We start from the raw sequence: 288358 nt of genomic DNA on the forward strand, positions 1-288358 counted from the left end.
CTTCAATCTCGCAGTCATGACTCAACTACTCTCTAGGTCTCTTACTATCCTCACATGGAACGTCAATGGCCTAGGTCACAAAATAAAAAAGGTGTGGTCCTACAGTTCCTCCGGTGCCACTCCCCTGACATTGTCCTCTTGCAGGAGACCCACTTGGTTGGCAACACCTGTCGGGCGCTGCAGCGTGGGGGCTACAAGCTCTTGGTCCATGCTGGGTTTACTCCTGGGTCCCGTGGCACTGGGATCTTGGTCAGGAAATCACTCCCACTCACCTACTCACGCTGCTGGGCCGACCCTCTGGGCCGGTTTGCTATTGTTGAGGCCTCCTGGGAGGGGCGCCCCTTGAATGTCATCTTTGCATACCTCCCGCCAACCTTGGTACAAGACTCCCTCAAAGAACTGGGCACTCAACTGTTAGGCTTCCCCCTGGGCACACTCATAATTGGCGGGGACTTCAATGCCACGATGTGCGATGACCTGGATCGAAGGCCCAGGAGGGGCTCACATCGTCAGAGCTCTGACTTGGCTGACTTTGCTCGGGCTTTGGGCTTGAAAGACATTTGGCGTACTCATTTCCCAGACAATCCACACTTTACACACTACTCTAACGCACACCACAGTACATCAAGAATTGACTATTTCTTCTTCCCCATCGCTGACATACGTTGCTTTGTCCGCCCGAGAGGTCTCCCTCGCAGCATCTCCGACCATTCGCCGCTCATGGTGGACCTAACTTACAATCACCAGTTGGTGAGGGGACCCATTGTTATTAATCCCTGGCTCATGCAGGTTCCTGATATTAGAGAGGCGTTGCGGGAGCGTACCGACCTCTACTTTGCGGAAAATGTGGGCTCGGTGGGTTCGGCTGTTACACTTTGGGAGGCCTACGTGGCAGTTGTGAAAGGTGAAGCACTAGCCCTTAGGACAAATCATCTGCGTAAACACGCCGAGCACATTACGCAGGCGGAGACCACTCTCATCGGCCTTGAGGCGTCCTACAAAGCGGCTCCATCGGATTCCGCTGCTGAACGCCTTCAGGCCCAACAACTGGTCTACAAAGCGCTGACCCAAGAGAAGGCACAGGCGTGCTTGCTCCACACGCGTCATCGGGTCTACGAATTAGGGGACAGTGCAGGCAAGATGCTTGCATGGTTGGAGCGTCGCGACCAAGGGTCCAGATGGGTGTCGTCCATCACTAGGCCTGATGGTTCGGTGATGGTGGACCCCCAGGACATAGCGGAGGTGTTCGCTGACCACCTTGAAACCGTATACACCGCTGGTAGTGGCTACTCGTCTGCCAAATCTAGACAACTGCTGGAGGAGATGCGCCTCCCAACCGTCTCAGACTCTGACCGGCTTGCCCTGGACGCCGACCTCTCAGCTGACGAGCTCACCGCGGCACTTTTTGCAGTAAACTCCGGCAAAGCTATGGGTCCTGATGGAGTTCCGGTCGAACTTCTGAAGGGGATGGTCCCTGACATTATTCCCCACCTTTTGAATATGTTTACGGGGAGCCTGGAACTTGGAGTGCTCCCTCTCGATCAAAGACTGGCCTCTATAGCGGTCATTCTCAAACCTGGCAAGCCCCCTACGGCATGTAGCTCCTACCGACCGATTTCCCTGATTAGCGCTGGGGCCAAAATCCTGGCTAAACTACTGGCGACTCGGCTCCTTTTGGTCCTCCCCTCCCTCATTCATGACGACCAGTCCGGTTTCCTCCCGGGCCGTAACACGGCGCTGAATCTCCGCAGGGTGCAAAGCGTGTTGAGCCGTCAGCCCACCATGTCCCAGGACGCCACTATATTATCCCTTGACGCAGCGATGGCATTCAAATCGATTTAGTGGCCCTACCTATTTGAAGTCCTCCATCGCTGTGGCTTCGGACCCAAATTTATCGGGTGGGTGCGCCTCTTATATACTGACCTCTTTGGCCAAGTCCGGGTCAACAACTTTCTATCCCGGAGATTTCCTCTCCATCGGGGCACCAGACAGGGTTGTCCCCTTTCACCCCTTGCTGTTTGCCCTCACCCTGGAGCCTCTGGCTCACTGGGTTTGTACGGATGCCTCAATCAGAGGCCTACGATGGAGCGAAGAGACTGTTGACAAGATCTCCCTCTACGCCGACGACATCCTAATATACGTGTCGTCCCCTCAATCCTCCATCAACAGCCTATTCCACGTTCTTACCAACTTTGGGAAATACTCGGGCTATGCAATAAACTGGTCCCAATCGGTGCTGTACATGTTGCATGGTCCGCCGCCTCGCCTGCCCAGGGGGTTTTCTATCACGTTAGCCACTGAAGGCTTTACTTATCTCGGTATCTTCATCACCCCTGACTTCCAGCAATTCTATGATCGGAATTTGCTGGGCCCACTTCGCAGGCTTCGTAGCGACGTTGCTCATTGGCGCTCCCTCCCGCTTTCTCTCCTGGGACGGGCGGCACTGTTTAAAATGCTAGCGCTCCCCCGCTTCCTCTATGTCCTACAGAACTGCCCCTTCTCCGTTCCAGATTCATATTTCAGGACAGTGGAAAGTGAGCTCCGTCTGCTTCTCTGGGATGGTGGTGCGGCTCGTATTGCTCTCAATAAGCTATTCCAGGTATGGTACGACGGGGGAATAGCCCTCCCTAATCTCCGTCTTTACTATTGGGCCTCCCAGCTTGTGGTGGTTAACCACTGGATACATGGCTCGCCCCAAAACCCAGCCTTTTTATTGGACAGGGACCAGACGGGACGAGAGGGCTACCTGGGGGCCTTGTATAGCAAACCCACGAAGGCCGGGTATGCTGGGCCCATGGCACATACGGTGGCCATCTGGCACAGGGCCAACGCAAAGTTGGGCTGGGCGGACAAACTTACCAAAACCTCACCTCTGTGGTCCGCGCAACGTCTGGGCTCCCTTTGTTTCTCCCGTGGCTTTGACCGGTGGGATGCGATAGGGATTTCTGAGGTTGGAGATCTGGTATGCAAGGGTAAATTGTTGACCTTTAGTGACTTACAAGCTCAATATGCCCTAGCTCCCACTGAGTACTTTCGGTACCTACAGATCACGCACACCCTACAGGCCGCCTTTCCGGACTTCACCTCCATAAATGCAACCTCCCCTTTGGAGGATAGGCTGTTTTCGGAACCTCTCCCTGAAAAGGCCATATCCCTGACCTACCGTAAACTCTGCAATAACCTTCCTGACTCCTTCTTGCCACTGCGGGCCAAGTGGGAAGCTGACCTGGGTCCTTAGGGGGACGATGAGTGGCTCTCGGCGCTAATGTCCCCGAGGGAGTCGGCCATATGCCACAGGTTTCGATTAATCCAGCTTAAAGTGCTACACCGAGCATACATGTCCGCCCTCACCCTGGCCAGAATCGGTCGGCGACCCGACGCATTGTGCCTGCGGGGCTGCGGTCTCCCTGGGACCTTCCACCATATCCTGTGGGACTGCCCCGTGATACAACCATTCTGGTCGGCTGCGTTGCGTAAAATGAGCAGCTCCTTGGGCAAACCACTTTCCACATCACCCAAGGAATGTGTCCTCAATGTTTGGGGACCGAACGACCTCACTGCCTCTGAGCTGCGGTGGGCGGCACTGGGGTTCCTGCTGATCAAACGCTCCATAGCGATGGGATGGGGCTCCCCGGACAGGCCACTGGTGGTGAGATGGGTGGCCGCAATGGACCAATGCATGATAGCCGAGAAAACCGTATACAAGCTGAGAGGCTGTCCCAGGGTGTGGACCAGAAGTGGGGACACTGGAATGCTTTCCGTGGCGACCTCTGCGATTCTCCGACGGTGGAACTGGCGATGCCCCGTAGGGGACCCAGGAGAAAGGGTGTGGGCTGAGGTGGTTTCGACTGGTTTCTACTCCTTTCTCCCCCTATTCCCCTGGCGCAAATTGAGATGTTCCTATCATTCTGCTTTACATCATTGGGGCCTAGGACGATGTTACATCACTGATGTGAACTGGACCCCTGGGGTGGAGGTGGGCTGTCTTGACTTTCTCTGCTGGATTTGTTTTCTTTGAGCAATGTTCTGTTTAATGAAAATAGTGGTGTGACTATTTGTTTGTGTCCAAAGCTGATATTGCTGGGTTTTATGGCTCCGCTCTACTCTGACGCCGTCCGACCTCCGGGTTGAGGACTGAAGGGCTGTGTACTATTACTCTACCTGTTTCATGCCCTTTATTATTGCCTGTATGGACGCAATTGTGCATTTGAATCTACGTTTTGCTGATCCACCACAATTAAAAAGTAAAAAAAAAAAAAAAAGAATACTTTGACTGTGAAATGCTGGAGTGTAATTTGGTAGTTGCATGTTGCGCCTCACCTTCTACCCATCACAACTATTGTGATGATTATTGACCTTCACCAGTACTCTTTACAGTCTAAACACTAAGGTCTTTACAAAATATCCCTGTAAATACCTAAATCCATATTTTCTGAAGGCCAAAGGTATTAGGTTATACTTTTCATAATAATTGTGCAGTGCAGCTCAACCTTCCTGGAAGGAAGAACTGGCTTGATGTGGAATGGCACAAACATTGGCACACATTGGCAAAAGAACAAGCATACCTCAAACAGGAATTTCCTCCATCATAGGGAAGGTTAATGGGCAAATCAAACGTTATTTTAGTTTGTTTTAGATTATATGGGCCTTATTCATATAGGAAAATCTTAATGTGAGGTTTCCAAACACAGAGATGTACGCTTAAACTTGGGCAGAAATCCTCCTAATTCACGACATCCATATGGATTTTTTCACCCACTAGAAGGAGAATGGCTCTCCCCTAGCTGGGTTGAAGGGGCTCTTTACCATACAACACAAACTAAGGCTATAACGTTACTACTAGTAATTGTACAGGAATATTTGGGATGTATAACTGTAAGATAGTTATTTAAAGTTTAGAAGATAATCTCTGCATACGCAATGTAAAACTTTGAATCAAAGAGGATAGGGAACAGCCATCACTTGAGAAAAATCAAACACAATTGCCAAACATGAACTCAGAAAGCACATAAATGCAGACCACATCCTGGGCTCTGTCCTACTACCCTTATACTGTGTGACTTATTGGATGACAGACAACAGCTTTATCCTCCAGAATGCAGTCTATGCATCTTCAGAGGAAGATAAACTTTCAAGTGGGGAGCCAGAAATTGCAATTAACGATATAGTGAATGACAAAAGGGAACATAACTGTCTGCCTGCATACAGCCTCAGTGAAGTAGAGAAGATGGCCACATGGTAAGAGGTCACAGACACTCTGAATGCATTGGGGCTGGAGGTGCACACCATGAGGGATATAAAGGTGAAGGAGATCTACATGTACAGAGGACAAATATTCTTCCTGGTTATAGGCCTGTGCCCCTCTCCATCTCAACATGCTCAATATACATATTACACCTTAACCTGTTGTACTGCCTGCCTGTTCCAGTAACTCTCAATTTCACACTAGATATGAGAAACACTTCCAGTATTACTCACCACAGATGACACACTCCAGACAGCATACATCTATCCACTCTTTTCGGAAATATAGATTCACTGTTATGTCATGGTTTTTTTAAAGTTAGCACTATCTGGCAGATGTGTCACCCCATTACTATCAGTTTAATAACTCAATGCATTATTCAATAAAGGAAAGTTGACCTCTCATGGTTAAGGCTCTGACATTGTATGGCAGTATATGTGGCTTAGAGTTTCGGAACGTATTATCTATTTGGGTTGGAAGCTATTTTTCCACTTAAAACATTAACATTGAAAAATCCATATTTATGAGGGAATGCCACTTCTGTCACGGCTGCTATTCCTCAGGGTCGGAAATGATGCTCAAATGGGGTCCACCTCCTGATGTCCCCGCACTCTGACTGTGTAACTTCCAGAGTGTAAAGGCAATCAGGCGAGGGAAAACAGGGAAGGGAAAGGGAACAGCAGGGATAAGGACCTGGAATGACAAGAAAGGACACGTTAGCTCACTGCACTCTAGAACCCCTTGATATATCACAAGAGCTGTTGTAAATCCTCACCTGATAAGACTCAGGAAAAAACGTCCCTTCCCTCTGTTGATGTCTTTCTCAGGCTGAGGAGAATAACTACACGTTACAGCCTGTCTACACCCTGCTTGTGTTATGTGCATCACTCACCCGCCTTCATAACTCACATTCACTCACCAGTTGCCAAAGGAAGAGTAACTGAAAAGGGGGGTCCTCAAGAGGCGTCTGAATAGATGAAAGTCTCTCCCAGCCGCTTCTTGCAAAGTGAACCAGCATCCGCTGTTTCAGTAAAGAAAAGGAAAAACGAAACCCAAAGATAACCAGCAGGCTCTTCCTGCTCCCCAGTAGAGTAACGGAAAACAAACAAAACCAATAGTTCACCAACAGGAGGGTGCAATCCTGCGTCTCCTGTTTGATGTTCTCAGCCGAGAACACCGTCTAAGTTTAGGTGAGCGCGGAGGGTGAAATCCCGCGTCTCCCACGCCACCTATAAGTCGCAGCACCAGCCGGTGTCTGCAGCGCAGATGAATCCGCGTCCCGTGAGTGACAGCGAGGGGGAAATCCAAGCGTCTCCTGTTCACTCATTTACCCGGTAAAACGGTAACACAAGAACGCGGAGGGGGCAATCCAAGCGTCTCACGGGTCTTGCAAAATGACCTCTAGACAGTACCAGCCGGTAACTGTCTTCGCGTAGTTTCACAGAACTTGCTCCGCAGCCACAGAGCAAAACGAACCACACCTCCCCTGCAACTCCGCGGGGACAGGGCGTCCGCAACATCAGCTCCCAATGGACAAATCACAAGCACCAGTAAAAGGCATCCATGAGAAGATATGCCTTCTGAGGTCCGCCCCCTTCATGCTAGGCATTCTGGGAGATGTAGTTCATTACTAGGTAGGCACCTTAGTCAGACCCTGACAGTACGCCCCCCTGCCCTGTGCCTCCTAGCGCCCGGCTTCAACGGGTTGCGGGCAAAGAAGGAGCGGACCAGGCGCGGGGCGTGGACATCACAGCTAGGCTCCCACGAGTCGTCCTCGGAGCCATAGCCCTTCCAGGAAACGAGAAACCACAGCTTCCCCTGACGGAGCTTCGAGTCCACGATACGCCGGACTTCGTACTCCATTTGACCATCCCTCAGCACCGGCGGTGCGGCCTTGCGTCGCAACGAACCAGCTGGCTTCAGCAGACTGCTGTGAAACACCGGTGGATCCGCATAGACAAGGGCAGTTTCAGCTTGTATGCCACCGGGTTGATTCTCTTGGTGATGGCATAGGGACCGATGAAGCGGGGATGGAAAATGTTGCGGTATCTGAACCGAATGTTTCTGGTGGACAACCAGACCTTGTCCCCTATCTCGTACACAGGACTCTCCTGTCGGTGTTTGTCTGCCCATTTCTTGTACGAGCCTTTTGCTTGAACCAGGGTCTTTTGGATCTGCCGATGTGTTTCCAACAGAGCCTTCACGTGTGCCGCCACGTTGGGTTGGTTCTGGACTTCGCTGGGTATGGTCAAAGGCAAGGTGTTAGCGTGGAACCCAGTATTGGCCTTGAACGGAGATTCTCCTATGGCACTGTGCCATGCATTATTGTACGAAAGCTCCGCCAACTAGAGAAGAGAGACCCATGAGCGACTAGCTTCTTCCGAATAGCACCTCAGATATTGTTTGAGTGTTTGGTTCAGCCGCTCTGTCTGACCATCTGTCTGAGGGTGGAAACTGGTGGACAGAGCGTCTTCCACCTTCAGAGCCTTACACCACATGTGCCAGAACCTGGCCACGAACTGCGGCCCCCTATCAGAGACTATCACCCGTGGAAGTCCATGAATCCGTACCACTTGAGTCAAAAGCAATTGGGCGGTCTGGCTGGCAGTAGGAAGATTCTTGCACGGGATGAAGTGCCCCATTTTTGTCAGGCTGTCCACTACTACCATTATCGCGTTGTACCCTTGGTCCATGGGCAAACCCACGATAAAGTCCAAGCTGATGGTGTGCCAAGGACGAGATGGTGTGGGCAGCGGTCTGAGTTTCCCTCGACTCATGGAATGATCCCCCTTCGCTCTCGCACAGGTGTCACAGTGTCCTATCCATCTCTCTACGTCTTTCACCAGAGTATCCCACCAGAAATGACGTTTCACGAGATGGACTGTTTTTCTAACCCCAGGATGGCCTCCCATAGCTTCCTCATGGCACCAATTGAACGCCTGGAGACGCAGAGCATGAGAGGGCAAAAACAACTTCCCTCCATGTAAGGGTATTCCATGATGTATGGTTCGGAGACTGTTCTGGCTTGCCCAATTCCTCCATTGGACCTGATCTCTGTCTTTCTGTACTTGTTCGATGAAACGGTCTGCTGTTATCAGACACACCACTTTTTCTGGGTCGATTATTGCTCTTATCTGCTCCTTTGCCGGCACCATGTCTCCCCCTTGCCGAGAGAGGGAATCCGCTTTCTTATTCTCTGTTCCGGGACGGAACGTGACGATGAAATTGTATTCCGCGAAAAACAGCATCCACCTCATTTGTCGTTGGGACAGGTGGCGAGCGGTTTTCATAAACAGCAGATTTCTATGGTCGGAGTACACCGTTACAGGGTGTTGTGAACCCCATAAGTAATGTCTCCATTCTTGGAAGGCTCGTTTGATGGCCAGCAGTTCCTTTTCTGATATTGTATAGTTGGCCTCGGCAGAGTTCAATTTCCTGGATAGAAAGGCCACCGGGTGCATTTGACCTGTCTTCTTTGTCTCTTTGTGACAGTACAGCCCCCACTGCTGAATCTGAGGCGTCCGCCTCAACGATGAAGGGCAGATCTAATTGAGGATGTTTCAGGATTGGGGCAGTGACAAATAAAAAAAAAAAAAAAAAAAGTCCACATTTGTAAAGCGCACAATCACCCGTAAGGGTCTCTAGGCGCTGGGGGGCCGTCGGGAAGATTAAGCGAGCTATTGCCCAGAGTCACATGGTGCTGGGCTGACCTGCCGCCGGAGCCGGGGATCGAACCGTGGTCCCCAGATTCCAGCGTCAGTCGCCCTGGCCGCGGCGCCACACCTCTTCCACAAATGCTTCCTTCAGTGACTCAAAGGCCTCCATGGCTTCCGTATTCCACTGGAATGGAAATCCTTTCCTCAGCAGTTTGGTGACGGGAGAGGCCAACAAAGAGAACTGGGAGATAAACCGTCTATAATAATTGGCGAAGCCAAGGAAACACTGCACCTCTTTTACACAGGTAGGCACTGGCCAGGCACGCACTGCATCGATCTTTCTCTCTGCCATGTGAAACCCTCTTGGTGTCAGGATAACCCCTAGGAACTCCACCTCCTCCACACTGAACTCACATTTACTGAGTTTACAGTAGAGCCGGTACTCCAGCAACTTCTGTAAAACCAGGAGGACATGACTGGCGTGTTGTTTTCGTGTGTCAGAGTAGACCAGTATGTCATCGATATACACGATGACAAACTGATCCAGATACTCTTTCAGCACATCATTAAGGAAGTACTGGAATGCCGCCGGGGCATTGCAAAGCCCGAACGGCATTACCAGATACTCGAAAAGGCCATATCTGGTCTTGAAGGCCGTCTTCAACTCATCGTCGCTGCGTATTCTGACCAGGTGATAGGCACCACGAAGATCCAACCGTGTGTAGATCACGGCCTCCCTCACCTGGTCCAACAGCACTGGGATGAGTGGAAGAGGGTACCGATTTCGTATGGTCTGTTTGTTTAACTGACGATAGTCAATGAGGGTATGCAGCTCCCCATTGGCCTTCGACGTAAAGAACAGAGGGGACGCAGCTGGCGACCTGGAGGGTCCGATAAAACCTATAGCGCTGAAATGGGCCAGGTATTCTTGCAAGTGTTTGGATTCGGGTTCGGACAATGCGTACACTCTACAAGACGGAATGACTGCACCTTCCACCAGGTCTATTCGGCAGTCGTACTCCCGATGTGGTGGCAGTACCTCAGCCTAACTTTCACTGAAAACCTCGCTGTACTCATGATATTCTGTAGGCAAGACGGTTACCTTTTCCGCCGCAGTAGCGACGTACATAGTCTGAGTCAAAGCCACAGTGTGTGCTGTGGATGTATGTAAACAGACGCTTTGACACTCTTCAGAACGAAAAGCTAAAGTTTTCTCTCTCCAGTCGATAGAAGGGTTATGCTTTTCAAGCCATGGGATACCCAAGATTAGGTCATATTGTGGAGCTTCTATTATATTCAGCACTATGCTCTCAACGTGGGATATGGCACTGTTCTCCAACACCAGCACCAGTTCCTCCGTACGCTCAACTATGGGACCGGATTTGAGAGGAGTACCATCCACAGGAACACGGTTTCTGGGTTGGCAATGGACACCCTTCCCAAACCTAGACGACGCACCAGACCTTCGTCCACGAAGTTCCCCGTTGCCCCTGAATCCACCATGCTCCACACGGCATGTACTTTGCCCTGAAACAGCAGAGAAGTGGGCAAGGCTACATGCGTAACAGGGGCTTCGCTCTCAACCGAAGCCAACGATGTCAGCCTCCATTCCTTTGGTTCCGGGCCTTTACCAGAAGGAACGCCTTCAACTTCTTTCTCGGAATCGGCCGCGGTGAGAGACACTTTCTTTCCCGAAAAGAAGGTCTTGGATCTTTTGGGCTTAGAGGGACACTCCTTAACATAGTGTCCCTTCTTCCCACAATACATACATAGTCCCTGTGTGCGGCGGGTTTCTCTTTCTGCTCTGGTGAGGGGGGACCTGACGGCTCCAACATCCATCGGTTCAGAAGTGCTATCACTAGTCCAAGGACTGGACGGAAGAACTTGTCCCATGGTTCCAGAAGGTCCGTCATGTTTCTTACGATCGCCTCCTCGCTCTCCCAGACGATGGTCTAAGCGGAGCGTGAGGTTGATTAAATCGACACAGGTTGCGGGTTGAGGGTCAATCTGAGCTATTACATCTTTCAACTCGTCTGACAGGCCTTGGTAGTACAACGCCATCCTTTTTTCTTCAGGCCATGCTGTTTCGGCCACAAGGCGATTGAAAGTGGTCATGTAAGAAACCAGATCTTTCCTCCCTTGACGGAGTCCCAGCAACTCCCTGTCTGCACTCAGCGTTGTCGCTCTCCGATCGAACACTCGTTCGAACTCTCGGCGAAAAGCCGTCCAATCATTCAAAATGGGATCGTCATTTCTAACGAAAGGGACTGCCCAGTTCGCCGCATCCCCAGATAAGTAAGAGATGGCGAACGCTACTCGGGACATATTGTTAGGGAACGACGCCGGGCGACATGAAAAGTGAAGGGTGACTTGGGTCAGAAAAGCTTGGATTTTCTGAGGGTCGCCTGAGTACCTCTCTGGGCTAGCTAATGGTATCGGAGGGGGTACAGTTACTTGGATAGCACGGCCACCGGTAGCAGCATCAAAAGGATTGGCCTGTTGACGGTCCAACCTTTCTTTTAAAGCAGTGGTCTCTGCTTTTGATGCTGCTAGTTCCCGTTGGACTAACACCAGGGCCTGGAGCACGTCATCCATAGATGCCATGGTTTGAGCAACTTTCCGACCAGGAGGAGTATATACTTGGGCTTGTGATTCTGTCACGGCTGCTATTCCTCAGGGTCGGAAATGATGCTCAAATGGGGTCCACCTCCTGATGTCCCCGCACTCTGACTGTGTAACTTCCAGAGTGTAAAGGCAATCAGGCGAGGGAAAACAGGGAAGGGAAAGGGAACAGCAGGGATAAGGACCTGGAATGACAAGAAAGGACACGTTAGCTCACTGCACTCTAGAACCCCTTGATATATCACAAGAGCTGTTGTAAATCCTCACCTGATAAGACTCAGGAAAAAACGTCCCTTCCCTCTGTTGATGTCTTTCTCAGGCTGAGGAGAATAACTACACGTTACAGCCTGTCTACACCCTGCTTGTGTTATGTGCATCACTCACCCGCCTTCATAACCCACATTCACTCACCAGTTGCCAAAGGAAGAGTAACTGAAAAGGGGGGTCCTCAAGAGGCGTCTGAATAGATGAAAGTCTCTCCCAGCCGCTTCTTGCAAAGTGAACCAGCATCTGCTGTTTCAGTAAAGAAAAGGAAAAACGAAACCCAAAGATAACCAGCAGGCTCTTCCTGCTCCCCAGTAGAGTAACGGAAAACAAACAAAACCAATAGTTCACCAACAGGAGGGTGCAATCCTGCGTCTCCTGTTTGATGTTCTCAGCCGAGAACACTGTCTAAGTTTAGGTGAGCGCGGAGGGTGAAATCCCGCGTCTCCCACGCCACCTATAAGTCGCAGCACCAGCCGGTGTCTGCAGCGCAGATGAATCCGCGTCCCGTGAGTGACAGCGAGGGGGAAATCCAAGCGTCTCCTGTTCACTCACTTACCTGGTAAAACGGTAACACAAGAACGCGGAGGGGGCAATCCAAGCGTCTCACGCGTCTTGCAAAATGACCTCTAGACAGTACCAGCCGGTAACTGTCTTCGCGTAGTTTCACAGAACTTGCTCCGCAGCCACAGAGCAAAACGAACCACACCTCCCCTGCAACTCCGCGGGGACAGGGCGTCCGCAACATCAGCTCCCAATGGACAAATCACAAGCACCAGTAGCAGGCATCCATGAGAAGATATGCCTTCTGAGGTCCGCCCCCTTCATGCTAGGCATTCTGGGAGATGTAGTTCATTACTAGGTAGGCACCTTAGTCAGACCCTGACAACTCCCTCAAAATTGCATAAATGCATTACTACTTTCAACAGCTTGACAGCAGTCGTCTTTGATGAGAAAGGGAGACAGCCAGGTCCAGAACTTCAATGCATTCCTAGCACCCAGCTAGGTAAGTATAACTCACTGCTATCTATATGAAAAACACAATTGATCAAAGTATGCCTTTGTCATACATATTCATTGTCATTAATGTATCTTGAATATATATGCTGAGACAAGGGACCAGTGTGAACTGCATGACCATGGCATTGCACCTTGAATCCTGTTCCCTAGTGGTGTTCCACTTGAAACTTAATGATGTCCTACAGTATTTTGTCAGCATTTTCTAAGACCTTGGTCTTTGTCTACAAAACGTTTGGGAGGCGCTTCCAGGGGGAGCAGATGTCGAAGTTGGAAGAACCCATTCTCACGGATTACTACATTTGACCATGCCAACCCCCACCCCCGCTACTAACAAACATGGCTAACTGAATTAAGAAGCAGATTGTTCTAACATTGCGGGGTGACATTTGGAGGGCTGTGCGGGAAGATTGACCAAGGGGGAAGAAGTCAGCCTCACCTTCTTTTCCAGTTCTTGGGAAACAATCATGTAAATGTAGGGAACTGTTTGGCATATCCAGACGGAGGTATGACGTTACAACGCATACTTTTACAACACATACCTTTACAACACATTTTTTACAACGCAACATCCATTACAACGCATGCCACTACAACAAATTTTTAAAAAACTACCTTTACAACGCATTCCATTACACCGCTTACTACCTTTACAACGCATACCATTACAACGCATACCATTACATTGCATGTATGGTAAGTATTGGATAGGGTAGGGGTAAAAACTACTATTCTAACTCCAGGGGGGTGCAACAGTAGGGTAAGTGTTGGACAGTGTAGGGGTAAAAATTACTATTCTAACTCCAGGGGGTGCAACAGTAGGTTAAGTGTTGGATAGTGTAAGGGTACTATGCGTTGTGATGGTATGCATTGTAATGGTATGCGTTGTAATGACATGCGTTGTAGTGGTATGTGTTGTAGTGTCATGTGTTGTAATGGTTGCGTTGTAATGGCATGCGATGTAATGGATGTTGCGTTGTAAAAGTGTCTTTGTAATGGTAGTGTGTTATAAAAGTTGCGTTGTAAAGGTTGTTTCCCATCCAGACCAGTAATTGCCATTACAGGGCAAATGCTTAGTCAATTTTAGGGCTTGGAGCTGAGTTGTCCCCATGATGGTCACAGAAATTGTTGCCAATGTGCAATGGTGTTGTATCATTAAGTTAACCTAAAATAGAAATCAACAAAATAAATAAACCAATTTCTACAAAGCTTAGAAAAATAGCCAGTGAGAACGTTTTTTATAAATTGTATCCCTGATTATTTTCTTTACAAGTAAGGAAGAGAAATAACAATTGGGCAGTGTGCTGCAACAAGGAGTACAGGCAGACTCAGAATGCCTCTTCTTGCAAAATTGTGCAAATCTAAAAGTTAAAAAAGAGATTAGTTTTGCAGACATTTGTTTGGAATGCCATAAAACAAATAGCAAATACAATCATGTCAGACTACTAGTCTTATAAATGATCTATTGAGAGGGGAAACAATAAGATAGCAAAATAGTTATTTTGTTTATAAGTGGTTGAATGTGTTTATCGAAGCCATTGATTCATTTTAAGTAATACAGATTATTTTGTTTTTCTGAAGTGCACCATTAAGAATCTCCTCCCTCATGGCTGCCATGACCAATACCTCCTCGCGCATCTCTGAATTTCAATTGATCTGCTTCCCCGGGATCCAGAGCTGGCAGCATTGGTTGTCCATCCCACTGGCATGTCTCTTCCTCGTCAGCCTTGCAGCCAACTCCTCTCTTCTTATAACCATCTACTCTGCACCAGGCCTCTACCAACCTATGTACTTCTTCCTCTGCCTCCTTGCCTTTGTGGATCTATCAATCACTCTGTCAATTTCACCCAAAGCCTTGACCATCCTCTGGTTTGATCTGCAGACAACTAGCTTGGCTGCCTGCTTCAGCCAAATGTACCTCATTTATGTGTTCCAGGGGATGCAATCGTCTATCTTCATGTTCCTGGCATATGATCGCTACATTGCTATTTGCAACCCATTGCGCTACACCTCCATCATCACCAACAGTCTGACCATAAAGTTAGCCCCACTGCTGCTAGCAAGCAGTGCCGTCTTTTCTCTACCATTCCCACTGCTAGCCTCGAAGCTGCACTACTGTGTGGATAACAAGGTGGAACATTGCTTCTGTGAGAACCTGCCAGTGGCCCAACTTGCCTGTGACAGCAAAATTGTTAGTAGTTTCTACTCCTTGGGCATACTCATAATTTTCCTGGGCTTTAATACAGCAGTAATGGCATACTCCTATATCATGATTATACGAGCTGTGTTGCGGATAGGTTCTTCCAGAGCTGCTTTCAAGGCCTTCAACACTTCTAGCTCACACCTGATATTAATAGGCTTCTTTTACGTCACCATGATTGCAGCCGCCACCTCAAACAGGGCAGAGCAGTCTATGCCAAAGTTTGCACGGGTTCTGCTCACTGTCCTACAGTACCTTGCACCTCCTGCCTTCCATCCGGTGGTCTATGGAATCCGGACCCAGGAAATTCAACACGCCTTCCAGAAATTCCTTGCAAAGAACAGACAATCACTCCCACGGAAAAACAATTGTAGAATCATCCAGATTCAATGGCACTAATGGAAATGAAATTCATGAGGTCAGGCAATATCATAACCTGAAGTTGTTTCAGGCTTTGTTTTCATGCATTTGACATGGATTGAGGGATCTGTACTTATAGCTAAGAAGCCAACGAGCAAGTCCAATTATTGTATGCTTTGTTGACCCATCAGTAAAACCAACACCCTATGACTTGTGATTTGTATAATATAACTGGTTGTCTTGTTTACTTTTTAAATCACATTTCATGTGATAATGCTGTTGCATACATTTGTTTCTAAGGGCTCGAACATGTTTTATGAATCTAAACTAAGGGGCCTATTAGGATGGCGGACGGACCTGCGTCCGTCCGCCACCCCAGAGGTGGAGGGACCGTCCGCAGGGGCAGCGGCGGTCCCTCCATGCGAATTAGGATGTGACCACCACCGTGGCGGTCACATCCTGTATTTTTAACATTGCGGCGGGTGCTGCTTGAAGCAGCACCCGCCGCAATGTTAAAACTGCATGCAGTGCATTTGCATGCACAAAGCGGCAGGCACCACGCGGTGCCTGCCGCTTTGTGCAAGCAAATGCAGGGGGGTACCATAGGTACCCCCCATGTGCACCCCCACCCCACCCGCAGCGGGCCCCCAAAGAAAAGACCATATGCCTTTTCGTGGTGCCATTGCCGCCGCGGAAAGGCATGTCCCAAGGCTAATCCTAATATGGCTGGCGGTGTCTGATAGACACCGCCACCATATTAGAGCGGCGGGCGGTCTCCCCGTCTGCCGATAACCCCCCAGCTATGCTAATCTGGCGGGGGGTCTTTACAAACTTGGCTTCCGCCGGCCCGGAGGATGCGGATTCACTGCAATCATAATAGGCCCCTAACTGCTAATTCTATACCAAGTTTATGATGATATGTGAGTATAAGTCCCAAGGTGCCCTGCAGGTGCATTCTCAAACACATGAAAGCAAGAGGAACAACCTATTTCCCACGTTGTTTCAGAGAGAGACTACTATTTACAATGCTAGTCTGCTAACGGGCAGCAAGATTAATCATTATCCACTGGTTACGAAGAATAGCATGCATGCAGATAATCTATATGTGTGGGGTGTGCTCGGAACGCCTTGCTTCTCTCATGCACCTCTCATGTCACACCTCTCATTAACACAGACTTCTGGAGAACTCACTTCGTAATACATATGTACCTCCATATGCAGAACTTGGGCTATTCATTCTCTGCCATTTTACTTTTCATAATGTCTAATATATTCCTGATCACTGCTATTATTTTATAATCTTAGTTTGTACTAGACTACCACGGATTTACTGAAAATTCACCCACGTGTCTGTAAAACCTATGGTAGGTAGGAAGTGACCCGTCTACATAAACTATTGCGAACCCTCTTAGTTCTGATCAAGTATCTATATGTCTTCTTTGTCCACAACAGAAGGAAGTGTGGAACCCATGCCCATTTCTTAAGGTACAGGTATGACGGTGGGCGGTGGACGGTGTCTCGTGCACAATGCACTGACCACCATTTGAAATGGTCAATCAGTTGGCTGTGGAAACACTTGTCAGAAGTTCATTGGCACTGGGACCAAAGGAAGAGAAGCTTGGTCTTCCATACATGAACACATGTAACTGAGCCATGCTTAGCCAGTTGACTGTTCTGTGCCATGCAGGATTCATTTTCTTTGAGCATGTGTTGTGGTCAATAAACTTTCTAAGTCTGAAACTATCCATATTTTGGTAGGTCATTCCAAGAACAGCTTTCTTGACTTGCTGCTTTCATATTTTATGTTAAATATTTTGTCATGGTTGGATATTTCTGACCAAAATATCAGATACACCCGCGTTCATGAAGTAGACACATGTTTATAAATGTGACAAACAAATGTATTCCAGTAAGGAATTCAAGACGGTTTCTTTTTACCAGGTTTATCATTTTGAGTATGTAACAGAAACATATTTGCTTTTCAATCTCAATTCTTGTAAATTTTATTTCATTCATATCAACAAATGCATATTTTTTGTCATGCATTCATTGTTTAGGAAAAAAACAATTAGTGCGTGTGAGTTAAAATTTACCCTACCTTCAGGAATTGTTTTAGAACATTACAAATATTCTGATGAAATATATAACAAAAGGTTTTTCTAGGAAAAGTCATGTGTAAAATCTTCTTTGAAAATGATTGGATAAAGAGAGGTTTCACAACTTTCCGAAGGTGTCAAGCTTAAGCCATTGATTTTTTTAAATTGGATGTGGAGTTCTAGTTTTGCAAATAAAACATGGCAGTTTTATCTCCATGATGGAATCATATATCATGGATCACTTTATTACTGATTCTGTCAAGCAATTCAGTCAAATATATTGCTTATATATTTCCTAAAATAAAATGAAAGACTCATTATAGCGTAGCAAGGGGGGGGTGGACTGCCCAGGGCGGCATGAGTTTTTGTGGCAGCTGCCTCCCCCCTTACCTGCGGCCCTCACAGGAATAGCCAGCACCCCCGCTCTTACATACAGTTGCCATGGGTCGGCAAAAGCATGGGTCGCCGCAGGCGGCTAAAGGTATAGCTATGCCACTGAGGCTCATAACACTTAGGAAACTTCCCAGTTTCTTAGTGTATTTACCATTCTTAATAGCAAAGTTGTCTATGGCGTCCACGGGAAGTGTCTAACAAAAACATAAGACATCAGAGAAATGAAAAAGCAACTTTTTGTGTTCCTGCACAAATGTCAGAGCAGTGAAATCCAGTCCTGTGATAGATGGTGAATGGCCAGCTAGTCCACATGTTTGATGGAGGCAATGAGAAGGCAACTGAAAAACTGCTGCTTCAGCCATTTATTCATGTCTGAGGAAGGTATACAAGTGAGGTTCATTTGCAGAATCAACTGTCTCCTTATCTGTCAAAAACTACTAAGTCAAATTTCTTAAGCCATGCAAGTCCATCTTGCATGGCCCGGAGTGGCTTGAGAAATCCAGATTTACACAGCACAAATCACTGTGACGCATTAATCTGCCAATGGGTAGTGTGTGGGTGTTTGCATGCAAAACTCATGAATTTTGACACATTCCCATATTTACCATTACTGGTAGACTTGAGAATGTGAACAATTCTACACCTTCCCAGGAAAGGCATAACGAAGAAAAATATCTCCAAATGTTTTCCTCTTCCTATGTGTGCTGCATTCTGAAGCACGCATGGAAATAGAAAAATGGGTCAGGGAATTGATTTGTGCTGGATGGTTCCAGCACAAAAACAATACTGCTTACAATGCACGTGCAAGGGTGCCTGCATTGGTGCTAGACAATGCATTGAGCATCAGAGCTGGGAAAAGACCGGAATGTGCCGTATTGTTTGTACTGCACTGCATCACCTTTTGATAAATATGGCCTCTAGTATTTTTGTGGCCGTAAATCATAAAAATAGGATTTCGAGTGATTAACTTTAAAACTAAGAGCATTCTACAAACTGATAAAGGCATCCAATAAGGTTTGGTGACCGTTTGCTGTTTGGGCAATGAGGACAGTATTGTCGGCATATGAAAGGACAGGGACACAGTGATTCCCTGCCTCAGCAAATACTCCCCCCTAAATACTAGATCACCATCCAGGCCATTGGAATAAAAATAGCACTAAAATTCATCGCTGTCTGACACCTCCATCAAACCTAATAGGAGAGGAACATTCCCCATCCTGGGCATAGAATATTTTCTCAATGTTTCCCAATGCAGACGCTTGAGTAGGTCTAACGGAGGGTTATTAAAACCCATATTTGCAATTAGGTCCCATAGCTCTCCCTGGTTCACCATGTTAAATGCATAGTAAAGGTTCATAAAGGCCAAATGTAAGGAACCTCTCCTGGCTTTGGCATATTTCCCATTGAATAGGGATAACGTTTGAGATTGTTTCACTGTGAAATACCACGGCTGAAGCCACATTGGATTTCAGAGAAGATGTTATTGTGTTCTGCCCAATCCTCCCATTTTTGGTGAATAACCCTCCTTAATATTTGTAGGCAGGAGTGATATGGAGCGATAGCAGGTTGGGTGACTCCTATCTTCCTTTTCTAAAGATTGGTCTATTATGGATTCCCTCCATGATTTGCCAAATTTCACATTATTGCAGCTCATAAGACATTGGTCATTTGCGATGCCCAGAAAAGGGTGGTCTACCTACATATGGCAAGGGTACGCCATCCAGCCCAGGGCTTTGCCTGCAGGGCAACTGAGAACAGCTTTTGACACATCATTTATATCAACTGCATTGCTTTAACTGAACGTGCTATCAGAATTAAAACCTGGCAATATTGAGTTGGTCAGTCTGGACAAGAAAACACTTTCTGGGTCACATACCTTGAAAAAGTGAATTAACCAATTTTCAGCAGGAAAAATGGCATTCAATCTTTGCCTTATTGTCCCTGGATTGAAGTGGTGCTAGTCTGGAGTGCATTTCTTGATTTGCTTGTATTGCATCAATTTAGATTGTAGTTGTAGTAGTCCTTTTGTCTTCCCAGGCTGCCTCCGTGTGCTGCTCAAGAATCATCTTATAAGAGTGTCTGGCCATTCTAATGTCCTCTATGTCGCAAGGTAGGGCTTTAATAACAGTTCTAATGCGTCCATGGGCCGGCAAACATGCAGAGTGAAAACAACTATGGATAGCGGCATCCTACAGGGATTTATTCGATATCAGCATTTTGGGGATCAACTGACAGATCTCATTGAAGATACTCAGTACTCCCCCTGAATGGGCCTTGTCTGATAGACAACTGTTTTCAATTATAAGTTTGGTAAAAAACTGTATTTGGATCATATTTGCCCTATTTCCTCCTTGCCTTTATTTGCCATTAACTTAAATTTGAGGTCCATTTGTTTCTTTATTCCTGTGCAGGTACTAGTCAAAACGAATTGATAGAAGATTATGGTCACTTTTGCATGTAGACATTACCTTAGGATTTAGGATAACGTGTGCAAATTCTGAAGATGGTAAAATTAAATAAATTTGCTGCCCTTCCTGTTACCAGTAATGAAAATAACAAGTTAGTTTTAATTATGAATTGATTAAATGCCTCCCAGTATAGTATACGAATAGAATGTGAGGTATCCTCCCTCTGCCAATCTGTAACACCAGTAATGGGTTTGCACCTTTTAATATTGAAATCTCCACCCCCAATCCATGGCTATATGTCCTGAACGTCTACGGAAAGTATCTAAAAGGGAGACTTCCAGATCCTCAATTTCATAAGCAAGCAGTGCAGTAAAAATATTGGTAAGCAGCTTAGTAAAAATTATAATAAAAATAAATTATCAACATATCAAAGAAACTCGGGAGGGAAAGATACAACATTTGTATCCTGGGAGTACTATTCAACGTTTCGACTTAGATGTTTAAGTTTTTAACTGAAAGCAATACTGCAAGGTCCCCTTTTTGCTTGCCTGATGCAGATGGCAAAGCTGGAAAGCACAATGATCAAAAATAATCTATATTAAAATTCTTTATTGCTCAAGTTTCTTGGCAGCAGATTACATAAAAATCTTTTACCAGCAACAGCCAATCTTCATTTTGCAGGTTATGAGGTATATCATCTGTATTCCATGGCAGAATGTGAAAACCAATGCCTCCCTCGGAGCCAGTTATACCAGTAGCTAAATTAGACATTCCACCATTGCCTTCATCTAGTTCGACTTTTCTGGCTAATGGGGAATCGGGTAAGAAAGAAAAATACTATATAAAGAGGGTCAAGGGGAAGTTTATCGACCTAGCATCCCACTCCCCTTCAATTAACCATACCACAAAAAGGAGGATGCCCGGTCAAGGAAGTGTGTGCTGTAGTACAGAAAGCTAAGGTAAGAGAAAGCGACATACTATGTTTGAAGAGTCATGTCTGGCTGAGAAATTCCCATCTGACCACCCTTATTTTGGTGGAGTATCGTCATGTGGGAGTTGTAGTATGATCTCAATATCACCCAGACCATCAGATGACGGTACGGATATGGATTTTCAAGAAACTCTGGCCAAGATAATGCTCGAAGAGTGGAAAAAATGAGGTGCAGTGCTTAAGTGAAAGTGATGATTAAAATTAACTAACTAGACAAAAAGTATGTTTATTAGAGATTGTCTAGGTGTCAAGGTTAAAAACACGCCCTGTAGTGGAAATTAATAACTACAAAGTGGCGCTGTGCAGAATGGTCGACAAGTTTCAGCCTGTTGGATGAATTATCCGGCTTTCTTCAGGACCCAATGGTGAAATTAGCTACTGCAAAATTACATAGTGAAGTGAAATAAACAATAATACTTTACAGTACAAAAGTCTCAGAGGACCTTGGAGCCCCAATGTGTCCTTGAGATATACGTATTTCTGTTCCTGTGGATAAAAAACAATAGCAATTCACAACAAACATATATAGCCACTCAAAACAAAGAAACTGTACACACAACACACAGGCGTCAGTTATAACCAGCGCCAGATAAAGAGTATTAAATCTCTTCTACAGAGAGGTATTAGCCTCCACTGAGATACTCACCCAGCTCTGTGTGGGAGAAGACCTCACCTCACCCGGCAACCTACTCGGGAAATTGAGGCCCCGCTCTAGTATGCAAAAGAACAGTAAGGACACACATTAGATCAAAGCTTTGTGTCCCGCTCAATGGCACTGCATAAAAAACCTGGTTCACAGAGTGCTAGACCCCCAACCCTTCAGAACCATGACCAACTCACACAGGGTAAGCATAGTGTCCCATTTGTTAATGTTATTGTTGGAAGCAATGTAAATAAAGAATAATGATAACAACCCAATTCTGCTCTTACTATTTACAAGAAGTGAAGCGTTAGGCAGGGGGGTAGATTTAGTAAAAATACCTGGGAGAGCTTCAGAAGAGATGTCAGATAACGTTAAGATGAAGGATTATCAGACCATAGAGGGAAGACAGTTCCTTCTCTATAAACAGCTCAAAACCTGCCCGACAATAACCCCTGAATGGCTCACCTGTCCGTCGGTACCCCTCTCAGTCATCCAAGAGGAAGTGGAGGTACCGACTGGACAGTCATAGGTGTATTTATACTGTCGTTGATTGGACTAATCGCCTGTTAGGACGACCAATTAGAGTCTAAGGAGGCGCGTTACCGTTCGCGCATGTGTGGCAGACACTACTCTCTGCGCCGTGGTGCGCGTGTATTAAATGGCACCAATGACAATGTGCTTAAAAAGAAAGGGCCGCACATGCGCCAAGGAACAGCGCTGTGGTTGTCCTGCTATGCGCATGGGCAGTGCGCGTGTAACCACCAAGTACGATTACAGAGGGAACCGCACAAGCGCCAACGATCTGCGCTTCTGCTCCAGTACGCACATGAGCAGTGTGCCCTCGTGTTTGTTCGAGATAGTAGGCGCTGGATATTCATCCGCGCATGGGCAATGGCGATTTCTCGCCTGTGTTGGTTAAACAGTATTTAAATAGAAAGCTAAATTGCTACACATATAAGCGGCAGTGGAATAATATATTCTCCTGTGTGGAAGTAAAAAAAGGGGGGGAGAAAATGCTTATGAGTATAACAAGATCCTCTAAAAATCATAGCCAGCAAGGTGTAAACAGGTATGCTTGCTATCATCAGGTTGATTGCTCTTAGAGATAAAGGAAAGACAAACTATAAAGCCGAGGAAGAGTAGCATATTGGCACAGCTATACAAAGGCTAATAGTTATTGTATTTATGATCAAAAGAAGATGCATACCCTAAGATCATGGGTTTAGGAGGTACAACTGTATGTTAATACAGTTTAGAGGGAAACCCAGGGGATAGCATCTTTCAATCCTTGTGTATCACATTGAAGTTTATAAATCCACTTCTGTTCTTTCAAAAATAGAAATTTAGAAACATCACTGATGTGTGGTGGAACAAACGGATGTTCTAAGATTACCCACCGCAACTCCTCAGCCTTATGTTTCATGGAAAGGAAGTGGTTGGTAAGGCACGTGGACTGTTTCTGGCGTCTGATGGTGCTCTTATGTTCGCTGATTCGAACTTTCATTTTGGGAGTAGTGTGCCCAACATACTTGAGTGAACACGGACAAGTTATCAAGTATATCACACCTTCAGTGTTACAATTTGTGTGTTTCTTGAGCAACCACGGTCTTGTAGTGCCTATGTCAACTTGGTCTGTCTTGTAAGTTTGTGGACATGCGTTGCAGGATCCACAAGGGAAATGCCCTCGCACGGGTGGAAGATTCCACAGTGTGTTTGTAGTGTCTGTGGTCTGTAATCTCGGCCTTGTGTGTACCAAGGAATCGCGTAGGTTTGGTGCTCTTTTGAACGAAAACAGAGGTAGAGGCACTCCAGTTTCTGCCACATTCAAAATATTCCAGTACTTTCTGACAATTTTCTGAATTTTATTTGAGAGGGTACTGAAAGTGCTAACAAAGTGAGCCTCTCTTGTGGTGGTTTTTCAGATTTTTTCTCCAAGAGGGCCTCACGATTATTACTGGAGGCTCGTTTCCATGCCTTTTTTACAAGCAACTTAGGATATTTCCTCTCCTGAAGCTGTGTAGATAATTGTACAGCATGTTTCTCAAAAATTGGTCGAGATGAGCAATTTCTACGCACTCGCAGAAACTGTCCCACAGGTAAATTCTCGCGCAGAGACCGAGGGTGATGACTATTGAATACAAGTAATGAGTTTCTTGACATAGGTTTTTTATAAAGTTCACTCTCAAGTTTGCCATCGCTGGGAAAGATAGAGATATCCAGAAATAACAGCCGTTGTTTCCTGAATTCTACAGTAAACTTGAGGAAGCGATTCTGCGCATTGAGCCAAGTATGGAATGCTTCAATATCAGCTGGAGTGCCCCGCCATATCACCAAAATATCATCAATGTATCTCTTCCATAGCAACACCTGATGGTAGTAAGGGTTGCTATGGTTGAGTACATGATCCTGTTCAAATTGGTGAACATAGAGATTGGCGAGGCTGGGGGCAAAAATGCTCCCCATCGAAGTCCCTGAGGTCTGGAGGTAGATTTGGTCCTCAAATCTAAAATAGTTCTCTGTCATTGCCAGTCTGGCACACTCCATAACGAAGTTGACAGGAGTAATACTATTAAGATCTCGGGTATCTAGAAGTGATCTTATAGCCTCTAGGGTTTCATCCTGCGGAATGCAGGTGTAAAGTGACTCAACGTCAAAACTAACCAGGAGGTCAGTCTCAACGTTGAAGTGCACTTCTGGTAACAGCCTGAGGACATCAGCTGTATCTTGCAGGTATGTTGGCATTTCCTTAACTATTGGCCTGAGAAAGAAATCCACAAAGGTGGATAATGGTTCCAAAAGGGAACCAATTCCTGAAATGATCGGTCGTCCAGAGGGTGGCCTGGTAGCCTTATGAATCTTAGGTAGGCAATAGAAACCTGGCATCACAGGATTGGAGGTTACGAGGAATAATGCTTCCTGAGGCGTAATCCACCCTTCCGCATTGCCTTCATCAACCAGAGTTTTGATCTCTGTAAGTAACCTGGAGGTAGGGTCATTTGATAGGCGCTGGTAGAATTGTTGGTCATTCAATTGTCTCAGACACTCCTGTCGGTAAGTTGTCATATCCATAACCACCGTGGCACCGCCCTTGTCTGCCGGTTTAATTATAATAGATGGATCCGAAGATAGAGTGGTGAGAGCATGTTTTTCTCTGGTGGAAAAATTTTGGAAAGTTTTCTGGTTGTTTTCAAAAAGGATCATAACGTCATGTGTTACGGCCTGTTCGAATGTGTTCACTTTGGAGGGAACCTGATGTGACAGTGGAGTAAATGTAGATCTAGGTCGTAACCCTGTATTGATAGATTTTTCATCTCTAGGTAGCATATCACTCTCTTTGGATTTAAAAAAGAAGTGAAGGCGGACCTTTCTGAAAAACTTTTCCAACTCACATCTGGTCAGGAAAGGGTCACCTTGATTGGTAGGGACAAAGCCTAATCCTTTACTCAAAACACCGTGCTCATCAGTGGTTAGCGTTCTGGAACTAAGATTGACTATTAAGTTCCTGTCGTCTCTGTTGTCGATGTCTGCTGTGCTATCCTCCTGCTCCTGGTGTTCTGAAAAGGCTGTTCTGCTTCCCAATGAACGTTTTGTTGCCCTCTTCTCCTGCCATAACTGCGTCCTCGGCCCTGCAATAAAAAAGACGGATCTTGAAAGAATTGCGGGTGGGGTGGAAAGCCTTGCATATGTTGCATGTATGGTGGTGGTTGAAAACCCATGGTCCTGGAGGCCACCATTGGCCTTGGTTTTGATAAGGACCACGAGTTCCTCTTGTCTTATTGAACCTCCGCTGTTGTCCTCTTCCTCTATACTGAGAGGTAATTGTATCAGAGCCATCAGAATCGGTACCAAGGTCTGATCCTGAGGAGGAGTAATTAGAACCATAGCGTTTCCCTTTGTTATTGAATTCAGGTGCAACCCAAGTGTCGCTAGTGTAAGGAAAAATTCTTGTCATAGCAAAGCGTGCTAGGTCCTTTTTGAACTTATCTAATTTGTTGAAGAGGATATTGTCATTGTAGTCTTTGTTGGTCTTGTTTGTCTCGTCAAGATGTTTTTTGAAAATGCTGTTAGTCAAGGTGGTCTTAATTTTCCCTTCTAATAGTTGGATTTCTATTAGGATTGTGTCTGCTATTCGTTTAGCGGTGTTTACTATGAGAATTAGCCAATCTCGCGTGCATCGCCACGCGATGAGTGACCAGTCTCGAAGAAATGGTTTATCCAATAGGAAGAGTCTAGGGGTGTTAGTGACAATTAAACCTGTTGGCGAACATTTTCCCCGTAGATACTCTGCCATAATTATACCATGTATAGATGTCCTAGAGTGATTTTTCTTCATATTCAATAAGGTTGTCCAATCATCTTGTGTAGTGGTGGTGCTTTCAGGTACAGAATCTAAGATACTGGGGTTGTTTTCTAAGATGAAGTTCAATGCTTCCTCGTCAAATGCTAGTCCTGCAAAGTCAGCCATGGCAGAGAGGGCGGGCAAGTCCCACACAAAGAGAGAGAACCAGGTGAGCAAAACAGTGGGGTAAACCAACTCTGTTTACAACCACAATTTCAGACCCGCAACCGAAGTTGCTCCAAAGCAAGAAAAATACTATATAAAGAGGGTCAAGGGGAAGTTTATCGACCTAGCATCACACGCGCACTGCCCATGCGCATAGCAGGACAACCACAGCGCGGTTCCTTGGCGCATGTGCGGCCCTTTCTTTTTAAGCACATTGTCATTGGTGCCATTTAATACGCGCGCACCACGGCGCAGAGAGTAGTGTCTGCCACACATGCGCGAACGGTAACGCGCCTCCTTAGACACTAATTGGTCGTCCTAACAGGCGATTAGTCCAATCAACGACAGTATAAATACACCTATGACTGTCCAGTCGGTACCTCCACTTCCTCTTGGATGACTGAGAGGGGTACCGACGGACAGGTGAGCCATTCAGGGGTTATTGTCGGGCAGGTTTTGAGCTGTTTATGGAGAAGGAACTGTCTTCCCTCTATGGTCTGATAATCCTTCAGCTTAACGTTATCTGACATCTCTTCTGAAGCTCTCCCAGGTATTTTTACTAAATCTACCCCCCTGCCTAACGCTTCCCTTCTTGTAAATAGTAAGAGCAGAATTGGGTTGTTATCATTATTCTTTATTTACATTGCTTCCAACAATAACATTAACAAATGGGACACTATGCTTACCCTGTGTGAGTTGGTCATGGTTCTGAAGGGTTGGGGGTCTAGCACTCTGTGAACCACGTTTTTTATGCAGTGCCATTGAGCGGGACACAAAGCTTTGATCTAATGTGTGTCCTTACTGTTCTTTTGCATACTAGAGCGGGGCCTCAATTTCCCGAGCAGGTTGCCGGGTGACGTGAGGTCTTCTCCCACACAGAGCTGGGTGAGTATCTCAGTGGAGGCTAATACCTCTCTGTAGAAGAGATTTAATACTCTTTATCTGGCGCTGGTTATAACTGACGCCTGTGTGTTGTGTGTACAGTTTCTTTGTTTTGAGTGGCTATAGATGTTTGTTGTGAATTGCTATTGTTTTTTATCCACAGGAACAGAAATACGTATATCTCAAGGACACATTGGGGCTCCAAGGTCCTCTGAGACTTCTGTACTGTAAAGTATTATTGTTTATTTCACTTAACTATGTAATTTTGCAGTAGCTAATTTCACCATTGGGTCCTGAAGAAAGCCGGATAATTCATCCAACAGGCTGAAACTTGTCGACCATTCTGCACAGCGCCACTTTGTAGTTATTAATTTCCACTACAGGGCGTGTTTTTAACCTTGACACCTAGACAATCTCTAATAAACATACTTTTTGTCTAGTTAGTTAATTTTAATCATCACTTTCACTTAAGCACTGCACCTCATTTTTTCCACTCTTCGAGCATTATCTTGGCTAGAGTTTCTTGAAGATCCATATCCGTACCGTCATCTGATGGTCTGGGTGATATTGAGATCATACTACAACTCCCACATGACGATACTCCGCCAAAATAAGGGTGGTCAGATGGGAATTTCTCAGCCAGACATGACTCTTCACACATAGTATGTCGCTTTCTCTTACCTTAGCTTTCTGTACTACAGCACACACTTCCTTGACCGGGCATCCTCCTTTTTGTGAATCGGGTAAGAATACATTTGGTTTGTATAGTTCAGGTGAGCCCAGGCACTCATTGTCTGGATAGGGGGCAACGCAATTTTATAATGGAAGAATGTTGGGCAACTGATTTGCCACTTTTGGGCCGTGGCTGGAATGAGTTTTTACAGCTCCTAGGATTTTTTATACAGTGGGCCTGTAAACGTAACCTAAGGGGAGGGACGTGTACCCTACCCTATTCAATGACTCACTGTAGCATGGGTCAGGAGGGCTTATTCAGGTTCAGTTACAGGTCCATGCAGGTCCAGTTGCAGCACATCAGCTGAGCAGGAGGTAGAAGGGCTGTGGTGCTTGTTGAGTCCCTTTAGCCCCTGATCGGAGGCCAGCTAACTAGCCCTTGTAGTCACTGTGGATGTCCTGGGTTTGAGAAGGAGGCCCAGTATACCTTCCTTGTTCAGCAGGGAGCAGGGAAGTCCATCCATCAGCAGAAAAGCAGAACAGTTGTTCTTCTGAGTCTTTCAAAGGTCCAGAACTGATCAAATGAGTGGCTTAGAGTCTGATATTTGTACCTGGTGCCAGCCTTTGAAGTGTGGTGGCTCTGTACACTACTCCACATTTGTTTTTGGAAAGTACTGCCCTCTCCTATTCAGGCTCCAAATAGTCTAGGATGACAATAGGCTAGTGCCCAGTTCCTTTGTGAGTGTGCTGGAGACAACCCTTCAAAATGCAATTGGGGCAGGGAACAGCTCCCCCACAACCATTTGGACAGGATAGCCCATCCTGCCAACACTAGGGGCCAGATGTAGCTCCCCAATTACCGGTCGGTAACGGCCGATTTCGGCCGTTACCGACCGGTAATTGGGAATTGACATGTAGGGGGCCATTGATTTACAGAATCGGTAATTTTACAGATTCGGTAAATATACAGAGTCGGTAAAATACCCAATCGGTAAAATTACCGATTCTGTAAATCAATATGTAGGTGGCACTGTATTCAGTGCCACAGGCCCTTACCGAATCGTTATTTACCATGGAATACTATTCCATGGTAAGTAACGAATTGCTGTGTACATGTACATCTGTGCATGTTCACCTGTGCCATGTGGCACACAGACATGCCCTAAGGGCATGTCTGTGTGTCACATGGCACACAACCCAGAAACAGGGGTGCAACAGGGTGTCAAAGTGACACCCTGTCCCCCTTGCAAAATCGGTATTTTTACCGATTCGGTAATTACCGAATCGGTATCTGCCATTGAATCCTATGGGCTTCAAGGCCCATAGGAATCAATGACAAATACCGATTCTGTAATTACAGAATCGGTAAATACAGAATCATACCGATTCGGTATTTTCACAAATTTTTTTATCTACATAGAAATTACCGAATAGTGAATACCGAATCGGTAAAATTCGGTATTTACTATTCGGTAAATTACTATTACCTACATCTGGGCCCTAGTTCCCCTTTGTCTCACTGACTTGGAGGAATACACAAAGACCAATTTCCAGGATATTCACAGTTATGTGACCTAGGACACAGGCAGCAGGTACCAAATGGTTAAAACCAGAAAATACCAACTGTTTAAAGGTGGCATTTTCAGAATTGTAACTTAAAATACAACTCTACCATAAAAGAGGATTCAAAATTACATTTCAATTGATTGTAAGCATGCTTATCCTACATGCTCCCAAACTTTAGTTATCACTTATCATGACTAATAAGGTAACTCGATGCTATCCAATGGCAGAATAGGCCTTGCAGTAGTGAAAAACAAATTGAGGAGCTTTGCACTATCAGGATCAATAAAACTGAAAAACATATTTCTTTCATTTTAAATACAATGCGCCTTGCCCTGGATCTGTTTAGGGCCTACCTTAAGATGGCTTATATGTTTTAAAAAGGATGGTTTAGGCCTGGTAAAATGTTTATTTTTCTAGGTTTAGTGGCAGTTTAAAATGGCACAACAGGCCGTCATGGCAGGCCTGAGACATGCTTTAAAGGGCTGCTTTAGAGGGTAGCAGAAAGCAGACCCACTAGTAGCATCTAATTTGCAGATCTTATTAAATGTGTAAATTGGGTGTAAGTCTACTGTACCGTGTTTTAAGGGGAGAGCACACACACTTTAGCACTGTTTAGTAGTGGTAAAGTGCACAGACCCCAGAATCTAAAATGAATTCAGCAAAGCAGAACAAGTGAAGGCAAAACGTTTAAGGGACAACCATCAAAGGGTGTCAGGTCTAACAATTACTTTTTTAAAGTGTTCTAATGTCACATATGTATGCTCTTTTCCAAATAACTAACAATGCACTGCTAACAAAAAAAAAGAAAAGGATGAAGATCCTGAAAATGGAGCAAATGATTCTTTCAGAACTTACATAAATGTGATAATATTCTCTAATTCATCCATCTTCATGTGGTCTTCAACCCTATTTTTTCACACACTGTTAAAAAAACTACATGTACTATAACGCACATGGCAAGACAAAATATACAGACATTATCTTTTCTAAATCTTAATAGAAAAGAACCGCAATGAAACAATTCACAATTTTTTTAAAAAGCCTTAAAATCAGTTACTGTTGAAAAAACTATTATATTATATTAGTAAAACATGCTCTGATCACCAAAAAAGAATACATCTTAAATCAACCAATTTAATTCCACATTTTCATGCAGTTCATGTGGCAAGATTATGGCTAATGTTTGATGCAAACCTATCTACTTCTGTCAACCAATTTCAGTCTCATCACCTGATCATGCATGTTACAAATTTGAAATCTGCTCAGAATCAAGTTGTGTTACATCACCTCCCAATATACAGTAAGAGGAGATTTCGGATTTGTAGTACATCTGTTGATTTAATGTCTGCTTAGAAGACTGTTTACATCCGTGCAACTAAGAGTATTATAATTGTATTACCTAAAAGGATAGTATTTAGTTTTACTTTTGAACAAGGTCATGTTAGCAATGGGTTGTTTTTTTGTCTTTAAAAGTGTGTTAATGCATTTTTGGGCAAACGGCATAACAAAGAGCATACCTTCATGCATAAGTTACATCTGAGTACAGCTAACATTGACAACATCAAAATAGCTTAAAAAAGAATAGGATGTCCAATGTGATTTAAATCTTTGTATGCATAGAGCATGGTGCCTTGTGACATGATTAATCCCATTAAATGGTATGTATTGTGATTTATGTTTTTAAATATTGTGGCTACTTCCTTAGTGCTAATAAAGAAAAACAGAGATATAGGAAATCAAGCATTAAATGTGAATTTCTTCATATTATAATGATACAATGAACACTTTTGCTAAATTTACTCATTCTATAGATGTGTTTTGATTGAGGTCTACTGCTAAACGGTATCCCCTTGCGGCATAAATCTGTTGTAGCTAAGCTCTGGCCTTTTAGAGAGTACAAGATCTCCTATTCAATGCAACAAACCGTAAGTTCTGTCACACTAAAACGTTCCAGAAAACATCCTCAAACATTCCTAAATAAATATTTTATACAGTTATAACTTTCAAATGCCTACACAGAAGAAAACAATATTTTATCTATCACTAAATTAGTTTTCAAAAGGACTGTGCAGTACATTGTGGGGTGGCCTTGTTTATGGTGGTTAAATGTTAACTATTATGCTCATATAGACATTAAAAGCCTTTATACTATGTTGTTATGTTATGTAGATTTATAATGTGCACTATCTCTCTGAAGGGTATCCTGGCACTCGGCAGGAGTGAGTCTAGTTCAAAATATGGTATTGTAAGACCACATGAAAAGCCAGGTCTTCAGCTCAATGTGGAATTAAAAAAGTGAAGAGGAGGCTCTTCTGTGTAGCCAACAGTCATTCCAAGCTTTAGTATCAATTTAGGAGAAAGCTTAACCACCATATCTGGATTTCTGTATGCATGGGAACTGTGCATGTAGGACACCATCTACCATTTAGGAAGTTTTAAACAATGATTTGAGATCGAAAAAAGGTTTTGGAGGAGGAAATTTGGTTTGGGAGATTATATCTAGTAATGGATCAGAAATAAGATTAAAATCCCCTCCGATGATCAGAGGAACACTACCCAATTTTAGAACCTCTGAAGTAAATCTGGACCAAAAATCAGGATTTTCATTTGTAGGTGCAGATACATTGATTAGGTGGAAAATCTTATTGTCGTTTTAATATTAGCTATCATGAAATGGTCATCAGAATCAGAACGTTTATGTAAAATCTGAGCATTTAATTTTTTTGCAAAAAGAATCCCCACTCCACATTTACTATTGAGAGCCGAAGACGACATAGTAGCACCTACCCGTTTTTTAATCATGTAGGATAAAACTGTATCATCTATTTGAGTTTCTTGAAGTATGCATATAGCTGCTCTTTGCCTAGCTAAATAGTCTAAAACCGTAGGGCACTTAACAGGGTGATGTACACCTTTAACATTAAATGAAACAATTTGGATACTGTTAATGCTCAACATTATGAAAAAAGAACAAAAATAGATAACAAGATTGATGAGTTAGAATGAAAAAAGAAATACGCCTCTAACAGCAAGAAAGAGAAGAAAAAAGGACACAAACTGACACCAACATAATGACTGTACAACATAGAAACATAAATATTACTCTTGAATCTAATTCACGCATGCCAAGAATAACCTTACTCTGCATGCCATTATAAGATACTCTAATCAAAAGGCTAGCAACAGAAATTAAAATGTTATTGAGATCAGGTATACGTCTCACTTGTTTCCGTGGAGGACCGTGACTGTAGATCCAAAAAGCGATGGAGATCACCAGGTTGTTGAACAGACTTAGCAGACAGATCTTTCCAAATTTGCATAGTGGACGGATCAAATAAACCATATTTATAACCAGCATCTCTCAGTCGTGATTAAGATCAGCATATTCCTTGCAATTGTTGACAGTATCCTTGGCAAAGTCTTAATGAATACATTTTTTATTTCTATTGATCATTAACGAAGGAATATCTCTGGCAGTCTTTCGTATCAAAACTCAATGGTGATGACGCCAAAACTACAAATATCATTTTAAGAGGCTTATCTTGTCTTGGATTGCGGTGAGAAGGAATTCTATGTGTCTTATCAATCTTAAATTGTTCATGAAATGTTATACATAAAAATCCAGGTAGTAAGTTTTCTAAAAATAATTTGCAGTCATTACCTTCCACAACTTCAGATAAATAAAAAAATAGCAAATTATAATGCCTATTGCGGTTTTCTAAGTCCAAAAATAATTCATTCATAGGTACTATTTTAGCTGCAATAGGTAGAAGATGGACAATTTTAGATTTATTATCCAGAATTTTTATAGCATTGGCAGAGATTTTCATGGAAAGACCAGCCATATCTTCTCGCGGATTTTTTTTATCTCAGCCGCAGTATTATCTGTGTTGGAACAAACAGCTTGTAATACCAGTAAAGTAGATAATGTAGGCTCATAAATATCCAATATTTTGGACTTAACTGGTGGAGGATAAATATTTTGTTTTTGTTAAGTAGACATAGTATGAGAATTCTCGCCATCCATATTAAAAAATATATATATATATATATATAATAAAGGAGCAAGCCAGACACAATATTATGTGAGTAATCAGTTAGGCAGGACTAAAATTCTGCCTAAATATGGACTAAGCAGCAGCTACAACCAACTGTGTGAGTGAATTAGGCCTCAACCGTGCCCCTTCCTGGAAGTCACACCACCCTCCTGACAGGAAATTCAGCAACACCAGCTCCCAAGGCACTGGAGAGCAGCTCACCTGACGTTGTTCCCGCAAAACTTCAAGAAAAGGCACAATAAGGTAATGGCCAGGGAGAACTCATGAAAAGAAACCTTCTAGTTTCTTCAAATTGGTAAAGTTAGCATTTAATTGTCAGCAGAATCATCAATACTGGGCACACTCCACTGCAGCTCATTGGGAGGCAGCCATCATGATCGTCATGCTCGCGCGACTCCTCTATTACACTTTCTTAAAGATAATTATTTTCCATATGTCTTGTTTTGTGTACTAAGTTTGTTTGATGCATCTTTGTCCTAATCAGAGCTCATAGTAAAAGTAATTATTGCTGGCATACCCCGTGCACCTAGTCTTTCCAGTAGCGGCTTGTGGAGGGAGTGCTGTGGGGCAGTGGAGCGGAGGGGGGGGGACATGGTGGGGGGTAGTAAACTACGGAATATGGCAAAATAGAGATAAGTAAGCAAATAAATAAATAATACAAATTTCATTGCGCGTGCTGCATTGCCAAATGCGATGCAGCTCACGCAACGAAATTCATTTTATTTCATTCTATCATGAGCAAAGATCAATAAGCCAATCAGTCACCAAACATACTACCAAAATAAGGAACAAGTAGGTGACCAAACACATGGCAAAAGCAGCAGGCAGGGAACCCAGTCCAGCAAGGGTTTGAGTCACACCAATGGCTGGAAGACCTGACTATCTGGGAATGCAATGCCTTTACTCAATTACTCAATCCAAATGTGCAGCAAGCCAACAAAAAAACAAAACAACACATCCCCTTCATACTCACTTCAGAGAACTCATCCCAACAATATAGACCAGTGACATAACAATTGAAAGTAAAACTCAAGCCTTTCTGCAGTACTGAAGGACTTCAGACTGCCTTATGATATGTCGACCACGAAGCCATGTTAGAGTTTGACATTCAGGTGCCTGGGGGGCCTAGGCCCCACTCTGCTGCTGGTCCCCTGGGCTAGTTTGGCTGGGCATGACCTGGGGAGAGGGCAGTCTGAAGAGGAGACAAGGTGGCCTCCCAACCAGTGCAAAGAAACAGGCATTGAAGCCCCACCCAGATACATCCAATTAGGACAGGTTCCTATCACTAGAGTGAAAGGATCCCATTCCTCAACAACAGTCCTCCCACTAATGGAGGCCCCCTTTTAGTTCTATAATGAGGTGGCATCACAAGTGCCGGAAAAACAGGTTTTCCACACAGGCGGGATGTTGAGAAGCCCTTTAGAACTCCACGCACAATTAAGATTTGGCACCAATTTGGCACCAAGTCAGCATGTAAATACACCAGGGCAATCAGCCGTCCAGTTCGTTATCCGCAGCATGACAAGTCCCAGCCACGCACCTGACTCCCGTTTTAAATAAGATATCATGCCTCTTTTTCTCCTCTAATGCTTCCAAACATCGAAAGTCTACTCACTGAATCATGTCCCTCCAAAAGAATGAAGGTAGCATGCCACTGGGTAAGAAGTCCCTAATCCCACAGAGGGCGGCAGACCCAAAGAATACTGCATCCAAGGGAGAAAGGAGTGTCCGGCGGTAAAGGGGCTCTGTAAGTGACCATCCCATCCCCCACAAAAGGTGCACAGATATGGTCACCACCACACCCAGCTTGCCGAAGCAAATAACACAGGGCCTCACGAACATCGTCGAAGGAAGCAATAAACCTCATCTCATTCATTGCTGCATCCAAACCATACAAGGCCACATCCCAGAATGTTTATGGCATTGACAGAGATTTTCATGGAAATCCCACATCCCACATCCCACACTTGGATGCCACAATAAAGTCAACACTACTTGAGAGCTTAGGAAGGTGCCAAATTACCTGCAGGAAGGCCAAAAGTAGCCCAAAAATGAAGCTTCCAGAAAAAGGACATAGTCAAAATACCCAACTTCATCAGGAGAAACCACATTACAGAACATGCTCAGGCACCAGAGGGACATACACATGTCCTCAGGACACGTTGCAATCAACCCCCAAAATTGCAAAACGGCCCTGTCCTTTTGCAACGTATCACACATGTATAGGTCAAAAGGTACCATCCACATTGATAAACTAAACACACACACATTAGGGAAAGTAGGCTATCAGAGTGGTAAAAATGCCCATAAACCGATATTTAGGTAAAACGAGTCATCCACACACCCACAAAGATCACCCTGCTAAAACACTCACCTCTGTTACAGCAAGGGGGAGGACCAATCGAAACATAAAATAAATCTCAGGCGACCCATAACCAATACTCACTGGTTCCTTAAATGATACCCAAAACTGGAGCTCCCCATCCAGTATCTGGCCAAAGATTGCACACAATGGATGCACAGAAATGAGTCAAAAAGAACATGCACAGGAATTTCTGAGACTGAATGTTTTTTCCAAGCTAACCTACAGATCTAATCTAACAGGTCTTCAATCAAACCCCTGGTGCACCACCTTTACAGCGGCCCACCACCACTTCAGCTGCAACTTCTGAAACCTTGATGAGGCCCTAGTGTTCAAGCCACAGACTACAGACTGGTTTTTATGACTACACTGTGCCAAGCAGAGACACCCCTGGGCACCGGAAAGCTGCAGATGACTCCTCCAGATGCCATCCCAACACCTGCTAACTTAAAATAGTTATGTATTATCGCACCTATGTACACCATCTGCTTAACATGAGTGTGGCTACATCCATTAGTACCGAGAAAGCTACCTAGTCCTATGGCTCCTACCGCAACATTTGTACAGAACTTGCATATGACCTCTCCCACCTCACTAACATTTACACTGAACCAAACATTAGCATTTAACACAAACTACAGAGTGCACTCTCGCACAGCACGTGGTACTAGCACATGACGGCAAATGTGTGCCCAGATGTCATGCTGTGACTTCTCACTGAGACCCCACGCCATGGGTACAGTCAGACTTTACTTATCCCAAGTAATAGCCCCCAAAAAAGCAGAATTTCTTATCCACCTGTACCTATGTAGGATTAGGGGCCAAGATGCAACACAGTAGCGTAGAACCACATTGAGTAGTGGTAAACATCACCCGGTATGAAAACAAATATACAGCACTGCATCTTCTTTCCGCTCATAGCAACATTCAAACTGAGCTAGACAGGATTGCCAGTTGAGGCGCTATAAGAGAGGACATTGTTTGGCCCTGAGATTTTCCAAAGAACTGGTTCTTGGAAGTAGCAAGGCCACTGCAACAGTGCACAAACATGTCCCCTACTGTCCCTGTCTGTGGTCCCAGGGTGGCCCTTTGCATACCTGGTACACTATTCTTTAATAAAAATAGTGTTACAGTGCAGGGCCATTCATCTCAATGATACAAGGGAAAATGAGCCTAGGAGGGAAGGGATGAATGCCAGAATATATAACCGATGTCAGGATACCTGGGACACTGGGATAGATAGGTAAACATGGCTAGAAGGGAAGGGCCATCCTCTGATTCTAATGAAACTTACACAGTATTTCTTCTGTCTCAGAGGCAAAAGACCGATACAGCTTGCAACAAATGGGAAATGTCAAGCAATATTGTGCGTACCAAATATGCAATGAGACACATCCATGTTGATGGATTTCTACTGGCAATGTGGAGAGTTTGCCTACACCCAGCTAATGCCCGGATAGCAGGGTCTCTGCACCCTAATACACACTCAGACCCTGGTCCTCCCGGAGAAGATCTGTCTGAGTTGTTCACATATTTGCTGCAGAAGAAAAGAACTCTAGTACATCAGGCTGGAGGAAAAGGACTGCTGATTGCTTTGGATGGGCTCAGTACAAGGACACAGAAGATGTTAGACTGTTTTCTGACATTCAAGTAACACACAGGAGGGTCAATAACCTTCTTCACCTTGCAAACAAAGGCGTATGCCCTCTGGTTGCAAAGAACAAGGTGGTAAATCTTGCAGATGATCAACAGTACTGAGCTTGATCTAAACACTATCAGGGAAGAATGAAGAGCCATCTGCCTTATTGTGATGCAACATCGGTATGTGTTGGACTTGATGACAATGAAGGGGGTGGGGTTTGTGCCAAAATTAGTGTATCCTGCTGAACTTTCATCCCCAGAAATGATCTCGACAATCTGACACAAACGTTTGCCATGCACCAACTTCATCATCTACAAGCTTACATGAAGAAGGAGGGTGGTGCTCCTGAGCAGAACTGGTTTATAGACTTATCTTCCTGGTTCTCTCAATGTGTGACCAGACTGTGCCTGTCATTGCTTCCAATTGCTCTTATGTTAGTTTTTTGTGGTTTCCTACAAGTGAGTTTCCAGCTGTAGAAATGCCATCCTAAAGTTAGGTAGAACTTGCATGTAACCAGGGAATAAGAAACAGACAAAACAGAAACACAACAAACCTTGAATAATATGACTGTAATGAAGTATGCGATAAATGATGCAGTTGAAATTTCAACTAGAGGGGGAATGTTAATATTGGAAAATACAATATCAATGAACATCAGGATCTATGTACATATAATAATCAACTCGCATCACCGTTTTTTAATTCACCCAATATGACCTCCTCCTCAACCCAGAGTCAGAAGTGTGTGGTCAAGCAGGCCTAACAACCTCAGCCAGGAACAACTATTGGACAGATCACCGGTGGGGTGACAAGTAACCCCAAAGACAAACGAGAGAACAAGAAAACAGAGATTGATCCTACGGGTAGGCAGGGACACCAGAATGGTCCTAGGAGATTGGCCCCAACAAAACACATGTGGCCGAAGGGGTGGACATTTCCAAAATACCATAAAGTCAGAGGCAACGCTAAGTTAGGACATTCAGCCAATCAGAACACAGCATGCACAAGCAGTGATCATGCGCTCCCCATGCCGGACATCGAGCACGTACTCACTGGCCCCACATTGTGTACATTGTGTCCATGCAAGGTCAAGACCCCTCTGGGCTTCTTATCAAATGTCCAGATGTATGGCCTGTGACTAGGCCCAGATTTCTGTCTCCAAAGAAATGTACACATTACTTTGTGAGGCTTCATGGGAAGTGTATAATGACAGATAAAACCAATGTGCTTTGAGATTACCCCCACTCTGTTCCCTGCTCTCCCAGCCGCTGCATTTAATTAAACCAACTGTTCCTGTTTTGGCAAACACCTCTTGTCTTTTCGTTTTTTAAGGTAAATTCACATGTGAGCACCAAACGCTATCATAGTAGCGAAACAGAGGAGTTAATTCAGGGGAGATGCCATGGGCCAGTGATGCAGTCCTCCGGATTACAACCAATAAAGCTAAATAAATCCTTTTCTAGTCGGTGCAATTTTCTAACAAAAATGAAACATTGTTTATTACACAGACTCTACTCAATACTGCACATTAACTTGCAACTACAAAAACCGGTGGCACTTGGAAATGTCTGCCATGATCCCCCCAACAGCTGATAACCCAGCATGGCATGACATTTAAAACCACACTACCTTCTAGCATTTTTTTTTTTGAATTTTTTTTATTGAAGTCTTGGACACACAAAAGCATAACGTAAATTACCCAGATGTACACAGAACAGCAAAAATCAATAAACACACATATCACCATAACAATAGATTTGAGCAATAAAGATAAATACGGAGAGGAGACAGCTAAACAAAAAAAAACAGCCATATAAACACTTAGGCTCAATTACCATCAAAAGAAAAGGAACCCCAGATTTTCTCAAACTTCCGAATCGACCCCACTCTTTGAGCATACACTTGTTCGCTGTTTCTAACTTTTTGCATTTTATAACGCCATTCATGTACGGTGGGGCAATATTGCGATCGCCAATTTTGAAGAATTAATGACCTCGCCACGGCCATAGCGATATATGTGAATTTAACTAATTGCCCTTCTAGCATCATTTCAGGATCGAATCCAAACAAAATCATTTTATAATTAACAGAAATTGAGATTTCGCACTGGTTTTGCAAAAACGTAAATATATCTTCCCAGAAAGGAACAATTTTAGAACATTTAGCAACCACATGAGACCAATTAGCAGAGTCATGCTGCAAACACCTATAACAATTCGAAGAACACTCAGGATACATCTTGTTAATTTTAACCAGAGTGAAATACAGAAGCCATTTACTAAAAAACAGCATTCTGCGCCAATTGGCCCCTCTTAGTGCAGAGAAATTCAACACATTAATTTTCTTCCATACGGCGGGCGTTAATACCATATTTTCCTGGTCTAGCCATTTATTACTTGCTTTGCCACACAGATTCGGATCCCTGTTCATGGTTAAACGGCGTTTCCACTCCCCTGGCTTTCTTTCTTGTATTAACAGAAAAAGTTCATTAAATAGTGAATCCGGGGGGGGAAAGATGTGTCGGATCTAATTGAAGCAAAACACCATGAATCAGCTTATATGAACTCAGTAATATAAAATTACCCTGAATCCGGGCTATCAAATCAGGCATCATAATCCAGGTATAATTTTTCAAAAAATCATTCTGTTTCCTGAACCCTATTTTCTGCCATTTTTCTAATAATTCCAAATTAATATCCACCCCAAAAAATGAGAAAACGGAGCTAATGGGGGAGAATATATTGAGAAATGGAAGAGAGTGACTCTTTAGGAGTGCTGTGCGTCTTTTAAAGAACCAGTGCAAAACCTTATACCTAACTGTTTTTGGTGATTTGAAAATTTGAAGCGGTGAGGGAATCTGAGCTTCTTTACAAATCAAATCAAAGAAAAAATTAATAAAAAGTTGTTGGGTATTGTCCTTAAATCTAGTCATAAATTGAGCCAAATAAGCATCATAATAGTCTTTCAAATTGGGAAGAGCAAGCCCTCCTTGTTCCTTATCCTCAAATAAAGTGTGCAAGGCAATGCGTGGTGTCTTTTTAGCCCATATAAAAGAAGAAAACAAAGATTCAGCCTTAGAGAAAAATGAGCCAGGCAGAGCACAAGAGATAGTTGAAAATAGAAAATTGAAGCGGAAGAACCGACATCTTAATTAAAGCAATACGTCCCATAATAGTTAATGGTAGAGAATTCCATCTATCAAACATTGCTCGGATTTTGTGCAGCATTGGTACAAAATTTAAACTATAAAGATCAGCAACTGAGGATGAAAACCAAACCCCCAAATATCTTTTCGGTTTATTATTGATGCATGACTTTAAATCAGGATGTATTACGGGGTTGATACCACCGCACACTAGAATTTCGTTTTTTTTTAAAAATTTCCGATATCCCCCCAGCTCCTCAAACTCTTCGAATATTTGTAGGGCCTGAGCTTGACATTGCATTTCTGGCCTGATTAGCAGAATTATATCGTCTGCGTAAAGTTTAATTTTAGGCATCGAGTTAATAGAGGGAAGTAACAGTGGAGCTTTCCTAATTGCAGTGGCTAATGGTTCTTTGAAAAAAGCAAATAAAATCGGAGACAGTGGGCAGCCTTGTCTAGTGCCGCGTTTCACCGAGACTAGTCCCACTGATTCTGTATTGATAATGATATTGGCCCGAGCCCCTGAATAAAGATTCTGTATCAGATCTATTATTGCATCTGGAATGCCGAAGTGCTGTAAAATAACAAAAAGTGTCTCCCATACCACCAAATCAAAAGCTTTTTCAGCATCAAATAATAAAATTAATGCTGGAATCTTTTGTGCTTCAAAGAAATCAAGAGCCTCCGTTAAAAAATTAGTATTGGAGTGGATACTAGTTTAGTGGTGATTTTATAGTCTGTGTTCAGTAACGTGATGGGTCTATACGAGTTTGGGTCTGTCGGGGGTTTACCCTTTTTAAGAAAGCTTACTACTGTTCCTTCCCGAAATGAATCCGGAACATATCCGCCCATCAACATGAAGTTTAATAGTTGTATAAAAAAATCTGAGAAGGCACTAAAGAAAACTTTAAAAAATTCTGAGGGAAACCCATCAGGGCCAGCAGCTTTCCCAAGTGGGAGCTGTTGAACTACTTTCTCTACTTCCTCTCGCGAGAAGGAGATAACCATACTCGCTTGATTTATAGGAGAAAGAGTAGGGAGAGATTGTTTTTCCAAATACTTCAATAGCTTTTGATGGTCTATTATTGCTTGAGTATCATAGATTTTCTTATAATGTGCGACCATAATATCTCCAAATTCAATTGGAACCGAAGTGTCTCTGAGAGTCCTAGGAGAGTTCAAAGAATGTATTAAATTTGACGAGGCTTGTTCTCTGGCCTGCCACGCCAGGAGTTTGCCAGTGAAATTACTCTCCTCATAGATTTTTTGAGAGCTCTTACTCAAAATCTCCTCACTCTGAGTATAGAGCTCTGAGAGAACTCTCTTTTGGCCGCAATTAGTTGATTATAGACCGATCTATCTGAGTTATGTTGCATGCGTATAGTCAGATCCTGTATTTTCTGTTGAAGCGCTTTATTCCTGTTCTTAGCGGCCAAAGAATCGACCGCGTCTCTCCCAATAACCAGCCCTCGAATATATGCCTTCAAAGAATGCCAAGCATAGTTAAGGGGGGCTGATCACGCATTCCGTGCGGGAAAAAACTGAAATTTCTGTTTTTATAGCCTCCACCCAAGTCTCATCAGTCAGATATTTCTTATTAAAGACCCAGCGCTTCGGGATTCTTACCCTATCTACCGATCCGACTTCCATAATAATCATTGCGTGATCCGAGAATCCGTTATGGAGCATCATGTGTTTGGAGAAAATGATTTGACGTGAGATTAAAAAAAAATCAATCCGGGAGGAGGATTTGTACCTGCCAGACCAACAGGTATATTCCCTTTTATCTGGGTTTTGATTGCGCCAAGGGTCCCATAAATTAAAAATCGCCATATTATTCCTAATCCATCTAAGGGATTTGGGCTTATATTGAACCATCGACTTGCTGGATGAATCCAGCACTTTATTCATCATAATATTAAAATCCCCGCCTATAATAATTTCCCCCTTTACCATTAACAAGGAATGAAAAAGCTCCTCATATATTGCTGGTCTATCCTCCGTTGGAGCATAAAAACTAACAAACGTCACGGGGTTATTTCTGTTAGGAATAACACAGGTGGCCCAACACCATCGGCCCATCCCATCATGCTCCACCTGACCCACCTGAGCTTCTAGTTTTTTACTCAAAAATAGCGCGACTCCCTTCTGTGACTCTGAACATGCAGATAATACCCTACAAGATGCCCAACTTTTAAACATAGAGAATTCCTCATTTTTCGACTTGGGTATGTGGGTTTCCTGTAACAGAATCACATCCGGCTGTTGCGTTTTAACCCATAATTCTATTGCTCTCATTTTTTTCCTATTATTTAAACCATTATGTTAAAGGAAATAATGTTCACCCCCATACTAGAGAATCAAAACAAAGAAAAATCGCCACATATCTGATCTCCAAATCTGAAAATAGACAATTTTTAAACCCCACATTGCCAGGAATACCACACTTCAGAATTAACGACATTCTTAAACTTCCGACTGTGTGCAAGTAAATATATAGAATCATCCAAGACTTCTTTTTTTGATTTCTCACCCCCTGCCCCCCCACCCCCCCTTCACCCATGGCCCTCCTCCTACTACACTCCCCCACGCTTGCCACTGGGTCTTACCCCCAACCATAGAGGTGTCTTGGAATAACACCCCGTAACCTGCCCAGCCCTCCCCCTCCCGCTCCCTCTACCTTCTAGCATATGCTAAACACAATATAATCAGGTACAGTGACTAATATAAGGCTAAAGCTTTTGCAAAGGTGTCAAAACAGACTATAGATATAGAACGTTATAATAAAAAAAACAAATGCAACAGTATCAAAATCACATACCACATTTCAATGGAACTCAAGGTAGCATGCAATGACTCAGGCTTAACATATATGTCTGCAACAGATGGTAACATTGCCAGTCCCACTGGGCCTAAGCGCATAGGTGTTTCTGGAATTTGCTCTCAATTGTGCACTCCAGCCACCATTAATGATCTTTTCACTTATCCTGGCCTGTAATATATATAAAATAAATATGTGAGGATTGAAAACTCCGGGGCTGCTGTACTGCCACTTTGCTTCTGACCCAGGACCTGCCCTCTGTCTGGGTTGCTGGTGCTATCTTGAGCTGCGTATCTCCTCTGGCATACCCCACATTCCTCAATCAAATACCCTTCCCTCACCAGGCCCATGGCTTACCAGCCACTTTGGGGTGTCTGTTTGTCCAGCAGGTTACAGGGTCCATGACCCCTCTTGACAGGGCTCACCCATCTATGGCACCAGTCCTACAAATGTTTTAGGACAACCTGATTCTTGAGGATTCCAAGCAGATATACTGTTCTACTGTTCCTCAAAGGCTGTGGGGAGGCCAGTGCTTCCAATTAACTAATTATCTTAGGTGTGAATACAACAGGTTACACCAAGACATTGACACATGCAAACAGGTCATAAGTGCATGGTAAACAACTATGAACTATGAAGTGAAAGGTTATTTGGGAAAATAAATGTTTCGCCAATAAAAATAGAGAAAGATGTTGTTTGATAATTCAGTACTGTTCACATCAGACCTAGAGAGTCAGAATGTTAGACAAGTTGACTCACAAGAGAAAACTTCTGTAAAATTAAATGCTTCAAGAGTCAATTGCAGATAGGCTAGAGGATTAAGTCATAAGGGTAACAATACAAGCTGGCTGATATGGAAAGACCTAGGGGAATATTTACAAGGGAATGGTGAAGCATGCTATTAAGCTAAGCCTCCTAACACCAAGCCCCGTCATTCTGAAATCAGTGGGATGCACTGTATTCACAAGAATGCAGCGCACTCCTGCATTTCCTCTTGTGTTGGTGCTAAATCTATCTGCCTAGCGCCAACACAAGCACACTTGGCACCATTGTGCAAGGGTGTCTGCATTGGGAGAATGATTGTTTATGTGCCGGAAGGTGTCCCTTCCTGCACGTAAGCAATCCGGAATAGTGATTTGTAAAACCTATGTGTGCTGCATTGCAAATCGTCATTTTTTAAATGATCGGGTACCTTCCGGAACATGAACAATCATTCATGGTGATTCTGTGTCTGCTGCACAATGCAGCACAGGGAGAAACAGCCAGAAAGGGGAGAAATTAAGCATTTATCCTCTTTTTGCCATGTTAAGACCATGTTATTTCTGGTCTTAATTTTGGCACTGCCTCCTATTTAAATCACTCTTATAAATAGAGGGCAGCATCAAAATCAATGGGTGTTGGGGCAGAACGCCCGCGGCAACACCCCTTTTACACCTTATTCATGCTAAGTGTAGGGTGAAAGGGGGCCTTATCTACAAGGCAGAGTTAGGCCACGAGAAGTGGCTTGACGCCAACTTGTAAATCATGCGATGGGTTAATTGCCAGAGGAACGTCATCCAAAGTGATGTTCCTGTGCGATATCATGAAATGTATATTTATGAGGATGGATTGACCTCTCATTAAGGTCGCTTGTTGTTTTCTAAATCTAACTATTACAAGAACCATAACACACTCCAGAACCTCTTCCCTAAGACTGACCCTTCTCACTTGGCAGAATAACATCACACAGGTTAGGGGATAAGGAAAACGGATTTGGGTTAATATTTTCTGTACAAGGACTGTAAGAGTCTGAGTTATTCATTACTTGACATGACTAAGGCACTGCTGTCAACATTGACCATGCCTTACTTCTGTCATGATTGTAAGCTTTAGGTTGTGATCAGCAATGTTTAAAATTGTTTACACCCTTTTGAATTGATTGCTCTAAAGCTCTTCTGTTGCCTCTTTTTCACTCCAAGTCCACATTTACCAACTACAGAGTAGCTGAGGGCTCTGGCCTCGGTACTATTCTGTCGAATATTTACATAGCACTAAAAGGACAGCGGAGGTAACTTTTACATATATGTGCATGATACACATATTATTTTGACATGTATCAAACAATGAATATGGCCTTCCTTAGGAGTAATCCCATAACAGCCTGGCCCCTTCTCCTCCCTACTATTTGCCAATAGATGGCTGAAATATTTCTAACATTGAATGCTTCCAAGACAGAATATTTGATTATCAAAGATTAACGGTTCACACTTCCCCCTACTATCTCACCAGATTTAAACAGTCCTTATTTGCTGCCATCAAAACAAAATTTGTCATTTGGGTATAGTAATAGGTGCAGAGCTCAAAAGGAATTCACAAGTGTTGAAATTAGCTGCCAATTGTTTTTGTTACCTCAAACTTCTCAAAAATCAGCTGCCTTTAATTAATAAGCTTTTCCTCATAGCACTGGTAAATATTTCATTTTATTATGTGGACTATGGGAATGCCTGTTATCTGGATCTTCCTGACAAAGTGCTTAGGCACCCATGGATGAATGAATGAATGGATACGCACTTGTATAGCACATGGCTACCCAAGGGCATCCGAGCGCTTCCTGTGACACCTTATCATTCACCACTGATCATGGAAAGAGAAAAGTCTTCAACTGCTTCCTGAACCTGAGATAGTCAGACTCAAGACGAATGTAGTCAGGAAGCTGGTTCCAGACCTTGGCCACGTTGTATGGGAACCGTCGACCTCCCGTCCCTGACCGTTTGAACCTAGGGACTGCAAGTAGCTGTTTATTATTAGATCTGAGAGTCCTATTGGTGCAATATAATTGAACCATGGACTGAATCAAGGGGGGCCATTACCAGCGGTGGACTTTTGGACAATACACATTGCCTTAAACCAGATTCTTTCCTGAACAGGAAGCAAATGCAGCCGACTAAGCGCTAACTTAGCAGAATTGCATTTTGGGACATTCATTACGATGCAGGCCGCACAATTCTGGACACTCTGTAAGATCTTAATGGTTCCTTGTGGCCCTCCCACGTAGACTGCATTTGCGTAGTGCAGCCGCGATAAAATGAGAGCTTGGAGCAGCATACGCCTGGTTTCAAATGGAAGGAGAGGAAGAATCTCCTTATCAACCTAAGAAGACCATAGCAGTTAGCAGCGACTTTACGTGCTTGCACTGTAAAGTTAAGGTTGCAATCAAACCATACGCCCAGACTCCTAATTTGTTTCTTCGGTGCAGGAGGGGGCCAAGACAATTAGGCACATAGGATCTAAATTTAGGGGGGCCGCATGGCCCAGTATCATAATTACTGTCTTGGCCCCATTCAATTTAAGAAAAGACGGATCCATCCACTCAGAGACCTTCACAAGGCAGGAAGTTAAACCCACCAACTGGGTGTCATCAGCCTAGGTAACAGTATGGATCCCACAGGGAAGTACCACGTCTGCCAGGGACCTCATGTAGATTTTAAACATGGTGGGACTCAAAGAGGATCCCTGGGGGACTCCATACTGCAAAGGGGTCTGCTTCGAGAGAACATCTTCTTCAAAGACCGCCAATGATCAGTCGAAAGGAAGGACTGCAACTATTTCAGGGCAGTCCCTGCTACTCCCACCTCCCTGAGTCTTTGGATCATAATTTGATGGTTTACCGTGTCAAAGGCTGCGCTGAGATCTAACAAAATGATAGCAGCGCAGCCTCCGTTGTCCAAGATTTTTCTAGACTCTTCGACCACGGCGAGCAGGGCGGTCTTTCTGTGCCCTGATTGAGCCTGAAGCCGGTCTGGGTGGGATGTAGGCAGTTATTCCCCTCCAGGAAAGCTGCCATTAAGGAATTAACATATTTTTCTGCTAATTTACTAATTCCTGGCAGCAAAGAGATGCGGCGATAGTTGGCCCGGTCCTCAGGATCTAAATTGGATTTTTTCAGAAGAGCTTAAGCTCTTGCTTGTTTCCAGAGAAGCGGAACCTGCCCCATTAAAATGGAGGAGTTTATTACATCCTGAATAACTGGAGAGACGATATCTGAGACCAAATTAAGATTGTCCGGAGGGGCGGGGTGTGCTGGAGATCCCGGTTTAAGATCCCTCATAAGTTCCTGCAGGAAGGGTAGGGTCAGTGGAGCAAATTCCTCCAGCATGACTTGTTGTATTGGCGATGGAATATTTGTATCCAGCTTAATTTGCTGGAACGCGGAATAAATGTTGTACACCTTTGTGGAGAAGAAATTTGCAATTTCATTACAGCGCTTTTGGGCATCATCACATTCAATAGGAGGACTGGGGGGTAAGCAGGGATTACAGGTAATACATGGAAATGCTCTGCTGTTTCTGACAATAAAACCACTGCCATATGAGGCCCAACCTTCTCTGTTTTCTGAGAACCAAAGGGGCAACTTTGTTGTTTGTACAATTTCAGTCATAGCTATAATAAAGAAATGGAATAAATTACCTGATGATCTCCACACCATTCCTCATCTACTGAGCTTTAGAAACCTCATTGCTGAATTGACAAATTGCCACCGCCTCGCATTACCCTGCCATGAGAAGGGTGTAGCATGAGTGTTCCCTCCCACTGGCCATGGATTTTGTCTCATTCCTAGATTTACTAAGAATAGTAAACATGAGAATGCATCAAAATTCTTCATCTTCCCAGGTGAAGCGTAACAGGGGGTATTATGTTTATTTCTCCCCATTTTCTCCTTTTTCTAAGTAAAACGAGGAAAAAGCCTCAGAGGACCGTTTTTGTGCATGAAGGCGTCCCTTCTGTCACAAAAACAATCCTGGCTGTAGCATCATGGCACAAAGTTGCCTGCACTGGTGGTATGATGCACTCAGTGCGTCAGTGCAGAGAGAGAGCATTAATGTGCAATATCTTAGTAGATGTGATCCGTTCCTGCCATTTTCCAGTCACGCAACACAGGAAGCTGTCATTTTGCATTTCGTGACATGTTAGTAAATCTGCCCCTAGCCTCTTTCAATTGTTTGTTGATTAATGGCAAAGTATTGATGTAATTTAACGCCTTAACCGCGGCGGTTTTTCCGGCCACGGTGCGGGCGTTCTACAGAGTGGGCAGGGCTCCGTCAGCCGTTGGCCGACAGCAGCACCAGCGAGGTAGTGCTCTCGTCGGCCAACTGCCGACGGGCGCAAGGAACGGGTTAAAAATCGATTATTTATTCAGACGTTTTCATGTTCAAATAACACTCATGAATGTCATCATGTCACTATTTTTTAATTCACAGAGTAAAAATGTACTTGAGTGTCTGCTTGAATTTTCATGATACTTTTGTCAAACTTGTAGATTAGAAATATTTGGTTTGACTGGAATAGATTTTGTTCATATGTTTTTTATAGACTGACAAGAAACAAAAATAATTAATCATTTGACCAAACTGTGTTGCATTTTTATTGTTGTTTCCTGCATTGCTCAGTATGTCTTCAAAAGCAAGCTGTGGGCTCTCAGCAGATATACCAACAGGGATAGCCAAGATATTCTCTGCCTTGCCTCTGTCAATAGTTGGAATTTGTTTCTTGATGAATTTGTGTCAAGCAGAATGGAGAGTGAATTATTAACCCTGCCATATTATTCCTGTAATTGTCTTGCACCCACCATACAGGCAGCACCCATGTATCTTTAATAGATACAGGTAAGACCAGCACTTATTATGACATTTGATGAGCATATGTCACTCAAAGTGTACTAAAGATATGTTCACTAGTACATAACAATTATTGGTAGTTTTATCTCCTGGAACCAAATGTAAAACGTGTGTTGCTTCTCCAGCACCAAGATACAAAATGGTAATGTGCTCGGCCACGTTTCTGGATTATATACCTGTTTCCAATAGATACTTATTTTGTATTGTGGCTAACTTTGAAGTACTGAATAATTTCATAAAGAATCCTTCAGAACAGATGTCTGATAGAATATCGATTGCAACATTTTGGGGCCGATTATGGTGGATGATTTTCCGCATCCTCCGGGCCGGCGGAAGCCACCGCCGGCCCGAAGGATGCGGAAAATCCTCTGCGGACCCACCAAAGACCCACCGCCACATTAGGATGGCTGGTGGATCCTGGTTTCCGTCCGCAGCTTTTCCGCCGCGGTTGGCTTACAACCGCGGCGGAAAAGCTCTAATATGGTGACGGTGTCTCTCAGACACCGTCAACCATATTAGGATGGGCTGTGCAAAATGCTTTTCCGTGGCGGGTTTTCCGCCGTGGAAAAGCATGTGTAACTTCACTGCGGGGGCCCGTTGTGGGCCCCCTGGGTGAAGGGTGGGTGGGGGGTGCACATGGCGGGTACCTATGATACCCCCCTGCATTTGTATGCAGAAATCGGCAGGCACCGCACGGTGCCTGCCGCTTTCTGCATACAAATGCAATGTATGTATTTTTACCATTGCGGCGGATGCAGCTTGAAGCTGCACCCGCCGCAATGGTAAAAATAGAGGATGTGACCGCCAGGGTGGCGGTCACACCCTAATTGCACAGGAGGGAACTCCGCAGGGCATGCGGAGGTTCCCTCCTACTCTATGGTGGCAGACGGACTCAGGTCCATCCGCCATCATAATCGGCCCCTAAGTGTGGACAGAATATTGTGCCAAAAATATTGAAGACCTAAATATTGAGAAGGTAAGTGGAAATAGGTAAGTATAGATGTTCTACTCTTAATTCCACATTTACGTACTTTGAAGATATATATCATCATCAAGCTATCGATATGTGGAGTTAACCCCCAGATTCATCATTGTAATGTTTTGCGAGTCCTTAATAGCGATTCTTAAGGAATCGCTATTAAGGACTCGCAAAACGGCATTCATGTAGGAATCGCAATATTATTTGCGATTCCTACAGCTTCCTTATTTGCGATTAGCAAATTGCTAATCGCAAATAAGGAATAACTCCCCATTCATTCCTATGGGCCTAAAGGCCCATAGGAATGAATGGGGAGTTATTCCTTATTTGCGATTAGCAATTTGCTAATCGCAAATAAGGATGCGATTTCAAGGGTGTCAGGGGTGTCCAAAGGACACCCTGTAGCACCCCTGAAATAAATATGTAGACTGATGTTGGCACACACATGTCCAAAGGACAACTTAGAAAAATGCATTTTTCTAAGTTTTCGCTATTTACCACGAAGTCAGACTTCGCGGTAAATAGCGGCCAAAAATTGCGAATTCGCAATTCCAAATTGGTTCATGAACTGCATTTAAGGAATCTCAAATAGAGATTCCTTAAATGCAATTCCTCGCAATATAGTGATTTTGCATTTTGAGATTTTTGCTTTTGGGATGATGAATCCCAAATGCAAAAATTGCGCTCGCAAAGGGCCAGATTCTGAGAATGTGGCCCTTTGCGAGCCGATTTTACAATGATGAATCTAGCTGTAAGTGTAGTAAACCTTACATTTCCATGGAAACTTACTTTGACAATATTGTTGTCCTCAATATTCTTGACACAATATTTTGTCCACACCCATTTTTTTTTCTCTATATTTTGTCCAAATACCATTTTTGTCATATATTTCTGTAGGTTTGTTGACATTGCCTCTTTCTCCCCTTCAACTCTTCCATTTCAAAGGATAAACTCACAGGCACATTTCCTCACTCACTCAAGTACCTTTACAGAGCTTGTTCATGTAAATAAAATGAGACCAGTTCACGAGTGGGACCCCATTTGCAATCATGTTTCATGTATTTAACAATCGAGTCACTCACGTAATACTAATATACCTTTTGGTGCAAAAAACAAAAATGTCTGCATCGCCCCTTTAGCACTTTCTGTAATGTGGACCCGAGCTACTTACTACTTATTTACCCCCCAAAATTAAAAAATCCAGATTAGTAGTTCTTCCTTTTTCTGTTTAGGCAACTGCAACTTGGACTTAGATGTAGGAAGGAGAGCAGTCTATGGGATATTATGTGGAAAAAAGAACTAAATACAGCAGAAACAGAAGTTCTTCCCTTATCTAAAGTCACAAGTTGCATTGGTCTACATGTTTGCCACAAGCTTCCCAGAGTATCTGATGACAATTTCCGCTTCAAATTAACCTCCAAAACCGGGTGGAGACATAGAAATATTTACCATTGACTTGTGAACAAGAGGTAAATGTATGTGTTCGTGAAGTTGATGTCACCAGTCCCTCGGCTTTGTTGTTGTTTAAATACCAACCCATTGACTCCTTCAGTTAAAGCTGTTATAGAGAATCGAATAACTCAATGAATGACCCTCTCTTTGCATTACGTTTCTCAGTGCGATGTAGAGATCATGATGTGTGATAAAAAATTGTGATGATAGTGCTGTGGGGCGCCTCACGCTACACACCTTTGGCTTCTTCTCAACGCACTTGATTGCTCTACCTACCAAGCTATCTTCAGCCTCTGTGCATCAGTCTCTCATCACTCCAATTCACTAACTCTAACAGATGTCTCTGGTTTGATCACTGGTTATCTGCTATCTGGCACAAACCTTTAGTATAAAAATGAGAAAAGCAACTTCCAGAAATAGGTATTTAATTAAACCTTCTTATACATCGAAAAATTCATAAGCAGCAAGTGATATTTTCTAAGTGTCTATTTTTGCTAAGAACACATTTGTATTTTTCTTTACACATTTCAAAAAGGTAATGGTATTGGAGGCAAAGATAATATAATTAATCCTCAGTGTATTGAGAGTCTCATGGCTATCTGATCATGGCTACTGACATCACACTCTGTTGGAGGAAAGTCACAAGAGAGCCCATGGTCTGCCCCCCCCCCCATGAGACATTTAAATGTGGAGCCTTTAAAATCCCAGAGCAACACATGCTGCAGAGCTCCACACTTCACCAGATCCACGTCAGTGTTCATATCCCTGCATCGAAAGCAACACCAGTGCCTGCCACTGTCACAGCTGACATCAGGGGGTAAGTCAAGGGTAGGTTGCTGTGAAACTTTGGACTTCAGAGACTTGTGTTTTCAAAAGACAAATCCCAGTATTTCAACTACACTGCAGGTAAACAAATCGTTAAATAAAATGTACCAAAGAAAAAAATCTAATAAATGTTTTTGGGACCGTTGACTCACAAAAGGGTGCCCTATAACCCAAGTTCCTTGAGGACAGGCTCCAGGAGATGTCTGTGGTGTTGTGTTCAAGTGTAATCAATTACATTTTTGTCAGGACCTTACCCCTGGTAGAGTGTACCTCGAAATGTGTCACTTCTGAAGGCTCTGCAGACAGAACCAAAAGTGCTATACCACATTATTAGAATATTGTCTGACATACATATTGTGTCCTAAAAATAATTTAAAAATACTGCCCACTGGTGTTAATGCAATACAATCAGTATTATTATATTAAGAGGTGAACTATACTATTGACATCCAAGACTTTTGCAGACAGCATTCAAATATTACACATTGTTTTCTGTTGGTTAATTCCTATGATACACACACAAAACAGAGACTAATAATTGAAGACAAGGTGTAATCTAAATGTGTCAAGGTACATATCTATTAATGCCATGCAGGTATATATTAATATATATTTGGGAAACAGAGTCCATCTTTGATGCGCCTTTACTAAAGCTCAAAGCGTCACTATCTACAGTCATGTGGGTATGAGTGCCATAGACAGACAGTTTATACAGTTGTTGAACAGCTTATTTGGGACTCTTCAATGCGTTATATGTCAAATACTGTGTGATACAGTATGTTCAATGAGTGACATTGTGAAGTAATCTAATAACACTTCAAAGGGGAAAAAGGCAAAGCATTTACAATAACTGCACTGTGCTTTGGAAAAGTAGCATCACCAACAGCTTCTTCTCTAAGTTATCGATTGTGTGTTGGGGGTTTCCCAATTTTGCTGAACTCATCAATTATGATTGTCATTGCAATGAACTCACAAAAGATTGCACATTCATCCTCAAGAATTTGTCCTCGCTTAGACATTTGCAAGTGAATATGATATGGAGCCAGAGTTTTAATTCACCGAGCTATTCGAAAAAAGGTTGATCTTCAAAAGTTGTCCTAAAATGAACGTAGTCTATCATAAATTGGACAGGGGATTGGGGCCATTCCACCAGGAGAACACTTAAACAATGTCTGCTCTTCTCACCCTGCTCAGTGGTTTAAGGAAGGGATCAATCAACAATCCCTGATCAGAGGAGTGTAGTCACTGAATAGGTAGAAATCACAGAAGGTTATCCTTAAAGAACCATGGAGAATGCCCTTATGCTGCATATGAAATGAAGCATATAACCATGATTAACAAAAGGTAGAAAAATCATGGAACTCAAAAAAGGGTTGTATGTCGGAACCACCCATGCATTAACAATGGGGGCAATACAACAAATGTGTTGTTACCACGTGTTCCTTTAGCAAGAAAGTCAAAACAACGACTTAGAGAAGCGCTGGACTTTGGAATAGTATGATTTACTATTCTAACTCCAGTCTGTGTAACCGTAGGGAAGGTGTTGGATTTCAACACCCCTCCAGCACCATGTTTCCTAAAGCAAGTCATTGTACTACTTGTGTATTAAAGGAACGAGTGGTAATGATTAATTTGTTGCAGTGCTCGCAAAAAAGTAGTAACAAACTGTGAGTCTCCAGAATGAGTCACTCTGAGATATTTCTTCTGGTAAGGTTATTACTCTTTAGACCACTATGTGTTTTAAAGTATGTTTGATTTTAGTTTACTGGATATGCAGTAACTGCAGAAACTATCCAACGGTCTATGCATGAAAAGGTTTAGGGCATTTTCCAAGCTCAGTGAGCCAAAGGATATGACCTAAAGTTCCTCACTACCTTCATTACTATCGACTTTGTTTCATTTGAGCACAATAAGGGCCAGATGCTGCTCATCAAGAGCAAGTTACATAAGTGGGTAACTAAACATAAATATTGACCACATTTGGTGACAGCAAAGCAGCAAAGACCATTGTAGACACTATGCTACACTTCAACAATTTAAGGGGAAAGGAGAGAAATTGATGCTGGACACAGTGGGAGCACTTCCATTAGTCTTATGTCATTAAAGTCAATAGGATTGCAAAAAATCAAATCTTCCCACAGCGAAGTGTAGCAAATGAGCCATGCCTGTCCAGCAGGGAACAGTAAGTATGTAGTATATAGCCAGTGTTGCATTTTTGGAGGACCCCTATGTAAATATATTGGTAGAACATGGTGTGGCAGTGGACTGCCATTTACAGACATCAAATCTTCCATTGTAATGCCACTAAATTTACACAGACGTGCAGCTTTACTGCTAAAACTATGCAGTGCATGAATAATAATGTGTGGGAATCAGAATGTTGTGAATATTTATTTTTTACTCATCACCAAGTGTCTTGATTTGATTTGATCCTATTAAAATAAAAATTATAGACAGGTGTACAATTAATGTTTCCCTCTGTTTGGTGCTGATTGGAGGGACCCACAGATCACTTGTGTCATCCCTGAATCCCTACATGGAGGTACGCTTGAGGCACCCCAAACACAGTGATAACTGAGAGCAAAAGCTATGGATCTGTCTGATTCACAAAGATAAAACTGCATTTTAATAGTAGCTTCACCAATGCATATATTTCACAGCCAGGGCGGGGAACTCAACAAATAAAATGGTACACCTATCTCTTTATGTGTCCAGTTCTCCGTCCTCACTGTGAAGTCTCTGCACTGTTAAACGTACTATTAAAATGCAGTGTTCTTAATTCTGAAAAATCATAAACTCGCACACCAGTTCCCTAGTGAATTCTTGGAGTTTCCTTGACAAAGCAAAGATGGCAACTGAAAGTGAAACCCTAACTGTGAGGGAACTGCAAAGGACAAAAACAACAAACATGGGTAAACAACAAACTTTAGTTTAGCATATTGTAGTGAGCTTTCAGTTTCCATACACATGTTCTTCAGAGTTTCTGAAGCTTTCCATCTGTCTAATTATGTCCCTGTGCCTTGTGTAAGCACTGACACTGTATTACATTGTTGCAGTGAAGGAGTGGTGCTACAGGTAGAAGCATTGAATCAAAGGACCCCTGTGGGAGGAAATACCACCAGTCATGCCTCATATATGCTTACTTGGAGCTGGGTCCACAAGAACATGGAATATCTGTAATCTGAAACATAAAACATCTCCATGCGGTCCACGGTCCAGGGATCCCATTCTGAACTGTCAGACTGGAGGTGGTGATGTGAGAGTATGCTGGGGTATTCAACAATGTAAAGTGGAGAGAGACCCAACTACAGCTGTGATTGTAGCAAAACAACAATTTGGCGGCATATCAGCAAGAGACAGAGGGGCATATTATCAAGGGGGTTTATCTCTGCTTTTTTGGCTTTAAGCCAAGAAAGCAGAGATAAAATTATCTCCCTATTACCTAGCTGTCGCTAACACCAGCTAGTAGGAGATAGCGACCATCTTGGGCCCCACTTTGCATGTCAGTGATATTTATCACTAATGATATGCAAAGTGGGCGTGCCAAGATGTTAGCGACTGGAAACAGTCGCTAACATCGCTATCTCCTATTACCAACTTTTGGAGATATTCGCGCTAAGCGCGAATATCTCCAAAAGCTAACACCTGCCCTGAGCAGTTCTTAGCCATGTTATCCAATGGGAGGTGGATAACATGGCTAAGAGCATTAGCTCGGAAATGCATGAATATCGCTGACTTTTCAGCGATATTCATGCATTGCGGCCGTTTTTTATCGCATTTGCGATAAACCTTGGTAATACCAAGGTTTATCTACAATAAAAATCGCCGCACCTCAGCGGTAAAATTTTCTCTCTAACCAAGCAATAGCGATAATTATCGCTATTGCTTGGTAATATGCCCCATAACGTCGCTTTTCTGGCACATATCGCCAGAAAAGTGGCGATTATTCTAACTAATTATCATCAAAGCACTGCTAACATGCATTAGCGCATGTTAGCAGTCATTACATTAAGGCCTCGGCCCGCATCGCTAATGAGATGCGAAGTAGGCTTTGCTTCCCAGAAACAACAGGGAAAAACTCCCTAACCAGACATCGCAGTATTTGCAAGCCGGCCCAGGACAAGCGAAGCGATAATAAAAGCCACGCTATCCATGGTCATCGCTGTTATCTAACGTCTCCTTTTTTTTCCGACTTAGCAGTCTGTATAATGGGAGGTGGATCACAAGGTTAAGTCAACATCTCCCTATTATCTACATTTTCATTATTACAGTTCCCTTCTTCGTGGGATTTCGCATGCTAATGCTCATTCCCACCGTCTATCACCGGATTTCACATCGCCTGTTAGCAAAGCGTTGCAAATACGCCGCTAACACAGCGATGTGATCCGGCGATAGACGTCAATAATGACAAATGCGCTAAACGCGTTTAGCGATACTTAGCGAGTGTTCTTGTTGATATGGCCCTTGATTGGAAAAAGTGAGTCTATGATGCAGCACCAGATTAAAAAATCGATGTGAGGGACACTGAATTGAATCACAATCCTCAGTGATGGGAAAGGTGGTGGCCTGGGTTTAGAGGAGCCAGGCCATGACGTATTGTCTTGATTCTGCATTGTGTATTGATACCAGGAGTGTGCAACCCTTCTGCACCTCCCTATATGAAGACATTAATACACCCTATTCTGGCAGAATAGGACTATGGATGGGGAGCAGAAAACAAAAAAATAGTCGTGTAGCGGAAGAGAGAGGTGGTGGGGGGGTGACTTATGGAGGTTGACATGGAGGTTGAAAGATCAGATACGAGCCCATGAGCAGCTCAGAGACAGAATGGAAGTATATTAGTACAAAAGATAGATCCCGCACCCTTCAAATATTAATTGTAATATTCAGACATCAATATCACTTATCAATCATATGATACTTGTAAACATCAAATTGTTCTCCCAAGAATCTTGCGGAATCAGTTTCTTCCAGAAAAGAGTTCCTTTATTAATCAATCATAACAATAGCCAACGCGTTTCGTCCGTGATTGGACTTCTTCAGGGCTTGTTCAGTTTCTCCTTTAGCCTTAAGGATAATTGTTCCTCACCTATGTAAGATCTGGTAATAGCATATGTCCTTGAACAATCAAACTTCAATACAGAGGAATGTTCCAAAGTAAAAGAACTTTTTAAATGTGGAAAGCCGCAAAAAGTATCGGCACGTCGTAGAAGTGTGTTCATCTGGTTGGAAGTATATTAGTGCCTTTCCAGCTCTAGAAGCTGTAGAGGGACCTAAATAAAGAAGCTATCTAGGGTTTCACAAGTGGAGTCAGGTAGAGGTAATAATCAATAAACATTTGTTGGATAGCGAGTAGGCATTAGCACGTGAGCACGTATACATTTTTCCTGAAAATAATAGATTTATGAAGATACACTACAAATGCCTGAGGGTGGATTAAATTACTATGTTGATTATAAATAAAATGGGACCATAAAAAAAGGGTGTGTGAGAGACAGTATGGAGGCAGCACATTTCTGACAGAGGTGATGTAAGTGTTAACACTTAATTCTGTTCTTCAGCACGGTGGTGCTTATCTGATGGGATTTGCAGATATAGCCAGAGTTGTGCTATGTCGGTACACAGACTAAAAAAAAATTCCTAGTTGAATGTTCCAGCTCTGGGGCTGGTTTCGTCAAACATAAGGTAGGTAAGTTTTGGTGACATAACAGATGTCAGAAAAATATACCTGAACCACATGGACCACAGATTAAAGAAATGACAGAAGAGAAGCGGGCACTTCTAATGTGTACGGTGTGTTGGATGAAGTTTGGAGCAACTATCTGGAAACAGTATTTAGGCATTACTGCCTTCTTGAATTTTGGTATCTGTGCAACATCAAAGAGAAGAGATGGACATGGGCAAGGACAGTATACCACTTTGGAACAGAGATGTTTCAAGGGGGAGGTGGAAGAGATGTGACTGCCGAACACAGATGGGTAAGAAGGGCAGTGATATGCTACATGATGGCCCAAAGATGGAGGAGAAAGGGGCAAAACATTTTAAATAGATATGATGGAAAAGTAGACAAAATCTGCAGAAACCTTGAGCTAGGTAATGCATACCCATGAGACCAGGAGCAGTAGCAGGCGCAGAATCTCATGCATCCTTCAATTAAGCAGATGTGCAGAGATGTGCAGATTCCTACCACAACACATGGCCTCTGGCCCAACACATGAGCAATGTGCACCTTTCCACTCTTGCAACACAATTTGTGCCTACACAGATTCACTCAGTGAATCCGTTTGCACAAATATATATTTCAGAATCAACACTAGTGCAAATTGAGAAAGTATTTTTATAAGTCACCCTAATGCAAAGAGCTAATGCTGATCTTTTTTCTGACAGTGATGGGGAAAAATGCCATCATACAAATATTCAAGGCCTACCAGGAAAATAATGATGAGGGTATTGTATCTGTGGTAGGGTATAGTTGAATTCTATTTTATTCAGAAAATATTGGGAGACATCACAAAATAACTCTGACAGCAGGACCAAATTTCTGAATATATTAATTCTTCACTCCTTTACTCCTCTCACCTCCTCGGGAAGTGTCCTAGGAGATATATGGCCAGTCTGTCATTGACCACAATATCATGAAGCTGAGCATATAAAGGTGATATTCCTGCATCTTATAAGTATTGCATCGCATTTTGTGGCAGAGCTACCACTGCTTAGTCATCAATGAGAGAGCAAACTAACAGCTGATGGAAGCATTTACCTCCAATGTCTGTTATTCTTCTAACATGCACACTGCTACATGGCAGCAAATAATTCTAGTTAACAGCTTCATCATTATCAAATCCCACAAGTGATTGAGATAAATAGGTTCAAAATTGCATATTTTGAGTCTGAGTTAAAGGAAGATGGGTGCATCAAAAGAGAATTCCAGCTCTTTTCAGATGTTCTAAGAATACTAAATCTGAATGAGAAAAAATCGTACTGTACACTATTATAGTGCCCAGACCAAAGTATGTGTTCATCATTCTCTTTTTTGTTTTGGATTGGTTTGCGCAATATTAATATCCTACTCACACACACACACACACACACACACAGACATACATACAAACAGGATAACTTATATAAACCATTAAATAACTTGTGGTCCTGAGTTATTATGAATACAGATAACATGCCCACACACCTGGATAAAGAATCCACATTTACCATGTCCTACAACCCTACCACACCACTCTCATCTTACTCTCAAATTTTGACTACTGATGAAAAGGTCTGCCAAGAATAGATGTTGCACTCTTTTGACATAGTGCATCTTTCGGCCGCAACAGTGTAATAAAGTTCAAACAATGATATTGACATAAGTCTTTTTATTGCAATGATAAACAATTTTGAATGTTCAGAAACATTAAGGAACTATTAAATGTCCTGTATCACATACAAAATGAAAATGAAATGAAAAGATGATGATTTATATAGCGGGAAGAGGCTAAAGTAGCAAGACAGAGGAGTTATTGGTTAGAAAGACAGATTTTGAGTGTTTTGAGTGCTTTCCTGAAAACTAATAATTTTAATTCCAACGTAAGGGAATCCCCGAGTCTGGTGGTCTCTACCAGAAAACCTCTGACACCATTTTTGGGATTTTGGCACTACAAGGTTGTGAGCTATAAGGCCGTCCTCAGCGTCCAAGATGGAATTTAACTTTGAGAGTTGTTAATAACCTCTTAACTGCGCCAAACGTTCCGCGCTAGTGCGGAACGTTCTATTGAGCGGGCGGGCCGCGACAGCCAACGGATGTGTGCAGCAGCGATGAGGTTAAGATAGATTGGGATGATTCCATGCACTGATTAGAAGGTGATACTCAAGGCATTGAAGTCAATGCATTTCTTCACCGGAGGCCAGTGCAAGGGTCTAAGAGCTGAAGAGGCAGATTAATGCTTGGGGATACCCGGGAGCAATCGGGAAGCTGCATTTTGTACAGTCTGGATTTTAGTGCAACACTTTTTCCTGATATTAACAAATAGGTCATTGTAGTAGTCATGGGCTGTCGGTTCCAGATTGTGTAGGTAATGGGGAATGAAAAGAAAAGACTTTCTAAGATGTTTTAATGTGAAGAATGTGGCTGAAGTAATGGTATTAATGTGGCCCTCAAAAGAAAGTTTTGTACAAAAGGTTACTCCCAGGTACTTTGCCTTGCTTAATGGTGTAGGGAGAGAGCTGAGTACCTGTGACCAGAAGATTGGCACTCAGAAAGATACATTGTTCTTGAAAAGAAGGTACTCCATTTTATTGGAGTTAATCTTCAAACAATTTGAGGCCATCCATTGCCCAACTTGGAGCAGACCATTGTGAAAATGCATGGCAGTATCAGAGGGGTTCCTGTCCTGACTGATACAATGATTTGGGTGTCATTGGCTTAGGATACAGCTGAGAAACCCAGGGACTAGATTAATTTTGCCAATGGAATGACATAAACAAATTGTACATGACCTTTAATGCCTTTTGTGTCAAGGCAATCTAATAGAGTATTTTGGTTGACAGTATTAAACGCTTCGGAGAGGTCTAAGAGTACCAATGCCAAATTCCCCCCAGCATCTACTGTCTGCCTGACATGTACTGATCCAGTGATCCGGGCCAGTTCAGTACTGTGATAGCTTCTGAACCCATATTGGGTAGGGTCAAGATATCCATGTGTCTCAACAAAATCATAGATTTCTGTGTTCATAGCCTTTTTCACCAGTTTAACAGGGAAAGGAAATCTGGAAATGGGGCTGTAGCTATTTGGATCGGTGTTTTCCAAGAGTGGAATAACCGGTGCTAACTTCCATTTAGCGGAAAAGATGCCCGTGGAAAACATTTGGTTGAAGATGGTTAAGAGATGCTTCACAATGACAACTTACCGAGCCTACCAAGATACAAAGGGGGTTTCGCCAGGGATGCGTACTAGCTCCAACCTTTTTTCCCCTGCACAACAATCAAATGGCAGATCTTTTGTGTTCTTTACCTGCCGATGCACCAGCTCTGGTGAACCAAAAAATCGTCACACTACTATTTGCCAAAGATACCCTATTGAACTCCCATTGGTCTCCAAAAACCTTTAAACCATTTTAACGCATTCTGTAATGAGAGGGGCTTGGTTATTAACACCTCCAAAACCAAGCGAATGATGTTCAACCCACACACATTTTTTAAGGGAAATATACTCCTGGATAGTGCCCCACTGGAGAGGGTTAGCTCATTCGATTACTTGGGTATTAGACTATCGGAGGGAAAGGCTTGGAAGAGACGTTTAGAGAAGGTCACCTTGAAACTCACTTAGCTCACTGGGGCATTGAGGAGGGAGCATATCTTGTCATATACCAGGCCCGTAGCCCCCGCTATCAAATTGTACAACTGCAAGGCCCTGACTAGTGCCCTTTACGGTGATAAGCTGTGGGGCACAGCATCCTCTAATGAGCTTGCAGCTGTGGAAAACTAGTTTCTTAGGAACCTTATATCCCTTCCTTTAAGCACACCCCTTCTCCCTTTTAAGCTTGATCTGGGTTTCAAGTCCATCAATGATCTTGAGAGGCTTCGTCCACTGTTGTTTTGGCATAGATTGGCCTCCACCCCTGATTTGGTACATTATCCAGCTGCTTTCTGCGAGGCCCCAAATTTGGACACCACAATTAAAATTGCCTGGATTAAACGAGTAAATGCTTTACGTTCTTACATTGGCTTGTCAACTCAGACCATCAGCCAACCACCTTCATATACAAGAAGCCAAGTTAAACATTTGTATTGTGCTTGGGTCAATGAGAACAGCTGTCAGAAAAACCATCTTGGCAGTCTAACAGATGCTTTCATCGATCTGAAACCTAATTGTCATCTAGAAAGCTACTTCGATAATATTAAGGTCCCAGCTGACAGCAAGTTGTACACACAGTTTAGACACAGCAGCTTACCAATTAATGTTTTTTACTAGCTCCTGGCAGAATAACAAATCTCAATCTTAAGGCTGCCCTTCTTGTTCATGTGCATGTGAATCCATTGGCTGTGTACATTTTGCCGGTAAACCAAACGCAAAGCCGAGAAGCAAATGGCTAGCTTCTGTGTGTAGACAATTAGGGACCCGAAGCTCTAAAGACGCCCTACGGATATTAAAATCAGATACCAGACCTCTTTTTGCCTGTGCCACTCCAACATTTTTAGGCCACTTTTGGGCGATTAGAAGGAGGGCACAACCAACAAGGCTAACTGGTATGAATAGATTAAATAGGCTGTGCTGACTAATCAAGATTGTCCTGACCAAGTAATGCTGCTATTTTCGAAAAAAATGAAAATATTTTTTATGGTTCTTTTTATGTATTTTATTCAGGTTTTTGTGATTAGTCTTGGTACCTTGCCTTTTTTTGATTAAGGACTTAATGTGCGGGGTATTAACCTGGAAATTGAGTTGTATAAATATTAATGACGCACTTGCACTTTTGCCACATAATTATGTTAGTGAGACCCAAGTCATGAATTCTGTGGATATTGTTTTATTCATATGATGCTAATATATTTCTTAATGTCAATTTGAGCGCTTTTATTTCTTATTTGCCGACTTTTTCCGAAACGCTCATTTGATTCTAAATGACATTCATGATCTGTACGGTCGCTTCTTTTATGGTTTGTTAAACCGAAATAAAGGAATTTTGGCTTCATAATTGCATCTGATACTAAACAAAATATCTTGAGGTCGAGAGGAGAACAGGACTTACTTTTAAGAAGCAGGTTTTTAACTTGATCTATGGGAGATGTGAAAAGGATGATGCTATGTGTGAAATATCACCTGCAATGAGATTCGTAGACTTCAAGCCCTCAGTCAAAGATTGCCCCAAACTGTGAATGCTAGAGAAGTTGATATAAACTGCCTTGAATTTGTCCTGAAAGAAAATTGCCAGAGAGAGACAAAACCCTTGGCTGACATTTGCGCTTAAACTTTCTTGAGGTTTTGTAAGCTTTTTCACTGGGGAAACAGCTCCTTAGATTCATCTGCTGAGGCTTCAATTCATGTAGTGCACAAACTGTTTTTTCCCTAAGAATTCATGCTTTATAGATTACCAAAGACTGTTTATATGAGTCCCTCTCCATGGAGCCTTAGTGAAGTCTCTATTTCTTCTTAAGCTGGTGGTAGGATTGTTTACGAAGGCTCTCTGAAAAGTTCTGTGAGCTTAGATCTCTGGTGTAAATATTTTTTGACCAGAGCTATACTATTCACAGAACTATTGACCCATTGATTAAAAGAGACAGGGGCCTCATTTAAGTTTTTACCAAATGGCAAAAAGTTCTGAGATAACTCTCAAAATCTTCTGCTGTAATGGAGCTCCAGGGGTGGATCCGTTTGTGAGTAGTTGTCTGAGAAATGGTAGAAGATGACATAAGAGGGTTAAAATTGGCCATGACCACATGATGATCAAACCAAACCATCGGGGGGAGATTTGGAGGGAGACTGTATTTGAAGAAACACCATCAAGTTGAGAGAAACCTATGCTCTCCATTACATCAATAAGATAGGTGACATCTATGTCTTGGCTGTCTTCTAGATGAAGATTGCAATTACCAAGAATGGTGAAATCTGAAGACTCACCGATAATGTCCAACTTCTGGCCCATTGCGCGCAAGAATGCTGCTCGATCTATAAGCATACCATTAAAGAAGTGGTGATTGCCAAGTTGTTGAATTTTAAAAGAGAATTCTTGTGGTTAGCGAAGATACCGCTGAGTGTGCTCCAGTAGATAATGGCTAGACCACCGCCTCATTTTCCTACTCGATCCTGTCTGAAGATAGAAAAATCTGCGGTTACAGCTATGGATAAATCTGGGCCTGACGTCTTGTCTGTTCACGTCCATAATAAAAGCGATGCCAATAGCTTGTGTTTCAATGAAATCTGAGTCCTCAAGCGTGTGTTTGATCAGGGAGCACATGTTGATCAGTGTGCAGTCGAATGGCTTTGCAAGGGGAGGTGCTTTTAACGAGGAAGCTTTACTAGTTGTGTGAGCTTTCATTTTTTTAATTAAGAGGCTAAGTTAGCACTCTAGACAGGATGTTATTTCAGGGTTTTTATTGATGCAGAAAGAAGGGCAAGAGCAGCGCTTACCGAGGAAGTTCCAATCGAGGAGTTGATCTCTAGAATATTTCATCTGAGATTTGATCTAAGAGGTGAATCGGAATGGTGGCTGGTGCTGAGCATTGTACGAGCTCAGACGGGTGCAGACGGGATGGCCTTTGGCATGCCAGCGGTGCACCCGCTGCGCAGACACTATAGGGCCCATTTCGATGTCGGGCAGATTGCCCCGGGGGCAATCCGCCCGACATCCACTCCTGAATGCCCCCCCGCCATATTAGTATGGCCGGGGTGGACCGAGGCGGAGGGAAAGACCGTCCGCCGCTTTTCCACCCCGGTCGCCTTGCGGCCAGGGCGGAAAAGGATTAATATGGTGGCGGTGTCTCATAGACACCGCCAGCCATATTAGTATGGGCCAATTCGGATGCCTTTCTGTGGCAGCGATGCTGCCACGGAAAGGCAAGCTGTCTTCACTCTGGGGGCCCCCTGCGGGCCCCCAGAGTGAAGGAGGGGTGGGGGGTGCACACAGGGGGTACCTGTGGTACCCCCCAGCATTTGCATAAACAAAGCGGCAGGCACCGCGTGGTGCCTGCCGCTTTGTTTATGCAAATGCGCGCATTCATTTTTAACTTTGTGGCGGGCGGTGCAGTGAGCACCGCCCGCCACAATATTAAAAATGAGGGATGTGCCCGCCACTGTGGCGGGTGCATCCTAATGCAGACATCGGGACCCCCACCCTTAAGGTGGGTGGTCCCGTTTTCCGCAAGGGTGGCGGGCGAGCATCCTAATGGGGCCCTCTGTTGGGGGAATAAAATATCAACAGAGGAGTGTTTTTGCCAAAGATATTCGGCGTGCTAAGGCCCACCCTGACCTGGAGGTACTAATGTGAAAAGCAAAAAAGGGTTAAAAGATTCCGTCAGCAATATGGAGGAACCAAGTTTATTAAGTGGTGCAATCTCTCGAAGCACCATGGGTCACGTGAGGAGGGTGAAAGCGACTTGGCACACCGCCCACAACGCTAAGCACCCGTATGGAGCCACGTCGATCCTTTCGATACCGGACCCCGAGGGGGAATTAAATAGCCATTCATGAGAATGGCGTGTGTATCACATGAGGTTTGAATGCATGAGAAAAACCTAAATACAAGTAGAAAAATGAGATGGGGACAAATCTAGGGTCCAGCTACCCAGCAAACCCCTCACAGGCTCCCCTGTGGAGGATTGATTCTGGAAACAAAGAAATAGGTGTGAAATGTACAAAAACAAATGAACAAAAGCTCAAACGAGCCCTTCAAAGACGGCCCCCTTTGATACCAAGCAGCCAGGCAACTCCAATCTGGCGCTGAGTTCTTAATGCACCCGGATCCTACAAGAAACCAATGAGTATGCACGCGAATTATCAGTCTCAATGGGGCTCGCCATATGATCCTTTATGTGCATCACGGTGTGAACATCTCATTCTCTATGACCAAACCTAGACCCTGTGAAGTTACTGATGACTGTTGGAAGTTGGGTTATTAATAGTGGTAAATGTGCATCTACCACTGGTAATAAGGCCACTAACACTGTCTAAGGCTCAGAATAGGTCTCAATAAATGATTCCCCTGCTTAACCCTTTGTAGTTTGGCTCTGATCAGAATGACTTAAATTAAGAAACAGGCCTGCTCTGCACCAGCTGCAGTTTATTTATCCTGAGAGTGTCAGATGGAGAAGAAGGTGCAAAAGAAGAAAAAAGAATTGAAGACAGTGAGGTGGAGAAAAGGAAGGAAAGAGAAAGAGATGAGTAAGGTTATAGAGTGGGAATCAAAGATGTCAGAAGGTGACAAAAGGGGGCCCCAATGGCCACGGGGTGACAGGGAAGAGAGGCGAGAGTTACATTTAAAAAAGAGGGAAGTGGTAGGGGCCCTTGAAAAAGTATATGAAAGTAGAGTGGATCTAGGAGAGGAAAATGTAAAAGGACATCAGAAAGAAAGAAAATGGAAAACAAAATATGAGAGGAGATGGTGGCAGGAAGTATGGAGTAGCACGTGAAGGAGCGTACATAATTGAGTGTAAAGAGAATCAGTGCAAGATTTGGGAGTTTAGTGATAAGATACGATGGGCTACAGAAAGTTGGTTGAGAGTGGGGAAAATAAAGCAGGAGGAGAGAGTAAGGCAGAAATGGAGAAGAGAAAGAAAAGAGAGTAAAAAATAGCCCCAAAAAAATTCAAAATGTTTGTTTTGCGCGATAAAGTGACATTAACCCAATAATATGCAAAATGCATTTCACACTCAAAATGTTTACCCCAATGGCAGTTTGGGTAGAAAGTCAACTTGTAAATGTGATTGTGCTTTGATTTCCGGTGGCTTGCTTTCACAGTAGTGCATTTTGAGTAGAAATTTTACATTTTACATTACATTTTCCCCCAAAATTACACACTCTGGCGTAATGGCATAATCTCATGTAAATTTCCTCCTGAGAAATTACCATAATTACACCAAATACTCTGGTGTAATTCAAATGTTTCCAAGGCCTAGAAAAAGGTGAGAGAATGGGCAACATAGATAAGCATCAGACAGGGAAATAGGCAATACGAAGCATAAGGGCAATGAGGAAAGAAAATTAAAGAGGGCAGAAATAAAGAAGTTAAAGGCAATGGAACCCATTCATAAAGGTAATTGTGTAGTATATTTAGTAGCATTACAGTATTACTTCTAAAGTACTGATGGAGCAAGGATTCGCACGTGAAGCGACTTGCTTGTATTCATGAACCTCAAATAATGGTAATAAAGTAATCAACATGTTTGTCTTACTAATTTTACATATTTTACATCAACATGGGGTGTCCGAGTGAAGCTTGCTTATGTGTTTTACTGATCCTAATACGCTGGCATTAAAATGGCCGCTGCTACGCGGGATTCTTGACTGCACATGCGTCAGTCATACTCACGTGACATGACGTATTCGTTGCTTTGGTGGGAAACTGTTTGCTTCGGCGCACTAGAACTAAGATGGCTGCTTTATATTCTCACATGCAAGAAGCTTGCACCGCTGCTTTCGCCAAGCTGTTCGTTCTGCCTAATCTTAATGCTATAGTTAAAATTAAGATAATGGGAATAGAGTAGAAATACATGGTATACAGTGTATTCATTTATTTCTGTGTTCTAAAACTGTTTCCTTTTACTTTTCATGTATCGTAATCTTTGGGCCTGGGAGATGTTATTACTCCATTTTGAAAGTTCTTCTGAGCATGGCACACCACGGAGGAGGGCTGAAGTAATTTGTCATTGAAACCAAACCAAAGACAGTCACAGCCAAGATGCGCCTGGGAAGCCGACCTTTACCCTTGCTAGAAGAAGCCAGAGTGTACCTGCTGTTTTACAATGTATTTGTTAATAGAACGTCCATTGTTAGGTGAAATACAGATGACATGTGAAAATAAATTGATGGGCGGGAACGTAACAATTAATATTCAACGCTGAAGTATCACATTTTGGGTGGTGTGACGACCTCTCTTCCTCTTACTGTCCAATCGAAATTGGGGATCCTTACACTTGCAACATTGGGGGGTGGTACACTGACCTGGAAAATAGTATAATTAGCGTAGGTTTAGCTAGAGAAATTGTCCGACTTGTCCGAATAGCTGACCTGTCACTGACCCAACGCACTAAATAGGTGATCGAGAGGGTATGCAGACAAAATATCGATATTTAAATACCGATATACAATAATATTGAAGTTTAAATATCGAAGGGACATAATATAGAAGGTAAGTAATATCAATAGATTTAATATCGATATTAGTAATATCGAAGTTTGAAATATCGATGTCAGTAATATCGATGTTAATAAATTCGATGTTACTAATATTGATTTTGTAACTATTTTTGTGTATATTATTAAGTATTTATTATGTTTTTAATTTATTTTTATGTAATTTAATAAAATGTTGTATTTTAGTACTGTAGGTTTATAGGGGAATAGGGTGGGAAGTGATTTAATTATGTTAAATTAATGATTAATTAGTAGGAATGATAAATAATTTTAATTAATTGGTAATTATTTTTAATTAATTGGTAATTCATTTTAATTAATTGATTAATTGATAAATATTTTCTGTAGCGGGTTGTGGGTTTATAGGAGAATAGGGTGGGAAGTAATTTAAATGTAATTAAGTAATAATGTTCTTTAATTAATTGTTTTGTTAATTATATAATTGTTATTTAATTATTAATTGGTAATTAAATATTATTATATGGTATTTTTTATTAATTATTTTGGTTAAAAATATTTTGCTAATCATGTTTATAATAATTATATATTGGTATTTGCAAATGGTTTATATTTATTTAATAGTTAATATTTTTATTATTTAAAAAAATACATTTATTTATAAGTTTGTTATTTTCACCCCTACGCTATCCAACACTTTCCCTACTGTTGCACTCTCTGGAGTGGGAATAGTAATTTTTACCTCTACGCTATCCAACACTTTCTCTACTGTTACACTCTCTGGAGTGGGAATAGTAATTGTTACCCCTATGCTATCCAACACTTTCCCTACTGTTGCACTCTCTGGAGTGGGAATAGTAATTTTTACCCCTACGCTATCCAACGCTTTCCCTACTGTTGCACTCTCTGGAGTGGGAATAGTAATTTTAACCTCTACGCTATCCTACACTTTCTCTACTGTTACACTCTCTGGAGTGGGAATAGTAATTGTTACCCCTATGCTATCCAACACTTTCCCTACTGTTGCACTCTCTGGAGTGGGAATTGTAATTTTTACCCCTACGCTATCCAACGCTTTCCCTACTGTTGCACTCTCTGGAGTGGGAATAGTAATTTTTACTCTCCCGTTCTCCAACGCTTTCCCTACTATCGCACTCTCTGGAGTGGGAATAGTAATTTTTACCCCTACGCTATCCAACACTTTCCCTACTGTTGCACTCTCTGGAGTGGGAATAGTAATTTTTACCCGTATGCTATCCAAAATGTTGTTAATTTTTTTTTATTAGTTTTACATTGTTATCGATTGTTATTTATATTAATATTTTATGTATATAAAATTATTTGTAATTTATTATATTTTCATTTATTTATAAGTTATTAAAATAATTATTTTAGAGTTATTATTAATGAAGTATATACTATGTATTATATCTTTATTATTATTAGTTTTTATTACATTATTTAATAATTTTAAATATTATAATATATTTTTAACTTTGTTTATTACATTTATAAGTATTATTTTGTTAATATTACATTGTTTTTGTATTAAAATACAACAATATTTTCTAAAAAACGATATTTTTGACATCAATATATTTTTTTCAATATTTTTGTACTTACCTTGTTAGAGATAGGATCGCGATATTGTTGTCATCGATATTTTTGTTGCGATATTTTGGTAGGTAGATATTTTTGTAGTCGATATTTTGTCATAGATTCGATCGAGAGCATAGGTGCTGCGAAGCACTCTGTCAGAAGACTCGCTGACCCAATCGGGGTCCTGGGACCTGAGGTACTGGCGAAGCACTTTGCTGGTGAATTCGATAACCCAATCGGGGTTCTGACTGTTAGCTGCAGAGAGGGAGTAGCGCAGGCGTTGCAACTGAACTGGGGGTGCTGGACTTAACCTTTGGTGGTCCGGTCCTGATCCAAATCTGTTTTTTCCTGTCCTGATTCTGATCTGCACCTGCTGGAATACTGGTGACTGCAACTTTTGGGGTTTCTCTGTCCTTTTCAACTGACCCGTGGCCAGGGTTGGTCTTCAAGTTCAAGTTCAGGAATTTGTATAGCACACTACTCACCCAGAGGGTCTCAAGGCGCTTGTGGGAGGGGGAGCATTATTTATCGAATAGCCATGTTTTAAGTTCGTTTCTGAAGGAGATGTGGTTCTGTGTAAGGCGGAGGTGGGTGGGGAGAGAATTCCAAGTCTTGGCCGCCAAGTAGGAGAAGGATCTTCCTCCCATGGTGGATCTATGGATGCGTGGAACTGCGGCGAGGGCTTGATTGGAGGATCTTAGTTGCCGGTTGGGTGTGTAGAAGGACAGTCGTGTGTTGAGGCGTTCGGGTCCTAGTTTGTATGGGGCCTTGTGTGCGTGGGTGAGGAGACGGAACGTTATTCTCTTGTTGACGGGGAGCCAGTGGAGGTCTCTCAGGTGACCGGTAATGTGATCTTGGCGAGGGATGTCCAAAATGAGTCTGGCTGAAGCGTTTTGGATGCGCTGGAGTTTTTTCTGTAGTTTGGCTGTGATTCCGGCGTAGAGGGTGTTTCCAAAGTCCAGTCGGCTAGTGACCAGTACGTGGGTGATAGTCTTTCTAGTCTCGGAGGGGATCCAACGGAAGATTTTTTTGAGCATGCGAAGTACGTTGAAGCAAGAGGATGAGACGGCGTTGACTTGTCTGGTCATCGAGAGTGAGGAGTCTAGAATGAAATCTAGGTTACGTGCGTGGTCTGTGGGTATGGGTGCTGTGCCCAGGGCCGATGGCCACCATGAGTCGTCCCAGGCGGAGGGAGATGATCCTAGGATGAGGACTTCCATTTTGTCTGAGTTAAGTTTTAGTCGGCTGTTTTTCATCCATTCGGATACTTCTTTCATGCCTTCGTGAAGGTTGGTTTTGGCGGTGTTAGGGAAAGGATCAGCTGGGTGTCCTCAGCGTAAGAGATGATGTTAAGGTTGTGTTGTCGCGCGATGGATGCGAGTGGACTCATGTAGACGTTGAAGAGGGTGAGACTGAGAGATGAACCTTGTGGTACTCCGCAGATGACTTCGGTAGCCTCTGATTTGAATGGGGGGAGTCGGACTCTCTGGGTTCTCCCGGCGAGGAACGAGATGATCCAGTCCAAGGCTTTTCCTTGTATGCCGGAGTTGCTGAGGCGTTGTATGAGGGTGCTATGGCAGACTGTGTTGAAGGCGGCGGAGAGGTCTATTAGGATGATGGCAGCTGTTTCTCCGTTGTCCAGTAGTGTTCGGATGTCGTATGTCGCTGCAATGAGGGCGGTTTCGGTGCTGTGTTTGGCCCGAAAGCCAGATTGAGAGGAGTCGAGGGAGTTGTTGGATTCAAGGAAGGCGTCGAGCTGGTTATTGACGGCTTTCTCGATTACTTTGGCAGGGAATGGGAGTAGGGAGATGGGGCGGTAGTTCTTAAGTTCAGAGGGGTCTGCTGTGGGTTTCTTCAGGAGGGCGCTGAGTTCGGCGTGTTTCCAGCTTTCTGGGAAGGTAGCGGAGTTGAAGGAACAGTTGATGATATCACGGAGATGGGGTGCGATGATGGAGTCTGCTTTGTTGAAGATGTGGTGGGGGCAGGGGTCGGATGGTGAACCAGAATGGATGGAGTTCATTAGGCGGATGGTGTCTTCAGTGGTGATTGGGTTCCAGGCGCTAAGGTTGATAAAGGGCGGTTTAGGTTGTGAGGTGGGTGGAGTGGGCTGTTCTTTGGAAGTGTTCTCAAAGCTGTTATGTATGTCGGCTATTTTGCTGTAGAAGAAGGAGGATAATGAATCGCAGAGGTCTTGGGAGGGAGTGATGTCGTTTGAGGCTGCGGTGGGGTTGGTAAATTCTTTTACGATGTTGAATATTTCCTTGCTGTTATGGGCGTTGTTGTTGAGTCGATCCTTGAATGCTGATTTCCTGGTGGTTCGGATCAATTGGTGGTGTTTGCGGGTGGCTGCCTTGAAGGTGGTCAGGTTGTCAGTGGTTGGGTTTTTTCTCCATGTTTTTTCGAGAGTACGGCATAGTTTCTTGGATTTTTTAAGATCATCGTTGAACCAGGGGGCCTTTTTGTTACCTTGTTTGATCTGGTTGTTTTTTAGGGGTGCTAATTCGTCAATGCTGTGAGTGATCCATTGTTTGAGTTTGGTGGCCGCCTCATTTGGGTCCGATGAGAGGGCGGGAGGGTTTTGGTTGAGCGATGTGAGGAGTTGGTCGTGGTGATTTTGTTCCAGTTTCTGCGAGGAATAGGTTGTGGGGGGTTGTGGATCGTGGTAGTTTTGTAGCTGAAGTGAACACAGTTGTGGTCCGTCCAATGGAGAGCTGTGGTATGATCGAAGGAGATGTGTTTGCAGTCAGTGATGTCTTCGCTGAATTGATTACGGGTTCCTGGTGGTCTGTAGATGAGGGTGCCTCTAAGTGTGGTCCTGGGGTCGGTGTGGATCTGGAAGTGGAGGTGTTCGGCGGTTGCAAGGTTATCGTCGGAGCTGGTCGTGATTCTGATGGTGTTCTTATGGACGATGGCGATGCCTCCTCCTGTTTGGTTGGTGCGGTCTTTGCGGATGATCTTGTAAGCGTCCGGGATGGCTATGGCGATGTCGGGTGTTGATGATGCGTTCATCCAGGTTTCTGTGAGGAAGGCGATGTCCGGTGAAGCAGTGTCGAGTAGGTCCCAGAGTTCAGTGGCGTGTCTGTGGACCGAGAGGGTGTTCAGCAGGATGAACTTCAGGTGGTTGGAGTCGGAGTTGTGTTTGGGGTTAGAGGGTTTGGTGAGGGACCTGATGCAGGCGAACTTGCAGGAGTGGCAGGCGAAGGGTCCGTGGGTGTGTCCTGGGGCAGCTACGCAACATTGTGGGGTGCGTCCGGGGTTGAGGGCTAGGAGAGTGGAGGCGGCATACGTTATGTAGGAGGAGGGCGGTTTGCGGGGGCCAGGGGGTCTTGCGCTGGGCGCAGACCAGGCGCGGACGGGCGCAGACGGGCTTACCTTTGGCGCACCTTCGGCGCGCATAGGGCGCGACCGCTGCGCGTGAACGCTGCGCGAAAATGCATCTGTCATATGCGGATAGTGGAAGGGGAGGGGCGAGGGAGGGTCAGCTGGGAGGCGGGGTGGAGATCAGGGGAAGGAGGCAGGACAACAACAAAAATTCACACCATTCTAGGTAAATATAAATCCATGTGGGTAATTATCAGTATAATTTGCGTCCTTTTCTTTACCCTCCCTTGGATAAATGATAAATTTGTGTCTTACTGTTTAATAGCGTGTCCCATTTACTTACCCTCCTTGTAGTTGAATGCTAAAATGCTTTTCATGATTGCATTAATGTTCCCTTTTTCTTCACCCTCCCTTTAAAGTAGTTAAACTTGGTTATCTGATTTATTAGCGTGTACCATTTTTTTACCTTCCCTATAAGCTAGATGGTCAATTTGGATTCGTCATTGCATATTATGTTCCCTCTTTTTACCCACTCTCTGAAAATCGCTTAAACCTGTGTTATATAGAATGTTCCCTATTTTTCCCTTGCCTTTAGAACATTTTGTGCAAGCCTGTTTAAAATGTTATTAGCATGTTCCTTGTTTTTACCTTCCCTTTAAAATTCTAAATGATTGGCATAAATATATATTTTGCATAGTTTTACGCTATTTCTGATTTTGATTATTGATAGTTTGATTGCTTTTAATCTCTGGATCATGACCTTTGATGAAGATTAGATAAAGAGTTTAAAACTTTTCCCGAGTCTGCGGTTATTATATGAGTGCATATTGTTATTGGCTACCTAGTTATTATTCTAACTCCCTGATCCAATAAGTTTACAGGTACCAGACTAGGATTGGTAAGTCAATGATATAGGACCTAGTAGGTATAAAATATCGGGTAGTCAGAGCACAGGTTACCTGATTTAAGAAATGTTAAAATTGAATATGGGCCCAGGTGAGTATTGGTAAAATTATAGTCGGGTGACCTGCGCGCTCTATCAGTACTACAAAATGCTATTCACAAACTTGCACGTTTAAATCTCTACCACCACCTTTTTTTATCATTTCTATGTGGAGAAAAACCAAAAGATGATCCAAAACAGTAATATATTGCTCCAGCTCAGAGCTGTAGTAACTCTAGCAACATACTTTGCCAACTACTAGTACTGAAACATCATTCCATAGACAATAGTAGAGATAGAACCTTAAAATAATACCCTACAGGAAATAATTTTAAAAAATAGCATGATTTAAAATAGTTATATATACTAATGAATAGAATTTTATGGAAAAATGAAACATATTTACTATTTATTACTAATATATTTCATCAGCAATTTTAAAATGTAAAATAAAGCAACATTATTTTCATCATAATATAACTTAATAATGTTGAAATAATTCATATATCATATGTAGTAAATATTAAGTATTAAAAACATTTTTTTACTTTGGGAATGTTACCTTTTAACTAACTTAATATATTTGAATGAATGTAAGATTTAGTTCAATAGTAAGTTAGTAGTGCTGTAACATTTATTTTGTTCTACATTTACTATAAACACATTAAACACAGAAATAAAGGTCATGAATTTCAGCACATATCCAAAAACAGATATGAGTAGAGAAGTATCAGGGGCCCCAGGTATTTGCTTCAAAGATAAGTACATATAAAAACTGTATTTAATTACAAAAAGTCTGGTGCCATCTTCACAATCAGAGTCTCACTTTACAGATGCCAAAATACGTAATATCCCTCAAGGTACTATACGCTCTGTATTTCCCATTTCAGTATCTTTTATATATTTGAATCGCCTCTTCTGGATCTTTTCTCTTTCCTTTTCAGAGCAAATAATTATATTTTCCAGGATGTATGATGGAATGACGCTGCATGGCTTTACAACACACATCTTTATCATGCATGTGCCTTTACCAAGTGTGTCTTTATAACGAAATTTGCATTGTTCAAGCATGTAAGATAAAGACATATGCGTGGGAAAAGCTTACCAGTTAAGTATAACTTCAAATTATATATATATATATATATATATATATATATATATATATATATATTTGCTTTACTATATCATTATTGTTATGAGCACCTAGCCAGTAGGACATGAGTGCTTTATTGCTTTTTGTCGTATTACCTATATTACCACGTTAGTGCCGCACATTCGGTCCCATCACCATAACTATCAACTGATGTCTAACTGGTGGCACACTGGTACTATGCCACTATTTGTCTGCACACCCAGCTTGGAACACATGTGCTAATATTTCACCAATGACATCTTTCTTACATGACGCACACCTACATCCTGTTCACAATTGTCTCAAACCATATGGTGCATCACTACAGACACTCTGTAAAACAAAACGAGAGTGAAATAGGAGAGTTGAATTTAATTTATCTACATGATGCATGCTTTGTATTCCCCGAAAAGTTTTGTATATGTCTATCACATACATTGACACGTGATATGTATGACCACTATGATAGTATTTAAATGGGGTACCACCTGGGATGGTGTCAGGTGACCAAGACCACGGACGTGGTTGAAACTTTATTTATTTATTAATTTTATTTAATGCATTCTTATAAAGCGCATACTTTACCCGAAGGTGTCAGAGCACTGTACAATAGAACCAGTTACGTTACATGAGAGAACTGTTACAGGAATGGAACAAATAAAAACAGTCATACCATAGAATCAAAGCGACGCACGCATAAGGCACACAATCTCAAGCACAGCAAGCACAGACTGTATGAGCAAAAATATGAATATAAATGACAATTTTACAATGACTAAAGAACTTCCTGGCGAAAAATAGCAGGCCATAGAATCAAAACAACGCAGGCAAACGGAAGACAAAATCAAATGCAGCAAGCACAGGATGTAAAAACAAAAATATAAATATATGTGACAAATTTACACTGATTTAACAACTTCCTGGTGGGGTCTGAGAAGGAGGGAATTAGTTCTGAGAGTGTCTTTGGAATAAAAGAGATTTGAGGTCCGCTTTGAAGATCTGGATGGAGGTGATGGCACGGAGCGAAGGAGGAAGCGAGTTCCAGATTCTCACTGCATTACCTGAGAACGATTATGCCATACATTTTTCCCTTTTGAAGGAGGGGGGCTCAAGAAGGATTTTTTCTGCATTTCGAGACGGTCTTGAGCCTCCAGACAATTTTAGTTTATTCGCCAGATAGCGAGGGGAGGAAGAGTGCACAGCTTTGTGGATGATGCACGCCATTTTGAGATAGCTCTAGCCTCAATGGGAAGCCATCGGAGAGAAGACAGGATAGGAGTGATGTGGTCACTTCGTTTGGTCCCTGAGATGAAGCGAGCTGCTGAATGGAGGACGGATTTGAGGGGAGAGAGGTGAGATTTGGGACGGCCAGTCAGAAGAGAATTACAATAGTCCATCTAGAGAGAACTAGCGATTGGACCAAGGTTTTTTGGTCATTCTCCAGGAAGAAAAGACAAATCCCCCATAAAAGGCGCAGCTGATAACATGCGCTCTTGGCCATGGAATTGATGTGAGAGATTAGGTTGAGTCTTTTGTCGAGTATGACACCTAAGGATTTAGCGCAGTCCACAATGATGGGTTTACTGTTGAATAGATTCAACTGATCCAACCAGGATTGAACAGGAGGCGGGGAGAGAGAGCTAGATAAGAGGAGGAATCCCATTTTGGAGGGATTGAGAATGAGTTTCTGCACTAACATCCAGTTGTGAATAGCGTTGAGAGTAGAGCTGAGTAGTGAGAGATCATGAGGGGAAGACACCTTGAGGCATATTTGGGTGTCATCCGCATAGAAATGGTAGAGGATTCCAGATTTTCTTAGGAGGTTCCCTAATGGTTCCAGATAAAGATTAAGCAGAGTGGGAGCAAGGATAGAACCCTGAGGGATGCCTTGACCAACCACCAGTGGAGACGAGAGAATGTTCGCAATCTTAATCATTTGGGATCTGTCAGAGAGGAAAGAGGCAAACCATTTGAGTACTGTGCCTTCCACGCCCATTCTCTGATGAAGAATGTTCAGGAGGGTGTTGTGATTAACAGTGTCAAAAGCTGCAGAGAGGTCAAGAAGAATCAGAAGGCACGATTCCCCCGAATCGAGAATATGCAGCGCATCATCGTTCACTTGCAGCAGGGCTGTTTCAGTGCTGCAATTTTGAATAAAGCCCGACTGGAACATGTCAAGGAGATTATTGTCCATAATGTGTTGGGACAGTTGTTTTGCAACACATTTTTCTGTGATCTTTGAAAAAAAAGGAAGATTGGTGATGGGGCGGAAGTTATTGAGGTCATTTGCATCTGCAGTGTTTTTTTTTAGAAGGAGGGTAACCAGTCCAGTTTTGAGGACAACTGGGAGGGATCCTTGACTGAGGAAGAGATTGACTAGCCTAGTTCAGTAGGAAAGAGTGTTAGTAGGGAACTCAATGACAATGCCACTGGGTATGGGGTCAGAAGAATGGTTGGAGGGTTTGGTTTCGCGGATGCATTTGAGGAGATCAACCTCCGAGATGGTGGCAAAGTTCTGCCAGGTGACTAAGGCTTTTCGCTCCTCAATGGGGGTGGGGAGGGTGACCTGTTCCACCAGGGATTTTACCTTTTGATCAAAGCATATAGCGAACTCAGTTGCTTTCTTTGAAGCATCCTCAGGCTTGATGGTTTGGGGAGAACAATTTGGGTTTTTGATGAGGTCGAAAAGTTTTTTAGGTCTGTTTTTAGCTGAATCAAGGAGGGATCTGAAATGAGATGGTTTTTCCTGGAAGATGTGCTGGTGGTATTTGGATCTTTCTGAGCGTGAAAGAGAGGTTAGGGGTGGATGGAGAGTGTCTCCAGTGCTTCTCCAAGATTCTGAGGTTTTTCCTTTTGTCATAGAGAGATTTGTTTAACCAAGGAGCTGATGGGGTGGGTCTTTTCCTTTTGCTTTGGAGTGGAGCAACCTTGCCGATTTCGACTGCAACGATTGAGAGGCAGAGGGGAGTGAGATCGTTGACATCCGTATTGGGGTCAAGACTAGGAATTGCACGCATAGCAGAATCACATAGAATCTCAAAATCAATGTTTTTTGTGTTGCAGAACCATGTAGAGGCTCTTTTAGGTTGGCCGAGAGTTAAAATGTGAGAGAGATGAAAAAAGAAGGGAATGAGAAAATGGTCAGATCAGTCAACTCGGATGGGTGAAGCAGTGGTAATCTGGTCTGATTTGGATATCACAAGGTCCAGAATTGAGCCCTTGGCGTATGTAATTTCCAAGCAGTGTTGGGCAAGATAGGTAGCTGAGAGAAAGGTTGCAAGCTTGTTGGCAGCCGAGTCTTCCACGAAGCCCCAGTGGAGATTGAATTCACCTAGGAAGATCTGCTTTTCGCTATGTGAATATTGATCACTGAGGAAGTCGATGAATTTGTCAATGAAGGAAGAGCAATTACCAGGCGGGTGGTAGATGATATGGAACCTGAAGGGCGAGCCATGCTGAACTTGGAGTTCTAAGGAAAGGCATTCAAAGGTGCGAAAGAGAGTGGTGGGAAAGGTTTTGATTTGGAGGGCGTTTCTGTAGATAATCGCAACACCTCCCCCGATCTTGCCTGTTCTGTTGCTTCTAAGGATAGAGTAGTCAGTAGGTAAAAAAAGATCAAAAGAAGTGTGAGAGGAGTCATTAAACCAGGTCTCAGTGAGAAAACGCAAGTTGAGATTGTGGTGAGTGATAGTGTCAGAGATTTCCAGTTTGTGTTTGTTTGCAGATCTACAGTTATGGAGCATACCTTGTAGCTCTGACGCAACTATTTTGGTGATGTGAGTGTCAGGACTGATGAGGGGGATAGGGATTAGATTCTTGAATGAGGGTGCCCCTCGAGGGGGAGGCTGGTAAGTTCTGAAGGAAGAGATGGTCTGAATGGCAAATTGAGTAGAGTTGTTAGGAGAGGCGAGTCGAGGGGAATTGACATTGATGGTCTTGTAGGTAGCCAATAAGTTGGTGATGTCTGTGGGGGACAGATTGTGGTTGCTTCTATTGGGGAGCGGGAGCAAGGAACTCCTCGGGAGGTTATTGGGAGGGGGGATATCTTAGCACATAAGAGTGAAATGGACGCTTCAAGCTGGGAAATGGAAGAGATGAGAGAATCAAGTTTAATTTCCAGAGAGAGGTGTGCTGAGCAAGGAGTGAAGGGTGGCTCAATGGTTAAGGGAGAGAGTGGCCTAGGCGACGGAGGACAGGAGGAGGTGGGGGACCGGGGAGAGTGTTGGGGTGTGAGGGTCGAAGGTGGTGGAGGAAGTGAAGTAGGCGAAGGAGGACAGTAGGCTGTGGGGCACTGGGGAGAGAGATGTGATGCAAGAGTCTGAGGGGGGAAAGAAGGTGGTAGAAAGGAGTGAATGGAGTTCCTGTGATATTTTTACTGGTGTTGAGCAGAGGTGATGAATAGAGATCATACATAGGAGGAGAAAGTTGGGAAGTAGAAATGGATGGCTGGAGGAAGAGGGGGAAGGAGTGGGGTTATGGAAAGGCCATGGATACAGTGAGATGAGAGGAGAAGGGGCTGAACAGGTAGAAGAGGGAGGGAGGTCAAAGGGAGGCCATAGGAGTGGGGAGAAGAGAGAGGGTGCAGGCTAGGTTGCATGGGTAATGAAAGGTGAATGCAGGGGTAAAGGCACCAGGTAGAGTGTGGGAGGGTCGAGCAAAATGAAAGTTGTGGGAGGAGTGAGAAACTGTGCAGTCAGAGGGAGGGAAGTGGGAGGAATTACTAAGAGGGGAAACAGGGTTGTGAAGCATAGGGGGAATGTAAGATGTGGAGCGATAGGAGGTGTGAGATCAGTGGGAGAGAAGATGATGGGATTACCAAAAGGGGAGGCAGGGATATGAGGCATGGGAGGGAGGAGAGAAGGTTGAAGAGAGATGGGAGAAGTAAGAACAGAATAAGGGTACGAGGACAGGGGAAGAGCGGAAAGGGGTGAGGAGAAGAGGGGAGGGAGGGGGGTAAGGCAAGTTGATTGGTAGTTCAGATTGTAAAAAATGTGGATTAAATAGGGGGAAATGGGAAGAAATAAAGGAGTAAGGGGGTGGGAGAAGGCAGTGGAATAATGAGGAGATGCAGGATGTAGAGGTGAAGTGGGGTGTAAAGCTGAAGAGGTAAGGGGGAGATCCCGGTGGGAAGGTGGCAGAATGGGAGGGGAGGGAACGAGAGAAGGGGGGATAAAGGGTCAACCTGTGACTCCAGGGAGAGCGGTCTGAAGGAATGTGTGGGGGTAAAGGGGGGAGAAAGGGAGAACGTAGACGAGCTAGAAGAAGAAGAAGAGGAAGAATCTAGAGAGATAGTAGTCGCAGGGGTGGGACGAAGGGAGTGGAAGATGTGGTCCAAGAGAGAGAGAGACGGGAGTCAGAAGCTTGGATCATGACAGTGCCATTGTTATAAAGAGTAATGGTGAGATAGCCATTAAAGTGAGTAGAGGGAGACATTTTTAACCACTTCCCATGCGGAAAAGAAGAGGAGGAGGAGATGTTGAAGGAATTGGAGAAGCTGGAGGAGCAGGAAGGGATGTTATTAGTGAAGACGATTAAGTCATTTTTAATCTTCCCTAGGCGCCCAATATGGAATTGGTCAACAACTAGGGAATCTGGAAATTGTTCAATGAGGTTATGCTTGAAGCATTTAGCTTGTGCTTTGGACATATAAGGGGGATACATTACTTTGAAGTAATTGATTCAAGACTTAATTCGACTGGAAGCTATGATAAGGAGATGAGGTGAAGAACTTCTTACCTGATCAGTGGGCTCTTGGAGTTCTTCCCACTTCTACCCACTGCATTTGGGATATTGAGGCAGCCGCGTCCACCAACAAAGCCCCGACTTGACGAGAAGGGCGTTCCTTTCTGACCAAACCACATGTGGACTCCTTGCAGCTAGGACTGCCCTCCGGTGCAATGTGGATCTTGGCAGCCAAGGGAGGGATGCCATCGGCAGAAGCAGCGACAAGGACAGGTAGGCAGCTGTACCGGAAGATTGCAGCTTTAACCTTGCCGTGTTCCACCGACCGCACAAACTAACAGTCACGGCTGGGTTCTAACCCTGGATTGAACCCTCTCACCCTGCAGTCAATAGAGTACACGCAGGCCACAGAAGCCAAAGCGTGTGATCAGTTCGGAGGGAGGTAGCATATCTCCTCCTAACAAAAGCACTTCAGTAACATTGTAGCGTGGCAGATGAATTTTTAAAGGGGCGTGAGGCTTCAGCCGAGGACATTTTTACAAAAAATAAAGAAACAGAAACAACAAGCGCGTTGCAGAGCAAACTGTCCGAAACAGCTGCTATCTGCATCAAGCAAAGGGGCAATATCTTAGAATGTCTGAGACGCAAAGAAATCAGTCGGTGGTGGGATGCGACCTCCCTTCAGTATTACTCAGAGGTCAAAAGAATTCCGAGGGTCCCCAGAATCCGGATTGCACTAACCTTGCCAATCCCTGAGCCACAAGTATTAAAGGACTGGCTAGAGAACACGACTGCCTGCTCTAATAGGATGCTGAAAATCCTTATTTCTAGTGCAGGGGAGGAGCATAAGGAACTTATGAACCAGATAAATGGAGTGATGGTGGAATTTAATAAAGAAACCAACCATACAGAGACAAGTAGAGTCCTGAAACTGGTGGATGACAGAGTGAACTCATAAGAAAAGGAAGTAGTGCCCTGGAAACAACGCAAGTTGCTGCGTGATGATAGAGATGATGCCACAGGCAGGATACTGACATTTGACAGACATTCTGAGAAAGCTAGGTCAACATTGGCAAGAAATAAAGTTTTGGGCACCACGGAAGCGAATAAAGAAGGATCAGCAACTGACCTTAGGTCCCACCAGGAATCCATATACAGCATCTCATCAAGTACACATGAGCAGCAGTCTTTTTTCTGAAGAACTGCGTCTCCTACAAAGGACAAAAGAACATACTGTCAGAGGGAAACCTAAAGGAAGAAGGAGGACGAAGAAAAGACAAAACCGGAAACGGTGAAGGAAATGTAAGAACAGCTGGCATAGGAACTAGAAGGCCAGATATATACAGGAAAATATAATGGACGACAATACAACACAGTTAACGGTAATGAACTTAACCAGCAGAGTACTGACAAAAGAAAAAGAGAAAGTATAATAGTTAGGTCTGTCATTTTGTCCAGATATAAGCTTTGACTATGCCCAGACACTGGTTGACCTGTACAAACTTGAATGGAAACTGAAATTGTACAAATTACATTTTGGTAACAAAAATACGGTGACTGCAGGAGTAAGACAACCCATCCCATGCAGTGCTGATAATAGACTCGCTATTGAGGATATCCCAATGTTACAGGTGATAACTGACCTAGGCGAAGACAGAGAACCTAACACAACTGGGGAACTGACTGACTCATTCGACCCTCCACACATACAGAACATAACACAGACATTGGGTATAGGAACACGAGAAGCTGTATCAATGGATTTTAAAGTTAGGTCAAGGTATGTACCTATGACAGCTAAGGACAACATTGACATTTTCAGTGACTTTGTAGCACAAGACCTAGAAAAACGTCAGTACGCTACACCAGGCAACAGGAAAATGACCAAAACCCAATGGGAGGTCATTAGAAATGTACAGAGTGACCGGGAACTTATCAATAAACCCTCAAGGGGGCAACATAGTCCTTATCATTAGGACTATGCACACCAAGGAGGCTTACCGGCAACTCAATGACACAAAATGTGATTATGAAGTGGACAAGAGATACTCACTTGAATTACAGAACACATATCTTAGCAGACTAGAGGGCAGGCATGCGAGAGGGCTACTGACATGGGACGAAAGACAGTTTCTCAAGAATGAGACACCCATTACAACCACATTTTATCCTTTGCCCTAAGTTCATGAAAATGCAGAGGAAGCACCGGGCAGACCCATAGTTTCTTCCAAAAATAGCATTTTTGAAAAACTTCGACCTTTGTCGATCATTTCTTGTATCCTTTTGTTAAGCAACTTAATTCCCATCCATAGAGACACCACTGGCTTAATTCGGAAAATAAGTAACACTGTCATAAATGACAATCACTGGCTAATGAGCTGGGACGTAGAATCACTATACACGAGCATCAGACATCATGACGAACTGAAGGCATGTACATTTTTTCTTAAAACTCATTATATTCAACTGTTAGAGCACACACACATGCTCCTTGAGATGATAGAAACTTGTCTACAAGAGAATGTATTTATTTTTTTAAAAGATCTGTACAAACAGTTTCAAGGGCCTTCCAGTTGCACTTGCTTCGCCCCCAGCTACGCCAACCTCATGGTGGGCTGGTGGGAGAAGCAGGTGCTCTGGGATGACCAGACTGAGCAATGGATTTACTATGTTAAAAAGCTAAGGTACATCGATGATGTGTTTTTCATATGGGAAGGAAGTGAAGTGGAACTGAATATGTTCATTGACCATTTGAATGAGAATGATGTTAACCTCAAATTTACTAGACACTATTTCAAAGAAACCATCAACTTCCTTGACGTTAAGCTTGCCATTGAGTGGGGCACCATCTGCACCAATCTCTTTAGAAAGAAAACTGCAGGGAACTCCATCCTACATGCCTCTAGTAGCCATCCAATGAGGTTCAGATGAGACATAACCTACATTGAATCTTTAAGAGCCAAGAGAAACTGCAGCACTGCTTCTGCTTACGAACAAACCACACAGGTTATGAAGGTAAGGTACCGGGAAAGAGGCTATCCGGCTTGAGCACTTAAACAGGCGGAAGCCTGAGTAAAAGATCTGTCCAGGGACAGGATCTTGTCGGAACAGAGCCCAACTGAGGCGGTGTCAACACTACAATCAACACTAAGGGGAGCGCAAATTGTGCACTGCATGTACCATGATGCAAAGGAGCAAACTTTTCTGGGTTGTAGTGTCTGGCCATACCCTTTTCCCTGCCCAAACTATTTTTCATGGCCTCCTCTACCATTTATCACACATTCCTAATGTTTCCAGCCCATTGATTACAGTTTATCCAGCCAGAGATTGCGGCTCGAGCAATAGAGTACTGCCCCAGCCGGAGAGTACGGTCCGGGTGTGGAGAGTACGCTCCGGGTGCAGAGATTGCGGCCTGACTGCAGACATAAAGTTAGGAGTTGAAAGTGATTTCTGTGAATACCAAAAATCTTAACTGCCTTCAGTGAATACCAGAAGTAGTAAGTTTAGGATTTTGTCCCAGAATAGTTATGTGAATCAGCCCCAATAATCTTTACTGACCAGCAGCTGCTTAATTTGTAAAAATGAATGAAGTGTTAACAAATGCTGTGGTTGTGAACACTTAAGTTTCCGAGTCCAGTTTCCAGTTCCAGCATCAGTCTTCCACCATCCTATTCTTTCTATATTGTCAACTTAATCTTATGGGTTCTATTTCAATCATGTCATTTGTCATTTTTTTCATATCTTTGTTTCCCTTGATCTCTCTACATTTTAGCTTACTCCCTTTTGTCACTTGCTATTGGTATTGTGAGAAACCCAGTTTGGAGGTGCCCCAAGTTGAATCAGAAGTTACTGGCAACCCAGCTGTATCAACATAGGCAATTTACCATTGGTATCCTGGGGCCATTGGGACAAAAAGGTCATTTAGTAATTAACTCTCAGGATAGGGAAGCAAAGTCTCCTAAGTCTTACTCAGAAAGGAGATATGAGTCAGAAACTTGAGACCTCCACACTGCACAACAATATCAGTAAGTAAATCAGTTTTCAGCCAGTGCCCCTACTTTAAAAAGGAAATGTACTTTAATGCACACTTAACTAAATGCTATTCACCAAATCATGAAAATGAACAAACATTACAATGAGAATAGCAGGATATAAGTGCTTCTAAGGGGCCTCACAAGATAAAGTATGGTGTAAGTCAGGCACCCTTCATCACAGGGTCTAACACTGCATGCCTTTGCTGTTTCTATTATTTGCAAGTATCCTTGCAACAGTTTCCGAACCTGAGGCCTTCACATATTTAAACTGCAATATCCCCATAGGGGCCTGTTGCCTTAGCATTACCTCCTCACACATGAGGGCTCATTATGATCGTGGGTGGACATTAGTCCGCCGCCATTATAACAGTGATGGGACCGCCCACCAGGCATGCGGTAGTCTCACCAGACCAATTTGAATGCGCCCACCACACTGGCGGGCACATCCTGGTCTTTTCACAATGCGGACGGTGCTGCTGGCTTCAGCACCACACACAATGTGAAAATGCCACAATGTGCATTTCCATGCACAACATGTCAGGCACCACACAATGCCTGCCACCTTGTGAATGGAAATGTAGGGGGGTATGGTACCCCCAGCGCACCCCCCCATAAAGGGGGCCCACAACTGGCCCACAAAGCCAGCCTCCGCCTGTCATTTTGCAGAGGGATATTCGCTGCAAAAGGGAAGGGCTCATCCTAATCACTATGGTGCTGCCTGCACGGCACCACCACAATGATGCCATGGTTCTGGATTCCACAAGGCGGAAAGAATCAGTGTGATTCCCACCACCATAATAATTTGGCAGTGGGTCAATCACATTATGATGGCGGGAGGATTACCACCGGCGGCCCCGACATTATAATGAGCCCCTTAATGTTTTTGACTGGAAATTTAGCAGATTGTGTTGATATCCCTAAAGTAAAATGCGAAAGTTCACAATACCATAACACAAAGCTATGTAATTACGACATAAAGGGCACAGCACATCACAACAGTTAAAATAGAACTCAACAACCGTAGTTCACAACAAAGACATAATTCAATAATGCATTAAAAGAACTGACGAAAACAGATAAGCCTAAACAACAACTTAGCATATTACCACCACAACATAATGCAACACAAAAAATATGTGCAATCATTCTTGGCACTCATTATACCCTCCAGAAACTTGTTTTTGGAAGACAGTAGTTAAAGGTGTTTGTACCACCCTTTGCCTTTCTTACAATTACTTACAATTAAGGACAAGTGATAGCACCAGTCAAAAATGATCTTTTTTTATCCAACGTGAGGTTTATATATAGGGAGGCCATGTAGATGTCAGACAGACCAAAAACAACACAGAAAATAATAATATAAAGTAGCAGAAATATTCTGTCTAATGGGCAGGTCTATGAAATAAAAAATCCTAGCATGAGATCTCCTACTAGAGAGACTTTCTAAAACCTTGGGCAGATATAATTTTCATTATAAGGATCACAAGCTTCATCCTAGATTCTTCGTGCATTTCTGGATACCTGATGGTTTAAACCCATGCATAATGCCTCATATATGGGTTTAAACAGCTAACCTTTGATGCGTCTCTTTTTTTCAATGACTTCCAAAAATGAACATCTTCTCATGTGAAACGTTTACTTTTGTTTCAGCTGACCATAGTCTTCTGGGGCACCCAACACTTCTAACAATTTTCCAGAAATCATAGTGAGACCATGTAGAGGACTTCCTTTACAGGGTCCTAGAACTTGCTGTTCCTACTTTTATTCTTCCTGTCTCCCTGCTCTCCTTCTCCTTATGACCAGAGAGTGAGAAGGAAGCCATGCAGCACTCCTAGTATCCTGGGAACTACATACACCCGGTTGTGATGCTCTCTAAGGTGAGAAAGGCAACTCATTTGGCCCCATTGGTCATAGTGAGAAAGAGGAATGAGGAAAACATATGTGGTCAGACTAATAATTTTGATGTGGTGGCCCCTTAAGCAGGGCATATATTTAAAGCAAAAAAGAAAAACTTAAAAATATATATTGGTCCCTGTTGGTCCGATTTCAGTGAGGGTTGAAGAGTTTTGCTGCAGGAGGCCTCCTGCAGTGACCAATACCAGCAGCTAGATGCAATCCAGGTACAGATAAAGGATTTACTCTGTATCACGTCTTCTCCATTTTGTTAGCAGCATTACTGTAATGGCTCTGTTACTGCCCTCCTGCCCAGCCATGCTGACCTTGTGAACTGGTGCTCTTCAATTTCTTAGCAGTGTCCAGGAAGTATTATTCCCAAACCACTGGTTTCCTGTAGGTTAACTATATTCAACACCCAGAGATCACAGTGTCCATTTCTCCTGGGTCTACAACAGATACAGTCGTAACAGGAATCCACAGTGTCGCCTCACACAGGAGCTGGTCAATTGTTCACTAGAATTAGGAGAGAACCATGTAACTAGCACCTCTATCTCTGGGAGTTGGTCAATAGAGCTGCTAGTTAATATCTGCATAAGGGTTTAAGAAGGGAGGTGGAGTGTTATGCAGTTGGTGAGATATCTGCCCAATCCCGCCACCTCACCTTGATCTGACAAAATATATAACAGAATGCTGAGGTGACTCCAACATGGTGATTCCCTCTAAAGTCAAAGTACATCATATTTAGAACCCTGTCTCAGCTACTGCAAGCCCTCTACCTTCTTCCAAAATCTTCTATGGGACCTCCTGCTTGTCACCTCAGCAGAATGTTCATTTTCCTGCTACAGGTTTATTGTTCACTTGGTCCATCCATATGCCAGGGGAAGGGCAGGGTAAATAAAGAAAAGCTAGCAAAATTGGATGCAAATTTCTATTCTTACAAGTACTGCTTGTAAAAAAGGAGAACAGCTACACGTTTACTCCAACAGGTTAGACAGAGAAAATAAGTTGACTGAAAGATAGAGGAAAGAGCACTAGTAGAGGACCTGCAAATGAAACAAACCAGGAGGTATGATAGTATTTGAATGATTTTGCAGAATGGAGCGTAATACCCTAGAATCTTATGGATCTGAGTAGGAAAGTGGAATATTATGTGAAATGGCTGTGTAGCTTTACCATGTGGTATTATCACAATACCCCAAAGTTGGTCCTTGGATTCACACTAATAAATCCTTAGCTCAGTCCTGGTAGAGTGGCAAAAAGAAGGTTACATGTGTACACATCCAGATTATCAACATGGATGATGACTAATTGATACGACTCCAAAGAAATTTAGAAATATAGAGTGTATTTTGTATCCTAATTCAGACACAACAACAAATGGAATAGTATACATATAACTAGAGTGACATACTTTTTTTTAAATAATATTAAATCAATGCGATAAAATACATATAAATGATTACATTGCGTTCAATGGCAAAAAAAAATAGTGACAATCGATTACTTGCAGGTCAAGTTACTCTGTACCCTTGCAAGGTAAAGGTGATGTTTGTCCCAGGACCAAGCCATGACAGTCAGTTCAATTTTACCTGCCCGTGGAGCCTAGAAGGAGAGTTGCCCTGGCTATCTAGGGTACTGAACTAGAGATGGGGGAGAGTTGCTTTTATCACTGAAATTATGCTGCGGGGTAAACAGATGCAAAAGGACACAACAGAGAGGTTGCTGATGTCTGTCACAGGTCAGTTGGAGTTCGCTCTTGATGCAACGTCGTGTAAAGGGGTTGTTTGCCGAACTGGTGGTCAACAAACCTTGGCAGCGGCAAGCACAGCAAAATGATTCTGGAACTTTACAGGGTCTAGGGTGTGACATAGTCTCCTGAGACTTCAGGGCAGGCAAGACTGCCATTCCCAAAATAGACTGCACCATCTGGATTTGGCCGATCCTACAGATAACCTGCATTACAGCAAGTTTAATAGGTGATGGTTAGTGATTCTTTGGATCCGGAGTGTGTTTTTACCTGCAGTTTGCACGGGGGTCCCTCACATCGGGAGTGCCAAGGATGAGGGGTGTTCACTTAGTTCCAAATCCTTTAGTGCTGTGGGAAAAATACTGTTGTCTGTGACACAAGTCTCTTCCTTGTTGGGGGGGCTCAAATCCTGATTTAGGGGGCTAGTGGTGTGGGGACCAGTATCCAATGGATACCTAGCCCCTGCCGCTAAAACATCCCTGAGGTGACCACATCCGGGGGTGTAGGTCACCTTTTCTACTTAGAACCTGCTATTTCTGCTGTCCTATAGATGGCACATTTCTATTTTAGGTGTACTGATTAGGCTACGCACCCTGGAGGTATGTGGCCAGTCTTCCTGGAAGTGTACATCTCTCTCATACCTAATTTCCCACCTTGTCTGGGTGCAAGTGCGCCTGGGCAAGGGGAGGGCTGCATACTCCTAAGGGGACAGCCCAGTTGCAGCCTTACAAATTCACAGCTCTAATGTGTCGCTTCACTAGCCTGCATGTTAGGGGTGGGAGGTATGACCTCCATCCTGCCCAGTCTTTGTTACTGTCTTCTGAGAGTGTTCACACTGCCTGTTAGGAGATCAGAATCCTTTCTTGGTGGCAGCAAGGTTTTGAAAGTGTGAGATTCGTCAGCCAGAGCCACCGGGCCAAACAGGTGGGCAACATCTAAGGTGCCATCTGAGTGCAAGCCAGCTTTCCCTTGACACCAGATTCATGACATTGAGGAGAAGACATGCTGTTTGACACCAAACTCAACATATCTAGGTGGTACAATAATGGAGCTAGCAACCCGGGTCCTCCCAGGTGCCAGTCCCTTGTTGGATCACTGTCAATTATAGTGTACTTTAATGGAAAAGACACCATAGCGACATAAGCTTGCCCTTACATGTCTACATTCTTAATATACTGCACTCTGCCTCCTGGGCATAGAAAACCTTCTCTAGGGGTGACTGATATATACCAAAAGAAGTGCATGTGACTGTGCACTACAAGATGAGGGCACAGTTGAGTACAAGCAGTTTGCACTGCTCCTACAGTCTTCAATGGCAGACGTGCTATCAATAGTTTTCTGGGGCCACCCAGGGTGGCACAAACTGTGCTGCAGTCCTGGGGGGCCCTTTACATATATGCCCCAGGGTACCCCTGGTACCATATACTGGGAAAGGGGGTATAGCCTCTGCCAATTGGGTTTACCAATTTACTCATAACAGTTTTGAGGAAAGAGCAGGCATTGTCAAAGTAAAAAAACAGCATCTAGTAGTTCAAATTGGGCCAGAAAGTAGGTGGCCACCTTTAGAAAACCCTGTACTGTTACACTGTGAGGTGGAAGACCATTTTAAACCATGAAAGGTATGGCAAATGGCACATTGCCTAATAGTATTAATCATGTGAGGATGAGTAATGGTGGTGCTGGAAGATAGTAGAGAGAAGCGGAGATGGGTAGAGTGGCATCCTAAATAATTTCCTCTTAGATGAACAGTCTGCAGTCTGCAGCACAGAGATCCAACTATGGCTGGGAAGAGGAATACATCACAGGTTAACAATAGCAGAATATGCATGAACAGACAGAAAAACTGATTTGTATGGAGTGCATGTGGCAACAACTGCACGTTATTGGTTCTTCAATGTCCCATGCTAACACTTTAAAAACGTAAAATAACATAAAAAAAATGTTCTCTAATCAACTGGAATATTAAAATGGAACGAATGCCCCTCCTGCATCATGATCATCACCTCACATCTGCTGGTGATATAAAGATGTGACACAAAGACACCTCAGTTTATTCACCATCACCTATTCAACGTGCTGTAATGCAGGTTATCAGAAGTAGTTATTTACCCCACCCCTAAGCTATTGCCTAGGAAACATGCACTCTCCTACATCACTGATGTGCATGTGTACAGCGGCAAGTAGCAGCCACATGGCTGGATCTCTCCCCTGACCCCCACTAATGAAACCCTCAACTTCCTATAAGTATAAAATCATACTCATCCAACCATGCCCAGGATAAAAGTTTGATTCACATTTTTCACAATACCAGCTTACCTTCATGCCGCGTATATTGATGCCACAAATGTGTTGTATCTATTGCACCTGGGCAATACCAATACACTGTATGCTCCATGCATAAGTAGTTGCTAATCTACAGAAAGAATGGCCTACAAGTGGAGTAGGCTTGTTCATTTCACTTTAAAAATTCATAACTCTGTTACTACTGATTGGGAACAAAGCTCAGCACCTAAGTCGAGGTGCAGGAGGGACTCACCGGGCACACTCCGCCGATGCTGCTGGGGCCCACATGCTGTGAGTGCTGCACGCCGCCTGTAGGAAAAGATACCGAGGCCAGGATGAGGTTTCTGAAGAGTTTATTAGAGACACTGCTCTCATGGTGAAGTCAAGTACGTCATAACGATCCTTCTCGCCTCCACCCAACTCCCACCTTCGAATGATGCAGCGGCATGTGCACCAAACAACAACTACAGTCACGAGATAGACACGAGTCACATCTCGTGCTATCTCATGTTACACATACTATACAACACACCTCCCTTCCTGTAATAAAAAAAAAAAAAATATATATATATATATATATATATATATATATATATATATATAAAAACACATATAATATAATAATATAACGCTGAAAGAAAATACATCTTAAACATTCTATGCACATGAAATATTGATCCATACAATAAGTGTAGCTCACAATAATACTAACTCATTACAAAATCTTTGTACTTTTCAGGGAGACGATGAATTCTTGAACATTTTTTTGAAGATACAATAGGAGGAGGAAATGTAACATCCCCATCTGGAAGATTACCATTTGGAGAACATCCTTCATTGCCGGATTCAAAATCCAAGAAAACATTACTGTCACCATCTAATTTAACACTTTCTCTGCCCTTAAATATAGAAACCCTGTTCAAATTCCATACACTACCATCATCAATTCTAACAGCATGCTTAAAGACCTCAATAACTTCTTTAGGATGCGACCAAATTTGCCCCCCTTTCAACACACCTTCCTTTCTCTTGATACGCACCAAATCACCAACGGAAATGACATGTTTGCTCACTGAACCTCGCTTCTTCTCCATCCTTTTCTTCATCTCATCTTTATATGCACTCACTCTATTACGAACCAAATCATAGTCGACCTTTGAAAAACTACAGTGATCACTCAGATTCCTTTTTAACCACCACGGAGTCAATCGAGTACTGGGTTTCCGACCCCTTAAAAGTTCAAATGGACTGACCATAGTAACAGAATTCGGTGATGTCCTGTAAGACAACAACATGGACTGAAGAGCGTTACGCCAGTTTAGATTACCTTTAACATAAAGTTGGATAGCCTCCTTAACCACTCTGTTAAATCTCTCAACTTGCCCATTGGCTTCTGGATGGAAAACAGCAATTTTATTATGTGTTATCCCACATTTAGTAACAAAACACTCAAACTCCTTACTGGTAAACTGCGGTCCATTGTCAGTTACTAACTCTTCTGGGATTCCTTCCCTGCAAAAAGTTTCATCTAAAAACTCTATCACATTCTTAGTTGTAATGTCTCTTACCATTTTGACCTCTGGCCATTTCGAGAAGTAATCTATCAAAACAATGCCAAACCTTCCTTGCTCAGGTAAGACAGCAAACGGTCCAATAAAATCAAGACCTAATTTCCGCCAAGGAACAAAAGGGTACTCGACAGGACAAGGTTCAGGATGCAAAGGAACAGCAGACTTGTCACTATTAGCGCACTCTATGCATTTCTGGACATAATGTTCCACGCAACCATCTACGCCTGGCCACCAAAAGAAGTCTTTTATTCGTCTCCTAGTAAACGAGATCCCTAAATGCCCTTCATGAGCAATGCTAATAATAGTATTCCTCAATGAAAGAGGAGGAATACATTTATCACCTCTCATAAGCAAACCATTTTCAATTGCCAACTCATCTTGCACCTTAGCATAACTCATCATTTCACCTGAAAATTTCCTTTGCTCCGGCCACCCTTGCAGGATGTAGTTCTTAACTTCAGTTAATTCAGTGCTTCTTTCCATTTCCCTTGTCCAGGATTCCTTACTTAAATCACATTTTTCCCCATATACCAACAAAATGTCTTGGGCAGTAAAAGCAACCTCACACTCATCATCGTCACCAGACACATCAGAAGAAGAATGTAGTCTGGACATGCAATCTGCATGAATATTAGTTTTCCCTTTTACATAAACCATTTCAAAATGGAAAGTTTGTAATCTGGAAGCTAATCTAGCCAGACGAGCTGACAAAGTGTGACCTCCACCTGGTGCCATCATATAAATAAGAGGCTTGTGGTCAGTTTTTATTGTGAACTTTGTGCCCCACAAAAATGTTTTAAAATGTTCAGCTGCCCAAACTGAAGCCAATAACTCTCTTTCGATTACTGAATAATGTTTTTCAGCATCCCTTAATGCTCTTGAGGCATAGGCAATTATCCATTCTTTCCCACAATCATTTTGCATGAGAACAGAACCTAACCCTGTGCTACTTGCATCAACCATGATGGTACACTTTTTCCCTACAACAAAAGGTTTCAAACACGGTGCATTCACAATAAAAGATTTGAGACTTTGAAATGCTTCAGTCATCATATCAGACCATAAAAACCTTGCATTCTTCTTTAAAAGAGGTCTAAAGGGATCCACTTTTGATGAAAAATTGGGAATAAATTTAGCGTAAAACTCCATTAGCCCTAAAAAAGCTACCAATTGTTCTTTTGAAATTGGCACAGGAGCCTTAATAATACTTTCAATGTGCTTCTGCTTTGGTTTAATCCCAGCACCACTGATGGAGTGTCCTAGGTATTCTACTTCCTTTTCTCTGATTTTACACTTATCAAGGCGAAGGGTAAGACCTTTAACTGATAGTGCAGATATCACATTTCTTAAATTATTATCATGTTCTTCAACATTTTTCCCAAAAACAAGTATATCATCTTGAAAGGCGATTGCCCCTGTCAACCCATCAAGTGTCTCTTTCATAAGCCTTTGAAAGACCGAGGCGGCACTAGCCAATCCAAAAGGCATACGTTTATATCTGAAAAGACCTTCAGGAGTAATAAAGTATGTTATCAAGCGCAGAACAAGATTTAGAATTTGCTAAGTGGTTTGGGCTTCCACATCTGAAACAGATCCATTGAGCATTCTTTTTTTCATTTTTAGTATATTTAAATCTGGAATCATTCTTATTATTAGAAGAATCGTATTTTTGAACAAAAGTTTTCTTAAATTTTTCCCCTTCTTTGGAAACACTGAAAACATCTCCTTTTTCATTTCCTCTTATTTCCTTTACGAATTTCTCGGAATGTTCAATCGACCTTGCAATATCAATTGCTGCATTTAAAGACATATCTGATGTTGTCCAAAGTCTTTCCTGAACTTTTTTATTATTTGTTCTCAATAGTATTTGGTCTCTCAGTACTTGTTCATAAGTTATATGTTCGAAGTCGCACGTGACAGCAAGTGATCTGAGCGATGATACAAAATCCTCAATTGATTCATCCGCAAGTTGTTTACGAGAATAGAAAATAAATCTTTCCATAACAATGTTCTTTTTCTTGCCAAATCTTATTTTGAACTGCTCTGCTGCACGGTCATACACATTCTTATCACTAGGATTGATCAAAGCAGTAAGAGTGAGGAATTCTTTTAAACCAATTCCCCCAAGACAGTGCTTTAAGAGTGAGAGTTAATAAACTCTTCAGAAACCTCATCCCATCCTCGTCGCCAGTGTAGGAAAAGATACCGAGGCCAGGATGAGGTTTCTGAAGAGTTTATTAGAGACACTGCTCTCATGGTGAAGTCAAGTACGTTATAACGATCCTTCTCGCCTCCACCCAACTCCCACCTTCGAATGATGCAGCGGCATGTGCACCAAACAACAACTACAGTCACGAGATAGACACGAGTCACATCTCGTGCTATCTCATGTTACACATACTATACAACACCGCCGTTGCTTTCCACCTGCACGGCCGCCGGCGGACTACAGCTCCCAGCAGCCTGAGCGGGTCATTTCCGGTTTCTGCACGCCCAGAGGCGCTGATAACGGAGGAGGCTCCCACTGAGGAGCGGGGGAACAGAGCTCAGCACCTAAGTCGAGGTGCAGGAGGGACTCACCGGGCACACTCCGCCGCTGCTGTTGGGGCCCACACGCTGTGAGTGCTGCACGCCACCGTTGCTTTCCACCTGCACGGCCGCCGGCGGACTACAGATCCCAGCAACCTGAGCGGGTCATTTCCGGTTTCTGCGCGCCCGGAGGCGCTGATAACGGAGGAGGCTCCCCCCGCATCGCGGGACGCGTGCGGGACTGCGCCGGGCTAAGCCCGGGACAAGGGCGGGCCCTCTGTGGCCCTCAGTGGACAACAGGGGATGGGACGGGCCACCCCCCTTACCAGCGGTATACAATCCTGAAAGCACTGGGAGCTTAATAATAAGGTACTGTCATTTGCTCCTCACCGTTTTATTTTCCTTTTTGCTGTGGGTTATTGAGCCAGCTGCCTCCCTTAAGAGTGTGAGTGACACATTTTCTCTTGTGCGGGACTATTCGCTTCCTCAAGTACTTTACCCTGCACCTTACCGTTATTTAAGGGAGAACCCCCCCAAGCAAAATGAGTATCCAGGGCAAGAAATCTAAAACATCTGCTTCTCGCCCAAACACCAGACTTCAGGCCACAATGCCGCAATCCCTCCCATCGCTGACAGCCATTGATAAAATGCTGCAACAAACCATAGGGGTGGTTGCCAACGCAATTGAAAATACCGGAAAAAGATTATCTTTCCCACCTACAATAAGCTCTAAAGACCACGTAGAAGATTGCTCGGTCATTGCCATCGATCCCACGATCCTGGACTCTTATCTAACATCCACCTATGCCGAGCTCCCCTGTGCACAGATCCCGGTTGAGACCTCAGTGGTTGATGATGTACCACCGGCCCCGGTTGAGTCCTCTATTAACTTTAACGACGATCAACTTTGTATTCTGACTTCCCCCTCTCCTGTGGCAAAATCCAAACTTGGTAGGGTGGGCTCCAAGAAAAAAAAGGATAGTCTTCCTAAGAATCTTGGGACTAAGAAACAGCCTAACCATAATTTAGTAACTCCATCCGAACACTCCCGGCATCCAACTACAGGGATACCATGCTGGGTCACCAATATGGTGACGGACCTTCAGAATAGTTTAGAGCAAATTATCGCTTCCCACATCAAACCTCTGGTCTCAAAACTGGATAGACTATCTTCAATATTAAATAATAGGACTACAGGGACAACAAAGCCACAAAACTCCCAAGGTAATTTGGCACCTCCTGCTTCAACCGGTGGCCCAACTAAGGTACCCTGTTCTGAAGCAGCTAAGTCTGCTGTTCCAGTGGCATCAAACAAAAAATTAGGACCAGTAACTACTGCTGCCAAGCTCACAAACCCCGCACCTCCTCCTACATCTGTAGCCAACCCACTAGGTCCTACCATATCTCCTGCTGTGGGCAATACTGTCAAATCTAGTCAACATCGTAAGGAGGGTAAAAATACGGCACCAAAAAATGCTGCGCCAACATCGAGACCTCCCCCATTTACGGCAACTTTCAACCGATTGCCATCAATAAACTGAAGCACAACCATATGTAGTTGCCCTAGTGGGTGTTCCGCCCCTTAGTGAGGGGAAGAGAAAACAGGAGGTAGACTTATACAACAAGTGCATACAGTGGCTGAATTCAAACAGACCCTTACCTCCTAGTATTTCGGGCCATATATTGGCAGTGAGAAGAGTAGAATGGATTGGAAGGGGTCCCAAAACTGTGGCAGGGGATGTTGTTACAATTAATTTTAGGGATCCCTCTACTGTTGACCATATCTGTAGAACTTCTTTCCACAGAGAGTCCCAAATCTTTCCTCTACACTTGTCCTATTTCTATCCTACTCCAACCCATAAATCAACTTACCAAAGGGGACCACAGTATATGAGAAATCATCTCTCCCACCCGAAGAAGATTCTCCACAGGCAGCCTTCCAGGGAGGGTTTTCTTCCACCCACCTCGATCTACCCATTACAAGCCCATTGGAACAGGTTTAGTGTCCTCGAGGAGGTGGACTGACTCACCCAGATTGGTTTGCCCCTACGAGAACATAATGAGGGTAATTTAGATGAGGGTGATGCAATACAGGAAAAAACACTATCCCCAGTTAGTTGTGAGGACCCCTGTCTTTATGTATCAGAGCGGGAGGAGACAAGGGCAGAACAGAGCCCGGACCAGGTATTACCTAGAGAACCAGGAGAAGAGAGGGACAAAGTAAAGGTTACGGAAGGAAATATAAAAATCCTCTCGTGGAACGTGGCAGGCTTAAAGAGCAAGCTACTTGTACCAGAGTGGTCCTCTTTTATGACCACACACGATATCTGCTTGATGCAAGAAACCTGGTCCTTTGAGGTGAGCGCCAGCCCAGGCTTTGCAAGCTATGACATTCCTGCAGTCACTGGGGGGAAAGGCCGCCCTTCGGGTGGTCTTGCCATATGGGTAGGCATACACCTAGGCATGCAGGCCACACAAGTGGACACAAACTCCCCAGATATCCAATGTGTGTTGCTAACATCTGTTGGTAAATCTACACTGGCTATTATTAATATCTACTCCAGGCCTACGGTGAATGGAAAAGAATCGAGTACTATCAAGTTACTTGATCACTTCCTCCAGACACTTGACCCCACAATTCTGATTATTCTTGGTGGCGACCTGAATTGCCAGTTTGAACCATTGGGTGGATCCGAGTTGTGTGAGGAGGATGAGGTCGACCTGCTTTGGCACATTCCAGCCCCAAAATCACCCCAGTTAAGGCATGGACCTCGCTTGTATTACAAATCAAAGCCTTGACCCTTGCAATGTCTCTGCGGGCATGCAACGGAAGGGGCAATAACGAAAGTTCCGGCCAGCCCACATATAATAGGATAAACCGCAGCTCCATCATTAACTACCTTATGTTGGAAGCAAAACACTGGGACAAGTTTAAAGATTTTGGGGTTGTCCCTAGGAACGATAGTGACCATAATGCGCTGGTCCTAACGCTTAAACCCGGCGCATTTGGATTAACTAACCCTGACTCTGGCTCCAGCCTGACAATCCCCCCACACATCATATCCAATAATAGGAGAAGAGTTAAATGGCCTTCCTGCCTAGACTCTCCGACCCGTCTCGCAAAAATTTATCAGATAGCTATCCCACTAATTGGTGATATGGGCAATTCCATCTCCCATGGGCAGATCATAGAGACCCACCGAAACTTGGTTGAGAGTCTAGGGGATGTATTTTTTCCGGTCAGTGGGACTAAGTCGCGTCGTAATAAAACACACCCCTGGCATAACCACGCTTGTAAAAAATTAAAGAAAGCCCTTCTTAAGGCAATTAAATCTGGAGATACCCTTAAAATTCGAGAATCCAGATTGCTGTACAAGAAGGTGCTGACTAGGGCAAAGAGCGAGTGGGAGGAATCTAGGTGGGATGAACTGAGACAGGCACTACTCCTAAAAGATTTCAAGACCTTCTGGTTAATTGTTACCTCTTCAGCGACAGGCGAGAGAGATGCTGGGGTCTCGAATATTGCTCCTATAGTGTGGGAGGCACACTTCAAGTCACTTTATACAAGTCCTGAGATGGAGGAAACTGGGTGTCAGGGCCAGGATAGGCTGCCACAACCGGTTCTGGACTTTCGAGCCTGTGCGCCTCGGGACCTCCGGCACGAGAACAGACTGCCGGGGGTCCCGGGAGCTCGATTTCATGTACCTGTACGGCCTGGGACTTCCCGCATGAGTGTCGACTGCTGGGGGCCCCGGGCTCAAGGTCTTCTCCCTGCCAAAATCATAGCCCCAACCGAGCTCCCGAGATTCCTACGGCCCCAGACCCCCCGCACAAGTGTGGACTGCCGGGGGCCTTGGGTCCTGGGTTCTCGGTTCCTCGCACCCGTACGGCCCAGGACCTCCTGCACGAGTGTCAACTGCTGGGGGCCCCGGGCTCAGGGACTTTTACCTGTCAAAATCATAGCCCCAACCGAGCTCCCGAGATTCCTACGGCCCCAGACCCCCCGCACAAGTGTAGACTGCCGGGGGCCTTGGGCCCTGGTCTCTCTGTAGTGAGTCAGGATGCCCACAATAGGTCTCCCACTAATAGCTTAGTCCATATCTCACTTAGGGAAGTTGAATTGGCAATTGAGAAACTGCTCCCGAATAAGGCTCCGGGTCTGGACAAGCACCCTGGAGATCTTTTTCGTTCCCAGCCAAAAATTGGGGCCCCTCACCTGATGGTTCTGTTTAATGCTGTCTTACAAGGTTCCCCAGTACCTGAGACCTGGCTGGGAGCTGAGATTGTTCCAATCTTTAAAAAGGGCTGCCCACTCGCCCCATCAAACTATAGACCAATTAGTTTACTCGATACGACCCAGAAGTTGATGGGCCGAATTCTACTGGAGAGATTACTGGGCTGGATGGAGGAAAATAAAACTTTGACCACCCTTCAAGCCGGATTCAAATCAGGGGTCTCGACTTTGGACCAGATTTTTCGCCTGCAGGTCCTATACTGGAAAACTGCAAGAGTAGAGGGTGGCAGCCTCTACCTTGTTTTTGTGGACCTGCGGGCCGCATTTGATCTGGTTCCTAGGGAGAGGCTCTGGAAGGTGTTGGAGGAACTTGGTCTCCCTCCTTACTTATTAGATGCCCTAATCCGACTTCATACCGGGAATTATGCCCAGGTGAGGTGTGGGAAAAATGGGGAATTATCTGATCGCTTCCCTGTTACCCGGGGCGTACGCCAGGGTTGCGTACTGGCACCCACACTCTTCAGTTTGTATGTTAATGGCCTGATAGAGAGACTTAATTGTGTCAGGGACAACGATGCCCCACGCCTGGCCACCGGTAGGGTGCCCGCTCTGATGTTCGCGGACGACACTTTGTTGTTGTCGCGGACATCATCGGGCATCCAGCGGGTTTTGGACGGCTTTGTCTCCTTTTGTGCCACGCGGGGATTGGAGATCAACTTGGAGAAAACCAATTTCATGATCTTCAACCCCCGAGGCACACCCGTCCAAACCCCACATTGAATGGAACCCCCCTTGAGCGAGTCAAGACCTTTATATACCTGGGGGTGACTCTGACTGAGCATTTTACATGGGATGATCAAGCCTCTAAATCCTCTTTGAGACTTGCACAGATCATGAGTGGTGTAGGTAGACTCCATAACGCCTCAACCTTTAAATCGGCTACCCCTGCCCTAGAGATATACAGAACACAGGTTAGGTCTGCTGCTTTGTATGCTGCCGAACTCTGGGGACATACTAATGCATGTAACTTAATGAAAGTAGAGCAGTCCTTTATGCGACATCTGTTTGGTCTCCCACAAAGCACACCCCTCCTATCATTACGTTTGGACCTGGGTCTGGAACCTATTTCTGACTTGGTGGCTGCACGTCCCCTGCTCTATTGGAGAAGGCTCTGGTCTGTCCCGGAGCTTAAACCCTTTAGAGCAGAATTTAACACTATGTGGGGACAGCTAAAGAGTAAGAATATACCGTGGCTGGTACATGTCAAGACTCTCTTTTATCAAATTGGCCTTCCCCAACTGTGGGACACACCGGAGGACAGCTGTATGAGGATGCAAAGGACTGTACTGGTGGCAGCTGTAAAATCGTACAATCTTAAATTGTTACATTGTTCTACCTCCCTGGGCAGACTGTCAACTGAGTTCCTTACAATAAAAGTCGAATACAGGACGGAGGTGTTTCTGGACTTGGTGCAGCCTCCACTAGCAAGAAAACTGTATATCCAATTGAGGCACGGCTCTTTACCGGTAGGGGCACTGACATCCAGATGGGCAAAAACTAAAATGCCAACTGCCCTGCCTGTAATTATGCCAGTGAAGACATTGTACATATCCTTTTCTTTTGTCCAGCATATAGTGAAATTCGAAAATGCTGGATTATCCCATTATGCAAAAATCTTGGTTTCCAACACTGTGTACCCGCTTGTAGAGTGCTAACTTATGACACTGCCCCTCCCATTGTTTTTGCTGTCTCCCGGTTTCTATTAGGCATGTGGCGGAGAAGAACCAGTTTTATCTACAAGAAATAACGGATTGTTGCTTCTATCCTCTACTATTCCTTTGATAACCAAAGTTTAATAATTTTTTCATTCTAATGTATTTATGTTTTATTATTGTGCTTGTATATATTTTATTGCACTTTTATGGTCTCTGACCGAAATAAAGTTATCAAAGAAAGAAGAAAGAAAGATTAGGTTTTTGCTGTTTTGGTGTCAAATCATTTATTAAAATGTACTATATTTTTCAAAATGGGTGGTGGATCTTTGTTCTGATATATTTTAACTTTATTACTGTTTGATTACAGTATAAATACTTTACAGGTTGCCTGTAAGTTTAGACTGTTTTGTTTGTACCAAGCTTCCCAGGCTTAAGCATAAGTTAATTTAGTAACTTTTTATGGTTCACCATGCAAGGTACTGTAGCTATTGCTTTACCAGGGCTCACAACCCAGTCACCCCAAATCCCAATGTTTTAATCAAAGATTGTTAAGAGTAGGTTTTGCTACTTTTTTAGTAATGCACATATTTATTTAGCAACCTTACATACATTCTTGCTCTGGAGTTTCTAATGGTAATGCTTAAATAATTAATCTATTTTGTTGCTTGTTTTAATTGAAAAGCACACTTATGAGTTAATTTACAAGGTGTGCCACATTTTATCTAATTCTGTTAAGCCATTTTTTTATGTATCAAGATACAATTTTCATAGTTGAATTAAAATGAGAAATTGATGTTTTAGGACCCCACCCCCTTTTATCTTGTTCTCAGTTTGACTCAATATCGCCAAACTTTCCATAAAGTAGCCAAAGTGGATGATTGGTTTTGGAAAGTGTTTTGTAGATTCATTGATATTGGGATATTGAGAGATTAGGAAAACAAACAATGCATTACCTATGATAAGTCTGACCTAAATATAACTTGAGCTATAACCACCAGAGTAATACTAAAATACACAGATTCTGATATAGATATTTTTCTTAAAAACTATCCCCCATTTCACCTAAATAATCCTACAACTTGAAATTAAAATGTATTATATCATTTTAAGAATATTAACACATTAATTCCTTACCATTAAAATTCAAGCAACCCACAATAAACCACCGATAACTCAAAATGACAGTTACTCTTTAATAGGTAAGTAAAGGAAAATCATTCTATAAAAATAATTGCAATTTATGACCTCTGGCAAAATATGCGTGTCACCAGCTCGATGTCGTTAGAATTACTAATCCCTTGTTTATTTGTTTTCTTGTAGGTAATATAAGAACTAAACCTTTAACATGGCCATCACATACAATATATCCTCAGGTGTTTCTGGATTTGTGCTGATCTGCTTCCCAGGGATTGAGAGTTGGCAGCACTGGCTGTCCATCCCCATTTCTCTTCTCTTCCTTGTGGTTCTCACAGCCAACACAACCCTCATAGCAACAATTTACTCATCACCGCATCTGCACCAACCAATGTACTATTTCCTCTTTCTTCTCTCCATGGTGGATTTGCTGATGAGCCTCACAGTCGCACCAAAAGTCTTGGCTGTCCTGTGGTTTGATGACACGACAATCAGTCTATTTGCCTGCTTCAGCCAAATTTTCATATTGGCTTTTTGCCGAGGACTAGACTTATCCTTCTTCATGTGCCTGGCTTATGATCGTTATGTTGCTATATGTAACCCATTGCACCACGCCTCCATCATCACCTGCAGGAGAACCGTACAGGCAGTTGCAGTATTAATAACCTGCAATTCTTTTATTTTCTTACCATATCCCCTGCTAGTTGCTAGGCTGAATTACTGTGGAGATACCCTACCGCATTGCCTCTGTGAGAACCTCCCTCTGGCAAAGATTGCCTGTGATAGCATTGCGGCCAATAACCTCTATCACTTATTCATTCTAAGTGCTTATTTGTCCTTTCTTTCTCTATCATTGGCCTTCTCCTACGGTATGATCCTCCGAGCTGTACTGAGGATGCACTCCTCGGGAGCCGCTCGCAAGGCTTTTAGCACATGCTCCTCTCATCTGATCTTGGTGGGTCTTCTTTATTGCACTTTAATATTGATTCCTGTGTCTAACAGAGTGGATAAGTTTATACCACGCTATATCCATGTCCTGCTGAGGCTCACTGAACATCTTGCCCTCCCAGCCCTGAATCCTGTGGTGTATGGTATCAGAAGCAAGGAAATTCGCCAGGAGATTCCAAAGGTATTCAAAAGGATGCAGCAAGTTTGCTGACAAAATTAGCTTTTTAACTGCAAATCCTAAAGAACGTAATGTCTCCAGATATGCCACTAACTGCAAGTGCAAAAACAACAATTGATGGACAGAATGCAGAACAATGTCATACATTCACCCCAGTACAGAGATCTGGGCCTACATCCATCGTTTTTTTGCACTCCACACCACCCCAGGTCAGACATGGCTATATGCAAATCAGCCTCGACCCTGTGCCTCATGGGAACAGTCCAGCCCGAACTGCCAAGCCATGTCTTTCCTGGACCGGAATCAAGCATCCAAAGACCGGTTTCTGGCTATCAGCCTTCATCAGCCTGCAAGTGAGCATTAGCTTGTTGTGAAGTATTTAAATGCTTAGGTATCTGATGAAAAAGAAATCACTCAAGAACATGTCACATACATGTCTTTCTATGCTAAAACCATGAGGCGTGTATCAATGCAATAAGTAGACACACACATGATTTAGTCTGTGGTAGGTTTTTTCTATCTGCTTTCATTGGATGTGGTGAGAGCTGAGGCTCTTACCCCTCTTGTGTGGGTTGTTCCCAATATGAGAATGCTAGAATGAATGCAAACCCACAGTGGAGATGCCATTGAGAGGCCATCAGCTTGAAGAGAGAAGACAGAGCTGCAACACTGTGAGCATTGCATGTTCAGTGTAGAGTTTTTTTTACTCAGGCATCCGCATAGTGGCTTGCAATGACATTTTCTATCAGCTTTCTTATTCCTGTCCATTGAAATGTTTACATTTTGCAATAAGAGTTTTCAGGCACCAATAAGCTGTCATTTCTTTGCAGGGCAAGATATATCTAAATTGATATATTATCTTATGATTCTCAAAGGTTTGGTGAGCTGATGCCCTTGTGTTAGCAGAGTTTGCCCTTACCCTACTTGGTTCTACAATGGTATGGGCAACAGGCACCCCTTATTTCCTCTAAATAAATGCAGCGGCAACTTCCCCATTTGGGTGCAGATGTGTTGCTGCTGAGGGCACACATTGTTTTCCTCATTTGCCATTCCCGCCTGCCGCTTGTATTCCCTTCTCCTGCCTAGCCCCATCCACCACTGCTCAGCGACCCTCCCTCCTCGCAGGACCTACCGAATGGAGACCGCAGCACAACACCGTTGAGCAGGTCCCAGGCCCAACTCTCCTGTGCTGCTGCACCGCTCTGCCTTGTCCCCATTTTCAGAGTGCTTTCTCCTGCTTTTGCCTCAGTTTTGTACTGTTTTCTCCTTCCTTTACTCCTGTTTTTCTGAGAGCTTTCTCCTGCATTTGCCTCGCTTTTTACTGCTTTGTCCTTCTAGCCCCGGTTCCTGCTTTTACCTACTTTTTTATGCTTTCTTCTTTCCCTCTCCTTTTTTTTGGAGTGCATTCTCCTGCTTTTGCTTCATTTTTCACTGCATTCTCCTTCCTCTTCTCATTTTTTTGAGTGTTTCGCCTTCTTTTGCCTCCTTTTTCACTAGTTTCTCCACAAAGCAGCTAGTGACTCCTGCGCCTTGAGACCCTCATGGGTGGTTTGCTGTGCTTTAAATTCCTGATTGATTGAAGTGAACATTACATTTTACTTTTTTGTAATCACTGTAAACTAAATTGCTGACAGGCATCACATTAATGTTTCAAAGTTAAACTTTTTAACTTTAAAATGTTAATGTAATGCATATTGGCAATTTAGTGGGTGTTAATTGCATGACAACACCTTTTTTGACCCATGTGCTTGCCCCACCGCTTTCAATTGTTGCCATGCACCATTAGATAACATGTAGCTTAGAGGGATAGAAAAAGCTGATGTTCAGATTCTAGGAGCACCAGACTTTAGATCTTGGGGGCAGATTTACAAGCCCCTTTCGTGGCTTTTGCGCTGCTGTTGCGTCACTTTTGTGATGCAGTTGCAGCATACATTTTCTTGCCCATTTACAACATGACGCATCTAGGGAGATGCATCACGTTGTAAAGCCCTGCGTCACTTTATACCTGCGTCAGGTATAATGTATGCAGGGTGGGCATTCCTATGCAAAAAGCCATGTAGAACTGACACGCGTCACTCTATCCCTTCTCTGCGTCGAAACCCCTAAGCCTGCTCAAATCAGGCATGAGGAATGATGTAGGGCTTTTTGAATGGGACTCACCCATCTATTGTGACGCATTGCTGGAGTTGCATCACTTTCATGAGTAACTCCAGCAATACTTCACTTTTGCACCAACAGATGCGTCATAATTTCTGACGCATCTGTTAATCCTTGCGCCATGGAGCACTGTATTGTAAATACAGACATTCGGCGCTGACGCAAGGAAACTGACATATCTATCCCGATACGTCAGCTCCTTGTAAATCTGCCCCTTGGTTTTTAGCCAATTCTACAGTCCCTATTCCTTATCGATGCTATGAATCAATTCTTTCAAATAGTTTAGAAGTTTCTATTCATCCGAGTTTACTGGTAGTGCCTAACTATTATCATAATGAGGGAGTGTTATTTTATTTGCTGGAACTAATGTGGGCTTCAAAGCACGCTGAACTCCCCAGATTGGAGCAGCATTACTTCAGATTCAGACGTAATTTGCATTCAGTAGACCTGGTGTGTGGAACCAATTTATGTAGATGGATTTACATCTATTTCCATGGGAGCTACCACATCCCTAGCAAAGAGCTAAAGGGGGCCTGCAGATTTTGATATCTAACTTGCTATCTGTTACCACCAGGACTGTTTCATCTCATGCATGAGTTCATTGGTTATCATAAACGTGGGTCTGATCTGGTTGTGGTCAACTTTTATAATAACATCTTTAACTCATCCCGTAGTTCTGTTGTCCACGCGCTCAATGCTGGATTTGAGAAATGTCTTCAGATAATTGACTCTAAGTATGACATTCATTGGTTAGGAGATTTCAATATTCAGAAACACTCCCTTTCTGTAAGACAGATAAGTGGTGCAACCAATGATGAGTAGAAATCCCGCACTTCTACCATATTGACCTCAGAAAAGCTCTGAACTCCTTGATTTTCAAATATGAGTTCATTCTTTTGGAAACTGCGATCATTTTAACGAGGTTCTTGCTAATATGCCCCTCATTTCGCGCTGGTAATATCTGTTAATATCACCCTGACATTGATGACAAAGCATAACCCAATAATCATCTCATCGATAATACAGGTGCATTATACTGAAAGTAACACATGTATTATAAATGTTATCTAAGCTTGGCCTAATGGAGTCCAGATTAAAGAGACAGGGTTCACCCTCATAAAGTAGTACAGGAATTGTTAACTTTGATCCCAAATTAATGTAGTTACTCTCTAGAGGGGGAAGTGCACCATGATGGGATAGTGAATGCCTTTGGGCAGATCACCGGGTCACCTAAATCTCTACTTCTGAGACCTTTCAAATGTGGTAGGACAGAGAAACAGGGGTGGTTTGACCACTCATTCACACAGGCATCAAAACTCTCAAGGGTGGCCCTTCACTGTTACCCAGGAATTTTGTAGTCATCAAACACATACGTAAGAATTATAAGCAGATACTGGTACCCAGGAAGAGTGTGTTACAAGGGGAGGCCTGGTTAAATGTAGCTGAGACCACAGAGACAAAGGATTCAGTTTTATTTTGGCGCAGTGTGAATGCATCCTTTTTAATAGATGACTCTTTGCCTGAGCTTACTTCCTTGGTTTACTGTGATACATGGGTCACCCGCTGTATGGGTATGTTTGACTCTCATATGGTGGACAAACCATCAGCAACAGGCAAGGGAGCATTGCTCAAGCCCCGAATCCTGTTGTGCATTAATCTGGAGGAGTCATTCTTGCCATAAAGAGATGGGGTACAGGCTAATGCGTTCAAAGCAGAAGGGGATCTATGGGGCAGCATTCTTACGAGGGTATTTAACGCAGCCGTGAGGGATTGATTCCCCACTCTTGGGCCATCTTGATCATAGTGCCCATTTTCAAGAAGGGCAATACGTTTGATAAATGTTATAATTCTATTTTCCTCCTAGACTCCTCAGACAAATTGATGGGAAAGGTCCTTTTACAGAGATTGGAGGAATGGGCTGAGAGTGATTCCATCATATCTGAGGTACAATATTGGTTTGGGAGAGGTCGGGGGACAGTCATGCAATGTGCAAAACTTGAACTGCTTAAAGCAAAGTACACCAAAGCTAAGACTGGGTCCTTATTTCTATATTTTGCCGACCTAATTAGACTTAGTCAATCCTAGCATGGTTATATGAAAATCTATTGCCCGCTGTGCAGTACATCCACTGGGGAATGTTCCCCTTTATTTAAGATCAAGAGGGGAATCAGATAAGGGTATGTATTGGCACTATTCTTGTTTTCACTTTTTATTAATGGGGTGGATGGTACTCTCCAGACTTTGCAGACTGCCCAACCTATTTTTGAGGGCCGCCGGTTCCCTGTTTAACTGCATGCCGATAATGCTGTCCTGCTATCAAGGATGCCTGCCGGCCTACAAAATTTGATTGACACTTTTGAGAGCTTTATGGCATTCAGGAAAATAAATATGAATAAGGCAAATACATTTACGATGCTATGGTGAAAAAAGGTGCATCAGTGTTGGGCCTTTTTCATTTAATAAGAACCAATTGTTAGTGGTAATATCTTTTGCACTCTAGCGGGCATATTATCAAGACATGCAATAAACTTATCGCAGAAAACTGCAGCTAAAACGGCGATAATGGGCTTGATAATATGTTCTATGGAATTCCAATTGAAGCCCATGTTAAATGTGAAGGACATCTTTTATCGCCTGTCTTGATAATATGCACCTAGGTATTTTGTTTTCTTAATAACAGATCTTGCGCACAACATCTTTTAAATACACATCAGAAAATGAGCAGAATGTGAGATGGAGCATTTAGATTTTTCCATAAAATTGGCAGTCGACCAGTCAAGGAAATGGTTGTAATATACAAAGCGAAAGGTTAATCAACCGCTACCTTTTGGAGAGGTATATGGATTTATACACCCAGTAAACCTCTTCAGATGCAGGAGACCCACTTCCTGAAGCGTCTATTGTGTATACCTGTATCTGCATAATCTTTTAAAGTCCACGGGGAAACTGGACTGGACTATCTGGAGGACACATTAGCCTTAAAACCCTTATTATTTTGGCTGTCTATCTGGACAAAACGGTAACTAGCTTTACTAACTAAGGGGCATATTATCAAGGGCCATATCGCTGCTTTAGCGGGACTTTTCCCCGCTAAAACTGCAATATTTTTATCACAATATTAGCAAGCTGCGCTAATAGCAGTTAGAGCAGCTTTTAGGCGATAGTTACAGGTTTTGGTCCCACTTTTCATGTTAGCGATATTTATCGCTAATGACATGCAAAGTGGGCGTACCCAAACTGTTAGCGATTGAAAACAGTCGCTAACACAGCTATCGCCTATTAGCAAGGCAGGCGAAGCGATAAACCATATTGCGCGATTATCGCTAAAACCTGCTCAGACCACTTCTTAACCTGTATATCCAATGGGAGGTGGATATACAGGTTAAGTCCCCATTAGTGATGATGCCTGAATATCGCTGGATTCCCAGCAATATTCATGCATTTCACCACTATCGCCGGATATTTTATTGCATTTGAGATAAACGTTGCTAATAGCACGTTATCTCTGCAATAAAATCTGGCGATGCGAGGCGATAAAAAAATATTGCTAAGCTCATTTAGCGATAAGTATCGATAGTTGTTGATAATATTCCCCTAAATTGTTTTAGACTGCCCAGCACTAGATACTGTTCTTTTAGGTTATTGTTAGATTTTCCTGTCTTGCGGAATCGTGTAAGTAGACTTTCCATTGAGGAAAATGCAATTAAGGCTTCTTTTATGTACTACAGACAAGAGCATAGATTGTCTGATAAATCTAGGAAGCACACATCTGTTCCATATACTTGGATGATTCGTCTGAGGAATGCTAATCCTATTTGATTTGGGTGACACATAAACAACAACATATTTTTTATAACCAGACTATGGCTGGGCACTATCCATCACCAGGTTACCTTCACTGATATGAAAATATGGCCACTAGTCATGACTTCCTGCTCTTGTAACGGTGTTTGGACAAACAGGGGCAGATTTTCAAGGGGATAGCGTGCCCAGAATGTCACTTTTAGTGATGTTCTGCTGGCGCTATCCCCTTCTTCTTATTTACAAAGCGGTGTTAAACCACTGATTGTGGCTTAACGCCCCTTGTGAAGAAGACCCATTTTCACACTTCACTTAGCGTGAAAGGGGCTTGCAATGGGTGTTACAGTGGGTGTTGTGCTGCTGCACCCATTGCTTTTTGATGCTGCCCCATATTTAGAATGATGGTGCAGCACCAAAAACTAAGACCACGGAATACCTGGTCTTAGACTGCCGATACGAGGAGGTATTATTAATTTCTCCTTATATTTTGCTCTTTCTGTGTGTGCTGCAATCTACAGCAAACATAAAAAGAGCAAATCGCCTTTCAAGATTGTTTATGTGCAGGCAGGTTTCCCTTCCTGCACAATAAAATATCGCCCCTGTAGCGCTGGCACCCTTTCAACATGGCACAACAGTACCTGGCTGGCGCTAGGTAGCTATACCAGTACCAGTGCCAGGGGAGACACAGGGGTGCACCGTATTTTTGTAAATACTGCGCATCACTGCGTTTTAAATATGTGCGGCATTACCAATTTTGCTGTAACACTGCGCTCCGACTTTTTGTTGTAATAATACCCCAATGTATACAGCACTTTATCTTATTTTGTGGTTTTTATGTGGGTTTGAGGAAACACTTTTAAAACAAATTTTTCTTGCACAGAACATAAGGGATTTGGGGCCAGATGTAGGAGCCCAAATACCGGTCGGTAACGTCCGAATTCGGCCGTTACTGACTGGTATTTGGTGATTGAGATGTAGGGGCATCATTTTACAGATTCGGTAAATTTACCGATTCGGTAAATTTACCGAATCTGTAAAATACCGAATCGGTATTTACAGAATCGGTATATACCGAATCTTAACGATTCGGTATTTACCGAGTCTGTATTACTTACATCCCCCCCCTCTATTTTACCACTTCTTAAATACCGATTCGGTATGAATCGGTATTTAAGAAGTGGTAAAAAAGAATTACCTACATCTGGCCCTTGGTATTCTTCAATACAGCTCTTAAGGAAATGAGGTGTTATACATTTTAGGAAAAGTATTGTTCTGTACTGTGTTCTTTTACTCTTTTAAATATTACTGATTTTAGTGTTTTATATTTACTCATGATGTGTTTTTATATACTTTTATGGCCATTGTAATTGTGTCTGAAAACTAATATCACACAATACTTTAATATTTTCACAACTGGTTGTCTTGCAATTTAAATGGCTATGAGCATGACCTGAAGTTACAATTAGGATTTAAATGTAATCTTCTGTCCCTTTCCAAGCATTAGTAATATTTAAAGGACATACTTTAAAATTGAGTGTTATACCTGTCAATCTTGGGGTTGTCATGTCCCAAACGTTCCGACTACTTACCTCCATTTGTGTGCTAACATTGGTTTTTGTTTGCCTTAGTACCCTCTGCTAGATACCACTACCAATCAGTGCTAAAGTGCTTCTGCTCTCTTTACCCTAAACATACTTTTATTGACTTACACCTGATTGGCATATTTAGCTTACTTGTAAGTACCATGTAAAATCAACCTACCATATACCCAGGGCCTGTAGATTGAATGCTACTAGAGGGATGCAGCACTTATTGTGCCACTCACTTGAGTAGCCCCTTAAAACATGTCCCAGGTCTGCCATTGCAGCCTGAATGAAGTTTTAAAGTGCTAAAATTGAGTTGACAAAATAACCCACTTGTTAAGCCTGAAACACCCTACCTATTCAAATATATACCACCCCAAAGTGAGGCCCTAGATATCCCATTGGCAAGGGTATATTGCAATTAAAAGGTTGTAATGTACTTTTAAGTTTCACATGTCCTGGTAGTAAAAAACTACTACATTTGTTTTTTACTACTGTGAGGCCAACCTGTCCCATAAGATATCATTGGGTTGCCTTAATTAATCAATCAGAGTACTTGTAAAGCGCGCTACTTACCCGTGAGGGTCTCAAGGCGCTGAGGGGAGGGGGTGCCGCTACTGCTCGAAGAGCCAGGTCTTGAGGAGTCTTCTGAAGGCGAGTAGGTCTTGGGTCTGCTGTAGGTGGGTAGGGAGGGTGTTTTAGGTCTTGGCGGCGAGGTAGGTTATACATTTAATAAGTACTAACTGTTGATTGGGTCCAGGTATCAGTTCATGTTCGGTAGCTATGAAATTGTACTGAATAATCCATTTTTATGGTAAAGTCGTATTTATAATTACAATTTTGAAAATGCCCCTTTTAGAAAGTTAGGTTTACTGGGTTTGTGAGGAGCACTCCGTGATAAACAATATATTTAACCTGTACAATCGGTGCTGCAACTAATCAGGTGTGTCACGCCTGTGACTTAAATGCTAGTTTAGGTGAGAGAAAATCTCAGCTAGTTGCGCACTGTTCACTGTGTGTTATCCAACACTCATCAATGTAAACACGTAAACAAAATCAAACTTCAGTTATTTTAATCCATAACCTGATGCTTCAATAATCATCATAATGTTTTTACAAAATGCAATAATAATTCAATTGAACACATAATTTTGTAATTCTCACTTCTATACATGAAGCATTTTTGTTCTCAAATTAACACAACGCAAAACATATAGTACTTGATTTTCATATCATGCCCAATGCATTTCGGCACAAGGGTGTGCCTTCATCAGGGGCTAATCTCTAATAGAAGTTAATTCCTCCAGTAAACTAGATAAGTCTGAAATTTACTGCCCTGATCTGCGTTGACTATTCCAATCTCATGCGTCTCGCGAGACACCTTGTTTCAATGCCACTTGGATTAAACTGAAATACGAGGCTGTGATCTACTGTTTAAAATATTGGCGACACTCCAGGCAGGTCAGAATACAGCACGCATGAGATTGGAATAGTCAACGCAGATCAGGGCAGTAAATTTCAGACTTATCTAGTTTACTGGAGGAATTAACTTCTATTAGAGATTAGCCCCTGATGAAGGCACACCCTTGTGCCGAAATGCATTGGGCATGATATGAAAATCAAGTACTATATGTTTTGCGTTGTGTTAATTTGAGAACAAAAATGCTTCATGTATAGAAGTGAGAATTACAAAATTATGTGTTCAATTGAATTATTATTGCATTTTGTAAAAACATTATGATGATTATTGAAGCATCAGGTTATGGATTAAAATAACTGAAGTTTGATTTTGTTTACGTGTTTACATTGATGAGTGTTGGATAACACACAGTGAACAGTGCGCAACTAGCTGAGATTTTCTCTCACCTAAACTAACCTTTTAGAAAGTTAGCATTTTCCTGCACCTACTCCTTTTGTGTCTTGCTGCCTGTTCTGGAGCCCATGACGTGGTGTAACTGACCGTTAGACTTTGTGAATTCCTTCCAGACAGTCACACATTGAGGGCTTAGGTTAGTCTGAATGGGCAATCTGTTGGCAGGATGGAGGGTGGAACGGAGCACTGCCCCACTTCCAACTGAATAGGGTGTGCTCTGCCTTCACATAAAGGACCTATCACATCCACATTGTCACAGCAGACAGCTTGGAGCCCGGGCAGGGGATTCCGCGCACTTCCAAGAAGCTTTCAAGAAGCTTCTCCCACCTTCCAGAGGAAGGGCACCAGGGTATAAAAATAGAACCTTCAATTCACGCCTGGACCAGCAGAAGGACCCGATGAGGACTGCCTGCTTTTGTGACCTGCTGTGCACTCAACACAACTGCTTTGCTGTACTTTGAAAAACTGCTTGCTGCCGGGAGCCTCATTTAAACCCTCAGATACCAGCCCTGCTGTTGAGCCCTGCACCTCCACTTGAACCCAGGTCTACAAGAGTGACTCCAAGGGCTACTTTGCTTGACCCCTCTTCAGGGCCACAGGGACACAAAAAACTCCTACCATCTTGAACCTATACCTGAACCCAGCCTGAGTGAGTACTGGACTTCCCAGTGGTGTCTCACCAGTCCTGTGCCCTTGCTTGTGGTTCTAAAGGTACCTAGATGGGCTTATACCAAAACTGAGGACTTAGAAAACCTGCTCAGGTGCATTGCCAGTCGGATTGACTTTGTGGCCTCTCCCACTATGTTCTTATCCACAGCAGAAATTCATTTTCAGTGACACTTCGCTAGAGGGTTTTCCAGCCTCATGAAACTGTCTTCGGTGAAATCCCTCTGCTTCGTCGACCTGAAGATTGTTTATTCCTAAAAAAGAGACTAGGTCGATGTAGGAAAGTGCCCTTTTTACATGGTCATCCCCACACTTTTTTCTCCAATGCTGATGGTTATGACTCTGAAAGTGTGCTCGAATCTGCTAACTAGGTCTCAGTGCCAGTGCTCTCCCTAAAACATGATGAATGTGAATTGATAATCCCAATTGGCAAGAACTTTAACCCCTTATAATGCCCTGGTAGGCGATACCAATGATACCCAGGGCTAAGGAATTAAAGGGGTCACCAAGGCCTGAAGCACTGATTATGCCACCATGAGTGACTCAATTAAACAGATAACCTCAGTCCTGCCTTTGCAGAGTGCTTGAACAGTGCACACCACTCAAACTTGAATTTGCCCTTACCATGTATAGCAAGGTGAAAAAACTATTGTATAATATGTGTCAGTCTCCCCTAAGGTAGGCCTCCTGAGCCCGGGGGCGGACAGTGCATTATAATAAAGAGGTAGGCATATAAGTGCAAGCGTTTATGTCCCGTTAGTAGCATCCTTCTATTAGGGGCTATTATAACTGTTCAGGGGGCCATAAGATAAAAAGGACTCACATCTGGGTACCTCCAGGTTGCAAGCTCCATTATGGACCCACTGAAAAGTGTCATGTTTGGTATCAAACAACTTGCATCATCAAACAGGACCTTTTTCTAAAGTCGTTCTTTTTTGGTGCATGCACCCAGGTGGCAATCTTAGAGGTTACTGACCTCCACCAAGGCAGGAATCTGTCTGACTGCCAAGAAGTGGGAACTCTTTCAGGACGCAGAAACAAAGGACTGTCTGAGAGGGGGCTGTCCCCTTCATTCCTGGCAGAATGGCTAGTAAAGTAGTACATCAAGCAAGTGAGCTTCAAAGCCCTCACCAACTATGATATGGACGCAGGCTTCCTCCAGTGGTGAAAAAAGCCATCCCCTGCCACATGCACATTTGAAACCCGAGCATGGTGGAAATGTACTTCGTAATTAGGTGTAAGCCCACAGAAAGCTAGACCCACCCATAAATTGAGCTACCTAATCTCTACAGCCAAAAAAAGGTTCTGCTAATTTTTTTAAGCGGTGGAATAGATGCTTCTGGGTAGAAGAATTGCAACACTGTACAGGAAGTGGTCACCATTAGGGGAGTTTAACTGATGGAGCTAGTTGCTTATATGTTACCAGCTCCCACACCCCTAACACCCCTAAATCTAGGATTTGAGGGGCTCCTCTGTCATCGGAATATCAAAATTGCTTGAACTGTGAACAAGGACAAAGAAGAGACCAGTTACTTTGACTTCAGAACCTGCCCAAAGCAAAGGCGTGGTACTCTGCACTTGTGGCAAGCCCCCTACAACTGCATTCCCATGACTCGTCTTGGACAACAGATTGGCTCTAAAGGAAAGAGGAGCCTCTCTTCAAGCTAAGAGCAACTCAACAACTCCCTTGGATTAGAGGTACTAGTGCCCTGCAGCCCGCAGGCAAACTGAACTCCCAGAACCTAAGAATCACTGTCCATCAGGCCAGACGAGGGATCTCCCAAAAGGTAATTGTCTACTGGATTGTGGGTGATGTAGTCCTGACCTCCAGCTAGTTTCAGGCAGTTCCATCAAACTCCTGGACTTCAAAGTAATCAAAAGCTGTGTTTGCTACGACTAAGGCTTGTTGCTGTCTAGTCGAGATACCACTAACTTTGTTCGACGCTGTGCCTCGAGGGAATTCTGTAGCATCTTCAAACCTCCACCTCAGTGGTCTTGTTGTTAAGATTGTCTACCCCTTTCCTTGCACGCACCATCCAAGCAGCAAAACCAGCATCTGTGGCTCCCACGTTCAGCACCGGGGGCAGCAAGGATTACTCTACACCCAGGCCTTACAAGCAAGGAAAATTCAACAGACTGTTGGAGCCTGGTCCTGGAAACCACATCACGTTACCCCCTTGTGGTTTCTTCTGGACTCAACCTACAAGTGACCGAGTGTTACTAGTGTATTTTCCCATTAACTGCAATGCTATAGTTTTGCATGATTGAAATGCACTGATTTATTTTTCCTTCAAAAATCCATAACTCCAGTTATACTCATCTGATTGTGTTATTTTTGGTGTTAACATTTATATAAAACTCAGCTTTATTTTTATAAATTGGTGTTGGATTTCTTTTGAGACATGTCAATTACTTATCGCCCAAGTTGGTACTCTGAAATGCTTAACATATGTTCCTCTAGTAAGGCCTGACTGATCTGTATCACACTACAAGCTCTGAGCTGGGGACTCAATACTTGGCTCTAAATTACCCCATTGAACCTGCACACTAACCCCACCACCCTCAGCGCCTTGAGACCCTAACGGTGGATAGTGTGCTCTATAAACCAGTGATTGATTGATTTATAATTCTAAATCCAAAGGACCTATTTGGGGTAATGTAAAGGTATGATATAGTGAAGCCTAACCAGCCTCACTACATAATGCCCCACTTTTCCTACCCAATGCTTCCACTCAAGGATCTCCAATGATGCTTCCTCTGCAGACACCTCCTGCAGCAGGGCAGAACTTTACCGTCATAGAACATTTTCTCAATATGTCTTAAAAGTCCGAATATAAGTGCTGCTCATCAGGCCCAATCTTCTTCTTCAAACCATGCTCCACCGCAGTTGGCCATATTTTTCAACTTTGACCCAGTCTCGCTCAACTAGATGTCCACAGTTGATGTTTTGATCTTGTAGGTAAGCATGGGCGTAAAATCCGTTCCGCTTGCGGATTTTGCGGATTTTCGGCAAATTCGCAATCCGCGAACTCTCGCGAACTTGCCGAAAATTCGTAAATCAGTGCAGAGCGAATTTTTTGCTTGGTCGCACTTGCCAACTAGAATACTATACAATTTCGCGGGAGTAAACACTTGCGAACACGTAGATGCGGCGGGCAGCGACAATTTCGCAATTGCGAGATTGCAAAATTTGCAATTTCGCGCAAGAAATCCATCAGCAGGCAGCATAAACCTTGAAAATTATGATTTTTATCAGAATAACTCCTCAGGTTGACAATTGCCTGCACTTTTTTTTTGCAAGGAGTCCATTTTGGGGGGGGGGGGGTTGAAAGGAAGGAAGTGCCCCACAGTCTCCAACTTCCTGTTCCTGTCCAGCAGGCTCCTCCCAGTGCTTTCTTCATGTGCTGGTCACTTTGATTTGGATCTTGACCTGGTAGGATTACTTTTTGTGGATGCTGCTGGATATTTGGATTTTTGCAAAACTGAAAGCACTCAGCAGGTGCAAAAGTTCAATCTTATCATTAGTAACCATTCCCTGTAGTGCCTGGAAGGATTACTTTTTGTGGATGCTGCTGGATATTTGGATTTTTGCAAAACTGAAAGCACTCAGCAGGTGCAAAAGTTCAATCTTATCATAAGTAACCATTCCCTGTAGTGCTTCCTGAGGGGCCCCTTCAGAGTTCAGTTGCCTACTTGCAACTATTCTATGACCCTGCTCTGACCCTCACAGCAGGCTCAGAGAATAGCTACAAGTATACAACAAAGGTCCTGTTAAAAAAATTACACTGCAACAGAAAGCAATTACAGATAAGGAAGCAGGTGCTGGCCTGGAAGTTCAAATTCAGTGACACATTAATCAGCCCCTAATTCATTCATGTCAGTTGAGGCAGGGCAAGTGTGCTTTTCCCCCCATAATCTACAGTGATGAACTAGAGGGTGGCATGGGAGAGCCAGAGGGTGGCATGGGTGAGCCAGAGGGTGGCAGTGGTGAAACAGAGGGTGGCAGTGGTGAAACAGAGGGTGCTGTGATGAACCAGACGTAGAAACAACATGGTCGCGACCGTTGCTACCCGACAAGTAAGTTCGCGTTTGCGAACTGGTAAAAAACCCTTGCAAAATGGCAGAAACACTTGCGAACACAAAAAGAAAGGAATCTGCAAAATTCGCGAGTTCGCGCATTTTGCGGATTGCGAATCCGTAAATACGCAATTTCGCGGATTGCCAATTCGCAAAATCCGCCCATGCTTACTTGTAGGCGCTAGTTTAAAAAAAATAACAAATTAATAACTCTGGATCTACTGATTGGATTCTTGTTGTTTTGGTGTCAAATAATGTATTAACCTGTACTCTATTCTTTTAAATCTTTGTGGGATTCTTCTTAGTTTGTGTTTCACTTTATTACTGTTTGTGTTGTGCTTAAAAACTGTTCACATAGCGTATACGTTAAGCCTGATACTCCGGGATAAGCACAGGTTAATTAAGTGACTTTTTGTGTTTCACTCTGCAAAGGAATGTGATTGTTGCTTGACCAGAACCCACAACCCATTCAACTAACAGCCCATTTTCTCACACTGTGTTATACAGATAGTGTGTGTGGCCATTAAGTAGAGCCACTAAATCACAGTTTCAGTCCATAAGGGTTCCTCCATAATATTACTAACTTTTTAAGTTCATTACATAAAACCATGGCTAAAATCAGGGTCTAGCATGCAAAAAGGCAAACACAATCATCATCATATTGCGGTACCTATATTTATAGATCTAGGGTCAAATCTGCTTTCCTTGAATGAGAAAGGAGTTTTGAACAGATTACAAATGCCACAATAGAAAGTAAAAACAAGAAAGTAATACAGACATAAGCATATGGCAGGAAAACATATGTATAAAGTTATGTCTACATAGTGTTTGTCCATTTTTTTTCTTTGAGACCAACAGGCCCTAGAATATGTGCAAAGGGTGGCCTTGCTCTCAGTCAGATGATCAATCGATTTCAAGAAGTACAGGTCAATGATTGCTCAATTTTCAGGCCACTGTAAATAAACATTAACCCCTGCTTGATGCTGCTGCGTCAGATACGGTTTCATGAAGTTACGTAAAAAAACATTATGAACACAAAGAGAATGCCTTGCAGCTTAAACTCTTCAGTGACTACAGACATGCATGCAGTGTTAGAAAGGTCACAAGTATCAGACAAAGATCCAGCATGAACCATTACCTTTTAACCACCTTCTCATCAGCTTTGCTACTCAGCTTGAACGATTCAGAGCTAAGGATACATGGAAAGTGCCCCATCGGTATTATACTTTTGTTTTGTCTGAGTATGGCTTCTGGTTAATAAGGCTGTGAGCAGACACAAGCGAATTTGAACAAGCAAACCTTATGGAAATGGGCTGGAGCATAACCATATGGATGCATTCCTGCCGGCATTTTCTTATACCTCTGCAGAGCACAAGCCATACCAGGAATACAGCTTCAATCCTGGTGACATCGCCAAAAGACCAATGATGAAGCAGGGATTCTTGAATCTCAAACATTGTGTGTTATCATGATACAAACCCCGCCACTGGTCGTATAGACCTTTTCTAGTCAATGAGAAGAGAAAGTTACAAGGTAACATCTACATTCATTTACATGAAGAGTGAAGAACAATGGGGCTCCAAAGGAATCGACAAAGTGAATTTCAGTGAGTTTAAAAGGAATGTATTAAAAAATGTGTTTAATCCAAATCATTAGTTTTTTAAGTATTCAAGGTTCAGTCATCATTATTACAAATGTAAATGGTCTAGTAGTAAATATTTGGAAATAAGTTAAAATAGAACAACAATCAGGATTACAAATAGACCACAAAATATGGAACACATGGGTTCAATAAAGGAAATTCCTAATCTAAGAGAGATGGGTTGAGAAAGAGCATTTGGTTAGGCAAAAAAGGTAACATATCAGTTTCAGGAAACCAAGTAAAGGTCACTGACAATAGACATATGAATGCATAGGCATAAAGCCTTTGCACGCGGGAAGTGAAGAGTATCAAAGCTGAGAAGGATCTTCTCAGTTTGAAATCATCAAGATTCTTCATAGCACACCACAGTGTGAATGATAGTGTAAGTGAGACGTGCTAGTCTAAGTAATGGACAATTGTATATTTTGACAAAATCACTAATTGAACATTTAAACTCATTCACACCAATCAGTCTTCTACAAAAACTGGGAGCAGCTAAACTCCCTTGTTTCTTAGGAAAAGCAATATTGAAAACAAGGCTACATCTTTGAGTTATGACACTGAGCAGCCTACTGGTTCACCTTCACATTGGTTGATCCTCCTTTACAATTTTCTTGCACTTGTACTTCCACAAACCCTAAAGCAAACAGAGGTTTCAGTTAATTCTTGTCTGCTTCTCTAAAGAATTATAACAATCACTCAAACAAGAAACTGTAAATAACACCTTCCAACTTTTGCATACAAGTCGATGAAATCCCAACCAGTGGGAAATCAGCCTGAATAGGGCATTTCCCCGTCTGTGCAATAGGGTCTCAAACTATTCACTATTAAAATGCTCACAACAAGCAGTTACGAATCCCTATCTCAAATGTGCAGTTGATTGTACCTCATGAACCAACACCACAAAACCTAGCAGACAAGTTAAACCACAATATACTCTTATCTATTTCAGGATCTGCGACAATCCTGATAACACCTTCAACTGCTCAGCATCAAGTACATATGCACAATTACACAACTAAACCATAGGCATCACATCAATGTAAAACCCCCTTATTCTCTACAGTACCAAAAGCTCAACATAATAATTGTGATGATGAACTGGTTTAATACTCACTCCTTTACTATTGCAAATGCCTTCAGAATCCACATAAACAGTGGATCTACAATATTGGGCCATCGGTTTTAGATCCAATCAGGTCTAGATTTTCCGACTATCTAGAACTTTGTCTCCCATGACAATCTTTCTCTCCCATGACAAAACTGTCAATCTGCTACCACTTGATGGAGTAGGGATTCTTGAATCTCAGGAGTCAAGCACAATCATCATACAAACCCCGCCACTGCTTGTATGGAACTTTTCGAGTTGACATGGAGAGAAAGATTGGAGCTAACATTTACAATCATTTCAGTAAACAGTGAAGACAAACCTGATTCCTCAGGAATCAACAAAGAAAATGTAAGTGAGTTCAAAAAGGATGTATTAACAAATTAGTTTAATCCAAATCATTAGTTCATATGTATTCAAACTTCAATCATCATTATTACAAATGTAAATGGTCTAGAAGTTGATATTTTGGAATAAACTATAATAGAACATTAACAAGTATTACAAATAGAATACTGAATATGCAACGGGTGTGGTCCATAAAGGAAACTACTTATCTAAATTCAGAGGGATAAGTTGACAAAGGGTATTTGGTTAGGCAAATAAGGTAAGGTGTCAGCTTTAGAACACCAAATAAAGGTCCCTGACTAGAGAAATATACGTTCTTGGGCATGAAATCGTTAAAAAGTAGGAAGTGGAGATCAGTAGAGGTAAAAAGGGTTGTCTCAGTTTGCAGTCAGCAAGCATCTCTCTTGTGTGAATGAGAGACTAAGAGAGATGTGCTAGTCTAGGGAATACACACTATTATATTTGAAGAAAATGAATTACTAATCGCAATATTTCAGCTTGTTCCCACTCTCAGGAGCCAATCAGTCTGCTCAAAATGTTGTTGCTCTCCCATCCTGGCATCTTCACTTTCTAATCAAAATCTCACTGTCAGATGCCCAATACAAAACATTTTGTGCCTCCTGTCGATGGTGATGATTTCATGTAAACCTTAAACTGTGTCCCATTGTAGTACTTCATTTGAAACATATGAATACATACGCAGTCATTTTCATAGCACTATGAACAAACATTTTTCATCTGTATGGGTTAATCTATTGTTAATTGGTGTTTTTTCATTCTAAAACATCCCTCTGCTATCTGAAAGAGGTATGTTTTAGCTGCACCAATCTGGTATTCAATTGTGGGGAATATACTACACTGGACATGTGTTGTACTGGTTCTGTTGTGGTGCTCAACAGGGCCCATGAACAAAATCCTTAATGTGTAATGTTTAAACTTGGCTTCTTTTCAAATAGTAACTTTTCACATGAGTATTCATATACAAATTAGCATATAATCACATAATATTGTCATGATGGTTGAACTGTTTATCTTTTTCACCATTCTTTTAATAATGGTACCAATGCGTTGTTTCCACCTACTAACATCACAGCTCATGTTTTTATACAATCATACAACTTATTCAGAATTGGAAGAGGATGAATGGCAGGAGGCATTAGCATCGCCTAAGGAGGTAGCAATATTGTCAAAACTCAAACTTGTGCAATTGAAAGTTTTGCACCAAATATACTTTACAGGGCCCACTTTGGTCAAAACGGGACAAAGAGAGGACCCTCAGGAGAGCACCTTTATGCATATAATATGGGACTGTCCGCTTATAGGCAGGTATTGGAAAGAGGTGGTTTGCTGTATGGAGGAGGTGTCAGGAGTATGCTTGAAACCAGAGCCTAAATGTTGATTGCTGAATGTGTGGGAATCAATGGACCTGGGAAGCAAGGAGAAGATGTGGGCAACTCTGGGAGTCATGGTTGCTAACAGAAATATAGCAAGGAAATGGGGGCACAAGAAGTGCCAACAGTAAAAGAATGGGGTAACGATATGGACTGTGCATGTTCCATGAAAAAATAGTCAATGTGTCCAGGAAGTGCCACAAAAAATGGAGGAAAATATGGGGAAAACGGAACTCTTATAGAGGAGAAATATGCACACTGCCCAAAATGCCGACACTGCCTACCACAGAAGAACTGGAGATATAAAGTGCAAACACTGCAATATGTGGGGAGACTTCTTGATGAACAGGAATCGATTGCACCATACTAATGTCAAAAATTAAAGTGAACATTGCTACAACGTGAATCTGCATTGCTATTTTTATGTGTTTATACTCAATAAAAAGAAACTGTCAAAAGAAAATACAATAAATGTTTTTAACATTCTTTGTATCTTTCTTGTGTCTCTCTTTGGACATGCCTAAGTGATAACAAAAGGGTAGATCTGTTTCCAAGACTTCTTTGGGTAATTAAAGCCATCATGTTCTGAGTTTGCAGATACCATATGGCACCCTGCAGGGTTATGGGTCTGGATGGGGGCTCTGGATGGGGCACTGTGAGGTAGCTATGAATTTGGGCAACATACTCTGATGGTATTGATAGAGTCAGTCCCCATATTCTGATGTTAATGTTGTCTGGATTCACACTCCTACTTAATTCATAGAAAACGTATGACATTTCCCTTATTCAGTTTGTCGGATAAATGCATTAGCTGTCTGATGTAAGTTTCCTGGGTTATGTGTTGCAAGATAATGGCAAACAAGAACAGTGTGCAACTGGCTTGTTGAGCATTGGCACGTGTCATCATCAGAGGCTGAAGATTCTTATTCCTATGGTGCATTCAGACTGTAATAGAATGGGGAGAGCCCTTCAGGTAATGCTTTCAGTGTGCAAAAGTGTCCTATATTGCCTGCCATCGATGGTTTAGTTTCGTTTGACTATAAGTGTCTGAAAAACTAGGTGAGTGAATGTCTGTTTTTTATGTGAGGGCACATTTGTGATACTATTGTTTCTGTTTGTAATGTAGAAACATCTGTCTTAATTATAAATGGTGATCTGACATCAGGGTACTGAGGAATTGGTGCTATGGTAAGTGCAACGTTCAGAAGACTTGTTACTTTGCCTTTCTCTAATGGAAATGTACATCTTATTTCAAAAGGGAAGTACAATATTGGATTAGTCTCAAATTTGCTGTAGGGCATTTTTGTAAAACTATGCAAACCACACAAAGTGTAGATTCACTTAATTATTGTGAAGTCCAGGCAATGGTCGCCTGTGCTGTCATGGGACACATGCACAACCCTTTTTTGAAATTTAGAATAAAAAAAAAGACATCAGGGATGTCTCAAAGTCACATGTTTCTGCTTTTGTGTAGAAGTAGTGCTTCTATACTCGAGGGAAGAAATATGTGTTCTGTGATTGTGAGCATTGTCTAAAAGGAGACCACAAAGTGTTTACATTATTGAGACAACACTGCATATTTTCATTCGGTGTTGCTGCAAGTTTTCTAAGAAGAACACAATTTCCAAGCATTGCCCCCAGAGAAATGACCATGTAGCTGGAGTAATCTTGTAAGAAATTCTGGCATGTAGCAAGGCACTGCAAATCATAAACTGCTAAGATGTTACACTGTCAATACTTTTGTAATTAACAAATTGGGAACCACAAATAGCATATTACAGGACCTCACAAATCCAATTTTGAAAATACACATGCACTCTTTGACTTATCTGGAACCTTCAGTATTAATCAAAGTGGGTACTTTTTGTGGATAATAACTGCACTTAGGACCTGATTTTAATATTGGCTGTCAGCCTGCCCTCCGCCAGCATGATTGAGTAAATGACTGTTCCTCCCTATCGAATGAGTCACCTGCAAATTTTTAAATATCCATCAAGCCAGTGGATATTTCAAGACTTGACAGGAACTTCCATCCGGCAGCTCCAGGCAATGCATTCTGACTTTGTTGGTTGGCTCAATCTAACAAGACAGAGCCTTATGGCAAAGTTTCAATTTCTTCTATTTTCCAAAAGAAAATCTCAAAGCAGAATTTTGTTTTTGAAAACAAAAAAATGACCCCTCACCATTAAAATTTGCTACCATGGGCGAGGGGGGTCTTAATTACTTTTCAGTGCCTCTTAACACCAGGTTTTTAGGGGTGGGGAAAGGCATTAAATAGATGAATTAGGTGGGCAGACATATGGCTTAGGGCCTAATTATGACTATGGTGGTGGTACAAAATTTCTTGAGAAACAGAAGATGGTAGTAGTGTATAGACGGGTCAAACATCAATGGTTGTACATATAGACTGGGCTGGCAAGTACATACAGTGGTTTACAGGTGTTGAAGAACAAAGAAGTATATGACGGTGCCAATCAGGGTGTGTAGCACCCCACTATCTTGGGTGCATGCATAAAAACAGGGACGTAGAAATGATATATAACAAAATATACCCCGGCACTCCTGAAGTTTAAGGACAAAATGTGTGACCTTGGTAAGTTAGAGCCAATATGTCAAAGGACCACTCAATCACAGGAAAACAACAGAGATGTATTCATACAAAAATTCCTTAATTTATTCCATACACAAATTTAACATATGAGCTAAAAGCATCTCTATATCAATGTATAACATGACTGAATGCATCCAATCTTAGAACAAGTACAGATGGCAAACCATTCCTTTGATGGTAGGGACGTGCATCAGTCCTTGTGAGCAAACATGAAAACAGCCGACATGTGTTTCGTCACATCCAGTGACTTCCTCAAGGCTCTGTGGAAGCGTTGCACAACTAGAAGACCAAAGTTTGGTAAGTGTGCGTGATCTAAGGGTCACTTGACAATCCGAGTAAGTCCCGAAAGTTTAGAATATGCCCGTGAAGATTTACTAGAAGGCTAGTAATGGCCAAAGTAGAAATGTAATACATCTGGCTCCTTAACCACCACCCCCACTCAACATTCCTGGAACTTGGTAGACCACAACTGAAGAAGAAGGCCCTCCTGATATCTGGATCCTGGTTGAAAAAGAAAACCTACTGTAAGGCTAAAATACTCAATGACCGCTAATTCTTCCTGACAACTAGCAGTTGGAACTGCTCTCCAGTGGTCAAGTGGTTGTTTTGTTGCTTCAAAAGCAGAAGAACTGCTGATCCCAAGATGTCTCAGATGACTACTGAGTACTGAGCATAATATGAATCCCTCCTGGAGAGACCCTTGTGCCTTGAAGTCCTGAGGAGCTGGAGGCTACAAGACTAATCCATAGGAAATTTACCGGAACTTAAAAAAAGATGAGTCTTAGTCATTTTCTAAAAGATCTGGCACAATGTGCTAATGTGTGCTCAGCAGGGCAGGCAAGAACTCCTTGTTTACCTTGTTCAGAGACTTATATTGAACTGGCTCAGTTGACCCTAGGGTAAATGTATCTGACCATGTGGAGCCCTGCCCAGCTATAACATCCAGCTTTGTCTCTCGGGAGGATTTTGAAAAGTAGCTGAGTCTGAAGGTGAAACTTTGGACTGTGACAAGGCGGTAAATCCAACCAACCCATAAGTCGACTTTGCTGGCTAACAGTTCTAGGTTTATCCCACTATGAGCTTTTGATGCCAACACCAAAAGCTACAGTGGGTGACCTTGGCCCTTGTCTCACTGAAAGATTTGTTTTTCACAAACTAGAAAAATCATAAGGTAAGAACTTCAAATTTACACATGTAGATTTAGTCATGTAAATCTTCATCTCGGACTGACTTTTCTAGCTCCTGCTGTTCCTTAATTACAAACGTAAAGTTTCTCCTAGGGCTCTACCCCTAGAAACCAGGGGATGGAGATAAACTGATAAGTTACTTTTCAAACAAAGGGAGAGGTCCCCGCCGCCAGGACTGAGATATCCCTGTTGTAAAGTATTGGAAGAAATATCAAAAGTTATTTCAATTTACAAATAAATATTACATGTAAAATAGTAATGCATAATAATTACAATTATCTACTTTAATTATAGATAACGTAAAATAAATGTTAAAACACATTAGCTAAAATGTGTATTAAACAATGCAAGTATTAAAATATATTTCATTAAAAGGAGGAGCCAAGTTGGTCACTTAACTGGTTGCATCTTCACTGGGCTCTATGCAGGACTGTGCAATAACCCTCATCTTCTACAGGAACCGCAGTGGAAAGGGGACCCACACCACATCTAATTCTGCTGTAGATTAACAAATAATGGCTCCGAGGAGAGGAGATTGAAGAGTGGGAAAAGGCCTGCAACAGAGACAGCCTTGTGTAGAAAGAAGGCAGATGTGTAGAAGAAGTTTGCTCAGAGCCCATCGGACTTAGTGACACGGAAGAACGATGATTTGAGTGGAAGTGTCCCTCAGCATTAACAGCACTGGACGGATACATGTGGATGCGGTGTTGACATTCATTTTCTCTAATGGAGAACCAGAAAAAAGGTGACCAAGTCAGAAATACAGACCGAACCTCATGTGGGGGATGTGGTCAATGCGCATGCTCAGAAGCTGAACTGCAAGTATCCACTTCAATCTCCAAGAACTTTAGCAACCTGACTATCAAACTAGAATCATTGAGAACTAATCTCTCACATCAACAAGCACTTTTCCTGGTAGATGAATGGGCATGAGGAGGCAGCAAATGCAAGCCTTACCATTTATTTTCAAGGATTGTGCCCATCCAGATGTTATTTTGAAAGTCAAACTGTTGAAGGGCAAGTGCTTGTTGATTTGAGAAATGAGATTTCATTGAATCCAGTTCGATAGGTTGTTAAAATTCCTAGTGATTGAGGTGCGTACTTGAGTTTCAGCTCGAGTGCAGTTGTATTTAAGTATATGTGAAGCTGCATTAATTGATGGGGTGGTCAGAGTATAGGAACCAGCCATTTTGGGTATGTTGCTACCCAAGAACGGTTAGGCCTTATGCTGGCTAGGTCCAAATTGAGGTGGCATTATGGTTAAAAGAATAATGGTTTGGACCACTACCTAATCGATTGCCATTCTTTACAGTGTCCTTTGTGTGCTTGAGAGTACTGAGTACTAACTAGGTGTGCTGAAACGTGACAACATTTAGGATATTAATGTATGATCTCCAGTGATTCTGGTGATGTGGTAGAACTGAAGAGACCCTTAGAGATTGCTAGTATTAGATAAGCATCTACACCCAGACAGGCCACTATTGTCCTACTCAGGCATCCTGATTGGGTGAATGGTGGCTAAATAGCCACTGTGGGACAGATGTTGGAGGAGCACAAAAGGTGAACTCTATGAGTAGGATTCCTTCAAGGCATCTTGGTTAGACTTTTTGATACCACATTCCCAGCACTGGCAATAATGCCAACTGCAGCACTGTATGAAAAGTAAGTTTGTATCTGACACCACCACTTTGCCTGAATCACTGATCCAGAAAAACAACATATATGGGAGACACATCTACAAAGTGCAAGATCATCGGGCTATGTTTAAAGGTATCTGGGGTCCATTCTCCCATCTGGCAGAATCATGGTGCACAGACTCCACTTATTGCCTGTATCCCTATCTGTATGAGGTAAAACCAGGAAGGCTTGTGGGCAGTGACCATGCTCCCTATGATTCTACAAATATGCCAGATGAAAGATTTAAATAGTAGTAGTAGTAATAATAAAACAAAGTTTATTAGGACAAATGTTAATAAAACATTAAAAAACCATAAAAAAACTATGAAATACAAAAATGACTTCTTCCTGCATCACCAAGAACAGCACAACCTATTCAAACTCATCTTTGAAACTCCGCTGAACAGTAAGTATAAAATGTGCCATTCCTAATGTCACATCAGATAGCACATTTCAGATAACACCTCCATTGCCTATAACCTTTGTAATTTTCTGTATTTCAAGAACAAGGGTCTTAAAAACGTACGAAAATACGATTACAAATATAAAAACACCATCCATAAGTACATGAGACAAGGAGCATTTTACATTCAGGGGGCATGTGCAAAAAACAATACCATCCCAGAACACATTACACCGTTTACAGGGTGAAACGATTGGATTTCCCCCCACTCTCACATTTAAAATTTCATTCCGTGATCTTGGGTTAGTATCTGTGCCAGATAGGGGGAAACCATGTCCTGGCCGAGGGTGGTTAAGGAGAAGCTGATCAAAAGATTCTTCCTCAAAAAGGGCAGGTCCCGAGAACCGGCAACCTTTCCCACATATTTCTTCCAGAGCTAGTTTACTGGGAAAGAGGGACCAAGTTTCAATTGTACCCCATTGGTAATGCATTTTTTCAAGATCCCGTATCCTGTTTTTTTGCTTCCCTTGGCCACCTTCTTTCACTGAGTTTAGACTCCTTTGAAGCTATGCTATCCACAATAGCTTCTTGAAAAATCCCAACACGCAGGAGTTCGCCAAGAGGCTCCAGAAACCAAATTCAATTCTGTCCTAATATCCTGAATCATGGTTTCTGGTGGCAGTGACATGAGTATCTTGAGAACTGCCCCTCCAATGGATCCCAACCACAAAAGGGGTCAAGGGTAAGTACCTCCGCTGCGTACAGACCGGGGGAGGGGTGGTAGTTTCCATTCATAAGCATTCCTTAGGGGTGCGTGGGCCAGGCCTCAATATTTCCAATTAAATCTGACCAGGCAGCCAGCTGGCAGCATGGGCCTCTGCTTGATGCATCCATATGTGTATCCCATTTCAAAGTCCTATTAAAAGATAGCCATTGATATCATAATCATAATCATAAATAACTTTATTCGGTCATTTGTTCTAAAAGCCATCAAAGTATACAAAAATAAAACATAGGTATATTTACAGGTGAAATAGTATTAAACCTTTGCAAACACAAGTACAAATGACATCCCAAATCAGAATAAAAAGCCATAGGTACATAGATACATAAATACGATCAACCTAGTCATGCCTAAATGGAAGTGCAATACAACCACCAAACACATGGGATACAAAACCGTGTCTACCAAGCTTAGTATTTAAAATATGTGTACAGAATAAAAAAAGAAAAGGAGTTAGATATGGTGACACAACTATATTAAAACATGTTTGCGAATTAGCCGGAAGGAGAATAGAAAACAGCTAAGAGAAAAAACTATTGGCCCAGTAGTATCTGTTTTTAAAATTCTGAACGCAAATTGGTACTGATTGGCACCCATATTGAGGCATATTGGTCTAATCCATCTCCTACGTGACTGCCCATACTTGGGACAAAAAAACAAAATGTGTTCTTCAGTTTCATTAACCTCGCAGCAGGCAGGACAAGTGTCTAAAACTAGGCCGATCGCCTCTTCCTCAGAAATTTCAACAGCAATATACCATATCTAAACCTAATATACAAACTTATAGCAAAGGGGGGTTAAATCAAGTCAAGAAAAGTTTCAAGTAGGGAACATGATTTTATATTTAAAAAGTTGGATGTTAACTGGTCGCTTGTGAGAATATTAGTATAATGCTCCTTCACTACCTTCCGATACATAGCTTTAAGGGTCAAGATGTCACATCTAGTGGCCCTTTCGGGGTAATGCCACAAACCCATCAAGTTCAGAAGTTTACGCCATTTAGCAATATGTTTAAACCAAGGAATATGTTTTGTGCTGTTGATCGCCATGACCTCCCATAGGGAGTTACTATCGTCAATCAATAGGGGAGTAGTCCATAGACACAACCAGTAAGTTAGGGGTCTCAAGGTGGCCAAATCGCCAATTCTCTTTAACCAAAGATCACAAAAAGCGGGGTGAGTGGTGTTGTAACAGGTAGCGAGATGAGAGCCCTCGCAAAATTATTCTCACAGATCGTTAATTTATTTACAGGAGTATATCCCCATATCTCAGCTCCGTACAGAGCACCACTTTGGGCTTTTGCACGATAAATTTAAAGGGCCGGAGAGAGGGGTTGGGTATAAGATTGTTTAAAAAATCTTAGTACTGATTTGGATCTTTGGCATCTTCCTCGGTTGATATTCAAAACTAAGAGTCTCATTCAATACTTAAGTGATGGAAGCTTTTTACTCATTCCATAGGTTCATGTAAGATATTAATATCCTGTATGCAACCCCGTACTTTGACGAACACCATAAATTTAGTTTTTGAGGTGTTCAGTTCCAGTTTCCTTACAAAAGCTCCGAAATGTATCTAATAAGACCTGTAAGCCCATAGGGGTTGTGGATATTAATAAAGAATCGTCTGCGAAGAGCAGGATGGGGACTATTGCATTATTCAATGAAGAGGCATATGTCTTACAACCCATTAAACAACTCACCACATCATTAATAAACAGGGAAAACAATGTGGGGGCAAGAACACACCCTTGACGCACCCCACGTTGAATCGGAATCCTCTCTGTCAATTCCCTCTTTTTCCCCATCTGACCAGGGCATAATTATCCTAATGCAGTCTGGCAATCATGGTCACCAAGTCTTCTGGGACACCTTGATCAAGCATGGTCTTCTACAACAAATTGCGCGGATCCAAATCAAATGTAGCTCGTAGGTCCACGAAAGCTACGTAAAGCCGCTGTTTCCATGCTAGCATGTACTTCCATGCTAGCAGAGAGAATCTGAAAGCTTGGTCGCATGTGCTAATTTCAGCATGAAAACCCACCTGGGCTGGAGACAATACCATATTATCATCCATCCATTCTTGAAGTTTGTCTAAAACTTGCCTGGCAAAAACCTTCTGTTAATTGTCTATTAGACTGATAGGTCAATAATTGGAGGGGATAGCAGGATCGCCCTTTTTAAAAATAGCTATTACCTCTGCTCCCCTTCATGTTTCCGGAATATCCCCACCAGCAAGTATACATTTAGACAGAAGGTTTAAATGCGGTTCCCATATCGTGGGCTCTGATTTGTACAGATCACCCGGTATCAAATCAGGTACTGGGGCTTTACCTGCTTTTAGTTTACTGATTGCTGATACAGTGTACTCTAAGCTAAAGAAAAGCAATGGATTATTTGTGTTCACATCAGAAACAATGATATCTAGGGATGGGGCAGCCTGGCTGGTATGTGGGCCCCCGATAACCACATCATCAGACTATAAGCTCGAAAAATGGTCTACCCAAACGTCCGGCTGGATTCGATGGTTATTGGATATAAAATTCTCCAAGCGGCCCTTGGAAACAATGAGCCAAAACATGCGGCTATCTCTAGCTTGGGCCTCTAAGACCAGATCATTCCAATTTGTGTCAGCGTATTCACGCCTGGCTTTACTAAGTGCTACTCCATAAATGTTACGAGCAGAAATTATGTCAGGTCTAGAGTGCTCTCTAACTGCTATTTATAATGCCTTCTTAGCTCTCTTGTTGTCCTTGTTGAACCAGTTGCGATCACTTACACTGGCAGGCCTTCCAGTACGACTATGTTTTGAGAAGACTGTTTGTGGAGCTTCGAAGAGCTCTTTATGTGCTGCAATAACATATGAATCATCAAATAAATCAGTACTATCCTTATGGCTACTCAGTTTTAAAAGTAAAGCGTTATGATCACTGTCTGTCCTTGGTTCAATGATCATATCTTACACTAATGGCCATGTTCTAACATCAACAAAAATATAATCTATGATGCTTGTGTAAGCGCCCCTCTTAAAAGTCGCCTTTCTTCCTAAGTCTGAAGAAGTTCTTCCGTTACAGGCCCTCAAACTCCTACCAGCAGTTAAGGAAGCCATCTGTAATTAAACGGTTGAATGACATTGCCCGTGGTTACCAGCTACCAAATTGGCGATGCCCCATATCTCGTCCTCCTCTTCGAGTGAAGCACTTAATAGAGCAGACGGTTCAAAAGCGTCATTAAAGTCCCCTGCGCCTATAGCTTTTAAATTCACTTGATAACCTCCCACTAAATCGTCTAATAGTGACAGTACCACAGATTCACTTCTAAAAGGTTCTGAGCTACCATAAACATTTAGCAAGTTCAGTATTAGGACAGACAGAAATGTAAGCTGGATGCCCATAATGTCAAGTGAATTTATTAACAGTTGCTTGTACCTTCAGCCATAGATATTTATAGGAATTCACTACTTCAACCTCTCAGGCATATAGGTACAATTTAAAGTTTTAAACTTTTTTATTTTTTTGCAAAGATCAGCACCTTTGTTTTCTCTAGATTCATTTTCAGCAAATTCTTCTTACTTTATACTTCAAAGGAGTCCAGTTTTCCCTGCAGACTTATAGGGGTGTAATCCAGAAAAACCAAAATTGTCTGCATATAGCAGATAAGGAATATGCTGTTTCCTAACTTTTTGTGGGAAATTACTTTGTTAGATCGATAGCTACTGGAAGGTCTGCTAGAAATAAACCAAAAAGCAAGGAGACTATAACAAACCCTTGCTGAAGGCCGTTCTTATGCTCAAATGCCCGATCATCTAGCTCTGACAAAAATTATTTTTGGGAACACCGTCACTGAGATGTCCAGAAGGCTAATAAGTCTGCAATGTGAGGGGTCCGAACAGTTCCCCTTTTTGATATGAGCTTCACTAATGATCCCCTCCATGACGAGGGAACGTGTCTCATTGAGTCTATCCAACAAAACAGGAGGGAGTACACCCTTGCCCACCAATTACTATTGGAGCTAATTAACACTGCTGGGATATTATCATGCGTGCAGCTCTTGATAGCTTAATCCGATCAATTAACACCATTACCTCTTTTACTGCCAACCAGGTGGGGACAGATTCCTATCAGCAATAAATGTAAGACTCTGTGAGATAGGGGGTTACCAAAAAAAGCTGCCCAGGTATTTGTTATAAGGTCTTTCCTACTCTTCCTTCTTTCCACCCTGTCTTCCGTCATGTTCAGCCTAGGAACACTTAGAATGTTCATTGATGTCACGGAATGTGGTGTGACTGATCTGGGACAGTTGACTCCTGGCTGAGCTCAAGGATACAACTCCTGGTGGGCCCCTTATTACCATTTTACATCTTGGCCTACCATCTAACTTGTACTACTTACCTACCACCTTTCTACCTCAACCTGAATAAATATACTTCTTGGAATAACTACCTGGACTCCAGTGAGGTATTTATTACAACATTTCTGGCGACGATCTGCTTTTTGAACCCTTGGAAACCTACCACAAACTACAAACCTGAATTATCTTCACGGAAGACTTCACTGTAATTATCTGAATTAAAATATTCAGCAACTTTCATGAAACTCAAGCTACAGCATCTTCAGCGACTTACAGCATTCAGCATCTTCAAAGACTTAAGAACTTGGCAGCCCCCGCCCCACCAGAGACCAAAAGACCTTGGTCAGCCTCAACTCGGGCGTGCCAGTTCTTCCATTGACTTAAGCTGGGTGAGTTACTATTCGATTTTTCATTCATCCAGTGTCTGTGCTACTTCTGACTCCTGTGCTAATAACACAGCGTAGGCATCTTGCGTGCCACTCTGGGTATTATACTGCGTATTCTCGACATTCTGCCCTGGGCTCTTCATGTTGCTTTGTGAACTTATCTTTTCTGGATTGGCAACATAATGTACTGTGTGTGCGCCCATTGAATTCTGCCTTCTGTGAACTTTTCTGGCAATTTCTTTTATGTTGCTTGCAACTGTGGGCATGCACTCTCATAGCTGCCAAGGTTTCAGATTGCCATGTGTGACATTTTCATAATTTCAGTGTAATTATGAGTGACATTTCAACGACTATGAGTGACACTTTATCACAAGCAAAATCAAGCAATGAAGGTGAGCGAAACATATAAGTTACACACATTTGAGCAACTATAAACCCAACGATTTTAAAACTGCCTCAAAGCAAGCACCAGAAATGAAAGGGCACTGCCTGCACTTGTGTGTCGAGGGCAGGAAGTTGAACACAGGTGTCGATCTTCCTAGAATTTAACACAGCCAGCACTGGGCGGCAGCAGCAATTCATCAGGACCCGGTCTGTCGATAAAGGTACCAGAATGTTAAAAGCAACTATTTGCCACATATTAATGGGGAACAGGTACCAGTGCTGGCACTGCACGCTAGTGCTACTGAGAGCTCCTAATACACGGATTGGCTCTGCTGACGTAATTGAGGACAGCTGCCTAAATATCACACATTAATTCCAGGTTGTTTTAATACATATTATATCATAAACGAAAGAGTCAGTAGTCAGATGACTCGCAAGCCGCCGCAGACAGCACGGGCATTAACAAGCCTCAGGAGAGTGAGTATGGCTCACTAGTGCAATCAGGACGCTATAACTTTCTGAATACAGTTGACTTCAGCAATGCACTGCTCAAGCTGAATACAAATCATTAGCGAGCCGTGAGTGGTGTCCACCCTGGTCAGCGTGCGGCAATCCGCCCTGCCCAGCCCTAGACTGTCACAGAGCAAATTAATACTTAACTGCGACGGTGGCCGCGCTGCGAGTAATTTGTTATGGGGCACCAGTATTGTGATCTGGGCTAGCGCTATTCAGTGAAAGCACATTTGTAGGTCAAGCAGAGTGAGAGAGAGGTCACACTCCAGGCTGCATTCACTGTTTTGAGTCGAGCGGCAATTATTTGCACCGGCTGCTTGATCGACATCATGGCCTAAACCCTGCGCAATGATTCGGAGGATCAGCAGCTGAGTGAAGAGGCCGGTGTCCTCCTCTGTGCTCAGCAACGACCCTACACATGACTACACGTACGGCATTGGCAGCTGCCTGGTTATCTATTACTTACTTCTATCTCTGAGTCACAGTCACACTGCCAACGGTGAGCCACACAGGGTCTCCAGACTCTCCCGCAATCATCTGGAGGATCACAATGCCTGAGACGCGGGCCCATTGCTGAGACTGTAGTGACTGTCACAGTGAGGGTCGCGGCCGGGTGCCGGTAATAATATTTAAATGTATGCGCAGGCTGAGAGGCAACAGGCACTCAACTCACTTGTCTGTCTCTCTCGAATCCCCCGCCGCTTCCAACGACCAGGGACCTCACTTCCTGTGCAGGCAGCCGGACGTCACGTAAAGAGGTCACATCCAATTAATAATCCCCCCCCACGGCGCCACAGCAGCCAATAGAAAACTCTTCTGAGCTGAGTAAGGGCAGGCCCCCATCCGGGTGTAGGCTTCGACTCTGAATGACTCAGTGTGAGTCTTCAGTTATTGGCAGCCGCGCCGCGGGCGCGCAGCGGGGCTGGAAATAAAAGCCAGGGCAGTCGCAGAATGTAACATTTATAGCACCTCACGTTCTCTCAAAGCCAGAGAGACCGATTTAACTCTTTAACTATCAGAGCCAGCTCTGATGGCAAGTGAATATACCCAGCAAGACTTACTGAGTAGCATTAAGAATGCGTGACATTGCATTTCAGTGCGGTGTGGCGGAGCACCGCACTGAAATGCGTGGGTGTCACACCTGATGCGTGACACTTGACAGGACTGCGCTCTGTATTTCAAGAGAATTAAATGCCTGTTGGTAAGAGACAGACCTTCTGAGAGAGCACAAGTTTGAAAAAAATGTATAAGTACGCCATATTTACAAGCACGTAGTTAGTTTAAACATGTTTTGCACACGAGTGGTTTATATTCAGTAGTGAAATGTATAGAATGTTAAGTAGAGTAACTATAATTATAACGGTGTGAGAGTAATGTAGAAATGTTGGAATATATGTGAAAACCTCATGTTCTCATGTTAAAAGAATCATGTCCGAATTAAATGTAACTTTGAAAATCCAGTATTATGTGTAGGCCTTAGGGCAATTCACAGCAAACCTGAACGTGCTGCTAAATTAATGTGAGATAAGGTTGACATGGTTTTTCCAAATGTACTATTGAACTTAGGGTTAAAAGTATATGCTTTATAGATGTGTTATTTTAGAAACGTATGCTAGTTAAGAATGTTTGCTGTTTAAATCAAGTTAACGTTTTAAGAGTGCAGGGACCTGCTGCATGTAAATCAAGTAGGCCAGAGCAGATAATGTCATGTAGTTTAAATTGCCATGTGCTCGTTAGAAGAGAGGTCGTGAGGTGTCCAGCACGGAGCTTTGAGAGTGTTTTATGACCAAAGATATGGTGGAGTCTGGAATTTGAGGCCCACTGCAGGATGAGCTGTATGCAGGTGCGAGGGTCCTAATCAGCTCGAATGAAAGGGACTTTGTTCAGTGGCGCCTTGCGCAGGCCTGTAGGAGTTTCCAGGAATTTCAGGGGGTATCAGCGCACGGAAGAAGAAGCCTGGGAACCAAGGTCAACTATAACGAGGGTCTTCAAGAGTACCATCATGGAGTTTACCGCGCAAAGATGTACCACGTGAGGGGAGTCCGAAGGGGCGTTCCTATCAGAAATGTGATTTGGTATTAGGGAAAGTGACCCGGGAGGAGAGCAGAGCAGATGATTTTGGGAGCCTAAGGAAGCGGATGGGTAGGCAGATAGGCTGATCAGGAGAGACCCATTATCAGAGAAGAGACAAAGAGAAGTGCGTGATCTTCTTAGGAAGTCACCACGGCTGACACCTAGAGGGGTAAAGATCTTGCTAAGTAGGGATGTCATTTAGTGTAGTGTAGGGACAGACTAACCTTAATTTTCTTTTCTGTAATGACTTTGAGGTTGCAACTTGTATCCATTTTGGCAACCCTGATGGTTTTCGAGCTTGTACTTATTATTCTGTTTTTCAGACTCAGACTATTCAAAAGGTTCATGTTTATAGTGATACCGATTTATCTTCTTAATCTCATTTTGAGAAGTTTGTATCTTCAGTTATCTTTGACTTTATATTAAAACTTTAAAACTTAAATTTGGTCAGTGGTCATTTAGAGTGGTGTAAGTTCTTAAATTGATTGATTTATTGCGAGATTACCTTTTACTCAAGACAGGTACCAACGATTCAGTCGACATAGTTTGGGATTTGGTAAGATAATTAGTAACCAGTAATCCCGCGTTAGCAGTTGGTAGCAGAGTGAGGATGGTTATCTTCTTGAGGAAGGTAATCTAGAGAGGTTAGTTTACCCCAAGGCCCGAGACGCCGAGAGACGAGCAGCGGAAGAATCGTGTGCCGAAAGGTGCAGACGGTGCGAGAAAAGCAGCAGTATCGGAGAGTGAGTATAAAAAGGGTCATGCGTGAACAGATTGCGGTGTTTTGTGTTGTATTTGTATTGTAATGTCTTGCGGAGTTGAATGCCTGTAGTGTGAATGAGAGAAGGTTGTGAGCGCGCGCAACCTGGTAAGCTGGTAACCTGGTAAACGGGTGAACTGGTGAAATCTTAAGTTCAGGCCAGAGCTTAAGTGGTTTTGGGTGTATCGAACATCCAGGGTAGTTGTCGACCATAGTACGGAGGTCACGAGGTACCATTGACCGCCGTGGATCCAAGATAGGGGGAGTGTAAGAGTGAATGTATGAGTATCGGACGCTGGTCGAAAGTTACTGCGTGTGAGTAACCTATCGGAGAAGGCGATTGTCTGGAAGTAAACGGAAAGACATTTTGCCAAGTTAAGGTGACAACTACAGAAAGACTGTGGGCGTACAGTCAAGAAAGGTGATCGCTTGGACGGAAGTAATCATTTTTCAGAGTATGAATGGGATGCGTGCATGACCGAGGAGACGAGCTGAGAAAGGAGGGGAACTGCTGCGAAGGGGGACGGGTGACGTCGGCTAGAGCCGCGCTCTGATTGAGCGGTTGGTGTGACGTTAGCTAGAGCCGCGCTCTGGTTGGGCGGCTAGCGTGACGTCGGAGGAAAGTCGCGTACGGATAGGCCAGTTAGTGAGAACGGCGCTGAGATTGGTGGAGTGTCATCAGGAAGTAAACAAACGCGGAGAAAAGAGAAATCATGAAGTGTTTTAAGTGTTTGAAAGGGATTTTTAAACGTAAACGAAGTGAACATTATTACGGGGAAGAGGCTCCCCCGGAGGGTACGCCAGCTCATTATATGGCAACGAATGTTGGGCTGCATACGATATTGTGGATTGGGGCTTGGAATAAGCTTACGGAAGGGAATGAGGAAATGCAGTTCCCGAGGTACGGGACGTTTAAATTAGAGGTGTTACATCGGCTAAAAGCAACCATGTCCTCATTGAAACCCTCGCCCAGACCAACACAGTTTGAGGCTCTTAATGCATGGATTAAGGCTGCACACGACCGAAATTTGAACAGGCGTCAACAAAGGCTGACGCGATCGGTAAGGGCAGTGCGAGATTCCAAATGGGATGAGGAGGAAAAGCGTTGGAGGGTACAGACTATCGAGGTGGAGAAAATGTATCCGATGAGGGAGGTGTCAGGAGGAGGAAACCTCATGGAAGAAGACGAGGAAAGCGAGTCGGAGGACAATCTGATAAACAGATTGTTAATGGATAGACCACCTCCGAGAGTGGAGTTGATAGAAGATAGAGGGCTCGCAAGGGAGGATGGGAATGACATAGAGGGATATACACCACTCCCTATATCGGAATGGACACCTATCAAAGGCGGAGAAACACCTCCAAACAACACTGTACAGAGTGTAGTGGGAAGGTTTGTGGTGCAGAAAACGCCAACCACAGAAAGGGTTGAGTCTGTGGGATTGCCAGACGCTCTTCAGGTGCCTGTTACCATAGGACCCATAGTTTCGATCTATAACCCTGAGAGAGATAGAGAGGAACAACAAAGGCAATTGGATAGGGAAAGGATTGAGATGGAAAGGAGGAATAATGTGACAAATGCATGGAAACAATTGCCAGGATCAGTAACATGGAATACCCCATTAGACACAACTGTCGGTCCCAATTCAGAACAGGGAGGTCCGAGAGGACCAATGGATCTAAGGGGACCGCGGCCAAGATCTTTTTCAGAGTTAAGAGCTGATTTGAGGGAATGGGACGGGTCCATAGTATCTCCGAGTAACAGGACAAGAACGGAACCAGAGTGGGAAAGCAGGGGTAACGGGACTGTATCTCATTGTGGGGCCAGCGAAAGCAGTCAGGGCCGGGAAGGCCAAAGTCAAGAGAATAGAGGGGATGCATGTCCTACAAATCAGAGAGAACAACCGGAACAGAATACTAGGATTGTAGAATGTGAGGAAATGTCCCGTCTCTGGGGGAAAGGAGGAGATGAGGCGGTACGGGCTTTCCAGAATAGGTTTAGGTGCCTTCATCATACACTCGGGGAAGACGTTCAACATTGGAGAAAGGAGAACAGCGATAGGTCCCGCCACGCCTCGAATAATCAGGAATCACAGGGAAGTAGGGAAGAAAGAGGGAGTAATGGAACATCTTACCCTGCATCCCGTGAAACTAGCCCGGATGGGGAGAGAGGGGCTATGAGGCATGAAGGAGTGTTTCACCACCCACCCCGAGAAGATGGAAAGGCATGGGATCTAGAGAGATGGGAACAGGGGAGGACTCCCTATAATTCACCAATACCTAAACGAAGATCTCGGAGCTGGGATGGGAGAGATGCGGATGGAGGAGCTAAATTGAGTGTCTTGAAAGCTGAAATTAAGGCAAAAAGGCTTGATGTTACCAGTTTAAAATCAGATGTTGATGAGATAATAGATGGAACCTTGCCTTTGGAAAGGATAGAATTGTATGAACAGGATGAGTTATTGTTCATGGCAAAGGATATTACTAGGAAAGCTAGAGCGTTTCATGAGAAATTGACTGATTTGGCAGACAGGTATGCCGTGGATTTGTCTAGGACAAGGGCATTACAGAGTAACCACAGATTACAGTACGCAGACCAAGATCTAGATGAGAAGAGAACTACTGGATTAAAAACACACATAAGAGAGCTGGTAACAGGGATAAGAGTGTGGAGGGAACTGGATAAATGGGAAGAAAGGTGGTCGAAAAAGGGCACAGTTAGGCGAAGTACAAATGTGATGACCCCTGAGGGAAGGGTAATGCAGATGGAGGCATTCCCTTTGCGAGAAATATCAAATGGAAATTATGTACATGTGCCCTGGAGTAGAGGAGACTTAGCCGCATTTACCAACTCATTTCCGAAGTTGCGGGACAATCCAGTTGAATGGTATAAGCAGGTAGAGAGGTTCGTCAAAATCTCGAAAGTATTGTGGATTGATTTGAACACGTTGTTTGATATCGTGGTCCCATCTGATCTGTGGACCCCTTGTAAGACTAGTGTCGAATGGCCAAATGCTGGACCATTGAGGGATGCTCGGACTAATGGACCGTCTGAGATTGTCATGTGAAAGTATGAAAGGGTAATAGCATGGCTGAAAGATAAGGTACCACCACAGGATATAGATTGGGTAATGATAGATCGAACAAGGCAAGAACCGAAGGAGACAGTTCACGAGTTTTATGAAAGATTATTGAAAACATTCAAGCAATACAGTGGACTAGATGTAATGGATCCCAAAGATATAGGGCAGTTTGTGTCAAAGTTTGTCTTGGGGTTGAGACCTGATATTTGTTTGATGATACAGCAACATTTAATCTGTTGGCAGAACAAACCACTAGATGAGATTTTACGATATGCGAGGTACTGCAGTGACGAGATAGATTCTAAAGCCAAGAATCTAAAGGAGAAATTGATGGTGGTGCAAATGCAGTCCGCTGGGAAGGGTGGCCAGCAGAAGCAGGGGATGGGACGAAAACCAAATGGTCAGAGCAAAGATAATGAAGAAGGGCAGAGACCTAGGATAGACTTTGCCACTTTAAAGAAAACGACAAAGTGTCATCAGTGTCACCAGGTGGGGCATTGGCGACGCGAGTGTCCCTTTAACCCTGAAAATGGAGAGCTAGAAGTAGAAGAACAGGTCCAAGAAGACCCAGTGCAAAAAGTGACAGTCCCAAGCAGTAAGGTGGCCAAAGGGGGGACTTCGGCTCCACGGGCCCAATTCCCACAGCCACCGAAGATAGCAGCTGGAGGAAAGGTCTTTAAACAAATGCCGCTGTTTATCGAGGAAGAAAAATGTTATTACATTGACCCATTGACAGGACAACGGGTGAGCAGTGAAGAGGATTGTACCCTCGGGGCAGTCCTAGAAGTGGATCAAAGAGGGCCATTTGTTGAGGCAGAAGTGGCAGGGTGTCCCACTACGTTCTTAGTGGATACTGGGGCTACTCGTTCGACTCTGAGATCAGCGGTGGTTCCAGACTTGCCGATGTCAGGGGAAACAATTCAGGTGGTAGGAGTCGCAAATAAAAGAATGACTAGTCCGTTGACAGAACCAGTATCTGTAAAAATAGGCAATCATATGAACGAACATCAGTTTGTGGTTTGTGACTCGAGTCCGGTATGTCTGTTAGGAAGGGATTTGTTATGCAAATTGAATTGCACCATATACTGCACCCCACAAGGAGTGGAGGTACAGACTACCGACGATGATGCTACCTTTAAGGTGGCCAATTCAAAATTCTGTGTAGAACTATATCCTACTCTGACTGTAGAAGATCTTCCACAAGATTTAAGAGATGCAGTGGCGTCAGAGGTGTGGGATTTCACAGGAGAAGATATAGGATTGATTAAAGGGGTAGAACCGGTAAAAATTCTGGTAAAACCAAATGTTGAGTTTCCAAGAACGCCTCAATACAAATTGTCCCAGGAAACGATTGCGGGAATAAAACCTGTGATCGAGTCAATGATACAGCAGGGAATACTGAAAGAAATCGTGGGCAGTCCTTGTAACTCCCCGATTATGGGTTTGCAGAAACCTAGCGGGAAGTTTAGGATAGTTCAGGATTTACGAAAAATTAACAACATAGTTGTTTCATGTTGTCCCGTGGTACCGAATCCATCAGTGATATTGTTTCAAATACCATGTCAAGCAGAATGGTTCACAGTGATAGATCTTTGTCAGGCTTTCTTTTCAATCCCATTGGATGAAGAGAGCAGGTACCTTTTCGCTTTTAAAATGGAAGATCGCGTTTTAACATGGTGTCGAATCCCACAAGGATTCACAGACAGCCCATCCATCTTTAATCAGTTGCTGAAGAAGAATCTTGAGAATCTAGTACTGCCACAGAACTCGGTTCTGGTACAGTACATAGATGACCTACTTGTTGCGTCAGAAACAGAGGAAGCTTGTAAAGTAGATTCAATTGCCTTACTGAATCATTTAGCTGAAAATGGACATAAGGTATCTCCGAGCAAGTTGCAGTATTGTCTGACAGAAGTACAGTATCTAGGGCACAGGTTAGAAAAAGGGAAACGTAAGGTGTCCCCAGAGAGGATTGAGGCGATAATGAAAATGAATGCGCCTACAACTCAGAGAGAGGTTAGAATGTTCCTAGGAATGGTGGGTTACTGCCGACAGTGGATAGTTAACTTTTCACTGAAAGCAAAGCCCTTACAGAAACTGACGCACAAGGAGGTGAGTGATCCGGTACCATGGGATGAAGAATGTTTGGTGGCGTTTTTACAGCTGAGAGACGATTTATGTCGTGCTCTGGCTCTGGGAATGCCAGATTACGAAAAGTCATTTTCACTCTATTGCTGTGAGAGAGAGGGATGTGCTTTGTCAGTCTTGGCACAGACCCACGGTAATGCCCGTAGACCAGTTGCATATTTTTCGGCTACATTAGATCCAGTAGCCGCAGCGTTGCCCGGATGTCTCAAATCCGTTGCTGCAACGGGTGTCAGCATTGAAAGGAGCGAGAGTATTGTGATGGGACATCCAGTAGTGGTGTATGTACCACATTCAGTTGAATTGTTAATGACCAGGACGAAGACGCAGCATCTGACCAATAGCAGGCTCACGCGTTACGAGCAAGTTATACTTGCCGCAGAAAACGTGACTCTCAGGAGATGCTCTGTCTTGAATCCTGCTACTTTGATGCCATTACCTACGGTAATAGAAGGCGAAGGATGTGAAGACCACGATTGCCTTGATGTGACTGAACTATGCACGAAACCCAGACCAGATATTGTGGATGAGCCATTGTCAGACCCCGATGAAATTTACTTTGTTGATGGCTCATGTTTAAGAGACGATACTGGTCGGTTGAGAGCAGCTTATGCTGTTTGTACGATAACTGGAGTTGTGGAAGCCGCTTGCCTGGAAGGAGTACATTCCGCACAGGTAGCAGAGATTATTGCCCTAACTCGTGCCTGCATAGCAGGAAATGGAAAGAGAGTCACCATCTACACGGACAGCCAATATGGTTTCGGTGTGGTTCATGATTTCGGGCAGTTGTGGTCTCAGAGGGGTTACATGACTTCCTCTGGTTCGCCCATTCGAAATGGAGAATTTGTGCGATTGCTGATAGAAGCGTTACAAGGTCCTGTTGACATCGCGGTAGTGAAGTGTGTAGCTCATACTAAGAATACAGATTTTGTGTCACAAGGTAATAGATATGCTGATGAAGTCGCACGCTATTGTGCTGAACAAAGTTATTCTTTCTCAAAGGTGGAAATAGAAGGTGCAGAAGAAAAGACTGAATTAAGTATGATGTTAGAAACTGTAGACACTTGGGAGGATTTAAGAATAATGCAGGAGAACGCACCTGAAACAGAGAAAAAGGCATGGGAAATAGCAGGTTGTGTGCGAAGTGAAATGGATTTTTGGGTTTCAGCAGATGGGAGAGCTGTGTTACCTGAAGAATTAGCTAATCCCATGGCGAGAGAAATACATGGTCCAGTACATCTAGGAAGGGATGCTATGATGAGAGTGTTTAGGCAAACTTGGTATTGCCCTAAATTTAGAATAGCAGCAGAATCAGTATGTAAACGATGTGTTACTTGCCAACAGCTGAACGTAGGCAAACGAACACCAGTCACACTGAGTCACATTGGGAGGTCGGGGGGGCCTTTCAATAGAATGCAACTAGATTTCATCGAAATGCCAAGAGTCAATCGCCTTCGGTATGTGTTGGTGATTGTATGCGTATTTTCCAGATGGGTTGAAGCGTACCCTACACGTAGGTGCGATACACTCACAGTGGCTAAATTGTTGCTCAGGGAGTTGATACCGCGCTTCGGGGTGCCTGCCTCTTTGGAATCTGACAGAGGAAAACATTTTAACAGCGAAATAGTGAAGATGTTGTGCTCCACACTGAATATCGATCAAAAGCTGCATTGTAGTTATCGACCAGAAGCTTCAGGAATTGTGGAACAAGTGAATGGCACTTTGAAGAATAGATTGGCTAAAGTAGTGGCATCCACATCCTTGAGTTGGCCAGATGCTCTTCCATTAGTGCTCATGAGCATGCGCAGCACACCTGATAGGAGGACAGGTCTCTCTCCTCACGAGATCCTGATGGGGAGGGCCATGAGACTTCCTACAGTTCCAACTACTGCTCTATTGAATATTACAGATGATCTGATCTTGGATTATTGTAAAGGACTGTCTGACGCCATCCATTCTGTGTCCCTTCAGGTGCATGCGGCTGAAGTTCCAGCAGCGAGGAACCTGTGTCATGACCTGAACCCAGGGGACTGGGTCTTAGTTAAAAAGCACGTCCGGAAGAACTGCCTAGATGTTCGCTGGCGTGGGCCCTTTCAGGTAATCCTGATAACGAACACCGCGGTGAAGTGCGGGGGGCTGCCAAATTGGATCCATGCATCCCATACTAGAAGAGTTCCAGCACCTCTAGAAGGAACAGCTCCCATCCCAGACGAAAGCCCGGAAGTGGAAGAAGAGTCGCAAGAAGGGATTGAGGCAGCTGAGGGGGTGTCGGAAGAAGTTGGGAACGCATCGGATTCAGAAGAAGAGCGAAGGCAGGACGGCAGTGAGACAGAAGACGCAACTGAAGGAGAGAGCAGAAGTGAATACGACTCAGACTCAGATCCGTATCGGAGCGACCAAGAACCAAGTGGGAGGACAAGAAATAGGAGAATAAGGCTTGGAGCTGCCACTTGGCCAACAAGGAGAAGAAGGCTAAGTTTGAGGTCGGCCCAGGAAGAAACGCTTACTCCTATATCCGAAGACTCAGATCCAGAAGAAGATATCCAGGATCAAGCCGAGGAGGGTCTTAGAAGATCAAGAAGGGTGCGAGTGCCTAGCAGAAGATACTCTACTCCCGACTGGACCTACCTTGTTGCAGATGTCTGGGAGACACAGAACAGGGAGGATCAGGGAAGTGGAACTGATCAGAACTGACCCGATCATCACAGTGCAAATAAGGTTTCTACTACCAGGAGCGGAGACCGAAAGGTTGCTGACACTCAACATCGTTCATCCTGCTCTCCTGAGTGGAATAAGAAAATTGATTTTAGAGACAGTTGAGTTTCCAGTTTGCTGTTCACGATATCCAATATTGGAGGGAACTCTTCTTCGTTTGGAAATGCTTGAGCGAGTAGTAGAAATGCTAGGAGCGCTTATTGTTGTGGATTAATACCATATTGTGAATGTCTTCAAAGGGGCGCAGAACTGGAAAGGTGAAGAAAGTGATCTTGATTAGAACGGACCCCTTTGTAATTGTGGATGTAGAACTGATAGTACCAGGAGTGGAAATTGAAAAAACGCTAACTCTCAATTTTGTCCGTCCACTTGTCTTGAGCGAAATAAGGAGAATAATCCTAGAAAAAGTTGACTTTCCATGTTGTGGTACGAACTGTCCAGAACCTGAGGGAATGATACTTCGGATGGACATTTATGAAGAAGTAGTGTCACTCCTTGAGTCATACATAACTTCAGACGAAAATAAGACTGTTGAAAAGAAATTGTAAAAACTTGTTGCAAGATAACCTAGCGCCGAGTGGAAGAAGAAAAGTGATAGGGGTTTAATTTTAGTGGATGGAGAAGGGCTAGGGTTGTCTATTTTCTACTGGACTTTGAACTGTTTTGCGGAAACAAATTGTCAAGCTTCCAAGTGTTCAAAGAAAGACATTGCAAGAGAAAAAGACTTTGTTTGAAAAGAAGAGGAAGTGAATGCTGGAAGAAAGTCAAAAACTACACTGTTTGAGAACATGGAGGCTGGCAACCCGAACCGCAGGGCAAAATGTATAGCTGTTATACTTTTAGGAGTAGTAGTTTCTCTTATAATTTTAGTGGTAACTGTTTCATTCCTAGCGGGACACGAAGGGGATGAAACTACAGTTAAGGAGGATAAGGGAGTGTCAACACCGAAAACTACCTTTAGTAAAGAGAAGGGAAACATCAATGAGAAAGACAAAGCATTGTTAGATGCAGAAATAAAAAGGCTCCACATCGACGAGTCACAGGGAAATTACAAGTCAAATGCTTATGCTAAATTGCTTTATGAATATGTTGATGCCATGGAAGTAAAGGATTGTTATGTTTGTATGCAATTACCAGCTTCAGTGGAGGAGGGTATCAGATACCATCATCTTCCGTTGACATATGGAATAACGTGCAGTTTATTGTTAAGTATGTTTTATGGACGAGACGGATTTGAGTATTACTTCTCGAATTTCGACTCGACATTGCCAGAGGTTCCGAATTTCAAGCATTTGAACAAATGGGACTACTACAAAAGCGAAGACAGATTACACAAGTGGTTTATTCCATGGAGAACGTTAGATACTTCACATGCTCGAAGGAACAATCTGACTTGTCAAATATCAGAAGTTGAGAAAAAGTTTATAGCACAAGTAGATACTAGATACAGGAGGCAGAAGATATTGAAGGCATCAGGACAAGGGGAAACAGATTGGACCAAGGAGGAAAGGGCACAACAACGAAAAGGTAGTATTGGTCCAATTGCTTTGGATAAGGAGAAACGGGGGAAACTGTGCATTCACAGGAGTTACTCCTATTATGAAAACGTTTATGTAGGACAAGTCAATTGTGAACATGCCTTTCAATTGGAGTATTACTCTAAGAACTTCATGAAAGGGATGCAAGCAATACCAAATGTATATTTTGTATGTGGAAGATATGCCTATGTGAAGTTACCAGATAATTGGTACGGATCATGCTATCTGGCTGTTGTCTTTCCTAAAATATATCATGTTGAGAATTTAGACACGCCTAAGAAAGAAATATCAACTAGATGGAAGCGAGGGCTGGGTGCAGCAGAAGTAGTTGGAGATGTAATAGGTGCTGCATTCCCTTTCTTAGGATTGATAATGAATGACCTTAAGATCAGGAGGTTAGCTACAGTCGTAGATAGGCTATCTGCCAGTACTGCAAGATCCTTGATGCTGATAGAAGGGGAGATGCAATCGATTAGGGCAATGGTTCTTCAGAACCGACTTGCTTTAGACGTTCTGTTAGCAAAAGAGGGAGGAGTCTGTAAGGCCTTGAAGGTCCAGGAATGCTGTACTTACATTCCAGACAATTCAAAGCCTCTAGAGAAGTATATACAGAACATCACTGCCATACACTATGAAATTGAGGACCTAGCAAAGGTAAATGTGTGGGAAAAAGTAGGTCATGGAATGGGTAAAGTTGGAAGTTGGTTTGCCAACTTAGGAAAGGGTATCGTTTGGTACATACTGAAACCCATCATCATAATAGTGATTTGTGTAATCACTTTGTGGGGATTGGTGCGTTTGTATCAATGTTATAGAGCAAATAGGTTACAGAGAGCTATGAAGAAACAGGAAGAAGAGTTGACAGCGATGCAGGACACTCAATATAAGAGTCTGAAAGCATTAGAGAGTATGAAAAGAGGTGGAACTGCCCTGTCTTCACTTTGAAGGGTTCTACATTTTTAGTGTCATGGTGATGATGACCCCTGAAGGTCATCAAAGGGGGGACTGAGAGAGCACAAGTTTGAAAAAAATGTATAAGTACGCCATATTTACAAGCACGTAGTTAGTTTAAACATGTTTTGCACACGAGTGGTTTATATTCAGTAGTGAAATGTATAGAATGTTAAGTAGAGTAACTATAATTATAACGGTGTGAGAGTAATGTAGAAATGTTGGAATATATGTGAAAACCTCATGTTCTCATGTTAAAAGAATCATGTCCGAATTAAATGTAACTTTGAAAATCCAGTATTATGTGTAGGCCTTAGGGCAATTCACAGCAAACCTGAACGTGCTGCTAAATTAATGTGAGATAAGGTTGACATGGTTTTTCCAAATGTACTATTGAACTTAGGGTTAAAAGTATATGCTTTATAGATGTGTTATTTTAGAAACGTATGCTAGTTAAGAATGTTTGCTGTTTAAATCAAGTTAACGTTTTAAGAGTGCAGGGACCTGCTGCATGTAAATCAAGTAGGCCAGAGCAGATAATGTCATGTAGTTTAAATTGCCATGTGCTCGTTAGAAGAGAGGTCGTGAGGTGTCCAGCACGGAGCTTTGAGAGTGTTTTATGACCAAAGATATGGTGGAGTCTGGAATTTGAGGCCCACTGCAGGATGAGCTGTATGCAGGTGCGAGGGTCCTAATCAGCTCGAATGAAAGGGACTTTGTTCAGTGGCGCCTTGCGCAGGCCTGTAGGAGTTTCCAGGAATTTCAGGGGGTATCAGCGCACGGAAGAAGAAGCCTGGGAACCAAGGTCAACTATAACGAGGGTCTTCAAGAGTACCATCATGGAGTTTACCGCGCAAAGATGTACCACGTGAGGGGCGTCCCAAGGGGCGTTCCTATCAGAAATGTGATTTGGTATTAGGGAAAGTGACCCGGGAGGAGAGCAGAGCAGATGATTTTGGGAGCCTAAGGAAGCGGATGGGTAGGCAGATAGGCTGATCAGGAGAGACCCATTATCAGAGAAGAGACAAAGAGAAGTGCGTGATCTTCTTAGGAAGTCACCACGGCTGACACCTAGAGGGGTAAAGATCTTGCTAAGTAGGGATGTCATTTAGTGTAGTGTAGGGACAGACTAACCTTAATTTTCTTTTCTGTAATGACTTTGAGGTTGCAACTTGTATCCATTTTGGCAACCCTGATGGTTTTCGAGCTTGTACTTATTATTCTGTTTTTCAGACTCAGACTATTCAAAAGGTTCATGTTTATAGTGATACCGATTTATCTTCTTAATCTCATTTTGAGAAGTTTGTATCTTCAGTTATCTTTGACTTTATATTAAAACTTTAAAACTTAAATTTGGTCAGTGGTCATTTAGAGTGGTGTAAGTTCTTAAATTGATTGATTTATTGCGAGATTACCTTTTACTCAAGACAGGTACCAACGATTCAGTCGACATAGTTTGGGATTTGGTAAGATAATTAGTAACCAGTAATCCCGCGTTAGCACTTCCATTGAAGTGATGTGCAACTCATTGTATTTTTTTAGTTTTACCGTGGCTACATGCAATCTGTTCCTCATACTTTGCCAACCGTCAATTTCAAAATGTTAAAAATAAATATGGCTCGAGCTGCCTTTGACACGCGCTGTCTTACCTGTTTCCTACGAGCCTGGCATCGATCCTCTGTGACGTCTGCTCTTCGTGGTTGTTCTCAATGTTTTGGTGCACAAGTACACCGAAAGCCATCCTGCAAGCACGTTGTGTGCGCGCCGCTATCTTGCGCTGGACTCCATATATTCAATATGTCACCTCTGTGCGTCAATTGGCCAGCCACGTTCCTCAACGCTTGCTGGTACACTTCTATAACATAATTACTTGTTCTATTTTTGTTCCGACGTTCTTCTGTTAGACGCCCTGTTGTATTTTTGCTCCTTCCCTCATTTCTTCATGGGGCAATCACTATGGAGCGTGTGTTTACAACAATGAGGTGAGCATTTTTCTGTAAGCTGTTTTCCATCAACACACTGTGGCATTTCGAACTCCTCAGCAAGCAAGAAGCATTTCTTTGAGATTGAACCATGTTTCATTTTTCATAAGTATATTTTTCTCAGACTACCACAGACCATAGACTACGGTTACTACGTTTTCTTGTTTTAATATACATTTGGACATTAGTTGGCAGTGATGATGTTCTTTCACTTCGTTGCGTTTTTTTTTTCTCCTTCATTCCTTGTACTGCTGTTTTTAGCTTCGAGATATAGACATATTTCAAGACTCAGCTTCGATTTTGACGTTTTTAATTCTGTGGTAATGTATTTTCTTGTTCGTTTAATATGAAGGTTCTTATTATTTCAAATGCCAATTTATCTTAATGTATGCTTAGTTCGCCATCTACTGGCATATGTTGGTACTGTGCACTACATAATTTTAAAATGTACTTTATTAGGTCTCGCTGGAGACCTATTGTAGGTGAGTTGGCTCTCAAGGGACACAGGGCTGGGCACGCGCGTCGATTTCACATCGTGGACGCGCATGCCCAGTCCCCCAGAGCCGTGCACATCTCTTGCTCCACCATTCACTCGCAATTGCGCGCGCACTCACACAGCCACACTCTCGCTTGCACACACGCACACAGACACGCACACCCCCCCACAGACACGTGCACCCCCCCTCCACCCCCCCACACTTACTAGGCTCTTTCTGCGTGTCCCTCAGTCTCGTTTCTCCTTGATTTTGGCAGCTTCTGCTCTACGGCTCCAAGAAAGGATCCCCGGGACCGTAGAACGGGACACAGCTCCTTCCTCCTTGAATTCAGCGCCAGGGCTATTTCCTAAGAAAACTTCTGTGCTCTAATCTAATCGGCGGTCAGTGCCTAGTAAGAGGCCATCCTGTGCTGACGCCGCTCTGAGCGCGCGCTTGTGAGTAGCGTCTCGGGCAGGCGTGCTCTTCGTTACGTTTACGGACGTGTTAGTGAGAGGCGTCTTATGCTCCAAGCCTGTGCAATAGAATGACACAGGGAAGCTTGTTTACAGGCTTACAGCGCTCTCCCAAGAGCCTCGCTCTTGCCGTTGACTGCGCGCGCACTCCTCACATAACGTTTTCACGGCGGCCGCGTTGCTTTCATGGTAGTGCGGCCAATTCTTGACTATATTACTTTCTGTTCAACAACTTTAAAAAAAATAATGAACATCGTGTCCCTGGCTCAGCGTGTGATACTGTTTGCCCTTCGGTGCCCGTAGCTGCCACCTCCTCCCATTTTGCCCCCCCCCCTTCAGCTGCCCCTGCATGCCTGTTTGTTTCGCCGGGCCCCTGTTCCGTTTGTTCTCCTATTGCTCTGCATCCGTGAAGCGAGCTCCCTGTTGCTAAAAGTAAGCGGCGCCCTTCTGCTGCCTCCCTCACTAGCATTGCATTGAATACAGTCTCCTGTGCAGTGCTTCCATGAATGCCGTGTCTCTGGCAGCATGTGCACTGTCCGCAGCACGCACAGCCTGAGCTCTGCCTGTGATGCCTGCATGCCTCTGCATCCGGGAGCCCCCGATGGGGGGGAGCTTTGACACCGGACACGGACCCCTTTCATCCCAGGCGGGCATCTGGAAACTACTGAGCTCTAGTAATTGTGGATGTTCGGGTTTCACCAGCTGCTGGTACGCTGTGGGTTCTGCCTTTGGGGCACGTAGGTGTTCTTTCACAAACGCAGCAATGGAGAGAACAGGTCAGTGCATCCCCCCTCCCTCCCACCGACAAGCGGTATGAGGCCCACTTTTTTTATTTTTTTTATTTATGCAGTTTTATATAGCGCGGACTTTACCCGAAGGTGTCAGAGCGCTTCACAAAAGGAACAGAAATGGGCATGTTTGGGCATGTTTCTGTATTTATATGCTGTTCGATTCTGGGAACAGGGTGAGACAAGACTGTATTCAGTGTAATATTCATTTCTGTCTGTCCACCTCCACAAGCGGCAGCGGGACAGCAGAAAGACACCAAAAATGAGCACACACTGCTGACAGTGCTACTTGCCAGTGCCGCTTTCCCCGCCCAAACCCTGTGGTAAGACACCGTGAGTGTGCCTCCCCAGTTTACTCTTTGTTGTTTACATTAACTGTACGGGGCGCGCATAGCATATGTGTGTCGGCAATATTGGAATATTAATAAACATACCCAGAAGCTGAGGCAGCAGCACTATGCTGATCAGTGGTGTATGTCCCCTCATTGGCGGGAATCTCAGACCCATAATTCTCATTCACCATCTCTCTGTATACTGCGAATTGTTGCAGATTTCTATAGCACCTTACCCAAGCACCGAACAGCATTTCACATTTTTAAGGCCGAGAGATTAAGTGATTTGCCTAGAATCACAGGATGCCTCATCTTTCATACCCATGAATCTCACCACTCTGTTCCTCCACTGCAGCGGGAGTTCCAAATCAAAACCAGGTATTTACTCGTAGGAGGCACATAACAGCACTTGCATGGACTGTACACACAAGCTTTCTGCCAGCACTACATACACACTCGATGCTGTGATGCAAGATACATCTTGGCTGTCCAGAGCTATCTTTCTTTCTCATTTTCATTTTCCATGGAATCTACACACTAATTCAGACAAGGTGAGGGCTAGGATAAATGTTACCTTTATGGCAACTTTCTTACTCTTGGATCGTAAGCTCTATCCAATTATTGGTGCCCTTACATAAACTCTTCAGTCGTTGGTCAAAATATGCATCACTTGACTCAGTGTTTCAGGAAGGGAAGTGGCGGGTGTGTGTATATGTGCCGGGATGGGGGCATTTAACATGCATGATGCATGTTGCACCGAAGTGCAGAGCTCAGTTTTAACAGATGGAGAAGCAACTTGAGGTCATGCTTCTAGTTGCCAGGATGTGCAAATAATTTGTTCGTGGGGCGTTATGCTTACACTCAGGAGCATAAAGAACACGTATTGGCATAGCCAATAGGTCTCGCTTTTGGGACCTTATAAGTATTTTTTGAAAGTTGTGAATGCCTCCCCGCGCCTGCTCATCCACCTCCACCCCCCCCTGCCAGCTCATCCACCTCCCCCCCCGCCAGCTCTTCCACCTCCCCCCGCCAGCTCATCCACCTCCCCCGCGCCAGCTCAACCACCCCCGCGCCAGCATACTATCCTCCTCACCCAAGACATGCGCGTCTTTGTCATGACTCCTACTACACCATGCCTGCCCTCTCATGACTTCTGCCACGCACAGATAGCCCCTCTGTTTCATTGCACCTGCCACACCACAGCCCCTCTCATGCCTCGTGCCACAACCCACCTCCCCTCTCATCACGTCTTCCAATACCAAACAGCCCCTCTGTCGTGACTTTTGCCACACCCAGCCAGCTCCTGTGCCACGACTCCTGCCACAGCCAGCCCTTCACTCATGACCGATGATGCACCTGGCCAACTCCTGTGTCATGATTCATGATTCATGCTACACCCATACAACCACTCGGTCTCACCCAATCCCCCGTCTCCAACACGACTTTCACACGCAGCAACTCCCTTTGTCTCCAATATGACTTCTTTCATACCATGCCAGGCCCCTCGTTTCTGGTACGAGACACGTTTGATCGTAGACATTATTATTTATATGCACCATGAGACGTGTTCACTACTTTATAAATACAACAGCAGAGACCGTTCCCGTATCTTGGTTAGATACAAACCACGGCAGGAAGTTTTTCTCGGGCCCACTCTTGGCTAATTTCATCGCACACCAAAATCTCAAGGGTGCACTACACCAACCATCCTTACATGAAGGCCGCCGGCCACCACTATTTCCCAGTTTTAATTTTAATATCTACTGTTTGAAACTATTTCATTTTCATGACATTCGGAAGCACTTCTGTAAAAAAAGCACTCCCGCAGACAGGACGCATTAGGAGTTACAGTCTCTCTGACAACATTAGATTTTCAAGTTTCGTTTTGCACTCCCTACCTTTCTTCTCTATCTCGCAGCACTTTTTGTGTGTGTTCTCTGCGCCTACAGGTTAGATCGCCATAAGTCACTGTACACCTGTAAGTCACTTACTGTTAATTATAGGGTAAGGTCGGACCATATTAGACTTTTTACTCTCTGTTTTGCGCCCGTTCCTTCCGCAGACTACAACACGCTTGGGTAAGTTACGTCCGCCCTTACAGCAACACAGTTTTAATTGTTTTTCCCATTGCACTTTTTCTCAACCCACATAGTCTGTAACAGAATGACGGTGACTCTACCATACACAATACTAACTGACTAAGCACTGCTTTTCCCTATCTCTGGGGCAATCCAAGTCCACCAAATCATACCTTAAGTATGAATACCCTCAGGAGCAGGGCTTTAAGTGGGATGAAAAAAATAGGGGGACCTCTCAAAGGGGCGTGGCCAATGTAATTAAGGGCCTGGCTTAAAACACATCAGCCTACACTAACAATTGTCTCTGCATACTTTGCTTGTAAACAGAAGAACTTTCTCTAATTTCTCTGAGCCCGATTCACAAAGCCTTTTACTCATTAATTCTGTATTCGGATGCTCAGTGTTGTCTACCTGCAAAAACGACACCTCCCTGGTTTAATCTGGTGATCGGATTATTAAAACGCTACTTTCGCTAGAGGTTGGGTTACTCATTTGTCCTCTATGTATTCAGTACTAAAGGCTAATATTAATTACCCCGTGACCCGATCTCCTGGGCTGCATTAATTTTGGGTGACCTGGCACTTTAGCACGCACTTCGGGAGGGCCGCTTTATTTTATTTATTAATTTCATTTGCAATAGTGTTCCCTTATAGTGCCATACATTCGCTTTGCTTATGTGTGATATTTTCTGTTTGCTTACATGAGGTTTTAATGCCCTCTATGCAGGCCATTGACATTATGAGGCAATGGAGGCCCAAATTATGCGATGTGATTTGCTAAATTATGTGTCAAGTAGGCATCATCTTGTCTGCACTTTCTGTGGTAGAATTAATATTCACTTTTGACATTTGAGACACCTTCTGTTCTGTCATTGGGGTCAAATTATGGGACGCCCATTACAGAACACCTACCTCTGGCATTTTTGTCGATCACGTCCAGGGTATAGAGACGTACCTTTCGTGCAATTAAGGCAGGATACCCCTCTCACTTGCTAACTAATTCCATTTTGGCTTGAACGCAACTCATGCCCTTATCTGAACAACTATTCAGAAAAGGGGGGTGGTGATGAACAGAGTGTCTGAATTAAGCAGACCACTCTTACCCAGTCCAAAGATCAGGGCTTGATCCATCACCGTTATTTATCTCACTGCCCCATCCCAGCTCAGAACCTGGCTATATGCAAATTAGTCTGTCCATGGCCCAGTGCATCATGGGAACAGGGCAGACCAAACTACCAAGCCAATTCTTCACCAGAAAGGAGACAAGCTACCGGGGACCGGTCTCTGGCATTTCAGCCTCTTCGGCCCGGCTTGCTTGAATCCTGATGGAGCAGTGAGAAAGGGACTCATGTCTGAGTATACCCTGCCACACCTATAGTGGCCAAAAACGATTCAGAAAAGGGGGGTGGTGATGAACAGAGTGTCTGAATTAAGCAGACCACTCTTACCCAGTCCAAAGATCAGGGCTTGATCCATCACCGTTATTTATCTCACTGCCCCATCCCAGCTCAGAACCTGGCTATATGCAAATTAGTCTGTCCCTGGCCCAGTGCATCATGGGAACAGGGCAGACCAAACTACCAAGCCAATTCTTCACCAGAAAGGAGACAAGCTACCGGGGACCGGTTTCTGGCATTTCAGCCTCTTCGGCCCGGCTTGCTTGAATCCTGATGGAGCAGTGAGAAAGGGACTCATGTCTGAGTATACCCTGCCACACCTATAGTGGCCAAAAACGATTCAGAAAAGGGGGATGGTGATGAACAGAGTGTCTGAATTAAGCAGACCACTCTTACCCAGTCCAAAGATCAGGGCTTGATCCATCACCGTTATTTATCTCACTGCCCCATCCCAGCTCAGAACCTGGCTATATGCAAATTAGTCTGTCCCTGGCCCAGTGCATCATGGGAACAGGGCAGACCAAACTACCAAGCCAATTCTTCACCAGAAAGGAGACAAGCTACCGGGGACCGGTTTCTGGCATTTCAGCCTCTTCGGCCCGGCTTGCTTGAATCCTGATGGAGCAGTGAGAAAGGGACTCATGTCTGAGTATACCCTGCCACACCTATAGTGGCCAAAAACGATTCAGAAAAGGGGGGTGGTGATGAACAGAGTGTCTGAATTAAGCAGACCACTCTTACCCAGTCCAAAGATCAGGGCTTGATCCAGCACCGTTATTTATCTCACTGCCCCATCCCAGCTCAGAACCTGGCTATATGCAAATTAGTCTGTCCCTGGCCCAGTGCATCATGGGAACAGGGCAGACCAAACTACCAAGCCAATTCTTCACCAGAAAGGAGACAAGCTACCGGGGACCGGTTTCTGGCATTTCAGCCTCTTCGGCCCGGCTTGCTTGAATCCTGATGGAGCAGTGAGAAAGGGACTCATGTCTGAGTATACCCTGCCACACCTATAGTGGCCAAAAACGATTCAGAAAAGGGGGGTGGTGATGAACAGAGTGTCTGAATTAAGCAGACCACTCTTACCCAGTCCAAAGATCAGGGCTTGATCCATCACCGTTATTTATCTCACTGCCCCATCCCAGCTCAGAACCTGGCTATATGCAAATTAGTCTGTCCCTGGCCCAGTGCATCATGGGAACAGGGCAGACCAAACTACCAAGCCAATTCTTCACCAGAAAGGAGACAAGCTACCGGGGACCGGTTTCTGGCATTTCAGCCTCTTCGGCCCGGCTTGCTTGAATCCTGATGGAGCAGTGAGAAAGGGACTCATGTCTGAGTATACCCTGCCACACCTATAGTGGCCAAAAACGATTCAGAAAAGGGGGGTGGTGATGAACAGAGTGTCTGAATTAAGCAGACCACTCTTACCCAGTCCAAAGATCAGGGCTTGATCCATCACCGTTATTTATCTCACTGCCCCATCCCAGCTCAGAACCTGGCTATATGCAAATTAGTCTGTCCCTGGCCCAGTGCATCATGGGAACAGGGCAGACCAAACTACCAAGCCAATTCTTCACCAGAAAGGAGACAAGCTACCGGGGACCGGTTTCTGGCATTTCAGCCTCTTCGGCCCGGCTTGCTTGAATCCTGATGGAGCAGTAAGGAAGGGACTCATGTCTGAGTATACCCTGCCACACCTATAGTGGCCAAAAACGATTCAGAAAAGGGGGGTGGTGATGAACAGAGTGTCTGAATTAAGCAGACCACTCTTACCCAGTCCAAAGATCAGGGCTTGATCCATCACCGTTATTTATCTCACTGCCCCATCCCAGCTCAGAACCTGGCTATATGCAAATTAGTCTGTCCCTGGCCCAGTGCATCACGGGAACAGGGCAGACCAAACTACCAAGCCAATTCTTCACCAGAAAGGAGACAAGCTACCGGGGACCGGTTTCTGGCATTTCAGCCTCTTCGGCCCGGCTTGCTTGAATCCTGATGGAGCAGTGAGAAAGGGACTCATGTCTGAGTATACCCTGCCACACCTATAGTGGCCAAAAACGATTCAGAAAAGGGGGGTGGTGATGAACAGAGTGTCTGAATTAGGCAGACCACTCTTACCCAGTCCAAAGATCAGGGCTTGATCCATCACCGTTATTTATCTCACTGCCCCATCCCAGCTCAGAACCTGGCTATATGCAAATTAGTCTGTCCCTGGCCCAGTGCATCATGGGAACAGGGCAGACCAAACTACCAAGCCAATTCTTCACCAGAAAGGAGACAAGCTACCGGGGACCTGTTTCTGGCATTTCAGCCTCTTCGGCCCGGCTTGCTTGAATCCTGATGGAGCAGTGAGAAAGGGACTCATGTCTGAGTATACCCTGCCACACCTATAGTGGCCAAAAACGATTCAGAAAAGGGGGGTGGTGATGAACAGAGTGTGTGAATTAAGCAGACCACTCTTACCCAGTCCAAAGATCAGGGCTTGATCCATCACCGTTATTTATCTCACTGCCCCATCCCAGCTCAGAACCTGGCTATATGCAAATTAGTCTGTCCCTGGCCCAGTGCATCATGGGAACAGGGCAGACCAAACTACCAAGCCAATTCTTCACCAGAAAGGAGACAAGCTACCGGGGACCGGTTTCTGGCATTTCAGCCTCTTCGGCCCGGCTTGCTTGAATCCTGATGGAGCAGTGAGAAAGGGACTCATGTCTGAGTATACCCTGCCACACCTATAGTGGCCAAAAACGATTCAGAAAAGGGGGGTGGTGATGAACAGAGTGTCTGAATTAAGCAGACCACTCTTACCCAGTCCAAAGATCAGGGCTTGATCCATCACCGTTATTTATCTCACTGCCCCATCCCAGCTCAGAACCTGGCTATATGCAAATTAGTCTGTCCCTGGCCCAGTGCATCATGGGAACAGGGCAGACCAAACTACCAAGCCAATTCTTCACCAGAAAGGAGACAAGCTACCGGGGACCGGTTTCTGGCATTTCAGCCTCTTCGGCCCGGCTTGCTTGAATCCTGATGGAGCAGTGAGAAAGGGACTCATGTCTGAGTATACCCTGCCACACCTATAGTGGCCAAAAACGATTCAGAAAAGGGGGGTGGTGATGAACAGAGTGTCTGAATTAAGCAGACCACTCTTACCCAGTCCAAAGATCAGGGCTTGATCCATCACCGTTATTTATCTCACTGCCCCATCCCAGCTCAGAACCTGGCTATATGCAAATTAGTCTGTCCCTGGCCCAGTGCATCATGGGAACAGGGCAGACCAAACTACCAAGCCAATTCTTCACCAGAAAGGAGACAAGCTACCGGGGACCGGTTTCTGGCAACTGGCCCCACTTCCAGCAATGACCTCAATTGACCATATATGTGTGTGTACATTTCTTCCAGTTCATGTATGCCTCCAGTGCTCAATCAACATGTATTCCTTTTTTACTCTCAAAGGTTAGTGTGTAGACGTATATAACTTGATTGTGTTAACTGCACATAGGCTTTATCTTTATCACAATTTTTAGAACAGCTGTCTGAGATAGTTTTATCTCACTAGTGGGCATAACTAAACTTTGCTATCAGCATATGGCAGAGAAACAAGCAAACATTAGTTGGTACTACGCATCAATCTTATGCTTCTGGAGAAACCAAGGCATAGGTATGTTTGACTCAGGATGATTTTGCCAGTGGTGAATCATCCCACTCACATTAGAGCAGGATTCTGATCTCTGCCTACTTGGATCAAAAAGATTGCCCATAGCAGTATACCTGAGGTGGTACCAAACAATGGAGGGTCTTGCATAGGAGCAACCCCATGCATTGGACAGCACTACAAAGAGTGGTCATGACCAATAGTACATATCTGTCCCCCAAGCTGTGATCACTTGCACAACTGCTTTCCATACTATGGGAAATAGATAGCATAAGACTTCATTGTTCTTGAAGCAATTAATTTGACACACATGCCAATAGAAGAGAGAGGCATTTTTGCTCCTGACAATGAAGTGCTTAGCTAAGCAAGTGATGCGTAGGCAAATGCACTACATTAGAAAGTAGGGAAGAGTCAAAATCTCTTAAATTAGTGCTAAAGAGGTAGTGTCCTTTTTCATTGGCCTGATCTGTTGCCTCGGTTTCTAGAGTAGAATATGGTTAAAAATGGCAACTTTCTAATTGCAATTTATTCTCCCACCCCTGGCCCTTCCCTCTATCCTATCTATCTATCTATCGCCCTCACTCTATCTATCTATTTCCCTCACTCTATCTATCGCCCTCACTCTATCTATCGCCCTCACTCTATCTCTCGCCCTCACTCTATCTCTCGCCCTCACTCTATCTCTCGCCCTCACTCTATCTCTCGCCCTCACTCTATCTATCTCTCGCCCTCACTCTATCTATCTCTCGCCCTCACTCTATCTATCTCTCGCCCTCACTCTATCTATCTCTCGCCTTCACTCTAGCTATCTATCGCCCTCACTCTAGCTATCTATCGCCCTCACTCTAGCTATCTATCGCCCTCACTCTAGCTATCTATCGCCCTCACTCTAGCTATCTATCGCCCTCCCTCTAGCTATCTATCGCCCTCCCTCTAGCTATTATTCGCATCACCACCGCATCACTCAGCACTACAACAGCATCACTCAGGGGCACCACAACATCACTATGCGCTACCACAGCATCCCTCGTCACCACCACAGCATCACTCGTCGCCACCACAACATCACTGAACGCCACCACAGCATCAATCTGTGCAACCATTCAACAACACTGGTTCAAATATGTTCTCTCAACACTCGCCTGCGACTGATACAATTTACATACCTACATCGCACCTACTTCACCCGAGAGCGCTTATGGAGGTTGGCTCCCTCGACTGTCTCCGGTGCGGATCAGAAGAGGGTACACTTCTACACACTGTCTGGATTCTGGAACTGGGTTTTCACATGCTTATCTGAAGTGTTGGCTTGGGAGCTCCCCCGCGCTCCGAAATTAGCTTTGTTGCATATAATGGAGGGGATTGGGGGCAATAGGTACAAGCGTCACCTGTTATTGCTAGGCCTCACATTGGCCAAACGAGACATTGCCAAAGCTTGGAAGGCACCTCAAGCTCCGCCATTGACCGCCTGGAGGAATGGCATGGACTTTTGCATGGGTCTTGAGCAACCTATATTCATGGCCAGGAGGTGCCCCCACAAATGTGTTTTAGATCTGGAAGAGGGGGGCCGACTACCGTGGGCTGGACTTGGACCCTCCACATGAGAGGGCCGCCCTCCCGACGATTTGACAGATGGATCATTGGAAATGACTGCGGAGTGTTTCGATTGACTTGGCATGTTTTATTCAGATATTCTATTGTAAATCAGTGGCGGCAGTAGCGCAAACGGGGGGGGGGGGTTGGCGTTTGTTTTTTCTGTAAAAGTCTAAGATGCTTTTGTCGTTCCATGTTTGCAGCAGACTCCGGATTCCGGAGCTATGCAATATATGAGCGTTTTGACAAATGAAATGTGTTTAAAAAAACAAATATGTTCTCTCAATGTTTCAAGTTTTATTACAAATGTCACAAAAAGATGTTCATATTTCACTTCTGTTCTTGGATTTTTGTCACAATAAAATACACTGAACATAATCTTCACAAAAGTTATTTACAAAAGTTTAAGCTATTGCCATTATAAATTATAATAACTTTTATTTAAGTATTAATTATTAAAAAAATTAAAAGCCATTGTTATTTGTAATATCAGTACATCTAAGTCACGTAAATACAACACACATATTGCATTACAAATGCTATAGGTGTCACATTTGCGAAAGTTAAAACTATTGGCATTGTAAATGACAAAGCTATTAATTTCGCTATTTTCAAAACCAACACATAAATAAAACAAATTGTCATTTACAATACCAATAGCTCAAACTTTCCTAATGCGAGACCTATTGCATTGCAAATGCTTGTTTCTTTTGACACTAGAAGTCCTTCAGTTGAGTACCTATGAGATTATTTCCTGTTATTCTACATGTTCTACCAAGCGCACACTGTATTTCTGGTATTTCTGAGTTTTTATTTTGCTGAAGGGTGAGTGTATCCCTTTATATTCTTAATGGGTGAGTGTATCCCTGTTATTTTCTGTTCATGGGTGCGTGTATCCCGGTATGTTGCTAGACGGGTGAGTGTATCCCAGTATATTGTCTGTGGGTGAATGTATTCCATGTTTGGTTATCTCTGACGGGTGAGTGTATCCTGCTACTTTTCTTTCTGGTGCATTTTATGTACTATTCTACTTTTTACATTTATTCATCACGTGCATACATTCTTTCCTATTGTTGTGTGTTTTGTGTCCTGCCATGCTTACTCTGCCGGTTCACTGTGTGCTTTTTGGCGGATGTGACTCACTCATCATAGGGGTGCCGGAGACGTCTGGCGTTCATGTTGTTTATTTCCTGTGATTTCTTGTCCTTTCATTGCATTATTATCCTTTATCATTTTGTTGTTCTCTCCTTGTGAGAAAGGGGATAGTGTGCCTTTTAATGCCATTGTTTATTGGGTGCTTCTCTTCTTCCTTTCCTGACTGTAGTAGTCCATTCTTGCTGTTTGGTGCGTTTTCTCTTATTCTGATATTATGTTATGTTTGCATTCCTGCATTCTATGAAATATTCATTATTACGTTTTACATATCTTTATCTCAAAATCTGATCTTGTTTCTTCTTTTCTTTCTATTTGTAAGGAAAGGGGATATGTTTTAAGGTCTTTCCTACTCTTCCTACTTTCCACCCTGTCTTCCTGTCATGTTCAGCCTAGGAACACTTAGAATTTTCATTGATGTCACGGAATGTGTGGGGACTGGTCTGGGACAGTTGACTCCTGGCTGAGCTCAAGGATACAGCTCCTGGTGGGCCCCTTATTACCATTTAACATCTTGGCCTACCATCTACCTTGTACTACTTACCTACCACCTTTGTACCTCAACCTGAATAAATATACGTCTTTGAATAACTATCTGGTCTCCAGTGAGGTATTTATTACAACAGTATTTTCAGCAATCATACATGTTAAGACCCCCCCATAAGGGCCGCAAGATTCATTTACTTTCTTCCAGAACTCTTGTTGGTCCCCTGATTGAATGATCTTCAGCATATCATCCCATGAGCTATGGTAAAAAGTGTCTTTTTTCTCTTTAATCAGTGTCCTGTATTTTCACCAGGCTTTTTATTTGCTGAAAGGTGGAGTTAAACCAACTCTTCTTCGCTTTAACTTGGCAAGTTACCTATGACCCACCATTTTTGATGTTTACTTGTATGCAGTCCATCACGTTAATCAAGAACTCATTAAACCACAAGATTCTGTTCTCTCAGCCCGCAGAACAGAACCATAGTGTGTTCTATTAGTTGATATGCTGCTAGAAGCTGACGGTGAATAACATTATACTTGCTATGAAAACTCTTTTCACCTTCAAAACTGACTCCAACATTTCTCTACTCCAAGGTCTATCTGATATTAACATTTCCTATCTGAATGCTGAATGCTGTCCTCCAAGCAGTGACAAGATGCACACCTGACAAAAAGAAATCTGATCACATAATACCTTGACTTAAATCCCTTGAATGGCTACCTACTGTGGCACACAGACCGGTCAAAAGAGCTTGACTGTATTCAATGCACAGGTGTGGCTTAAAGGTGAAGGTTTTCTCAAAGCAGATTTGTGCAATCGTTGTGATAATTTGCAAGTTACACATTGGCAGTCAGTACGTGAACACTATTAACATAAGACACTCAAGGCTGTAGCTCATTATAGTGACCATATACAGATAACAACACAGTCAAGCGGTGAACACTACTATCACAGTGCATTCAATTGTAGTACACATCCAGCAAGATATTTCATGTTCAAACGGTATCTACATTTTGGGAAATGTATGCAAGAAATGTAAGATGGATAAAGAGAAATTCTGCTTAATGTGCAAGACCCAATATTTGGGATTATTGTGAGATTCTATTTGCATATTAAAAAATCGAACAGCCTCAATAAAGTCCTAAACTTGAATGTATTCAACTATGGATCCAAAAACCAATTCACGCCTGATGGCCAAAAGTCTTTTCTAATGAATAGACACTAACCCTTGAAAGCCTTTCCTTTGAAAAAAGCTATTTTTGCAAGTTCTTGGACCTCTTTACTCAGCATCCCAAACTTAAACTAAGTCTTCCACTAAATTGGGGTCAAAGCCCATCTCCTCCTGAAGCAGCTACAACTTTCTGATTTACTCTTCTGATATCATCCTTCCTCTTTCCCTTTCATCCTGTACCACACACACCTATCCCTGGTAAACATCTACTCACATCTGTAGGATTTTTCATATGCATTCTCCTGGTGCACAGAAATCGGTATCTTTCAGTACCTAGTGAGCGCTGGGATGCCTTAGAGTTGCTACGCTCTTTATAAGTGTTTTTTTTTTCATTCATTCATTCATTAGGCAGCTCATCATAAATAACACAGCTTGATATTGTCATTACCTATTTATCACTACAATTGAATGCTATTATCTTACATCACAGCCGAGACCTGGAACAACCTGCCCCTCCAGCTCCGCACAGCCTCCTCGCTTGCAGACTTCAGAAAGAGACTCAATACCTGGCTCTTAGACAGAGACACAGCACTCAAATACACCCAAGTGGTGTCAGAGAGTGCTTTACAAATGCTGATTGTTGAATTGATGTCCATTGCTCTTGTATGCCCTGGGATGTAACACCTACAGTTCACCCCCCCCCCCCCAAAAAAAAAGAAAACAGTAATACAAAGAGGGACTTGGGCTTGATTTCTAATGCTTTGCTATGCTAATAGACTCAGTATTTAATGGGTCATTAATCCGTATTTATTGTCCAAAGAGTGCTATTACTAGGTTCTGCTGAGTAACTCTATGCATCAGGTCAGCTGACCCACTAGGCAGACAGCTTGCTCATTGATCTCTGACTAGAGCATTTTCACCCACCATTTGGTGCCACAGTGTCACTATTTTTAATTTCCACCTAATGACATCCTAGTTCACAACTCATATATTCATTGATTGCATATGTTCATGTGAAATGTTATATTTATTTTCTAATGTGTGCTTTTACATTAACAGGTCATTTAATTTATTAAGTATTCCCGTAAAGTCATCTACAGTACTAGTAGGTTTCAATTTGAAAGACTCATGCATTATTGTTTCTCTTTTTGCCAGAGACAATCTAACAGATGTGGCCTGTATTTTAACAGGAAGTCAGCCGACTCACACTTGTAGACCTGTTCTTAGTTCTGGGTTCACGTGGGAGAATGGTGAACAACCTTTACAACACAACTTTTACCACGCAGTGCCTTTACAACGCGGTATTTACAACACAAACCATTACAACGCATTGCGCTGGGGTGCGCTCCAGGATAGGGAATAAGTTTAATTTACTATCCAACACCATCTCTAGTGTCCACGGGGACTGGAGTTGGAATAGTAAATTAAACTTTTCACTATCCAGCGCCTCAAAGCGCTATGCGTTGTAAAGGTTTGCGATGTAAAACCCACGTTGTAAAGGCATGCGTGGTAAAAGCATGCGTTGTAATGTCATACATCCGGGAGAATGTCAGGCTCTTAGTGTTCTCCTCACAGGTCTCAACGGCACGATGCAGTACTTCTGTCCTCTACTGGTCCAGTAATGTTACCAAGAGGGTGTCCAGGTGTGCCACAGACATGTCTGTCACTAGCCTGTGTGTGTCGTGTGGTAACTACTGGTCCCTCACTGACCAATAGAACATTTTTTCTCAAATGTAATGCTACATGGTGAGGTGCTGAGGCATATGTAAAATGCAGCACACATAGAAAGATGAAATAACGAAGAGAAATCAGAATATTTCTCCTTGCCATAACTCACCTAGGAAGGAATATCAATGTGACACATTCACTGGTTTTCCAGTATTGGTAGTTCTGGGAATGCTTTAGAATCCATGGGTGGATGTGTGGGAATGACCAACTTCCACCCATGGAACACCTATCCAAGCCAGTTTAATGCAAGATAACTATTTGCGTTGACTTGCATTACTCCACCTAAGGTGGCCTTGAATGGTTTGATAAATCCTACTTAGACTTTCAATCAATCAAACAGGGGTTCATTTAGCGCACCTACTCACCTGCAAGGCACAGTGGGGCAGCTCCGTAGGGTGCTGTGGTCATCTGAAGAGCCAGATCATGTGGTCTCTCCTAAACTGCATCAGTGTAGGGGTTAGCCGGAGGTGGAGGGGGATGCCGTTCCAGGTTCTGGCTGCTAGGTAGGCAAAGGACCTTCCCCCCAGTCTGGTCTTGTAGATGCGTGGCATGGTGGCCAGAGACAAGTTGGCTGATTGGAGGTTTCTCTTGGGTATGTGGAAGCAAAGGCAGTTATTTAGGTATTCTGGTCTGATGTTGTGGTGGGCCTTGTATGGGTGTGTGAGGAGCTTGAAGGCTATTCTTATTTCAATGGGGAGCCAGTTGAGGTCATGAAGGTGTTGGGTGATGTGGTTGTGGGGGACAGTGTCTAGGATCATTCTGGCTGTGGTCTTCTGAACAGTCTGGAGCTTTCTGTGGAGTTTTTTTGTTGATTCCGGTGTAGAGTATGTAGCCATAGTCCAGTCTGCTAGTGATGAGGCCAAGTGTGACCGTTTTTATGTAATTCAGAGGCAATTCATTTGAACATTTTCCAGGATATGCAGATGATGTTTAAGGAGCATGAGGAAACGGCGTTGATCTGGCGGTTAATAGTGAGTGATGAGTACAGTATGATGCTTAGGTTTCAAGTGTGGTCTATCGAGGTTGGGGTTTCCGAGGGTGGGGGGCCACCAGGTGTCCCTTGCTGAGGGGGTTTAGCCAAGGATGAGGACTTCTGTTTTCTTGGAGTTGAGTTTCAGGCAGCTTTCCTTCATCCAGGTAGTGACATCTTTCATCCCTTCTTGCAAGTTGTACCTGGAGATGTTGGGTTCACTGTGAGGAGAGCATGCGCTGGGTGTTGTCAGTGTAAGAGGCAATGCTGAGCCAGTGGTTTCTGACATTGGTTGTGAGGGGGGCCATGTAGATATTGGAGTGTGTGGAGCTGAGGGAGGATCCCTCGGGTACTCCACATCTGGTCTTCGTTGGTTCTTAGAGGTAGGACGAGAGTTTGACTCGCTGAGTTCTGCCTGTGAGAAAGGAGCGTATTCAGTCTAGGACTGTTCCTCGGATGCCTGCATCATGGATTCTGGTGGCTGGTGTGCTGTGGGAGATGGTGTGGAAGGCAGCTGAGAGGTCTAGAAGGGTGAGAACTGCAGTTTGGCGCTGGTCGAGGAGGGCAGGGATGTTGTCTGTGGCAGCAAGTAGGACCATCTCTGTGCTGTGCTTGCTGCAGAATCCGGATTGGGTGGTGTCTAGGACATTGTTGGCTTCGATAAAGTTTGCTAGCCGGATGTTGATGGCTTTTTCCATGACTTTTGCTGCAAAGGAAAGCAGTGAGATGGGCTGAAATGCTTGAGGTCCGTCAGGTCTGCAGAGGTTTTCTTCAGAAATGGGTTGACTTCAGCTTGTTTGCAGCCGAAGTCATGCCTCAGCTGTTTTTGCGCAGAAAAGTATCCCTTCATGCACAAAAGCAATCCTCCTTTCAATGCAGGCCCCCTTGCACCGTGGTTGACTGCATTAGTGCTGAGCAGCACATTGACAGGAATGCCCCATATATTGTTTTTTTCAGCACATACCTGTCCTTTTCCTATCAAGCAGCTGTCACATATTGATAAATATACCCCTAAGTTTCCATGTGACTTAGTAATGTTGGCTATCTAAACCCTGGCCTCAACTATAATTCCTTTTTTGAAGATCAGTCCGTCTTCTAAATTTGACCTGTTCCTAGTAAATATACCATTGATATAAATTGGCCTGTTCTTTTAATACATTCTATCTATCAGAGCTGAAATGTTCAGTACATTACTAGGTGTTATTGTATCCTTTTTAGATCTCGCTACAGACAGTTGTAACTGTCTGTGAAACCTCTTGTAGTCCTGCCGACTGGACAATGGGAACACACTCTATGCTGGAATCACAACCCAACTACTCAAACGACTACACAGCATCACAGTACAACAGCCAGACTCATACTGGATCTCCCATGACAGTCAAGCATAACCCCCCACACCTCAAAGACCTCCACTGGCTCCTCATCATGAAGAGATGCCACTTAAAGCTACTCACCCACTCGTTCAAGGCCCTCCACAACATAGGACCAGCCAACACCAACCCCGACTAACCTTCAACCAGTCCACCAGGCAACTTTACTAAGCCAACCTAGCCCTCGCACACGTCCCATGCATCCATCAAACCAGAGAAGGGGGCCGATCCTTTTCCTTCCTCACCTCAAAATCATGAAATGGCTTGCCCCTCCACCTCAGGATCTCCTCCACCCTCATGAACTTTAGGAGAGCAGGAGAGCTGTTTGACTAATTGGGTCACCCTCAGTGCCTATAACTCCCCCTGGGTGATAAGTCACACTCTACAAATCTGCATTGATTGATTGATTGATTGTTACAAAGGTTCTAAACATTGTTTCTGGAGATTTCGCTCACGCTCTCTCTTCTCCTGGTTTTTCCCTCCCCTGCTCCAATTGAACCTGAGCATTTCCTTCCCACACAATTCTTTCCAGGATTCATCTCTTTTATGCGCCATTTTTGAACAGCATTTTATCAATTTTTTTTTTCCGTTACAAACAAACATGTTGCTACCTCTTCCTGAGCACACTGCATGCGCATAATAAATGAAAATCTGCTTTAGATAAAAGCTCCATGTAGATTTTACATACAAGTGTCAATGTTATGATGGGTATTTTGAGAACATGAAATAGTTGCTTGCTAAGTCTTTAAAATAACAATCATTATTATAACCCAGCGTTGGTAAATGCATTTAAGACATGAATATCAAGTAAAAATCTTTGAGTTTGAAAAGGTGACTATGCAAATTTAGCTTTATTCCACAACTTCTTATATTCCTGACAGCTGCAGAAGAAGCACAATGAGATGTTTCAGTTGATTATTGCCACTTTCAGCAAAAAGAAACATTTCAGATCATCCACTCTGTTCATAATTCAATGACGTCCCGATAAAAGGTAAAACTCAGTTCAAAGTGAAGTCAATGGGAGCCCCTCCCCAGGACTCCCATTAATGTTGTTTTGATCCGTTCCTGTTGCTCGTACTAGGCCAAGTCACACAAGTGGCACCATGTTTTCATCAGCACAAGTGTGGTGACGCTGGGTGGTAGGACTTTTGTGTATACCTGTGGATTCCGTATTTCTACAGCACAATTGTAAGGAAAATTCATAATTTCAAGGAAAATTTGAGTTTTGCAGGGCATTGTGAGTAAACCATATGCAATCCAAGCAAGGCACACCAACCTGGAATCCTTGGTTGTCTAGTTTCATAAAATGACTGTATTCCATAGGTTTGCATGGGTGGCACCACAGCATGGCCCCAGACACCTGAACTACCCCTTTTGCTGATCTATAAATGCAGCACTTTATGGCCTTTTGTGTCGTAGTCTTTTGGCCCACCCACGAAATTGGGGTACCGTTCTTATGTGGGGATTTGTGGCTCCCTCTATATTCCAGAGGTTTTGCTCAGGCAGATTTGAGGAAAATGGTGCAGAGACAGAATATTGAGTCTAAAATACCGACTTACACAAATATCGTGGCAAAAATATGGTAGGTCAAGAATTTCGACTGACAAAATATTGCGGTCAAGAATATATACCTTGGGTAAGCAATTTCGATGTAAAAAAATATTGAAGTGTTTAACATCATTTGCAAAAATATAGATGTTAAGCATACCGATTTAATATTAATGTTATGTATTTTAGTATATGCTTTATATATGTGTGTGTGATGCATGTATTTTTTGTATAAGAGTTGTTTGTGTTTTTATAATATGTGTTAAAATTTTATTAGTTATTTAAAAAAAAAATGTTCGAATATTTCGCTTTTAGTTCCGTAGCGGATTGTGAAATAATTTTTGTCTATTAATAATTGTTGAATTGAGAGGTTATAGTGTTAAATGTGTAAATTATGTTTCTATAAATTATGTAACAATTTATTTTCAACTAATTTGGTGGGAAGTAATTAATTTTAAATTGATGAAGCAATAATGAGTTGTTAATCAATTAGAATTGATTAATTAGTAGTTAATAATTATAATTGTGTTATTAATTTTAGGTGTGTGTAGTGTATATTATAGTGTTAAGGAATGCATATTAAATGAATGTTGATTATTTGTATTACTAATATTTTTTTAATCATGAATAATTATGTAAATAATGTAAATACATTTAAATAACATTTTTGAAGTTTTTTATGCGTGTGGTGTGATAGGGTAGGAAATAAAATAAATATATTATGTTTAAAAAAAGTTTGTTAATATTTGCTTCTTTTAAATAGGTATTATTTATGAATTGATTTATTCATTTAGTTTAGATAATAGTTGTACCTTTTTGTTATACGTAATTATTATAATTAATGTTTACGCTTAATATATTCAATCTGTTATTTTTAAAATATCGAGTTATTTTTAAGATGATATATTTTTTGTATTGTTTAAATGTTATTATTAATGATTGTTTCTCTGCTATCCAACACTTTCCTTACTGTTGCACTCACTGGAGTGGGAATAGTCATTTTAACCCCCTCTCCATCCAGCACTTTCCCTACTGTTGCACTCACTGGAGTGGGAATAGTAAGTTTAACCCTGCGCCATCCAGCATTTTCCCTACTATTGCACTGATAGGAGTAGGAATAGTAATTTTCACTCCTTCGCTATCCAGCACTTTCCCTACTATTGCAGTCTCTGGAGTGGGAATAGTACTGTTTACCCCTCCCCATCCAACACCTTCCCTACTATTGCACTTACTGGAGTGGGAATAGCCATGTTTACCCCTCTGCTATCCAGCACTTTCCCTACTGTTGCGCTCACTAGAGTGGCAATAGTAATTTTTAGAACACACAGAAGGATACAAAGTTCCCCGGGGAGTAGAGTGTTACAGTGTGGAGAGAGAATTAGATGTGCAGAGTCAAGGAACTGGGAAGGTTCCTTTGTCGGAACTAGAGAGCCTCACACACCCAGAGCGTTAGGTGTGAAACACACCCTGACTGTAGGGTGTCCAGTGTCATCATCGGCTCACTGCTCCTCGTCAGACCGGCGCTGCAATGTCTGACGGAGTGCCGAGAGACACCCTTTTGGCGGAGTTCTTTTGTTCCTTGCCGAATGGTGTGTGTGAGTAAACAGAGAAGAAGTGTAGTCGGTGCAGAGTGAGTGAATATTAAAACAGGATAACCAGTCCAAAAACTGGTTTTATTGACGTGGCTGATTCCCTAATTAAAAGGGGGTGAGTGGGGAGCTAGAGACTGTGTCGGGGTACAGAAAACTAACTCAAACCCCTAGTGGGGTCAACATGTTTCTCGCCATCCGGCGATTCGTCAGGACCAGGGCAAGGTACTACACATGAAGAAAGGTGATCTGAAGCTCATTCAAAAAGTAAAAAGCAAATACAACCTCACTGGGTCGGGTAAAAAGAGGGCCAGGGGGTCCTGCTCTAGTTAGGCGACCTAAAAGTAGGAGGAAAAAGAAATTAAGAGAGAGCAAGTCAAGTCATATCTCAAAATTATGATTATACATTGAGATAGTGTAGGGTGACTTTTAGGTCAATGCTCTCCACACTGTGGGGTTTGTGAAGGGGACGTGCAGGGAGAACATTCAGACCGAACATTCATAATCGGTCTGGGTATGGCACAAAAGAACCTTGCAGGACTAAGGAGACATATAAACCAGCTGAGCAGTTGAAGGGTCCCAATAGAAAATAGCATAGCCGAAAAGACTGGATGATTTACGTGAAGTGGCTATATGTAATCACACCCACTAACATGGCCAGCACAGAGGGGACTAGCCACGGAGAAGGATGAGCCGTGCTAACCAGTGCAAGCCAGGCGACATGACTCTAAGTGCAGGCAACTCACCAATGGAAATTAGATTCCAGGAGGCAGCATACTGCTCCGAGCTGTATGGATAAACCCTCCAATGGTCATTAAGACTATTAAGAACAATGACGGGGTGCCAGGGCCCAACAGGATCGTAGCTCCGGTCTTCAAATTGGCACCCAATTTCTGATCAGCAATCCGAATTCCACTCTATAACCACACTTTCTTGACAGCTACAACACTCGATTCTTGGAAGGGCTCAATATTGGTACTGATTTGAAAAAAGGATGGACTCAAGCTATCAAACTACAGACTTACAGCCCTGCTTGACCTAGAAGCAAAGGCATATGCTCGCCTACTATTGAAGGATTTGGAGAAGTGAGCTGAAGAGAAAAGCATAATACCCTTCTACCAGACCGGCTCTAGGTCACAGTCATCAACGTTGGACAACGTATTGGCACTTACTTATTCATCATTGCAGGCAACCCTGAAGAATCATCCACCACTTTTTTGCTGTTTCATTCATTATAGTACAGCCTAGTCCACAAATGATTATGGTGGAAGTTAGAAAACTGGGGCATTCCACCAAACCTGTTGAAGGCAATCAGATCACTCTACGAAGCTACCTTGGTGCGGGTTAAAACCAGCGGCCGCACAGTGTCCACAAAATATACACGGAGAATGGGTTGAAGCAAGGATGCGTGCTGGCCATCATCCCGTTCAATCTATACCCAGCAGACCTGGGGGAGGCATTAAAAGGAGGTAGTCTAGTAGTTCCCAGACTTGGAAGCGTGAGATTGCCGGTGCTACATTACGCTGACAATACAGCCATACAGTATCATACAAGGGCAGGCCTACAAATAGCCCTAAATGCATTAAACTGTTTCAATAACACCAACAACTTGACTATCAATCAAGGAAAGACCAAGGCTTTCATTTTTGGGTCATACCAGTGGAAGAAGAACACACAGTGGCTCATGGGTAATCTACAAATCAACACAGTGGATGCATATAATTACTTAGGAGTTTGGCTGACAGATCAGGCCAAGGAGAAGGGCCACCTGAAACAACTGAGTTCCAAGGCCAGCAAGGTCACACACCTATTAAAACAATTTAGCCATCACCTGATCAGCTAATTAGCTGGTCCAATACTAACGGTCCTGAAAGCCAAACTACTACCAGCTATTAGCTGCAGCCACCTTGCCTTCCCCGGGCTACTGGATGCCACCCTTAACTCAGTCCAAGTAAAGGCATATAAAGCTGTGCTCCACATCCCAAGGTCAGCCAGGAATGCAAGGCTAAGACTGGAGCTTGGCTCAGCAAGGCCAGACCTGACACGCCAGGGGGAGATTACAAAGTTATATTTAAGGACACGGAGTACCCCGGTCCACTCCCTGAAACACCACCTGAAAATAATCTTTGAGGGGTCCGGCATGGCCTGGCACATTAGACTAGGAAAAACGCTTAAAACATTGAAGATTAAGGGAAACAGCATACCACCCACAGCTGGACATCCCCCTGATTGCTTGGAAAAGATCCATAAACCAGCAAGTCTGTGAAACCTCCTTTGATCTGGACATTAAATCTCTCCATTCAAGCACCCACCTAGATCCTCTGAAGACTCAACAAGCAAGGCAAAAAACAAGGCAAAGCACACCCGTACCTAACTGAGGCTCTCACTCTACTGGCCCATAGCAAAATACTCTACATGAGGCTAACTACACTAGGAATTGCCGACTTCAACCCCGCGTGGGCCAGTGAGAGGGAAGCTATGAACTGAAGACTATGCCCCTATATGAGGTCATCTTGGCTGCATCTCCTATGCTGCTGCTCGAACATTAACAATGACCGCTAGCGACTCCTGCATCCAATCTGGATTACGAATGCAATAGAGACCTGCAGTGAAGCGTCAGCTTTGTGCCTATCCACCACCGCGACAACAACACTAGCAAGACTGGTAAAATTCATCCATCTAATCAGGATTGCCCTAAGAGCTGCTAACAAATGCTACACAACTCTGGTGAAGGGCACCGCAAATCTGGTGGAAGCAAGCTCAGCGGCCCTAAACATCCCTATCCCACCAGTCTAATGACAGCGCTAACATCAGCGAGGGCCAAAAGGAATATAAGACGTGATGTCCACTATCCTGTATAGCTGTTTACTCAGCGAGTCTCAAAGGGGACTTCATGAAAGCATCAAAGGCCACACGGCACTGACTATAATACCCGGGGAGGGACGATCGTGTTAGCACAGGGGTGGGACGCTCAATTTTATGTAAGATAAACAGATGTTTTAAGTATCATGGTTTTTAGCTTTTATACGCTTTTTGTTTTTACTGTAATGATTTAATTCACTGAATAGTTAATTAACACAAACACTCCCTACTGTTGTATTTAGTGTATAGCAAAATGCACATTTATTTTATTGTTAAATGTTTGAATTAATTATAAAATGGATATTTTTTAATTTTAAATCATTGATATATGTATACATTTTATTTTTATATAAATTAAAAGTTTAAAAATTAAAAAAAGATAATAGTTAATACATTATTTTTAAGTAAATATATATATATGTATAAATTATTATATTGGTGTGTATTTTTTTATTCATTTTATTTGCTCTATTTAGTTAAAATGTATATTAAATGTAATTTATCTTGCTAAAAATAATAATGATATTTAATATATTCTATTTTATGTAATATTTGTTTTAATCGATAGTTTGTACATCTATATTTTTTACTTCGATATTTTTGAGTCAATATTTTTGTACTTACCTGTTTAAGTATAGAGAGTTGATATTTTTGCATTCTATGTTTTTTTCATCGATATTTTGTCTGTGATCCTAGGATAATGTGTGGTTTTAGTCAACGTTTGAGATCTGCAGGGGCATTGTGAGTAAAATAATGTTGTGGGATCCACTTTGAGCACACCAACCTGGTTTCCCCGGGTGTCTAGTTTACAGAACTGTCTGGGTCTGGTAGGCTTTCCCAGGTGGCAGCCTAACCAAGCCCCAGAAGGCAAACTTGGGGCATTCTTTACAATTGTTACTAACCTCCTTTTGAACCTTGGGGGGGGGGCAGAAAGACACTATTGCCCCTCCTAGGATAAGGGTATGTCTCAATTCCTGATTAGGTAGCAACCTCCTTTTTTTGTTTTGCTGCCATTTTGAATTCCCTAATGTGTAGCGGGCATTCTGATCCCTCAGGTGCAAATGGAAGGCAAATCTTTTTTCTGGCCCTAGGGAGTAGAAAAACTGCCATTTGCCTAATCCCCACCCCAATTAGACAAACCAGTTTATCTTTCCCCATCCCCTGGTCCCATACATGGGATTTACCTTCAATTTGCCCCTGAAGCGGAGCAAAAAGACACTACGCACCAGGGAATTCTAAATGATGGCAAAATTAACAAGGGTATGGTGCTGAAGAATCCAGTGTTGAGCTCCACCTCCACAACAGAAGGGACATTAGTGTCTTTCTCCCCCCGCTTCCCCACGGGGGATAGATATCAGGCTTTTCCCATTACGGGCAGTCGCCCCAAACTTGCCCTGGGCAGAGTACAAAAATCCACCTGACACCAGGGATTTTGCCTTTGGGGAAACAGAAAGTGACTCATTTTAATTTAACTTTACCCTAATGACGTCAGCGCGTCCAGGATGCTAACCATCCTTACAGTAAAAAACATTTAGGCTACTCAGGAAGCTCATCTGGAGCAGAACACCAGTGGGACCAGTGGGACTTTTATACACCTACAAAATGGACATCACACATATTGGAGAAGTACTGCTGACACCTTCACTTAATGGGTTAAAAAAGCAGGTTTTTGTTTTTGTTTTAGCAAAGCTAATAAATATATGATGGTCTTCTTATGTATTTTCTGCTAAAAAGGTTTCTGAATTGCCCCTTGTGCTCATCCTTGTTACTCTGTATTACATTCCATCCATGTACATTCACATTAAAGTTTGTAATCAAACCTATCTCAAACACCCCGATATCCACCTCCCATTGGATATAATGGCTAAGAACTGGTCTGAGGAGGCATTAATTTTTAGCGTTATTCGTGCTTAGCGTGAATTTTTTTATCGCTACGCCTGCCTTGCTAATAGGCGATAGTGATGTTAGGGACTGCCTTCAGTCGCTAACAGGTTGGGTACGCCCACTTTGCATGTCATTAGCGATAAATATTGCGGACATGCAAAGCAGGCCCCAAACCGCTCGCTATCACCTAAAAGCTGTCACTAACTGATGTTAGCGACAGCTTGCTAATAGGGCGATGAAATTATCGCCGCTTTGCGGGTGAAAACAGCCGCAAAAGCGCCCGCAAAAACGGCGATAATTTCATTTCGCCTGCCTTGATAATATGCCCCCATGTCCCATATTTATGACATGGTGAATGACATCTAAATTATTCGCCCTATTATCTTTTATCTCCATATTAGCAATAGCTGCTCAAAATGACTGAATATTTATTGCTAATTTAGATGTTATTAACACCATCAAGTTAATAAGCACTTTTTTAGAAGCACAATCCATTCATTTAAGAAAATCTTCCTTTTTTACATTGGGTCAGTCTTTACCGTATTCTCAATCCTCAGTATAACACTGCTGTCAAGCGTTTCACATCTCACTGTTCCCAGAGGCAGCTGGCCTTCGGCTGCTGCCATGTTAGGCTACTAAAGATCTGTTATTGCTTGATTTAATGGCTGAACACCACTTTTCCTTCAACGAATTTGATCACTCATATTTAGGGATCACTTAAATAGTTTGCAAGGCAGACTTGTGTTTAGTATAAGAATTAGCTACCTTCATTTTTTGCCTTACTGCCACACTTAGCCAGAAGTATTTGGCCCCTTCGAAGATGCACTTTGGTCATGGCAATGAGGCTATGGGATTGCTAGTCGGCAACCTTTATGATTAAAATTACAATGGTATCAGATCCTCTTTGAACATATGAATTCTCTTTGCTCTTCATTATTTAAAGTATTGTTGGCAAATGCTTTCACTTTGACTTCTGTTGTGCTGGACCGACTATTTCACCTCTAGTGGCACAAAACAAATGTGATAAAATGAAAGGGGACCAACCTTTAATAAGCTATGGGTCATGCCAATTATGGGTAGACCAATTAGACAAATACCTTTCAAGTGTCACAGCACTGGCATTGAGGCCTGGACACTTGGTCTCTATTCACATCAGAATCATTACAGCATTACCCAGTAGTCAAAACATGGTGGAAAAAACTGAAGGATGGACATACTCTAGATTTCTCCAGTTTTCTTCTTTAGCCAACAGGGGTGTGTAAATACTGGGTCCTGTAAAGTAGTGCAAAACTAAAAACATGAGGCAGAAATGGCTTCCTCTTTATACTAGACATGTACCCTAGACACTGTGAAGAAATCTTTGAAGGCTGGTGATATTCGTAGAGGGAAGAAGAGATAATCAGCATGCACAAGAACCTGGATTGCAGTTGCAGGGAGGATGTTATCATATCCACTGGAAGACCTGCACAAAGTCAATGTGATAGGTATCCAGCCACAGAGAAACAATTTTGCAACAGTGCAGTTTAACTGGATGAACCATCACCAAGATCATTATTTGGACCATAGAAATGTTTAATCCCCTACACAACTTAAGGTGTTGTGAGCCTGCACCATCCAAACGATACCATATCTATTGTGAGACTGTACTCACCTCTTTCTAGCCTCATAAATACCAGGCAGAAGTTGAACTTTATACCCCTGCCATGGATTCTAGCTCTGCTGTGAGATGGAGGTAGCCCCTGGTTCTAGGAGGCTACACTACCGAAAACATAATTTCAGCTGGATTAATAGCAAGGTGTAGATCTTTAAACAAAATACATGTTAGCAAGTAAAAAAATATGTTGCTGAGATGTTCAATGTAGAAAAAAGCCAAACACTTCTCTGCACAGAAAACGTGGCGTGCCACATAGGTACACAATGTTCTGTGCTCAGTTCTTACAGTGGGTTTATTTTTAGGTGCATGAAAGATGATTACCTGTTCCTGTAAAACACTGAGCTTACTTGAAACTATTCTTGTCAAAGGTGTTGGTGCTGCACTGCTATGTGATGGTTCCACTAAACAGCAACATTTGAACAATGTCTTCAAAAGCATAAAAGAAGCCTGATTTTCACGTATTTCCTGAAATTATGCTTTGTACTTGCAATTGTGCATAACTCTTAAACTGAGATTTTCTCGGGTGATTCGATCTATAGGGGAGAGAGGGAAGGCACCTAATTCTTGGAATGTTGCTAAAATTGTCTTTTTCTTAAAAAAAGATAAACCGGCTGACGAGTGTGGGTCTTATAGACCCATTTCACTCATCAATACCGACACTAACATTTTTGCCAACATTTTGGCTGTCTGGCTAGCTCAGTTTATACCTATAATTGTTCACTCACAACAGCACGGCTTCGTAATGGAAAGAGATACTACAGCCCACATCAACACGGCCATTATTGCATTTGGATATAGCTGAGAAAGAACCCACCCCACTCGGTATGATTCTATTAGATGCTGAGAAAGCTTTTGATCGAGTGGGGTGGGAATACCTTTGGTCTGTTCTGACTTTTATGGGTTTTAAGGGCCAATTTGTTAAATGGATATGAGCGCTATATGACAATCCCACGGCGAGTATTGGTTACGCCGGGCTGACATCTTCCATCTTTTCCATCTCCCGAGGCACCCGAAAGGGGTGTCCTTTATCACCCCTGCTCTTCGCCCTGTCGATGGAACAATTCCTCTCTGCTCTCTAGACTAAGCCTCAAATAACACCGTTTAGGTATGGTCCGCATTATTTGAAAATCACCGCAAATGTGGACGATATTGCTATTTATTCTACGAGCGTCGTAGAAGCATTAGAAGGGATAAAAACTGAGTCTAGCAGATTTGGAGACGTTTCAGGATATAAATTAAATATTAATAAGATGCAAATAGTCGTCAATTATCAACCATCGGCGGCAGTCTCCGGAATCTGTAAGATCGCCACCTACCTAGGAGTTAAAATCTCATCGAAAATCAATGAGGTTATCACAATAAACTACGACGCTTTGTTGAAGTCTACAACTTTGTCTTTAAAAAAATGGCATAGACTTCCTTTAAACATCATCAGTAGAAGTAATCTGATTAAAATGAAAGTGCTTCGAAAATTTCCCTATTTATTTCGCACTATACCGTTGGCACTTAGCAATTCCTTCTTTAAAAAACTTGATGGGATATTCAGTGCTTTTATTTGGGGATATAGGAAGGTTCGTAGATCTCTGACGTTACTAAAGGGCTCTTTAGATACCGGCGGACTCGATTTTCCCGATTTCAAATTATATTATTGGGCTAGTTTCCTGGGTCGGCTTCGTTCTCTGCTCAACTCTGACACTCAACTTTATTTTCATATCATTATGCTAAATTCAGATTCTAAAATGTTTCTGCTAAAACTTAATGACCCCAACTATCGTAAGAGGGTTAAATTTAAGACCGCTAAAGATATTGCGAAAATCTGGTTTAATATTATAGCAGTCTGCAAAGTCTCCTTCTTTCACTCTAAATTGCGGTTATGGGGAAATCCAGGCCTTCCCGAGATTTTTAATGATGGATTGACAAATACATGGTTTAACCATGGCATTAAAACAATGGGGGATCTTTATGGCTCTCATGGCTTTTTGGGTTTTGAGGCACTGAAAAAATTATACAAATTGACGGATTCAATGAAATTCAAGTATATACAGATTCATGATTTTTTTGTTCGAAAGATGAAAATAGGTGAAAGTTTAGACTCCGATATTTGGAACTGTCTTTACTCACTTAAAACTAAATCTTTAATTAGCAAAGGATATTGGTGCTTCAATACTTATAAGAGCGGCGATTGCTCTAAACTAGCTGAGAGATGGAGCTCTAAGCTGGGATTTAGTATAACTTCGAATCAAATTGCCTCTTCTTTTTCTAATCTTAATAATTTGGTCAACTCCTCAAACTTAAGACTACAACAATTTAAAACATTGTGCATGCTGTATCATACCCCAGAAAGGATTTCCAAATGGTCTAATAATATTCATTTCAGCGACCATACTAAGGGGTCGATCAGGATGGCGGACGGAAGAGCCACCGCGGCCCTGGAGTAGGCGGAAAAAGCCTTTTCCGTGTCCGCCTGCCGCGGATACTCCGTCCGCCATATCAGGATAGGAAAACGTGTCAAATTTCCGTCCGCGACGGAAAAACACGCTCCGCCGGCCAACTACACACGACCACGCGGCGGACGGAACACATCCGGACGCTCCGCCGTACGCACTGACGTCGAAGACCGTCCCCCAAATCAAGATGGCGGAAAACACACATAAAACCGCTGCGGAAAAACAACCTGTCTTAACACGGCGGAATCCCCACAGCGAACATAGGTGACACAGCCGAGATACCCACCGCAAGCTGACCACCACCATGGACCCGGCGCTACATGCTTTCCCGATGCTCTTCGCGATCCACCACGTCCTAGTCATGGCCTACTATGGACGACGACGCAGGTAAGGTACAAACCATTGGCTGTCTGGAGGGGAATACCAGCAAGGGACGTGACGTAGGGAGGGGGAGTGTCATGTTACCGAAACCACTGATGAGAAGCATATACGAATACACATTTGCAGTACGCAAGCAGGAATGACAACGACAGACCACGAGACTTGATAGACTACCTTTATTATCCAAAATAGGGGTCAAATCACAGTGTATGCGTGAGCATGGGCAAAGTGGGCACCAGAGCAGGTACAACATAGCAGGCAACGAGAGGGCAGCATGCAGTATCAGAGCAACAACAGGGCATTGTGCATTACAGAGCAGGTACATCAGAGGCAGGTAACGAGAGGGCAGTATCAGAGCATCAACAGGGCATTGTGCATTACAGAGCAGGTACATCAGAGGCAGGTAACGAGAGGGCAGTATGCAGTATCAGAGCATCAACAGGGCATTGTGCATTACAGAGCAGGTACATCAGAGGCAGGTAACGAGAGGGCAGGTTGCAGTATCAGAGCATCAACAGGGCATTGTAGAGTACAGAGCAGGTACATCATAGGCAGCACGTGAGAGGGGCAAAGTGCATCAACAGTCCATTGCACAGAACAGGCCCATCAGAGGCAGCACGTGAGAGGGGCAAAGTGCATCAACAGTCCATTGCACAGAACAGGCCCATCAGAGGCAGCACGTGAGAGGGCCAAAGTGCATCAACAGTCCATTGCACAGAACAGGCCCATCAGAGGCAGCACGTGAGAGGGGCAAAGTGCATCAACAGTCCATTGCACAGAACAGGCCCATCAGAGGCAGCACGTGAGAGGGGCAAAGTGCATCAACAGTCCATTGCACAGAACAGGCCCATCAGAGGCAGCACGTGAGAGGGGCAGTATGCAGTATCAGAGCATCAACAGGGCATTGTGCATTACAGAGCAGGTACATCAGAGGCAGGTAACGAGAGGGCAGTATCAGAGCATCAACAGGGCATTGTGCATTACAGAGCAGGTACATCAGAGGCAGGTAACGAGAGGGCAGTATCAGAGCATCAACAGGGCATTGTGCATTACAGAGCAGGTACATCAGAGGCAGGTAACGAGAGGGCAGTATGCAGTATCAGAGCATCAACAGGGCATTGTGCATTACAGAGCAGGTACATCAGAGGCAGCACAACTACGTGTCCCTACCAACCCGTCACAGGGACCACAAGAGTGCCACGCAGTTCTCAATGGACACACCATGTGAATTAACATTTGAGTGAAGTGTACAGCACGTCACATCACAGAATCAGGGGGGACTGCGTGAACTACCTGCCTCGGACACACTGGCAGCACCAGCAACAGGAGTGTGAGACACAGCCACAGCCCGAGTGACACACACATGGGCCACGGACCCAGACACACTGGCAGCACCAGCAACAGGAGTGTGAGACACAGCCACAGCCCGAGTGACACACACATGGGCCACGGACCCAGACACACTGGCAGCACCAGCAACAGGAGTGTGAGACACAGCCACAGATGTAGTCACTGACACGTGAGCCACTGACCCAGACAGACTGCCAGCACCAGAAACAGGAGTGTGCAACACAGCCACAGATCTTCTAACTGACACGTGAGCCATAGACCCAGATACACTGCCAGGACCTGCAACAGGAGAGGGCACAACTGACACTGTGCCACCATCTGATACATGAGAGTCAACTGCACCGGCGCCACTGGGACAACTGAAATGATGAGCCACAGGGCTGTATGGGCCAGGAGGCAGGGTGGGCCTGGGAGCTGGGGATAGCTCACCTAGAGCCAAATCGGGGTTTGCAGGTGTCAATGGTGTGTGTCTGCGTTTCTTAGGGAGGTGTGAGTGCACCCTGGACAGGACAGGACTGGCAAGTGGTGGGGACTCCAAAGAATCACCACCCAGCATAGGTGGAGCAACTGCTGCCGGGGATCTGGTTTCGGGGGACGTGCTGGAGCCTGCTTGTCGTTTGCTCTGTGCCTGCCGCCTGGACTCGGAATGATGTGTAATGGGGGATGCAACAACAGGGGACACCCTCCTCTGCTTCTGACTGGCCTGGATGGGAGTGGAGGTATGGGGGGACTCCGCCGCGGAGACATCAGTTTGGCGTTTAGTAGAAAACATCAGCCTCAGTGCAGCCAGGGGTGAAGTATGCCTGTCCTTGATTGCGCCATTGTCCATGCTAGATGCCTTGTCCGTAGGATGTGCCTTATCCTTAGGTGGAGTGTTGTCTCTGGATGTAGCCTGTGCCCTGCTCGCCGCCCTGTTCCTGCCAGCAGACTTGTCGTCTGTGGTGCACCTGCCTCCAGCAGACACCTGCTCCCTGTGTGTGTCGCTGCCCTTGGGAGTGTTCCTATCCACTGATGTGGGCCTGCTCTTGGGAGTCTCCCTGCTCTTAGTAGGTGCCTTAGTCTTCTCACTGTCCTTGGGAGTGTTCCTATCCACTGCTGTGGGCCTGCTCTTGGGGGTCTCCCTGCTCTCAGTAGGTGCCTTAGTCTTCTCACTGTCCTTGGGAGTGTTCCTATCCACTGATGTGGGCCTGCTCTTGGGAGTCTCCCTGCTCTTAGTAGGTGCCTTAGTCTTCTCACTGTCCTTGGGAGTGTTCCTATCCACTGCTGTGGGCCTGCTCTTGGGGGTCTCCCTGCTCTCAGTAGGTGCCTTAGTCTTCTCACTGTCCTTGGGAGTGTTCCTATCCACTGATGTGGGCCTGCTCTTGGGAGTCTCCCTGCTCTTAGTAGGTGCCTTAGTCTTCTCACTGTCCTTGGGAGTGTTCCTATCCACTGATGTGGGCCTGCTCTTGGGAGTCTCCCTGCTCTTAGTAGGTGCCTTAGTCTTCTCACTGTCCTTGGGAGTGTTCCTATCCACTGATGTGGGCCTGCTCTTGGGAGTCTCCCTGCTCTCAGTAGGTGCCTTTGTCTTCTGACTGGCCTTGTCCAAGGAACAGTCCATGGACATGTGAGTATCCCTTGCCTTCGGAGTACCTTTCGTGTTGAATGCCTGTGTAGCTCCGGAAGGCATGTCCCCCAACAACACTTGTGGATCCTGTGTGTGTACTCCAGTGCATCTGACGTCGTCTACCTGAACAGATTTAGCTGATCTAGGGGATGGGGTCTGTGCCCTGCGTGCCCTGACGTGCTGTCTGACGCTGCTTCTAGTGCAATAACCTGTATTTGAGTCCTGCTCTGAATAATCACTACCCCCTGAGACATCCAGCGGTGTAGATGGGGAAACAGAAGTAGCACCCTGTTCATTCGACTGTACTATTGCAGACGACACACTGCTTGCCAATGACTGCACTGTCCTGTGTAGACCTGCAAGATCGCCATGCATCCCTTCCATGAATGCCACCACCTGCCCCAACTTCCTATCATGATCCTGGAAAGCATTTGTCATATTGGTCTGACCCACACACAGCTGTCGCAGCAGATCAACGGCCTCAGCACACAGTGCATTTTGGCTCACCGTGGCAGGGGCAGCGGTGCCTGCACCGAACGCCACTCTGCTCCCCCTACTCCTTCGGCCACGAACAATACATGGTGCAGTTGGCGGAAGTGTGGGCCCTGTGTGCTGTCTTCCGACAGAAGGTGATGAGTGCCCACTCCCAGTCTGTGACAACAGTGCAGGCTCACCAAGAGTGTCCGACGAGGAGGACGATGGTGTCTCCACATGCGAGTCCTCAGGGACGGTCCTGTCCCCCTCTCCGGCGCTGGCCTCCTCCGTGTCAGTCTGCGTGTGTGCGAAGTCTGAGCCGGACTCATTTCCTCGGCTACTCTCCACCGTCTGTGGCTGAGTGTCCTCTGTCAAAGCTGAAATGCACAGAAAAGATGTGTGAGTCATGGGCACACTCACGTACAGAAGGAACAGGATAGCCAAATCACATAGCAGACAAAGGTTCATGAGCCCTCATCCTGCACATGGCCCACCCCTACCAGTCATCCTCACATTTTCTGCCATGGGGACATGGACCACTAGGGGATGTGCTTTAACACTCAACTACTAAGCAAGTGGCGTGTCAACATGGCGGACCTGGATGTCAAATGAGTACCACCCAATGGGACCAAAATGCCATCACAGGCATACATACGCAACACGGAACTCAATAGTGTGTCTGTGCACCAATACATGCATAGCACTCACAAGTTTCCTACACAGACAGTATGCTCACCGCTAGTTTGCTGTTGATCGGCACTCAGACGTTCGGCCAGGTCAGGATGCGTCACTGCAATGATACGGTGCATGAGAGGGGTCATGGAGCGTCGGGCCAGACGGGGCGTCCTTGGAATCAGGCCCAGTGTTACTTCCGCTACATTCTTGCTCAGCCTGGAAATGTCGTCCCAGCGTTTGTGGCAGTGTGTATGTCGTCTGTTGCACACCCCCAATGCCCGTACTTCCCGTGCTATGGTCCTCCACAGGTCCTTGCGAAGGTGCAGCTTGACCTACCATGATGGGAGACAAAAGGGTTTAAGTCAGTGGACAGGTGGCCTGTCACACACATAGGGGCAAGACGTTACTGTCAGCAGCCATGCACAATCAGGAACATATGTCTAGCCCACACTACACAGCTAAGATATAAATAGGCCTGATCATTTGGCCCCCTCATGCACACCAACATGTCCCACACTGCACTTACCACCCGTCCCGGTGCGCCGTAGAGGCGTCCATAGTTGCGGAGTACACCGTCCACGAGGACATCAAGCTCCGCGGCGGTGAAGGGTCGAGACCGGATCTCTTTGCCACTCGACATGGCAAGATCACGGAGTATGGCACTAGAGCAGCAGTCGGTGGTCAGCTCAGCAGCAGCAGCAGCAGGTCGAGGTGATGGTCACAGGCAGCAGTCGGTGGTCAGCTCAGCAGCAGCAGCAGCAGGTCGAGGTGATGGTCACAGGCAGCAGTCGGTGGTCAGCTCAGCAGCAGCAGCAGCAGGTCGAGGTGATGGTCACAGGCAGCACTGGTCCCCAGGGTAGGAAGTTTCATGTTGGCCAAGACACATATATAGGGCCCTCAGCACGTGTCAGTGGCATACGTCGCCAGCAATTGGTCAGCCCTGGAAGCGTGATCGTGAAATGGGCCAATGACTGGCCCTGTTGTTGCGGTGCACAGCTTCCGCTACTTGCGATTGGCCGTATGCGGCCAGCGTCCCTCTTCCCATTGGCTGCATGTGCAGGGACCGTGACGGGCACACATCGGCAACCGCACGTGCAAGCTTCAGGCACGGATGCTTCAGTTGCAACAATGTACTATCACTGGCGCCTCCATGGCGGGGCACGTACACAGCGGGGGAGGTGCAGGCCTATACACCCTGCAGATGTACTCAATGGACATGCCAGTTCATGACCCCCCTTACAGTCACCTTGCATCATCCACCGTACACCGGCCGGAGCGGCCGGCCCATGAACATCCGCCGTGCCCGGCCATGAACACAACCGCCATGGCCGGGCACGGCCATGAACATCCGCCGTGCCCGGCCATGAACACAACCGCCATGGCCGGGACCGGCGGTTGTTCATGGCCGTGCCCGGCCATGGCGGTTGTGTTCATGGCCGGGCACGGCGGTTGTTCATGGCCGGGCACGGCGGTTGTTCATGGCCGGGCACGGCGGTTGTTCATGGCCGGGCACGGCGGTTGTTCATGGCCGTGCCCGGCCATGGCGGTTGTGTTCATGGCCGGGCACGGCGGATGTTCATGGGCCGGCCGCTCCGGCCGGTGTACGGTGGATGATGCAAGGTGACTGTAAGGGGGGTCATGAACTGGCATGTCCATTGAGTACATCTGCAGGGTGTATAGGCCTGCACCTCCCCCGCTGTGTACGTGCCCCGCCATGGAGGCGCCAGTGATAGTACATTGTTGCAACTGAAGCATCCGTGCCTGAAGCTTGCACGTGCGGTTGCCGATGTGTGCCCGTCACGGTCCCTGCACATGCAGCCAATGGGAAGAGGGACGCAGGCCGCATTCTGCCTTTGGGAAGTAGCGGAAGTTGAGCACCGCCATGGCGGCGCCAAATATGTGATCTTGTCAGACGCTGCACCGTGATGTGTTGTGTGCAGTTGCGTCATGAGGGATGTGAGCGTGATTGTGAAAGGTCATATGTCATACAATATAGCATGTGTGTCCATACAATGGACATCGGTCGGCACACAATGGCCAACAGATGTGCATTCGTACGTGTTGACGTCGGGTTTGACCCTACAGACGTTGTTACATCTTCACAACTACACAGTACATCACGGCTGTGTGGCCAATTCATGCATCTGTTGTCGGTTTATTGTTGTGTCGAGGTGACTACAGTGGTGGTGGTACACATGCATTCCGTGTATGTGATTTATACGTTCTGTCACCATGCATGTCATTACCGTATGCACATCATCATTGGTGGTGGCATTTGTGCTTGATGACATGGCGTGTGTAAACTTATCGTTTGTGTGCATGCAGTTGCATGAGTGTCTGTGATGTGTCTACGATACATTAGGGTGACGACTGGAGTTATGTCAGTAAGGTACACATGTGATGGAGTTGTACACGTATGCGTCGTTTGTACGTTGACCTAAGTTACATCTCTCTCCCACACAGGAGGGCTCCAAATGTGCATCGCCCATACACTCAGCTGGAGGATATGGTAGACGAGGAGGTGATTCGGAAATTCAGGCTGGATCGACGTCGGTTGCTGGAGCTTGTGGCTCAATTGGCTCCTCATCTGCAGCCACGTAGAACGTATCCTGGCTCGTTTACACCCACTGCAAAGGTCATGGCGGTACTACATTTCTTCGCTACTGGCACATTTCAGTATACAGTTGGAGGTGCCGGGGGTATGTCACAGGCAATGTTCAGCACGGTTCTTCGGGATGTGTTAACAGCTATGATGCTGTACAAGGATGAGTACATACATTTCCCACGTCCGGAAGAGTTGCCAGCTGTCAAAGCTGGTTTCTATGCACTGGGCCACATACCTCACGTTGTGGGCTCAATTGATGGCACGCACATCGCGCTCATTCCACCACGGGCACGCGAACAAGTGTTCAGGAATCGCAAACACTTTCATTCGCTGAACGTGCAGGTGGTGTGCCTGGCGAGCAACATCATCTCCCATGTGTGTGCAAGATTTCCTGGATCCGCACATGACGCCCACATCATGCGAACCAGCAATGTCCCACGACTCATGGCAAATCTGCCACCCGGTCAAGCGTGGCTTGTTGGTGAGTGTGCAGTGGGGACTCTTGTGATCTCTGTGTTGCATGGGGTACCCACCATATCTTGTTCTGATGTTTGTCTCTGTCATCCCCCTACATAGGCGACTCGGCTTACCCAAACCGGCCCTGGCTCCTCAGTCCCCTACGTAATCCGAGGACGGCGGGTGAAATGCGGTACAATGAGGCACATGGAAGGACACGGAGAGTCATCGAACGTACCTTTGGACTGCTGAAGTCTAGGTTTCGGTGCCTCGATAAGACCGGAGGGGCACTGCCTTACTCACCAGGAAAAGTATGCAAGATCGTGATTGCCTGCTGCATGCTCCACAACCTGGCAGTACGCAATGACATTGAACTGCTGTTGGACCCTGAAGACGAAGGAGTTCCTCGGCCTCCCATCCCACCCATGTCGACTGATGAGGATAGTGGTGAGGAGGAAGGTGTGGACCAGAGGCGCCAGCTCATTGATCGCTACTTCCCTTGAATGTGAGTATCTACCTCTAGTGGCGGTTGACAATGCCTCATGTATGTTTTCTGGTGTTGTGTGGATATGGGGTTATTCAGCTGGGTGTGGTTTGTGATGGTTGCACATGTGTGTCTTCATGTCTTTGGACATAGGAGTGTCCATGATGTGTGTGCTCCCATCCCATGCTTGTGTGATGGTTGTCGTTTGTGTAATGTTGCTGTGCATTGTGTTGTGATGTGTGTGAATCTCTTTACTGACGTGTGTTTGCTGTCTCTGGTTTTCTCTAGGTCACTCCCGCAGCGCCATGATCATGTGCGACTATGATCCCTGTACCTGTTTACGTCTGTATCTGATGGCAATCATGTGAATAAACATGGAGGCAAAACATCATTGTGTGAGTAAATGCAATTTATTGACAGGTTGTGCTTTTGTGCTGGTGAATATTTACAAGTAAGTGGGAGGGAGGGAGTTGGAGTTGTAGGTAATGGCAGATGAAATTTCCGTGCTGACACCACATTGGGGGGTGTCAGGCTAGTCCAGCAGACCAGTGGCAATGATTGTCTATGTGGGACAGGATGGTTTGCAGGGTGAATGTCTGGCACAGGCAGTGGCATTGTCAAGGTCGTCCCCTCTTGGAGCGTGTGCCTGGCGCTCCAACACTGCTCTCAGCAACTTCCTGCCTCGGCCGCCCCCTCCGTCTCGGAGGTGGTACAGAGGCAGCTGGGAGGGCAGGTTGGTGATGGGCCACATCCGTCGCCAGGGGCTCAGGTGGTGGTGGCGGCGGTGGAGGCGGAGGCGGAGGTGACGGGGGAGGCGGAGGTGACGGTGGCGGTGGCGCTGACACACATGGTGGAGGGGGGGGGGGGTTGTTCCGGGCAACCCATTCCCTCCACATCGTTGCCTGCTGGCCCATGATCACCAACATCTGGCCAAGGATGCCAGAGATCTCGCGCAGGCTGTTGGTGTTGTCCACTGAGTCCTCGTGAACACGATCAGCGTTTGCCTGGGACCGGTCGTATGAGGCCTGGCACCTGGCAAGAGCTTGTAGGGACTGTGCCACTGGCTCGGGTAGCTGTCCCTCCTCTGACCGGCGGTGTGTGGGTCGCCTGATTGGCAGTTGTCCCGTTGCCTGTGTTTGTGGCCCACTCACCCTGCTTGTGTGTGGGGCGGTTGGACCAGCGTTGCGCGCTGGGTCATGCTGGGTGGCACCGGCAGGAGTCGTGGTGCTCGTGGTAGTGGTGGTAGTGGTGGTACTGGTGGTACTGGTGGTACTGGTGGTGGTGGGGACTGTGCAGATCACAGAGACGGGTGCCGCGGGAGTCACACATGCGACGTTGGTTGGTCCCGGGAGTCCCTGTGAGCCAGATGGCCCTGGCTGCGTGCTTGGTCCCGCTCCATCCTCCGCCCCGGAGCTGCCTGTGTCGTCGTCGGCAGAGAGTCCTGTAGGTGTGGGAGGCGAGGCTGGCGGCCGGGTACTGCTTTCCCCAGTCAGTTGACGATCACCTGAGGGACAAGATCGAGCAGGTCAGTAATGTGGACAGTACATGGTTACATTGATTTGTAGACATTTCTGTTTCCTGTCGCACACACCCCACCCTCCACCACCGCCACCCTCCCCGTGCACATGGGGGCCTGTTGGGAGTTGTAGTTTGGGCCTCTCACACACCCCACCCTCCACCACCGCCACCCTCCACGTGCACATGGGGGCCTGTTGGGAGTTGTAGTTTGGGCCTCTCACACACCCCACCCTCCACCACCGCCACCACCACCACCACCCTCCCCGTGAACATGGGGGCCTGTTGGGAGTTGTAGTTTGGGCCTCTCACACACCCCACCCTCCACCACCGCCACCACCACCACCACCCTCCCCGTGAACATGGGGGCCTGTTGGGAGTTGTAGTTTGGGCCTCTCACACACCCCACCCTCCACCACCGCCACCCTCCACGTGCACATGGGGGCCTGTTGGGAGTTGTAGTTTGGGCCTCTCACACACCCCACCCTCCACCACCGCCACCACCACCACCACCCTCCCCGTGAACATGGGGGCCTGTTGGGAGTTGTAGTTTGGGCCTCTCACACACCCCACCCTCCACCACCGCCACCACCACCACCACCCTCCCCGTGAACATGGGGGCCTGTTGGGAGTTGTAGTTTGGGCCTCTCACACACCCCACCCTCCACCACCGCCACCACCACCACCACCCTCCCCGTGAACATGGGGGCCTGTTGGGAGTTGTAGTTTGGGCCTCTCACACACCCCACCCTCCACCACCGCCACCCTCCACGTGCACATGGGGGCCTGTTGGGAGTTGTAGTTTGGGCCTCTCACACACCCCACCCTCCACCACCGCCACCACCACCACCACCCTCCCCGTGAACATGGGGGCCTGTTGGGAGTTGTAGTTTGGGCCTCTCACACACCCCACCCTCCACCACCGCCACCACCACCACCACCCTCCCCGTGAACATGGGGGCCTGTTGGGAGTTGTAGTTTGGGCCTCTCACACACCCCACCCTCCACCACCGCCACCCTCCACGTGCACATGGGGGCCTGTTGGGAGTTGTAGTTTGGGCCTCTCACACACCCCACCCTCCACCACCGCCACCACCACCACCACCCTCCCCGTGAACATGGGGGCCTGTTGGGAGCCATGGACATGTTAGTGTGTTGGTGTCCGACGTGCATGGGTTGGGGCGTGGGGGATGTTTCTTCTCAGTTGTGTGAGCCTGACCATGTCGTGCTGATCGTGGTGCTTGGTTTGTACTCACCAGTCTCTTCTCCTTCGTCAAGGCCGTCTAGGCTCTCTGGGTGTAGTATCACCAGCACCTTCTCCTCCCAATCGGTGTAGGGTATGGGCTCCGGGGGTGTGCCACCGCCAGTAAGATTGGCTCTGGCGTGGTTTTTCGCTCGGATGCCCTTGACCCTGGTCTTAAGGTCATGCCACCGCCTCTGAATGTCGTGCTTGGTCCTCGGCACAGTCCCCGACGCATTCACACGAGTGACGATCCTGTCCCACATGTGGTTCTTTTGCGCCACGGTCGTCTGCTGGACTTGGGCCCCGAAGATGTTGGGCTCCACACGGATAATTTCATCTACCATTACCCGCAACTCTGTCTCCGTGAATTTGGGGTTTTTTTTGGGTGCCATGGTGTGTGGTGCTCAGTGTGTGAGTTGAGTGAGTTGGGAGGTGCAGGTGTGTGGTGTGTGATGTGTAGGATTTGTGTGGTGGGTGTTTGTGTGGTAGGGTGGTGGGTGGGTGTCTTCTATGTGATTTTATGTGAGTTAGCAGTGTCTCGAATGGCCCTCTTGCTGGCAGCAATGCTGTGGTGCAAGGGATTGTGGTTGTGTGGGGGTGTCTTTTTATAGTCGTGTCTCGATGGTTGTTTGCAGTCAGGTGGTAGGTGGGCGTGTTGACTTGTGTGCATTATTGGATAATTGGGACGTGTCATGGTGGCTTGTGCTGGGGGGGGGGGCCTTGTCAATGTTCGTATGTTTGCTTAGGACTTGCGGTGCACTTTCATACATTTGTTAGGCGCTAGGGATGTTGTGCGTGTTGGCCTTCCGCCCTGATGCTGTGGTTCTCGTTGCATTGTTTCCGCCGCGGACGTGGATGGCTGTGAGTTCCGTTGTACGGGCGGATTTATCCTAATTGCGGCCACGGAGTATTCTCAGGGATGGCGGTACATGTTTTATTTTCCGCGGTCATTTCCGTCCGCGGCAGTGGTTGTTCATTGGACTCCGTCCGCCGCGGACGGACTTGGTTGTGTTCCGTCCACCGCGGACGGTGTTGGTTGTGTTCCGTCCGCCGCGGTCGGAGTTTCGTGACATGAATATCCTAATCCCAACCGCGGTTTCTCCGCGGCGCAGCCGGGAGTAAAATTTCCCCCACCATGGCGGACAGTACCCATTTCCGTCCGCCATCCTAATCGGCCCCTAAATGTCCAAAATGTAATTTAGAAGCAGCCGATCTAGAACATATGTTATTTTCTTGTCCAATTTTGTCTGAATTCTGGTCTGCCTTGGACAAAGTATTAAAATTGAAACTGAAAAGACCACCTTTTCTCTCGGCGGCAATGGTACTACTAGATGTCCATTATGTTACTTTACCCCAACGAGCTTTAGTTACAATAATGTTATCCTGTGCCAAATTAACCATAGCTTGTGCTTGGATTTCTTCTAAACCCATATCATGGAGTGGTGGTCTTTAGTCAACGAGATTCGCTCTATGGAATCTGCTTTCGCTAAATTCAGGGGTTTTCGGTCTTTAAGAAAATGTGAAAAAATTTGGGGTAACATCATTTAAAATAAGAGTAAATTATACATGTTTTCTGTCTCAGAATACTTAGGGGAAAAATTCTCCCCGTCATGTCTGTAATTAATTTTTTTTTTCATGTCCGGTTTTACGAAATTGTCTGTATATTAGTTTTGCTATATTCTACACTGTTCCCACTGTAATGCTAATATTGTTATTGTTTTTTTTTTTGGGCTCTTGTGTTAATAAAAAAGGTTAAAAAAAAACCTCTTAAACTGAGATAAAACAGTGAGTTTGTTTGGGATACTTATGTACAGGTGTGACAAATTATGCTCTAGTAAGATACTATTTAATATGGCTGGATACTGTTGTAGTACCCACAGTGTGTGCAAAAGCTGGAAGAATCCAGAGTCCTTGTATCCAAAACACTTTGCAGGAGGAAAGGTATCAGAAAACAGTAAGGACCCAGCACTCTTGATGAACTATGAGTCGATGCAAATCATGCCACATAGTGCAACATACAGCTATGTATAAGAACGTCATTTTAAAGTTAGGCATTTTAGCTAAGGCACAGGAGGTTCAAGCACCATCTGCTATTTTATATGTTTCTTCAAATTCCCATTAAATAAACAACTTTTTTCTATGCAAGACAAAACACAAACTGGACGTGTGTTACTAAGCTTTATTTACATTGGCATACTATGCCTGAGACCCCAATTGATGCCACCTGATGGTGTGAACTTTAACTCTCATTCCTCACTCTCCTGGATTCAAATGCCTCAATTGACTAACAAAGTTGTGTGCACACAGCACAATTGGGTACCAGAGGTAGACCGCTGTGTTCACAAAGGATATGATCCAATAAACACTGGCTACCACAACACCACAGACATTTCTTCACCACCCCCCCATTGATCCGAATAAAATTCACACAACATTCTACTAAATGCAGATATCATTTCAATGAGATGACATGTTAATACTGAATTAAATCATATCAATGTATCAAACAGATGCAGAAATTTGGAAAGAATTACATTTTAAGTTGTAGTTAACTGGAGAACCGAATAACAGTTAGGTTTGGCATCTTAAACTTAACCTCCATCTCCACCTGACTAAACTTTGCTGCCACATGATGACAGACTCAACAGTTGGACCTCAGCACTCCCCCAGCTCTTATATAGATGGCTACAAAACCATTGCCACAGACAAATCAAAGGAGAGTATGGATTTACTTTCATATTGTCCTGAACTCAAATGGAGAGTTGTGCACAATGACAAGACATACTTTCTGGACATCTATGAAATGTACGCTTCTTTTATGCTTTTAAAGAAATTATCAACTATTGCTGGGTGCGGCCTCTGCACTGATAAAGATGGCAGTGAGCACGGAGCCTACTTCAATTTATCATAACCTTCTTGCCTGCTTCTGGAAGTGCCCTTTGCTCCTGCTTCCCACCATGGCATATTTGTTTCAGACTCCTTGTTTTGTTTCAGACTCCTTCCTGTGAGCTCTGCTTACATTTTCTTGACATACCGGTGAGGAGTCTTCACAAAATGGTGCCTGCTTGTATTTGCTTCATGAAGGACAGGCCAATCACTGAAAATCTACTTATTTCTTAATTGGTGCCCTACATATTTTTCTGAGTTTCTCTCTGGTCACAAGACTTTTATAGTCTTGGATTCTTTTTTCATGTCTCTGTCATTTATCAAACTGTTCATACCGCCCACTGTTTTGGGATGATTAAGGCTCATTGTCCCTCATAGGACTGACCCTTCTGGCCACCTGCTTCAACAGTGTTTCCTATTGTTTTAAAACATGTGTACAGTGCCACCTTGATCTTCTGTTGTGATTGCTATCTTCACTTTGTATCTTTTATAGGCAAGATAAAATCTTTACAGATGTTTTCTTCCTATTACTTGCTTCAAGCCAAGATGGCTTGTAATTCACTTGTTGGGGCGAAGGCTACCTCCCCGGGTGTAAAGCCCAGAGGGCTAAACATGATCTCTATCACCACTGCTTCAACCTGTAAGACTGTTGTAGACACGATTGTTGACGAAATAAGGGGTCTACATTCTTTTATGTGTGCCACTAATGAAAAACAGATTGAAAGTAGGTAGATTATTATGGAGAACAAAATGACCAACACGGAGCAGCTCATTAGCTCACTGCATGATATACCTACCAAAATTATTCAACTCAAGCAAGAGATCCAGAAACTGAAACTTCACAGAGAAAAGTTAGAGAATGGGAATCGTTGTAACAAACTCTGTGAACATGGACTGCCAGAGGCCATTGAAGGAAATGATCTTATTTAATTCATAAAGAAATCCCCCCTAGAACTGCTTGGTCTTCTCACTAGTCATCCTCTTAAACTACAACAAGCTTATTGTCTCAGTTAACTTAAACCTCTCTCCACCATACATCCAGCATCAGTATGCTATTTTTAGAATTTACTGACCTTCATGTTTTAAAAGCATCTAAAACTAAAAGGTGGCATTACTGGTCGAGTAATGATGGGCCCGATTCACAGAATGAACTTAAGACTCAATCCTAAACTTACTACTATTTTGGTATTCAAAGAATGCACTTACTACTTTTGGCATTCACAGAATTAACTTACTACTTTTGGTATTCACAGAAGTTAGGATTTTGTCTTAAGTTTGTCTTAAGACAGACTTAGGACAGACTTAAGACAAAATCCTAACTTCTGTGAATACCAAAAGTAGTAAGTTAATTCTGTGAATGCCAAAAGTAGTAAGTGCATTCTGTGAATACCAAAATAGTAGTAAGTTTAGTATTGAGTCTTAAGTTCATTCTGTGAATCGGGCCCGATATTTTTATATCCTAAGATGTCTCCAATGCAACTAACACCAGAAATAAGGTATTTCTTGCCCTGAGCCCTCAAATTAGACACTTGAATATAAGGTATGGCATGCAGCATTCCTGCCTATGCAAGATAACATACAAGGGTGAATTAAATCCTTTGATTAACCTGTAAATGTAAGCCATATCTGCATGCATGTATTGGATAATGTTGCTCAGAAGTTTTAAAATGCTGTGTATTTTTGTTCTTACCCATATGGCTTTCTTTCTTTTTATATTTTATTTAGCACTGCTCTCCTACTGATCTTGTTGGTTTGGCACATCTCATAACTATTTTTACTTGTTGGTTATACAGGTCTAGATATTTATCCTTGACCTGTTCTATCTTATATTTGCTCATGTATTTTCTCCTCCTATTTTCAATCTTCTTTTCTTTCTTGCTTTCTATAAGGGCCTGTATGATGTTTGCCTTTCTCCTTTCCCATGTTTGTACCCTTTGTGTATAATCGATGCTGTTTTCTATCCTCTCCTATTTACAGCTTGTCACCCTTGTTTCTGTATTTATTCTTCCATGTACCTGGTATGTTTAACATTGTCTCGTGGAATGTCTGTGGTGTTGGACATCTGGTAAAATAATAAAAGGTACTTTCTCATTTATCATAACTTAACTCCACAATTTAGTTCTTACAGGAAACACATTGTAATGCCTCAGAATATGTTAAATTGTAGCGACAATGGGTTGGTCAGGTTTTTTCTCCTCAGCAGTTATGGGCAGTGTTGCTATTCTTTGCCATACAACCTTGGGGCATATTATCAAGAAAGGGCATTACATTATCGCCGCTTTTATCGGCAGGAAACTGCCGATAAAGCGGCGATAATGGGCTTGATAATATGCTCTATGAATTCCAATCGAAGCCCATGTTAGATGAGAAGACATCTAACATTGGCTTCGATTGGAATTCATAGCGCATATTATCAAGCCCATTATCTCCGCTTTATTGGCAGTTTCCTGCCGATAAAAGCGGCGATAATGTAACGCCCTTACTTGATAATATGCCCCCTTGTGATTACAAATTGTTTAAACTTAATGTGGAATTGATGGGAGATGAGTGTTGGTTAATGTCATTCTGGACAACAAGCATCTGAATTTGTTTAACATTTCAAATCTGACCCTGGGTTTCAACAATCAATTACGTTAAAACTTGCTAATGTCTATGACAGAATTATTATAATGACCTATGACATCAACCAATTGGTAGCTCCTTTTTGTGGATAGAAAATCTAAATATAAGTTCAAACCTGATAAATTGCAAAAGCATTTTAGACAACAATTACCTCTAGACCATCATTTGATGCATAGTAGAAAAATAATTGCAATCAAATTGGCTCCATATTTATATATGATCATACCCTCATATTAACGTCCATAGATATATCCAATGTTGATTCTAAAACTGATGGATGGAGATTTTATAAATCTTTATTATCTTTCAATCAGTCTATTTTTTTGGTTACTAATTTTATCCACAATCTTTTTAATTTTAACAATTCTAATGATACCTCTGTTGACAACAATCAGGATGCATTTTATGCTTCATTTATGGTCCTCACCATTGCTTTCACTGCTCATATTGAACCAAACTAAAACACTTGAATATGCTTATTTTACATTCAAATGTTACGCCATACTGAATGATTTAATTAAAGCCTAATCAGACCATAATACGCTTGGTACTGTTGATGGCTGTAACATTCTGATTAACATCGTGGTCAGAAAAAAAAGCTGGTAAAGTGCTTGCAAATTATTTACAAATGAAAATAGAACATAGCGCTATTGAATCCATTATTAATTAATTTAATTATCCTATATAAATTTCCAATTACCGCTTTCTAACTCATTTCAAGCACTTTATAAATCACTATATGAGGAAGATGCTACCCTTTCTATACCTCAAAATTCTTTGATGATCGTCCTTTACTGCCCGACTACAGATACATTTCATGAGCCGGAGCCTGATATTACCCTTCAAAAGGGTTTGGATGCAATTAAGTCTCTGTAGAGAGCAAGAGCACCTGCCCAGATGGGTTTTCTATTGAACTCATTTCATCTAAATCTTTGTCCCTAGATCATTAGAACTTTTTAATTCCTTTATTTCTGATTTCAAAGCTAGTGGCTCTATTTTGTAAGCTTGATAGTCATAATCACCAAGCAAAATAAAAATGCCAAATGTTGTAAAAACTACAGATCTCTTTCCCGTATTAATTATGAGTGTAAGATCTACACCAAGATTATAGCTTCCTCTTTAGAATCTGTTGTTCCCCTTCTTGCTGAACTCAACCAATCTAGTTTTATTAAGGGAAGACTTGCTGCTGATAATGCCAAAATATTATGTTGCTAGTCTAGCTGGAAAGTGTATCTCCCTACTTGCACCCTCTCACTTGATGCTGAAGAAGCATTTCAAGATATTAACTCGCAATATATGTTCCCCACCTTTTGTTGGTTTGTATTCCGCCAAAAGTTAAGTTCTAGTTATACAATTACTATACTTTAATACCAGGGCTAGTTTTTTTGTTAATTGTTGATTTTCCCCTTATTTTAATTTACATAGCCGCACAAGACAAGGTTGTCCTCTCTCCCCTTTCTTATTTATCCTATGTTTGGAATTTTTTTTGAGACATAGATGTATCCTACTTCAAGAACTTTGGCTATATTGATCTATCATAAGCTAAATGAAAGTATAGCTGTTCCTTTGCTCGATTGGGTAAGCGGTTGGCCATTCTATTTTTTGATACATTTATCTAGTGACTGACGTGTGGCCTTGACCCCACAGTCATGTGACCATGAATCTAAGTGTATAAATATATATTTTTTTCTGTAGGTCTCACATTGGAGCCTATTTTTCCTATTTGTTTGCTCTACGTGGTTTAGTGGTACTCTCCTGGTCATCTGTTTCAGGTATTTGTCACCTATCGGTTTTATTTTTCAATCTAGCAGCTCGTTCACTTAGACTTACCTAGTTATATGTATCCCGATCTGTTTGCGTGTGGTTGTCACCTTTTTAATGATTTATTTTTCCATTGGCACGCTTATATGTCACATGGGTACCCTGGTGATCTGTATATACCAGCCAATGACTAAACAGGAGTCTTATATTTCGTCTTATGTCTTTCCAGTGTGCACGCTTCCTTGTTTTTCCCTCAAAAAATAGTAATAATAATCCTTATCCCTCCATTTTCTCCTAAACCGTGCCATCACTCTTATCATGATTCTCAGCAGAGGATGTACTGTATGTTGAAACCCTGACTTAGCACGGTATATTGTATTTTTATGTTTATACAATATTTATTGTCCCTCTAGGTGCATCTTATCTTGTTTCGCACACGATTACTTCACCCTGAAGAAGGTGTGACAACAAAACACACGTCAACCTGTGTGTCTCCCTTGTTTTCATCTTTCTCTTTGAGAAAAAAATGGATTACGGACTGTATTATTGACTGAGGAATTAATTACTCGATTACTACTGTCTTGTATCACCAAAATCTCATGTCCTCTCCATTGATGGTGAGGGTACTGTCATTTTTTCATTATGTTCACTGTGATCTAATGAACTTTGACTCGATGGAATGTATGAGTATGTCTGTTCATGTGTTTGTCTATTTGGTTGAAAGATTATGTATGTGTGATTCAGGATGCTTGTAGAGTTTTTTTTATATTTATTGCTTTCATGTCTTTTTTCCAATGCTGACTAAATAATATAAATAAATGTGACCTTCTCAATTTATTAGTTTTCTTGCATCATATTTGGGAAGGCCAGTATTCTAGGAGTGTTCTTCTACATAAGTGACTTACAGCACTCTACTAAATAATGTATAGGCAGAGTTGTTGTTTCTTGATTGTATTTGGAACTTTTCTTAGAACAATTCCATTGTGTAAACACGTATATCTAGCATCAAATATGGCTCTCTGAAAATCAAATTATTTGCAAATGCCAATGATATATCATAATATATAAATGTCCAATCCTCCAGCTTCTCTTGGTCCATTTTTGAAAGGAATGTCCCTATACTCTAGTATGTTGGGCAATAAACCTAACTTTATTAAAGCTGAGCCGTTCCCCTTGTATTCTCCCTGTTACCAACACATGTTTACCAACAATAGATTTGCATGTTGTCTTTCAAACATTAAATATCTTCCTGTTGGTTTTTCTCCCACTCTAGGAGAGACACTTTGTCATAATTCTGTTAAGTTGAAACCAAGAATACAAGCATCACCTCTGACTTGTTCTCCGCTTTAATTATCATGGAAGAGAAGGCATGACACTATTTAAAATGGTTATTATACCGCACATTTTATGCACTATTTTTATGTCACCTTCGAAAATCCCTAATTACTTTTTCAAACAAATTGATTCTATTTGTATGACATTTTTATGGAATAACAATGCTCCACACTTTGCTCTCTCCAATCTTAAACGTCCATAAAATTAAGGCGGGCTTGAGTCCCTGATTTAAAACTAATACTCCTCTTTTTTAGTCAGATGGTTCTATGCCATGATCCATGATTTTTAACATCAACCCATACCAAAGTGGATTCATTTTGAGTGATCTCTACTGAATAACCTTCCCTTCAGTGGTGTTATATATATATATGTCAAACTACACCTTTATTTACAAAAATCCCATTATAAAATATTTGCAATATTCTTTAAATAGACATTTCTATAAATGTGACGTCTGACAGTAGTTCTAGTATTCTTACATATAGTATAATACATTTCTTAAGTCACAAAATGAAGCTTTCTATTTTAAAATTGGGTAAGAAAAGGTTTAACTGATGTACAATTTATGACTTATAATTCAATTAAACTTTTCGACTATTTGGAAACCCCATATCAATTGCCTTACTCAGTCTCAAACTTTATCACAATGAATACAAACTTAGTGCAATACTTCCAGTTTTCTTAAAACATCAAGATAAAAAAACATACAAAATGTTAAAACATAATAAAAGTAGAAATTCTTTTTAGAAGAATTTAAATTATTTTACTCTTCTATTCAATGATTCTTTCTCCAAGTACCACATGATTCCTGATTTCTTATTGTCAGAACCCGCTGTACTTCTCGACTGTGTTCTTAATCCCAAAGCTGCTGTCATTTATAGGGGCTTATTATCTCCTTATCTCAATTGAATTAAAAGTTCTTTGGACATGGGCTAAATATGGCTTAAATGATTTCTAACCTCTAAAGCCATTAGTATCACACAGTCACTCTTTTTTATCTATTATAGAACTGTCACTACACCAGAGCATGTTGCAAAATGTGACCCCCCCCAGTTTCCCCTTTATCCTGGTCAAATTCTAAATACAATTCCACTTTAGTTCATATGTTATAAAACTGTTGCCATGTTAGAGGCTTTTGTACTTTAGCATGGTCTAAATATTTAAATATTTTTAATGTAACATTCCACTTACGCTACAGAATATTTTAGTAAGTTCTTTATCACCTTTATTATTTGTCTGCTAGACCTTACCCGATAGACGTTTTTTTTTTGTAGCTCTTGATTTTAAAGTTGTACTTTCCTTTTGGAGATACTTTTCTAATTAGTTCTTGCTTACATAGTGGAATTGTGTATGTGATGAAAATAGAATACATACTGTATCTTGTTATACTTTACATCCACAAATGATTTTTGATTTACACTGGTTACCTGTTACTGCTTTTCTTTCTTTGCACGCCTCACATTCTTAAACTACTTTCTTTTTCTTCCCTTTTCCTCCTCTCTCTTCTCTATTCTCTATTTTTCTCTCTTTTTCCATCTTCATTCTTTTTCCTGTTTCCCTTTTTTATATAAACCCCCAAAAATATTATTTTAAGTATATATTGTTTCATGTTCGCAACACTTTTAGCATGCATCTACATTTATCATTGTCCTTTTATATTATGGTTGCCTTATGTATTTGCAATAAAATAAAAATTATTCAAATATAGCCATTTAGGAGAAATTCTTCATAGCAGTGCAGCTCCAACGCTCTCAAAATGAATGTAAACTTAGTGCTTCATGAGTACATTATTCATGCTCCTACATATATGGCGCCCTTAAGGACCCCGGGTAGAATGTTATTTACCTCTGTGCCACACACGTTTTCTGAGCAGAGAGCTAGGTATTTTTGTTTTATTAAAGACCTCAGCTGCTGACCTTTTTACATGGTCACTATCATGTGGTTTCATGGTATAATATAGTTTATATTACAACCATTATGTTTGAGAGAATTTGCTTTTAATAAAGAAATTATGTGCAAAGTTGTTGTATCCTTTTAAATAACTTAAGACTTTCCCTGCGAATTTCCATGGTTCTAATACCATACACTAAAGGATTCAGAGCTGGATGGACAAGATGTTCAGAGAACCTCAGCAGAACATGCACATAACGTGGTATAAATCTTTCCACCCTGTTTGAAGCATGAATCAATATTATAGTGCAATAAAGATAGCACACCAAAATGAGATGAGTGCTGCAGGTGCTAAAGGCCTTGCGGAAGGCTCTTGAGGTGCCAAGCCTTATTACAGCTCGGAGAATCATGCCATAAGAGAAGGCCAATGATAGAGAAAGAAATATCACAATAATACTTGTAATGACTGAAGAATAAATGTTATTTGCTGTGCTGCTGTCACAGGCAAGCATTGCAAGAGGTAGGTTCTCACATAGGCAATGTGGTATGACATTCCCTGCACAGTAGTGCAGCCTAGCAGCCAGTAGTGGATATGGAAGGAAAATAGCAAAGTTACTTATTATCACCACTGTAACTGCCTGTGTAACTCTCCTACTGGTAATGATAGTAGAATGGCGCAGAGGGTTACATATTGCAACATAACGATCATAAGCTAGGCACATAAAGATTGATGATTCCATTCCACGGCAGAAATATGATATGAATATCTGACTAAAGCAGGCCAAGGGACTGATTGTATTCTCATTGAACCAGAGGATTACCAAGGCTTTTGGTGCAACTGTGAAGTTCATCAGCAAATCCACTGTGGCGAGTACGCTGAGGAGATAATACATGGGTTGATGAAGGCGTGGTGATGAACAGATTGTTAGTATTAGAATAATGTTGGCAGTGAGAACTACTAGGAAGAGAATAGCAATAGGTATGGATAGCCAGTGCTGCCAGCTCTCAATCCCTGGGAAGCAGATCAGCACAAATTCAGAAACAGCATTGGATATATTGTATGTGACGGCCATCCTCAACATCTGTTTCATTAATCACCTAAAACGAAACAATGAAACGTTATTAGTAAATCTGAAACAAATAATTAGCAATAAGGGAATACTAAACCAATTGCATAAACAAGGGTCTTATTCAGAGAGAAAGATCTCATGTGTCAAAATATCTCAGCGCATGTAGATTCCTACCAATGTCATGCCACAGGTCTTCACGTGGATAGCATCAACCAGCTATGGTTAGAACTCTCCACCCAGTCATAGGATTTATGAGTTGCCACCTTCTTAGAAAAGGCTGTGGAGACTCTCACAACAGAAATTCTGACCATAAATGACTACATGTACTTTCGTTTGAATAAGATTTCATATCTCGCCTACAGGTGGAGAACTACTCAGTGGAGGTGGAGATCTTCACGTCTGCTATGGAAAAGTCACAATGGAAAAGCATAAGGAAACAACCTTCACCTTACTGTAAACACACACTCCTAACTCAAATAATTCAAAGTGAATCCAGCCAACACATGAATACAGCCAATCACATTAGGCTCTACCCTTTGCATTAATTTTAGCTCACCATACTACAGTTCAATTCTCCATAATATTGACACCCCACTGAAGAGGAGGAGAAGATTTACTGTAAGGAGATATATCTTGTTGTTCCCTTTGGTATTAATCATTACTGGAAACTACTTGATCTGCCTTCAAACACCATAAATGGAGTGGCAGCCATGTGGCAGAAAGTTAAAGACTATAGAAGTGCCTTGAGGATGGAGGTGTGCATCCTGGGGAATTTAAGAGAAAATTGTGGGATAATGATGACAAGATGAGATATCAACCAGAAAATCAATACTGACACCAGGGTGACAAAATAAGCTGGGACCTCTCTGACCAGAAATGACAAGATGGAGGACAGCAACAGTCAAAGAGACACCAGAGACAGACCCCTAGACAAAGGGGCAGAGTCTGAACCAAAATGGGACCTGAGAAGAGAGAAAACAAGAAACGTGATGAAACAGATGGTCAGGTGGATGGACTGAGTAGTAGCAGATTGCAGAACTTGAGATGTTTCAAGGCACATAGCTATGGTTGCAGTTTGGTTAAATATGGCCTGCTCATTTTCACCTCATAGTGGAAGCATCTACCCTCATGGTGGTTAGCATTGCTGTTGCTCTCAGGTGTCACTGTCCCTTCTTCCAATGTTCTCAGCCCCTACCCTCAAAACCAGTAATTCTATGTCCGCTGTGGGGAATAATTTTAGGAGACGTGATGTAGCTGCCTTTAAGGAAGAACCTTTGTATTCCATTCCATGTTCATGTCTAAGCCAAAATTTAAATAGTGGAGTTTTCCAGCTGGAGCGTAGGTATAGCATGTGTGAATATGTTAAGTATTATTATAATTACATAAACATCTGTGTAAACTACATTATAAAGATAACGTAACAAAATAGTTATAAATATGTTTAGCTGCGTTTATCCCATTTTGGGTTTAATGCCAAGTCACACTTTCAATTTATCAATCAATCAATAAATCAATCAACCATATATACTTTATTTCGGCACACATGCCACACACGTTTTCCAGATGCATAGTTAATCACCAATACCCAATATAAAACTGCAATATTAAACTTTAAGTGGATGACGACAATAAATTAATATAAAAACAGCACATCTATGGATAAAAGAAATTACAAATTATAAAATATAAATTACATATATACATCAAAATACAGTTATAATGGAATCTCCTTAATTCATTCAATTTCAATATTAAAAACAAGTCACCCAAATGATTTCCAAATTGAATCAGTTCTGCCTAGTGCTAATGAATAACTCTCAAATGTAACATAACTCTATTGGTAGTATAGGGTCAAGAGCACATTAAAACATTATAACATTGTGCAAAGGATATACAAGTGCATATAACATTGCCCCCATCATGATTGTCCACCTTGAATCTTTTTCCTAATGCCCCACATGTGTGCAAGAAAGGTGGCCAGAAACGTGGCCACAGCACAGACGTACAATAATCTTGTATCTGATTTAGAAATTAGCATGGGCTACCAATAATTGCATGTACCCATTTGCTTACAAATTGGTTTTAACCATACTAATCTGGGCCATGCGTAAGCTGGGCAAGCAAACATAATGTGGGTCACAGATTTGATGTGTACCTTGCACCCAGGGTGAATTGCTGATGTTAGTGCATTGCTGGGCCATCTACTTTGAAAGTTGTTCAGAGGAAGGGAACCAAACTTAAACTGAATGTACAGCTTTCTGTTGTGTGGTATTTGTATTAGGTCGAGGTAGCGTTCCAAAAGGCTAATGTTTTTGTGAAGTCTAAATTCTGTTTTTAACCTCCCCCAGGAGGATCTCTGCCACTCTACCTCGGCGACCCACTCCCAGTAATGACTCTTTATTACACTTTTTTGTAGCATAGATGGGTTAGAACTGTTCCAGGAGCCCTGTAAGCCAATGTCTGTTTGAAGCCGCTTTATGTTACCCAACCAGCCGATACTTTTACATATATCCAGTCGTGTTACTTGCTCCTGAGCATTAGCGTATGAGAAGAGTTCCGGGATTGACCTTATTCAAGCCCAGAATAGCAGTCGGCGAAGCTTGGCTTTGTCGGAGATAGATTATCTATCCAGTTCCAGCATAAGGGGATGAAGAAGGAGTGCTCTGAGGCAGCATCACCAGACTCTTAAAGATCTATGCTCAGATCTCTTGGGCTCCTCTAATTTATTGAAGCCCATAACTTATGACTCATACAAGCCAGAACTAACTTCTTTCACACCATATACTTGCAGAGCTGTGGGAACCGGCTTACTTTGTGAGGAATGATGCTCTTTCCCCAGGGCTCATGTTATTTGTCTGTGCTTCAAACCATCTTTGTTACATGGGGCTTCCAGCACATTATCTTGGATAATTTCACACCTAAATAATCTAATATATTTACTCTTTCCAAGTTTGACCCTCAAAAGATAGCCTTCCCCTATTCGATTTGTGGGGATTAACAGTCATACATTTCATTTAGGTGGTATTGATCTCTAGGTTCTGCACATCGCAGAAGTCTTTAAATAGATTTAGGAGTAACTGTAACACCCCGGGGTTTCTGACACAAACAATGTGTCATCTGCAAAAAAGAGGGTCACAATCTTGTAACCAGCTAAAGTTGGAGCATCAGTGGGTTTTGGGAAAGGCATCTTACCACATCATTCATATATAAGGAAAACAGTGTTGGCACCAATACACATCCTTGCCGTACTCCCCTCCTGACTGGGATAATGTCTGTGAGTTGTCACTGAGTACCCCACCTCACCTGGGCAAAATTGTGTTCATGAAGCCTTATTATCAAATTAATGAGTTTGGTTTGCATTCCCATTTTTTTAAGGACTTGCCACAGCTTCTGTCTGGGAACTATGTCAAAAGTAGACTTTAGGTCTATAAAGGAGATATATAAACTGCCATTACTAATGGACAGAACGTTCCAATATAAAAGAAGAAGGCGGAACACCTGATCTATTGTCCCTGTGATTTCTCTGATGCCTGCTTGATACTGTGTTAGAATGGCTTTTCCAGATGCCCAAGCCTGTATCTTTTGTAGAAGGGCTCTGCAAAATACTTTTTGTGCTGCATCTATTAGGCTAATTGGCCAAGAGTTACAAGGTAGTTCTCTGTCCCCTTTTTTATATAACGTTACCACCTCTGCCTCTCACCAGGACCTTTGGATAGGGGCACCTGTTGCAATGGCATTTGAGAGTAGTAAAATATAGCAAGGACAACTAAGGTTATCATATAGAAAAAAGTTCCCAGGTATGCCATCGAGACCTGGAACTTTTGACTGCACTACTCGGCCGGTGGAAGCCTCAATATCACCCATGGAGAAGAGATCATTACAATAGATCTCATATGTTCCCTTGACATCTCCCTATGTGGGCCGTGTATCAATATCAGAGTGGAGTTTTGGGAAATGATCATGCCAGGTTGAGGCCAAGATGTGATTCGGAGGGGGTGGAGCCCCTGCTTTATTGCCCCATGCAATCAACAACCAACATTTCTTTGAGTCTCTAGCAGCACAAGATTCACTGCCAATGGGATTCATCTGACTCCCTTTTTGCTTTTTGTAAGGCTGACTTATAGTTATTCATTGTTGTTTTAATTTGTCCACTATCTTTTGATTTTATTGTGTTAGCCAGCTGGATACAAGAAATTCAGCACTCGTTGGTAAACCATGTTTCGGGCTCCCTTTTTGTGTTCTTAAGTTGAGTATGGTGCCCAGCTATAGTGAAATGGGAGCTCAGTTGCTCAAATACATGAGTATGTACAGTGCCTACTTCTACTAGCCCTCCTGTTTACTCAATCAGGGTCTGCAATGTTGCCCCTGCCTACCAGCAAGTTCCGGTGTAGCCCAGTAAGTTTTTCTACACACATAATTATATGTTGCCACTGTAGGACGCAATTATCATTGGATGGGAGAACTTCTTTCATTAGCTGTTGGACAATGGTCCATGTGGATGATCCTCCCCAAACTGGTAGAGTACTTAAAATCAGTGGATTGTGGTCATTGTCAATAGTTTCACCCACACCATGTCAATAAGGCTCCACTAGAACCTCAAATCTAACATAATCTAATCAATGTGGCTCATACTGTTTGCACTGTTGTAGGTATTAGCACCAATTCTATCTGATTTTGACCTTCTGTTTGCTGCCCTTAGCCCAATCTCCATGCTCAGAGCTTTAACTTGGAGCACTGCTTGGGACCATTTTTTTATTGTGGGAGAGATAGTGTGGAGACAGACCACTTTGCATCTTCCTCGCTAGTCTCCCTCACATCATTTTTATCAAAGGATTCAAAAGTGATGTTGAAATCGCATGCTATCAATAATGGGGATTGTGCTATTCTCTTATCCAGCTTCTCTTCGAGACAATAGAATGTAGCTGATGCTTTGCCCCACTTTGTTCAACTGGCATATATGTTGTAAATGTTGATGGATTTGACTGAACAGCCTTTTAGACCAAACCCCAGAATATCCAGGCTTTCTGAACAAGGGTGTGTGATCTTACAAACTAGGGCTATTTTGACCCAAATTCTCAATCCCCTTGCTTTCCCCTTTGTGACTGCAGGGCAACAATAGGTTACCAGAAGCACTAGTGGTAGGGGATGATACAAAATTTTTGCACATTTAACTATTGTCTATTTGGGTAATCTTGGTCCCAAAATGTCCCATGCTGTAACTCGCTGGGCCACCCCTATTTGCCCTACTAGTGCTACTTGATACAAATGTATTCTCCTTTAGTGTGCAGTGTGTAAACTTTTGTGATTCCAACTGAGGATGGCTATCTGTAAGTCTGTCTACATTTGGGAGTCAATCATTTGTCCCAAAAGCAGGACATGGACAATTTATTTTACGTGATGGAATTTTGTTTGCCTGGCCTGTGGGAATTCTTCGTTTGCACTGGATTTTAGATGGTTCTGGTGGACAGGTTCTTATATCAAGGGTTAGCAAGATATCACCTAGACCTTTATCTGTTCACAATAATTCTAAGGAATCAGTAGGGAAGTCAGAGAGCTTGCACCGTCTCGCCTTTAGGATGTTGTCTCTTATCAGGATATGGCACCCTCCCAAGTGGCAAATGCAATGTATAGTTTTGTTTTTCAATGAGTCTTCCTCCTCAACCCCCATCTGCATTACTAATTTTGGTACATTAATCATGTACATTTTCTATGAAGGGGGTACTTTCAATGGCTCCTGGGAAACAGACAGGTAGCTTTCTGAATTTCCAGATGTTACTCCAGGCCACTGAATACAATTTTCCTCTCTGAGATTACCCATACATTGCTTGGGATACCCCGTATAACCATTAGGAGCCTAATGTTTGTGTAGGTGGGGGCAGTAATATGAGGTGGTGGTGTATTATGTGAACCTTGGATAGAGTGGCTAACCTTATTTAGTGGGTCCTTCCTGTGTGTAGTGGATCTATCACTACATCCCAGTAACTGTCTCATTAGGCCTGTGAGTTCAGCTATCAGTGACCTGAAGGTCCCCACTTCAGCCCAAATATCACTAATAAGCCCCTGGGTGCTGGTATTGAGGGGCTTGGAGTCTTTTGTTGTTGGTCCTGGGGCCGTCATTTCTGGTGGCTTGGTAACATCCCAAAAATCATCAGTCAGATCACGGAGAGGAGCAAATCTATTACTACAAGGTATCCCAGTATTAGAGGGGCTTGATGGGCCTTGCTCAGATGATGAGACTGAAGCTACCTCTTTCTTGCTTTCAGCTGTGTAAAGGCATGTTGAGGGAGTCTTAGTTGTAACTCTTTTAAACATAGATGGATCAGCTGGCATGATGCTGGATAGTGTGCCTTTGGGAGGTATAGGGCAGTTTGGGGAAGGGAAGGGAAGGGAGCTACAGTTTGCGTTTATAAAATGCCTTCACATTCTACCAGAAGTCTATCAATATGATCTAATACACAGTTGCTTTTGGCATGAATACGAGTTTTGTGGCTTTTTTCCTTTTCGTATTGCCCCTCCACCTCCACCTTCCACTGCTTTTCTTCTGCCCATCTTGTAATGTCTGGCAGTCAAATTTGACCAAACTCTAGTGGTTACAATTTCAGCTTTAAGGCTTATGGCAGGCTGTCCCCTTCTTTTGATCACATAATTGTAAAGTTTGAATGAAAGAGGTTGGACAGTACCTAAATGTCCCGAACACAAGAACTTAGGGCATGGCCCAGCCCAGCCTCCTCTGGGCTCATTTGGGCTCAGAAGGGCCTGCCTTAGCCTGGGCATGCCCACACGTGACCCGTGCAGCAAGGGTTGCTAGGTGTCTTTACGGTGATGCAGAAGGGCAGCCCACCACCTTGCTTGGTGGAGCACTGGAGGTGCTGGGAGACAGCGTCCCCCCCAGCCCATCTAACAGGTGCGCAGCATCATCATGACCTGGGACGGCCAAACAAAAAGAGCCTTCACTGAGAGAGTTGCCAGGAGCCTTTAGGGTGATGCAGAAGGGCGGCCCCGCCCCTTTCCTTGGTGATTCACTGGAGGCACCGGAGGACCTCGTCCCATCGCAGCCAAACAAACAGGTAAGCAGCGTTGGTATTGCCACGGACAGCCACACAAGAGGACTTATGCTGCAGGAGATTCCAGCTGTTTTTTCAATGATACGGAAGGGCAGCCCTGCCCCCTTCCTTGGTGGTGCACTGGAGGAGTTGAGGGAACAATTTATTTGGCATGTTTCTAACACTTTGATTTTAATATGTCTAATTGGTCACTTAATAAAAATATTTTTTGAAAGACACAATCTAGAAATTTTTAACGATATCACATATCACCCCTCACCAAACACAAACCAGCTCCGCAGTAACCTGGCGTCGCAGCACACCAGGGAGGCACTCTGTCTCTCCCGGTGGGGCCCAATGATGAAGCATGTCACCAACCAGGTTGGTGAGTGAGGCCCTTCTATATACATCTAATAAGATTAATGTGCTTCTTACACAGACTTGAAGGGATTTGTGTATTCTTCCCATGCTCGCTCTCCTGAGCCTACAGTAGTTACACACTTTCATTGTTTAATTGGACTGTGTCCCACCCAGCGAGCAGAGTTGGTATGGCCTCAGACAGTCAAACAAGATGAGCCAGCACTGCTGGAGGTGGCAGGTGTTTTTTACGGCGATGCAGAAGGGCAGCCCTGCCCCCTTCCTTGGTGGTGCACTGGAGGCGCTGGGGGACCACGTCCCACCCCAGGCTGTCACATGGCCCATGGGTACACTGTCATTTTCACTAGGTCAGCAGGAACACGCTGCAGAGACTAAGGGCTCATTGGCTTGCCTTCTTTGCGGAGCCTCAGGGGCAAAAAAAGATGAAACCATTTTGAACCCACCCCTGGACCCGGACTGAGTGAGTCTGAAATTCCTGAGTGGTGCCCCTGCTGTCCTGGGCCTTTGGTGGTGGTGATGAAGGTGACCAGATAACCACAGGCACAATTTGAGACTAAATGTTTTAGGTTAAAAACTGCTTCGAGAATCAAGAAGAGACCGGGACCTATGTGTTTGTCTATTGGCCCAAAGTCCATTATTATTCGGATTGACTTCTGCACAACTCCTGCTATATTCTTCTCCGCTGCAGAAAATCTTCTTCAGCAGTCCTTCGCCCAAGGAGGATTCAGCCTCATGAAAGTCTCATAGGCTACAGACTCCCACCTCATCCAGCTGGAGATTTTCGACTCCCAAAAGAAAAAACAAGCCTGAACATAGAAATCATCATGATGACTTTGTCCAGAGGCTTCCCGACAACTGTGCATCTTCTCTAACACCATCTTCAGCCTTGCTCCACTGAACCTCTACCTTCTCAGAGACTTTTTCTTCAAATTACTTTTAAGTCTGAAAGTGGGCCCAGTCCACACTTTGTTTCCGACTTGTACTTCATCGTGGTTGACCATATTTTTCATCTTTGACCCAGTGCTGTGTACCTAGATGTCTGTGGTTTGCGCTTTGATCTTTTAGGTATCAGTTTTTACCTAAAAATGTAAAAATTCATAACTCCACTTCTGCTGATTGGATTTTTTGTTATTCTGGTGTCAAATATTTTTTTAAATGTACTTGATTTTTTTAAATCATGGTGGGATTTTTCTTTTGATGTGTTTTCACTTCATTACTGTTCATGTGCTGCTGAAATATTTTACACATTGTCACTCAATTAGGCCTAACTGCTTTTGTGGGAAACTACCAGAGGGTTCAGCACAGATTAATTTAGTGACTTATGTGGTTCACGGTGACAGGTATTGTGGCTGATGCGTGTGTAGGGTTGATGCCTCACTCAACAACAACCCAATTTCTCACATATGTCATGATGTCATGTTTTGTTATGTCATGTCATGCTATGTCATTGCATGTTATATTATGTTACGTGTATTTGTAGAGTGTACTATTACCCACAAGGGTATCATGTGGGTGTGCCTAGCCTGTCCAATGGGCAACTGAAAAGCCAAGTGTTCAGCTTCTTGCAGAATTCAAGACGAGAGGAAGAAACTCTGAGGTGTAGTGGGAGGCCATTCCATGCTTTAGGAGTGATGTAAGAGAATGCTTGTACTTCTTATCTGGTTCTGTGTATGCATAGGATGTGTGCAAGTAGCGGTTCTGCGGGGTAGAGGTTTCTGGATGGGGATGTAATTGTTCAGGCCAGGTGAGGCCTAAGATTAGTGCCTTGAATATTTATGTGAAGAGTTTAAACTGAGTATATATTGGGAACCAGTGGAGCACCCTGAGGTTTGATGTGATGTGAGGTCTGTGTGGATAGTAGGAGGCTGAGGAAGTGTCTGGCTGTTGAGTTTTGGATGGTTTGTAGTTTTCCAGTGAGTTGCTTGGTGATTTCGGCATAAAGAGTGCTCCGGTCGTCCAATTTATTCAAGTTTAGGGCTTGAATTACATTTTTTCTAGTGTTGCTTTAGAGCCATTTAAAGATCTTTCTCAGTATCTTTAGGGTGTGGATCAAGGGTGCAGTGAGGGCATAGACTTGTGCAGTCATATCTAGTTTACTGTTGATGATTATTCTGAGGTTCCAGGCATGAGAGCTAAGTGTGGGTTTAGGTCCAAGTTCTTGCCGAAGATCTCTACTTCTGTCTTGTCAGTGTTGAGCTTGAAATAGCTGGTTTTCAGCCAGCTAGTGAATAAGGTCATGGAGGCAGTGCACTTGCTTGTTGGGGGTCTTATCCGAGAAGATAAGAAGATGTGCCCACCATCAGCAAAGGAGAAAATGTTGATGTTGATGTTGTTTGTGGAAGCACATTTGAACCCTCCTTGTGTACTGTGCAGCAGCAGCCCGGCAACTGGAGGCCGTGGTTGTGAGCACAGAGGAGTGTGGAATAGAAGCTGTAGGCATGGGAGAGAAGCCGGGTTCTTGACGCTGGGTGCGGTCAGGGCATGGATGGGCACAGATGGGATTGCCTTTGGCGCACCTTCATCATGGCAGTGGTGTGCATGCGGAGAGTGTCCACTGTGCATTAACATTTCAGATGCCATTCAGTAGATCGCGGGAGGAGCATAAAGTACTGTGGTTGGAAACTAACTATAGCATCACTTTAACCTTTGTTTTTACAGTGAATATGTATCTATTTATAGTATTTATAGTATAGTATAGTATAGTATTTATAGTATATTGGATTCTGCGATCTCTGTCTTAATTTTCTTATTATAGTTGCCATGTGACACGTCTACTCACCTGTAATAAAGAATTGACATAGACTTTGATGCCAGAATGCCTGCTGCCATTGCCAGCATCCATGAAGTTAACAGTTAATTAGTTAAGGCTGTAATTTAAAAAATGCAGATTTCCCCTCTTCTGGTCTGTTTTTCTAGGTGTACAGTGATCTGTGGAAAGCATATATATATATATATATGGCAACATGTCTGTTTTTTTACACGCCTTAGGTAATTCTGGAAAAGACAATGTATTTCTGTGTCTGTACGAATTTTTTGCTTTAAATCTGACTTATATTAAACTGATTCTGATATGTTTTTCCCACAAATATCTAACTGTTTTTTGTTGTGTTTAAATTTACAGAAGAGAGTCTTCTTTTAATCTTCAATTTTGCAAACGTGCTATCTTTTTCAGGTTAAGGATGAAGGATTTTAAATGGTTTGTGAGAAAGGTGATGGTGAGACCCTGTATTATAAGAAATAAAGTACCCCAAGCCCTGCATTATAAGGATATTGCAGGTCACTTTGCTTAGAGTTCCATGACATTATAAAGGAACTTGACTCTCAGCTGTATTCCTCTATATGGTCACGGATCTTCTCTGTAAGTTACAATATCCTTATAACATAATGCAGGGAGTACCACCTGTAGTACATCATAAGGATATTACAAGTCAAAGAGGAGTTGCATGACCATATATATTTGCTTGATCTGGGACTAGAATTTGCCAGGCCACACATACTGAGAACTACTGTAGGGGAAATTATCAAGGACGGCGTTAAAATTATCGCCGGTTTAGCGGCAGAAAACTGCTGCTAAAGCGGCGATAATGGGCTTGATAATATGCCCTGGAGAGTTCCAATAGAAGCCCATGTTCACACCAGAACATGGACTTCTATTGGAATTCTCAAGCCGCCGCTTTAGACGCAGTTTTCTGTCGCTAAACCGGCGATAATTGTTAACGCTGTTCTCGATAATATGCCTCTTTGTTCTTTTGCTCCAAATGGCCAATGTGCTTTGAAATGCTCCTCAAAATATATTCCGGGAACATTTTCCAGCATAGATGTTTGTAGTATATATGCAAATGATCTGAGAAGTACTCTTTGGGATGCTTTTGTCTTGTTTGAGTTCCATTACCATGAAAAGTACCTTACAAAGAAAAAAAAAGTTGTAAAGTCAAAGAACATTTAGACCTTTTTGCAAAATGTATGAAAAGGGAAGAACGTATTAGTCAATATAAAGTGTGAATACAGAGGTGTGTTAGGTGTCCAGTGAATCTTTAGAATTCCAAAAAGTAGAGGAACTTGGTGCAAATTTGGTTTTAGTATTTGATATATTTTTTCTTTTACCCTGAATCCAGTCGTTTTCGATTACCATGTCTGTACACATGTTCTGAATACGAAACTGACTGCCAGCAAACCATTCTGTTGTTTTCCATTATGCATTGTTGTGGGAATTTGGGGACAGATGTATCAAGATACACTTCTGCGATTCTCAAATAGCGATTTTTAAGGAATCGCTATTTGAGAATTGCAAAATGGTATGTATGTGGAAATTCGCTATTTTTTTGCGATTTCTTAACACCCCCAACCCAAGTTGGGGTGGGGGCGGACGAGCACTTTGCCAGGTCCGGTTTTGGTTCCCAGCCCGGCCCTGATAGCTATGTGCGCCGGAACCTAGACCGTGCGTGTGTGCAGCGCCAAATATCCTCCAAATTTTTGCTTAAAAATCTGAAAAGATGTTGCATTTCCACACATACAGTGCCACATTAAACTATACTGTGTTGTGTGATTAGGATTGATGTTATTTTTAGCTGACAAAATAGCAAATACAAGTTCACAGCACTTAAAAAGTATTTTAAAGTTGTGTAAACTAATTACATCGGTGGTGCTCATAGTACAGCCCGCAGGCCACCAGCGGTCTGGCAGGCCTTCATTCGCGCCGCACAGACCTTGCCTTGTTGTTTCTAGGCAAGTAGAGATGCATGGGCTGTAAGAAGGGGTGAAAAAAACAACAAAGCCTCCTAAACAAGTAAATGGAAGACCTGTGAAGTACTCAGGTGCGGCTGTGTGCGTGCACGGGAAGCTGTCTCAGCCTTGGCTGCCACAAACGACGGGGTAAGTGGGGGGGGGATGGGGCTTAAGCCCTTTGAGCCCAATGGGCGTTGCGCGCCTGGATGTAAGCAAATTCAGAATTTGGACAATTGCGCTTAGAGACAGAGACAGATAGGGACAAGTACAGACAGATAGGGACAGAGACAGAGACAGATAGGGACAGAGACAGAAAGATGGAGACAGATAGGTAGAGAGAGAGAGGAAGGTAGAGGGAGGGAAGTGGAGGGAGGGAGAAGGGGGTGGGAGAGGGAGGAAAGGGAGGTAGAGAGAGAGGGAGGGAGAGGGAGTAGATGGAGAGGGAGGTAGAGGTAGAGGGAGGTAGAGAGAGAGGGAGGAGCTGAGGGAGGGAGAGGGAGGTAAAGGTAGAGGGAGGTAGAGAGGAAGAGGGAGGGACAGTGGGACGGAGAGGGAGGGATAAAGAGGGAGGGACAGAGAGGGAGAGGGAGTGAGAGGTAGAGGTAGAGGGAGGTAGAAGGAGAGGAAGGGAGGGAGAGGGTGGTGAAGGAGGGAAAGGGGAGGGAAGTAGAGGAAGGGAGAGGAAGGTAGAGGGAGGGAGGGAGAGGGAGGAACAGAGAGGGAGGAACAGAGAGGGAGAAGGAGGTAGAGGGAGGGAGAGTGAGGGACAGAGAGGTAGAGGGAGGTAGAAGGAGAGGGAGGGAGAGGGAGAGGGAGGGAGAGGAGGGAAAGGGGCAGGGAAGTAGAGGGAGGAAGAGGAAGGTAGAGGTAGAGGGAGGGAGGTAGAGGTAGAAGGGGTAGATGTAGAGGGAGAGAGAGGGAGGGACAGAGTGGTAGAGGATGAGAGAGGTAGAGGGAGAGGGAGAGAGCAGTAGAGGGAGGGAGAGGGAGGTGGAGGGAGGGACAGAGTGGGAATGGGAGGGAGAGGGAGGGAGATAGAAGGAGGGAGAAGGAGATAGAGGGAGGGAGGGAGAGGTAGAGTATTTGCTACTTCTGTGGACATGGTGGACAATGTGCAGCCTTTAATTTTAAACGTTTGTGTGTTCTAGGAGCAAAGTTGAATGTTTTCAGATAAGAAACGATGACCATCCATTTCTTCGCTACCCCCCTCAATTTCCAGTCGCTCACAATCAAATTAAATCCAATGGCAATATAAGAGATACCAGTGCCTAAGTTATTGCTGCGTGCTTGATAGACTGTCTCTCCAATATCTTTTACATAAATGTCTTGCAGCATTTTAAATAAACTTTTTTCCAAAGCTAACGCAGCATTTTTAAATAAAGTTGCTTGCACTTGCCTCTCCCCCTTCTTTCTTTCCTCTATCTTTGTCACTCCTTTCTCTCTTTCTCCTTTCATTCTGCTTGTTACCCATCACCGAATCTTATTCTCTGTCACCTATTCCTGAATGAAGAGGCTCAGAGGTCAGAGCTATTTATATATAATGAGAGTGAGAGAGAGGCTCAGGTGATCCTCTCGCCTGACCCTCGGGGCCCTGGCGTGTGTGAGCAGTGCACCACTTAATTTATTAAAAACTAACCTCTGTGGAGGGAAAACTGGTCTGAAAGTTTGTCAAAGCCATGAAGATAGCTCCCCTCAAAAAGGTCTCCCTGTGTTCTCCGGTGGAAATTGTGCCACTGTGCCAGGTGTATTTGGGTGAGAGGCTGAGAAGAGGTAAGGTTGAGGAGTGGGAGAGTAGGGGTATAGGGGAGAGCCCAGTTAGTAAGTTACATGGTTCAGGTATAGGACCATAGGGCTATCCAAAGTAGATGGAGGAAGGTGTTCTGGCAGCAGGCACTTGCAATTTAGAGCCCGTTTAGCTCATCAGGGTAAAGTGGACCTTCCCCCCTACACCGCCCCCATGTATATTTTCATGAAGGAGAGTGTGGCTAGCCACCAGCTTAGCCACTGTAGCTGGACAGAGAGGAAGCAGAGCTCGTAGTCTAAGGCTCCTAATCCACCCACCTCCACTGGGTGGTTCAATTTGCCAAGGATCACTCTGTCTGCAGCATCCAGAGGGCCATTTGAATTCCCCTAAAAGCATGCCCAACCCATGAAAGAATTTGTGGGGGAGATAAAAAATAGATTTGCAAAGTATTATAAGAGTCGTAGTAATATTATCATCTTGGAGAGGGCAATGCACCCTACAAGTGCCAGCGGGAGGGTCTTCCAGAGCACCACCTGGGAGGTGAGAGCTAATACTGAATGTGTCAGATTACCGTCTAGGTCCGGATATAGGTATAGCTCCTGATTTCCTTGCCCTTTACAAAATAGATTTGGAACGTGCCCCCCCTCCCCAACGCGGGGGTCTGTGTTACGCCCCTGGTCCTCTGTCTGTTTTGGGAGAAGAGAGCAGGGAATCCGTATGTGTCAGGAAAAGGCAAAGCTGAATGTGATTGGTTGGGGATTTCGACTATGCAGATTTTTAAAGCAGTGAGTCACCCAGGATCTACTGAGAATACTTTATTGCGAAGAATGTGCCTGCCTGTGCATCTTTAGATTGTTATGTTGTGGTGTTATACAGCCATATGTTTTTGTTGGAGTTGATGATGCCGAATTTTTCTTACTGTATGTATTAAGACCATACTTCTAGAGAACATTTCCGTAGTTCTCAACTGAGGAAATGAGTTTCTTAAGTGTGGGATCTACGCAAACCGCAAGGAAGAGTTGTACTTGAAACGTTCTCTTCTGAGCACGAAGCGACTGTTTACCTGAGTTTGATACACTGCATTACATTTCTTACAGTGCACAACTTCTGGTGTGCGCTGCAATTAGCACTACTACTAATACAAACGCCACAGCTGTGCACTCTCAAAATCGTCGTCACTCGCAATGAGGAAATGGCAGTTTTTCATGCGTTCGCATCTTATTGGGAACAGTGCGCACCACCCACCCATGTTCATTACAAGGAGTCCTGGAAGCAGCCTGTGGATGTGTAGGCCATGTTGTGATGCATGCAAGGTGAACTTTCATGCAGAATGCTTTAAACCTGAAGTTCCACCTTCAATGTTCAGGCGGCTGGTTGCCAAGGGACCAGGAGTCCTTGGTAGCCTCACAGGAGTTGCTGCACCATGTTAAGAGTCGACTGCTTGTGTGGATGATCAATTAATTCTGAAAGTGCGTGTCTCACTATGTCAGGAGTACTTTCAGCAAAACATAATGATCCATGGCATCCTGGCCCTGTTGGTCAAAGGCTATAAGGGTTTGCAATGCCAATAGCCAAACAAGGGACACCAAGCAAACCAAAAGTGCACAAATAATGTATTGACAAATAGACATGGTAGGTGAATCTGTGCACATTCTGAAGGTAAACAGAAACTGGGTCGGATCCACCTCGCTGCCCATTGCTGTTGGCTTTCACTTTTGACTTTGCTCCAGTCTTGTGAGACTAGCGGGCATATTTACATGGACTGTGGTGCAGGGCAGCGCACCAGGTAACCTTGCTGTGCTGCCCTTCATCACAGGGAAAAGGCCGAAATGTGCCCTGTTTATCCAATACGATGTATTCCTGTCCTTTCCGCCTGTGCTGTTTAAGCAACCAAGGGGCCCATGAGCATGGCGGGCGGATTGCCACCGCCTGACCGGTGGTGGCGATCCGCCTGCCAAAACACCCCGCCTGACGGCCTTTTATCCATGCCACATTAGCATGGCGGGGTACCGCAGAGGACGGAAAGACCGTCTGCCTATATTCCGATGGTAGGCAATCGTCACGATTGCCTACTGGGCGGAAAAGGCCTATAATCGGCATCCATAATATAATGTGGGTGGTGTTATGCCTTTCCATGGCGGAGACTCCATGGAAAGGCATGCAGGAATCGCTTTGGGGGCCTGTTGTGGGCCCCTAGGGCAGTGGGGGTTGTGGGGGCTGCACTTGGGGGGTACCTATGGTACCCCCCTTACATTGGCATGCACAAGGTGGCAGGCACCTTGCGGTGCCTGTCATGTTGTGCATGCCAATGCACCACTTGCATTTTCTACATTGTGGCGGGTGCTGCTCACACCACCGCCCACCACAATGTTGAATATGCGGGATGCGACCGCCAGAGTGGCGGTCACATCCTAATTGGCGGTGCGGGACGGCCGCACCACTAGCGGACGGTTCCAGCACTGTTAGGGTGGCGGGTGGACTAAAGTCTGCCCGCCATCCTAATGCCTAAGTGTCAACGCAGGCACCCTTCCCCCATGCTGCAAGGGTTCCTGTGTAGTAGGCACTATTCCTGCACAAAAATAGTCCATAGAGGTATTTTCCTTTCTATGTGTGCAGCAGGAGGCAGCACACATAGAAAGAGTAAACAATTAGGAGAAATAAAGCCATTTCTTCTCAATACGCCTCACCAGGAGAGGCATATCTTTTTGGTGCATTCCTAGGTTTGATAAATCTTGGAATACATCAGAAAACATGGGATTTGCATGGGAACACCCATCACAATGCCCGTAGGACGCCACCCTTGTGCAGACTAAAAGAAAAATTCCTAAGACTACGAATTGGAATTTTTCCCATCCTCCCACACCTACTGTCTTTGGAAAAGGAGATCAGGAGATCAGATCTGCTGCCTTTGTGGAACAGAAAGTGAGGACCTTGTACATGCCATCTGTATATCCCTAGCCTAAAGGATATCATATGAATTTTACTCTGTGCAACATTCAAACAAGTGGCATTAGGACTTGCAGGCAGGCAGTAAAGTTATGCTTCAATCCAGCTGCAACTAAGCTAAACTGCAGACTTACACAGTTCTTCGATACAGGGGAAGAGAGACTTAAGGGCAAGTCACAAACCGAACAGTGATTAGAAAAACAGCTCTGATTATGTTTATCCAAATGCACAGGCACTTTTAATTGGCATATTCAATCTGGCCATGACATCGATTGGCTAAACTGCACAGTTTATGTTTACATCCTGATGCACTGGCACTTTAAATTTGATATGCTTTTCTGGTCCCTACTTGATATCAGGATTGAGAACTGGGTGTGCCCACCCCCCATTCATACTGCATTATCAACAAGCTCAATATTAAAGACTGTACATTCTGATATAATTCATAATGTGTTGCGGAAACTGAGAGAAGGATGGATTTTATGTACTTTTAAACGTAATGGCTATGTTTTTACATTGTGTTTTTTAATTAACTGAACAATAAGTTACTTACTTACTTACTTGTGCAGAATAATGTTGCATTGCTCAATATTATTGAAACAATTCAATGTCATGCAAAGTAGCTTTGCAGGGGTTCTTAAATATAACTTAGAGGTTTGCATCATGCATTTACCAAATTACGTGGTGCAAGTATGACACAAAGCACTCATAAGCATGCCCCTTAATGTTTGCGGTTGGCGCTTTGATCTTTTAGGTGCAAATATATACTAAAAACTTTAAAAATTCTACTGTTTTGTTTTTTGTCATTTGGTGTCAAATTATGTACTACATTTAATTCTATTTATCTAAATTAGTGTGGAATTTTTCTTGTGTTATGTGTTCACTGTATTACTGCTTTTGATTGCCTCTAAGTTTCTCAGTGAAGCCTGACTGCTTTTGTGCCAGTCAGGCAATTGAATTAGCCTGTGCTTAAACCAGAAGTTTAAGCACAGGCTAATTCAATTGCATTTTTTGGCCCACCCTGACAGGGATTGTGGTTGTTGCTTGGAAAGGACTAACACCACCTTCAACCAAAAGCCTAATTTCTTACACTGGCACCCTTAAATTACAAAGATAAAAGTATTCCAATTACAACACCAGCCCTCTGTGTGGTCCAATGATTCCTGTAGAACCAAGTAAACACCCAACCTAGCGAAGGGTCAGTAGGAAGGCTTAAGTAGGTGCAGAAGGTTTCACCTAATTGAATGTCTGACACTTGGATTTTAAACTGGCTGACAATCTAGAGGTGTTTATTAGAAGCAAACAATTGAGCTAGGGAATCAAGAATATGAATACCTGAAAGCCGACAGACTGCTTTGTAGATGCTATCAAACTAAGGATTTCAGTTTGCATTACCCAACATCAATATATCATTACTTATTTGTGTGCAGTAAAAGGATCACATCACTGTAACGATCACACATCTTTTCTTAAACATACATATTCTCTTCCTGGCCATTTTGAGTGCTTGCATGCCCTTTGCATCTTCCTCTTGGCCCACAGAGAAAATACTACTGGCACAGAGCACCTTGAACACTGCAGATAATTCAGCACCTTCATGTATTCCCACAATTTAGAACACAGATGCTAAATTACTAAATTACAGTTATTTTTCATTTCAGATTTTATTGACTTGTGTTGTTTTTGTTCTTTAATTAAGTGGACCAAAGCTCAGCTCAATTTTTTTCTGCTTTACAAATGTAACGTACATTGTCTGAACCATTAATTTAATACATATTTTATAGACAATTTTAAAACTTGAAATATTCGAAAAATTGTTTTAATTTGGATAGTTTACTAGATGCATTTTGTGTTACATTACCAAGTTACCATTAAAAAAACACTAAAGGCATCTTTATGACCTTTTGGCCGTATTACAGAACATGCCCCAGGGGCACAACGGGCATGTGCACCTGCTTTGAGCCCCCCAGGGCACATTAGTATTACAGAAGGGTCCGCAGACCCTTGCACGCCCCCTTCTGTAATACTGAAAGCACTGGCGCACATATAGCGCCAGCGCTTTATTTATTTATTTATTTATTTATTTGCAGGTTTATATAGCGCTATGAATAAACTCCCGTAGGAGTATCTCCGCGCTTGTGACAGCCGGCAAAGAACTGAAAAAAGAGATGATGATGATTAGGATTGCAGTTATTCCTGAGAGCCTTTTAAAACCCAACCAGGGTGCTTAGCTAGAGTGAATTAAACAAAAAAGTTTTCATGTGTTTTCTGAAATGAAGATGGTTAGAGCATTGTCTCAGCGAAAGTGGGAGAGTGTTCCAAAGGTTAGGACCCACCACGGACATGGCCCTACCTCCTAATCTAGTTTTATTTATCTTAGGAACGCTCAATAGAAGCTGTTCACTAGACCTAAGAGTACGGGTGGGGACGTAAGGAACAAATTTACTAGCCAGATACTCTCGTCCCAATTCGTTGAGGCCCTTATGAATGATACAGCAGATCTTAAACTTTACTCGTTGACGTATAGGCAACCAGTGCAGTTTGTGTAGTAAAGGTTTAGATGGCGATCTAGGTGGTGCATTAAGCACCAACCTGGCTGCTGTATTCTGCACTACCTGCAGACGATCCAAACCCTCCTCATTTGCACCTGCCAGGAGACCATTGCAGTAATCAAGACAGCTGATGACCAGAGCCTGAACTAAAGTTCTCCTATGGGAGTCAGGAAGAAAAGGGAATATCCTTCGGAGGAGACCTATCACGTGGAAACAGGATCCCACGGTAGTAATAACGTGTTGTTTCATGGTCAACTCCGGTTCCAATCGAACTCCCAGGTAATTGGTTATTGTTTTAGGTTCAGGAACTGGGCCTAGATCGGGAGGCCACCAATCAGGGGACCATTGGACCCTAGCTTCACCGAAAAGCATCACCTCCGTCTTTCCAACATTACATTGAAGAAAGTTGGAAGACATCCACCTTGCAACTGCCTTCATCCCATCGGAGAAAGATTGTATAATCTCCGGGGTTAGTTGTTTAAAGGGGAAGAGCAGCTGCGTGTCATCAGCGTAGGACACTGGGCAGAAACCAAAAGCTCTAGTTATGTCTGCCAAGGGGGCCACATAGGTGTTAAATAAGGTCGGGCTCAAACAAGAGCCCTGCGGGACCCCCTTGGTGATGTTAACCTCTTCCGACCTAAACTCACCCAGGGTGACAGATTGGGTGCGGTTGGAGAGGAAGCTCTTAATCCATTCCAGTGCCCTACCGCCGATTCCACTCACAGACAGTCGTTCGATCAAAATGGTATGAGAGATAGTATCGAACGCTGCCGATAAGTCCAGCAGCACCAGGACAACAGAATAACCTTTGTCCTGGTACAACCGTAGATCATCCGTTATCGACAGCAAGGCCGTTTTGGTGCTAAATTTTGGCCTAAAGCCTGACTGTGATGGATCAAAACTACCAGATTGTTCCAGGTAGGTAGATAGGTGTTTATTGGTGTGCTTTTCGATGATTTTCCCTAGAAATGGCAACAGGGAGATTGGCCTAAGGTTGGACATGCTGGTCCAAGGGAGAGAAGCATTCTTCCTGATTGGTCTAACTAGGGCTTTTTTCCAATGCTGTGGGACAACTCCGGTTGTAAGTGAGAGAGTCACCAGTTTCTGAACATCAGGCCCCAATGTTCTCCTTAACGGACCCATAAGTCTGGCTGGAAGCAAGTCCGCTGGGCTCCCACTTTTAATATCAGTGAGTAATTTCTGAACCTCTATTAGAGATATTTCAGGAAAATCATTAAAGGAGCAAGAATTGATGGGTGTAGTTTGCACCAAAGTATAATTATCCAGGCTGCTCATGGCAGGGATAAGTGCCTCTATTTTTGTGTAAATAATATCAATTTTATCTGAGAAAAAACTGGAAATACTATCACGAAGGTGTTGTGAGGCCATATCTGCACTTTCGCAGGCTATAGGTTTAAAAAAAGTATTGACAATCTGATACAATACTTTCGAGTCATTACCAGCTGCCTCTAACTGTGCCGTGACATGGTTCTTACGTGCGGATCGTATGGCTTTGTGATAGATGTTAAGGGCCTTTTTATAATCAGTTTTGTCTTTCTCCAAATAAGATTTTCTCCATGTCTTTTCTGTCTTTCTAGCCATGCGTTTAAGACCACGCAGTTCTTCTGAATACCAAACTTCTTGTTTCCTGGCAAGGTTAATTTTAAAAGTTTTTTTGGGGGCAATTTGTTGTACTACAGCATTAACTGCTGAATCCCAATTTAAAAGAGCAATATTAATATCATCCGTGGGTAAGATGGGCGGGGGGAGATATTTCTGTTCAAAAATAGTGTCAGAGATTTTATGCCACTGCCTTCGATTGGAGGGGAGTTGAACCTGGGGAATAGACCATGGATCCTTCATAGGCATAGAGAACTCAAGCACGAAGTGGTCTGTCCAATGATATTGTTTGGGTACACCACATTCAATACCAGGGAAATTGGACATTATCATATCCAAAGTGTGCCCTGCTTGATGTGTGGGTCCACTATTACGTTGCTTTAGTCCTAAAAGGGATATATCAGTCAAGAAGGATTGCACCTCGCTGTTATTTTCTTCCTCACTATAAATATTAAAGTCCCCAAGCAGCAAAAAATCTTTATCTAAGCATACATGAGGTGCTAGTGCTTCCACTAAGTGTTTAGAGATGTTTTTTATAGGGCCAGGAGGGCGATAGACCAAAGCTCCTTTTCTACTATTGTTTGCAGATGAACCGATCCTAAAGATCAACATTTCAAAGGCTGGGCTACAGCATTGGTCAATAACCGAGACCGAAATGTTGTCTTTGAATACAATTGCAATTCCCCCACCTATTTTTTTGGGTCTGTCCATTCTAATAATCTTATAACCCTCCGGTATTCCAAGGGTGATAGCAGGGATGGAGTGGGGTTTGAGCCATGTCTCCGTTAAGCAGCACAAATCAGCTTTATGTGAGGAAATGAGATCCCAGACCTCAATATAGTGTTTTGCTAGGGACCTGACATTACATAATAGATTCCTTTCTCCCTGAACTACAACAGTAGGGATGTTAATAGTGCGTTGTTGACGGGAGGAGTCCTTTTCGGTCTGAAATTGCATATGACGGGACTTACATGAAAATGGTCCTTCAGGATAACAGTGAACTTGTTGCTTACAGTTAGATGTTGGCATGTTCCAGCGTAAGCACTGTAAGGCCCGTGAGGAGTAAATTAGCCTAGATACCTTCATGTCCCCAGATAATGCCATGGCCCCTGGTCCCGTCCAGTCGCGGACGGGCGCAGACGGGCTTCTCTCTGGCGCGTCTCAGGCGCTTCGCTGCGCGCGACCGCTGCGCGCCTGCTGTGACGAGGGGGCTAAATAGCCCTGAGCGTGCAGCAACTTGAGCGCTAACCGCTCGATGTAGGCGGAAGTGGCCTGGCTCTGCCTGACCCGCCCTCCGCTCAACGGCACTGGTTGCCGAGTCGGACCGGGGCGGGCAGGACGGAAAATCGAGCTCAGGCTAGGTGTAATGTGGGTGTTAAAGTTTTACCCTAAAGCGTGTAGCGCTATGACATGTAGAAAAAGACTATTAACGTTTTCTTAAAAAACGGCGCTATTAATATTCAATCGAAAATTTTCAATATTCAATTTTCAGTTTTAAAATAAGTGCAACATTAGTCAATCAAAGTGCAGCATTAGTCAATTGCTCAACCTGGGCGTCAGCGGGTCGGGGAGACACTGCCACCGTCCTCCCTACCGCAGTTCGCCGCCTGCTCCTCGTTGCCTAAATAGCTCTGAGCGTGCAGCAACTAGAGCGCTAACCGCTCGATGTAGGCGGAAGTGGCCTGGCTCTGCCTGACCCGCCCTCCGCTCAACGGCACTGGTTGCCGAGTCGGACCGGGGCGGGCAGGACGGAAAATCGAGCTCAGGCTAGGTGTAATGTGGGTGTTAAAGTTTTACCCTAAAGCGTGTAGCGCTATGACATGTAGAAAAAGACTATTAACGTTTTCTTAAAAAACGGCGCTATTAATATTCAATCGAAAATTTTCAATATTCAATTTTCAGTTTTAAAATAAGTGCAACATTAGTCAATCAAAGTGCAGCATTAGTCAATTGCTCAACCTGGGCGTCAGCGGGTCGGGGAGACACTGCCACCGTCCTCCCTACCGCAGTTCGCCGCCTGCTCCTCGTTGCCTAAATAGCCCTGAGCGTGCAGCAACTAGAGCGCTAACCGCTCGATGTAGGCGGAAGTGGCCTGGCTCTGCCTGACCCGCCCTCCGCTCAACGGCACTGGTTGCCGAGTCGGACCGGGGCGGGCAGGACGGAAAATCGAGCTCAGGCTAGGTGTAATGTGGGTGTTGAAGTTTTACCCTAAAGCGTGTAGCGCTATGACATGTAGCAAAAGACTAATAACGTTTTCTTAAAAAACGGCGCTATTAATATTCAATCGAAAATTTTCAATATTCAATTTTCAGTTTTAAAATAAGTGCAACATTAGTCAATCAAAGTGCAGCATTAGTCAATTGCTCAACCTGGGCGTCAGCGGGTTGGGGAGACACTGCCACCGTCCTCCCTACCGCAGTTCACCGCCTGCTCCTCGTTGCCTAAATAGCCCTGAGCGTGCAGCAACTAGAGCGCTAACCGCTCGATGTAGCCGGAAGTGGCCTGGCTCTGCCTGACCCGCCCTCCGCTCAACGGCACTGGTTGCCGAGTCGGACCGGGGCGGGCAGGACGGAAAATCGAGCTCAGGCTAGGTGTAATGTGGGTGTTAAAGTTTTACCCTAAAGCGTGTAGCGCTATGACATGTAGCAAAAGACTATTAACGTTTTCTTAAAAAACGGCGCTATTAAAATTCAATCGAAAATTTTCAATATTCAATTTCTCAAGAGGGCATTCCCTCATTTGCATGGGAACATGGTATTATGCAATGAGGGAATCCCTTTGCCTCTGCGCCCATGCTGTATTACAGACATGGGCACAGAGGCAAAGAAGCTGTCAGGATGTTGCCACCTGCACAGTGAAACATGAAGCGGCTGCTTCAAAGCAGCACCATTTTTCACCTGAATGAGCATCCCCCAGGGCAGCATGAGCACACAGATTTGAGGTGTGCTGGTTGCAAACAGGGAAAGTCTGCCCTAGATATGATAGGGCCCCTGGTTGGCTGAATCCCTTTGGACTATACCACCCCACACAGTTATAAGCTTCAGAGTTGTTGAAACTTACCAATTGAAACCAAAGGTTATTAAACACACATGCTGCTCCTGCATGTGGAATTCGAACCAGTCATTTTGGGTCTCTCAATTTTTCCAAAAAATAAATACTGTCCATTGAATGTGAGGGTGCTACCACCTGCAATCATTAAATTCAGGCCTCATGTACACCCACTCCGCCCACCCAAATAGCAGGCATCTCATAACAGAGCCCTAAAGCTATTATATTCTCACTAGTTGCAAAATCATATCTAAACACATGGGGCCATATTACTGGGGTGCTCCTGGGGCACAACGGGTGTTTGTGACTGCTTTGCGTGCCCCGGGGGCAATTTGGTATTACTGAAGGGGCCACATATGCTTTTGTGTCCCCTTCTGTAATACCGATAATACTGGCGGATCTTAAGCGCCAGTGCTATCATCAGAGGGTATTCCCTCCTTTGAATGGGGGTATGGCCCCATGCAAATGACGGAGTCCTTTTGCCTCTGTGGCTGCGCTGTATTACAGATTCAGTCGCAGAGGAAAAGAAGCTGTCAGGAGGTGCACCATCCGAAAGGTGGCATACCGTCGATGTGCCCCCTGATAGCAGCCATCTCGATGAGGGAAAGAGGGTCTAATGGACCTACTTGACATTCCTTTGCAGGTGTGTGCTGTCACTCAGTGCGCACGCCTGCAAGGGGATCTCATCACCCTTCAAAGTTCAGGTGGCGCATGGAGTAAGACATACACTGGGGGGCTCCGTGCCACCTCTGCCTTTTAAAGCTAATTACACGGCACCAAGGCATTGGAGCGCTCTCCTAGAAGACACACTAGGCGCCGGAGGAACTAGCGAGTGGGCTGGTCGTGTATCCCACACCAACAAGTATTTGTGGCCAACAATAAACTTCCAGCCTCCTGGAACTGAGGCCAAAGCCGCAATCTTTATCTGCCCGGTGAGCCTAAGGGCTGAGGAACGTGTGGGCAGTCCCCCTAGAGGTTGGCTGACTGTCCTGTGGCTGTACGCACCGAGGAGTGGAGCGGCTGCGGCAGGACTGCTGGTGGAGGCACGGGAGCCGAATCTGCCCTCCAGCTACAAAAACAATGCGGTGATCTGCCCAAGGGAACCTTGGGGATCGCCATTTTGAGAGATCCAGTGGGCCAGATGGTAAATGGGCTGTCCCACAGCCCAACTGCACATAGATACGGGCTGAAGCTGGGGTCAGCCATCTTGGAATAGGAAACTGTGGGGTTTGAGGCCGGCCTGTTTTATAGTGGCAGACACCCGCACTATGACAGATCTCCGGAGGGGGGCAGCGGAGCACCACGGTGAGCAGTACTGTGCTGGCGAACACCTGTCACTCTAGTAATCCCTTGTGCAAGCTCGTAGTGCATGAGCGATGCTCTCTGGCCACAGGGTAAGGAGAAACAGGCCGAAGGAGGCCTTGAGGCTGCCGGAGGTGAGAATCGGCGTGATGGGCAGCCGTGAGGAGATGAGCAGAAGAGGGGACACCACCCCAGGGGATACACGAGACGATAATATGCTGGAATTGACAGACCTGTAGAACAAGTGTATGTGGAACAGAGCCAAGAAGGTAGGGTATTCCTGAGCTGTGGGAAACTAGGCCTAGTGCATGAGGGATCAGGCACACCAAACAAGCAAGCGAGCCTGCTGATAACTCACAGTGAGGACATTTTCAGAAGAATTGCGATCCTGCATCTTCTACTTTCTGCAGTGACAGTACACAGTGTATAAGCAATTCCTGCAGAGCACCCACAGATCCCATACCACTAAAGCCACCAGGTCTGGTCATAATAATCATAACCACCCCATGATTGAGGCAACACTTGAGTTGCATGGACAAGTGTTGGAGCCCCCTTCTAAGCAACATCGAGCGAGACAGAGGTTTCTTCCCTGTCGACCTATTATTTAGACCTTGCTCACGGTTCCAAACTCTGTAGGTAAGGAACTTTCTGGGGCATGCACACAGTGGATGTTGGACCACAAATTCTGGTACCTACAACTGCACTCAGAAGAGCCCTCCTTTTAGACTGGGAAGCTGTCTGGCCACCTTGGAAGCGGCTTTGTCTTACACCTCCTGCCACCCTGAAATGACTAATCTATTCAGCTGGATTAGCCACTCTCTGAGGGAGGCACCGCTCACGGACTATGCCACTTTCTAAGGCAGGGAAATACACTGCTGCCAACCTCCCTAAAGACAACCCTGTGACCTCTTTGCGGCAAAAGGCTGCCCCCCCCCCCCCCCAACCTTAGCTTCCATGGCTTCAGCTACAGAGGTGAGAATATACAAGCAATGATGCTTGTTCAGTCGCGCACTGTTCACTTGGTGTGACTACACACCTAAAGAACTAATTGAAGTTTACACAAACTATCTATGTAAATCATATATTCATCAATTTCATTTCATACAATGAATAATCGTATTAATATTCAAGTGCTTTTTTTACAAATAAATCACATAATATATTTAATCAAATGAGAAACATTGTGAGTTCATAACAATATCAATTGTCAATCATTGATACATAGTTATTTATACAACGACTAAACATTTATTATAAGCAGCATTTTTCGAACATGCCCAATGCATTTCGGAACCTTTCTGGTTCCTTCCTCAGGGGATGATCTCTAGTCAGTGTTGTGAACTGGATGGGAGGTCGCCGAGATCACGCACTCAGAGTGAAACTGTGAGCCTTGTTCAAAATGTTTAGCTTATTTCAAATGGTAGAGTACCGTGAACTGCAATTCGGACCGCCATATAAAAGCCACGAGTAAACAGCGTTGCAGGATGGGGCATCTGAGCCCTTCACCCAAGCTTTAATGAATAATTTTCGCCATGAAATCAAAACAGAAATTGGCAACCTTAAAGCCGAATTGAAGTTATGCCACAAAGAGCTGAAGAAAATATAACAGAAATTGGGGAGAGAGTTGATGATCTGGAAAGGACTGTGGACAACCGCACAGAAGACTAGGAGCATCTTTGGAAACTAATGTCTACCCTTGAGGAGCAACATATTGAGCTCTGAATAAAGCAGGAGGGTTTAAAAAAAGAAGTAGACGAAACAGCCTTTTAATCAGAGGCGTGCCCAAAGGAGCAGAAGGTTCGGACAGGGCATTTGTAGCAGAGTTGCTCAACAAAATTAGAGGAGATAACAACACATCCCCACCAGTGCTTGACAGGGCCCCTTGAGTGGCTACTACCTCTGGGCTCTATGAACTGGTCCCAGATATTCTAACCAGAGCCCATTTCTTCATGGAGAAGGAGACAATATTGCAGGCTTCACAAATGAATTAAAGCTGAACTGATATACAGGATGTATACCATTCAAGTCTTCCAAGATATTTCTCCAGTAGCACTCCGAAGACGCTGAGACTTTAAACCAATAACCAACAAACTTCGTGAACTGGGCCTTCGATACCAATGGGGCCTCCCTTTTGCCCTAATCTTCACCTGGGAGAGCAAACGTGGGTGCTGCGTTCTCTCCAAGAAGACAAGCAACTCCTACAACTCCCCAGGCCCTCCGGGGCAGCAAGCCCATCCACTTTGCTGCCAGCAGACAGGGAACCTGGACACCCTGAATGGGCCATGGTCCTTAGGCAGCGATGGGGGGGGGGCAGAAACAGGGAACAGTCCTCCGCCAAAGATAAACAGAACATTATACAACATCTCTGGTCCATGGAAGGTGAGAAGTTGCCCAACTGCTCATGGACAGCATCAGAATAATATTATTGTCGCACCTGAACCAGTACCTTTAGACCACTCCTGATGTAATCTTCTAAAGGATGCTGAGAAGCTCTACATAATGAAGATCCACTCTACCTGCTCGGTCCTGGCAAGGTAGCAGGGCATGTAGACCCCTGACCAGAGACGTATCTTCCTCTCTAGACCCACTCTCCCCAATCCTATTCCCGAGAGAGTGACGTCTCTGAAATGGACTGTGCATTGGCACCTTGCCCATTCTTGGACTGAAATAGAACTTGTTGGCCCGTAATTGTTCTTGATTCTTTTACTCTTCTTGCTTTCCTTTCTCAACATATTGGAGGGAGGGAGGGACACTGCACCATGAGTAAACAGACTCTTCAGTTGTGACTATTGGAGCGATGGGTCGTCTTGATGAGTTCCCCATTTGGCCATGTCTGAACTGGGGTGGCAGAGTGGGCTAAAGAACGGTGATGGATTAAATCCAGATCTTTTGACTGCGTGTGAGGGCTTGATTGGTTCAGATGCTCTGTCCATCACCACTCCCTTTTGTACCGCTTTGTTTTCCATAAGTTTGGCAGGGTATGCTCAGATGTGAGTCCCTTGCTCACTTTGCCACTGGATTCAAGCAAGCCAGGCTGAAGACGGCTAGAATTCCAGAAACCGATCCTAGGAAGCTTGTTTCCTGTCCAGGGAAGGCATGGCTTGGCAGTTCGGGCTGGACTGTTCCCATGAGGCATAGGGTCAGATTGATGTGCTTATGGCCATGTCTGAACTGGGGTGGCAGAGTGGGCTAAAGAACGGTGATGGATTAAACCCAGATCTTTTGACTGGGTGTGAGTGTTTGATTGGTTCAGATGCTCCGTCCATCCCCACCCCCTTTTGTACCGCTTTGTTCGCCATAAATTTGGCAGGGTATGCTCAGACGTGATTCCCTTGCTCAATTTGCCACTGGATTCAAGAAAGCCTGGCTGAAGACGGCTGGAATGCCAGAAACCGGTCCTAGGAAGCTTGTTTCCGATCCAGGGAAGGCATGGCTTGGCAGTTCGAGCTGGACTGTTCCCATGAAGCACAGGTTCAGACTGATTTGCATATGGCCATGTCTGAACTGGGGTGGCAGAGTGGGCTAAAGAACGGTGATGGATTAAACCCAGATCCTTTGACTGGGTGTGAGTGTTTGATTGGTTCAGATGCTCCGTCCATCACCACCCCCTTTTGTATCGCTTTCTTCGCCATAAGTGTGGCAGGGTATGCTCAGACGTGAGTCCCTTGCTCACTTTGCCACTGGATTCAAGCAAGCCGGGCTTAAGACGGCTGGAATGCCAGAAACTGGTCCTAGGAAGCTTGTTTCCGGTCCAGGGAAGGCATGGCTTGGCAGTTCGGGTTGGACTGTTCCCATGAGGCACAGGGTCAGACTGATTTGCATATGGCCATGTCTGAACTGGGGAGGCAGAGTGGGCTAAAGAACAGTGATGGATTAAACCCAGATCTTTTGACTGGGTGTGAGTGTTTGATTGGTTCAGATGCTCCGTCCATCACCACCCCCTTTTGTACCCCCTTTGGTATAGGCACAGTTCTTCTTGCTATAAGCCTTAGCAGAGTCCCCAATAGGGCAGGGCACTGTGCCAGGATCAACCCCCGTATAATCCAACACTGTGACATTAGCAGACAAGTTATGGTCCAAAAATGACCACTGTTCCCTATCTAAAGATTCTCTCCCCCAATGCAAAGGGTCTCAACGCCCCCAATAAATGTCATCAGATTTGGGGCTATTTACTGCATGAAAACCCAAATATTACCTTCTTACAGGAGACACACCTCCTAAAATCTGACACTTACCGTATGGCCCACCCTAAGTACCCAACACAATGCTGGGCGGACTCACAAACTAAGACTGCTAGAGTGGCAATAGTTTATAAGGTAGGAATCACCTGAGGTAAAGCACCAGTGATAAAAGGTGGAGAGGGTAGATATATTAAACTTGATGTTCAACTGGGGGCACAAACGCTTCCCCTTCTTAATATATAGGCACCTAACTAGGTGCAGGATTTCTTTCTCAGGTATATCTTGAGAGAGCAAGTGCTGCATCAGGACCACCAACATATTTTTGGGGGAGATCTGAACTTGGTATGGGATGCAGAACTAGACTGTAGCATTAACTCTTTCCAGGGAACTGGGGCCATTTCAGCAACCCTGAAGCGAGCAATTGTGGACCTGGGACTTATGGATGCCTGGTGTTATCACTCGCCGGATTTTCAAGATTATTCCTACTACTCGCACGTACATCGCTCTTACTCCCAAATAGATTACCTATTTCTCTCCCATTCCTTAGTGCGAGACATAATCTCTGTCTCCATGACAGACATCTCAGTCTCAGATCATGCGCACATGGAATTGTTGTTGCAAAACCACACCCAATCCCCATAACATTATCCTCGCTGGTACCATTCCCCACATATTCTCCGTGACCTGGTAGGTTTAGCAGAAATCAGGGTGGCAATCTCAGCATAATTTATATCTAACGATCTCCCAGAAACGCCATACCCAGTAATATGGGACACTTTTAAAGCAAACTGACCAGCAACATAAAAAACATGGAAAGCAGGACCATAAGGCACCCTCACTCTCCAATCCATGATGCCTGACCATGCTCCGGGGTCAACTAAGAATGCATAGAACGAACAAGGCGGAACGTGCATTGCTGGCAAAATAACAAAAATATTACAATGGGTGGGATAAGGTGGGAGCAACCCTGGCACGCCAACTGAGAGAGAAGCAATGGCACATATTGAAAAAATCAAAACTGTAGAAGACACATGGGCCACAACTGAAAGGGATAAACTGACAGCTTTGCATGCATACTATTTCACTGTCAATACCTAAGGGGCTTCCCTTCCGACTCAGATTCATGCAATACTTGATAGTTGCACGTGAACCCCGCTAGATAAACAACATGCACAGCTTCTTGAGGAACCAATCACACTAGAAGAATTGAAGCGGGCCCTGAAGATATAGCCAATAGGCAAAACACTGGGCCTAAATGGTCTGCAGGTCCACTTTTAATGCATTTCCTTCCACTAATCCAAGACCAGTTGTTGCGTCTCTTTAACTTATTTACAGATGTCACTGGCCCAACAGCCACTATGGAAGAAATAGCGCTTATTCCCAAACGTAGTGAAGACCGCGCTCTTTGCTCCTCGTATCGCCCCATTGCGCTTCTTAACAGAGATCTCAAGATCTACAAATAAATACTTGCAAACCGCCTAGAGCCATACCTGCTGGGACTCATTGACCCAGATCAAGTTGGTTTTATTTGGCATCGTCAGGGAGCTGATAATGTAAGATGGATAGAGAATTTGGTGGAAAAGGCACACCTTTGGAGCATCCCTGCCTGTCTGTTATCGTTAGACGCGGAGCAAGCCTTCTATCAGGTGGACTAGGAATTCTTGCGGGCAATCCTACAGAAGATTGGGATGGGATCCAAGATAATTTTTAGGATAATGGCGTCAGACACTTCCCCTCAGGCTCTGGTCAGGCTCAATGGACAGCTTACGGATCCGATACATATACACAGGGGCACCAGACAAGGCTGCCCACTCTCTCTCCTACTTTTTTGCACTCATAGTAGAACCATTAGCTATATCCATAAGACAATCAGGCGACATTAGTGGTATCACTTGTTTAGGAGTAAAACACAAAATAGCCCTATTTGGCGATGACTTACTACTTATACTGTTGAAGCCACGCACCATGACTTACTACTTATACTGTTGAAGCCACGCACCATGACTTACTACTTACACTGTTGAAGCCACGCACCTCACTACCAGCCCGCTATATGCTTCTACAAGCCTTCAAAGTAGCCTCTGGTCTTAAAATCAACCCCACCACATCGAGGGCGTTGAATCCTACAATCCCCACTGAGGAGATTCCGGAACTACAATTCCTTACCCCCCTTTCAATGGGCTGCACACTCAATTTGATACATTGGACTCAACCTAACCTCCACAGTAAACACATGGATGCAGGCAAACTGGCAGGAATGTAGAAAAGCAATCCTCAAGGACCTACATGCATGGAGGTCTCTACCGTTATCTTGTATGGGACGACTTAATGCAATCGAAATGTCTGTGTTGCCAAAAATACTGTATTTATTCCAGACACTCCCCACATCAATACCGCAAAATCGCATACTACGCTTACAATGAAACCTAACCACCTTCATATGGGGGAGAATGACCACGCTTCTCAAATAAACCACTTATGCTACCTTGAGACAGAGGTGGGCTAGCGTGCCCTAATTTCCTAGAATATTATTGTTAATCACACTAGAAGGTCAACTCAGGAGAGATTGTTACCATCCAAGGCACACTCCTAAACTGCAATTCTCACCAAAATACCTGGATGGTTCTGACAACAAAACCCAAATAGTAAGTTGACACCAAAAACGTATTAATAGGGACAAGGATGAGGAAAATCAAGTCTAAAAGGACAATTATTTTTGGTATTTTTGTGAGAATTACTAGAATATTATTGGCCACCTACGCTACATCTCTGAGTGGGTGGTTCGCGAAAGCGAGAAAAATTGGTTACATATGGGTAGGGTGGTAGCTTGCAGACCCCTAGGGGACTTAGCATGGCTTCTGTGGGGGTCTAGGTCGATCAGTGCTGATATAGCCACCCCCTCCAAAACAGTATTGGATGTCTGAGACAAGATTGCAACTTCCAGGGGCCTAACCTCCTCTCCGTCCCCTAGTGCTCCTTTAGCACACAACCCGAGCTTCCCACCAGCGCTGCTGCCACATTCTTTCCCAGCATGGGCAGACAAAGAATGTCGAACAATCCAAAATCTCTTTCAGGGTGATCCATTTAAACTCTGGAGGCATTGGTTTCACCGAAAGGAGGCACATTTTCCTAGTTAGCGCTGGCATCACCTTTTCAAAGATGCACCCAGGGCTGATCAGGAATAGGCGTCCATAGAGGAATATGATACTGGTGACTGTCGATAAAACAAACTAGCGAGGCACACCTTCCATTTTCTTCGCAATAGAGAAAGTTTTATTTAGTCCAAATTATTAATCACAAAAAAGGCCAAAACATGTTTTGCGACCTATATCACCTCAAGGGGGTCATCTCTATGCAAATCATTCACTACACAACAAACAAAAATAAATACATTGGCTATGAGCCAACTTATCATTAACAGCTCAATATCACACATAATCTTATTTGGCATTCAGGCTGTACAGCTATATCTACAAAAATATATGATTTAAAAAAAAATGTTTTTCTTCCATAGTTCATACTGCGTTCTATAGTGCCCCTCACATACCAGCTGGGCAAATTTGTATATGCTTTTAAAGAGGTAGCACATGGGTGTAAGTTTGCCCAAACACCTGGTAACTGTCTACACCTGAGCCTGCTCAAAAACAGTCACTACACACTACACTTTCAACCTGCACTTCTGGGCATGTTGTACAAAGTGGTGTCTCAACAGCAGTGGAAACCAGACAATACCAGACTGAAACGGTAGTCAGTAACAGTAGTATCTGACACAAGGCCAAGGTGAAGAAGAGGGCAGGAGGTGAATGTTACTGGGTTCTGCAACAAAGCCATGCAAGGAGCTTACTGTAGCACCTCAGACATTTTTTGTGTCACCGATATTCTCAATCTTTTAGTGCATAGGAGTGAATTGTATCAATTTTTGTACCTGCATCAATGCATCAGCAACTTATAGCCAATGTGTCAAATGAGTATGTTATGTTATAAGTTTTATAGAGCGCATAGCTGCCCCCGGAAAGGGGCGTCCCAGCACTAATCACCAACTGACATAAGGCATAAGACAGAGATTCACAGAAGAAAAGATTAAATAATAAAAAATATAGGCTTTTTATGGCTTTACGGAATAGTGCATGATTTTGGATGTTACCTGCAGAGAGGGAATTCCAAAGTTTAGGGACAAGAGCATGAAAAGAGAGCTCTCCTGCCCGCACTGTCTTGACCCTAGGAACAACTGCCAGGTGCTGGCTAATAGAACGCAGCTGGCGGGTGGGTATATAGGGTGTAAGAAAATTAGCAAAAATGTCGGGTGATTGGAGATTCATGATTCTATAGGAGATACAGAGAGCTTTGAAATGGATACGTTTCTCCACTGGAAGCCAATGTAATCTACAGATGGAGTCGGAGGTAGTACAGGTTTTGGGCACACCGAGGAGCATCCATACAGCAGCATTGTGTGCCCTTTGTAGGCGATGTATCTCTAATCTGTTGCCCCTAGGTACAAGGGGCCTCATTTGTGAGGCTGTGCGTCCCTTTTACGTCGCCGGTGCGTCACTTTTTGTGACGCACCTGTGGCGTAAAAAAAAGCGCCGTGTTGCGCCATATTTACAAAGTGACGCATCTAGGTAGATGAGTCACTTTGTAAACCCCTGCGCCACATTGTACCAGCGTCACTTTTGCGCCTACCGATACGTCAGAAATACTGACGTATCTGTAATTGCTTGCGACATGATGCGTCAAATTATAAATATGACGCATCAATCATGACGCAAGGAGTGCGCACTGAGAAGTGGCGCATCGCTGCTTTCACGCACCGATGGGTCATTTCTCATGAATGAGGCCACAGGAGTTCACATAATCCAGCCTAGAGTAAACGCCACGATCTTCCGGACACTCAAGCCCGAAGAGCAATATAGTGGGCCAACATCTCTGTGCATGAGGAGCTGGGTCAAGAGCTTCCTTGCATATATTAATCCCCCCCCCCACCTCCCACCTCTCCTGTTCTTCAAGCACTTTCTTTGTGAGCTTCCCATGTATGCCTCAGTTGACTCCACCTCCCTCAATTCATCGTACTGACTCCCTGCTTAGGTAGCACTGATTGGTGGGATGGATGGATATGAAAGTGCCCCACTTCCCACAGACAAAGCATCAACCAGGGCCCCTCACCTTCTGCATCCACCGCTAAGAAGTGAAGAAAGCTCAAGCAAACCTGTATCAGGTCAATAAATATGCACTCTCCCACTCTCTTTCTTGTTAACTCTTACCTGCCTGGCTTGCTGTAGTCTCCGTCAGGTGTGGAATAGCCATGACTGCACATCCTTCAGCATGCCCCAACCTAAAAATGGAACTGGAAATGGCGTTGACCAAATTCATTAATGAAATAATGAATTACGTGCAAATTGAGTCATAATAGATGCATATAAGTACGTCTTTATTCATTGTTGATGTATTCCATTGTTGTGTGCTAGAAATGATACAATACAATGCAATACAATACAATCCCGGCGCTAGCGGATGGATAAGCAGAGTCGAAGAGAAGAGTTTTCAATCCTTTTCTAAAAGTCATTGAGAAGGACAGCTTCTCGAAGCCAGAGTCAGTGCATTCCAAAGTCTGGCCATCAAGTAGGGGAGGGAACAGCCTCATCTTCTGGGCTTATATATGCAGGGAATTTGAAACAGTGTGAGGCTGTTACAATCCAATGAGCGGACCTGAAGGAACAAATGAAGCTGGTGCCTAAGGGAAAGATTAACCTTTAGATTAAAGCCTACCTCTTCTTTCACCCCTTGCTTTCCTGCCTTGTTCTGTCTACCTTTCTCTCTTTTTCACTAAATAACGTCATGTTGGGTTAGCTAAGCAAACGTGTCATAATGTCTCAGGACACTGATGTATAAACAACCTATGCTAACCCTGTAACAGAATTGCTTATGTGTTCTTGTATAAAATAAATAAAACATTTTGAAATTAAAAAAAGATGTAGAGGCATGGGTAAAGGCCTCAAACTTGATACTTCTTTTGGGATGTATGACGGTACAACGCGTGGTATTACCACGCATAACGTTACAATGCAGGTTTTACAACGCAAGTTGTTACAACGACTAGCGTTGGGGGGGGGCGCTGGATAGTGAATAGTTTAATTTACTATTCCAACTCCAGTCCCCGTGGATAGTAGGGAAGGTGTTGGATAGTAAATTAAACTATTCCCTATCCTAGAGCGCCCTCCAGCGAAAGTCGTTGTGTTGTAAAACCTGCGTTGTAATGGTACCACATTGTAAAAGTTTCGTGATAAAGGATGTTCTCCCTTCTGTTGATTGGTAGCCAATGAAGCCGGCAAAAATTACTTGGTATCAAAACCCGGCGAGAAATTTTAAGGATGAAACTGGCAGCAGAGTTTTGAAAAATTTGGAGATTCTGGATATGAAAAATAGGAAGCCTAAGGTACAAACTGTTAGAGTAATTCAATTTGGAGGTGATCAAAGCATGCACAATTGATTTTTGGATCTCAGTGTCAGAAAACAAGAACCAGATGATGCTTTAATTTGAGGCTAAATGTTGACCTCGGAATCAAATTTAACCCCAAGGATTGTTACCGCTGGGAAGGTTCAGAGGAGAGGGTTCATCTCTGATGGCCACCAGAGCTTTTGATCGGGGATAGATTTAACACCAAAAAAAAAGGAGCTCAGTTTTGTCCAAGTTCAATTTAACAAAACTGGTATTTATCCAGTCCGAAATAGGTTTGCTTTTGAGTGCGTTCATATATATTTAGAAATTTCTTTAAAAGACATTACTGCCTGTTGTGTCAAGAAAGCGTGGATATTGCTGGAATGCCTCTGACAGATAATGGCCTATCATTATCAAATACAGCTCTTGAAACCAAGGATCCTCTGATAACAACCTGCAGAACTGCCCTAATATGTTACCACTTTTATAGAGCCCAGTTTTAAGCCCATTACACCTTTGCACTCCAATATTGGCAGACAGTCCACTGAGGACCTGTGCATTCCTGTGCCTAGCTCAACATCTCTGCTCAGTACACACAACACCCTCTTACACAACATCTACATCTCCTGTGCCAAGGATGCACAATTTCAGAACCCTAAAGCGTTCTCTTTGCTGGAGTCGTATTGACTTATTTATGAGAGCCGAGCATCATTTTTGCAACACGTGAAGTGGTACATGTGTGAACATGGTGCTCATAAATTTGTATGAAGCCACGCAAAGTGGCCTCATAAATCATGAATAAAGCAACGCAGCACAAATCAGTGTGCCACCTTACTCTGTGCTCAGTAGGCATTCCATGGGTGTTTCAGTGGGTTTTCCCACGCAACACCAGTGGAATTTGACGCAGCCCCAAATTTACAAAGGGATGTGATGTTTGGGGAAGCATCAAATGCGCATGCATTCGGAGGTGAGGCGCAATGAGGAGAAATATTTGTATTTCTCTTCTTCTTTTTTCCTCTTTCCTTGTGTGCAGCACACATGGAAAGAGGAAAAGCATCTGAGGATTGTTTTTGTGCAGGAAGGTGCCCTTTCCTGAACCAAAACAATCTTGCATGCAACAGAGATGCAAGGGTATCTACGTTGATGCTAGGCAGCCAAAACGGCCCCAGCGCAGGGAGAAAAGACAGGAATGCACCGTCTTGCATGAATACTTGCACCGTATTGCGTGAATACAGTGCATTCCTGCCCATTCACTTTGGTGTTGGGCAGCGCAGCATGATGACTTGCTCTACTGCCCTGTGCCGGCAACCCATAAAAGAGCACTGTAGTTCACAATTGCTCAGCTTTTAGTAAAAACACAAACAAATTGGTTGGTCATCCGGTTACAAATTCTATGCGGTACATTTTTTATTTGAAAGTCACCGCCCACTGAGACTTTACACTTTTTATGTGTTAGTCGTTTAAGAGAATTATGAAGCAGGCTTATTCACTTACACACTTCCAGATTTCCTGCAATGATCATAATGGTCTATTGTGACATTGTTCACTTAGAAACAACAGAAATAAAACAGTCTACAATTTTCTAATCTTCGTCTGTTTCATTGCAGTTCCTGCCCACTGTGGCTAGTTTATTTTGTTGTTGAATTATATAATTCCAACTCTAATCCAGAAATGACCTGAGATTTTACGACTGAGTCAAATATCATTTGTTCTCAGATTTAATACTATTCTTTCTGTACATCTACTTTTCTTCCATTTCTTGGCTCAGATGCAATGGCAGTGTCACTCTTTATTTAGGTCCACTTTCGGCAAGTGTGCAGATATCTTGTTACTTTTTCACATTTGCTGCCTTCACTCTGGTAAAGTTTCTCTTTGGGGTACCAGTTGTGAAGCAACAGGTGGATTACTCCATGTTTCAAAAGCTTTTCTTCTTACCCAACTTGGTTGTCTTTCCTAAAAGCCTTGATGATGCTCCAGGGCTTGGGCTGCCCATTTACAACCCCCGTCAGTTGACCAACATTTGATTATATCCTGAATTCAATCTGCTGTACATACAAAAACTATGAGAATTAAACATAATCAATAAAGTTCTCAGAATCGCTTCAATATCCCTTCCCAACACTCCTTAATAGTGATACCAGCTATTACTCTCTGGAATACCAAAGTATACTAATATATATCTAATAAGGTAAGTTTTATTTACAACAATACAATAATTGTTTCATCTCTGCCAATCAACCTGTTTTTTCAGTGTTGCTACAATGTAAAATGTGACCCTCATGTATGTTTGCCTTGCTCTGCTATGCAAAAATGTCTCTTAGTTATTGCTGCTTACAATGCATGCTAGAATATGCTTAATATCTGTATGCTACTTATGCAAACCACGTGGACCAGGTTTGTGTTCCATAAAACAACATTTAAATTTGAAATGGGAATATATACTGTTGTTAATAAACCTAGAAGCGGGTTAAGACCTCAAAGTCAGGCTGATCTGCTTGTGCATGTGGTGACTACCTGTTGTAGGTTTCTCCTGGTCCCATGGTCATGGTCGCCCAGGCGAGTAAAAGCAGTGATGGGCGCCCAATTAGGTTGCTTCGAAGCTTCGAACTTTGGCTTCAGTGGTCCCCGACATACAGCTTCAAAGATGGAGGTTATATATCGAAATACTGGGTAAAAGCTGTTTGCCCTAAACCTACCTGCTTGAAATGATCAAAATAGGTCTATTACGACACTGGTCACTTAGGCACAGCAGAGGAAAACAGTCTACTATGGACCAGTGAATTCTGAACAACTGGTTTTGGTTCACTTCAGGATTACAGTTTTTAGTGCAATGGAAATGTCCCAGAACTCACTAGCTTATTTGGTGGTCGCATGACCCCCATCCTCAGCTTCCAGGATATTTTCTCATTGCAAAAGAGATTTCTCATCAACTGAAACATTCTAAAAAATAGCTGTTTTCCTCCAAAATTAATACATTTGTTTAGGACAGCTCAAGGCAGGCCTACTACACAACATCAAGCATTCCTAATGAGTACCACTGAAAATTAGTTTTTCAGCAGGAACAAGAACACTCTTCCCAATTTCCTAACCCAATATCTTTAGATGCCTTGAAAGAGACTAGAGCTCCCAGTTGTCCATTAACATAAGTTAATTGGAATTCGTTGGATTTTCCATTGCAAACAGTAGAGTTGATTATGCACAGAAATTGACTTTTGTATGGGAATAATTGTTGGATTTTAATTTTTCACCCCAAGATGATATCAAAGTCAGATTTTCATCTGTGTGTTTCAGCCCAAACTACTCATAATCTGTAAAAAAAAAAGAACTCAATCCCCTCAAGACTGGAACATTTGTTATTAATTGCTAAGGTGTGACATTTTAAACATTAATTTTGCTGCACCTTACATTGGCCTCTGTGCCAATAAAGACACAAAATAATTCAGGACTATTGGAAGGAGCTTCAAAGCATCATATCTAAAGATAGAGACACCTCAGGGTTTGCAGATAGCTTTAAATATGTTCCTCAACAAACCAACAGGAGGAATGCGGACAGTCATGTGTGCATGTAGAATGCAGCGGCAGTCGCCTGCTCCCCGGCAGAGGCCTAAAGATAAAGGTCCCAAAAAAAGAACCTTGGAACTTTTAACAGTTCATTCTGTGAGCTCATGGGTTTTACTGTGCACCCCTCAAATGATACCTGTTCTAAATAAATTGATTTTTCAGGGTTCTTTGCCAGACCAACTTACTGCAAATTGGAATACTGCCTTTAAGCTTAAGATAAGCATCAGTGCTAGGAACCCTTAAAATGATGTTGCTCCTCCTTTGAGGGGCTGCTGATTGTCCCCTGCTTCAAGAGGTGGGGGTGACAGCCATTCAATATGCATGTCATTCATATTTCATCTTCCATGGTTTGCTTTTCATCTTCGTGATCCACTCCTAAGTGTTAATTTAAATCAAAGAAAGATTTATGAAGACATTTTGAACTTTTCTGAACAAATGCAGATCTGCCATCTGAAGAAACAGTCAGCAATCCTATGTAATATACACAGATATCCTAGGCCGGAATATGCAAAACTTTAAAATTGACAAATACAGGATTTTTTAAATGATATGTGCATCACCGTTTAGACCATTGTGTAATACAGCATCCAAACTCTAAATTGGCCGAAGCCTACACTGTGGCCGATTATAAGCAATGTAATGTGCCTGGTTGTGTTCCTTGCACATAAGATTTAAGGTGAATCGTTGAGAAATGTCTATTGGCGACATCAAACTGACGAGCATCACAAGTGGTGCTCAGCGAAGCTGCTAAATGTCAATGCCTCTCTCTGGCAGGCAGAGGCATCTTTAAAGTGCCACTGACTGAGGAGTGGGACAAAGTTATGAACTTGCTTCAGATACATTTAAAGCGAATACTCACTTCTCTGAAGACTGCTTGAAGACCCAAAACTCCGGTCCTGCTGTGTTTGCAGTAAATAAAAAGCCTCGTAAATTACTGTGAGGTTTTGCTGGAACTGCCCTTGCAACATCAACAAACATCGTCAAAGTCAATAGGTTTGGCCTGCATGTTCTGCACTAACTATACACTGAACATGTTTAAAGCGGACAGCAGGAAGAAAACAAAATAGGAATATATTCTGCTGCCAATGCCACTATGAATGAAATACTTTAACATGCCATGCTTCAGTGCACTTTTTATGTGTATAATTTGCCCGCATTTACCTATCACCAGACCCAAGAGGAGGCAGAATCATACAGCAAAGAGCTGATGGGTGAGGGTGAGAGACTAAAGTCCTCGGAGTGGAGCCAAAGCCCCTCTATAAATATTTTGAAGAATTGGGAACAATAGGCCATGCAAACCTCTGTACTGTCGAGCCAGACTTCAAACATTATGTTTGGCTTTGCTCCAGCTAATATTAGTAAGGACTTTGATATCACTGTATGTAGCACAAATAGAGCACAGTCTGTTATTTATTTGCCACTTACTTCCTGGAAAAAATAATAATTTAACGCACTGAATCTGTTTCTTAACATTGAAGCAAAGCTCGGTTATGGTGGCACCTCTCGAAGAGTTTGATCGAAGCCTGCTAGACTTTCATCCCTGGTAAACAGTAAATATAAAACAGATTAAAATAAAAGGAGTAGCTCCCCACGGTGCCGTGCTGGAATACCATGCGTTGGGTCCCACTCTCTTAGGTATTTAGAGAAACACTGCTTTTGGTATTGACATTTTACTACTCGGTTCACGCTTTCACGTTTTTTATCGGATGCAGATTAGGACATATCCTGACCTTGTCTAGAATCGTATTGGATTTTACATTTCTTGTTGAGCTTCCTTTTGAAAAATTATCCTCACAGGGTCATTGCTAACAAGGTAATATGCTAACAAGGTCATATGCTAACAAAGTCGTATGTAACAAGGTCATTTGCTAACAAAGTCATTTGCTAACAAGGTCATATGCTAACAAAGTCACATGCTAACAGGGTCATATGCTAACAAAGTCACATGCTAACAGGATCATATGCTAACAGGTTCATATGCTCACAGGGTCATATGCTGACAAAGTCATATGCTAACAGGGTCATATGCTAACAGGGTCATATGCTGACAAGGTCATATGCTAACAGGGTCATATGCTGACAAGGTCATATGCTAACGAGGTCATATGATAACTACGGGGCATATTTACAAGTTCTGGCGCATCTCTGTAAATCAGCAGGGATGCGCCAGAACAGATGCGTCACTCAATCCCCTCCTTGCGCCACCACAGATGCGCCGCATTTACAATGCGGTGCACCATGGTGCAAGGAAGGGCAGATACGTGACGCATCTTGTGGCGTACGGGCGGCGCATTGCTGGAGTTGCGTCGCAAGTGCGACGCAACTCCTGCAAGGCACAGGGGCCACCCATACTCAATGTGGTGCGTTACTCCTTACGCCTGCTTGAAGAAGGGTTTGATGCAGCAGTGTTGTAAAACTGACTCAGTGAAATCTTGTAGATTTCACTGCGTCAGTTGTACGGGGCTTTCCTGCGAGGGATCGCCCACCCTGTGCGGGAACGCCCACATGAAACCTGACGCAGGTTTCATGTGGCGCAGGGCTTTACAACGTGACGCATCTGCATAGATGCGTCACATTGTAAATAAGTCGCAACGTGGCACATTGTTTACGCCGCCGCTGCGTCATAAAAGTGATGCAACGGCGGCATAAAATTGTCGCAAGGGGCTTGTAAATCTGCCCTAAAGTGTTTTGCTAGTTTGTCAAGTGTTGTTTAGTGTGCCTCCCTTAGACGGCTGATTTGCAAGATTCCTTCCTACCTGCTTCCCACTTTCAGCAATGCGTTAGGCGTGTGACAACAGCTCTCTAGTGCAGCTGCTTCCGGGTCATGGACTCTATATAGTAAATGATAATAAATGACATTTTGTAAAGTTCGCATATGCTTCACTTCCCTGTAAAGCTGTCTCACCTCGCCCGCTCAGGTAAGAGTGTGAGAGTGTCAGGCATTGCCTCTGGTCCTATGCAGCTATGCCTCACTCCCTGGACCTGCCGAACTGCAGCTATGTCTGCAGCACTGCTCTCTCATGGTTATATACCCTTCATCCTTAGCCTGCCACCCCAGGGGAGGGCCCGCTCTCGGCTGCACCTGGAGGGTCACACAGCATCCCTGGTCCCTGCTGGCTGGGGAACGGGCCTCTATGGCTGCACAGACGGTTAATTAAACTATGCACACATATTTAAAATCAGACCTCACATTATTGCTGCATTTGTTAAGATGAACCTAAATGCTTTGGGAAAAAAATCACACATATGTGGCCCATTATTTTATCATTATGGAAAAAAATCGCTTTTGTGGGAATAGAAAACAGCTTGTTTCACGCATTTCACCATTTTTGCATTAAATGTAAATGCAGGGAGGGTACAACTGGGGTACATATGGCAGACATGCATTGTGAATGGGTGAGTGAACACACACTGAGAGTGAAAGGTAATGCACCCTTAGATGTCTATTCAACAGTGGACTGCGCGTGGCAGACCCACACAATGCAGGGCTTGACCCCGGGCTGAACTATGACCCCACCTCGTGCCCTTCTGCTGCTTCCTGTTTGCTGTTGAGTGGCTGAGGGTACAGGAAGTAGTGAAAACTTCTGAAATAAAGCAGAGTTATCCAACTCATGTTTTCTAGGTCCAGATTTAGCATAAAATCAGTAGCTTGTTTATGCAACCTAAACCAACCATTTAAGTTAACAGTTTTATTTTCGAAATTGTATATGGCTGCACATTACACAATCCACTTTCAGTGCTTCCAGCGCAAATTGAGCGCCTGAATAACATATTTCATGCAGTCTTAACCAGACCTACAATGTGATAAACACGTTGACAGTTACACAGACTACATTAACTTAACTTATAAATACTTTACTGAGTATTCATCACATTATATTAGGGCCAAGTATGATGGAAGTGGGATCTATAGGTCTGTCGGACGATTCGAAGATGAATATGACTCGTTACCACGCGAGTCTTTACATTGCGTGGCATTACAACGCTGTTGGTATTTCAACCGCGTTGTTACCACGCAATGTCATTACATTGACTTGCAGTAGATGGCGTGCTGACATTAAAAATATATAATTTTCTATTCCAATTCAGGCCTACGCAACAATAGGGAAGGTGTTGGAATGATAAACTATACTATTTCGAATGTTAGCGCAACATCTTGTGATGTATTCCTATAGGTTCTGTATCGATCCCCCTATTCCTGACCCTGTTCTGGTTAATAATTACTAGCAGCCAACCCACGGTGCAAAAACCGTTATCTGATTAAGCCACACCACGGCACAGAAACGTGTTATCTGATTAGGTCATAACGCATGCCATCTAATTAGACAAGCACTATTCCTCCAGCCACTGATAAGGCATACGGAGTTCTCAAAACAAATCAAACCTATGACAACCTGGGAAAATCCCTGCGGCCATTGTTTTGATTTCACCGAGAACTTCAGCAAAAGAATGTGCGAACAAGCCCGTTCGTATGACATCCTTATTGACGTATCCATGTCCATCCTTACGTCAATCTCGGCACCTTACAGGTATAAATATTACCGACATTGCTTTAAGCAAACACACGCGGTGGTGACGAGATCGGAGCAGCGAGACGCGCTGAGGAGCCCAGCAGAGAGCGAAGCCCACACGCGCTGCCCCGCCTTCCTGACGCGCTGAGAACGAGACGCTGCTTTTCTCCTGCCGAGAAATCCAGCTCCGGCGCTTCCAAGCAGCCCTCGCAGGCAGCTGGAATATCAAGACCAGAGACGAGAGATACCAGCCCTCAATAATTCTAGATCTCAGGTACAGAACTGAACAACCCCTTGCAGAGAATTCTTGAGTCAGTCCCTTGGCAAAACAAACTTAACTTAAACTGCTACTTATCTACTCCCGCCCACGTATTAGGCTTAGGTCAGGTACACTGGGGTAGGCGTGGTTAGAAGCACCAGTTGAGTACGATTAGTCAAATGTATATATGTATGTATCTATTTTATCAGTTTTAAATATCATATGGCTTAGAAACCATATCAATGCTTCTGCAGTATTATTTTATACTCCTGCTTTTATTGTATGCACTTTACTTAACCATAAGTATCGCAATAATATCGATTCATTTCTATTGTACGAGAAAAGAGACTGATCAATAAATACCATCTTTTATTGAACACGCCCGTCTCTTCCTTTTCTCTACAATCTGGTGAAACTAAGAATGCACGTACTGACTGAGTAAAATAAGTTGTCTTTTGTTTTCACACGACTCTAGAGATACAGTCTTGATTAGGGGAGAGCAAAGTTGTCATGTTCTATGGTTGTCAGAAACTAAATCCCTTCTTGTCTATCCAGGGAGGTTAAACTCATCCTTGCCTATTCGAGAAAGTTTCTAGTGAACTCTGAGCTAGCTGGCAAAACCAAAAACTTTAAGTCTAATATCGTCAGTAGAAGACCTAGTTAACCTCTGCCCTAGGTCTATACTATTGAAGATATTATTCCAATGCGCAGAGCCTATTGGGATAATAGGAACTACACTACATGGCGCCCAAACGTTTGGATAGGCGATAAAACTAACGCAAGACATTAGAGTAACTCAGTCGTGCTTTTTCACACAGAACCCCATTTTTCCCATAATACTCCAAAGACGTCTGGAGTGGGTGAAAGGTCATATCCGCCAAACCTCGCAGAAGGAGACTCCTATGTATGGTTCTTGGTTTAGTCAACGTTGAAGGATACACTGTTCCAAAATATTGTGCATCTAATCTTTGTTTCCATAGAAACCTGATCTGCAAACAAACAGAATAACCTTCCTGTCGGTAAAATGATAGACAGTGATGAAGAAAGGGAGACAGCTAGAATAGCAGCTGAACTCCTAGTAGCAGACAATACTCTGCTGGAAAATGACCCAAATGCAATACTCATCCCGGTCAACATAAGGAAATCTATAACCTTAAAACTTATAGAAAATGGACAGACATCGAGAGGTGGTCCAGTCATATTCGTAATTGAGGCACACGAATATCGGCAGACAGAGGTATTCTATTCATGGATAAACTTTCCAGCAGCAAACGCTGTAACAAAAGAGTTCCACTATTATAAAATAGAGGAACCACCGGATACCTACACTCCTTTCGAGGAGGTGGAAGTACCACTCAAATTCCAAGAGCACCTGCTCTTGTTTAATGGCGCCCTAAAACATAATAATCACATCACCAGGCTCGGTCCACTAGGTAGACCAGGAGCAACGTGGCCGGTCCTAGCCGGATATACACCACATCCAGACATTGAAGAAATGCCTGCAGCAGAGCTTTTAATACAGCTAAAACAACTAATCAAAATACATAGACAATTAGTCCAATATGTAATGCGGACTTCAACAGTCCAACCAGCAAGTAAAATTCCACAGCTGAACCCTCATCAGGGTAACACAAATAAAATTACACCACAGAACATACAGTCCTGTCTGGGTAAAGTACCCGCAAAACGGGAACAAATACACTTCTGGCTAGCACAAAAAATCACTCAAATAGAGGCGGTGTTTCCAGACACCACCCCGGTAGAAAAACACAGGATTCTGACTATCTGTCTTCCAATGGGAATCGCACCACACGTGGAGGACTGTGATACTTGGGGTACAGTCTTTGCTTCCATATACACAAAAACACATGGTGTACCATCCATGTCAGTAATACCAGATGTGCTAAAACAGATTCAAGATGAATATGGTCCAGAACCCGCTTTAACTCTTGGTATGAAATTACTGAAAAACTTCAAGCAGGTCTCGGCTATATTATTAGCCAACATAAAGGGAGAAGCAGCAAACGTGGTGATCCGCCAAAGGTTAAAAGAGACAGACATAGCAGACCAACCAACTGAAATTGCCAGAATCATAGAGAAATCCTATGAAGAACTAGGAAGGGATAGTCTGGGTGGAATACCGGTAAAACCTCAACTAATTGAAAGTCCTGAAAAGGCATTTATTAAAAATAATTTAAACACTCAAAAAAAGAGCTGGGATGGAAACAAACAATCCAATCCTAAAGAAAAAAGATTCCAATCCAGAGGAAGGTCTCCTCGGCGGAGAGAAAGATCTCCGAACCAAGGACGCAGGTCTCCCCAAAGTGAGCCCTCTGGGAAAAAATACAACCTTAGAAATAGGGATAATCTGAAGAAACCTGATAGATATCAAGATAATGATACACGTCCCTCTCAATCTTTTCAGACTTCCTCGCAGAAATCGGAAAGAAGAGGACGATCAGAATACAGGGAAGAGCACGTCAAGTCCAAAGACAAGGAACCTGCTCATCCAAATAAAAAGTTACAATTTCCAAAAAAGAAGGTAGCCAGTATTAAAGTAATCAAAGATGCCGAGAATACTGAGAACACAGCTGAAAAACGGAGAATGGGCTCAGACAATGCTAGACAGCGCAGCAGAAGTGAGCATAGCTCGCAAAGTCCTTATGAATCATCTGGAGACAGTGGACACGAATGAATACATTCAGGTGGAAACTGCAGATACCAGAGTTAGCAAACCTCATAAAATATATGAAATTACATTACGTATAGAAGGGGATAAGACTAGAAAAATAAGGGGACTATTTTGGGATAATCTCTCCCAGGGCTATGACATCCTTCTAGCTGAGAAAGACTGGCCACCAGAGTTTGTCAGGGAGTGTCCTCATGGCGAAGAAATAATTATGCCTGCCTTCTCAAATCATATTCCAATTCATAAAAAATATACACTTGCTAGAAAGTGGGCAGTAGCTCAAGCTCCTGCTTTATATAAAAATCATGTGGGATGGGATGAGGACTCTCCTCCTCACAAAATCCAGTTAAAATCACAACCTACTGCACAGAGGCAGTACCCAATTAAGCAAGAAGCTAAAAAACAGGTAAAAGAGATCCTAGATCAACTTGAATACCAGGGGGTGATTGAAACTTGCACCTCACAAATGAACAATCCTTTGTTTCCTGTCTCCAAACCAGACAACTCATATCGTCTAGTTTTGGATTACAGACACCTTAACTCATGTTGCAAAACCTTTGCAGTACAAAACTCGCATAGTGCTGCACTAATGAATAACATAGTGCGCAAAAAATACAAAACAACATTAGACATCTCTAATGGATTCTTTTGTCAAAATATAGCACCAGAGAGCAGATATTTGACTGCGTTCTCGGTAAATGGCTCGCAAAAAAGTTTCTGCCGTTTACCCCAGGGGCACAAGAACAGCCCAGGATTATTCTCAAAAAGAGTAACAGAATTACTACAAACATACGATGACGAGGCATTATCATATGTCGACGACATTTACCTAACAGATGATGACTTGGATACTCACTTGAAGAGAGTGAACACCATAATACTTGGGTTCGCAGCAGAGGGTTACAAATTCAACTTTAAAAAATCAAGAATTGCCCATCTAACAGTCCTGTTTTTAGGATATGAACTATCAAGTGAAGGCAAAAGCCTGGCTGACAATTTCCTAGAGAAATGTGCTGTACTCCAAGCTCCTAGAACACTAAAAAACTTACAATCAATTCTAGGCTTCCTAAACTTCGGAAGAACATACATTGCAAATTACGCAGAAAGGGTTAAACCCCTTTATGATCTAATAAAACCAGATTTTAAAAGAATCAATTGGACTCAAAAACATACAGAAATTTTGAGATCTTTACAAACAGACATGTTAATTAAAACAAAATTAGAAACACGTGACAACACACGCAATCTTGTGATTCGAGTCATCCCAGGAAGATGCGGATTCACATACCTGACCTCTAATGAGGGAGAAAAGGTACCAATTGCATACAAATCACACTTGTACACAAAGGCTGAAATGAAATTTAGTCCAACGGAAAAAATTCTGACCGCGGTACAGACTGCTGTAGCAAAGGAGCGGGCCCTAGCACAAGGTAAACGAATAATCATCGTGACACCGATACCAGCCCTGGAGGCGGTAACAAAGGCAAGCATTCCGAATGCTAAAGCACTCCATCCAAGGTGGATACAGTGGGCTAATTCTCTTGCTGCAACAGACGTGGTATACGAATTTGATCCCAACTTAAAAACACAAGAATTTCTCCAATACGAATTTGAATGTCCTCCGCCAATCGAAATTCTGCCTCTAGAAGATTACGGCTGTATAATATATACAGACGGATCAGCACAACCCGCAGTTGGGGGTAAACAAGCTTACAGTGCTGCGTGCGCGATTGTTAAAGGTCGCTGGCACGAAGGGAAATTTAAACCAGCGGTCACTAAAACACAATCTCTAGGAGATTGTACAGCTCAGCGAGCTGAACTACTGGCATTCAAGATGGCGCTTGAAAATACCGATCGAGAATTCCCCACACTCATAGTGTGCGATTCGTATTATTGCGTTCAGTCTTACAATGAATACTTGCAGATCTGGCTTCAGAATGGTTTTAAGGATGCAAAAGGAGGCACAATCAAGCATAAAATGCTTTGGGAACAAGTAGTTCATTTGCAAAAAGAACTACCAAAGACTCACGTGATACATACACTGAGTCATCAACGTGATGGCGTTCACGTTGCAGGGAATTCATTGGCTGATGAGGCCGCGAAGGCAGCTGTGCAAACGGCTTCCGTAGCTGCCATCACACGGTCAAAAACAAAAATAGACATGGATATATTGCAAGCTGTCAGCGCTACAGAAAAAGATTCGATAGAAACACTCCCGAAAGGCTTTCCTGTGAAGTACTCATATATAACTGATACAAACAATGTTCCGTTTGCTCGAATCCCTGGAGTGGGGGATAGGGCAATTCCAAACATGGAACATAGGTTAGGACTAATAATAGCGGCACACGAAGGACTTGCTTCTGTACATGCTGGCGTCTCAGCCAAAGTATCGTTATTAAAACAGAGATCCTGGTGGCCACAAATGAGAAGACAAACACGGAACTATGTTCTAGAATGTGAAATATGTCAAAAAATGAAAGTATCAACAGTGAGACGACCAGCGCAGACGCCCCTTCTAATCTCGGATAAACCATTAGCCTGTGTTTACCTGGACCACTGCGGTCCCTTACAAAGGGATGGTAACTATAAATATATCTTGGTTGCAGTGGATTCATGCACGAGATTCATATGGATGTGGCCCCAGCGATCGGCTGACGCCAGAACTGTTATAAAAGATTTGCGAGTCTTTATCGGCACATACGCAATTGGCATGCTGCATTCTGACCAGGGTCCTGCTTTTAGCTCTAGAGCTTATAAGGAGGCCATGACCAGCATGGGCATTGCATTGCGGTATTCTTGTCCATTTCATCCCGAGGGAAACGGAATCGTAGAAAGAAAAAACCGTGACATAAAGCAATCTATAACAGCAAAGGTATTAGGTTCGGGAGCTGGGTGGGTCAAACATCTAATAAGTGTCCAACGTAGTCTAAATAACCTGCCAAGAAATTCTCTGAGGGGATTCAGTCCGTACGAATTATTGTTTGGAACTAGAATGATGATCTTAGATCTTGACAGTCAGACTTCAGTGGTTAAAGAAAAAAGCTTTGATATCAAAGATCGTTTGGCTATTTTACAGGACTTAAACGAAACAAGGAAAGACCTGAGCAACATAAAGTTGAAACAACAGCCAACGACCACTGAAGAAAAACCACCTGTCCCAGCAAGACCTGTCTGGATTCCAAAAGTCGGGGATCTAGTCAGAGAAAAGATCGCGGTAAAGAAGGAATTTGGGCCTTCTTACAGAAAAGCAGTTCCTGTCTTGTCTATCAACGGGACAAGATCAGTAGCCCCTTGCTGGTAAAAAGGAGAACAGGGTTGTATCAATCGACCTGATAATACCACAGTCATGTGGCCGATAACAAACAGTAGGCCAAGTGGACTCCCGATAAGTAGCAGACCACCAAGGTTTGCTACAAACACAGAGGTTCAATCTAAGAGGCTACTCACATTTGAAATGCCAACAGAACAACAACAAGGACTATGCAACAATGCTATGGAACTTAAACCTCTAAAAACCCAAATAAAAACATTTAGCAGAGACACACCAATCTACAATGAAGTAACAAATGACTATGCTGCTGCAACAAAACACACTAATAAAGCAAACAGCAATCCTGAAACAATAGGAACAATAGACAGAACGGCATCCGGTTACTTCATCAACTTCAGTGATTCATCTGAAGACCTGAGTGAATCAAAGGAACAAACATCAACAAAAACCTTTAAAGATAAAGCTAAGGAACTTTTTCAACATTTGAAAGAAACCTATCTGATTTCTCCGTGGATAGAATTCTGGGTGGCCTTAGGTGCACTTATCCTCATACTTTGGCTCATCATGGTACTATGTTTGGGACACTTCATTGAGGGAAAATATGCTAAAATGGACACAGCAAGCCAGAAAATCAACCTGGTCCTCAAACCACACACGTCTTCACACGTCGAGAAAAGAGAACTTTCTTCAGTCAACTTCACAGCCAATCCTATACCCGGTGGGGTAGCATGGGACAATACTGATTATGAAATCTATGGTCCGGTTGAAATCCTGAAATATCCACATCAAATCAAGATCTCATTGAGTGACTTTGTAAAACCAAGCTCAGTTGCTGATGATTGGGACGTTGAAAGCATTAATAATATGATGTCTGACCTAGTGATGTCTGCTAAATTTACAAAACATGATTATTTGCAGGGTTCATCTAATTATGATAAAATGTTCTGCTATAATCACTATAGTAATCATTATCTGCATAAATCTGCACAACCTAGAAATGTTTTGAATTATAATCAATGGGAACACTGTGCAACCCCTCCAAAAGGTAGCTCAAGAACTTTTTATGACAAATATTCATATTTTTCAGGGTTCAACACAAGCAATGCAGAAACATTTTATTTCAAATTATCAAATAAGACAGGTACAAAGACCATGCTTACAAACACTAAATTGCTATATTCAGACTCATTTTTTGAGCAAATGAGTACATTTGGTTTTGAATACTGGGACAAAAATGTTGAAGTAAAAAGTGTTTGGGGTACAAAGGAATGGCAAGTACAAGGTATAGAATCATTGTTTAGAGCCTGCATGATCCCAGAACAAATTATATTTTTGAATGACACTGTTCAACAAACTACCTGTCTTGGCCTAGCCAAAATCAAAGACTTAAACAAACCGTCTATTCCAAAGCCATCAATGAACAGTAATAGCTCTATAGATGTTGAGATAGACGTAAACCATATATTAAGCCAAAACAGAACACATCCTGATTGGAAAAAGTGGTTGATCTGGCCCACAGATACAAATAACTGTCAAGACAGATTCCTGAACAAAATCCAAGGGTTCACATTGACCAGGCCAGACCCTAGATATTCCCAAAGACAACACCCAGGGATAATTACCACATACAGTGTGGGCAAGCTCTGCCTTCAATGGCTACAAACATCCACACTGGCAGAAATTAAGCAACACCTGACTTTACTTACTGATGGTGCTGACTTGCGTGACTTCATTATGGGACCGCGCAAACAGCGTCAAAAACGCTTCATAGCAGCCTCTGTATATGCAGCTTATAACGAAGCCTGGAAAATAACTCAAATTGAAACATCAGAGAGAATATGGGAAATTGACCGTATTAATTTGGAAAAATCACTTTCTGTAGTGGACAATGGGTTAATGACTCTGTCCTCCAGAATATACTCTTTGGACAGCATTGTGTCTTCAGCAATCGACATAATATAGCAAGACTTACTGTTGTTACAACACGGTCAGTCTCAATTGCGTTCTATTGTACAACTTGGCTGGACGTTACAAAATCTGCGTTCAGGCTATGTGCCTTGGCGTTTAATCAACACAACGTCACTGTTCAATATCTTTAACCTTACTGATAAACAAATCAGTATGGCACAGAAGGGTGCTGATTATACAATCCTGAGCATTGAGAAACTCGAGAGATTACCATTGACAATGTCAGAACGACCTGTCAGTGAATGGATAATACATGGAATAATTAATATTCCAATATCTACTTTCAGGTTTCAATATTGCCAAAAATATATACAGGCTGGCATGTACGAAAAATTGGGTAAAGGGTACATTAAGTCAACATGGAACTTGCCCTATTCACATGCTTGTGTCAGTAATAAAGGCCGGAAAGTGTTTCTTAGTGGCGATAATTGTGCCATGTCACTAAGCGGTACACTTCTGTGTAATGGTATTAGTTTACACGGAGCCTGTAAAGGGTCCTCAAATAACCTTTCATGTCACCAGCTAGGCACATCTGCGACACAAATAGAACCATTCTTTAGGAGACTATCGAACGGGAGTTACATTATAATCGTAGACCACAGATGTTGTAGCTTGGTGCCCGGAACAGCTTATCTCATAACTACGACTGCGAAGGTTATGTGCTGTGAACGAGTATTGTTCCCCAGCGCAATGCCAGACAGGGAGGCAAGGTTATGGCCGAATTTGAAAATTGCTTCCATTCGAGTTGATACTTTAAGCAGAATGAAAACAGTGCTCCTTCAGACGCCGACCAGGCTCACGTCATCAAAAGAAACGTATGATCTCCAAGTTGCAAGGACAACGGCAGAGATTCATTCATTGTTATCAACTAATTCCCCCATGCATTTCGCAGAAATCCTGAACGAAATCTTAAATATTTCTGATACCAGTGGAGTCTCAAATGTATTTAAGACAGTGTTTTCGGGGGCTTTAACACCATTTAAAGCCATTCTGGGTATTTTTCCGGACTTTGTCCATTCCATCTTTGGTGGACTTCCTCTCCTTTTGGGACTAGTGGCAGGAATCCTATTTTTGATTCTGTTATTTTGCTATGGCAAACCATGTCACAGACAAAACACCTGCGACAAGGGAAGAAACAATCCTAGCCATTGGATACAGGGACCGGATATCTAAAATCCTAGGAATGTCCCGGCTTAGAGACCTAAACATGACTTGGTTTCTTTCATTTAGACCAATGTGGCAAAGCTGTGTTTTACCTGTATTAAGGTGCTTGCTATGCGGAGAAGAATGCGTGTTGGACACCTGTCTGACGCTACAATCGGATGCGCCAATGGATGCAGAAACTTTGTTGGGTCCGGTCACGGCTCATGCACTGATGAAGGCATTCGTGGAGACTTCACCACTACGATTGAGGGGTAGTGAGGTTCAAGATGAAAGCAGCATCGATCAGGTACAACCTTCTGTCAGCTATGCTGATCAAAACATCAATGAAGGCAATCATGCTCATGAATGCATGGTAACATCTTTTTCCGAGTTAATGGAACTTTCGCAGGAAGCTGTTGACAGTTTTTTCGAGAGTCTAAATGATATGATGTTCTCACCAGAGCAGAAATAATAACTTTTGAGCAGGCTAGCACACGGCGTTCCCAACACCCTGAATTTGGCCTTCAACTTTGATAATAAAGTATCATGAACAATTTTTTCCAGTTTACGGACAGCGGAACATAATTTTTTCAGCGGCCCCAAAAATATTTTGCAGTTTTTCGGGACACTTATCTTCTGCTTAAAGTAGAAACTATTCTTAGGGAACTAAATTTCTATTTTAGGAACTTTAGAGACATTAGCTGCCCTCTGGCATGTTCAAATATATTTTATTTTGTGATGAAATGGTCTCGCATTTTTTTTTCTTCTGTCTTAAGAGCCATTTCATGTGTAATTTTCATATTTTATTAATAATGATGTATGAATATGCGTGATTTATTTAGCATTATTATACTGCTTGAGTGCATATAATGCATATATATATCTTTTCGTATATTTCATGTTTTCAAAATGCATATGGATGTATTTTGGGGTGGTACGGTATACACATGCTCTACTAGTATATTTACTATGCCTAGATCTTGTAAATATGGACATAGTCTGCGTGGAGTGGGTGTGATGTATTCATATAGGTTCTGTATCGATCCCCCTATTCCTGACCCTGTTATGGTTAATAATTAACTAGCAGCCGGCGATCGGGACGGTCGCATAAACGCCTCGCTCCGTGATTTCTTCCTCCCCGCCATCTATCCTGTCTTTAATCCTGTTCGGGGCGTTCCGAATTTGGTGACCAAGGAAGAGCCTTCACTTACCGTCTGTTTCCGGGGCTCCGGCGTGCAGTGGTTTCTGCGATCTGCCCTTGTCGTCCTGCCGGCCTTCCCGGCCCTGACGCCGGGGCCTCGAGTGCAGTGTCTGCCCGGAGGTGTTCTGGGTGCCGGCGGTCCGGAACCGGTGGAGAGACCCGATGGCGGGAGCCTGAGAGCCGCGGACCGGAGAGACTGGAGTGGACTCGCCCTTGATAGTGGGCCGCCCCACATGCCCGTTATCCTGCCGGACCGGAGAGAGAGGCCGCGTTGTCCGGCACCCCTCGGGTGATACGCCCCTCCTGTTGATTGTCCCGCCTGGGAGCCGGCGCAGGGCTCCCCGAGAGTTGTGGGGAGCACGCCCGTTCTTCTGGTGACTCTCCTTTCTCCGCTGAGCGCCATCCGCCGCGGATCTACTGTGTGTCCTGGGGCCTTCGGCACTCTTGGTGGACTTGGAGGCGGACGTGATAATGGCGGCGGGTGCTGTGCTCAAGATGGCGGATGACCCCTCGGAGGGTCTTCCTCCTGGATACAGGGACGTTGCTGCATTTGCTCTCCCCGGCCCTTGTTTGCTTCGGGCGGCCCCTACACGGAGTGCTGTCTTGCTTGCCCTGGCTGCTCTACGGATCGACCTGTCCTTGCAATGCCGGGACTTGGAGTTGCGGATCGCCGCCATGGTTGCTCCGCCATTTTGTGGTGCTGTGTCGTCTCCCCGAGTTGGTTTCGTTGTATCTCCTCCTGCTGCTGTGCTGGTATATCCGGATGACTGCTCGATTCCATGGGATCAAGTGGACTTGATGCCGATGCTGCAGTGTTTCCTACATCCTGATTTCTTTGCTTCGTCCTGGTCGGCCTGGATTTTGTACTTGACCACGTGGATATTTGGTGTACTTTTGTATTCTGACTGCAGCCGAGCTTTCCTGGTTGCTTCTTGGTGGCCGGGACGCTGTTCCACAAGGATTCCACTTGTTTTCCCTAACTGGTATGAGCCCACTACATCGTACTGTTTCTTGGCCATGTCGGGGTCTGGCGGTTCTGCTCTTCGTAGAAGTGGACAGGGGTGATCGTGCCTGAATGCCTGCGGAACTTTTGCTTTGTTACTGGCATCTCCGGGCCTCACTGTCTGGACAGTTTCTGTCTTCATCCTCTGTGTAGGCTTTTCTCAGTATCCTATTTGTCCTCGATTATTGATCTTTTGTTGCGGGTGGGGAGGTGTTCTGTGTTCCGATCGCCGGCTCCTCTCCTCTCTCTCTCCTTTTTCTTCTTCTTTTCTCTTTTTCTCCTTTTCTTTCTCTGTTATTTCTCCCTTTCTCTTTTCTTCTATCTTTCGGGTGCTTCTGGGGCGACAGGCACGCTGTTTAGTGGGGTAGGCCATAGCCATTACAGTGATGTAGGGTGGGGGGGGTGTTTGTTATTTTAGTTTGTTTAGTTCTATGGTCCCTTTTTACTTCCTTTCTAGGGGGTGGGCTATGTCCCTTTTTTCTTTCTCCTTCGTTTTGCGAGTGTCTGCACTTTCTCCTTTTCGGGGCGGGTGGGCTGTCTATGTGACGTCCTATTAAATTGTTTGCTACGTTTTGTCCTTGATTTTTGACCCTTTGATGGGCATAGAATGTCTTTGGGATTCGCCCTACTGTGGTTACCTGATTGCGTGGGGGGCTATATCCCTCCCGTCCCCCCCCCCTTCTTCTTTTGTCTATGTTGCATGACGCACTGGTAGATATGGCTGCTGCCTCCTCTATAAATCATAAAATGGAACCTTATTTATCCTGGTGCCTACTGTGTAACGACTTTATTCTTCGTCTATACTGTATTCAGTTTGCCATACGCATTGTTGTTGCTCCTTTTTATCTCTCCTGCTTTTGCGGCCGGCCCCTGTGGTTGTAGGCCTGCGCTTGTACTGATACGCATATTTCAATAAAGGTTTTTAAAAAAAAAAAAAAAAAAAAACTAGCAGCCAACCCACGGTGCAAAAACCGTTATCTGATTAAGCCACACCACGGCACAGAAACGTGTTATCTGATTAGGTCATAACGCATGCCATCTAATTAGACAAGCACTATTCCTCCAGCCCCTGATAAGGCATACGGAGTTCTCAAAACAAATCAAACCTATGACAACCTGGGAAAATCCCTGCGGCCATTGTTTTGATTTCACCGAGAACTTCAGCAAAAGAATGTGCGAACAAGCCCGTTCGTATGACATCCTTATTGACGTATCCATGTCCATCCTTACGTCAATCTCGGCACCTTACAGGTATAAATATTACCGACATTGCTTTAAGCAAACACACGCGGCGGTGACGAGATCGGAGCAGCGAGACGCGCTGAGGAGCCCAGCAGAGAGCGAAGCCCACACGCGCTGCCCCGCCTTCCTGACGCGCTGAGAACGAGACGCTGCTTTTCTCCTGCCGAGAAATCCAGCTCCGGCGCTTCCAAGCAGCCCTCGCAGGCAGCTGGAATATCAAGACCAGAGACGAGAGATACCAGCCCTCAATCATTCTAGATCTCAGGTACAGAACTGAACAACCCCTTGCAGAGAATTCTTGAGTCAGTCCCTTGGCAAAACAAACTTAACTTAAACTGCTACTTATCTACTCCCGCCCATGTATTAGGCTTAGGTCAGGTACACTGGGGTAGGCGTGGTTAGAAGCACCAGTTGAGTACGATTAGTCAAATGTATATATGTATGTATCTATTTTATCAGTTTTAAATATCATATGGCTTAGAAACCATATCAATGCTTCTTCAGTATTATTTTATACTCCTGCTTTTATTGTATGTACTTTACTTAACCATAAGTATCGCAATAATATCGATTCATTTCTCTTGTACGAGAAAAGAGACTGATCAATAAATACCATCTTTTATTGAACACGCCCGTCTCTTCCTTTTCTCTACAATCTGGTGAAACTAAGAATGCACGTACTGACTGAGTAAAATAAGTTGTCTTTTGTTTTCACACGACTCTAGAGATACACTCTTGATTAGGGGAGAGCAAAGTTGTCATGTTCTATGGTTGTCAGAAACTAAATCCCTTCTTGTCTATCCAGGGAGGTTAAACTCCTCCTTGCCTATTCGAGAAAGTTTCTAGTGAACTCTGAGCTAGCTGGCAAAACCAAAAACTTTAAGTCTAATATCGTCAGTAGAAGACCTAGTTAACCTCTGCCCTAGGTCTATACTATTGAAGATATTATTCCAATGCGCAGAGCCTATTGGGATAATAGGAACTACACTACAATCTACTGCAAGCCAATGTAATGACTTACGCAGTAATGGCATTGCGTGCTAACAACGCGGCCGTAGTAATGACCGCGTTGTAATGGCATCGCGGTGTAATCCCCTCAATGTAAAGGTCGTTTCCCTTTGAAGATGTCAACAATCGTTCCACACAGCGCCGTGAGCTCACTGCACGCAGTGAAGCACTTCAACAAGCTCAGAGTGCCACTGTTCTCCCAATGCACTGCCATTCTGGCCCAGATATACAAAAACTTTGAGTGGGTGTGCTTAATTTTATTAACATAATCCTGATGCAGCATGTAGTGGTAGTATTTACAATCTAGTGCAAATCGCAACATATCAAACGTAACGCATTTCTGCACAGTGCGCTGCCTTGCATTACTTTGCATCAGGGGGGCGTTCCATGGGCTGATGCATGGATGTTGCTGTGCAACCACCCATGAGTTTTGGCACAACTACCTATCTACAAACAACTGTAGATGTATGACAAAATCCTGTGGCTTCTTCAGGCATGCATAACAAGGAGACATTTTTTAATTTCTGCTAATTTGTCCCTTTGTACGGGACTCATTGATGAGGAATTGGTATAGAGTTGCGGTGCTGACGTATGCCAATATGAAAGGGCAGGAATGCACCATATATGCGAAATACGGTTCAGTCCTGTTCTTTCCCCCTGAGCTGATGCACAATTCGCTGCCTAGCACCAACGCAAGCACCCTTGCACTAGTGCAGGGTGCCTCATTTGGAGGCAGAATTGTTTTTGTTCAGGAACGGATACCTACCTGCACAATCCATGGAGGTGTTTTCTTCTTTCCATGTGTGCTGCACAATGCAGCGCGTAGCCAGATGCACAATGCACATAGCCAGGCCAGATGCGCAATGCACATAGCCAGATGCACAATGCACATAGCCAGATGCTGCCATCACCCACCACTTCTTTAGTCCTGGTGAAGACCCGATTTTGAGGTATGGATTGGCCCCTAATATTGTGTTGGGTCAAAACAGTGAAACCCCCTTATCAAACCTGGACAAAGATTTTAGAATCAACATTTTGGAAATTGTTATTTAAGAGCTGGGCCCAAGATAGGATGGAGTCAATGTCATACATCTAAATGTTTGACAGGTGTATATGACTAAATAATCTGACCAGAATGATCCCTTTCTTTCATTCTTAGCTATACACTCACAAGCACCTTCTGCATGCACCTTTTCTGCATCTTTGAACTTGATGGTAGATGGAGCACTTTATTGCTCCTTTTCAGTATTTATGCAAGACATTGATAAATTACTATGCTCTTTACCAATTTCAACTGGGATTTAAAGAAAATGTTGAAGTGGTCATATGTTGTTGTGCCTTTACTTTCAATATTTTTTTGCAATTAATCAATTCTCCCCTCATCTGTGTTCATTTATGTTTTCTCATACACTCTGTACTCTAGCCTGGCTGATGAGGGTTATGAACCCGAAACCGGCCCCAGGATGCTTGTTTCCGGTCCAGGGAAGACATGGCTTGGCAGTTCAGGCTGCACTATTCCCATGAGTCACAGGGTCAGACTGATTTGCATATGGCCATGTCTGAACTGGGGTGGTGGTGTGAGCTAAAGAATGGTGATGGATTAAACCCAGATCAGTTGACTGGCGGTGAGTGTTTGATTTGCTCAACCGCTCCATCCATCACCCCCTTTGGTATCGCTTTATTCGCTAAGTTGGCAGGGTATGCTCAGACGTGAGTCCCTTGCTCACGTTACCTCTGGATTTAAGATAGCCTGGCTGATGAGGGTAATGAACCCGAAACCGGTCCCAGGATGCTTTTTTCTGGTCCAGGTAAGACATGGCTTGACAGATCGGGCTGGACTGTTCCCATGAGGCACAAGGTCAGACTAATTTGCAAATGGCCATGTCTGAACTGGGGTGGTGGAGTGAGCTAAAGAATGGTGATGGATTAAACCCAGATCAGTTGACTGGGGTGAGTGTTTGATTTGCTTAAGCGCTTCGTCCATCACCCCCTTTGGTATCGCTTTATTTATTGTATCCAGCACGGCTTAAAGTTATAGCCAAAGGGCAAGTCAGAATGTTTTTTTCTGAAGTTAAGGCCCAACATTATATGATAGAGTTGAAGGAGCAGAAGGGAAGATAAGGGAGGGGCTTTGGCTGGGATTACGCATAGTTAGGGGGTTTTTCATTTTAGGTATTTGAGATTTGGGTGGTACAAAGGGACACAAAGAGTTGAAACAATAGGAAGCGGGTGCGACTTGCTACAGGCTAAGCTGTCACACATAGGTCACAAGTGACCTATTTGCCTGTAAGGGGTTGGGAGGAGACTGGGGGGTCTTAGGCTTGGGGGGGGGTTTGGGTGAGGATTGGTGGTTCATATGGTATAGTACAGCACGGCATCTGAGATGGTTGGGTGGACACACAAGGTGTAGCAAGAACGGGGTAAGAAGGAATCCAGAATGGGGAAGAGGAATTTGCGTATCGACTCACTGGTCAATTGGTTGGGACAGGTATTTAATGTGTTTTAATGAGTGTACGGATTGCTTCTGTTAATGTGTTTGGGCTGAATGATCATCTTAAAAGGCAACAAGTCTTGGCAATTCTGAGATCAATGCAACTGGATTTCGTTTGCCTACAGGAGACGCATGTGGAGGGGACAAGGGGCTATTTACTGGAGCAGCTGTTTTTTTTTCTTGCTCATACGAAACAAGGGGCTAAGACTAGAGGGATTGCTATACTGTCTAAAAGAAATGATGTCATATTCAAAAGAAAGATGGAAAATCAATGGGGTATGGAATGCATAATAAATGATGAAGTGGTTACAATAGGATCGATATATGGATCTACTGGGGATGATCCCGATTTTTTTGAGTTTTTAGACTTAGAGCTAGCTTCATGGCCTGAGCCAGTTATCCTATGTGGAGATTTTAATATAAATGGTGTAGGGGGGCTAGGTACGGAAGTGGGCCATCGCTATATTGGTCGCAAAATATAAACATGTTGAGCAATAGTTAATCTGGCTCAGCACAACTCCTTTTTTTAAAAAAAAATCTTTATTTATAACATTTTCATGTACATTTTCATGTACATTGAAATTGGGCATTCGAAATGGCTCCGTATGAGCATAGTGTACAAATAATCATTTGTGACCGTCAGATAGTGAGTAAAGGGTAAAAGTCTTACAGATACATGGACATTACAGCGAAACAGCCCATGGAGAGCTATAAGCACATGACAGTAAAGAACACAACATATTTCCATTATTTGAGGCATATTACATTTCAATGATATTCGATGTATAGCACAGCATCACAACTAGCAGCTGGGGCATCCCTATGTCCCCATGGCTCCCAGTACCTGGCATTATTCTGTTATTCAAAAATTTCTGCCGAGCAAATAGTATATGTATTATATATACTCTCAAAACACCCTTGATACAATGTTCATAAGTTGTCCATTAGATTCATTAGCCAGTTAGACACCAGAATCCTAATATAATTAAATCCGTGTTTATTTTCACTTCACACGATCAGTTATTCTGTCATCAAATTCAATATTTTCTGTAGTCAGATCAGCCTTATGAGCAGGTCAGCCGACACGTGTTTCGTTGTATAAACAACTTCATCAGGGCTGCAGGCCAAAAGTAAATAAAAAACTTTTATACATAACTATATACACTCAATTCAACACTATTTTGGAAATATTAATATAAATTAATCTAACACCACCTAGGTGAAAGGAAGGCATAGAATTCCCAATACATTGGTGTCTCAAATGTATAAAGTTGTGATTCCCGGTGTCACGTAATGATACACATCAAAATCATTCGGGTCTTTCGCATTCAGGATGAAACTTGTAACCTTTTACATACATTATACAGTTTTATATCACAAAGTCTGTTATAATCTCTTTTATATACGTTATACCGTTTATATCTATACAGATTATATCTCAAATTCTATTATAATCTCTGGAGTGGTATGGGGAAGCCCCCGCTCCGTCCTGTTAAGCACCGCCATTCCAACCTCAAAAGTGGTTGTGATACTTTAATAGAGTTTACATGTCTGCTCAGAGTCTTTAGACCTGTTCTCCCCAGGGGGAAATCATTTTACAACTTAAGGTGAAGTTCTTTTACCTTTCTATTATTCTCTGTTATCAGTTCAAATAGCGTGATCCTTCAGTATCAGGAAGATTATTATAAGGGTTTATTCTGCAGGTTCTGTAAAAATAAAAGGACGTGACTATACGTCTGTGCCCCTAGTAGAATGATTGTTAATATAATTATTAACTTATGATGTGGCTTACCAGTCGAAATTCCAAAGTTCATTTGTATCTTTTATAAGCAAATGAGCAGACATGTAAACTCTATTAAAGTATCACAACCACTTTTGAGGTTGGAATGGCGGTGCTTAACAGGACGGAGCGGGGGCTTCCCCATACCACTCCAGAGATTATAATAGAATTTGAGATATAATCTGTATAGATATAAACGGTATAACGTATATAAAAGAGATTATAACAGACTTTGTGATATAAAACTGTATAATGTATGTAAAAGTTTACAAGTCTCATCCTGAATGCGAAAGACCCGAATGATTTTGATGTGTATCATTACGTGACACCGGGAATCACAACTTTATAAATTTGAGACACCAATGTATTGGGAATTCTATGCCTTCCTTTCACCTAGGTGGTGTTAGATTAATTTATATTAATATTTCCAAAATAGTGTTGAATTGAGTGTATATAGTTATGTATAAAAGTTTTTTATTTACTTTTGGCCTGCAGCCCTGATGAAGTTGTTTATACAACGAAACACGTGTCGGCTGACCTGCTCATAAGGCTGATCGGACTACAGAAAATATTGAATTTGATGACAGAATAACTGATCGTGTGAAGTGAAAATAAACACGGATTTAATTATATTAGGATTCTGGTGTCTAACTGGCTAATGAATCTAATGGACAACTTATGAACATTGTATCAAGGGTGTTTTGAGAGTATATATAATACATATACTATTTGCTCGGCAGAAATTTTTGAATTGTTTTAATTACCTGGGATCAGTGTATTAGCTAGGGAGACAGGTAACCTCCCTATTCTGCCTAGTAGCAACTGGAGATATCTGTTATTTGAATATAGCCTAAATTACTGGCTGTGCGCCCTATTACCTGTTGCCTTTCTTTACATTATATTATTATTCTGTTATATTGCAACCAATCCCCCCTCCTGCCCCTCCATTCGCCTGTCCTTCATCCCCCTCATCGGACACTACTTGTTGCAATATATAGGACTGAAGCGGTCCCCAGATGTCTGCTGGCCTAGAAGCCACAGGCTGTGTTTCGGCATAGATGCTGTGCTGGGCCTGACGATATATCAAATCTTGCATCTATTCCTTAAATTTCGGGGCTCTCCCCCTCCCCCACCGACCAGTCTCCGCTTAGCCAACAAGAGAGCAGTGTCCATGAATTTCCTGTTCCATTTGGGTATATGTGCCTTGTGTCCAAGAAGGAAAAGCATGGGATCTTTGGCTAATGACAGTGCAAGCATACTCTCCAATGCGCCATGTATCTGTTCCCAATAAGACCACACCTGCGGGCATATCCATGCTAGATGGAAAAATCGGCTCCTGGTTGCCCACACCGTTCACAGCAATCTGTATCTGCCAATTTGAATCTATACTTCCTAGCATGGGTGTAATATATGCGGTGTAAGAATTTATAGTGAATGATCTTGAATCTACAGCTGGAGGTAATACGGCCCGTAATGTCGCAGCAGTAATCCCACTGCTCGTCAGAGATCTCCGCTCCTAAATCAGTGGCCCAGTGATTCCTAGCCGCTCCTCCCACCTCAGGGGTATGTGCTCGGATGCTGCTGTATAAACTAGAGACTAGGTGTGTGCCGTCAGTACTATTTAGTAGCATAACCACGGGAGGGACAACTTCCGGTTCATGGGGGTAGTCAGGGATGAGGCTTTTCATCCCCTCCCATAGCCGCAAGTAATAAAAAATTCAAAGGGATTTAGGCTGAGCTCGCCAAAACATTGTTCCTTAGTACAAAACTCCCCTTTGAGAAACAGGTCACCCCATGTGAACTTCTGCAGTCGCTTGCACATGAGCTGGAATCCGGTTTCAGTTAAGACAGTCAGACGTGGGTGGTATGTTAGAGGCATGCGTGGTGCACATAACATAGGGAGCTGCAATCTGCTCAGCATCCTATGCCATGAGTCTATCGTACAAGACACCGTTGTTGGTGGCATCTCCAGGACGCTAGCTGGTCCGTGGACAACGCCATTCAGAGGTAGTGGTTGTGCAATCCAGTCCTCCACAGCTATATGTAGCATGTATTTTGTCGGTCTAATTCAGTGGTACAAAAAATGTGCCTGAGCACTGAGATCGTATGCCTCGAAATCAGAGATGTCAAAGCCTCCTTTATCATATGGCTGTGTCATGACGCTCCATTTGAGCCTTGGCTGACGCCCCCCCCACACCAGTCTGGTGAGCTCCGATTTCAGAGTTTTGAAGAAGAAAGCCCCCAGATGATAAGGGATATTAAGGAAGAAATAGAGGAAGCGTGGAAGTATAACCATTTTGATTAAAGAGGCTCGTCCCGCCATTGACAAAGGCAGTGCAATCCAGCGTGTAATGGTATCTTTCAGTTTCATTATAGCCGTGCCATAGTTCATGCGTAACGTTTCCTCCCTATCTCTCGGGACTTGCATCCCTAAGTATTTTAAGTCAGAATGACACCATTCTACTGGGTAGTCCAGTGGGAATTCAGTTACAGCAGGTGTCAGTTGAAAAAGTTGAGACTTACTACAGTTGACATTTACTCCTGATAGTCTGCCAAATACCAGAAATTCCCGTAAGAGGGTATTCAGCTTAGTTTGTGGCTCTTTGACGTATAACGTCACATCGTCTGCATTTAGTGACACAGATATCTGCCTCTGAAGACTGTGGAATGCACTGTCCTGGTGTAGCTGCCGCAGACGACATGCCAGTGGCTCTATTGCGATGGCGAATAGAAGAGGGGACAGCGGGCATCCCTGCCGCGTGCCCCTGGTGAGAGATATTACAGGAGAGAGATGTCCATTTACAAGCACCTTTGCAGTTGGTTTGTTATATAATAGTTGGACCCACGACAAAAAAACAGGGGGAAAGCCCATTTTGTGTAGCACCATAAAAAGGTAGCACCATTCGATGGAGTCGAATGCCTTCGATGCATCTAAAAATATAGCAGAGATCGGAATTTCCGGTGCCACTGTTTGTATATGGGAGAAAAGAGTGCGGAGGTTATGACTCGTAGCTCTCGTTGGGACAAACCTCGATTGATCCGGGAGTACAATTTGAGTAATAAGAAGCGACAGCCTGGTGGCCAATACTTTGGCCAGTATCTTTGCGTCGCAATTAATGAGTGACAGGGGACGATAAGAATCGCAGGTGGTGGTGTCCTTACCGGGCTTTAGGAGAGATGTAATCACCACTTCGCGCATAGTTTTGGGTAGAACACCCACCTCTAGCGAGTCCTCAAAAACTTCTCGTTTTTTATATCCATGTAGCATTTATAGAATTCCGCCGGGATGCCATCTAACCTTGGCGCTTTACCATTTTTCAGGGACATTATTGCCTCTTTGATCTCATCTAGTTCTAGAGGGGCACTTAGAAATTCCCTGTGAACGTCGCTCAGCCAGCAGAGGGCCACATCGCCCAGGAAGGTGTTGAAATCCATTGCACCCAAGGCTTGGGAAGTGTATAGTTTGTCATAGTGTCCAGTGAGGACCTCCATGATGCGGGCATTATCCTTGCATAGATCACCAGTACAATCTGCGATCTCTAGTATGGTGTTAGTACCTCGGGCATTCTGTATAACTGTAGCTAGAGCCTTCCCTGGTCGTTCACCCTCCCCATATTTTCTAGCAATCCAGTATTTACTTTGAAATTTTGATTCACGAGCCGCCTCACTCTCATATTCCGACAGCTTTACCCTGAACTCTTCTTGCGCCACCTGACTCTCTCCCCTCTGCATTCTGCGCTCTAAATCCTTCAACTCTACTTCCAGCCTGCGCAGCGTGCATTGGATGTCCCGCAATACTCCAAACCCCTTCGCCATGCACCAGCCGCGAACAGTGACCTTAAAGGCCTCCCATATGGTTGCAACGCTTTCAACAGTACCCTGGTTGGGTGGGAAGAAATCAGTGATGTATTCTCGCAGTTCCTCCCTAAAGACTGTGTCCAAGAGAGTCGTGGGTTGGAGCCGCCAGCTAGGTCTGGGGCAGTCAAACCCAGGTATCTTCAATGTAACCAATACAGGGCAGTGGTCAGAATATGTACGGGCTAGGTGTTTCACAGCCATCATATTTCCCACAAGACTCTGCGATAGGAGACAGTAATCTAAGCGTGCCCAAGTCCCTGTATGAGATGTGAAGTGTGTACCTTCAAGTGTCCTGGGATGTAGATGTCTCCAGCTATCCGTCAGTAAACCTTACTCCAATATAGCATGCATAGCCTCCCTTGCTTTAGCATGATAGTGTGCCAGCCCGTCCGCCCTATCTAGTGCTGGCATCAGTGCCACATTAAAATCACCACCCCAGATCACATGTGTAGAGCCTATATCTAATATCTTGCCCCTTAACAATATGAAAAATTCCAGTGCATCTATATTAGGGGCACAACAATTAACCACCGTGATCGAGTCATCTCCCAGTCTCCCCTACACAATCACATAGCGCCCCGCAGTGTCATTTATCCTACCCTGGAGCAAGAACGAGACACCTTGTTTAATAAGTATTGCAGCACCCCTGGCATATGAGGAGTAGGAGGAGAAGTACCTGCTATCAGCCCATTTGCTTGCAAATGAGGGGCTGCTTTACGGGGGGATATGTGTCTCTTGTAACAATACCAGTTGTGCCCCGTGCCTATCTCAGTAAGATATAACCTTTCTACATTTTCGTGGATCATTAAGGCAAATGCAGGGCTGGTCCCGGCATGGTCCTGAAGAAATGCTAGCGGTAGCATGAAACATGTTGACCTTTCAGTTTCACTGAACCAATCCTCATTACAGGTTGGTCTGCAGTGATATTCACCCAACTTTTAACATACCTGCCTAGGAGCATAATAAATCTGTTGAGGCCCACTAAGCACAGTATTTTTAATTCACTTATACCCACTCCACCACTTGTTTGCACCACACATAGTCTTTCAATATTAAGTGCTCCTGTGTGGTTCGTGAGTCGCAGCAGGCCCCTTTTCGTAGAGAACTGGGAGTGCCCTAATAATGAAGCATGTCACTGTGGGGCAACCCCGGTGAGTGAGGGGACACTAGAAAGAAATGTTTCTTTCTTGTAAGGTTACACTGATCAACTAGTTCAGTTTCCTAAACTTGAGCTAGGTCCCGGGACCCATTAATTTGGATTCCAACTTATGCACTAAAACTTTGGAGGGCGACCTAGTCTCTCATTCCTCCTTCTCCCCCTGTCTTATACTCGTCAAGGGTGCCCATACTCGCCGCTTTTATTTGCGGTGTATATTGACCCAATGATTCGCAAATTGAAAGCAAATGATAAGATTCCTCCAATAAAAGCCCAAGGTCAAGTTTTTAAAACTCGGGCTTACGCAGATGACATGGCTATAGTGACCCATTTACCCGCTAGTGCTATAGTCGAGGTATAATTAGAAGCCCTGGTATTTGGTCAGGTTTCAGGCTAAGTGCTAAATGGTAATAATATACAAGAGGGGGGACAATGGTGGACAATATTTAACGCGGTCCAATGTACGTGTCCAGTGAGCAATATACAACAGTTGTACAAGGTTCCCCTAGGAAGGGGGAGGGAGGAAGGGAAAGAAGGAGAGAAACAGCCACTCTCTGGAGTGTACAACAGGGAATTGAGTAAACCCTTTACGGAATTAGGATGCCTCACACAATTAGAAGGTTGGACAACAGTAGCCGTCCGTCCAAATAACTGTATTGCGTCATCATTGGCCTCCTGCTCCAACGACAAGCTGGCGGTGCAATGCCTGCCGGGCAATACGTAGTGTTACTCTTTTGGTGGAGTTCTTTTATTCCTGGCCAATGGGTGCATGCGTGTGAGGGACCTAAGAAGTGCAATTGTGAGTGAAAGTTAAAAGTAAGTCAGTAGAGTCCATTAGAACATTTTTAATAGGGTGGCTCACTGCTTAATTAAAATTGATAAAGGGAGGGGTAGCGGAGCACAACAATAAGGGTGATGTGGCTTCGTTCGACCCTCGCCTATGGTGTGGTCAACATGTTTCACGCCAGTTATGGCGATTCTTCAGGACCTATGGTTGCTCATCAATTAATGCGAAGTCTCCCCCAAATCGAAGAAACTTCCATATACAACCTGTATATCAAGGCAGCAAGTGCTACTGCGATGGTCCTTGCCCTAGAGGTTGGGAAGAAACAGACAAACTCAGGCCTGAATGTATTCACTCAGGATCTTACATGCAGCAGCGATTTCCCAACATTCTACTGTGGTTAAACCATAATATGTCAAAACCAGGTGAAGTAAAGGGAAGGGGAGGGCTGTGTGTGACAAGGGGAGCTCGGGGATTGGTGTATCGCGCAGGGCAATTGCTACGGATACCATGGTTAGATCTATACCAATAATTATACTCAAGGCTGTGACACCCATTCGTGCTGTTACAGCTTAGTGGTAGTATAAGGGATATCAATTAAAAAGGATTCTGCAAGTACATAGTGAACAAAGTCCCACGTGTGTTTATTATAGCCATAGTGGCGGATTTGCCAAATGGTACATGTCGGCGACGTCTTACCTAAACCCATGATGGTCGGGCCCCACCGGCTGTCCCTGGGAAGGCCTGAGCGGCGGGGAGTCCCCTGCGTGGGAGGGTAGAATATAGATATTTTTTGTCATAATAATAGTAATAATACTAATGCGAACGTCGACCACGCATTATTGCAATATAAGGCCAAAGTTGATAATATTGTATTATTGCTGTTATTAGTGGTCAGAGGTGATCATAGGCGTGAAACTTCTATGATTTCTCTTATTTTTGGCATACAAGCGGTCATAAGCGCGGGTCACGCAGTGTTACAAAGGAGCTTAATAAACCCTTAGAGTTGTTATTATCATTACTTATGGTAGCACGTAGTGATTAGAAGCGTGGATCACGCGGTATTGCAAAGCAGCTACAATTACTTATTTTGTTGTTTACACGCGATCATAAGCCTCGATCGCGCAGTGTTTTAAAAGCACCCAGAGGCACGTCCCGGTCATTTGGACGTCCATTGTGCCCAAGATCCCCCCACCTTACCTGAATGCTCTAGGCTGCGGCGGGTCAGAACCTACCCATCCCACGGCGGCGGTAAAACAGAACAGCCGGTAGACCGCTGTGTACTTCGCGCTGTATTAAAGCCGGTAACCGCGAGTGCCGTGGGTGGGCGTGTCCCAGGGGTTGCTAGGAGACGGACCCGAGCGTCGTGTGGACAGAGAAAAGGGACAGGCAGGAAAGTACTGCCTCAGATTAACTGAGGTTGCGCGCCATCTTGGAGTGTTGAAAATACCACAGCGCCAGGATTAAATCGCTATTGGTACTAGGGGGTGGCAACAAATACATAAACATAAACATAAACACGGACCCCAGGAGATGGGAAAATCAGAATGGGTGCTTGACCAAACATGGCGGGGACACGCGGTATATGTGCGTGTATAGTTCATGAATTGAATTAAATTAAGAGTTGGATTTAGCTTTATCTGGCAAGCGCATTCCAGGGGATAAAATCATTAAGCCCCTGTGCGTCAGTCTGAAGGCGATGCACCCAACGCTGCTCCATCTTATACAGTCCCTGTTGATTAATTGAGGGATGGCATTCCAGAATAGTCCATTTGACATCAGTGGGCAGGTGGTTAGATTGTTTACAATGTTTGTATAACTTGATATGTGTCTTTTTACAGCGGATGTTGCTGTAGTGTTCCATAATGCGCAATTTTACAATGCGCATCGTCATCCCGATGTAGATTAGGTTGCATGGGCAAATAAGCATATAGATACATTTAGCACTGTTACAGTTCGTATGCTTATTGAGATGCCAGGTGAAGTCATTAGGTAGTTCCAGGGATTTGCCCTGGATCGTCTGGGGACAGATCACGCAGGAGCCACATCGATGGTGACCCACGACAGGTGGCAAGTCCCATAAAGTTTTCAGGGGGCGTGTGCTGGACTTCTTAGGACGGGTGTGGATAAGAGTGTCCTTGAGATTGGCCGTCCTCTTGAAAGCAAACCGGGGCCGAGGTAAGTCAAGGCCTGCTGTGTTCAGGATGCCCCAATGTGAGATCACAGCTTTCTTAATGAAAGAAGAATTTCTAGTATAGGACGTCACGCATGTAATTGCGTCGTCCTTCTCCTTAGTGTGGGTTTCCAGGAGTGAGTCTCTGTTGTTGTTCAGGGCTCTTTTCATTGAATTCTTTAAGAGTTGTGTGGGATAGCCTCTGTCCAAGAGCTTATGTTGTAGAATGCTGGCCTCTTGCTTGTAGTCTGATAATGAGGTACAGTTCCTGCGTAGTCGTAAGAACTGCCCAAACGGCAGGTTGTCTTTCAGGGATCTGGTATGATGGCTCTTATACAGGAGGAGGCTGTTGCGATCAGTCTCCTTTTTGAAGAGGGTAGTAGTTATTTCTGTGGGGTCCAACCTAATTGTTAGGTCTAAGAAGGGGACCGATTGTTCAGAAATTGTGCCTGTGAAATTCAGGAAGGGGTCCTGTAGGTTGATCCATGCACAGAAGGCCTCACAGGTTGCTCGATCTCCTTTCCAGAATATTAAAATGTCGTCAATGTAACGACGCCACAGGGTTAGGTTTGTCCGGAATGGGTTTTGTTCCGGTGGGTAGATGTGATGTTTCTCGAATTATGCCATATAAATACAAGCCAGGCTGGGCGCGAAGGTAGAACCCATCGATGTCCCGCTCACTTGATGGTAGAGCTGTGACTCGTACCTGAAAAAGTTTTCTGTGAGGGCTATATGTGCTAGCTCCATTATGAAGGTGATAGGGGTGGGGAAAGTCCATTCCTCCAGCCGTAATGTAGTCTCCACAGCTTCCAACGTGGCCTGTTGGGGGATGTTGGTGAATAGTGCCTCCACATCCAGAGTTAGGAGAAGGTCCACATCCTCCCTGCCATCCACTTCATCAATGAGGCGTAAGACATCCCTGGTGTCCTGTAGGTAAGATGGAATTTGCTTTACCACGGGCTGTAGGAAAGCGTCACAAAATTGTGATAGTGGTTCTAGGAGAGAACCTATCCCAGAGACAATAGGTCTTCCTGGAACTGGGGTAGTTCCCTTGTGAATTTTAGGGAGGGTATAGAAATACGGCGTGATCGGTTCCGTGGTGGTAAGGAAATCCGCCTCTTTCTTGGAAATCCATTCGTTGGTTTCTCCCTCAATTATTAGGCTCATGATAGTCGTGGTTAGTCGTTTTGTAGGATCCTCCGTGAGTGGTCGGTAGTGATTGGTATTAGACAGTTGTCGTCTGCATTCACGGTCATAATCCTGATAGTCTTGGAGTACCGTAGCTCCCCCCTTGTCTGCCTGTTTTATGACAATAGACTGGTCCTAACCCAGGGTGATGGAGGCTTGTCGTTCTTTGGACGTAAGGTTGTGGAACTGTTTGATTGTGGGTTTATTTTTCAAACTGGTCAACACCGCACGCTCAAAAGTCAGGATCTCTGGGGGACCATCCCATCAGTAGGAGTAAAGGTAGAAGGTTTTCTTAATCCGGTGTCATCATTGATGATTTCTGGTGCTTTGTCAAAGAAAGCACGGAGACGTACTTTCCTAAAAAGTTGTTGGATCTCGATCATCTCCTGGAAGCTGTCTGGGGTAGGTGTCGGAACAAATCCGAGGCCCTTCTCCAAAATGCTAGTCTCCACAGGTGAAAGTACTTTCTTTGAAAGGTTGACAATCAGGGTCTTTTCCCTCTCGACGTGATGCTCCTGGTTTCCATCGAGGTTGACGGGGTCGCTTGGTCCTGCCATTGCACTCCTTTCTGCCCTCCTCGCTTGCGCCCTCTTCCTCTGCCCCAACCTCTGCCTTGAAAAGGTGGCGGATTAGGAACTACTGTTGTCCAACCTTCTAATTGTGTGAGGCATCCTAATTACGTAAAGGGTTTACTCAATTCCCTGTTGTACACTCCAGAGAGTGGCTGTTTCTCTCCTTCTTTCCCTTCCTCCCTCCCCCGTCCTAGGGGAACCTTGTACAACTGTTGTATAAGTGCTAAATGGCCCTAAGACCCAGATAATTAAGAATAAGGGGGCAGTCTGTAATGACGTACGAGTCGTCGATTCTGCTGTATACCTAGGGATTAGTATCTCGGCAGATCTGGATAAGACTGTTGATAGAAATATTAAACCCATAATATTTAAAGCCAAAAAAGACCTGGACAGAATGCACAACATCCACCTTTCTTTAGTAGGGCGCCCCAATGTAGTAAAAATTATTATTTTGCCCAAGTTCCTTTATCTATTTAGGGCAATATCATTGATATTTTAGGCTAAATGGTTCGTGGCGCTGGAGCATTTAATTAATAGATGTATTTGGGCACACGGGAAAACCAGGAGGTCCCATCGTTTTATGACTCTACCTAGGGCTAGGGGAGTTGGGCGGTTCCTGATTTTAAGATGTACTACTGGGCAGCAGCCCTTCAGTATATGTGTGGGTTAGTAGGAGGGGACGCATCAGATCCACAGGTTAAATTAGGTTCTACTGATATATATGCTATACTCATCGGCGAAGAGGCAGAGAACTGCTTCCTTAAATACTCTGACCCCAGCTACTTTAAAAGAACCAAATCCAAGACATTGATGGCAGCCTATAAAATCTGGTCATTTTGTAAAAAATATGGGCTTGGAAGGTTTAATGCATATACTCGGTTGGTCAGGAGGAAATATTTGCAGATTTGTTATGACTGAATGGGGACGACGGGGAATCCGGAAACTGGGTGATCTGATGGGGTCTAGTGGAGTTCTTCAGTTCTCTGATATACAGGGAGTTTACGGTATTGATAGAAAGAATTTCTTTAAATATCTACAAGTTTGGTGCTTTTTAGTGAATAAACAGGGAGGCACCGCCGGGTTTCGTAAAAATAAGATATTAGACGTTATTGAGGGCGGTACAGACTGTACTATTCGAAGGTTCTATTTTGAGCTTTCTACAACGAAGGGCGATGACCTGGGAAAATATGGGAATAAGTGGGCAGATAAGCTTGGGGTACATCAAGACTGCTTCCAAGATTCATTAGAGTTGGGACGGACCATTCTATGTTCTGCAGGGCTACTGGCCCAGCAATATAAAATGATTTACTCTCTATATTATACACCTGCAAGGATAGCTCAGTGGGGGAAACCGCAGGCATTAGATGTCCCTGGTGTGATAGCTCAGTGGCAGAAATAATCCACATTTTCGCATCTTGCCCTCAGCTACAGTTACTACATAGAGCTATTGAATCCTTTCTGGATAGAACTTTGGGAATTAGGATTTCTCTCACACCACCTTGGATTATACTTCGGGTAAGCGGCGATGATGAGCAATGCCCTTCACATTACTTTTTAGTTATGGCCATGTCGGTTTTACGAATGTGTATTGCAAAAGCATGGTTAGATAAAGCATCTCCAACCTTTCAACAGTGACTTGCTAGGCTGCTTTCTGTGTATAATCTTGAGAAGGGTGTTTATGAGAGGAAGGGCAAAAAGGGGAGAATACTTAGGAAACGTATTTGGGAACCTATTTCGAGTTGGAAGGAGAAAATGTAATGTTTTAAGTTATTTTCTTATTATTATGCTGCTGCACTAGTAATTTCAATGGTTAATATGTTTATCTCAGATGTGTGTTTATTCTATGGATAAGTCATTTGGATTGTTGCGCGAGAATTTGGATATAAATACAGGTGAATGCATAGTATCCCTTTATGTATTTCACTGAGTCTCCAGGACCCATTTTGCCGCGCTGACCAGAAACCAGCTGGTATGAAATGACTATTTAGAATAGGAGGATACGAATTGAGGAGAGAACATGTCAGTGTTTGACTTCTCACCTTTTTGTATATTCAGACTGCGGGCGGTCTAGCTGTAGCGGGAATTGATCTAATGTAATGTAATATCCCAAAACTGACGGCGATATTTAAATTTGGAAATCACTGTATGCAGCGTATGTTTACGCACACCGTGAAAAGGAGTTTAGGTAAATTCTTAAATCTGTATGTTTCTAAGATGTTGGATGTTTATACAGAGGTTGTCTAGACACTCAGGTAATGGTGTGAGCCACGAAAATATGAGGGTTAAATTGGACGAGCAACTATTCTTCTCCATAATCGTAATGAATTGCGAAACCTCAAATTTAAGTGTAATTAGACTACAAGCACAAAAATGACTATGGATAAAATCCGAGAGCAGTAGACATTTAGTAGTCATGCTTAGTCCGGTATATGTAAGACTATTAAGTCTCCCTATTGATAATCACACCCGTTATGTTTGCAAATCTATGAAGGGTATTATAAGACTGTCCTCTCTAGATATTTGCGGTCCTGTGCATTTACCGCTATGGTATAGATGCGTAACTGAGCATGATAGAAGTTAATTAAAATGCAATAGAACATATATGTTATAATATCAGCCGACCTATGTATCTTTTCAGATCGTTAAAAAGATTAAACGACCACTGAGGAGAATAGTGGATAAAGTGTTGAAGTGCTTAGAGGTCCTTTTGTGACCCACAATAAGGTAAATAATCTATTCGCAGTATCCATGTGACTGGCAGGCCCTGATATTAAGCGTGGGCAGCTTCTTGTTGATTTTAGATGAACAACCTTGCAGTAAATTGTGTTAGACAAGGTACTTATTCTGGGGATAAGACATGAAATCAAAGATACATCCTTGTTGAGCCGATATTATTATTATTTTTCTGGACTAGGCCTAAACTAATGGAAATGAGGAATTACTTCATGAAGGAGGTAGACATTGTTTAGTGTGACCATCCAAATACTGCCGGGTTATTTCTTAACAATGTTAATGAATGTGGAATGTAAGGAACTGTATGATGAAAATGCTGTAGCTTTGTGTAATGTGTAGGAGCTCTGTTGGTTATAATGATGTGAGAACTTATTTCAGTCATATACTGTTCATCTTATGTTGTATATATTTTTTATTTCAGATACATTGTATAAAGTGGGAATTAATTTTTAATCCTGAAGAAGGTGTTGGCTTATAATAATAGTTGCCAAACCGAAATGCGTTGATGCTCTGTTGAGTTGAGATACGTTAAGTCGCTGGACAAAAACTCCTCCAATCAGGATAGATTTACAATTTGGAGTATGATTTAATTCCTGTCGACTAATGTGCTCTTCTCATTTTTAACTGGAATCATTTTCCTTGTAATTTTCCCCACTATCTGTGATTATTTGCTGTGCATTCTTGTAATGTTTTTAATTGGGGATCTATTTTATATTGTGTCTTTTTATTATATGTCAAAATAAAATGTAAATTTTGTATGACTTTACCATTTGTATCATCATTGCTCCTGGTATGTTGTGTAGAGTTAACTGTGTATGGAATAATGTGGGTTTAAGCTCTGGCTAGGTTAGAAGTTCACCCAAAGGGGAAACTTTTCTGACATTTCGTCTTTTGGAACCCTACCCCTTTGGATCTCGGGTCCCTCTCTTTTGTTAGAGAAGTTGTTGCTGTGCTTAAACAAGATGAAACCCCCCCAAAAAATATATATTTTTTAAATAATTAAAAAGAGTCTCTGTGGCCAAGGATGCAGAAGAAGAGTTGGGTTGTCACTCTAGAAGATGGAGTAGGGCTAGGGATGTCTCACAAAGACTACTTTTTATAAAGACATTTTATTGCATTATCTATTTCAGTTTTGCCTTTTGCACAAGTAGTAACTTTGCAGAAGAAAATCTGTGTGCTGCTATTTGTACTAAATCATCTGATTATAGCGAAGTCATAAACCTAAAAGATGTAGGTTGCTTATAGCAGGAATATTAATTGTTGCCATTATAGGGGTATTTCTCGTACTATTGTGCTTAGCATCCTGTATAAATGAGGACTCATTGAATACTGTTTTTTAAATTATGATTCTGGGCCGGATGTAGATCTTGGCGGATGGTTTACTCCGTCCCAACGGTGACGGATCTCCCGTCCGCCGCAATATAAATCCCATTATATCCTATGGGACAATCAACTGTGCTTTTAATTAGTGTTTATTAGCAGAGAAAGATAGAACATTTTCCTGACTTTACAGAGAGCAGACCTATCTGCTTTTCCTAATTTCCAAGAGTGTAAGGCTTCATGCTAAATACTCTGTCCATTCCCTGAACTTCTAATGTGGTTCAAATGATGCTGACACCTTCCTCATTTCCCCATTAGAAATACGCTTCACATTTTCATTTCTTAATTTTTTAATTATTACAAATTTTCCACATTGAATGTTGCATAAAGAAACCTATTCTAGCTATAGTAGGTTTCTCATTGGAGCATTCATTGTGGACAATTTGCATTCTTTACACATATATTATTTACATTCTGCACTTTATAATATCTCAATTTAGAGTGTGTAATTGCATTAACGCATTGCCTGTAATAATACCTCTGATTAAAACTTGGTGAGTTTGATGATTGAAATTAACTAATAATATGAAAATTCACTTTTTTGGTTGCATGCCATCCTCTGTCATTATTATAGAACTGTACAGATTTATTGAAATTCACATGTCTTCTGAATGCTAGTTCTGCCTCCACACTTAAAGTTGACTATCAAGGTCCAGACGACCAGTGGGGTTCTGTTTGAGGAGATCACTGACTCAATATTGAAAACAACACTCTGAAAAATGGTATCAAATATTATATATATATATATATATATATATATATATATATGTATATATATATATATATATATATATATATATATATTCACTGAAAAAACCATAGGTTATAGACCATATATAGTTAGGAATTAGCATTTAGAAAACCTTATTTTACTCACACAAAACCATTTAAATTCCATATATAGTTAGTTGCACTAACTATATATCGCGCACCCGCAATCCACTGCTGATGATGTCACATATTACATCATTCATGACATGGTCAATGACATCACTGATGACATCACTGATGACATCTCAAATGACATCACTGATGACAACATCCAGTGATTATGTGTTTCTGTAAAGTTTAAATATGTTTTACATATTGAAGAATGAGTGGATGTATAAGTGTCTGAATGAAGGTTTTAGTAGGTGCGTGATTGACTGTATGAGTGAGTGATTAAATGCGTCTTACTAAATGCACGGGTTAGTGACTAAACTGTCTGAAAGTGTGCATCAGTATGTCTGTTGTTGTGCAAGCTGCTGCATGTGTTGATCAGTAGCTATATAAGTAGCTATATGGGTTATTGATTGGTTGCACAAGTATTTGTATGGGAGACTGAGTGTGTGTATGGCTGGCTGGGAGGTGTGTGACTCTGTGCAGATCAATGTGTACTTGTATCAGTGATTCTATAAGAGAGTAAGTATGTGTTAGTATATGTTTGAAAATGTAAGGTACTCTATGTTTAACTGTGTAGATTAGAAAATGGAAGTGTGATTGATTCTTTACAGGACTGACTAGGTGTGTGAGTAACTCCATGGATGAGTGGCAGAGTGTGAGTGTCTGTATAGGTGTATGAGTGCATATGATAGTGTTGTAAAGATGAGTGATTGTATGTATGAATGATTGTATGGGTGAATGAGTGAATGTGTGTGTAGACGTAGGAATCAGTGAGTGCGTATGTAGTAACTAGTATTGGTGTGTCAATGGTTTCAAAAATTATACTCTGTATTTAACACTGGGTGTAACAGAGGTTATATTAAAGTGTGAGGAGATGCATTGTATTGTCACATTAATGATATCATCATTGATGTGACCATTGATGTCAAATGAGATATCATCAGTGATGTCATTTGAGATGTCATCAGTGATGTCATCAGTGATGTCACTGACCATGTCATGAATGATGTAATATGTGACATCATCAGCAGTGGATTGCGGGTGCGCGATATATAGTTAGTGCAACTAACTATATATGGAATTTCAATGGTTTTGTGTGAGTAAAATAAGGTTTTCTAAATGCTAATTCCTAACTATATATGGTCTATAACCTATGGTTTTTTCAGTGAATTTCATTGGTTTTTTAACAGCTAATATCTGTAGCTGTAAAATGTATTCTTCTTTAACCACATGAGCGCTAGCGAAATTCCGCTCCTGTGCTCATGTTTTAAAAAACCCATTATTCATGACGAGCTGGGCTCGTCATGAGCGTGCGAGGAGGCTACCTCATGACGAGCCCAGCTCGTCATGAGCGTCGAAGGGGTTAAATCCAAAAATATATTTTATATGTTTATTAATAAAAACAATTTTAAATATTTTTTTTTCTTCGTTCCCGCTTCGCGAATCGGGAAACTTCCCGTTAGCTGACCTTGATGCCGCGAAATAGACCGCGAGCCGGTAAACGTTTCTTTACCGCAACTGCCGCGTTAGAAAACAACATCGTGACGCCTCCCGTCCACATGACGTTTCGCGTTGTCGCGTGATACGTCATATGACGTGCTACGTTAGCGAACTGGTACGCGAAGCGAGGCGCAAAGCGCAGGTTTCTGGAAGCAAACCGGGAGGCCCTGCAAAGCGCGTAACGTAAACACAGCAGGTCATGTGACTTGGTAATAACACTTTTCATTGGTTCATTTCACTTTTGGTTTCCTAATGATGTAAGACTAGGTCATATAATCTAAAATGAACACTTTTCATTGGTTGAGAACTATTGTTTTTCCCAAATGATGAAAATCCCTCCTTCTTTCCTCACTCTGACTTTCATCATTGTGAGAGAAAGACCCTTTGTTACCAGTGAGCAATGGCTTCTTTAGTAGCTTCAGCTGGTGCTTCCCCACCACCTCCACCACATCCAAGGAAGAGTGGACCACCTGCTGAAGTTATAATTCAGCAAGAAGAGGAAGAAGAGGAACAGGACGAAGAGCACGAAGAGAGGCACTTTTTGCCTGAGGAGCCCAGGACGTCTCACCGGAAAGAAAACTTCATTTGGCAATTTTTTTAAATTCCCAAAGGTCAGAAAAAAGTAAATGCAAGATACGTAACTTGCCTTATATGTCAAGATAGACTGTCCAGAGGGACCGACAAAAAATACAGTTTCGGAAACTACACAATGCATCGCCATATGACTAGGTGGCATCCTAACAACTACAGTGCTGCACAGTTTCGTAACGACCTAGATAATCTCCCTATTATGGCCAGAAGATCTGTTGTACCGGAAGTAACGGGACCAGAGGGCAGGGAGATGGTGCCAAATATACAAACGAGATTTCGTGAAGTAAAACAAGTCTGCGTACATTGCAGTGGATTCATTTGCTACGGAGAAAGTAGCATCACTCTGATCAACAGAGCTATTGACAATCATGCTCATGTTTGTCCGAAACGCCCCAAACAATAAATTCTTTTTTTTTTTTTGTTGCTCCTGTTGAGCCCTTTACAATGAATCGTTTTCGTTGCCCCCTCCAAAAAAAAAACAAAAAAAATATAAAACTGTTCAGAAAAATTCAAAAAAAGTAAAAAAATGTTCAGAAAAATAATAAAAAAATATAAAACAACAAAAACAATAAAAAAAAGTTCTTTTCAGAACTACCTCCCCGGTATTAAAAAATTGGTACAATATTTGGAACTGTGCCAATCTCTATTTCTCTTAGTTCGCTTCCCAGTTCGCTCGCCGGTACGCGAACCGGAAGCGAACCAAAAAAACAGTAAGTATAAGGGAAGGAAACAGACAGTTATGTTAAAAGAAAGACAGCTATAGGGGAGTAAACTAGAGATACTATTACCCGTAATCCACTGCTGATGATGTCACATATTACATCATTCATGACATGCTCAGTATGTATGGAAAGGGGCAGATTTATATTAACTAGCACATCCCCAGAGATGCACCAGTTAACGTGCACCGCTGCTCTACCACCCACAGTCTGCCGCATTTACAATCAGATAGGACAAAGCTGCATCAAAACCCTGCGCCTGCTTGAAGCAGGCATAGATCTTGACGCAGGTAGGCTGAAAGCTAAAGCAACAACTAAGTGTCGTGTGCAGAAGTTGCAAAAAAGGAAAAATGGCGTTTAAACCAATAATGAGCCCATGCTAACTTAACACAGTGTAAAGATATCCAGGATCTACATCAGTTTGGGGTTCACAAACCTGGCAGGTAAAAGGCACTGAGGCTTTGCACCGTGCATATCTCATCCCAAATCATATGTTGTTTGTGAATGAAACAATTTCCCAGACCAAATGCTTTGGATTGGCTACTTCTAAAAAAAAATTAAACACCCCTACTATCCCGGAGTTAGAGGAATATGATGGTTGGAGTAATTTTACTCGGTTGTCCATTAAAGATTTACAGGCCCTACTCCATAATTCTTCCTTTAACATTTCCAGTATAAATCCAAAAGGTTGGCTGCTTTGGCAACGTGCCTTATCCACGGTTTAATAACGCTGCCTTTTGCTTTATATAAGTTTTCAAATTGTATGAAATATATACCAATAGGTCGTTATGCACCTTTAGGTAGTGGTTTTCTTCATGAGGTCTGGTCGCTTCCATACACATACAGATGTTTCAAAGATGATCAAGAAGTTTATCTGAATGGAGAGGAATGCACTGAGACGCCACATCATTCACTAATGTGTAGGCACATACAGTTACACGGTTCATGCAACAAACACCGACCAAATATGGCTTGCATGTTGCAAGGCACGCCAGTTCCTGCTATCATCCCCACGTTCAAGTTGTTGGAAAATGGTAGTTATTTGATGCTCAATAATGAAGATTGTTCTGGGTTAATTAAAAGTATTCCTTTTATCGTAACAGTAAGTGAACGGGTTATTTGCTGCAGAAATGTTCTATTTCCTCCCACACATGAACATAGGGAGTTTTCAATCTGGCCACAAATACCAACCTTGGGAACAGATTTCAACAGCATGGCAAGAATAAGAGCTCTTTTGTCTCAGAGAGAGGTGGCCTTGAGTTCGGCCCGTGAAACTTTTGTGCTTCACATAGCGAACACCCGTACAGAGGTGCAGACCCTTTTAAATACAGATTTGCCTTTCCATTTCAGCAAGATGGTTCAGACTATCTTTAACGCGTCCTCCACAAAGGGCCTGGCGCACTTTTTTAAAGTTGTTACCAGTGGTCTCGTGACTTCATTTGAGAAAATCTTTGGAGTCATCCCTGCTTTCTTTCATTCTATTTTTTCCACTGTGCTTGGTGGATTCCCATTTTTACTTGCATTACCAGCGGACCCTCTTGTGCTTTTTTACATTTTTAAATATGGATGTCCCTCCTGAGCAAGCTCCCGCCCTGCAGCTGCTGACGCTGTTCCGCAATCGCATGCTTGAATATTATGGCACAATGCCGTTGGCGATATTAAGCACGGCATATGGATTATCTTTTCGATTCTCCTACTTCACCTGTGTCCAGCCTGTATTTCACTGCCTGACCTGTGATTTCGATTGGGCCATTGATTTGTGTCTCTGCGGACCGGTTTCTCCTGACGTCGACTTTAATCAGCTGATGACTCCTATCATTACTCACGAGTTGGTTTGTCCTGGCGAAAGGATTATGGCTGTGGCATTGATGCATGGACTAATTGGTCCCTGGAATTTACTGGCGGCAACACAGTCTTTCTTGGAACAGAGCTTTCTTGAAAACCCACCGAGCTGTCCTCTGATGGTGATAGAGGATCCGGTGCTGGGAGAGCACGTATGTTCTTTTCCGCATTTAAATTGGATGGCTGAACTCTTTTCGGATGAAGACGGTGACTTCCTATTGGAGGCTGTTGCAGCTTATTTTGCATACACAGTTATGTCATAGACCTTTTTCATGTTTGATATGCTGAGTACTAGCATTTCATTGACAATTCATTGACTTATTTGTCAAGTTTTTATTATTTAGCTTGCCTATTGGCTTAAGCCTCGATAAAGTAGTTGGCTGTTTTATTTTTCTTTAGCATTAAATTTTCCTAGTTTTTAATGTTTTACCTTGCGGACCGTCCACATATAAAGTTGCAATCTGCTCTCATGAGATGCCACTTCTATTATCTTATTCAGTTCGTTTCCGGATCATGGGGAGGTGTCATCTAGATCCTGGATATCTTTACACCGTGTTAAGTTAGCATGGGCTCATTACCGGTTTAAACGCCATTTTTCCTTTTTTGCAACTTCTGCACACGACACTTAGTTGTTGCTTTAGCTTTCAACCTAGTAGTTCATCGTGGTTTACATGAGAATAATATGTTATTGCTCTACTATCTGCTTTGCTTGTTAAACTATATCTGTACAGCGACTGCTGAAGTTTCAAGAACAACACGATACAGAATTGTTATGAGGTCTGATCTCCACGACTTCATACTCATAACATAAGTGCAGCTTCTGCCAATTCTGGGCATGAGGCGGGTTTTATATTGCTTTGCCGAACACACATACACAACACTTGATGCGGTTCACATGAAGAGAGAGCTGGTGTATGCTGATGTGATTCCTTCAAATCTAAGACACTAAAGTATGGGCACGCCCTAAACCAACACAAAGAGACCTTCTTAGCAAATAATGTAATATGTGTATTAGGGAGGGTCAGATATAAGCAGCCGCGGGCCGTGGAGGGAGTTACGGTGAGGCAGGGAGGCGGGGAGGGGGAGGGGCAGGGTGGAGCCCTCTCCACCCTGCCCCTCCCCCTCCCCGCCTCCCTGCCCCACCGTAACTCCCTCCACGGCCCGCGGCTGCTTATAAGTGTTGCTAACTCTTATTCATTTACAGCATGTTAACATACTGTCACCATTCGCTTTTTATGTACTAGTAACTATGCTGGTAATTTTGCTACTGATAATATGTGTACTTCTATTATCTAAGATACTACGCCTGAGAAGACGGCATTAGTAAATAAACATTTCAAATACACATGTGTTCTTCTTAACTCCATGTTCTGGTTTCTAAGAAATATATAACGACCGACTGTTCATGAGTTCCACGTATCCTGAGGTACTATAAGTTCATATTCTGGATTGTCTAAACATTGAGAGTTTGTTATATCCAATGTGACACTGTACCTAGCTTGCTAAGGGGTTTTTGATTACTAAGGTGAGTTTTGGGGCACCCTAATTCGCCGAGGTTCCAATCCTCTGTCCACAGTTCTGTGTGAGAACAGAAACCCTGCGACAGGGACACCCCTGAGCCTTGCTGGAGCTTCATCACACTTGCGATACAACTCCAGCAATGCGCCACCTTTACGGCACAGATGCGTCACGCATCTGTGCTGTTTTTGCCCCATGATGCGCCGCATTGTAAATGCAGCACACCATAGGTGACGGAACAGCGGCACAGAATGACTAACACATCCCTGGTGATGCGCCAGTCATCATAAATCTATCCCTATGCTTCTTATCTTGTTAGAAATGAACCGCCATATGTATCATCAAAGTTTTTTGCATTTCCTAAATAGCGAACTTTAAGGAATAAATAGCGATTCTTTACCATTCCTAGTTTGCGATGAGCTATTTGCTAATTACAAATTACCCATTCATTTCCATGCAGCAGGAGGCCCATAGCAATGAAGGTGCAATTTGCGATTAGCAATTACCTCATCGCAAATTACGAATTTTTCCGAGGGTGCAGGGGTGTCTCAAGAACACCCTGCTGCACCCCTGAAAAAGAAATTTGGGGGCATATGGCGCACATACATTTTGAAAACATTCCTTTACCTCAAAAACGATTTTCAACTCATAATTTGAAAACACTGCACATGGGGAAATGACTTAAAATGTCCTTAAGACACATAAAAGCATTTTTGATTTTGCCTTTGCAGCATGTTTCAGTCACCTTTAACATGCCTATGTAACGCAAACATTCAAAATCTAAATTTGCCATGCACAGGTGGGAGCATATTTACAAGCAATTTGCTCCACAGACAAACTTCTTACATTGAAATGGGAAAAATAACATCAGAGACTCTCAATTACCTTATAAAGAAGCAGACACCATTATGTCCTTGTCATCAATATTAAAACCATTGCTTTTTCTCAAAAACGATTTACAAGTCATAATTTGAAAACACTCCACAGCTCCTATGCACATAAAAACCCTGTCAGTACTAATACTTCACATTTTCTCCAATTACAATTTCTCAAAGAAACAAAATCTATTTGTAAAACACTTGAGACAAAGCAACATTTGAAAAACACAACTTTCTTCATAATTTTCTCCTTAAAGCACACTATTTTCTATCTAAATTAAAGAAATCTTTTCTCACCTTAGCAAATACTTTGAGTTTCAAAACAGTCTCAGAAACACACCAATTTGTCTTCAGCAGAGCAAAAGGTATGCACTCCAGAGTCTGCAGCTATCAAAAGCACAGAAATGCTGTAATTCTTCACACATATCTCTAATGTCACCCAATCAAAACTCTTCCCTCACTTTTTTTCAAATGAAAACCCTTCCCGCCTCTGCCATTTCATGCCTTTTCTGCATGGCAACCACGTCTTGGAAGACCTCTGGTGTTTGCAAGTTCACACAACAATGTTGCAATTGAACTCTGAACTCTCAGTGCACCTCATATCCAGTGCATTCTTTCATTTAATGATTTTTTCTTCACCACTCAAAATACATCTTTCAAACAACTCATCCATGCACCCTAACTTTCTGTTTTCAGCAATCAAAATCCACCAATCACTGTTACTGCTTCATTAACACAGAAACTCCACAGTTTTTTTCATTTTAAACTCTTATTTTTTCAACTGCCATTTCATTGCCACACTTCATCTGACTGCAGGAGAACCTTCTCTCACCATGTTTTCTGTCTGGATTGTTGGACATAGTTACATCTATTGGGCTCAGAGGTATGCTGAGAACAGGAATTTACCTAACCTCAATTTACAAGATGTGGAAATTAAGTGGTTTGGCCACAGAGGATTAAAATGTCACCAATTGATACCATTGGTGAAAACCTTTATGCATTTGCCAAAACCTGACCTGTTAATTGTGCACTGTGGAGGTAATGATTTGGGCACTTTGACTGGGGTAGGTCTGGAAATGCTTTTAAAGGACACCTTTGAGCAATTGATGGCACTTTTTCCTCAGACTGCCTTGGTATATTCAAATATATGCCAAAGACAGAAATGGAGGTGGTCAAACCAATTTTGTCCACAAATTGAGAAGTCGAGGAAGCATGTAAACAAATCTGTTTCAGCTTACATGAGAGACCATGGAATGGGCTCCCTGTACAACAATAACTTGCGTTACTACATGCAAGATATCTACAGAGGAGATGGAGTTCACTTCTCAGATGAGGGCAACAGAGTTTTCATTTTGAATTTAAGACTGTGCATTGGTACCTACTTATAAGTACCTAAATGTACCATAAACCCAAAAGCTCTTCTCAGAGCTACCCTACATCTGATCACTCACAATTATTATTTTACTCTAACTTTTTTCACTAATTTTCAAGAAAGTACGCTCCCCAGAACGCTTCCCGGTTCGCGAACCGGGCGCACTCCACGCAAAAAAACTAAAAAAACGATATATTTTTTTTTTGCCCTGCGAGACCCTTTTAAAGCCTCCACATCAAACCTAGGGGGTCAGGGACGATCTACTATGCCCCCTTATGGTCATTTGCCCCTTCGCTTTGGCCTCCTCTTGTCTCTCGATCCTACCGAGAGACAAGATGGCGGCCGCTACGGACTGTTTGGAATGTTTACAGACACCGAAGAACCAATCAGCTTCGCAAAGCTCCGAAGCGGAGCGCTGTTACAGATATATATCTTTTTTTGAACGTTAATTTCTCAAAATCCACTGGAGCACATATATTGAGACCTAGCAAAGGCACATCGGGCTACCAGTCCCTACAATTTTGCCAAGTTTCGTGCAAATCCATTCAGCCGTTCGATTATTATTATTATTTTTTTTTTTTGCCCCGCGGGGCCCTTTTAAAACCTCCACATCAAACCTAGGGGGTCAGCGAGAATCTACTATGCCCCCTTATGGTCATTTGCCCCTTCGCTTTGGCCTCCTCTTGTCTCTCGATCCTACCGAGAGACAAGATGGCGGCCGCTACGGACTGTTTGGAATGTTTACAGACGCCGGAGAACCAATCAGCTTCGCTTCACAAAGCTCCGTTGCGCGAAAAGTACGCGAACTGGAGCGCTGCCCGGTCCGCTGTTACAGATATATATCTTTATTTGAACGTTAATTTCTCAAAATCCACTGAAGCACATATATTGAGACCTACAAAAGGCACATCGGGCTACCAGTCCCTACAATTTTGCCAAGTTTCGTGCAAATCCATTCAGCCCTTCGGGCTAAAAGTGAGGCCAACCGCCCTATGGAAAACTCAATGTTAAAAACACGTTTTGGGACCCCCCTTTTTTCTCGGCCCCCCTTGACGAACCCCCCCCAAATTTTCAAGGGCTGCTCAGAAACAAAATGTGCCATTTTCCTGAAAATTTCAGCCAATTCCGTCCACAAACGCCAAAGTTATTAGACATAGAATTTTCAAAAATCCCATAGGGAAAAAATCCTAACTATATATACCTACTGGCGACCGCCAGTAGGTAATATATATATATATATATCTACATACATTTTGAACTTTAATTCATTGGTGATTTCAAATTCAAATTACAAACAAATTTGAAAAACTCAGGCAATTACAATACAATGCACAATTGTTACCAAAACAATTCATTTAAGCTCTGGTTATGAAAATTCATACCATCAAAAATGTCAAGCGCAGTTACAAGTAATCATCACCTTCTGACCATGTGTTTTTCCAGCCCAAAAGGGAAACGCTTCTACTAAATTGTCATAGGAAGTGCACAGGAAAAGATTGCATATGTCACTGGGACAGTTCATTGCATAGTGTGAAAGTGCCCATTCCAATCCAGCCCGATTGGGCTTGCCCATATATTATTGATCTCTGTTAAAACAATTAACATGAGGTGTTTTGAATTAACTGTATGCAGACGTCCATTATACATGAGATGTGCAGATGCATATATTTTGATCCAAAGCCACAATAGTTTCAGAACCCAATTATTTAATTAAAGAGTTC

General features: G+C 43.5%; 2 protein-coding genes across 2 annotated transcripts; one reads left to right on the top strand and one right to left on the bottom strand.

Annotated features, from left to right (window-relative positions):
• The first annotated feature begins 14410 nt into the window (after positions 1–14410).
• LOC144774050 (olfactory receptor 56A1-like) lies at positions 14411–15403 on the top strand. Its single transcript, XM_078659082.1, has one exon. It carries the CDS (start codon positions 14411–14413, stop codon positions 15401–15403), a length of 993 nt encoding a protein of 330 aa, XP_078515208.1.
• A 182221-nt stretch (positions 15404–197624) lies between these two features.
• Positions 197625–201437, bottom strand: LOC144772112 (olfactory receptor 56A4-like). The gene has a single exon (XM_078656284.1). It carries the CDS (start codon positions 201411–201413, stop codon positions 200442–200444), a length of 972 nt encoding a protein of 323 aa, XP_078512410.1. The 5' UTR covers positions 201414–201437; the 3' UTR covers positions 197625–200441.
• Positions 201438–288358: the final 86921 nt, after the last annotated feature.

This window comes from Lissotriton helveticus, chromosome 8, assembly GCF_964261635.1.
Source record: "Lissotriton helveticus chromosome 8, aLisHel1.1, whole genome shotgun sequence".
In the NCBI taxonomy this organism is placed as follows: domain Eukaryota; kingdom Metazoa; phylum Chordata; class Amphibia; order Caudata; family Salamandridae; genus Lissotriton; species Lissotriton helveticus.

What these genes read in the sequence shown, in the direction of transcription:
- LOC144774050 (XM_078659082.1), top strand. Translation starts at nt 14,411, where the DNA reads ATGGCTGCCATGACCAATACCTCCTCGCGCATCTCTGAATTTCAATTG.
- LOC144772112 (XM_078656284.1), bottom strand. Translation starts at nt 201,413, where the DNA reads ATGAAACAGATGTTGAGGATGGCCGTCACATACAATATATCCAATGCT.